General features: G+C 39.6%; 5 protein-coding genes across 6 annotated transcripts in view; 2 read left to right on the top strand and 3 right to left on the bottom strand.

Moving 5' to 3' along the window:
* Positions 1 to 49,525, top strand: part of dock5 (dedicator of cytokinesis 5) — a 79,154-nt gene extending 29,629 nt beyond the window's left edge. The window contains 40 exon segments of the mRNA XM_061730410.1: positions 2,117 to 2,259; positions 2,428 to 2,553; positions 2,671 to 2,795; positions 4,264 to 4,362; positions 4,615 to 4,687; positions 6,018 to 6,121; positions 6,357 to 6,537; positions 6,881 to 6,978; positions 7,725 to 7,814; positions 11,776 to 11,876; positions 12,030 to 12,164; positions 13,690 to 13,801; positions 14,163 to 14,233; positions 14,474 to 14,580; positions 14,733 to 14,869; positions 20,495 to 20,590; positions 20,778 to 20,876; positions 21,181 to 21,351; positions 21,495 to 21,595; positions 24,411 to 24,469; positions 24,726 to 24,880; positions 24,988 to 25,073; positions 25,404 to 25,560; positions 28,708 to 28,748; positions 29,500 to 29,590; positions 29,672 to 29,791; positions 30,027 to 30,116; positions 32,121 to 32,225; positions 33,051 to 33,192; positions 35,206 to 35,287; positions 35,436 to 35,520; positions 35,677 to 35,763; positions 35,868 to 36,044; positions 45,135 to 45,218; positions 45,306 to 45,443; positions 45,681 to 45,853; positions 47,401 to 47,545; positions 47,755 to 47,905; positions 48,095 to 48,213; positions 48,349 to 49,525. Of these exon segments, the coding sequence (XP_061586394.1) occupies positions 2,117 to 2,259; positions 2,428 to 2,553; positions 2,671 to 2,795; positions 4,264 to 4,362; positions 4,615 to 4,687; positions 6,018 to 6,121; positions 6,357 to 6,537; positions 6,881 to 6,978; positions 7,725 to 7,814; positions 11,776 to 11,876; positions 12,030 to 12,164; positions 13,690 to 13,801; positions 14,163 to 14,233; positions 14,474 to 14,580; positions 14,733 to 14,869; positions 20,495 to 20,590; positions 20,778 to 20,876; positions 21,181 to 21,351; positions 21,495 to 21,595; positions 24,411 to 24,469; positions 24,726 to 24,880; positions 24,988 to 25,073; positions 25,404 to 25,560; positions 28,708 to 28,748; positions 29,500 to 29,590; positions 29,672 to 29,791; positions 30,027 to 30,116; positions 32,121 to 32,225; positions 33,051 to 33,192; positions 35,206 to 35,287; positions 35,436 to 35,520; positions 35,677 to 35,763; positions 35,868 to 36,044; positions 45,135 to 45,218; positions 45,306 to 45,443; positions 45,681 to 45,853; positions 47,401 to 47,545; positions 47,755 to 47,905; positions 48,095 to 48,213; positions 48,349 to 48,447 (4,555 nt within the window). The 3' untranslated portion in view covers positions 48,448 to 49,525.
* A 14,323-nt stretch (positions 49,526 to 63,848) lies between these two features.
* LOC133450924 (uncharacterized) lies at positions 63,849 to 69,499 on the bottom strand. The gene is made up of 3 exons (XM_061729825.1): positions 69,137 to 69,499; positions 65,938 to 66,207; positions 63,849 to 64,212 (listed from the first exon to the last, which is right to left on the bottom strand). Exons 1-3 carry the CDS (start codon positions 69,497 to 69,499, stop codon positions 63,874 to 63,876), a joined length of 972 nt encoding a protein of 323 aa, XP_061585809.1. The 3' UTR covers positions 63,849 to 63,873.
* A 5,944-nt stretch (positions 69,500 to 75,443) lies between these two features.
* Positions 75,444 to 81,625, bottom strand: vsig8b (V-set and immunoglobulin domain containing 8b). 2 transcript variants are annotated; one of them, XM_061730409.1, is made up of 9 exons: positions 81,525 to 81,584; positions 81,181 to 81,260; positions 80,988 to 81,077; positions 78,951 to 79,111; positions 78,573 to 78,771; positions 77,492 to 77,644; positions 77,293 to 77,415; positions 76,950 to 77,088; positions 75,444 to 75,947 (listed from the first exon to the last, which is right to left on the bottom strand). In XM_061730409.1, exons 4-9 carry the CDS (start codon positions 79,104 to 79,106, stop codon positions 75,737 to 75,739), a joined length of 981 nt encoding a protein of 326 aa, XP_061586393.1. In that variant the 5' UTR covers positions 79,107 to 79,111; positions 80,988 to 81,077; positions 81,181 to 81,260; positions 81,525 to 81,584; the 3' UTR covers positions 75,444 to 75,736. The 2 variants fall into 2 exon arrangements, with proteins under 2 accessions (XP_061586393.1, XP_061586392.1); XM_061730408.1 differs by lacking the exon at positions 80,988 to 81,077 and having other exon boundaries at positions 81,525 to 81,625.
* Positions 81,626 to 117,397: 35,772 nt separating this feature from the next.
* Positions 117,398 to 120,322, bottom strand: lrrtm4l2 (leucine rich repeat transmembrane neuronal 4 like 2). The gene is made up of 2 exons (XM_061729824.1): positions 120,119 to 120,322; positions 117,398 to 119,744 (listed from the first exon to the last, which is right to left on the bottom strand). Exons 1-2 carry the CDS (start codon positions 120,120 to 120,122, stop codon positions 118,126 to 118,128), a joined length of 1,623 nt encoding a protein of 540 aa, XP_061585808.1. The 5' UTR covers positions 120,123 to 120,322; the 3' UTR covers positions 117,398 to 118,125.
* A 12,526-nt stretch (positions 120,323 to 132,848) lies between these two features.
* Positions 132,849 to 248,061, top strand: LOC133451396 (leucine-rich repeat transmembrane neuronal protein 4). Its single transcript, XM_061730407.1, has 3 exons — positions 132,849 to 133,322; positions 136,174 to 137,763; positions 247,929 to 248,061. Exons 1-2 carry the CDS (start codon positions 133,319 to 133,321, stop codon positions 137,718 to 137,720), a joined length of 1,551 nt encoding a protein of 516 aa, XP_061586391.1. The 5' UTR covers positions 132,849 to 133,318; the 3' UTR covers positions 137,721 to 137,763; positions 247,929 to 248,061.
* Positions 248,062 to 288,358: the final 40,297 nt, after the last annotated feature.

The following is a 288,358-nucleotide window of genomic DNA, read 5'->3' as shown; positions in this document are numbered from 1 at the left end:
TACAGCAATAATGACAATAATAGTCACAGAAATATTAGAATCTGTGTTAGTTATCAGTGGGCATTTACTGCAATCAGATTTTTACTTTTGAATAAGAAAGTGAAGGAGAAGAGCCCCTGCTGGAGGCAAAAGCAACAAAAACAAAATAACTCGATGCTGCAGCTAATTATCCCAAGTATAAGCATGGAGGAGGAAAATGTACTTATGTTTATTTAATAGCGTTATCTGATGGATTCTTCTGAACATCTCGTCACAAACCAAACTGACCCACTGCAACGGTGCGTACACGCGCCAATTCAGACCTGCTGAAAGTTATGACTTTATTAAATTTCAGCCTCTTTAAAATTCCTCCAAATATGTAAAAAAAAAGCACCAGGGGGGGGGATCATTCAGACATGAACCAAACTGTTCACTTGCTCCCAGATGAAAGCGCTGCAGCGCGTCTCTAAAGAGGCTTTACAAACAAAGCCTGTAGAGTGGCATCAGCCAGCACCCGAATTAAAAGCCACTTTTGCAAAATGATCTCGAGGTGTTAATCTCCAGTTTTGTCTGGAGCTGCTTTGGCCTTAGATGCCTTAACCCCCCCCCTGTTTCCAATGTTGTGCCAAAAATGTTGTGTTTACAAGAATATCATCCCCATCCGTGTCTTCAGAGGAAAAAGTTACATAAATGCATACATTATAAAAGAGATGCATCAGTAAAACCACCATATTTCATTTACTTCACATTTATTCTTGCAGAAAAAGGAAAAACTCTTGGGTTGGTGAAGCTTCCTCTCATGTTTTTTCCTAGTTTCTGTCAACTGGAGCACTTTACATCCTCCTCGGTAGGAGTGATTGCTTGTTTGTGTGTTTGTCTGGCCCAACTTCAGGTTCTGACACTTTATATTAACATTTCAGAGCATACGTATGTTCGTGTCACAAGTAGGAGTGCAGAAATCCGGACGGCTGAGCGGACTAGCACGCCGTCACGAACTGACGAACACATATGTCATCAGCTTTTAATTGCGTTAAACCCAAGGATGCAAAGCATTAGCTTTGATGTAGCCTTTAATTAACAATTAATGGATGATTTGAAGCAGAGAGCCAGACATTTAGCATGTGATGGCTTGCACTGCAACATTACACAGTTTGTGTGGAAAAAAAAAACAAGCCAAAGCTGATAAATCAGGTTCAGGAAAATATCACAGTTTTTTAATGATTGCGTCAGTTTGAATGAATAAAATCTCCTTGGCAGTTATGTTTGCAATTGAATTATAATCATAATCCGAGGGCTTGTTTTCTGTCCTGCTGGAGAGGTTTAACATTAGGGCTGGGGATCGATTCAAATGTCAAGAATCGATTCGATTCAGATTCGATTCCGATCTTAAGATTCAGAATCGATTATCAAGATTTGATCCGATTCGATTCCGATATTGATTTGGGTTAGTGTTAAAACAGTTTTTTGAGCTGTTGCATGAATTATATGACTGTAGTTATGCAAAATATTACTACTAGTATTATATTGAGATTCAAAAGCAAGTATTGGCAGCTAATGATGCTGTAAGGACCAATCAGCTCCCAGAATGCAAACAGAGACGGATTAAATCGGTTTTATTTTTTCCCACATTCCATTTTTATTTGTTCCATTTTCGGTCAATTTTGGTTTTTAATTTTTGAGAATTTTGGTTTTTAGCATTTTTTGCAAATGTAACCCCAAGACAGTATATAAAGTAATGAAATATAGACAATTTATGCAATTATAACTGAACACTTTAATGTTTTCATACCTTTAAACATATTTAAAGGCAAAAACATGGCACCAGTTATTCTCGTGTCCAACAAAACATGACTTTTTTGGGGATAAACAAAAAAATAACCAAAAGTTGTAATGTAATGATGAAAAAAAAAGAATACATAAATAAATAAAATAAAAAAAAAATAAAATAAAAAATCGATTTTTAGGAATTAATATGAGAATCGATTTAGAATTGGGAAATTGTGTCTCTGTATTCACTCGAATGCATCCTGTCCGTGCACTGAGCAAGCAGCACGTTCCCTCCGTCCATTTATTTGTCACTTGTCAGACAGGCTGGCAGCTAATATTTCTTCCTCTTATCTCGGCATCTCTCCTCCAGGATAGCTATGGAAACCTACATCCGCCAGAGGCAGCTCATCATGTCTCCGCTCATCCCTTCTCGAGTCATAGGAGAGAATGAGCCGCTCACCGCCGTCTTCAACAAAGTCATCGCCACGCGGGAGGTCAATCACAAAGGCCAGGGTAAAATGAAGTGCTCACAGACAGCACGTACCCCTGTGATTTCACAGGGCCACTCCAAATTAACCTTTTTGTTTGGGCGGGAGGAAATAAATGATGTGTGAGGGGATGTGCAAGATGTATCCCTTTGGTGTCCGCCTCATTGAATTTCTTTACATTTGTTACCGGCAGGGCTGTTTGTGACCTTGAAGCTCCTCCCGGGGGATCTCTCTCAAGTCAGGAAGGACTACCCTCACTTTGTGGACCACAACGCAGCTGTCGTCAGGAAAATGGGCTTCCCAGAAATCATCCTCCCAGGTGGCCCATTTGTCGCAGCCAAACCGCTCCGCGCGGTTGTGCTCGCTTCAGTCGCGAAAGAGAGGCTCGCCGGTTTATTGGCGACACCCACCTGACGGCCTCTCGCTCTTTCTCCAGGAAACGTGAGGAATGATATTTACGTAACCCTGGTTCAGGGGGAGTTTGACCGAGGTAAGAAGAAGACCCCGAAGAACGTGGAGGTCATACTGACCGTGCGTGATGATGAAGGCAATCCCATGGAGGTAAAATGTCCCAGTGAAAGCCACGAGTACATGATACTTTAATTATTTACCACCATGCTTAATGTGATCATGTAATAGTTCCTGTAATCCATAGATCATGAGGCATGGCCTTCATGGGCATGTTTGGTCGCCCAGTGCTGGTTTTTCTCGTGCTTCCATCATTTTATAAATCTGACGTTAATATTATTAGGGCCTGAGCACTTACAGTGCGAAGGCGAAATATTTGATATTTAATGGTTTGCATTAATGGGCGTGGCAAAATGGCTCACCAGCGCCCCCTAGAAAACTTTGTGCCTCAAGCCCCACAATACGGTTTGATGTACATGCATGAAAATCGCTACACACCTGTATCATGGCACAACTTAAAGAAAAGTCTCTTGGCGCCATGGCCGAAACCGAACAGGAAGTCTGCTTTTTTGAATTAATCATGTAATTTTGGCGCAATTTATGCCATTCCTTCGGCAGTTAATACGGCCCGAACCGTAACGTGCACCCAGGTGTGTTATACATCAAAATGTACGTCTCCATCCTGCAACGACGCACATTACTTTTCTCTTTCAAAAGCGTTACCGTGGCGACGCTAGACGCAAAAAAGCGCGCCCACCCTTCATCTGATTGGTTCAGACAGAAAAAACTTTGTGCCTCAAGCCCCACAATACGGTTTGACGTACATGCACGAAAATCGGTACACACCTGTATCATGTCGCAACTTAAATAAAAGTCTCTTGGCGCCATGGCCGAAACCCAACAGGAAGTCGGCCATTTTGAACATTTTGAATTAATCGCGTAATTTTGGCGCAATTTATGCCATTCCTTCGGCAGTTAATACGGCCCGAACCGTAACGTGCACCCAGGTGTGTTATACATCAAAATGTTCGTCTCCATCCTGCGACAACGTGCATCACTTTTCTCTTTCAAAAGCGTTACCGTGGCGACGCTAGACGCAAAAAAGCGTGCCAACAACGCCTTAATCTGATTGGTCCATATTTGATAGTTCCCCAAAAGTCACCAAATTTTGCATGCAAGCCAGGCCTGGTGATAAATTTGATATTTCATGGTTTGCATTAATGGGCGTGGAAAAATGGCTCAACAGCGCCCCCTAGAATACTTTTCTCTGCCATAACTTTTGAATGGTTTGACATAAAGACTCGTGGGTGGTGTCATCTGACTCGGTTTTGAGTCCTTGACCATAATTGGTGCAAATTAGCCCCGCCCATTCTTCTGATTGGAATATATTTCATAGTCCCTATTTTCTGCCATAACTTTTGAATGGTTTTACATAGAAACATGTCTGATATGCTTATGGGGGGCGGTGGCCATGAGTGCGAGGGCCCGTTCATCGCTGCTTGCAGCTTTAATTATTATTATTATTTTATATTAAAACACACCTACATAAAACAGCGTAAAGAGAAAACTGATCATGTTCCTGCAGTCGTGTGAGCTGATGTCTCTCCTTCTGTTGATGCAGAGAGCGATATTTCCCGGGGCGGGTTACGACGGCATAACCGAGTACAAGTCTGTCATTTACTACCAGGTGAAGCAGCCTTGTTGGAACGAAACAGTGAAGGTAAAGCCATGTCAAAAACATGCAACCTGCAGCACACACACCTTTTTTTTGTTCTTTTATCAATTATTGAATTGTTTCTGGCTCAGTATAAATCTTTTAGGGAAGATGCCTGCACATCTCACTCATACAAATCTCTCACTAGAACATGGATCATCTTGTGTGTGTGTGTGTGTGTGTGTGTGTGTGTGTGTGTGCGACCCTGCACTCACACCTTGTTTTATTTTCCCCCGACGCCTGTCTCTTCCCTGCAAGGTGACGATTCCCATTGAAGACGTGTGCCGCTGTCACCTGAGTGTGATGTTTCGACACAGATCTTCCCAAGATTGTGAGTCATTGTTATTTCTGTGGCAGATCCAGAGGTGGGTAGAGTAGCCAGAAATTGTACTCAAGTACAAGCTCGTCAAGCTCATGTCCCTGACCCACCAGTCTGGCCCTCGGCAGGAGGGTCCCCCCTGATGAGCCTGGTCCTGCTCAAGGTTTCTTCCCTCCTAAAGGGGAGTTTTTCCTTGCCACTGTTTGGCTTAAGGTTTTTCTCCCACTAGGGGAGTTTTTTTACCTGCCATTGTTTATGTAATATCTGCTCGGGGGTCATGTTCTGGGTATGGGTCTCTGTAAAGCGTCTAGAGACAACTCTGTTGTATTAGACGCTATATAAATAAAAAAATTGAAATTGAAATTGAAGTAAAAGTACTGTTACTTCAGAATAATATGACTCCAGTAGAAGTAAAAAGTAGTCATCCAAATAATTACTTGAGTAAAAGTAAAAAAGTACTTGGTGAAAAAACTACTCAAGTACTGAGTAACTGTTGAGTAACGTCTGATTTATTTTTTTAACACAACCATTCAAACAGACAAAAGTACAAAATAATCATCTTCAGGCAAATTAAATCAATAAAATAATAAAATAAATTACAATTAATAAAAGATAGCTTAAATTAGAATAATCTTAAAGTAAATAGTTTACTTTAATAAATAATAAAATAAATAAAATAATAACAGAAAAAAAAATAAATTAAACCTCAAAAATAGTCCCTGCTCAGCCCGCAAAGAACCTCACTGAAATGGTTAGAGAAAAAAGTATCGGCTTGGAGCGGCTTTACCCGTCTCAGCCCTAGTGCGAAAGCGCAAAATGGGGCCGTAGCGGGTAGAACCGAGGAGAAGTGAGACTAGTGCAAAAGCGCCAAATAGAACAAAATTTCAAGCCTTTGCACTTTTCTTTTTTAACCAGGCAGAACTAGAACAAGCCCATGAACTCATAGAAACTCTGTGTGTGTTTGAGTCTGTGTAAATGTGACAAAACATGCAAAAACAAACATTTTTCCCAAAGAATCACTCAGTGATGTCATGAGATTGGAATTGTACGTTGGAATTGTATGTGGATAAAAGGGATAAAAGAAAAGTAACAGCTCAACGTGGCCTAATGTAGCGGAGTACGAGTAACAGTTTCTTCTTCACAAATCTACTCAAGTAAAAGTAAAAAGTATAGTGATTCAAAACTACTCCTAAAAGTACAAAATTTCCCAAAACTTACTCAAGTAAATGTAACGGAGTAAATGTAACTCGTTACTAGCCACCTCTGGGCAGATCTTATCACCGCGTTGAAGACATCTCCAGTTGGATTTGATCCCGTCTTTATGCTCTCCTGCATCTTTCAGCCAGGGACAAATCAGAGAAGCCCTTCGGCATGGCCTTCGTCAAGCTCATGAGAAGAAACGGGACCACACTGAGAGATGGCAGACACGAGCTTGTCGTCTACAAGGTAATGTGGAAGAATAATGATAATTTGTCTTTTACGTTAGATTTGGTACACAGAGCTTAAAGATGTGCATCAATATCTAATTATGCAAAATTATATGTCTTGAAAAGCTGACAGTGGGGGGATGGATTATGCATGAATCTCTTCTCTGTCGATAAATGCTGCATGAGATTGCAATCCCCCCATCTATCAGTATGCTTCATGGCTATGACATATGGCTATGTTGCAAATTTCTCAGGTTGACGTTAAGAAGCCAGAGGAGGCGAAGGTTTATCTCACTATGCCTGCAACTGTGGATGAAATGGAGGAAAGGGAGAAGCAAACGGGGAAGCAGTTTCAACATTCAGGAGGGATTCCTGTGACTAAAGACAGCTTCCAGATCGCCACGCTCACCTGCTCCACTAAACTCACTCAGAACGGTACACCACAATTGTCAATTTCCCTCCTCTCCTCTAGTGTGAAAGGCTGATAATGAAACGATGTCCCGTCTCAAGTCATCTGGAAGACGAAGTCCTGATTCTGTGAGGGATATCGGAGCAGAACCATCAATGCGACCTCTCTATGGATTGCTTCAGAATTAATTACGCTGACCTGTGCCGCTAACGTTTGTGTGTTAATGTTTCTTGTTGCAGATCTTATTAAGTTTGTATTGAAATTTCAGGTTTTTAACACAATTACGTTAACTGATGCTGTAACGGAGGAGATGTTGCTCTATAGCATTGATTTTTGAGGTTGCTGATAATCTTCTCCTTGTTTCTGTAGTGGATCTGCTCGGCTTGTTAAATTGGAGGTCAAACCCAGAGGATCTTGACCAGATTCTGCAAAGGCTCATGGAGGTGGAAGGAGGGGAAATTGTCAAAGTAAATCCTTATATATGTGCTAGGGCTGGGCGATATGGACCAAAAATCATATCTCGATATTTTCTAGCTGAATGGCGATACTCGATATATATCGATATTTTTTCTGTGCCATAATTGGGGTTTCCCCCAAAGCATTATAGCATAGCATCTCTGTTAGCTTCATTTTTTCTGAGGCAAACCACTTAAAAAAACAGTCAGTTTTAATACAACGCTTCGTGACAAATGTCACACAGGTACATTTATTAACAGAGGTCTGCACAATATCAAAATGTATAAAACAAATGAAATAAAAATAAACTGCCTGTATATATAGAATAAAAATGCTTCTTGAATAAAATAAAACAAATATCCCTTTCCTGCATAACAATTAAATTAAAATACACTGTGCAATTAATACAATGTAGACAGTAACAGGCAGACTTTTCCACTGAGGTTGACAGTTGTGCAAATAACAAAACATTTGTGCAAAACTCAAATAAAACATTCAAGTCAATTTTTCACAAAACAAGCTATATCAAAATCATAATTTTTTTTTTTTTAAATAATAATTTTTTTTAAAATCGATATAAACGATATTGTCTCGTACCATATCGCGTTTGAAAATATATCAATACATATATTAAAATCTCGATATATCGCCCAGCCCTAATATGTGCTGCATTCGAACCGGTTGCACGGCATTTCCTTTTATAGATCAACGTTTGTTTTGATGGCACTTCTGCAGCACTTTTCTGTTTCCTCCACAGTTTCTTCAGGACACCCTGGATGCTCTGTTCAACATCATGATGGAGACCTCAGAAAAGGACACCTACGATTCTTTGGTGTTCGATGCCTTGGTAAGTTTCCACTGGAGCAATGTGTTGCCAGTGTTGCTGGCTTACACAGTCAAGTAGCATACGTGTGTCAGTTCCAGACTGAGTTCATCATGCAGTCTTTTTATACTATATACTATGATATAAATGTGCATGTCGCACAATAAAGTTTAGATTTTTCAGAGTTCTGAAAACTTTTCAACACACATTGAGGAAAAGGAAGCCCTTAGTACCGGGGGTGCAATTCTTAGTATTTGAAAAGTTGGAAAATATCCATGGAAATTAACAGCAACGTCTCGGATTTAATGGGAATTAACTGTGGATTTGAAAACCTGCAGGTTAGACTGTAACAAGAAACTGAAAAGCAGCTGAAAAAGAAAACAACAAAATGACTTCTTTCTGTATAATCCTGGTTTAAACAATTACATGTAATGCTTATTAACATTCATTCATCCATCACTTGCTTGGATCATTTCTAGGGTACAACAGGACTGTTACACCATTTGAGCCTCAAGACTAAATCCATTTAACTATGTTTTGGTATTACAAGGGTAAATATATTTAGGGCCCGAGCACTTACAGTGCGAAGGCCCTTGTGCGAAGGAATTTTTTATTCTTTCTTTCTTTCTTTCTTTCTTTCTTTCTTTCTTTCTTTCTTTCTTTCTTTCTTTCTTTCTTTCTTTCTTTCTTTCTTTCTTTCTTTCTTTCTTTCTTTCTTTCTTTCTTTCTTTCTTTCTTTCTTTCTTTCTTTCTTGTGCCCCAAAAGTCACCAAATTTTGCACGCAAGCCAGGCCTGGTGAAAAATTTGATATTTCCTGGTTTGCATTAATGGGCGTGGCAAAATGGCTCAACAGCGCCCCCTAGAATACTTTTATCTGCCATAACTTTTGAATGGTTTGACATAAAGACTCTTGGGTGGTGTCATCGGACTCTGTATTGAGTCCTTGACCATAATTGGTGAAAATTAGCCCCGCCCCTTCTTCTGATTGGTTGTCCCTATTTCCTGCTAAAACTTTTGAATGGTTTGACATAGGAAGTCGTGGGTGGTGTCATTTCTGATATGCTTATGGGGGGCGGTGGCCGTGAGTGCGAGGGCCCGTTCATCGCTACTTGCAGCTTTAATTAATCTTTGTTGTTACAATTGATTTAAAAAAAAGTTAATAAGATATGCCAAAAATAAATCAGTTAACAAACTTTCATTGACGGGACAGGAGGCGAAAAAATCACAGTAAAAAATCTTTTTTTACTGTGATGCTGTTTCTCCTCCCTCTGCACATTACTTTTCAGTCATACAAGAACGTACAGTAGGCTAAGGTTTGATGTTCCATGCTGATGAAAGGGTGCTCATTTACACATCCGGCTTTTTTTCTATACATCAGTCCAACATCAATTTTAAATGATTTTAACCACTATGTGCACACATAGGTACTGTACATGGGATTGTATTAGCGGTCAAATAAGCTTTTAGTCCCGTCTTCTTCTGCAGTGTCTAGTTTATTTGGTCGATCAGTTTCCATTTCCAGTTTCCATTGATAAATACATTGCATTTCATTTCCTTTTGTAGGAAAGAAATACCGGTAATAAAAAAATAAGTAAGGAATAAACCGACCAAAAGGTGTAGGCTGAAGCCTAAGCTTATTGTGCCTACCCTTTTTAACTTTGTTTACTTCATAGTACTACTACTGTAGTAATACAACAAGGACAAACAATCTACAACAACAAAAACAGCAAAGTAAACACACATGCAAAACAAGAAGGAGACAGATGTAAATATGACAGAAAAATCAAGTATAAAAAACAAACAGAAGACGGATCTCAGAAAAACAACTAACAGATAAGTAAATAATCAATGCTTACAGGAAACAAAAACAATCTCTAGAAGAGTGAAAACAAAAGGAAACCAAAGACCATCATTACATTTTTTGCTATATAGATATTGTTGTTACAACAACAATGTATGTATGTATATATAGTTTTGTATCACACTAATGTTCTGTATCTTTCGATTATATTGGATTTATACATCGTTTTAAATTTATTTATTGAACTACAGTTTTTTAATTCATTATTTAGGCTGTTCAATATTTTAACTCCTACAACCGATATGCATCTTTCTTTAGTATTTATCCTAGTTTTGGTTCTATTATACATGGCAGTGTCTCTAGCCTGGCTGGAACAGACTGTGGATACAGGATGGAAGGAGATGGTTTTTTCCCCTTATACATTAGGAGTGCAGTGTTTAATTCAACTATATCAATTCACTTTAAGGATTTGAGGTCAATAAACAGTGTGTTTGTAGGCGCATAATAATCAGACTTGCTAACAGTTCTGATCACCGTGTCTAACAGTGTCACATGCGTATGCACAGGGGCATCATCGTGCTCTATTGCCCGTTAAAATAATCTATTGACTTCTACTCAGAAATCATTGAAATATTCTATTTATTTATTTAAATTCTTGATCATTCTCCAGGGAAGTTAAATTGAATCCATTTTCAAATTACAAACCGTCTTAAATTGTGGAAAATTTCCCAAAATTAACCATAAATGTCCTTCTTTTTTTCAAAACTGCGGGTATGTTGCGCTGCTTCCTGTGATGAATGTATTTCCTCTGACTTCTTCTCAGAGACAACTTTAACTTATTAAAGAGATTTAAGGCCACAGACTAGGCCGTCGGAATGACTTGTCAGATGAATGAACAGCTTCACAGTCCGCCCAAAAAACACCTTTTACTTCCCAGAACTGGAAATTCAAGCTCCATCTATTTTGATGACTTGTGGGAAGTAATAAACTTAAAGTCAAATCCATCTGCAGTCGTGGCAAAATCATAACTGAAACTTTTAACTTCAAACTTTTCCATCACGTTTCTTTCTGTGGTGCCTAACATTTCTGGCACTTTTCAGGTCAACAGCCAAGCGCCAAACTCTGCTCTCAAAGAGGAAGAGACTTAAAATGCGCAGTTTGGGTTTACCACAGCAGTTTAGGGCAGTTTGGGTTAACCCATTGACGATCTTGATGCTGTTGGACATCACATAAGTTACTTCTTCTCTAACAAAACCTGACCCGGAATGTAAAACAGGACGGTTATGGTGAAGTACATTTAGCTCTGATGTAGAACTTATGGAGTAAACTATAAACCAGAGGTGGGTAGTAATGAGTTACATTTACTCCGTTACGTTTACTTTTGTACTTTTAGGAGTAGTTTTGAATCACTATACTTTTTACTTTTACTTGAGTAGATTTGTGAAGAAGAAACTGTTACTCTTACTCCGCTACATTAGGCTACGTTGAGCTGTTACTTTTCTTTTATCCCTTTTATCCGCGTACGCGTCAATCTCATGACATCACTGGGTGATTCTTTGGGAAAAATGTTTGTTTTTGCATGTTTTGTCACATTTACACAGACTCAAACACACACAGAGTTTATATGAGTTCATGGGCTTGTTCTAGTTCTGCCTGGTTAAAAAAGAAAAGTTTGAAATTGTGTGCTACTTGTGCTTAATTAATTCTTTTATTCTGTTATTATTTTATTTATTTTATTATTTATTAAAGTACTTGAATTTACTTTAAGATTATTTTAATTTAAGCTATTTTTAATTAATTTTAATTAATTGTATTGATTTAATTTGCCTGAAGATGATTATTTTGTACTTTTGTCTGTTTGAATGGTTGTGTTAAAAAAATAAATCAGACGTTACTCAACAGTTACTCAATACTTGAGTAGTTTTTTCTCCAAGTACTTTTTTACTTTTACTCAAGTAATTATTACTACTTTTTACTTCTACTTGAGTCATATTATTCTGAAGTAACAGTACTTTTACTTACAATTTTTGGCTACTCTACCCACCTCTGCTATAAACATAAAATAAAGATAAAAATAAAATAAAATTTAAGGTCGGGACTATAAATGATGAGTTGCTGCGAATCCTTCGTGTATTTAAACTGGACAAAGAAACAAGTTTTTCCCTTTTCTTATCTTTTACCAGGTGTTCATAATTACACTTATCGGCGACATCAAATTCCAGCATTTTAACCCAGTCTTGGAAACCTACATCAACAAGCACTTCAGTGCCACCTTGGCCTACATGTGAGTAGCCGCGCTGAAATTTCCACCCTTGGTGGTTTATGGAGGCTCTTTTTTTATTTTTTATGTTCACTTCTTTGTGCTCCATTACTCTTCTTCTCCAGCCATCCCCACACTATCAGGAGACCATAATTCTGAGCTCACTTATTTCCACAGGAAGCTTACCAAGGTGCTCAACCACTACGTGGGCCACCCTGAGGAGCCCGCGCTGACGGAGAGGCTCTACACGGCACTCAAGGCTCTCAAGTACCTCTTCAGGTTCATCGTTCAGTCCCGCGTCCTCTATTTCAGGTACCGGGAGGCCTGTCACTCACCAACCCATCATGCATTTCAATATTTGATCAGAGCGCGTTGTTGTGGTGACGTTCTCGTTTCCTCTTATTTACATATTATTATTTAATTCATTATGTAGATTTGTGTTACATTGTCCTTTCAGAACACATCATTGTTTTATGTTTGATTCAGTGAAGTGGTTGCAACCCAAATCTCGACCGCAATTTCACTGGCTTCAGTTCCTTTTTAATTGTGTTTATTTTCACTGTCCTCCATATTTAAAAGAACTCATGATTCTATATAACTCTCCATACTCACTCAGGCATATGAATTTTCCTTTTTTCTTTGTTCCTAGAATTTTAAAAGAGGTTGGGAAAAGATCATTTTATTTTAAAGCTCCATCAGATTGGAATAATCTTCCCCTCTTTTTTAGGGGTGGGTATTGCCAAGGACCTCACGATACAATACACATCACGATACCTGAGTCACGATACGATACGATATTGCGATATCCAAATTTTGCGATATATTGCGATATATAAAGTTTGCTGAAAACTGTAAAAAGCTTTATGGATCTTAAAATCCAAGTTGCACGTTCATCAGATTATAGTGACAATTCATGGGACAAACTGAGTCAAAACAATGTTTTATTATAACTATACAAGCTAAAGTTACAACTTATTTGTATATGTTTTTCATATTATTTACATCATATGAAATTAACATTAAATTTAGTATGAGGTTGCTTTAATTATGTGGTAAATGATAATAAACACAAGAAAGATGGGTACTAAAACCAAGGACAGGCACAGTGATCAGTCAGTATAGATATAAATCCATAAATAAATAAACCTCTGTCCATTATTTTTCATTTTTTAAGGACAGGCAATTGTGTTATATAAAAAATAAATTATAAAATGAAATAAAACGTGAAATAAAACCTGAGCTCCGTGCAGGGCCCTCCCGGGGTTGGTAGAGAGTGGCAATGCCCAGGACTGTCACTTAGGTAGGAGCACTGGGTGATATAATGGGAAAAGAATTGGGGATAAAAAATATTAAGAAAAAAAAAAATCGATATTCAAATTTTGAATATCGATATTGAATCAGCTGGAAAAGTATTGCGATATATTGCCATATCGATATTTTTGCCCACCCCTGCTCTTTTTGCGTTTTATTACCTCTTTTCATTGTTTAAAGTGGGCATTATATTCTCATCTTAAAACAAATTGCCTATGTTTTTAATTTATTTATGTATTTTTTGTGTCATTTTTTTCTATTTATTTATTTGTATTTATTTAATTTATGTATTTATTTATTTATTTTTTCTCTTTTTTCTCTGTTATGTTATATTTATCTCATTGTTTACTTATGTGGGTAGGGGTTGAGCAAGATGTCTGTGTGTGTTTTATGTCATGTATGTCTGTACTGTAATGTAATATATTGTAATTTTGTATGTTTTATGGGACCTCCTTGAAAATGAGATGTTACATCTCAAGGGGCTATCCTTTAATAAAATTCTAAAATTCTAAATTCTCTTTCCCAGATTCTACGGGAATCGTGAAGACGGAGACGATTTCTTCAATTCCATCCGTACCCTTTTCTTCTCTTTCAACATGCTCATGGACAGACCTCTGGACGAGGGAGTGAAGATAAAAGTAAGATCACGTCTTCTTTGGGACCGTTTTCTTTTTTATTTGTTTTTGCAGGGAGAAACATTTAGAACTATTTCCAATTTTTCATTTTATAAACCCAAAGGAGAACAAAAAAATTGCATTCTGGTTAGAGTGAAAATGTCACTTCTATTTTCTGTCCGTTTCACCGTTACTGCATAAAAATGCAGTAATCCAGCTGCGATAATGTGTTCCAAGTTATTGAAAAGTTGCACAAATTGACTGAAAAAATAAAGAGTGTTCTCGGTCGGCGGTGGAGGTAAGGCGTGGAAAAGCTTATTTTACTAGCAAATGAAAAACATACCCAAGCTCGGGCCTAATGAAAAACGATTCTTTGCTTTTTCAGGGTGCAATATTGAAATACCTCCCCAGCATCGTTAATGACATCCAGACTGTGTTTGATCCCGTGGAGCTCAGGTAACTCTCCAGAGGGTTTGCACAACAGGAAATGAAAATTGCCTGTCTCAGTGCAAATTACCATGCTTACGTGTGGGTAAAGGTGCTATTCTCTCTCCTCACGGCTGCAACATCAACCTGTCATGTGTGCTGCTCATTAGTTCTGCGTGGCTGTAATTACGAGTTGCGAGAAACATTTGCATTAGAATTGTCACAGGTGCCCTTTGTTTTCTTTTTATCTCCTTTTCTCCCTCTTTTTAGCGTTCTTCTTGCAAAGTTCATTGAGAGCATTCCCGACTCGCAGCTCGTGCGTCAGAAGCTGGGCTGCATGAGTAAAATCGTGGAGAGCGACCTTTTCAAGCAGCCAGGTACGACTTCTTAAGGCCCCAAAACCACATAATGACATTTCAAACAAGACAAAAGAGGAAAGCAAAACTTCTGCATATCAGGTCAAACTTAATTAACAGGGAATGAGTGAGCACAGTTTTTCTTTTCTTTTTTTCCCCCTCCCTTTCTTCAGAGTGCAGAGATGTGCTTCTGCCACTCGTCACTGACCAGCTGAGTGGGCAGCTGGACGACCACTCCAGTAAACCGGACTACGAAGCCTGTATCCAGCTGCTCAGCACCGTGCTGGACAACCTGGACCGCAAGGACGTGGTGAGGAGTAGGGCCAGGGATCGATTCAAATGTCAAGAATCGATTCCGATTCTTAAGATTCAGAATCGATTATCAAGATTTGATTCGATTCGATTCCGATATTGATTTGGGTTAGTGTTATTAAAACTGTTTTTTGATCTGTTGCATGAATTATATGACTGTAGTTATGCAAAATATTACTACTAGCATTATATTGAGGTTAAACAGCAAGTATTGGCAGCTAATGATGCTGTAAGGACCAATCAGCTCCCAGAATGCTGATAGAACTGCTTTCAGAAACATAAAAAATAAATAAATATTGTAATTTTTTCCTTTGTTTTTTTAAATTAAAATAAAATTTCTCAAAATTATAAAAGATAAAGCAAAAAAAAAGTTTTATTTTTTCCCACATTCCGTTTTTATTTGTTCCATTTTCGGTCTATTTTGGTTTTGAATTTTTGAGCATTTGGTTTTTAGCATTTTTTGCAAATGTAACCCCAAGACAGTATATAAAGTAATGAAATATAGACAATTTATGCAATTATAACCTAACACTTTAATGTTTTCATACCTTTAAACATATTTAAAGGAGCATGAGGCAGGATTGAGGCAGGATTTACGAAAAAAAATCGTATACATTTTAAGTTTTCTAGTAATAATGTCAGATGAAGCGTTCCAAACCAAAAAGAATGAGACCCCGTCCACACGTAGCCGGGTATTTTTAAAACCGAATATTTCCCCCCTCCGTTTATAAAAAAATTTGCATCCACATTACATCGTTTTAAAAAAAAAACCCTTCCACACGTAACCGAAGATCTGCGTTTTCGACCACATTCATAACCATTATAAACCTGTAGATAATCTGCAGCTCCCAGGGAAGCTGCACCTCCGCGGCTCCGCTTCCCTGGCAGGCGCGTCTCATTTTCCCCCCCGTGTCCGCCACGGAGCTGCTGCGTTATCGACGCAGCCCTACGCCGTAGCCTACGCCGTAGGGTATGGCCATGGATCTATTATATAACGGGTACGGCGTAAGGTGCGCGTCGCCGCGTACCCTACGGCGTAGCCTCTGTGTCGGTGTAACGCAGTAAGTGGTGGTCAAGACCAGAGAGCATTTATTTAATAAATAGCTTGGAGAACAGATGCTGGATCATCTGTAGTTCTGTAGTAAACAAAAGTTGCACGTCAGAGCAGATTTGTTGTTGTTTTGGCGCATAATGTGACGTTCGAAAACGCAAAACTCCGGTTGTGTGTGTCTACACGCATCTACATAAACAGAGTTTTCAAAAATCTTCACTTTGCCCGGAGTTTTTTAAACCTTCGTTTATTTGCGTTTTCATGTGGATGACAGGTCAAAACGTAGGAAAATATCTCCGGTTTAGCAGATATCCGCAGATATACGGCTACGTGTGGACGGGGTCTGAGCCCTCTAGCGTATCTTTCCTTGCCTTGAACAGGCTGTGTGTTGCAAAATGTGCTGCAGTGCTGGGGCCGAATTTCCCGCGCTGGGCTACGGATGTGACGTCACATGACGCTGCATGCGCGTTCTCCCCGTTCTCCTGCCGCTGCCCTCCCCTTCACTGTTGGCTGCAGTACCCCCGACGGCCGTCGTTGCGAAGGGTGGCGCTAGAGAGTCTAATTTCTTAAAAGGAGCCTCATGCTCCTTTAAAGGCAAAAACGTGGCACCAGTTATTCTCGTGTCCAACAAAACATTCCTTTTTTGGGGATAAACAAAAAAATAACCAGAAGTTGTAATGTAATGATGAAAAAAAAAATACATAAATAAATAAAAAAAGAAAAAATAATCAAAAAAAAATCGATCTTTAGACATATGAATCGATTTTTAGGAATTAATATGAGAATCGCTTTAGAATTGGGAAATCGATTTTTTTCAACACAGGCCTAGTGAGGAGATTGAGTTCTGACACAGCGACGGCAATTAAAAAGTTTAATTTGAATGTTTGTTCGTAATGTTGTGGACATAAGGCACTGAAGCGAGATCGGTCCACCGGGCAAGTGGTCTCCCTTAGAGTTGAGGTAAAGAGCTCAGACATCCATACAGACCTCGGAGTAAAACTCAATTTAATTCAGTTCAATAATACTTTATTAATACCCAAAAGGGAAAGCACATAAATCATAAAACTGCTGTTTTGTGGAAGATGTGGAGGTGATTGAGTGTCTCTTAAAGGTTATCCAGAAAGTTCAACCGGGGGGGGGTGCGAGCCTGTGGGCAACCCGAGAGCTTGCTGCAGGGATTACAGTACACATCCCGTCTGCCTTTGCAAAGCATCTTTATAGTCATCTCTCTTCGGGAGGGACATTCCCCACAGGTATCAGCGGGAACAATCCTTTAAAAGCAAAAGAAATGTGTTTTTTTGTTTTGGTCCTTCTTCCTGGTCTTCTTAAAAAAAGAAAATTTAAACTCTTTTTGTCCAGTTGATGTATTTAATTCAACATAAGATAAATGTAACAAGTTCAGACAGTCATTCTAACTGAGGCTGATATGATTATAGTTCCTTCCCAGACAGTTGAGATATTGTATAGAATGTAAATAAAAACAAATAACTGTCATTCGTAAATCTTAAAACCCCATAATTTCTTTACAATATTAGAGAAAACCTATCAAATATTTAAGGAAAGACATTTAAGCCTTTCATGAAAAATGTTTGATGGTGGAGACATACTAACCTCATTCTCCACAGTGACCACTACGATCATTTCTAAGAATCTGGAGAAGTCACTGTACGCCGGGGACAACGTGACTTTTTTTAGAGCAGTACTATGTAACTTTTCTACCTTAATCTAATATTTCCAGAGTCATTGTGATGGAACATCAACTTCCAACAGGTTTAATGAACCTCTGTCATGGTCTGAGGGGTCTGTATCGCCTTCACTGGCACTATGTAACTTTGAGGAGCATGGTAGGAACCCCATTCCACTAAAAAACGACACATTTTTACGGCTTTGACTGCTTTACAGCATATGTAATTTCCCCATCCTTCCCGATTCGTAGTGGAGACGAAAGCTGGGCGGGGCGTGGAGCGCAGAGCTCAGCAGAAGCTGGTATCATGGACGAAGCAGCGAAAAAAACAAAGAAAAAAAAAGTTTTATCGGAGGAGGCGAAAAAAGAAAGCGGGAGAGTAACAAGCTACAGTAAATGCCCGGACAAGAATAAACATTGGCCCGGCGTTCACTCGCTGGCGTGGTTTTGGTAATTCTAAAATTACTGACAATATCAACAACAGACACATATAATAATAATAGTGATCATAAAATTGTGTAATTCGCAATAAGGAAGCTTTATAAAATAATAATACAATTGAATAGAATTACAGCACTAGAGGAAAGAATGCAATGCAAAGAAAATGTATAGAACATTTCTAGTATTTTTCCTGAGAACTGTAAAATTGTGCAGGGCTGATCTGCAAAATATAAGGAATGGGTATTCAGTTATTCACAGGTTATAAAGTATAAGTATGTTGGACTAGCGTATGAGTTTGTAGTTTGGGGCGCATTATCTCGCTGAAACAGGACAGGGGGGCGGGGACAAAAGCACTACCGCTTTTGTCCAAAGGAGCCGCCAAACTCAACAAAAGCTGAAAGTTACATTGTGCTGCTTGAATCCCCCGCTGTGATTAAGAGTGTGCATCAGAGACGGGCCTGGTTCTGTAATGGAAATGGCTGCTCGGGCTCAGGAACAGTTTACCACTTTATTCACAAATGCAGGTTAAAGCTCTAGAGGAAGACTGACCTCTTCTCAGGGCCTAAACTCATTTACAGAAATATTTCTCTCACAAAACTCCAGCAACCAGTCTTATGTGTTGTGTTTGGGGATTTTTAACAAGTTGCAGACATCCGTGGTACATTTCCCCTCTTTCAATCTTTGATATGGTTTCCTTTTTCTATTGTAAATAAAATATGGGTTTAAGAGTTGTTAAAAGTTGGTTTCTTTTTTTATTTACATTTGACCCAGCACCTCAATATTTTTGGAATATAAGTGAATTGGAGGGTGAGAGTGAGCACTCTTGTTTCTTGCTGGCCTACAAACCTTCTGACTCTCAGCTTTATTCTAAAGTTAAGTATTTAATATGCTTAAAGCATTGGATTTTAAACATTGTGGTTTCACCGCATCAACATCATCCAGCCTGCGAAAGCAGAGAGGATGTGCATTCTGACTGAAATGTTATTATGCTCTCCTCCTTTTGGTTTCACCGTTCTTTCCTTATGTGTCATGAAAATCCTGGAAGAATGTTTAGGATGAGACAAAGGGGGTAACATGTTTGGGCCGTTTTGATAAAATGTAAATGTGCAGGATGTACCGAAGCAGACAAATATCTGCTGTCATGCTCTGCTTAGTTTTGACAACGATGACCTTTAACAAGATGAGGCGCTTAAAGTGGATGGATGGATGGATGGATGGATGGATGGATGGATGGATGGATGGACAGGTGAAATTGTAATTTTATTCTAAGGATCTCATATATATATATATATATATATATATATATATATATATATATATATATATATATATATATATATATATAGTACTCAAGATGGCATCCCCCCTGAAATAAAAACGGTCAAAATCATCCCCCCTGTAAAACTGCCATCCCCCCTTTCCATCCCTTATGTCATTTCATCAATGAATGTGGTTTTACTGCTATTTCAACATTTAGAGTCATCACCAGAAAAATAACACCAGAAAAATAACTTATTTGACAATTTTCACCTGTTTCATGTAAATTTTCACTTGAAATAAGTAGGAAAATCTGCCAGTGAGACAAGATTTATCTTCTTATTACAAGCAAAAAAATCTTGTTCCACTGGCAGATTTTTCTACTTATTTCAAGTGAAAATCTACTTGAAACAGGTGAAAATTGTTGTTTTTTCCAGTGATGAGTCTTGTTTTAAGTGTAATGAGATTTTTTTTACCAAAATTAGACATTTTAACAGAAGACAAATATTCTTGTTAAGATTTTGAGTTTTTGCAGTGATCCATTTTACTTATCCTGTGAAGGAGAGAATCATATTGATAAGTTCAGAAAAACTGTTTTTATTTTTGTGTTTAGATGTATTTGATGTAAGCCCAGTGGATATTTAAAGCTTACAGAAGGCTGCATTTAACTGCTGCTATGTCATTCCTGCAGTATTTCTGCAGGTGTTTTGGTCACTGCTATTATTTGTAATATATTATATTATTTGTAATCAGCACAAATTATCTGTCCCCATAAGATAAAATACACCGGCCCCCATTTTACAACTTGAGTACTGTGTGTGTGTATATATGTGTATATATGTATATATATATATATATATATATATATATATATATATATATATATATATATATATATATATATATATATATATATATATATATATATATATATATATATATGTATATATATATATGTATATATATATATATATATGAAATGTTTAGTATTTTTCTTTTTAGGAGCTAATTTTTCCCCCAACAGATGAACAGCAACATTTTTCTCGTGCCATTTTTAAAGCATCAGGGGACTCAATTGAAATAGTTTTTGGGATGATCAGCACTCTCCCTGTTTTATCAGCGGCCTCCTCCGTGTATCGACCGGCAGGTTTTTACAGCCGTCCCTGAGCGGCTGTGTGTGTCTGTTCCAGGGTCCGACCAGAGGACACGTCCAACTGATAATGGAGCGGCTCCTTCGCAGGGTTAATCGCACTGTCATCAGCATGGACAGATCCTCTCCTCTCATTGTAAGATGCACCGTAATGCTGCAGCTTTAATGTGTCCTCCACATTCATTTGGCTATTATTTAGCCCTGACATGAGCAAAAGCTGCATTTGCGGGGCTACGCTGTGTAATATTTCCCGTAAATGCAGTTTTCCCAGGGGCTAATTTGCTGTGAAATCTCTTGAGTAATAGCTGTCACTTCCGTGCCAGGGCCACTATCTCGCCTGCATGACGGCCATCCTGAAGCAAATGGATGACATGCATTACGCTCACTACATCAGCACCTTCAAAACAAGACAGGATATCATTGTAAGTGTTGCTTCTGCCCCTGTTGGCTACATCTTGTCCTGAAGCACCTCATCAATAACAAGCATTCAAACACTCGAGCCACTTACACCTCCTTAAGAGAATATTGATCATTGACATTTCATGCAGATGATTGCACTGACTTGATGAGGATGTCAGCGGGCCTTTCGTTTAGCTGTGGGGGGGGCGGGAGGCGTCACGTGGGACTGACATGTAGCTGTCGATTCACCCGGCAAGCCTTTCTTAAAGGAGATGGATACATGTGAGGCGTTTCGCAGTAAAGACGTTGTTCTTCTTCTGACTTCAGGATTTCCTCATGGAGACATTCATCATGTTTAAGGACCTCATGGGAAATGTCTTCCCCGCTGACTGGATGATCATGAATCTGGTGCAGATGCAAGTGTTCCTGAGGGCCATTAACCAGTACTCAGATGTGCTCAACAAATATTTCCTGGACCAGGCACATTTTGAACTGCAGGTACGTCTCACCCCGCCCCCCGTCCACCCCCACCCCCACCCACTCATAAAGGTTACATTTTTCATTAAGCTCTGAATCAGAATTGAGTGTTATGACAAGATAATTATGTCATTAATATTTGAACACCCTGTTTCCCCTCGCAGCTGTGGAATAACTTCTTTCATTTGACCGTGGCGTTCCTCACTCACCAGACGCTGCAGCTGGAGTCCTTCTCTCAAGAGAAGCGCACTAAGATCCTAAACAAGTGAGATTATTGAGAATACGTGTGAGAACTGCTTAGAATTAACACATTTCTTTTGCATTATTTTACCACAAAATGTGATTTTTTTTTTTTTTTTTTTTTTTCTTTTCATCTCAGTAATAATACCAGCAAACAAACCCCCTCGTTCAGCATTCTCAGTGCTGGTGGAAAACGAGTTAACCTTTAGAGTTATTAGCTGCTCTGGATCAGAACTTTATAAGTTTCCAGAGGGATATTTTGACTTTTCCAGTTTAACAAAACTGCTTCATCTCAGACACATTTATTAGAGCAGTGGTCCTCAACCTTTTTTCAGTGATGTTCCCCCTGTGAAATATTTTTTCAGCCAAGTACCCCCTAACCAGCGCAAAGCACTTTTGGTTGTAAAAAAAAGACCTAAAACAGAGCACTGTGCCATCAGTAACTGATTTATTAAACATACAAATATTGCTGCTATGCTTCAACCAGGACTCCATCGTTGGTCCAAGTGATTGACAGGTGAAGCCAGGTGATTGACAGGTTAGGTGGAACCATCCTGGTGTGGGGGAGACTCTGCGGTTTTAGGATAATAAGTTGAATAGCCTACTCCTGAAGATAAAATTCATTTTATGAATTTAGACTTATATTTTCCTCAATTATTTATGAAATATTTATTTTCAAAGGATTTTTGCATGGATGCTACTTTTTAAATATATGTATATTTTAAAATCTCACGTACCCCCTGGAGTGCCCCCATTTGAGAACCACTGTATTAGAGGACTGGTACTCTCAGCTCTTTCCAGGTCGACCGCTGCATCTCTGTGGGGGTCAGGTCTGGGCTCTGGCCACTTCTCTGAAGCGTTTCTGTGGTGGTTTTACTTTAGTGGTTTTACTTTAGTCCACCATGACTTTATCCTATAACCTAAGAAATCATTTCACCCTTGCCAATAGCAGGTGGTCCAGGCTTTGAAGCAGCAAAGCCCGGCTTAAAGTCCTTCCTCCACTGTTCCCCACCATTGAGAGGATGTTGTGATATTTGTGGCCCTTTTCTTTAACACGTTTTCTTTCTAAGCAATTCAAGTATTTGGTTTTGTCAGTTCTCCGAGCCTTGTCCCAGTTTTTTTTCTCGTTTTTATTTTTCCAACGAAATGAGGGCCTTTTTGCCCCCCTAAACATGCCCCAAAAGTCACCAAATTTTGCACGCAAGCCAGGCCTGGCGAAAATTTAGATATTTAATGGTTTGCATTAATGGACGTGGCCTAATGGCTCAACAGCGCCCCCTAGAAAACTTCGTGCCTCAAGCCCCACAATACGGTTTGACGTACATGCACGAAAATCAGTACCCACCTGTATCATGGCGCAACTTAAAGAAAAGTCTCTTGGCGCCATGGCCGAAACCGAACAGGAAGTCGGCCATTTTGAATTAATCGTGTAATTTTGGTGAAATTTATGCCATTTCTTCGGCCGTTAATGTGGCCCGAACCGTAACGTGCACCCAGGTGTGTTATACATCAAAATGTGCGTCTCCATCCTGCGACGACACGCATTACTTTTCTCAGTCAAAAGTGTTACCGTGGTGACGCTAGCCGCCAAAAAGCGCGCCCCCCCTTCATCTGATTGGTCCATATTTGATAGTTCCTACTTTCTACTATAACTTTTGAATGGTTTGACATAAAGAGTCGTGGGTGGTGTCATCCGACACGGTTTTGACTCCTTCACCTTAATTGGTGCAAATTAGCCCCGCCCCTTCTTCTGATTGTTCAATATTTGATAATTCCTATTTTCTGCCATATTTTTTTGAATGGTTTGACATAAAGAGTCATGGGTGGTGTCATCGGACTCGGTTTTGAGTCCTTGATCTTTATGGGTTTTTATTATTATTATTATTTTTTTTTTATTATTATTATTATTATTATTATTATTAGTAATAATAATAATAATAATAATATTCTACTTTTGGCCTGGGAAGGCACCAGCTTCCTCTGTGTTGTTTTGTCATGGACTCCCTGACGCCAAAGTTTATGGACGGTAGAATCTCAAACAGAGATGTTTGCCCATTCCAGTGACATCTTCAAACATTTAGATGTTACTCATGAGTGCTTTTAGTTTGTTGAGCCTTTGGCGTTATCTTCCCTGGGTCCAAAGTATCAGAGAACTTCTGAGAGATCTCCTTGTTGAGAAACTTGGCTCACATTAACAGATGCTTCTTTATGACCAGCATTTCTAAAATGACTGTCTTTTATCACTAAAAGTAGCTCCAAACCACACCTCTAAACCCACGGCGATAACTGCGCTCCAGTTGTGCAAATTATCCGCCCACCCATCAATTATCTATTGTACGCCTGCTCTTTTCCATTCGTAGTCTCAAGATCTGTTTTAGCTAAAAAAAAAATGAAATTACACCGTGGACAGGTCACTCGTTTGTTTCAGGTTACACACATACTTTAGACAAATAACCACACTCTCAGTCTCAGTCCTGTGGATTTCCAATCAAGGGATTATAAATGTTTTTCAACCGTGAGAGGAAACCGGAGGACTGAGAGCTGCCAGGATTTCAACCAGCAGACGTCATCCGTGAGGCGACGGTTGTGCAAACTATTGACTCCATTTAGCCTTCAACGTAGTAATTAGTCCGTGGGTTCAATTAAGTCATGAGGAATTGTGATTGTCTGTGTGCCATCAGCTTGAACACAGATCACATTGTTTAGAGAATGAATGCAGAAGACAGTTAATTCCTTTGGGGTTCACATCCTTCAACTTGCAACCGTTCAGTTTATCAAAGAATTATTATTTACAGTGTGAGAACTGAATTTGACAGCTCTTTGATTTGAATTTACTTCAGATACGGAGACATGAGGAAGACGATGGGATTCAAGATCAGAGATATGTGGTACAACCTCGGTGAGTATTTTGTGTCAAATGATAATTCTGCTATTATCCCAGAGTTTGTGGAGCTCTTTATTCAGCGCCTGCGAATAATGCAAAGGGAATAACGAAATTAGATGTGTCTTTGTCTAGCTTCAAAGTGTGTTGTTATTGTTTTTTCAGCCACGTTATTAGATCTGTCTTCTGTTTGTTCAAAAAGCAAAGATGCAGCATATTGCCTTCTGAAGCCGTTGCGTAACGTTTCGGCATGATAATAACCGCTGTCTCTCAGGGCCGCACAAGATGAGGTTCATCCCGTCCATGGTAGGACCCATTCTGGAGGTCACACTGGTGGCGGAGCCTGAACTGAGGAAGGCTACCATCCCCATCTTCTTTGATATGATGCAGTGTGAGCACAACTTCAGCCCTGGACGCACCTTTGAAACGGTATAACGCTTCACCTGTGCTTTCCGGATTCGATTGAAGCTTATTTGCCTAAATATGACACCTAGGATGTTATGATCATCTGCTTTTCCCGATTTCCCTCTCTGCAGTTCGAGCATGAATTAATAACGAAATTGGATCAAGAAGTTGAAGGGGGCGGCGGGGATGAGCAGTACAAAGTCCTGCTGGAGAAAACGTAAGGCTGAATAGCAGATCAAGCTAAAGAAAAATATATTTCGTTCCAGTTTAGAAAGAGGTTCACATAGAATTGCTTCTAAAATACAACAAAGGCCCCTCTGATTGTGTCTTGATAAAGTCCACAGTGAACCAGAAAGATAAGACAGTCTGTTAGAAGTATAAACAATCTCAGAAAGCCCTCGGGCACACAATGCAAGATTTGAGACTATTGTCAAGTGTCTTTCAGTGAAGAAGTCATGTTTTGGCCAACTATTAAACCAGAATTTGGATTTACTGTAAGCACTGAAGAGTAGTTGGTGAAGGTACATGTGTTTGGTTGGGTGTGCAGATTACTGGAGCACTGCAGACGCCACCGATACCTGTCCCAGTCGGGAGAGGAGCTGGCTCTGCTGCTGAGCAGCCTGCTGGAGAAACTGCTGGCGTACCGCACCATCGCACACGACGAAAGCCCAGAGCACCGCATGAGCTGCACCGTCAACGTGCTGGTACGCGTTCCGCCTGTAGCCCGAATCAATAACTTAACCTCTTTTTTGCAAGAAGTGCAAGAAATGTGTAATATCTGTTGCTGAATCCTGAGCAAATAGTGGCTTTTTCTTAGTGCAAAAAAGAACATGTTGCTTTTCTAAACAGAAAAAAAGACTTCAAATTGTATCTGTGCAGGGGGCACGGTGGTGCAGCTGGTAGTGCAGCCATCTCACAGCAAGAAGGTCCTGGGTTCGATTCCCGCCGGGGACGCTGTGGGCGCTGAAGTGCGTGTTAAGTTTCCCCGTGACTTCAGCTCCCACACCCTGGGTGGTGTTGGAGAAAGAGCCTTTCTGTGTGGAGTTTGCATGTTCTCCCCGTGTTCCCTTGCTAAAGCCTGAGTTATGGTTCTGCGTCAAAACAACGCCGTCACCGTGACGCCGTCGTGAACCTTCGGACTTCTCCGTCACTCCATTTCGCCGCGGTGCAGTACCCCCCGTGACCGCTAATTCTTTTTTTTTTCAAACTTTGGTTTATCCGACTTTTGGTTTATCCGACTTTTTCCAGTCACAGTGAATCAAAGAGATAAGGACACCTATTGTGACAAAAAAGCAAAACAAAAAAAATCACACATACACGAAGAAAAGAGCGCTGAAAGTTCACGACTGTTCAAACCGGAAACCGGAAATGCATTGCTACCAAGCGAACCAATCACAGCCTTCTCCGTCTGCGTGTGGTCTGCGTCGCCTCGACGCGTAATTACAATTTTTGGGAGGTACGCGTCAGTGACGGCGTCAGTGACGGCGTCAGTGACGGCGCAGCGTCGCTTTGACGCAGAACCATAACTCAGCGTTAATGTGAGCTACCCTCACAAAAACATGCAACAGTCCTGGGCTGTACATGCCCCCTCTGGCCAACTGGGGCGCCAGATGGGGTGGGGAGGATCTGGCCGGAATAACGTGATCCTTCCACGCGCTACATCCGGCCGAAGAAGCCCCACCCTGTCTGGTGAAAAGATGCGGCCTGCTCACTCCTCAGGTTAAGGAGGAGACCTGAGCTCAGTGCAGGGCCCTCCCGGGGTTGGTAGAGGGAGCAATGCCCAGGACTGACTTAGGTAGGAGCACTGGGTGATATAATGGGGAAAAAATCGGGGATAATATTTATAAAAAACAAATTATTGTATCTGTGCTAAAAAAAGTAATTTTCTGCCGTTGCTCAACTCTTGTCTGCACAGTTTGGCGCCGTGTTACTATTGTACCAAAAAGCTATCGCTCGTGAGCCATTGAGTGCTTTTCGAAAGCGTCACCCTGACATGGTCTACCCGTTTAGTTTCTTTTTCAATCCTCTACCCTGTTGTAAACTTGTGATTCGATGCATTTGCACAATGTCAGAGGTAGAGCAACATGAACATTGTGCAGCATAGCTGCAGGAAGGTATTTTTCATCTAGAAAACCCCTAAAGCTGTAAGTGTCTGTAGTAGCACACTGCCACTAGTACCATTGTCATGTGGAGCGCGTGCAGAAGCAGGCTTGATCGTGAGCAGAGATTTGGGAGAGAGCAAATTACTTTTTTTTTTTTTTGTCCCTTGCACAGAGAAGAGTTTTGTTTGCTCAGATTGAGGTGTTTTTTTTTGTGTTTGCTCAGAAAAAAGATATTCAAAATACAATGTGTGAGCTTGGAAAATACATTTTTTTTCTGTCTTCAAAAGAGTGTGAAACTTGTAACCTGATGTTTACATATCCTGTAGATAAACACATTTCAATAGAGTTTGTCCTTCATGTCCTGCAGTAAATGTGAAGAAACCTTTGCGGTTGTAGGTTAGCTAGAAATCTTTTTTTTTATTAATAAACTGAAGGAATATTTAAAAGGCTTTTTTATTATTGTTTATTTAATGTCCTTCAAAGTCAGCCATGAATGCGGTGTTAACTGACTTGCAGAATTCCACATGATGATGATGTTTTGGCATTGCTAGCGTCTGATAGGCTGAAATAATAGTAATAATAGTCCTTTTGGGGATGTATTTTAAGGCACACCTTTGAGCACAAGAGTCTCGTCCGTCACATGATATCAGGTAAAAATCAGAAGAAATCAACCAAGAAGAGACGTGTTTAACACATCAGCCAAAAATGGATAGTTTGAACTTGGCTTGTTTAGTTTAGTTTAGTTTAGTTTATTTAGCACATAAAATAAAAAATAACATCACACAAATAAGTGCAGTTAAAAGAAACTGTGCAGGGAGGAGCGAGCAAGCCAGTAGGCTTATGAGGAGCCCCCACCTAATAACATTTTTCAATATAGTTATGAGGATACAAAATCATAAAATAAAATAAATAATACATCATAAAAATTGCATGCAGAACATGAATGAAAATAAAAATTACTGTTGACCTATAAAGACATGATCATGAAAAATATGAATATTATGCTGAACAAATGGCAACACAGAATATCAAGTACAAAAGAAACATTAACAGTGGGAAAAGCAAGAGCTTTCTTGACTACATTGTTGAATTAAATGCTTTCTTGAGCCACTTTTGAAAATGGATAGGGACCTACAATTGTTTGCAATATGGTACCAACTATTCCAGACTTTGACACCTCTAAACCTAAACAAAAATTGGCTTCTAGATTCCAGACATTTAGGCAGATGTAGGGCGAGGGCCTGCTGTGTTGAGTAGGAATGAAATTGAGAGTTTGTAGCAAAGTATGACCTAAAGCGCTCAGGAACATTTCCTTCTGAGGAAAATATCTTGTAAAGAAAAATGCATGTCATAAATAGTAAGAATCTTGAGATTTTTAAATAAGGGAGCAGCAGTAGCATCCCAGACAGATCGAGCTTGGTCTTCCAGGAACTACAAGGACTTCACCCAGCCCTGAAAAGTCATGTTTTAGCTAGAGGCCCTTCAAACCTGACTCAGCATCCTCATTTCAGCGAGGAGGGATCGGAACAGTTTCAGAGACAATACTGGCTAATACGAAGAAAGTATTGAAAAAATTAAAATCAGTAAAACACAAAAGGGAAGTGTCCTCAACTTTACACTCAGACAAACAGGAAACAAAAAGGATTGTTGGTTTCCCTGGCCTGCATGTAAAGTTTGTTGCAGCTGTATCATGAAATATGTAAAACAATCTCACAAAGTATTTGAGAAGAACTGCTTTTCTCTCTGCAGAATTTCTACAAAGAAAAGAAAAGGGAGGACATTTACATCCGGTGAGTCGGTGGAAAACACAGAGTGCCTGGTCTTTTAGAAAAATGAGCTTGTTTGGTCTAGCTCAGGGCTCGGCAACCCGCGGCTCCAGAGCCGCATGCGGCTCTTTAGTTTTTTAAAAAATGTTTGACCTTTTTTTTTTTCCTTTCTTCTTTTTTCTCTTTTTTCCTTTTTTCTTTTTTTTCTTCTTTTTTTCTTTTTTCCTCTTTTTCTTCCTTTTTCCTTTCCTTTTTAATCTTGACATTTCGACTTTTTTCTCAACATTTCGATGTTTTTTTCAACATTTAGAATTTTTCATGAAATTTTGACTATTTCCTTGACATTTCGACTTTTTTTCTCAATATTTCGACTTTTTTCTCGAAATTTTTGACTTTTTTCTCAACATTTCGACTTGTTTCTCAAGATTGTACTTCAACATTAATCTTGACATTTCTACTTTTTTTCTCAACATTTCGATTTTTTTCTCAACATTTAGAATTTTTTCTCGAAATTTTGACTTTTTTCTCAACATTTGTACTTTTTTCTCGACATTTCGACTTTTTTCTCGAAGTGCATAATAAAAAAAAAAAATCTTCCCCCAGTTATAACTAATATAGAAACATGCAGCATGTGTCTTCATTCTAAGGCTTATACAAGACTTTTCATTTTTTGCGGCTCCAGACATATTTGTTTTTTGTGTTTTTGGTCCAATATGGCTCTTTCAACATTTTGGGTTGCCGACCCCTGATCTAGCTGCTGTTTTCTTGTAACCAGGTACTTGTACAAGCTGCGAGATCTGCACTTGGACTGCGAGAACTACACAGAAGCGGCTTACACGCTGCTGCTGCACGCTGAGTTACTGGAGGTCTGTTACACATTAAAGTTTGATTTTTTTCCTCACCTCTGTGAGTTTTCCACACGACTTTACGGTCCTGTCCTTCCCCAGTGGTCGGACAAACCATGCGTACCTCATCTGATTCCTCGAGACGGCGAGCATTTGTGGACGCAGCAGGAGCTGAAGGAGAGGCTCTTCCAGGAAATCATATGTTACTTGGATCAGGGCAAGGTGATGTTAACCTCTCTCTGCTTGTCACATAACGTGCAACTCGGGCCAAGGCAGGCCTTTTTAAAACTCTGCAGGATGTTACATAAGCTCACACACCAACCGCAGACCTTTGCAAACGTGGGGATTCCATCAAGACCAGCGGTGTGAACCAGATGGCAGGGGCTGTTTTGTGCTCCTGTTTTATGTTCATGTTTTATGGCCCCCTTTAAAGTAAGTGCTTCACATGTCTTCTCAGATGTGGGAGAAGGCCATTGAGCTGGGCAAACAGCTGGCTAAGATGCATGAAAGCCACATGTTTGACTTCATGGAGCTGAGCCAGCTGCTGGTAAGAGGATGCACAGACATCATCACTCCTCACACATCTGAAACAGTTGGCTTCATAAACTAATATGGACACAGCTGGAGTGATATTAAAGATAATTAGTTGTCAGGACTTGGAGATGGCTCTCTTGACAACAGTTGTCAGCATGCTGGGTCAACACTGTAACTCTTTAAACAATTCAATTATTTGATTAAGAAAGTATTTTCTTACCTGTTTACAGAATACTCTAGAGCAGGGGTGTCAAACTGATTTTGCTTGGCGGGCCGGATTTTACCAATTTTTTTCTCGCGGGTCGCACGCTCAAAATTACGACGGAGTATTAGGGCCGAACTAAGAAAAAAAAAGAAGGAAATTACAAAAATAAAGTCAAAATAATATGAGAATAAAGTCGTAATATTACGAGAATAAAATCGTAATATTAAATATATTATAAATATATAAATATAACAAGATGCTCAATATTCAACATTTTAACGCACTCTTCCTGTTAGAGTTCTCATAAATTAACACTTTATTCTCGTAATGTTACGACTTTATTCTCGTAATGTTACGACTTTATTCTCGTAATATTACGACTTTATTCTCGTAATATTACGACTTTATTCTCGTAATATTACGACTTTATTCTCGTAATATTACGACTTTATTCTCGTAATATTACGACTTTATTCTCGTAATATAACGACTTTATTCTCGTAATATTACGACTTTATTCTCGTAATATAACGACATTATTCTCGTAATATTACGACTTTATTCCCGTAATATGACGACTTTATTCTCGTAATATGACGACTTTATTCTCGTAATATTACGACTTTATTCTCATAGTATGACGACTTTATTCTCATAATATTACTTTATTCTCATAATATGACGACTTTATTCTCATATTACTTTATCCTCGTAATATTACGACTTTATTCTATTACGACTTTATTCTCGCAACATTATGACTTTATTCTCGTAATTTCCTATTTTTTTTTTTGTCTTAGTTTGGCCCTAATACTCCGTTGTAAAAAATAACAAAAATAGTGTGACATTTTTTTTTTCTAATTCTTTTTTTTTTTTACTATTGTTATCTAATCCAATATCAGTTTAGTTAATTTTAGAGGAAATATGCACTTTGTTTACACTCTAATTATGTAAAATATATTTCTTCAGGATCTCTTCTTGAAATTTCTCGTTTTTTTTCAAATTATGTAAGATACTTTTAATATCATTTTACAAAGATAAACAGAAACAATTATGTTTTTTTTATATTTCGCTTTTTTATAGGAAATTTAATTAAAAGCAAAATCTTTCTCATTACACCCGAGAGTGTTTCTTTGTGATTTAGAGATTTTTCCAGTACAATTAAGTGTATTTATTTAAAAAAATTGGCGCGGATATTTACGCCAGTGTGCCGAAAAAGTCACCACTTCTTTTTTAACTGTTTTACTTTGTCACTATCCTCGTATTCAAAACTGAAATTCTCAGAATAAATATCTTCTATCATCTTTTTTAGCAGTGATATTTTTCCTGCGAAAATATATAATAGTAATCAGTTAATGAAAATAAACGACCGTCTACAAAGAAATAAAATCGGCAAATGCATTCTAGAAAACTAAAAAAATGATGAAAACTGCTCTATTTGTGGAATAACGATGGATTTGTAGATGAAATATATTATCGGATATGCTGCGATTCATGGCAATTATGTATGCCTTCCTTTTTAGTAAATTAACATTTCGTTTTTTTGCGTTGGAAACTTCTCGCGGGCCGCATGAAAACCTCTTGGGCCGCACATTTGACACCCCTGCTCTAGAGTTTGAATGTTTTACAGTATGAAGGATCCAGCGATAGTCTGTTCTTCTTTAATGAAGTGGTCCCAAAGTACAATCTTTAACCCACACAGAAATCCTTGAAAACTGAACATTATTTTGAAGTAGTTTCATTTTCCCGACCACCGCTATCTTATTACAGCATGTGTTGTTGCATTAATATCCTTGTTGCTCTCCGTTGCAGAAAAAACAAGCCAAGTTCTTTGAGAACATAATGCATGCCATGCGACCGCAGCCCGAGTACTTTGCTGTCGGATATTATGGCCTCGGGTTCCCTTCTTTCCTCAGGGTAAGAAAATGATTACCTATTTCAATAAATGGAGATTTAGAGAATCCTTCCTGTTTCTGTGCTTATGCAAGCAGCTGGCATTTTGAAATACTTCTTGGGGCTATAAGCAGTAATCCCAGTAAAGGTTATTGGCTTTTTGATGACACAAGAGAATGTCAGAATGAATATAGTCCTGTCAAAGCATTAATGATGCCACTCATGAAGTATGGAAATAATTAAAAAAAAGGACAAATTCTTGTATTTACTTTGAATTATATGTCTTGGCAGATGGTACAAACCCAAAGAAAAATCATGTTTACTCTCATCAACGTCATCTATTTTTACATTTCAGACATGCGACACAGTCCAACGATTGGTTTGGGGGCAATTTATTGCTAGTCTGGGAGTGAGAAAAAGAAGAATAGTAAAGATGATTTAGTGCAAAAGCAATATACATGAAATACTCTCTTAGAAGAATAAATATGGGAAAACATAGACTTTCATCCTGTCAAAAAATGTTTACGAAAATCCTTTAACTGTCATAAAATGCTGCTCAGAGAGATATTGGAAGCAGAAGGCGTATTTGTTCCTGCTATAGTGCATGATATCATTCAATTATTTAGGAAATCAGCTGATATAACCAAGTAATGGGTTACTTTGTCAGCCACTACAGGACGGAGATATAGCCTATTCACAAATACCACCTTAAATGACACTGTGCAGAAAAGAAGCTTTCTGTTATCTAAAGGTAGAGAGAAATGGGAGCTGTTTGCTCGAGGACAAACACCTGAAGGCCTTTACAGATTTATACCATCAACAAGTTTTAAGCAATACAATTTTCTGCAGAACAAGATGTTCATCTATAGAGGAAAAGAGTACGAGTGGCTTGAAGACTTCAGTTTAAAGCTGCTCTCTCAATTCCCAAACGCGGTCCGGATGAACAGCACAGCGCCTCCTGGAGACGACATCAGCAGCTCACCTGGACAGAGTATCCTTTAATCCAGTGATCCTCAACCTTTTTTCAGTGATGTACCCCCTGTGAAATATTTTTTCAGCCAAGTACCCCCTAACCCGCGCAAAGCCCTTTTGGTTGTTCGTTTGTTTGTTCGTTTTTATTTATTTCAAATATGTATATATAAAAAAAAAAAAAAAAAAAAAACAAGAAAAAAAGATAAGAGAAACAAATACAGGTGGGCATTCCACCACATGAAGAAAAAAAAACCACATCAAAAAACATATTTTAGTTACATGTTCGAAAAGGAGTGGGAGGAAGTATAAATTTATTTAATCCCACCCCCTTTCCACAACTAAACATAAATTATATGCCTGTATTTACGTTTTATACTATTAGGGCTGTTCGATTAATCGATTTTAAATCGTAATCGCGATTATGTAATTAGAACAATGTTAAAACGTGAAAATCCAAAAATCGATTTTTCACTTTTTTTTTTAATTTTTTTTTTTTTTACCTTGTCTGCACACATATTAATGATTGATACCATATTAATGATTGATGGAAATACCTCTCAATACCTGCGACAAGTGCCCCATCGGAGAGGCTCTTTAGTGTAGGAGGGGGCGTTGGAACATGCCACCGGGTAGACCGGCTCGTGTTCCTTGCAAATGTGAACAGCAAATGTAATGACTGACATTACACACCTCTACCTCCTTCATGGGTTGCATTATTATTTAGCATGCAAAGACCCAGTTTAGTTTAATTAGAAAATGTCTTGTTTTATTTAATTGGAAATATAACTTACTGTATGTTTGCAAGTGCTGATTTGCTGATTTTTTTTTTCAGAGATAAAACTTTATATTTTATTATATTTTTTAAAACTTTTTTTCAACTTATTTTACAGAGTTTTGCACTTTATTCATTCATTTTTGGTTTAATAAGAGCAAAGTTTGCACTTAAAGCCCAATGGGGCAAATGTTCAATAAAAAAACAGCATATTTGAAATAATTTCTTTGCCTTTTGTCAATTCACAAAATAATCGTAATCGTAATCGAAAATCGGATTTTGAGAGAAAAAAATCGAGATTTTATTTTTGGGCAAAATCGAACAGCCCTATATACTATACACTAATTTGTATAAATAAATATATATCATTTTTACAAAAATAACCTGTTCAATACCAAATGTAAGCTCTATCATGAATATAATAAACAGTAACTATGATATAAATATAATATGACTATGATATAAATATAATACGTATATCTATACAAACATACAAAGACAACATGTTGTAAAAAAAGACCTAAAACAGAGCACTGTGCCATCAGTAACTGATTTATTAAACATAAAAATATTGCTGCTTTGCTTCAACTACGACTCCATCGTTGGTCCAAGTGATTAACAGGTTAGGTGGAACCATCCTGGTGTGGGGGAAACTCTGTGGTTTTAGGATAATAAGTTGAATAGCCTACTCCTGAAGATAAAAATAATTTTATGAATTTAGACTTATATTTTCCTCAATTATTTATGAAATATTTATTTTTAAAGTATTTTTGCATGGATGCTACTTTTTAAATATATGTATATTTTAAAATCTCATGCACCCCCTGTAGTGCCTTCACGTACCCCCAGGGGTACGCGTACCCCCATTTGAGAACCACTGCTTTAATCAGCCACAGAACAGAGTCTTTTTTGTTTTTCTTCCATCCTAAAAGCATTACATTTTGTACAAACATTGACAATAAACAGTATGAAGTTTGATCTCTGCAAAACTGACATCTGGATTCAAATATTTTTTTTTTATTGCAGGGAAAAAAACTGTTTAATATGATAAGATTGTGCCGAAGGTCAGCATGGTTAACGCTGGCTTATTAGCCTTTAAAATCCAAGTCCATTCATGTTTGTGTTTAAGCTCAAGGCGTCTCTGTGCCGGAGCGCAGCCTCGGTACTTTTTCAGTTTCAAATTAAAAAATTATTCAGGGCAGTTTGTCATCTCCGCTCTTCTTCATTGTTTCTGGTTTTATCCTTAGTTGAACTTGACAGACATCCAGTGCTTCACTGTCAAGCCTGTTTTCACAGTTCCCCAGCAGTTTAAAGAGAAGGGGGTCCCAGAGCAGATACTCAAGTATGTACCACCACATTTAAAGGCCTGTGAATACTCAGCGGTGCAGAAGGGTGTCGTTAGGACTTTATTGATACCGAAGACACCTCTCTATCATTTTGAACAAAGTTAACGCTCAGTTGTTTATAATTCTGTTCCTGTTGTGTTGCAGCTATTATCGAACCAATGAAATGGACCAGTTCAAGTACTCCAGGCCTTTCCGGAAAGGTGAAAAGGACCCAGACAACGAATTTGCTGTGAGCCCTTTTTAAATTCTCCGAGCTCATAATTAAGCACGCACCAATTCATTAGCAGAAACAAAAAACTCTGTGCATGCACAAAAACCTCCCTCTGAAAAATAAATAAACATGAAAATGCCACCGTTGAATAGTTGATTATATTCTGCCCCACAGACCATGTGGATTGAAAAAACAACTTATATTACGGCCTATCGCTTCCCAGGCATTCTCAAATGGTTTGAAGTCAAATCTGTCTCAGTGGTAAGAAGCAGTCTTGATCCTCGAACTGTCATTTCATGTATTTTTCAATCTGAATGGCCCTGAATAATGCATCTATGTGTATGCAATTACCGTGTGGTTGGCAGGAGGAGATCAGTCCGCTGGAGAATGCCATAGAAACCATGGAGATGGCCAATGAAAAGCTGAGCAACCTCGTGCAGCAGCAAGGCTGCGATCGCTCGCTCTCCATCAACCCTCTGTCCATGATGCTCAGTGGCATCGTTGACCCCGCTGTCATGGGGGGATTCTCCAACTATGAGAAGGTCGGATTTTCTAAGTTACTGAAAATTAACTGAATTTTATGCAGAGTACTTTTTATTATATATATATATATATATATATATATATATATATATATATATATATATATACATACATTACATACATTATCCACAAAGTCCATATATTTCTGATAATGTACACCTCGAAGGGCAATATCCCGCTTATACCACATTCACTTACCAAAAAACATAAATATTAAATAAGTTATTCATGCTTTAATGTGTTTTCACATTAAAGCCACAGCTGAGCGGACTATTTAATCTCTCGTCTGCAGCCTTTGTAACCTGGTAAGTTACAAAGTTTTTTAACAAGCCATAACTCAGTTTCCTTGGTAACGGGAGGTATTCTAGTCCGCTCAGCTCCGCTCAGTTATTTTCTTTTCTCTCCTCTTCTGCAGCCCAGTCATCAAACTTGTTTAATTCACCAAATAAATTAAAAGAAATACAAAATCACTCATGTCGGCGTCCTGCGGTAGCCGGCTCTTCTTCTCGGAATCTCCGTTGCCGTGGTTACCACCTGGCAGTTGATCCAACGCAATGATATTAAAGTTATCAGGCAATTTGACCCTTTGACACCTGCCAGCCAATCAGAATCAAGTATTCACACAGACCGGCTACCGCAGGACGGCGACATGAGTGATTTTGTCATTTCTTTTAATTCATTTGGTGAATTTAAACATTTTGATGACTGGGATGCAGAAGAGGAGAGAAAAGAAAATAGCCGAGTGGAGCTGAGCGGACTAGAATATCTCTCATTGCTAAGTCGTATCTCAGGTCCGTCCTAATTACTGGAGAAGTCAACACTGTGTCCATTGCATAAGGAGCTTATGGGACGGTAGTGATTGTTCCAGGTATTAGTCAGACCCTCAGGTGTTACCAAGGAAACTGAGTTATGGCTTGTTAAAAAACTTTGTAATTTACCAGGTTACAACGGCTGCAGACGAGAGATTAAACGGTCCACTCAGCTGTGGCTTGTTATAAAACGAATGATTTCAACTGAAAACACATTAAAGCATGAATAAGTGATTTAATATTTATGTTTTTTGGTAAGTGACCGTGGTATAAGCAGGATAATGCCCTTAGAGGTGTACATTATCAGAAATATATGGACTTCGCGGAGGCGTGAACCGTCCTCACGCCATCCTCGAACCGGTTCACGCCCCCGCAAGGTCCCATACATATATGGATGAATGGATGAATTGGTAAATTTCCTCTGTGTGTGTATGTATATATACAGGACTGTCTCAGAAAATTAGAATATTGTGATAAAGTTCTTTATTTTCTGTAATGCAATCAAAAAAATCAAAAATGTCATACATTCTGGATTCATTACAAATCAACTGAAATATTGCAAGCCTTTTATTATTTTAATATTGCTGATTATGGCTTACAGTTTAAGATTAAGATTCCCAGAATATTCAATTTTTTGAGATAGGATACTTGAGTTTTCTTAAACTGTAAGCCATGATCAGCAATATTAAAATAATAAAAGGCTTGCAATATTTCAGTTGATTTGTAATGAATCCAGAATGTATGACATTTTGTTTTTTTAATTGCATTACAGAAAATCACAATATTCTAATTTTCTGAGACAGTCCTGTATGTGTATATATATATGCTTCTCAGTAATAACTTTTACAGTATACTGTCAGAGAGCCTGTTTATTTCCCTTTTTAAATGGCTTCAAATCTGTAAGGAACATGCATTGTGGGATTTGTTGGATGTTGCAACTTCTTGTGACTAATGCTGGTTCAAGAATGGGATCCATCCACAGCAGTGTGTGACCAGGCTGGTGACCAGCGTGAGGAGGAGGTGCCAGGCTGTCGTGGCTGTGTTTGCTTCTTCCACACGCTGCTGAGGCTCCTGCTTGTCAAATGGATGAATTGTTAAAATTCCAGTGTGTGTTGTTTGTTTCTTCAAACTTTAATCATCCAATCCACTAGACAAGATTCAATGGCAAAATGGCAAAATAAGCTGTTTGGCACTGGCAGAGAAGATTTGGCAAATTTTCTCAGGGGTGCAACCCACATACTCAGCTCTGCTGCTCATCCCACAAATGCAGGTTCCTTACAAATGTGGCTCCATTTAAAAGGGAAATAAACAGGCTTTCCAATGGTATAAGACTTACTGCCAAGAAGTATTGTTACACCAACGCAGTAATCTACCACGTATGTAAATATATATATATATATATATATATATATATATATATATATATATATATATATATATATATATATATATATATATATATATACAGGACTGTCTCAGAAAATTAGAATATTGTGATAAAGTCCTTTTATTTTCTGTAATGCAAAAATGTCATACATTCTGGATTCATTACAAATCAACTGAAATATTGCAAACCTTTTATTATTTTAATATTGCTGATCATGGCTTACAGTTTAAGAAAACTCAAAATCCTATTTAAAAAAATTAGAATATTCTGGGAATCTTAATCTTAAACTGTAAACCATAATCAGCAATATTAAAATAATAAGAGGCTTGCAATATTTCAGTTGATTTGTAATGAATCCAGAATGTATTACATTTTTGTTTTTTTAATTGCATTACAGAAAATAAAGAGCTTTATCACAATATTCTAATTTTCTGAGGCAGTCCTGTGTGTGTGTGTGAAAACCTCTTTTTCAAGAGTGACCTGGCCAAAATGGCAGCATAAAAAGAATAAAACAATACATACAAACACAGTCAGTCACACATTCCGGGGAGATATATATATATATATATATATATATATATATATATACATATATATATATATATATATATATATGTGTGTATATATAATATATCGCTGTGGCATCATTCCTATAAGCTTTTGCAATGTCACAGCATTTATTTTTGTCTAGAGTTCCGTTGATATCTCACCCAGATCTTGTATTGATGATGGGAGAGTTGTTAAGTTGCAAAGTCCTCTCTCGCACATCCCAATGGTGTTAAGGTCTGGACTCTCTGTTGGCCAACCCATGTGTGAAAATAATGCCTCATGCTCCCTGAAAGCTTTCTTTCACAATTTGAGCCCAATGAATCCTGGCAATGTCATCTCGGAATATGTCTGTGCCATCAGGGAAGACAAAAGTCCATTGATTGAGTAACCTGGCCATTCACTATATTCAGCTGACCTCATTCTATGGGCCCATATGGCCAGGATGTCCTGAGCACCTGCAGCAACCACTCATGAGTGCTTTTCTTCAGGCTACACAGCTGTTTAGTCCCAATCTCTTGGGTCTGCTTGACATTGTCTGTGTGTGTTTGAAAATACTCATACTTACATTATTAGGGCCCAAGCACTTACAATGCGAAGGCCCTATTGTATCTGTAGGAATTTTCCTTCTTCTTCTTTCTTTTTTATTTTTCCGACTAAATGAGGGCCTTTTTGCGCCCCTAAACGTGTCCCAAAAGTCACCAAATTTTGCACGCAATCCAGGCCTGGCGAAAAATTTTTATATTTAATGGTTTGCATTAATGGGCGTGGCCTAATGGCTCAACAGCGCCCCCTAGAAAACTTTGTGCCTCAAGCCCCACAGTACGGTTTGACGTACATGCACGAAAATCGGTACACACCTGTATCATGTCGCAACTTAAAGAAAAGTCTCTTGGCGCCATGGCCGAAACCGAACAGGAAGTCGGCCATTTTGAATTAATTGTGTAATTTTGCCGCAATTTATGCCATTTCTTCGCCCGAACCGTAACGTCCACCCAGGTGTGTTTATACATCAAAATGTGCGTCTCCATCCTGCGACGACACGCATTACTTTTCTGCGTGGCGACGTTAGACGCCAAAAATCATCTGATTGGTCCATATTTGATAGTTCCTACTTTCTGCCATAACTTTTGAATGGTTTGATATAGAGTCGTGGGTGTTTCATCCGCTAAATGTCCAGGCCTGAAGAATCTACATGCAAGTCATACAAGCGCTTCCACTGCAGCCTGAACATGCACAAGGGTGCGAGGGCCCGTTCATCGCTGCTTGCAGCTTTAATTAGATGATGTGATTAGATGTGATTTTTTTTTTTTTAATTTATTTTTTTTTTACAGCAAATCAAACAGGACATTCTTACAGGCAACACAACTGAGCAAACTTTTTCTCCTTATTCTCCCTCCCTTCCTCTCTTCCCTCGCTAAAACATTAAAACTAAAAAAGATAAGATGAAAATAAAGCAAAAGGGAAAAAAAAAATAATTACATGAATTACATAAATAAGATCATAAACATCTATTGCTAAAATTTTTAAAAAAAAAAATAAAAATTCTCAGTTATTTACATTATATCATATCGAATTATATCATTATATCACACATCCTCCTCCCTAAGAGCCTCTTCCTGCTGAAGCAAATTACCAACATTAACATCATGTCATCAAAAACATGATGTTTCCGTTTAATAATGTACGTTATCTTTTCCAATGTCACGTCTGATGCCATCTCTTTAATCCATCTTCCAATCCTTGGAGCATTGACATTTTTCCAATTAAGAGGAAATTATACATTTAGCTTGTAATATGCACATATATATTAATCTAGATTCTTCATTTTGTAAATGTGGGGTAGTTGGATTTATGCCCAGAAGGAAAAGTTTGGGATCCACTGGAAGCTTCTTAGTTAATATTTTATCGATCATGCTTATAACATCTTTCCAGAAGGATTTCACTTTCACACAGTCCCATATACAGTGGTACATTGTTCCATTTGCTAGTGATATGTGATTATTAGTTGTTTTGTTCTGATTCAATTTCACCAAATGTTAAAGTTATCACTGATCACGATCATTCAAGATTCTTTTTCTTTCTCCAATGGTGACAGTTTCCCGCTATCCTTCTAGTTTTTTTAAATGGGTTGAACAGTTCTTAACTCAATTTCAGTAGTTTCGACAATGTCCTTAGATGGTTTCTTAGCTTGATGCCAGTAATTTGAAACAGATTCACATCTTGTCCACAACCACACGACGTGTCTGCTGACATGGTTGTTTAAGAAAAGAGAAGCTACTCACTGCATCACTGCAGGTTAAATAACCATCCCTGTACTAATTATCCACTCACCTCTCACCTATGTGCTTAGTTAAATCCAGGTGATTACTTTTCTGGATAAAAAGGTGATGGGATGACATTTTGTAACCAAAAGGTCAGAATGGCAGCATGTGTGAACTGCCCTGTCATTGGTCGGCAGAGGTGGTAATTCCCACAAGAAAATATCATTATCTATTATTTAACATTAGATTATTTAAAATCATGCACTTTAGCATGAGTTTCCTGCAAGAATCCTTCTTATGTTTTATTACTAAGCATCAGCAGTAAAAAGCTGATTTTCCATGACACCAGATTTTTATTACATAAAGAAATTGTGATCAAATATTAATGAAAGAATTATTAACTGAAAAACATCCTTGGTGGATATCTTTGTGATTTACTTAGTTTTATTTGCGGCTGTAATTGGAGAATTTGGTTTAGTTTGATCATTTAACAATTTGAAAAAGAAAGTAGAGCATCTACACAACTCTTTGTGAAACTGAGAAGGTCTTGCTCAAATGTTTTTCGATTAATCAAATTCCTGAAGGTTTGCCAGTAGGCAGTGTCTCGGTTTATGTTCACACACAACACCTGTTGCTTTTTCAAAATGTCAAAACCTTCTCAGCGTTTCCGAAGGGACTTCAACACCTCAAATCCTTCCAGACATGATCAAGCAACAGATGGATTCAGGATATGAAAGGGGAACGCAGGCAAACAACAGCAATATATACAATATATATGCAGTACTCGAGTTGTAAAAAAAAAATCAGGGGGGATGGTGGATTTTATCATATGGGGACAGATAATTTGTGCTGATTACAAATAATATAATATATTAATAATAGCAGTGACCAAAACACCTGCAGAAATACTGCAGGAATGACATAGCAGCAGTTAAATGCAGCCTTCTGTAAGCTTTAAATATCCACTGGGCTTACATCAAATACATCAAAACACAACAATAAAAAACAGTTTTCTGAACTTATCAATATGACTCTGTCCTTCACAGGATAAGTAAAATGGATCACTGCAAAAACTCAAAATCTTAACAAGAATATTTGTCTTATTTCTAGTTAAAATGTGTCATTTTAGTAAAAAAATTTCATTACACTTAAAACAAGACTCATCACTGGAAAAAAACAACAATTTTCACCTGTTTCAAGTAGATTTTCACTTAAAATAAGTAGAAAAATCTGCCTGTGGGACAGGATTTTATTGCTTGTAATGAGAAGATAAATCTTGTCCCATTGGCAGATTTTTCTACTTATTTCAAGTGAAAATTTACTTGAAACAGGTGAAAATGGTCAAATAAGTTATTTTTCTGGTGATGACTGAAGGGGGGATGATTTTGACCGTTTTTATTTCAGGGGGGATGCTATCAACTCCAGTACTGTATATATGTCTTTTTTCTATATACACCAGTGTTCATAGATGATTAAAATGCTAAATGTGTCTGCAGCCAAAGAGGAGAAACACTATTGATGCTGTTGGTGAAATTACTGTGGATCCTATTGTTGCAAACAATTAAGGCCGTTTTGTGCAAAACGGAGATATTATTGTTGTTTTGTTTTGCATGCAAAGCAGTAACGTGAATTTTTCTTTCTGGTGTGACACCAAACATACCAATTTCAGACTGCAGCTATGTTTACTGTGCACGTGATGCTTAAATGAAAGTGCACACACACATACAGTACACACAGCTTGCTGTGGTCTGCTAATGATTCTTCACAATGCCCATCTTCATAAACAAAGAAACAAAAAAAATAGAGATTTTAAGAAATGCTACCCACGCTTTGCAGTCATGAATCTCCTATTTCAAACTGATGGCTGTAGCTCGTGCTTCTGTGGATGTTTTCCTCCTATAGAACATTGCCTTGCAGGAAGATGCTCGCCGTTATGACATTATAAAGAGCTGAAGTTTTTAAATAACTCCAGACTGAAGCATCGTCAACACGGTGAAAAATGAGACATTAGTGGGTACGAATGCTACTGCAAATGTTTGCCTCAATTTTCTGAGCCTTCAGATATGTCTAAGATGATAATTGATCACAAAAACACTGTAGATAAGTCAGAAAACAAAGAAAAACATAATACCTAATACAGAGCAGCATAAAATAGCTTTACAGTGTATCTCCATGTTGAGTTATACTTTAATGTCCACTAGGGAAATTTGTTTTAGGCATCAAATACATGCATAGCGTAAAACACATACAATCAACACATACAGACAGCAACAGATATCAGACTCAATACCACAATAAAATTAGTAAGAAACCAAGCAGCAGTGAACGACATTGCACATACCCTATAGGCAAAGATTACATCCATCCCGAAACCTCATTTCATTACATTTCATTATTGGTACAGTATGAAAAAAAGCAAGAACAAAGAATAAAAACAAGCTTTTTCCTCATTTCCTCATTAGCAGCATGGTAGTAAAGATATAAAAACAAGGACTGACTACTACTGGATCAGTCAGCAGCTTAGTTACAGCAGATCAGATCTGCTCCTGTCCCCCACCCGTCCCGGTGGGGACACCGCCCTCTAAAGGGAGGACAGGTAGTTTATTTAATAAGGACAGGGATGTGGGGAGAAAAGAGCTTGTAACGATTGCTCTTACATTTACTGGCTCTGAACTGTTTCCTGGACGGCAGGAGCTTGTACTCAGCAGAGTTATTATCGTTCACGAAAACTAACGAAATAACGAAAACTAAAATTTAAAAAACAATTTCGTTAACTGAACTAAATAAAAACGAAAAATTAAAAGACAAAAACGATAACTAACTGAAACTATATTGCGTGTTTAGAAAACTAATTAAAACAAACTTTATAGATATAATTTCCTCAGTTTTCGTCCCTGTCAATATAAGTCTCTTGGTATGATCAATTTATTCCGCTCTGGCCGTTTATCTCCAACTGGCAGCTACGGCACCTTAACGCCTCACGGTCCGTGACGTCAAAACTAAAACTAAAACTAAAACTAATAAAAACCTAACTAAAACTAAGCATTTTTGAAAATATAAAAACTAATAAAAACTAGCAAACCCACACTAAAAACAAATTAAAACTAACTGAATTGAAGGAGAAAAAGTCAAAACGAAATAAAACTAAACTAAAATGAAAAATTCAAAACTATTATAACCCTGGTACTCAGAATGTAAGATATGGGAGGGGTCTCGACTGTATCTGTATCTGTACTGTATCTCTTCGTAAATATTAGGTCTTTACGGGATCAGGTTCACTATGGCTAAAAGATTTCTACCTGAGGGAACCTGCTCCCAACTTTGTTCCTATGCGGTGCGACCAGAGGTGTCAAAAGTATTCACATTCATTACTCAGGTGGAAGTATAGATACTAGAGTTTAAAAATACTCCTGTAGAAGTTTTTTACTCAAGTAAATGTATAAAAGTACTGGTTTCAAAACTACTTAAAGTATAAAAGTAAAAGTAATGTAAGGGGGAAAAAGCCATTAAGGACAAAAGCCATTGAAAATGAATGCATATTAGTATAATGCAAATATATTAAAGAACCATATATGTGTACTATTGAGCATTAACATGTGTTTTAGAGAGCAGGAGATATGATGACTAGTTGCCTATAAGTATTGTAATGGTGCAAAAAGTCAAACTTCAGAGGCATGTTATCTTTTATCCTAACCTTTATTGGAACGTACATCCAAGTTTAGTTGCAGGAATCTGAAGGAACGGATGTAAGAACAAAACTGGACAAGAACATCTGAAACAACCACAACCAGATTCACTCTATCCGGATGGAGCAATTTAACTGGATAGTTTTTTTTTAAAGACCGAAATGAAATAGAATAACAAGGCTGTTTTTAAAATGTAAGGAGTAAAAAGTACAGATAATTGCGTGAAAATGTAAGGAGTAAAAGTAAAAAGTCGTCTGAAAAATAATTACTCCAGTGAAGTATAGATAACCAAAATGTTATACTCAAGTAAGGTAACGAAGTATTTGTACTTCGTTACTTGACACCTCTGAGTGCGACTGAAATGCAGCCCAGTCCTGATCCAGTCTCATCTCTGCAGGCTTTCTTCACTGACACCTACATCCAAGAGCATCCAGACGACCTCGGTCGCATTGAAGTCCTTAAGCAACTTATAGCTCTGCAGGTAACGTCTTTTGCCATCATTGCTGCTGGTTTCAAGCAGATTCCATCTTCCTAACGTTTTTGTGCCGGACCCCCCGCCCCCCCCCAGATCCCTCTGTTGGCAGATGGAATCCGCATCCATGGGGAAAAGGCGACGGAGCAGCTGAAGCCTTTACACAATCGTCTGGTCACATGCTTCCAGGACCTCCGGGAGAAAGTGGAGAAGCAATATGGCGTCATAACCTTGGTATGTTGCCAGTTGCAAACTCAATTTATCGTAAGAGGGTGCCAACTTCAGCTACTGGTCCTCTTGCCTTGCTATCAAATGCTTTTCATTCAAAGCAGAGTGTACATTATATTAGCGCAGGACCATAAATCTTCCTCTAGCCAGCCAGGCGACTGCAACCTGTGCTTTTGCCCATCATTCTGCTCCTTTACTGCCAAGATCCCCTGATGATGCTTAATCCCATTTGTGTGTCCCCAGCCCTCCTCTTTGACTGAGGCTAAAAAGAGTCGCGTGGGCTCAGTGGTGATGCCCTACATCCTGTCCTCCACCTTGCGCCGCATGTCCACTGTCTCAATCCTCTCCAACGCCTCCTCCGGCCTCTCCAGCGGCTCTGCATCCTCAGACGGACCCTCCTGCGTCAACTCCCAAGAGTCAGTCCAAGCTTCTTCTCACTATGTCTGATTTTAAGTTCGCTGTAGACACTATATCGAGATTTTGATATATATCGATATATTTTCAAACGCGAGATGGTACGAGACAATATTGTTTATATCGATTAAAAAAAAAAAAAAAAAAAATATATATATATATATATATATATATATATATATATTACGACGTATATTAGGGGTATTAGGGCCAAACTAAGACAAAAAAAAATTCGAAATTACGAGAATAAAGTCATAATATAATGAGAATAAAGTCGTAAAATTACGAGAATAAAGTCGTAATGTTGTGAGAATAAAGTCGTAATAGAATAAAGTCGTAATATTATGAGAATAAAGTCGTAATATTACGAGAATAAAGTCGTAAAATTATGAGAATAAAGTCGTAACATTACGAGAATAAAGTCGTAATGTTGCGAGAATAAAGTTGTAATATTATGAGAATAAAGTCGTAATATTACGAGAATAAAGTCGTAAAATTCCGAGAATAAAGTTGTGACATTACGAGAATAAAGTCGTAATGAATAAAGTGGTAATTTATGAGAATAAAGTCATAATATTATGAAAATAAAGTGGTAATTTATGAGAACTCTAACAGGAAGAGCAGTCTTCTCCCTGTGTTAAAATGAAGAATATTGAGCATCTTGTGAAGTTATATTTATATATTTATAATATATTACAACTTTATTCTCGTAATATTACGACTTTATTCTCGTAATATTATGACTTTATTCTCATAATTTTACGACTTTATTCTCATTACATTATGACTTTATTCTCGTAATTTCCTTTTTTTGTTTTTTTGTTTGGCCCTAATACTCCGTCGTAATATATATATATATATATATATATATATATATATATATATATATATATATATATATATATATATATATATATATATATATATATATATATATATATTTTTTTTTTGTATGATTTTGATATAGATTATTTTATTTGAGATTTGCAAAAATGTTTTGTTATTTGCACAACTGTCAACCTCAGTGGAAAAGTCTGCCTGTTACTGTCTACATTGTATTAATTGCACAGTGTATTTTAATTTAATTGTTATGCAGGAAAGGGATATTTGTTTTATTTTATTCAAGAAGCATTTTTATTCTATATATGAAGGCAGTTTATTTTTATTTCATTTGTTTTATACATCTTGATATTGTGCAGACCTCTGTTAATAAAGGAACCTGTGTGACATTTGGCACGAGGCTTTGTATTAAAACTGATTGTTTTTTTAAGGGTTTGCCTCAGAAAAAAATGAAGCTAACAGAGATGCTATGCTATAATGCTTTGGGGGAAACCCCAATTATGACACAGAAAAAATATCGATAATATCGAGTATCGCCATTCAGCTAGAAAATATCGAGATATGACTTTTGGTCCATATCGCCCAGCCCTAGTAGACACCGATACCTTCTTGTGAAATTGATTTGTCAGTTTTCAAGGAAAAGCATCTCTCTCTGATTCTATGTCTTCCCGTATCTGTTTTTTTTCTGCCTCCGGACCTTCTTAAACAGTTCCTTGTTGTCCTGTCCCAGCGACCGCAGGGCTTCTGTCCTGTCCCGACCTGACGAGGACAACAGGATTTCCAGAAAGAACAGGAAAGAATGGAGTGTGAGCAAATCCCAAGTGCTCCTGGAGAGGCAGTCAGATGGAGATGAGGTGAAGTCTTTTGCTCATTAAATGCAAACAGTTATTAATTTCTTGCATTTTTATTGAATACATCTTTTTAAATATTTACAGTATTGATTGAAAAAGTATGTGAAACCCAGCTTGTTTTCTGTGCACTTTATTCGTTCAGTTCAGGTGTTATGCAGTGAATTGGGAGCAGTTTTAGATGGAAGTCTTGTTGTTTTCTGTTTTTATTATAGACTCACTCAGAGAAGCAGCAGAGACCACAAAGTTTAATCGTGGAACGACGGCTTACCCCTTTCCAGGTTGCTTCATCGCAACTCAACCTGTCCAGCCCGCTCAGCCCACTCCCTGCCTCTCCACACACTCCTCACACTCCACGCAGCTCCAGTACGTAGCCAAGCGCTCCTGTTTTGACAGATACCACACTGCATGCCTTTTCCTTAAAGTTATGCCTTTCACACAAGAAAGGAAACATATCTCGCTAGACTTGTCTTTGTGTAAGCACATTCTGGTCTGCAGACCTAATCAGGTCACACGTATTCACCGAAGCTTTTCATTTCTCTCCTACTCCGCTAGGTTATTCATCACTTTTTGGCGACAATGATGCCAATACTATCGGCATCCCAGCGACCCCCCCACCCATGCCTCCGAAGAAACACCCGTACGAGAGTGACAACCCGGGGTTCTCTTCAGAGGTACATCTGCTCAGAGGAAATAACAACTCCTCCCTAATGCATATTTAATGGCGAATAAACGCTAAAATATTCATTTTTTTATTTTTATTTTTATGTAAAGTCTTCACACAAATTTTTCTTTCCTTCTCCCCACAGTTCACTCCTCCGTTGCCGATGAAAATAGAGAGCAAGCCCCCTCCGCCACCTCCCAAAACTAGAAAGTCCATGTTCCCCTCGTACGACAGCCCCCAGTGAGGCTGCACCCACGGCAAGGCCTTAAAGATTCACTCATTCTCTGATTTGACTGCAATGAAATCGCTGCTTAATTTGCCCCGTTATGCAGATATCAGGTACACGGAGCAGGTTTTCACCGGAGTTTCTATGGGAACAACTCTTTTTTTTCCAGGCACTTCAATTTTTTACTTCATTCTTTTGGCGAGGAGGGGGTTGGACAGACGTTCGCTGGGCTTTTTAAGAGTAATGAAACCGTTTGTTGGGGTTTGATTCCTAAACCCGTCGCAGGGAAAAGTAATGAACAATGTTTTGATGTTTTTATTTGTGTATGAAATGACACTGGCTGACTCCTTCCCCCCCAAAGCTGTTCAACAGCATTCCACATCTGATCAGGAAAAAAACGCTGCATCAATGATAAACTTGACGATGAACAGGGAACACAATGTACAGAATGTGCCTATTAATTTAATGTGTTAGTTATTTTCTGTCTGCTGATTGTACATTATGACCAAAGTAATTTTTTCCTAAATCACAAGGTTTTCAGAAACACTGGATGGCATTACTCAACGTTGTGCAGATGTTGTTGTTTTAGTTGTTGTTTGTGATGATCTCAGCACTGTAACTCCAAAGTACACTACATCATATTGATGCTGGTGTTCTGAACTTCTCCTTGTCCGTCATTTTGGGTAATTTACCTTTTTATACACATTATTTTCCCAGAGGCCATGAATCCCGCGTTTGTTTTTTTGTCTGTTTTTAATATGTAGATGGTATAAAGATGCACCAATTAGCTGGGGATTTGAAAATGGTTAATTTTTGGGGAAGTCAGCTCGAGCCAGTCAGGTCAGACAACCATGTTATAGACATTTATTTGTAATTTCTATACAGGATTGGGGAGAAAAGCAATTTGGACTCCCTGTAAGGTAAAAAAAAATGCACAGCATGCAACCTCGGTTATCTTTCCCTGTTGATTGAAACCATAGACATATAAACGTAGACGCCCCATCGAGCGCTGAGCCGTACGTCAACGTCGCCGCCATATTGGATGTTCAAGACTGCGCTGTAAACTAATACAAGTAAAGGGACTTATTTTCATAAAGCGCCTTTCTACAAAGATATTTACGTTTTACGTCTCATTTATTCATTCACACACGCACTAATATACTTGGGAAACAGCTAGGCACCGAATATAATATATTTAATTTTCTCAGATGGCAAAAATAAGAACTTTATTGATCCCACATAGGAGTAATTCATGTTGTATCAGCTATAGAGAACAAGGTAGTGCCGAAAAACAATATATATCCCCACTCACAAAATAAGAAAAATAGAGAAAAATATTTTCTCATCAACAAAACAAATTTTAATTTAACACATTTGAACCATTTTTCAGACAATAAAAAAACATTTGAACCATTTTTCAGACAATAAAATAACATAAAATAAAAAATAAATAAAGATAAAAAATCTTTAAAAAGGTTCAAATATGTTATTTTGTTATTTGAAAAATTAGTTTCGTTGATGAGAAAATATGTTTCTCTATTTTTCTTATTTTTGTGAGGGTGATATATTTATAGTTTTTCGACACTACCTAGTTCACTATAGCTGATATAACATGAATTACTCCTATGTGGGATCAATATAGTTCTTATTTTTGCCATCTGAGAAAAATTAAATATATTATATTTGGTGCCTAACTGTTTCCCAAGTATATTAGTGCGTGTGTGAATGAATAAATGAGACGTAAAACGTAAATTTCTTTGTAGAAAAGGCGCTTTATGAAAATAAGTCAATTTACTTGTATTAGTTTACAGCGCAGTCTTGCCACATCCAATATGGCGGCTTCGTTGACGTATCGCAGCAGCGGGCAGGAACACTCGATGGGGCGTCTACGTTTATATGTCTATGATTGAAACCACACAAAGGGATTGTTTGGGGTTTTAGCTCAGAGGCGCCCCCTGCAGATGTGGAGGACTTTACAACGCCGTCTAAAATCCACTCGCTCGTTCTCCCGTTTTGTAACGCTAGTTTTTCCGTCTCTCGTTCGCCTCTGCCATGATGTCCACTGTGGCTCTGTGAGCTGCTTTTATTGCCGTTTACGTCCAGCAGTCTGCCGTGAAACGATGCACAGTCGTCAGCAGAGATGACCTGGATGAGAATCCAACATTAATTTACATGTTCAATCAGCATGTTCAGACTTCTGAGGACATTTTAAAAGTTCAATCATCTGCAGCCAATTAGTATGGCTTTCCTTTGCATTAGAAACAGCCCATATTCTTATGGTAACCCAACTTGCATGTAAATCTTTTCCCAACATGAGACATTTTCAATAACGAAGTAATATACTTCTCGTCAAAAAAGTAGTTAATCATATTTGGTACTATTGAGTTAAATAAAGTAGATGAACTTTCGGTACACTTTTTTTCTTTTTTTTTTCAAAGTTGGTAGTTGTTTAGCGGGTTGTCTTACCTTTTCCTGCTGTTTCCAATATTTATGGCAAGATAAGCTACCCTTCCCCTGACTGCAGGTTCCGTATGTGTTTAAGAAAGATGAGAGTGTTGTGAAGAATATATGCATATTTCCCAAGATGTTAACTGGGCCTTTACAGATGGTACAAACTTTGAGGTTCCTGAAATTCACTTCATCATTGCCATTTCTTTTTTTAAATCAGTGTGTTATTGAAATTCAGATATTTGCTCCCTGTTGACTTTAATGTTTCGAGAGATCTGCACACTCGGTGTTTACAGAGATGGTTTATTTTTTAAATAGTTTTAGTGCCTTGTCAACATACTGCTCCTACATGCACTGTCTGAAAGTTTTTTAAAGAAGCAATATTCCTGCGCCTTCAAAGTGCTAAATCTATGCATGAAAGGTATTTTGAAAGTGATCAAATTGAATTGACAGTTGTCAGTGTTTTAGTTTGAAATCTAAATGGTTTTTATAAGGGATTAGTGTCACTGTGCAATACGCAAACAATCACACGCATCTTGGACATTTTCTAAAAGGATATAACAATACAGTGATTTTTTTTTTTCTTTTTACAAATTGTTGACTGATTCAAAATAAAGACTTTCTTAAAAAGGAAAACGTCCCTTTTTTCTGAGATTGATTTTCTTTGGGAAATGTTTTCTCCTTTGCTTCAACACAACACTCTAAAAACAGAGAGCACACACTCTTTGGACTGGAAACACTACATTCACACTGTCGTTTGGATGCTCATGGTATGACAAATTGTACATTTAAGCTCAAAACATCAAACATGCCTGCAGAAAGCTGGTGATTTATGCATTTCAAATACAATATGCACATATGTGGGTAAATGTTTTCCCTGTAGCTGACACATGCACCAGCTATGGGGTCACTATTTGTGGAGGCCGTCTGCAGGGAGTGTTTAATAAGTTTATGGTAGTATGCAGTACTGGAGTTGAGGGGGGATGGCATCCCCCCCTGAAATAAAAACGGTCAAAATCATCCCCCCTGTAAAACTGCCATCCCTCCTTTCCATCCCTTATGTCATTTCATCAATGAATGTGGTTTTACTGCTATTTCAACATTTAGAGTCCTCACCAGAAAAAAATACTTATTTGACAATTTTCACCTGTTTCAAGTAAATTTTTACTTGAAATAAGTAGAAAAATCTGCCAGTGGGTCAAGATTTATCTTCTCATTACAATCAAAAAAATCTTGTTCCACTGGCAGATTTTTCTACTTATTTCAAGTGAAAATCTACTTGAAACAGGTGAAAATTGTTGTTTTTTCCAGTGATGAGTCTTGTTTTAAGTGTAATAAGATTGTTTTTCTAAAATGAGACATCTTTACTAGAAATAGGACACATATTCTTATTTTGAGTTTTGCAGTGATCCATTTTACTTATCCTGTGAAGGACAGAGTCATATTGATAAGTTCAGAAAACTGTTTTTTATTGTTGTATTTGATGTATTTGATGTAAGCCCAGTGGATATTTAAAGTTTACAGAAGGCTGCATTTAACTGCTGCTATGTAATTCCTGCAGTATTTCTGCAGGTGTTTTGGTCAGTGCTATTATTTGTAATATATTATATTATTTGTAATCAGCACAAATTATCTGTCCCCATATGATTAAATCCACCATCCCCCCTGATTTTATTTTTTACAACCCCAGTACTGGTAATATGGTAGTCCGACTCTGGTCTTACCGGTCTGGATGGTGACGGGGTCTGTTCCCGCTGTCAGATAGTGAGGCATGGGAGATCACTTTCTCTGCAAGTATCAGGAGGAATGAACACTTGTACGGATGTTTAGTCATGCAAACAGAACAAGGTTGTAGCTGCCAAGTGTAGCTGGATGCTCAGGAATATCTCCATGGAAACGGCCTCCATAATGTCAAATCTTCAATACTTCATAACGAGAATTAACAATAGCAATATTGTTCCTGTCATTAACGTTACAGATGTTGTTCCAGCCTCCTCTTGGCAGACTGTAAGCCATTCACACATCTGTGGTAACCTTGAGCTGTTTTCGTCTGAGAAAACACACACACACACAGTCTGCTTTACCTTGAAACAGCTCGTAGTGAAGGAACATTGTCAAGCAGTTTTCCTGTTGAAAACGTTTTTGTATTTGTCCAAGCTAAATTTGCAGGGGGGGGGGGGCATGCAAAGTCCACACAAAGGCCCCAGCTGAGACTTGAACCATTAACTTTGGCTCCCCCTTTAAAATAAGGGAGCATACAGGACTGTCTCAGAAAATTTGAATATTGTGATAAAGTTCTTTATTTTCCGTAATGCAATTTAAAAAAAAAACAAAAATGTCATACATTCTGGATTCATTACAAATCAACTGAAATATTGCAAGCCTTTTATTATTTTAATATTGCTGATTATGGTTTACAGTTTAAGATTAAGATTCCCAGAATATTCAAATTTTTTGAGATAGGATATTTGAGTTTTCTTAAACTGTAAGCCATGATCAGCAATATTAAAATAATAATGGGCTTGCAATATTTCAGTTGATTTGTAATGAATCCACAATGTATGACATTTTTGCATTACAGAAAATAAAGGACTTTATCACAATATTAAAATTTTCTTACAGTCCTGTATTATGTGAGGTGTGTGTGTGTGTGTATATATATGTATGTATATGTATATATATATATATATATATATATATATATATATATGTATGTACATACATACACTATGTGTGTCTTAATGAAACGGTGTGTATCCACACACACCGGTTTTAAAGCAGAATGCGTTTTCACACCTACAAAGCTGCATGTGTTGTGGAAAAAACCCTGCTGTGTTGTAGGAACCACTAATCACAAATAATTGAAAATAAAAAAACACATTTTTATGTTAAAAACAAAAGTATTAGTTTATTTAAGGGATCATAGATTAGGTTTTAATGTGGTTCACTTGAAGAAATTAAATGTACTAATTCATTTTTCAGCTGAAGTTTTTTTTAGGTGAGAAGAAAAAAATAAAGCAATTTGGTTAAGAGAGAAAGGCCATCGAGAACTTTCTTTTTTTGGCATTATAGCCTGCTGTAAAAGATGAGAGAGAATATAAGCTGGATGAATGAGTTTTTAAGTACCTGCAGTTGCAGCAATGGTAATGTACGTCCTCTTCCAGCCAAACTCCTCCAGTTATCATTGCATTTTAAAACAGAATAAATCAAACCCCAAACAACAACTTCACATGACATATTACACGCTGCAGTAATTTAGCAAAAAACTAAAACAAAATGCAAATGCAGTATATGAAAAATGTTTATGCATCCTATTAGTCAATAACTTGTGGAGCCACCTTTAGTAATAAGAACTTAGTCAGAAATATTTGTTGCTTGCTTGTGATCTTTCTATCATATCATCGCTGAGGAATTCTGGCCGTCCCTTCCTCACGTCTTTGAGGTTTGCCGGCATTTATTTTTTTGCACAGCTATCTTAAGATGCTGTCTAAGTATTTCAGCAGGGCAGCGAGCTGGACTTTGGACCTTTGCGACACCTTGATCATTTTGCAGGTTTTGCAGTCATTCTGCTGTAGATTTACTTGTGCTTTAGAGATCATTACCTTGCTGTATGACCCAATTTCAGTCAAGGTTTAGCTGCCAGACAGATGGCCTTGCATTTTCCTGGAGAATACTCCGGTGCACAGAGGAGTTCATGAACGACTCTGACTGTGCCCAGGCCTGTAAAACAAGCTTTAAACGTTCACCTCCCCACCATTGTGTCTGACAGCTGGTATGAGGAGTTGATGGATGAAGATCCTTTCTCAGGGCAACCTTCCTTCCTTCCTTCCTTCCTTCCTTCCTTCCTTCCTTCCTTCCTTCCTTCCTTCCTTCCTTCCTTCCTTCCTTCCTTCCTTCCTTCCTTCCTTCCTTCCTTCCTTCCTTCCTTCCTTCCTTCCTTCCTTCCTTCCTTCCTTCCTTCCTTCTTCTCTCTCCTTCCTTCCTTGTTTCCTTCCATCCTTCCTTCTTTTCTCCCTTCCTACCTTCTTTTCTTCCTTCCTTCCTTCCTTCCTTCCTTCCTTCCTTCTTTTCTCCCTTCCTACCTTCCTTCCTTCCTTCCTTCTTTTCTCCCTTCCTACCTTCTTTCCTTCTTTTCTTCCTTCCTTCCTTCCTTCCTTCCTTCCTTCTTTTCTCCCTTCCTACCTTCTTTCCTTCTTTTCTTCCTTCCTTCCTTCCTTCCTTCCTTCTTTTCTTCCTTCCTTCCTTCCTTCCTTCCTTCCTTCCTTCCTTCCTTCCTTCCTTCCTTCCTTCTTTTCTCCCTTCCTTCCTTCTTTTCTTCCTTCCTTCCTTCCTTCCTTCCTTCCTTCCTTCCTTCCTTCCTTCCTTCTTTTCTCCCTTCCTATCTTCCTTCCTTCCTTCCTTCCTTCCTTCCTTCCTTCCTTCCTTCCTTCCTTCTGCTCTCTCCTTCCTTCCTTCCTTCCTTCCTTCCTTCCTTCCTTCCTTCCTTCCTTCCTTCCTTCCTACCTTCCTTCCTTCCTTCCTTCCTTCCTTCCTTCCTTCCTTCCTTCTTTTCTCCCTTCCTATCTTCCTTCCTTCCTTCCTTCCTTCCTTCCTTCCTTCCTTCCTTCCTTCCTTCCTTCTGCTATCTCCTTCTTTCCTTCCTTCCTTCCTTCCTTCCTTCCTTCCTTCCTTCCTTCCTTCCTTCTTCTCTCTCCTTCCTTCCTTGTTTCCTTCCATCCTTCCTTCTTTTCTCCCTTCCTTCCTTCCTTCCTTCCTTCTTTTCTCCCTTCCTACCTTCTTTCCTTCTTTTCTTCCTTCCTTCCTTCCTTCCTTCTTTTCTTCCTTCCTTCCTTCCTTCCTTCCTTCCTTCCTTCCTTCCTTCCTTCCTTCCTTCCTTCCTTCCTTCCTTCCTTCCTTCTTTTCTCCCTTCCTTCCTTCTTTTCTTCCTTCCTTCCTTCCTTCCTTCCTTCCTTCTTTTCTCCCTTCCTACCTTCTTTCCTTCTTTTCTTCCTTCCTTCCTTCCTTCCTTCCTTCCTTCTGCTCTCTCCTTCCTTCCTTCCTTCCTTCCTTCCTTCCTTCCTTCCTTCTGCTCTCTCCTTCCTTCCTTCCTTCCTTCTGCTCTCTCCTTCCTTCCTTCCTTCCTTCCTTCCTTCCTTCCTTCCTTCTTTTCTCCTTTCCTTCCTTCTTTTCTCCTTTCCTTCCTTCCTTCCTTCCTTCCTTCCTTCTTTTCTCCTTTCCTTCCTTCCTTCCTTCCTTCCTTCCTTCTGCTCTCTCATTCATTCATTCATTCATTCATTAATTCATTCATTCATTCATTCTTTCCTTCTTTTCATCCTTCCTTCCTTCCTTCCTTCCTTCCTTCCTTCCTTCCTTCCTTCCTTCCTTCCTTCCTTCCTTCCTTCCTTCCTTCCTTCCTTCCTTCCTTCCTTCCTTCCTTCCTTCCTTCCTTCCTTCCTTCCTTCCTTCCTTCCTTCCAGACAGATGGCCTTGCATTTTCCTGGAGAATACTCCGGTGCACAGAGGAGTTCATGAACGACTCTGACTGTGCCCAGGCCCTGTAAAACAAGCCTTAAACGTTCACCTCCCCACCATTGTGTCTGACAGCTGGTATGAGGAGTTGATGGATGAAGATCCTTTCTCAGGGCAACTCTTTCAAACACACCAAACATGTGCTGTCTTTTCCTAATTACACTGTAATGAACATGACTTTTGACATGCTAACTGAGACTGAGGCATTGAGCCTCTGAGATGGAGACGTAGCTCTGGTAGTCTGTAAATTACTCTGAGCGTGGAACAGTTCACACTCCTGTGAAGATTGGAAACCATCTTGAATGCTTCCCACCTGTGATTAATCTTCCTCACTGTAGAGCGATGAACTCCGAGTTGCTTGGAAATAAACCTTATAGTTCTTCCCAGATGGATGAGCAGCCACAATGTCTTCACTGCAATCTTTACTGATGTCTTTCCTTATTGGCATTGTGTTAAGACACATCTTAATACTCAGTACCAGTAAACTGCCTAAACCTCTGTTTTTATAGGTGCCAAGGCAAGTTTATTTATGTAGCACAATTCAACACAAGGTGATTCAAAGTGCTTTATATCAACATTAAAAGCGACAAGACACAATTAGACAGTAAATAACAAATAAAATGAAATAAAATTATGAGAAAAGAAGGTAAAATAATAAAAAGCACAAGTTGCTGAAAACTAAGGGCAGTAGAGTACCGCAGGTACACATCTAATTTGCGGTTTTGCGCTGCCGCAGTCACTGCCTCAGCCCTCATTTGAGTATTCATTATATTTATCACGTGCATTGCACTAAAAACCTGATCAGGGCACGGGTCTACTGGCTATATTTGTTTAGAAAACTTAATTCTGGATATTATTGGGGAAGGATAATACATCTTGAAATGTTATTTTGCTTATTTTTCTAAATTAATTAAAATATTAAAACTTAAGATTCACCTAAACATCCCAAGATTCTCATGCAGATCCTAATAAAAGTCTAGAATATTCTCACATCAACACATTTTTTTGGAGATCATTAGTTTTCTGAAACCATTACTTTTCAGCTAATGTGTTTTTCTTATATTTCTTAAAATTTGGTCTGAAAGAAACTCATTTAAGAGTATGCTTAAATAAAAAATAAATTAAATTAAATGATAAAAAGCACAAGTTGTTAAAAGTAAGGGCAGTAAAGTACAGCAGGTAAGTATTTAAGAGTACGCGGAGTAAACAGTAATGTTTTTAGGCCTGATTTAAAGGATCTACAGTTGGAGCAGACCTCAGGTCTACAGGAAGTTTGTTCCACCGGTGAGGAGCAGAATAACTGAACGCTGCCTCACCTTGCTTGGTTCTGGTTCTGGAACCACAACAAACCAGATCCAGATGAACCTCAGGGGTCTGGGAGCTTCATAGGAACTAACAGATCAATCATGTATTTGAGTCCAAGACCATTCAGGTCTTTGTAGACCAGCAGTAAGATTTTAAACTCTATCCTTTGACTCACTGGAAGCCAGTGTAGTGATTTCATGACCGGTGTAATGTGGTCCAGTTTCCTGGTGTTTGTAAGGACTCTGGCGGCAGGTTCTGGATCAGCTGCAGTCTCACTCTTGCCCAGAGGTGGGTAGTAACGAGTTACATTTACTCCGTTACATTTACTTGAGTAAGTTTTGGGAAATGTTGTACTTTTAGGAGTAGTTTTGAATCACTATACTTTTTACTTTTACTTGAGTAGATTTGTGAAGAAGAAACTGTTACTCTTACTCCACTACATTAGGCTACGTTGAGCTGTTACTTTTCTTTTATCCCTTTTATCCGCGTACGCGTCAATCTCATGACATCACTGAGTGATTCTTTGGGAAAAATGTTAATTTTTGCATGTTTTGTCACATTTACACAGACTCAAACACACACAGAGTTTTCTATGAGTTCATGTTTGTTCTAGTTCTGCCTGGTTAAAAAAGAAAAGTACAAAGGCTTGAAATTTTGTGCTACTTGCGCTTAATTTATTTTTTTATTCTGTTATTATTGTATTTATTTTATTATTTATTTAAGTACTTGAATTTACTTTAAGATTATTTTAATTTAAGCTATTTTTAATTAATTTTCATTAATTTTATTGATTTAATTTGCCTGAAGATGATTATTTTGTACTTTTGTCTGAATGGTTGTGTTAAAAAAATAAATCAGACGTTACTCAACAGTTACTCAGTACTTGAGTAGTTTTTTCACCAAGTACCTTTTTACTTTTACTCAAGTAATTATTTGATGACTACTTTTTACTTCTACTTGAGTCATATTATTCCGAAATAACAGTACTTTTACTTATTTTTGGCTACTCTACCCACGTCTGCTCTTGCCAGTGATCATTTAATAAAGTCCATTTGATTAACAGCGTCTAGCTGCTACTTAACCCCTTAATTACTAAGGAAGTAATAATAATCTACTTAGTTTTTAACAGAATGGTTTTCAGTTTGAGTTTAATTTTAGTTGAACAAAGAATTGGGGAGGAATGTTTCATTCTTAATATCTGGTACTCAAAAATGTAAGAGTTTTGTGTTCTTATTCCACATTTCTACTGTACGTCGTGTTTGTGAAGAGGCGAGTGTAAACAGAGAATAATGTTGCTTTGTGCGGCTGCTGCCACATATTCCAGTAGTTTTTCATTTGGCGCCGCTCTTGTCCGGGTCATGTTGAACCCCCTCCAGCAGTTAGAGGAAGACAGATTGAAGCCGAGGCTTTGGCACGACTTAATTTCCCTGCATCAAAGGAAAATTTTGCCCTTTCTTACTTTGTCCACTTATCTGCTGGAGGGATCCCAAGCCGCGCGTGTAGTGGGATTAGCTGCATTATTGTATGTCTGCTTTGAACCTCACTAGGTGGTGCCAGAGGGTGCGAACTAATGTAGCGTCCCAAAGAAGTCTGCAGCATTTTTCTTTTTTTTTTTTTTTTGCTTCTTAAACCAATGTTCCCTCAGAGTAGGTTCAGTGAGCACGAGTGCACTGCCAAGCAACGCCCAGCGTCATGACCGCATGCACAGATGCAGTGACACCTGCCAGCTGTCAAGCTCAGACACACACACACACACACACACACACTGCCATTGAAACTGACAACCAGAGAGATGAATGGAGGAATGGATGAAGAGAAGCATCTCTTCATGTGTCATCCCACAGAAGGTGTGAGTGTTTGGTCTGGCGTCCTCTAAGCTACAAGCAGACCACGGGGTTTGCAGCCTCCAGTCTCTAAAACCTGCCTGACAAAAACATTCTTGTAATCGCCATCATAAAAACCCCAAAAAACAACACAAAAAGTTGAAAATGTGCGTCTCGTCTTGTTTTATTAATATGCCCTGTACTCTCGCCGCAGACACATGCATTTTTTAACATTTTAGATGGGCACCGACCTGCAGCATGTCCAGGCAACCATGCTCACAGCACGGTTTTACTGGCCTGTCTGGTATTTGCTTGAATGAAATATTGATATTTATCAGGTGCAGTCACACAAGAGGTCGTGGCTTTCATGGTATACTGGTTACCTGGCTTTTTGCTACACTAGTAATGCAGCAGGACAGTAGTCGTTACTGTTAGTTTTAAATAATTGAAGACACTGACCAACGGATTACAGCAGAAACAGGCCCAGGGACAAAATAGTCTAACCCAGGGATTTTCAACTGGCGGCCCGCGGGCCACTTGCAGCACGCCAGGGGCCTCATGTCAAGACTTGACTCATGCAAGACTTGCGTGGATTTCCTACTGAAACATGACGTACGCTTAAATCCAGAAAACGTCCTACGCACAAATAAATCCAGATGTATGAAACTGTGCGTAGGCATGAATCCAAGCACATTTCCTTTGTACATCCCAATCAACGTGGAATTGAGCGCACGTGTAGGATTACCAGACTCCTCCCTGTCCACGCCCCCATTTAAATATGCAAATGTATTTAAATAGGCCCTCGAGGGCCGGTTTCCCTGTTTAATTGCACCATGATACAAGGAGCTGTGTCATCAACAGAAATATCCAGACTTTGATGACAAGCTGGTGACGATCATTAATTAGAATCAGGTGTGTTAAAGCAGTGAAACATTAAAACATGCAGGACACCGGTCCTTCTGGGATTCAGTTTGACACCTGTGACATATTTTTTTATTTTTTTTTAATGTTCTTTATTTCATTCAAAAAAATAAAATAATTTAATACAAATACAAATGTTCTTAACTCGTGAATGAAAAGCAAGCAGAAAGAAGAAGAATCTTATCTGATCTGCCCCTTTTTCCAAGAAATAACTTCACAAATAACATAAATTAATCATATAATCTGTACATTAATGGAATGAAAATGCTTCCTGTTAACGTACACATATTCATCCAGTGATGGTGCTTTTATAGCAATGTGTTTGCAGTCGATAGCTCCGATTACATTAGGAAAACCGGCTAAATATTCTTTCTCTTCTTACTGCAGCATTTGTGATATCTTCTAACATTGCCAAAGCTGCCATTGTTGTTACCGGTATTTCTGCACCACTTTGCTTTTATATCCACTCGTGTAATTGCAGACAGGTGAATGTGTTAATTGTTCATCAGTGTGTCTCTGATGTGCACATCACTCTGAGGGCTTATTGTTTTCACATTATTAACAGTTTCCCAGCATCGCCTCTAAGTGTCGCCAACGGACCAATAGCTGTGGAAACGTGCGTACGCCAGCCATGAAGTTGGCGTCGGGCACCGCACATTTCCACGTTCATTTCACTCTTAATACATCTGAACATTTGCGTGGAAAAGGGCGTACGCCATGTTTTTGTGCGTACGCACCCTTTGTACATGAGGCCCCAGGAGCTTTTATGTGGCCCCTGGTCATATTTCAAAAAAGGAGGGGAAAGTAGTGTTGTCCCGATCGATCGGCCTCCCGATCACGGCATTTTCAAAACATCGGTATCGGCCAAAAAAGTATCGGGACATACCTAGTTAATAATGTTTTTAATATATATGAAATCGTTTTATATATCGTCGCATTTAACGTCACTTCCGGCCGGCGGCCGGCGTCATTGACGAAGTTAGCGAAACTAACATGGTTTACATATCGCATTTTGTTAATTAATAAAAGTTTAAGATGCTTGGTAGCCTTTTCAGTTGGTTAATGATTCATTGGACAGTGTTTGTACATGTTAATCTCTGCTAGAGATGTTTTTTACTACTTTGGATTTTTTGCCAGTGTTGCACAGTGATAATGTTTGTCACATTATTTGTTATTAACCTCCATTTATAGAGGACTTGTTTACATCATTAGGCTTCTAGGATTGGCCTGAAATGTTTTTCATTTGAATCTCTAAAAGAGGACTTTCATGCGATTGTTTTATTTTGCTGATATAATGCACAGATGTGTCATAAATAAAGGAGCTTATGGTTAATATTTTGGTTACTTATTTATAACATCAAACTGGCTACTATGGACTGAAATGCTTGTGCTCAATGCTTAATATAATATTCAAATAAGGAAATCTTGGTGGAAAGTGGTGCTTTGTCATTATGGCGTGTTTTATTAAAAGTAGGTTAATATCAACTTTATTAAGTTTGCACAATGCATGGTTTCAAAATGAACTTGCATTTAAAATAATATTTCTTTATCTGAATATTATATTTAACATTCACAATGACTAAATCTGGAGACAATTAATACATAATTCATATGTAAACTAAACAGATTCTCCTGCTCATTCCTGTTCACAAATGTATTATATATACATAAATCTGAGTGCAAAATACAATTTGAAAACCCCCAAATTTTCCATGCAGTGTGGCCCTCTCCATACAGTCCTTTGGCAGATGTGGCCCCCTGCCTAATCTAGTTGAATACCCCTGGTCTAACCTCTCAGGTCTTAACCTTTGTGGGATTGCTGGGTTTGGTCTTGTCTTTGTTCAGGAACCTTCAGGCAGGACAGACACGGATACTCATCCAGAAAGATGTTGAAGTCGTGCAACAGGGCTTTCCAAACAGTCTTTTTACCGTAGATGAGTACCAAGGCCGTGACGGTGGTGAAAAGCGAAGTGACGAAGAAGGTGAGCAGCGTGGAGTTGTCGTGGTTCACCACCATCTGGTAGTTGACGTACAGGTCGACCACGAGGAAGACGATGAAGTTTAAGATATGAAATATGAAATATGAAATATGAAATATTGATATTTATCAGGTGCAGTCACAAGAGGTCGTGGCTCTCATGGTATGCTGGTTACCTGGCTTTTTGCTCTACTAGTAATGCAGCAGGACATTAGTCGTTACTGTTAGTTTTAGCCCTTGTACTGTCTTCGGGTCAAAATGACCTAATTCTCCTGTCCTTCTTTCCTCCTTCCTTCCTTCCTTCCTTCCTTCCTTCCTTCCTTCCTTCCTTCCTTCCTTCCTTCCTTCCTTCCTTCCTTCCTTCCTTCCTTCCTTCCTTCCTTCCTTCCTTCCTTCCTTCCTTCCTTCCTTTTTTTCTCCCTTCCTTCCTACCTTCCTACCTTCTTTCCTTCCTTCCTTCCTTCCTTCCTTCCTTCCTTCCTTCCTTCCTTCCTTCCTTCCTTCCTTCCTTCCTTCCTTCCTTCCTTCCTTCCTTCCTTCCTTCCTTCCTTCCTTCCTTCCTTCCTTCCTTCCTTTCATTCTTCCTTCCTTCCTTCCTTTCTCCCTTCCTTCTGCTCTCTCCTTCCTTCCTTCCTTCCTTCCTTCCTTCCTTCCTTCCTTCCTTCCTTCCTTCCTTCCTTCCTTCCTTCCTTCCTTCCTTCCTTCTTTTCATTCTTCCTTCCTTCCTTCCTTCCTTCCTTCCTTCCTTCCTTCTTTTCATTCTTCCTTCCTTCTTTTCATTCTTCCTTTCTTCCTTCCTTCCTTCCTTCCTTCCTTCTTTTCATTCTTCCTTCCTTCCTTCCTTCCTTCCTTCCTTCCTTCCTTCCTTCCTTCCTTCTTTTCATTCTTCCTTCCTTCCTTCCTTCCTTCCTTCCTTCTTTTCATTCTTCCTTCCTTCCTTCCTTCCTTCCTTCCTTCCTTCCTTCCTTCCTTCCTTCCTTCCTTCCTTCCTTCCTTCCTTCCTTCCTTCCTTCCTTCCTTCCTTCCTTCCTTCCTTCCTTCCTTCCTTCTTTTCATTCTTCCTTTCTTCCTTCCTTCCTTCCTTCCTTCCTTCCTTCCTTCCTTCCTTCCTTCCTTCCTTCCTTCCTTCCTTCCTTCTTTTCATTCTTCCTTCCTTCCTTCCTTCCTTCCTTCCTTCCTTCCTTCCTTCCTTCCTTCCTTCCTTCCTTCCTTCCTTCCTTCCTTCTTTTCATTCTTCCTTTCTTCCTTCCTTCCTTCCTTCCTTCCTTCCTTCCTTCCTTCCTTCCTTCCTTCCTTCCTTCCTTCCTTCCTTCCTTCCTTCCTTCCTTCCTTCCTTCCTTCCTTCTTCTCTTCCTCCTTCCTTGACCCGAAGACAGCACAAGGGTTAAATAATTGAAGACACTAACCAACGGATTACAGCAAAAACAGGCCCAGGGACAAAATAGTCTAACCTCTCAGGTCTTAACTTTTGTGGGATTGCTGGGTTTGGTCTTGTCTTTGTTCAGGCACCTTCAGGCAGGACAGACACGGATACTCATCCAGAAAGATGTTGAAGTCGTGCAACAGGGCTTTCCAAACAGTCTTTTTACCGTAGATGAGTACCAAGGCCGTGACGGTGGTGAAAAGCGAAGTGACGAAGAAGGTGAGCAGCGTGGAGTTGTCGTGGTTCACCACCATCTGGTAGTTGACGTACAGGTCGACCACGAGGAAGACGATGAAGTTTAAGACCAGAGAAAGGGCCATCTGGATCACCCTCAGCTGAGAGCCCAGCTTCGGCACGTGGGCCCCGTTGGTGTTGGCCTTCATGTGGCGGAGATGGACGGCCAGGTGGATGGAGATTCTCCTGTCCTTCTTTCCTCCTGCTCTCTCCTTCCTTCCTTCCTTCCTTCCTTCCTTCCTTCCTTCCTTCCTTCCTTCCTTCCTTCCTTCCTTCCTTCCTTCCTTCCTTCCTTCCTTCCTTCCTTTTTTTCTCCCTTCCTACCTTTTTTCATTCTTTCTCCCTTCCTACCTTCTTTTCATTCTTCCTTCCTTCCTTCCTTCCTTCCTTCCTTCCTTCCTTCCTTCCTTCCTTCCTTCCTTCCTTCCTTCCTTCCTTCCTTTCCTTTTTTTCTCCCTTCCTACCTTCTTTCCTTCTTTTCTCCCTTCCTTCCTTCCTTCCTTCCTTCCTTCCTTCCTTCCTTCCTTCCTTCCTTCCTTCCTTCCTTCCTTCCTTCCTTCCTTCCTTCCTTCCTTCCTTTTTTTCTCCCTTCCTACCTTTTTTTCATTCTTTCTCCCTTCCTACCTTCTTTTCATTCTTCCTTCCTTCCTTCCTTCCTTCCTTCCTTCCTTTTTTTCTCCCTTCCTACCTTCTTTTCATTCTTCCTTCCTTCCTTCCTTCCTTCCTTCCTTCCTTCCTTCCTTCCTTCCTTCCTTCCTACCTTCTTTCCTTCTTTTCATTCTTCCTTCCTTCCTTCCTTCCTTCCTTCCTTCCTTCCTTCCTTCCTTCCTTCCTTCCTTCCTTCCTTCCTTCCTTCCTTCCTTCCTTCCTTTTTTTCTCCCTTCCTACCTTTTTTCATTCTTTCTCCCTTCCTACCTTCTTTTCATTCTTCCTTCCTTCCTTCCTTCCTTCCTTCCTTCCTTCCTTCCTTCCTTCCTTCCTTCCTTCCTTCCTTCCTTCCTTCCTTCCTTCCTTCCTTCCTTCCTTCCTTCCTTCCTTCCTTCCTTCCTTCCTTTTTTTTCTCCCTTCCTACCTTCTTTCCTTCTTTTCTCCCTTCCTTCCTTCCTTCCTTCCTTCCTTCCTTCCTTCCTTCCTTCCTTCCTTCCTTCCTTCCTTCCTTCCTTCCTTCCTTCCTTCCTTCCTTCCTTCCTTCCTTTTTTTCTCCCTTCCTACCTTTTTTTCATTCTTTCTCCCTTCCTACCTTCTTTTCATTCTTCCTTCCTTCCTTCCTTCCTTCCTTCCTTCCTTCCTTCCTTCCTTCCTTTTTTTCTCCCTTCCTACCTTCTTTTCATTCTTCCTTCCTTCCTTCCTTCCTTCCTTCCTTCCTTCCTTCCTTCCTTCCTTCCTTCCTTCCTTCCTTCCTTCCTTCCTTCTTCTCTTCCTCCTTCCTTGACCCGAAGACAGCACAAGGGTTAAATAATTGAAGACACTAACCAACGGATTACAGCAGAAACAGGCCCAGGGACAAAATAGTCTAACCTCTCAGGTCTTAACTTTTGTGGGATTGCTGGGTTTGGTCTTGTCTTTGTTCAGGCACCTTCAGGCAGGACAGACACGGATACTCATCCAGAAAGATGTTGAAGTCGTGCAACAGAGCTTTCCAAACAGTCTTTTTACCGTAGATGAGTACCAAGGCCGTGACGGTGGTGAAAAGCGAAGTGACGAAGAAGGTGAGCAGCGTGGAGTTGTCGTGGTTCACCACCATCTGGTAGTTGACGTACAGGTCGACCACGAGGAAGACGATGAAGTTTAAGACCAGAGAAAGGGCCATCTGGATCACCCTCAGCTGAGAGCCCAGCTTCGGCAGGTGGGCCCCCGTTGGTGTTGGCCTTCATGTGGCGGAGATGGACGGCCAGGTGGATGGAGATGGAGATGCAGCACTTCAGCATGATCAGCCCCGGCAGCACGTCGCAGAGGAGCAGGTAGATGACGTCGTAAATGCGGCCAGAGCTGGTGCTGGGCAGTAAGACCCCGCAGTCCTGGTGGTCCGTGTGGTTGTCGGGCTGGAACACTGCGATCATGGGCATGCAGGTGGCCAGGCCGCACACAGGGATGAGGAAAACCGCCAGGGTCACGTGCTTGAGGATGGCAGCCTGGACCTGAGACAGTGGGGTCAATTAGGGATGGAATGGACCAAAAAATGTATCACGATAATTTCTGGCATTTATCCCGATAACTATAAAAATGACGATAAAAAAAATACCAATTCAACTCCACCTTTGTAACTATAAATCTATCACCACATTCAGTCTTTGGAGGCCCCAAAACACTGATCTAAAAGATACTAAATGCTACTAAACTACACCAATTAAATTGAATTAATAAAAACCAATTAAATGAGTTACACCTGTACTGCTAAACTGTAATAACTCAAGCTCCTCGCTCTCAGATCCGCCATGTTTGTTACACAAAAACGTCATCAACGGGAATCTTTCTTTCTTTCTTTCTTTCTTTCTTTCTTTCTTTCTTTCTTTCTTTCTTTCTTTCTTTCTTTCTTTCTTTCTTTCTTTCTTTCTTTCTTTCTTTCTTTCTTTGTTTCTTGCTCATTTCTTTCTTTCTTTCTTTCTTTCTTTCTTTCTTTCTTTCTTTCTTTCTTTCTTTCTTTCTTTCTTTCTTTCTTTCTTTCTTTCTTTCTTTCTTTCTTTCTTTCTTTCTTTCTTTCTTTCTTTCTTTCTTTCTTTCTTTCTTTCTCCTTTCTTTCTTTCTTTCTTTCTTTCTTTCTTGCTCATTTCTTGCTCCTTTCTTTCTTTCTTTCTTTCTTTCTTTCTTTCTTTCTTTCTTTCTTTCTTTCTTTCTTGCTCATTTCTTGCTCCTTTCTTTCTTTCTTTCTTTCTTTCTTGATAATTTCTTGATAATTTCTTTCTTTCTTTCTTTCTTTCTTTCTTGCTCATTTCTTTCTTTCTTTCTTTCTTTCTTTCTTGCTCATTTCTTTCTTTCTTTCTTTCTTTCTTTCTTGCTCATTTCTTGCTCCTTTCTTTCTTTCTTTCTTTCTTTCTTGCTCATTTCTTTCTTTCTTTCTTTCTTTCTTTCTTTCTTTCTTGCTCATTTCTTGCTAATTTCTTTCTTTCTTTCTTTCTTTCTTGCTCATTTCTTGCTCCTTTCTTTCTTTCTTTCTTTCTTTCTTTCTTGCTAATTTCTTGCTAATTTCTTTCTTTCTTGCTCATTTCTTTCTTCTCTTTCTTTCTTTCTTTCTTGCTAATTTCTTTCTTTCTTTCTTTCTTTCTTTCTTTCTTTCTTTCTTTCTTTCTTTCTTTCTTTCTTTCTTTCTTTCTTTCTTTCTTTCTTTCTTTCTTTCTTTCTTTCTTTCTTTCTTTCTTTCTTTCTTTCTTTCTTTCTTTCTTTTTATCATTTTTACCATGAGATGACAAATTCTTACCGTGGGGAATTTTTTGGACGGTATATCGTGAACGGTAAAATATCGCCCATTCCTAGCATCAATTCAGTCAAAGCTAAGGTATGGCAAGGTTACGAGTCCAGTCACAGAACTTAACTACAGTTTCAGTCAACATGCCCAGCAAATCACAGAAGTCTGCTATGCAGATTATCTGTGTGGTCAAGAACATTTGAACTTTTTCAATTGCAGTCTCACTCACATCGTAACTTCAACGTAACTATGAACACTACACTTTAATGTGTTGATTAATTCAGCCAATGGGCCTTTACGCAATAATACGCATCCGTTTTCTGCACCACGGACACCAAGCGGCAGAGTTAGAGAGAAGAAATCTTGTATCTCGTATCTGACAAACGCAATTTAACTCATTCTGTTCACTTCATTCACTATGTCAGTGCAACAATATCTCATGGACATCCCAGTTTAACTTAAAACAGTTCATGTCCAAATGCAAAAAGGAGAGGGAGGGAGCAGAAGAGAGAAAGAGAGAGAGAGAGTGAAAAAAGTCAAATATTTCCCTTAAACAGATTTATAAGAGTGTAGGATGATTTGATATCTTACCTTAAGATGAACTTGCATAATTAATCCATCAGTGTCTAACAGCCTCATTAATAGCCTGACTCCCACTTTCCCTACCTGGTCCTTCTCCCTCCGCTGCCGGGGCAACATTGGACCCATCACTTGCTTTGATTCTTTGAAAAAAAAAGAATTGCAGTGTTGCCTGCTTCCTTTTCATTTTTTCAAGTTAGTAACCCTGCAAAGCGCGCTAAAAACGAGATTGACCTAGCGACAGAGGTGTCAAGTAACAAAGTACCAATACTTTGTTACCTTACTTAAGTAGAAATTTTGGTTATCTATACTTCACTGGAGTAAATATTTTTCAGACGACTTTTTACTTTTACTCCTTACATTTTCACGCAATTATCTGTACTTTTTACTCCTTACATTTTAAAAACAGCCTTGTTACTCTATTTCATTTCTACCTTTAATAAAAAATATCCAGTTAAATTGCTCCATCCGGATAGAGTGAATTTGGTTGTGGTTGTTTCAGATGTTCTTGTCCAGTTTTGTTCTTACATCCGTTCCCTCAGATTCCTGCAACCAAACTTGGATGTACATTCCAATAAAGGTTAGGATAAATGATAACATGCCTCTGAAGTTTGACTTTTTGCACCATTACAATACTTATAGGCAACTAGTCATCATATCTGCTGCTCTCTGAAACACATGTTAATGCTCAATAGTACACATATATGGTTCTTTAATATATTTGCATTATACTAAGATGCATTCATTTTCAATGGCTTTTGTCCTTAATGGCTTTTTTCCCCCTTACATTACTTTTACTTTTATACTTTAAGTAGTTTTGAAACCAGTACTTTTATACTTTTACTTGAGTAAAAAACTTGAGTTGATACTTCAACAGGAGTATTTTTAAACTCTAGTATCTATACTTCTACCTGAGTAAGGAATGTGAATACTTTTGACACCTCTGTAAATAATAGAATAATCAATACAAATAGACACTGAGTAATTCCATAAAAGTGTAAAAAAAAAAACATTTCAATTTTTTTTTTTTCTGAAGCCAAGGTGTGGCGGCTGCCGTTCCTTCCCGTGCCCAATACGGCCCTGACCTGAGAGTAGCAGCGGTTGGGCGTGCTGACCAGCTTGGTGCTGTAGTAGAAGGTGAGGAAGCTGGTGTCCCAGATGATGGTGAACTTGAAGCTGAAGATGAGCAGCAGCAAGACGGTGTAGAACGTGTGGGCGATGCGGCACTTGGTGTCGATTTCATCCATGGTCATCCAGAGGTAACACACCAGCTGGTGAGTCACATTGGCCACCGCCAGAGCCATGATGATGATCTCACTGGGACTCCGCTGCTTCTTCTCCATCTTGCTCCACAGGCTCATCAAAAATATGTAAACGTTAAAGAAGACAGTTGTGATGGCAACAAACCCTGTCAAGGCCCAGAGGGCCAATTTGGTAGCGGCTAACATTCTGGCAATCTTTATCCCCGAACAGATCAAGGGACTTGTTTTTTGCTGCGTTCACAAAGGTGATGGAAGAAAAAAAAATTTTTTTTAAATGAGACTATTCCTCATTTGTGTCACATAATGGAATCAGTTGCAGCTTGTCAGTAGGCCCTGAGGAAAAGATTCACACATTTAGCGTTTGAAATGCATAAACACACACAGAGAGAAGCTTAAATAAGAACGTTACAGGGATTGGTGGAAGAGTCTGCCATTTTTACCCCGAGTGAAGCTTTTTTTTGGGTCAAATGAGGTTTTCTTCTTTCTGAATCCTTCTGAAGGCTTACCTTGTTTTTTTTTTGTTTTTTTCCGGCTAGTCGTCACAAAGTGCTGTCTTATCAGTATTTTGGAGGGTTTGTTAAGTATTAATCACTACCTGGATCTGTCTGTAGGATGCACACAACTCGTTGGAAAAACCTGAATTCAAGTGTTCCCTCACGGGGAATTTATATGTAAGCATTAGATTTGCATAAAGTTGGAACCACAGGTGGTGGTGGAGCAGCATTTGCATCCTCACAGGTTGAGCAGGATATCTCCTGTTTATGGCGATGCAGTGACCTTACTGTAGTCTGTCAGTGCAGCATGACAACCTTGCCTGTCCACAGTGCACATTCGACCACATACCGCATGCAAATGGTTAATCATGCAGCATCGCCACGTATTTACAAACACCAGACCAGGAACACACCTACTTACCTGATAAGAAAAGCAAATCACCTTAAAATCACCTTCAGGATCTTATTTGTCACTGTGGTTCGTGCAGAGATGCATTTAGTGGAAAGACTTGGGTTTTAAGATTTCGAGTCACATTTACTTTTGAAAACCCAAACAATAAATATATTCTATATATATTCTATTGTTCACAGAGGTTTATATGTCACGTAAGAGTGGAAAAAACGATGGTTTCAAGGCTACGGCAGCCCGTCTTCTCACTCTGTGATTCTGAAAGAAAATGTGATGCAACACGGTGGTAAATGTGCCTGCTTCGTCTCTCTCATGAAACATGTTACAGACTTCACATGAAACATGCATCTTGTGCAAACAATGCAACTTTAAAACGGTGTTAATATTAAAGATCTTGTGTTTGTACCATGTTAAAACTCAGCTCTTTGTAGTAGGATCAGCCTTTTTTTGCACAATAGCAAAAAACAAACAATTGTTAATTCAAACACTCCTTGAATCTTGATTTTATTGGGCTTGAGTCGAAGATTTAACTTGTCAGTTCAAAGATCTGCTCTTTGAGAGACTTTATTTAGTAAAAGAGGAGGAGGAGGAGTAAAAGAGGAGATGATTAGATTTTTTTTTGACTGGGGCATTTTGACATTTGTGATAAATTATTGCATCTTTTTTCTTGCTTCATGTTTGTCTGACAGAGTGACTCATATTGCACCAATAAAACTTTGATAACAGGTGCATAATAGGTGAGGCCCTTTATTTAAGCATGACAGAGAAATGCTAAACATTAACTAAGAGTTGATCTTTGTGTCCACGTGTCTCTGCGGACTGTTGATTAACGATGGAGGAAGCATTCGCCACGTGATCCCTTGGTTTCTGTTTTTCTTTTTACAGCCATGTTGCTTCGGCGCTGACGGAAACACGTCTGTCAAGCTCTGTTGTTTATTGACATTCACAACAAACCCCGTTGAATAACCTGCAGAGCTGCCATCAGACATTTACATGGGATGCACCACTGAATTCTGAACTCAGAAAGTTTAAACAAACGGATGTTTTTGGGGTTGTTTTTTTTTTGATGATGTATATATTTTTTCAAAACTTTTTACAAAACAGAGTCTGGCATCGAGAAAGTAAACAAATACAGTATAAGACATGAAGTGCTTACATCATTGCATGAGTAACATTAATATAATAATAAATAAAATAAAAATAAGCAAGAAAGGGGAAAGACATATTACATTTTTTCAAATATGTTAGTATACATCTTTTATTTTCAATTCTTTTAATACATTGAGGCCACATTTACACATAGCCGGGTATTTACAAAAACGGATATTTCCCCCTCTACGTTTTGAAAAATATCCTTGTTTACACGAACCCGGATAAATACGCTGTTAAGGTGCTATGTGCATCCAAACCTGCAGGGGGCAGTGTAACAAGAAGCATAAAGTCATGCTAGCCAATCGGAATCCTGGAAAAAAACGTCAACAAATGACACGTGTGAAGTCTGAATAATATGGTTCCGCGTTAAATCGCCGGCGTAGCCTACGTACGGTGCGCGTCGCCGCGTACCCTACGCCGTAGGCTCTGCGTTGGTGTAACGCGGAACCATAAATCAGCCTTGACTGCCAGTTACTTCCAAGACGGAACGAGAGTCTTTAGTTTGGAGTGACAGAGAGGTGGAGTTACTTTTAAGTGTGACTTTAGAATTTAAAACAGGTAAAATACAAGAAAATATTGACGGTGGCCAAACAAATTGTAAACACAGGTTGCACAAATGATGCTGGTGACGTTTCTGTTGCATAATGTGACGTTCTGAAGCCTAAATCTCTGTTTCCCTCCGTTTACAAGCAAACGTGAAAACTGAGTTTTTGAAAATCTTCACTTTGGCCGGAGTTTTCAGAAATGATCGTTTTTGGTGACTTTGAGCTTCGTTTTCGTGTAAACGAACGGCCAAAACGCATGAAAACACCACCGTTTTTGCTCCGTGTAAACGCGGCCTCAAAGTACTTCTTGAAATCCATTTCAAAAACAGGAAAGAAAGGTCGACCTTTGGAAAACATGGTTTTATGTATGTGGAATTTTGCAATTAGAATAATCAAATTAATCAAGTGTTGCAATTTCCTATCTTTATTATTATAGTATAACAGTATATCTTTGGCATTCAAACGGATGGTTGCTTTGCTGGTTGATTATGGATGAGCAATTGACAACGGCTAGCCATTGGCTAAGCCGACTGTCAATCAGTCATATTAGAAATAAATGTATTACTGGATAAAAACTCCTCTGGTGCGGTACCAAAAAAAAAAAAGCTCAGATTTGTTATGGATGTAAAATCAAATAATTGAGACCAAAACAGTTTTTTTAAACCAGGCTGTAAATATGTGTATTTCTGCTCTAAAGTTGGACATCTTAACCTGGGAGTCAACAGAGATTGACTCACTTTTGCAAGCAGCCTCTAGCGGTTTGCTGAGGAACTGCAAGGAATTTTAAGATGGTTGGCTCTTGGTTTGAGGTCTTGGTTTGACGTTTAAAGGACAAAATGCTAAAAAGAAAAAAAAAAGAAGGCCTTTCAGGGATACAGGATAGTCTGTGCCCTTGAAGGGAACACAAGGATTCTTTTTGCTGACAGCCGACCAGCTCACACCGTTTCAAGCTGGTCTTATTAATTCCACACACATCTTCTGGAGATGGAGTGGAAGCATCACGGGGAGTTTTAAGAGAGGTGGGGAACCATGAGCACATTGCTGACTCTGCCTGCTGCAGGTGTCACCCACAGGTTAGTGCCTGAGCTGTTTGCAGTTTCACTTAAAACTTGCCTCCAGTCAGCCGTGCCGTGCACTGGAGAAACATGAAAAGGAAACTGCTACCTTTTCTTCGGCAAAAGCAAAACATTTCCAAGAAAACAGAGGTTTTTCCAAAATGATCTTGTGCAAGCTCAAATGTTGATTTACCTTGATGCACACAAATGGCTTAAAAGCACCAACTACCAATTGCTCCGTTGGTCGATTAGCTGAGATTCAGGCTGTTTTCAGATTAATGATAACTACGTTATAAGGTCTTGTGCTCTTTCCGGAAATGATAGTAAACTTTCTTCTCTGGATGCTTCAGCTGAGTTACTGCCGAGATTAGATTTTTTTTCCTCCAAATGAAATGAACCCAGTATTCTTTGTCGCATCTAATCTCTCCCATTTTTATGAGAAATTAAAGTTGAGCGCTGCTTTCTTGTTGCGGTAAACAACAGTCCATTTCCTGTATGGATGACGGTCATTGAGGGCAGAAGTGTTCAGTGTTTTACACCCGATTTTCTTACCATCAATAGATTACGCCTCGAGTACGTGGCATGTGCAGCAGAATGAAAGAATTGCCAGTGTGAACACACTTATTCACTCAAAGTAGCACGTCTCAGGGCATCAGGTACATTTCTGATCTTGTCACCCTCTTAAAAAATGGCCTTAGTCAGGTTTCTCTCCACTTTTCCTGCAAAAAATATTTGTTTCAGTTGGTTTTGCTTGTAGAAAAATATGACAGGCCAGTATTTTAAGAGGGTGACGATGTTCTAATCTCGTGTGTATTGATTTAGCCAAAATATAGTGCACAGTCTGCTGTATGCTAGAGATACCTGGAGGCTCTAATGCATTGCCTGAGCCGTGGAGAATGATTACATTTCTTTTGGTCGGTCATAAAAAGAAAAAAAAAATATTTAAAACTATACATAATTTGTCATTGTTGAGAACACATGCCTACAGTTTAATGACTGAATACTCTTCCCAGTCATTGGTATGGCAACACCCCAAACACCTTTTGTTGAATGAACACATACTTGATGCACGCAAAGAGGTGGCAGCAACAAAAGCCTCTTTGGGTGGTGAAATCCTGTGGCATTTTTATTATTCTAAAATATGTGCTCTGAAAAGGGTGTTTTCAAAACTATATTCTAAGAGTTTAACTTGATGGTACAAGCTGCAAAGCTGCAAAGCTCACAGAGACAGATCAATTCATCGGTCCACATTAACCTACAGTGGCTCATAAAGTGTTAGTACATGTGTCTTTAAGAAGACTTTACTGATGGAAAGGTTTGATTTATTATTATGGTAAATGAACGTTATCTTTTATTGAAGGTGAAACCAATGTTCTAGTTTTTAATGTCGGTAGTTTCTTTGCATGTTGCTGTACATTGCACCACTGAATCTATTGTCAGCTACAACTCTGTACTTTCATGTCTTTGACTGCGAACCAGCCGAGTTGCTGGATGAGACGCTGTGAGTTCTAGTGCTGCATGGGCCAGACCCAGAATATTCCAGTGTATCTTAGACCGTCGCTACGTCAGTCACATGCTGAACAACAACAATTAGCCTTTTACTTCTTCTGACCAACAGACGTTTTTTTTTCCACATCCCCTCAAGATGTCCAGAGGTGGGGAGTAACGAGTTACATTTACTCCGTTACATTTACTTGAGTAAGTTTTGGGAAATTTTGTACTTTTAGGAGTAGTTTTGAATCACTATACTTTTTACTTGAGTAGATTTGTGAAGAAGAAACTGTTACTCTTACTCCGCTACATTAGGCTACGTTGAGCTGTTACTTTTCTTTTATCCCTTTTATCCGCGTACGCGTCAATCTCATGACATCACTGGGGGATTCTTTGGGAAAAATGTTTGTTTTTGCATGTTTTGTCACATTTACACAGACTCAAACACACACAGAGTTTCTATGAGTTCATGTTTGTTCTAGTTCTGCCTGGTTAAAAAAGAAAAGTACAAAGGCTTGAAATTTTGTGCTACTTGTGCTTAATTTATTTTTAATTTTATTTATTAAGTACTTGAATTTACTTTAAACTTATTTTAATTTAAGCTATTTTGTATTAATTTATTTTATTGATTTAATTTGCCTGAAGATGATTATTTTGTACTTTTGTCTGTTTGAATGGTGGTGTTAAAAAAATAAATCAGACGTTACTCAACAGTTACTCAGTACTTTATTACTTTTACTCAAGTAATTATTTGGATGACTACTTTTTACTTCTACTTCTACGTCATATTATTCTGAAGTAGCAGTACTTTTACTTGAGTACAATTTTCGGCTACTCTACCCAGCTCTGAGTCCAGTACGACTCTGGCTCATTTCAGTTCCACGTAGTTTAATAAACAAATACAATCCCTGAGAGTCTTTACTGAAAACATGTTTTATTTTACACATTAAATTAAAAAAAAAGTATTAAAATGAAACATTCACATCTTATAAAAGAAGTGCTTTAATAAAAATAGATTTTTTTCTTTTGCTACGGTATATACATTAAACATAGCTTCAACAACATTGCTGTCATGGTGACTGTAAAACCTGTTCTTGTTGTTTGTGTTCTGACTGAAGAGACTCGCGTGACGAGAGCCAGCCAGTCTGGAGAAATCATATCAGCAGCAACAGTCCCGTGGTTTTCCTGTCAAACGCAGTATTGAACCAACAGTTCACGACAAACATTGCCCCGGCCATTCCTTTCCAGTCATTTCCATTCCATTTCCGGGTGTGCAGTCACACAGGATATCCATATTTGGGGTCGTACTTGAGCGGAACGGGCCTGTTCCCTGCAGCCGTCGACCCATTTCTGTTGACTGAATGGATGGATCCATTGATGACGGGCGCCGAGCTGTACTGCACGCCGTGGTGAGTGCGGTATCCCGTCACCGAGCGGAGACTGGAGAGCCTGCTGGAGGGTCTGCTCTCTGGAGCCTGGACGTCCTCCCTGAGGAAACAAGGTAGTGGGAGTCTCAGTTAGATGATGCTCTAATATACGGAAGAGTATTAGGGCCATGCAGGAGAAAAAATATTTAAGAGGGGAAGATTTTTTTTTATTGTGCACTTCGAGAAAAAAGTCGAAATGTCGAGATTAATGTTGAAGTACAATTTCGAGAAAAAAGTCGAAATGATGAGAAAAAAGTCAAAATGTCGAGATTAATGTTGAAATACAATTTCGAGAAAAAAGTAAAAATTTCGCCTTTTTCTCAACATTTCAACTTTATTCACGAAATTTCGACTTTTTTCTCAACATTTCGACTTTTTTCTCAACATTGTACTTCAACATTATTCTCTTCATTTTGACTTTTTTCTCAACATTTCGACTTTTTTCTCGAAGTGCACAATAAAAGATTTTTTTTATTGTGCACTTCGAAGTCGAAATGTCGAGATTAATGTTGAAATACCATTTCGAGAAAAGACGAAACGATGAAGAGAAAAAAGTCGAAATGTCGAGAATAATGTTGAAATACAATTTCGAGAAAAAAGTCGAAATTATGAGAAAAAAGTCGAAATGTCGAGATTAATGTTGAAGCACAATTTCGAGAAAAAAGACGAAATGTTGAAGAGAAAAAAGTCGAAATGACGAGAATAATGTTGAAGTACAATTTTGAGAAAAAAGTCGAAATGTTGAGAAAAAAGTCGAAATGTTGAGAAAAAAGTCGAAATTTCGTGAATAAAGTTGAAATGTTGAGAAAAAGGCAAAATTTTGACTTTATTCTTGAAATTGTATTTCAACATTAATCTCGACATTTCAACTTTTTTTCTCGACATTTCGACTTTTTTCTCGAAGTGCACAATAAAAAAAAAAATCTTCCCCTCTCAAATATTTTTTCTCCTGTCTGGCCCTAATACTCTTCTGTACTAATATGAAACTTTTCTTCCCGTTTTTTTTTTTAAATATTCTGCCTTCACATGTGGTCAGAAATGGTCTCCAGCTCCGTTTCAATACCTAATTTCATTTGCAACCTCCTTCTGGTAACGCCTCTTATGGCAGCAGCAGATCAGGAGCCAGATGAGCAGCAGGAGCAGGACCAGAAGCAGCAGAGCGCCGATCACTGCACCGGCTATCACACCTGCTTTATTGGTGGCTGAAAGAGAGGACAAGGTGCAGAGACTTTCAGATGACTGCAGACACCCTTCTGCACAGTTGAGAGCTCCAGCTCCAACAGACGCTTACGTCTGACTGTTTTCTTTGCACTGTTACAGCAGTAAACACTGTCAATAAAAGAAAAGTTCCCTTGAGGACATTTGTGTGTTCAGGCCTGAGAGTAAGAACATGTTATCAGACTTACGGTTGTATGCATGCAGGGAATATTTGCACTGTGTTCGGCCAACTGGATTCCTTGCCTCACACACGTATGTACCGAGATTGTTCTCTGTGTGGTTCTTTATGAGTAGCTCGCCACTCTGGGAATCTAAATTAAAAAAAAGATTTAGAAAACAAATATCCACAGGAACAATGTGCAGATCTGTTCATTTTGAGAGGCTCACCCTGGGTTGCATCGGATGGCATTGCACCGCCACTTTCCCTCGTCCAAACATAAGTGAGAGGCGCAGATCCCTGGGAGGATTCACAGCGGAGGGAAACCGAGCCACCTTTCTCCTCACTGCCTTCAACCCAGCACTTTGGTTCGGACGGGGGAACTATTGAAACAAAATAAATGATGAACTACTGGAGGAAAAGCCAGGATCACAGACTTCCTTCAGGCGTCTCATGTGTTTGAGATGAACATCTAGGGACAGGGAGAGGGCGCGACAGGAGGAGCCCTCACATTCCACTTCAATGACAGCAGCATTGGGAAGGTGCAGGAGTGGAACTGGTAAAACCAGTAGCAGAGGTGTCAAAAGTATTCACATTCATTACTCAGGTAGAAGTATAGATACTAGAGTTTAAAAATACTCCTGTAGAAGTTGAAGTATCAACTCAAGTTTTTTACTCAAGTACAAGTATAAAAGTACTGGTTTCAAAACTACTTAAAGTATAAAAGTAAAAGTAATGTAAGGGGGAAAAAAGCCATTAAGGACAAAATCCATTGAAAATGAATGCATCTTAGTATAATGCAAACATATTAAAGAACCATATATGTGTACTATTGAGCATTAACATGTGTTTCAGAGAGCAGGAGATATGATGACTAGTTGCCTATAAGTATTGTAATGGTGCAAAAAGTCAAACTTCAGAGGCATGTTATCATTTATCCTAATGTTTATTGGAATGTACATCCAAGTTTAGTTGCAGGAATCTGAGGGGAACGGATGTAAGAACAAAACTGGACAAGAACATCTGAAACAACCACAACCAAATTCACTCTATCCGGATGGAGCAATTTAACTGGATAGTTTTTTTTTAAAGGCCGAAATGAAATAGAGTAACCAGGCTGTTTTTAAAATGTAAGGAGTAAAAAGTACAGATAATTGTGTGAAAATGTAAGGAGTAAAAGTAAAAAGTCATCTGAAAAATAATTACTCCAGTGAAGTATAGATAACAAAAATTTCTCCATAAGTAAGGTAACGAAGTATTTGTACTTTGTTACTTGACACCTCTGACCAGTAGAAAGAAATTCCTCCTCACCCATCACGGAGAGAGTGACTTTTCTCATGTCCACGCCCGGCGTCTTCTTGACTTTACACTGGTAGGTGGCCGTGTCCGAGAGCGTCACGTGCGAGAGGGAGATGGAGGCGTCGCCTCGCGTCGGGTCGGCCAGGAATTTGACCTTTTCGGAGAGGCTGGCGTCGTGGAGGTGGATCTGGCCGCCTGCGTACGACAAGATCTGGGATGCAGAGTTTGCATCGAGTGATAACAGATCAGGTATTTCCAGCGGCAGAGGTCAAAGGAAAATGAAGACCTTCATCCGCAGCAGGCATGCGGTTATGCATGTTCTACTCTTCCGAAACTCCACACAGGTTCTCGTTTGACATTCCTCTCTCAGGAAACGGAGATGGAACTCACCAGCTTGTCTTTCTGCGTCATGTCGGGACTGAGGTTGTACCACTCGATATCCAGCTCGCCGGTGTCCTGCGGTCCCGGTGTGTAGGTGCAACCCAGCTCCACCGTCTCCCCTTGGGCTTTCTGAATGGTCTGCGGCCCAGAGGACGTGATCTGCATCGCCTCTGTCGCATGGAGAAGGTCCAAAGAGAATTTAATTCTTTACCAATCAACATTCAAAAAAGATTTGAAAAAAGAGAAAGCAAGTATGACTTAAAAGGAACAGAGATTTTTAAAAAACCAAGATGCAGAATTGATGGAACGTTGTGTTTCTGTGAAAGGAATCAATTTATGGAACAATCTGAAAACAAAGTATCCAAATCAAACATTACATTCAAAAGAACAATTAAAGCCTGTATGTTAAGGAAATATAATGAAAAATGTTAGTTGAGTTTGATTGACATACCCCTAGGCGGCGGTAATTTTATTTTAATGTTATTTTAAATTTTATTTTATCTATTTTTTTATTCACTTAGTTGTTTTTTTATTATTATTTTTAATTTATGTTATTTGTGAAAGGGGCAGATCAGATAAGATTCTTCTTCTTTCTGCTCCCTTTTCATTCACAAGTTAGGAACATTTGTATTTGTATTGAATTGTTTTGTTTTTTGAATGAAATAAAGAATAAAAATGAAAAAAAAAGAAAATTCATTAGGAATATAAATAAATAAATGAATGAATTAAAAAAAAAAAGACAGCTTCCTCCTCCCACCAGTTTTTATACCAGTTATAACACCAATGCTTCATCTACCCTGGCTTAGAGACAAAACAAAGAGACAGAAGGAAACTAATTTCCCTTAATATATTTTTTTTTAATATATTTCTCACTTAATGGCATTCAAGCTCTGGGCCCGTGCTGGTAAGCTGGTTCAGTCGGAGCAGGAGTGCTGATGTGAGACTAATTGGCCTCCTAAGTTAAACTAAAGATTTAAGAAGTATAGAGATGAAATAATAATAATAATTTAAAAAAGTATAAGTGATACTCTTCATGTTGTTTTCTCCTAAAATGAGCAGTATCTTCTATATATGTTGAAAACTAAGTAGAGGAGCAAACATGAAAAACACACTCGACAAGCTCCTCTGGACGGACACACACCCTGCTGACTCACTGTTTATAGCCACAGATTTTAATTATTGCCCATAGCTTGATGTGCACAGGAGGAATTCAGAGCTTATTAGTATTATTATTATTATCATCATGGACATTTCAACACATTCCAGCCGATTATTAATCTTAGTAATGTTCAGCTCTCAGAAAGTGTCTTCTCATCGTTTTCCCATTTAGATCTTTAACCTTAACTAAATATCTAAAATGGGACACAAATCAAATCCGTCTTTCTTCTGACGCTGCTCGTTGTTAAATCCACTATAAATCTGTGAAAGCACTTCGGTGCCGCTGCAACAAAACAAAGTATGTCAAAGGTATTTATGAAAGCATGTAAAATGGCAAAATGTGATGAAAGGGAGCTGAAAATAAAATAAAAAAAAAACTAAAAAAAAGAAAAAACAGCTGAAATTAGTCAGTCAAATGCTCACACTGTGAAAGCCCCCCTGAGCTGAATGCTGCAGTAAATATGATGCGAAGAGGCTTGCCAGGGAGCTCAGTCACTGAGCTTATACAAAGAGCTGCAAATATCTAAATCCCGTGCACTTTCTCACTGGCTTGATTAGCACGTCATCGCAGTGAAACAGTGGAAGTTTTGCATTTGATGCACATCAGTAATCAGCTGTTGGTTTGATCAGACAGTCAAACGCTTGGAAAAACACTGTCTTGTGATCACTGTTCACTTTTGCAGGGAGCATTTCATTTTAATTACCTCCTCTTCTATATTCTTTGCATTTGAAAATAGACTTGGATGAAGGCCAGAGACTCATTTTTCTCCCAGGGACAATAAATAGTTTCAGGGTTACACAATGTACTGTAGAGTGCATTCAGCAGTTTCATCTTCACAACAGCAAAGGATGCATGAATGTTATGCAGGACACTTGTCAGATACCCACATATGATGCAACAGCCAGATAATTAAAGTATTGCGAGTCCTGTTCGGTGAGACATTATTTCCTCTTTTGGACGACTGTATTTAGCGGTGACTAAAAAAGAAAAGGGAAGTTAATTTGCAAAACAAACAATTACCTAATGTGTCAAACTTTTCCCTCTCTCTGCCTTATTTAAAACCCAAAGCAAGGTACTCACCCGGCCTCAGCTGTAAAGAGATCAGAAACAACAGAGCCACCTTCCACCACAGACTTGCCAGTGCCGGCTCCATGCCAACCCTGAGAGCGAAAGTGATATCAATAAAACATTTCAAAAATCTCACTTGAAACAATTTGTTAGCTTTGATAGCTCTTTCTTTAGCATTCACCTCCCATAGGAACAATAACTGGCATTTTTTATCATTTCCTAAAGCAGGTGAGGCCTAAAATGAATCATTCTCTAGCAGAAGACGAATAGTATTTGTCAGCTAAGACTACCGAGAAATAAATATGTTCTGATCAATGTAGACAGATGGGGGAAAAAAAAGTATAGCTTGGAGATACCTTTATGAGGAGAAGAGAGTCCAAAGGGAGTGTGTTTCTTCCTCCAAGGCCGGTGTGTCAGTGCTGGCACGCCTGCTTATTTTGCTCTCAGGTGAACCTGAGCAGAGGTAACTACTGAAGCCACACCCTCCCCGTTCATAGTGCATCATTGGCCACTCCTCGAGAACTCGTCAAACCTCCTCACGTTCTGTGTTTGCTATGTTCTCTTAAGCTCATGTTTTGATTTTGACAAATAAAATTAACCCATTTATTTAGATTTAAAAAATAGAGATGTTTAGGGGAGTTTTTTTACAGTTTAAATGTGTCACTAATACTGTCAGCTTTAATATTTCTTTTTTTTTGTTATCACAGTTCCCTGCACAGGAACTGAAAACAGGAATGAATGATTACCTATCTCTCCTGACTTGTCCAACATGTTTTATATTAATGTGTGACTGCGTAGTGGTGCGTACTTTAACCGCCTTTGTTTTACTTTGAAAGTTGTTCTTCCTATAACATCAAATTTATGAAATTTGATTATTAAATACATGAGCTTGTGTGACCAAACCCACATAATGCAATCTTTCCAGAAAAACATGTTCCATACAATATATATATATATATATATATATATATATATATATATATATATATATATATATATATATATATACACATACACATCCATATATGTGTGTGTGTGTTATCAAAATAAACCACCTCACTGGAAGCAGAGGAGGATTTTCCTGTGCGTGTTTATGTTTACATGCACCAGCAATAAAAGAGGTCACACGTTATCCTGCCGTTTCTCTTTTTTAAATTACAGCTACATGTGGAGCTGCTGCACTCAACCAAACAACACTGATGATACATCCGGTTCATACAAAAAGAGATAAATAATACAGATAAATAAGCACACAGAGCAACATACAGCCACCTACAAACCTAACACCTGCCAGCAGGGCGGATTTACCAATAATGCAATGTGATGTAATGACACAATCAATGGCAGCTGCTGGTTCTGCTGCTGATTGTTCTGTTTGTAATCAGTTCCAATACTTGTTACTGGAAAATGCATCTGCAGTGCAAGTTAGCGTGGATGTTAGCTGCTGTTGGAAATGTGATAACTGAAATTCTGTTGTAATAAGTTACAATACTTGTTACAGGGAAAAGTAATAGGCCTACTACTATAGCAACTGGTAGTTAATAGCAGCTAACTGCTATTAAGGTGTTGACTGTTTCATATGTGAGGCAACAAAGGGCTGCAATGTTACAGACAGCAGCAAATTCAATTCAATTCAATTCAATTCAATTCAATTCAATTCAATTCAATTCAATTTTATTTATATAGCGTCTAATACAACAGATGTTGTCTCTAGACGCTTTCCCGGAACATGAACATCAACATAAACATAAACATAAACATAAACCCCCGAGCAATTATTACGTAAACAATGGCAGGTAAAAACTCCCATAGTGGGAGAAAAGCCTTAAGCCAAACAGTGGCAAGGAAAAACTCCCCTTTAGGAGGGAAGAAACCTTGAGCAGGACCAGGCTCATAAGGGGGGACCCTCCTGCCGAGGGCCAGACTGGGGGAGTCTGGGACGTCAGCAGCACACAGCAGGTAGGTGGATGCAGCAACGGGGGGACTGGGACCGCAGGCCAGAACACAGCTCCAGAGGCTCCGGCCTGCAAACATGCACAAAAGAGAAAAAAGGGGGGCCGGCACAAGAAACTACAGGAACGATGGACAAAACGATAGCTATGAGATATTTATAATAAATAAAAATGGAAATGGAGAAGAGAGAAAGGGAAAAGGAGAGGAGAAGAAGGGTGAGAGGCACCGCCCAGCAGATCATGTCGGTGCCCCCCTGCAGCATAAGCCTATAGCAGCATATCTACCACCAAGCTATATTTGAGACTAACTATTATAGTCTTGTTCTATAGCTGCAACTATGACTACTGACTCTAACACACTAGAGTTTACACTACCTAGAGATTTACCAACACCAGCTAGAGGTTTACTAAACACTAACTATAGGCTTTACTAAACAGAAAGGTTTTAAGTTTAGTTTTGAAGGTGGAGGTGGTGTCAGCCTCCTTAACCCAGATTGGAAGTTGGTTCCATAGTAATGGTGCCTGATAGCAGAACGCCCGCCCTCCAAATCTACATTTAGATACTCTAGGAACTACGAGTAAACCTGCACTCTGAGAGCGGAGAGCTCTGCCAGGAACATAAGGCACTATCAGGTCTTGTAAATACTGCGGAGCTAAACAAATGCAGTCATAACTACACCTGTTGCACTATTTCCCATCCACTAGTGGGAAGACCCAGGAAAATACACTCCTGGGTGCTTTTACTTGCAGTCAGACGACACAGTTTGAAAACGGATGCCGTTGTCACCCAATGCAGACGAATTGTCAAAGTTGCAAACTGCGGTGTGACGGCTGCTGCCCTTTAAGCCTTTATTAAGTGATTAAGCTCATCACGGAGTCAAAAATGGTGTTAACTTCCTATTAACTATGAATGGGTGATTTATGATACATTGTGACTGATCTAAGATTTAAATGTCTGTTTTAAGGCACTCAATCTCACCGTGATGGTCCGAGAAATGAAATGTCAGACAGTGTGAATGAAGTTAGATGGGCTGGTGAAATTATTCAGTATTGATTGCAGGAGAGTGTAGTGTATGATGTGAGCGCCGAGCGTGACGTTACCCATTAGGAAACTCAAGTGCTGGGTTAATGCCATGCTGCCAATAATGTTCATTAAGGAGATGAACAAATTAGTAGTGCTCAGTGTGAAGCATGCTCGGAAAGCAAATTTCAAATCAGCTGCACTCCCCCCCGTCTTGTTGCACGCCGAGCCTCCGCGAGCCGTGCACCCGCCTTCATGCAGTGTGCCATGACTAGCGCCACACCTAAAAAATCTGTGTAACAAGGTATTCGGGAGTTATCATGCAAATCTTGGAGCTCTTGAGAGGCTGTAAGGCACGTCTGCTTCCTCACCAGGTGGTTAAGTGCCCCACCTCCTCCTCCCTGTGTGAGGTGTGTTTCTGGCACTGGAGGGCTGAACCGAACAGCCTGCGTGACAAGACAAGCTGGGATCAGACAGACATTACTGGGACACCGAATAAGACTTGCATTAGAAAGATCGAGGAGCGAGGAAGAACAAGCGTGATGCATAAATGTGAGACCAATGACCTAAATGCTCTGACCTTGTTGCATTTCGGCACCTTTTTCTCCGTCAGCCATTGCTTCTTTAATAATCCCTCTAAATGCGGTACGCGAGAAGCAGTCAGACCCCGGCTGCCTTCACAGCCAAGGGTGGTTTTTCCGTTCACTTATTACATCTCAGATTTGGCAAAGATGACCGAATCCGACCGCGGGGGTAGCGAGCAAACTGCCTGGACAGATGTCCATATTACAAGTAAACACTGTCACATGGGTTGTCAAGAAATGACCAAGTCAGGGAGAAAAGACTGGACATGTTATGCTCAAACAAAAACATGAGTCACAATGTGTCCATGCCAGGGAGCTTGTTAGACACACTTTGTTTTTTAAAAGGTAGAAAGCCTCTGGGACAGAGAGGGCGCTTCTGGCAGGAAGGAAGGCAGTCAGTCGGGCCTTCATAGGGCGACAGAAGAGTTCGGGCAGTACATGTGGGACCACATACAATACTCATGACCCCTAAATGTGTGAAAATACTATAAATAGATTCTTTTTTTCTTTTCTTTTCTTTTCTTAACATCTTCCTCACAATAATTGGTTTAATCACAGTTGCCCTGACCATCATTTACACGCTCTCTGCAGCCCGGCTGGTGTTGGACTCTGTAATGAAACGCCCAAAGGAGATGCATCATTTGCAGCAGCGTTTTCCAGTTGTCATCCAGCTGGAACAGTTATCTTGTTATATGGTACAATACTTCTCTCCAAGGAGTGTACATTTCTAGCCACACTTGACCTGTGTTCTTTAAACATGCTGTGCTATACACAAAAAACACAAAAAAAAAACAAAAAAAAAGGGAATCACACGTTTTCCTCAAAATCTCTGTGGTTCTTTATTTTAATAAGAAACATCCTGCAAAAGAAGCTCGTTGCTGAAATAAATTCAGCCATTATTGGAGGTTTACGGTCACATCTCTGGCACTGCAGGAAAACAAGCGATAGATGATGGTAGATGTAAAATAAAAAGAAATGAAATGTTGTTGAGAGTTGAGCAGGGACACACACAGGGTATATTAGTAAATCACTTCTGCTGCAAATGTCTGTCTGCATGAGTACAATTATAAAGCATTAAATCAACAGCAGGGTGTCCATCCCATCAACAGTCTGCGCCCGGGCCTTAACCTGTCGGTCACAGAAGAAAAACAGCTCCACTTCCTGTAGACTGGACATTCCTGTGGACTGAATTCAGAAACAGTTAAATCCATTGTGAAACAAGAATTGATGCAAAGCCATAAACTCCTTACCTTTTGGACATGAAGAGGCAGAGCTCCAGAAGAAAATCCTACATATAAAATAGGTAAGCAAAAGGGAATTATGCCATCCATCCCTCCTTTGGTCCACAAGCCGCCCACCCACGTGTGTTCCCCCGCACATATACACACAAACACACACCCAGACAGCCTGCAGCGATATGAGCATTGACAGCGGACTCCATAATCCAATAAGTTGTGCTTCTTTTGCTAAACCCAGTGAAGTCTGGCACACAGAGGGAGTCCGTGGAGAGTACGGCCCTCTAAGCCTCGCTTGTAGGAGTGGGATAGAGACTGTACTCAGATAAAGAACTTGAGCGCTTCTCTCCCTTCCCGATACAAGGTCCTACTTTCCAAACGCAGTTACAATTATAATTTAATGAAGTGATCTTGTGCTTTTATTTAATTAATTTTTCCCAATTCTACCAATTTGACCAATTCTAACTCTAATAATTATTCCTGGCATTATCATAGTGTATTTCATAGTGTATTATTATATCAAGTTATGAAATCTCATGGGATGTTAAACTATAGTATTATTATATTGTTATATATTATAGTATGGTGATATCATTTTGTTATATGTTATATTATAAAAATTATTATGTTATATTAGGAAATTACTATATTATTATGCTATATTTATATTATATCGTGCTACACCACTCTATATGATAATTATTTATTTGTTTACTTAATTATTCTCGAATTAATATTCTTAATTTATTTATCTACTTTCATCATCTTATTTACATGCACACATACACGCACACACACACACACACCTAGATACATATCATTGTAACTGATGTTGTCTTTTGTCGTTGTTTGCACTGTATGTTAATAAATTTAAAAAAAAATTAATTAATTTTTCCTTTTCCTTTTTTTCCCTTTTTGCTGCCCGGGAACGGATAAGCGGAAGAATATGAGTGAGTGAGTGAGTGAGTGAGTGAGTGAGTGAGTGAGTGAGTGAGTGAGTGAGTGAGTGAGTGAGTGAGTGAGTGAGTGAGTGAGTGAGTGAGTGAGTGAGTGAGTGAGTGAGTGAGTGAGTGAGTGAGTGAGAGTGAGTGAGTGAGTAATTTTTCCTTTTTTTTAATAGAAAATATAAATTAAGACAGTCGTCCACCAAGTGTGTTGTGGAGAGGAGAATGAGTATGGACAAAAGATGTTACGCTTCACTCTCTGTCGAATCCTTCAATAACAAGCAAGCATTCATTTGGAAAATAAATCATTTCTGCTGAACTGAGGCTCAGTTGAAGGGATATGCCTGCATGCCTTGCTCTGCCTGAAAATGACGGATGAATTTGAATAAAAATGCCAATTTTATTGACACACCAAGAGCATGAGAAGCAGAATTTCCATGCTTTTAATGTTATTTGTTATTGTTCTCCACCACAGCTGCAAATTAGTGAGAGCAACTTCGCTTTCAGCGCCCAGCACTAATATAAATACAATGCTTTTAAAAAGTACAGGAATCGCTAGCGTGGCAATTATACAACACTCGTGCCAGGAAACTACACTCCATGAGCTCTCCTCATTTCAAAACTACTCCTCTTCAACTTAACATTCTCGAACACTCGAGTCAGCCCCGGACGAAAACAGCAATTTCAAATCCGTAAAAGTTGGGAAAATATGAAAAATATGAAAAATCTATTTTTTGTTTGTTTTTGTTTCATAATTGTCCAGGAGTTTTGTTTAGGGACCGGCAAGGGCTGCAGACAGACCTGTCCAGTCAAACACCCGCTTCCTCCCGAGCCGTGACTGTGTTTTTTAACATCTGATTGTCCTGTTGGCTTCATTGGACCGGGACCTTCAGCATGTGCTGGGGCGGTTTGCGGCCGAGTGCGACGTGGGGATGAGAATCAGCACCTCCAAGACCGAGGCCATGGTTCTCCACCGGGAAAGGGTGGCGTGCCTTCTCTAGGTGGGTGGAGGTGAAGTCCTGCCTCAGGTGGAGAAGTTCAAGTATCTCGAGGTCTTGTTCACGAGTGAGGGAACGGTGGAGCGGGAAATTGACGGACGGATCGGTGCAGCGTCCGCAGTTATGCGGTCGATGTACTGGACCGTCGTGGTGAAGAAGGAGCTGAGTCGAAAGGCGAAGCTCTCGATTTACCGGTCAATCTACGCACCTACCCTCACCTATGGTCATGAACTTTGGGTAGTGACCGAAAGGACAAGATCGCGGATACAAGCGGCCGAGATGAGTTTCCTCCGCAGGGTGGCGGGGCGCTCCCTTAGAGATGAGTTTCCTCCGCAGGGTGGCTGGACGCTCCCTTAGAGATAGGGTGAGGAGTTCGGTCACCCGGGAGGAGCTCGGAGTCGAGCCGCTTCTCCTTCACATTGAGAGGAGTCAGCTGAGGTGGCTTGGACATCTGTACCGGATCCTCCTGGACGCCTCCCTAGGGAGGTGTTCCAGGCATGTCCCTCCTCCCTAGGGAGGTGTTCCAGGCATGTCCCACCTCCCTAGGCAGGTGTTCCAGGCATGTCCCTCCTCCCTAGGGAGGTGTTCCAGGCATGTCCCTCCTCCCTAGGGAGGTGTTCCAGGCATGCCCCACCGGGAGGAGACCCCGGGGAAGACCCAGGACACGCTGGAGAGACTATGTCTCTCGGCTGGCCTGGGAACGCCTCGGACTCCCCCCGGAAGAGCTGGAGGAAGTGTCTGGGGTGAAGGAAGTCTGGGCATCCCTGTTGAGACTGCTGCACCCGCGACCCGGGAACGGATAAGCGGCGGACGATGGACGGATGTATGGATGGATGGATGGAAGATTGAGAGGATCATTTGCTACGAGAGCTGTATTAATAAAAGGTGGAGTCTTCGAGGAGGGAAGCTGGATTATTACTGGACAATCCAAAAGACAAAATACAAATGCAGTGACTGACTGAGTGTCCATACAAACCAGAGGATCATAAATCAGATGGGCTTAAATAGTGGCCAGCATCAACAGAGAAAAGAACTTAGAGAGAAGAATTCTCAGCAGTTTCTCCTCTTCTTTTTTATGCTTCTCCTGAATGTGAGCAAGCAGAAGCTTACAGACTCTTACAGACTTCTTTTCAGATTATCTGGGAATATCTAAGATGTATCAAAGTCAGTTACTCTGACACCTTTTCAAGGGTCCTGAACCAATGCTTGCTGTCTAAAGTCATGAAGGCAGTTCACAGTCAATATTGATCACTTGACACACGACTTGGCAGGAATGAGAAACTCGTTGTTTTGTTGTAACTTTTTTTCCCCTCTTGTTTCTTGCTTTGGGAGCCCCAGTTAATGTCGTATGGGTTTTCTTGTCGTTATTAGCAACGTCCAAAGTTTTCTTGCTGCTGTAGGCAATGTTTGGCCTTGAAAAAAATAAATATCAGCTTTTAAAATGTATTCCTGTTGTGTAATTGTCCTTTTGTAAGAGTGGGAGGATGTATTTTATGTTTTTCTATGACTCAAATAGTCGCAGGATTGGCTGTTAAGGGTGATGAAAGGGGGAGACAATAGATTTCTTAAAAGGGTATTACCCCCAGGGTCCCCCTAGAAACAAGGAGCTGTTTTGCAGCGGTTTTCTCCGTCCTCACAGCGGCTTCAAGTCCCCCCGGGAGCATTGGAGAAGTGGCATGCTTGCAAGTACTGCCCGGGTGGACTGGTGAGATTATGAGTTTACTCAAAGATTTCAAGATCACATACGAGTCGTGACGGTCTGCTCTTCTAGGAATGTATTTATCACAGAGTTGGATTTTTTGCATTTATACATATAAAAAGAACGAGCCGTGTCAAATGAAATACACGTTTTGACTTCTAAACTAAACCTCTCCTTCTACATGTACGTGGTTTAAATCTTTCCTGAAACCCTTGGGAGTTGCTTACTCATGCCCTTCACCGGTTCATGGGATTTCAAGGTGCTGGTCGGAATAACTCGTAGCGTTCGATTTTTAGAAAATTCCCCAGATTTTCCATGACTTCCTTGATGTGCTTTGTGTAAATTGTTGCATCTTAGCGACGGTGTGGCATCAAAATAGACTTCATGCATCTCTTTTATGGAGCAGAGCAGAAAATCGCATCCTGGATGCTTGTGAAACGTGCAGCACCTGAAATGTGCAGGTGCTTCTGCTCCTAATGAGATCCAGCGGTCGAGCTTCTCATCTAATGCAAATGAGCTGAAGTGAAAAATTTTGTTATCAACCTTTTCTGGTTCACCATTTGTTACACGTTATGTTTGACAGTTCAGACAGACAAGAAACAAGAGTGCAGGGAGAGAAGGTGTCATGGCGTGTATAGAGGAGGATTAAAATGCAAGCTGGAGCCCCAGAGGCGGGCTGGTGGAGAAAATAAACTTGTTTGACACGTCGAAAAATGCTGCAGTGGCAGGAGTCAAAAAAAGGAAAAAAAAAAGGAAATAAATCCTGAGAAAGACTGTTGCAGGAAGAAAATTACATTTGGCATGAGAAATAATCCAAACAACTGAAAACAAAGATGACAATCTGGCAAAGAACAAAAAACCCCTAGAAAACAGACAACAAAGGTACTGACTAATGTAATGTAGGTGGCAATCAGCAGCTGGAACTGGGAATAATCGGGAAGGGAAGCTCAATGCAACGCAGGACAAATGTGTTTTTTTATTTTTACTAATGAGAAAAACTAACCTGAGAATAATGGGACTACAAGTTCACAAGTTAGAATCAGGAAGAAAAGTAGAAAACAAAACCCACAGACCGTAATACCATTTAAGGTGTCAACCAACGTGATTCATTTCAGTGGAGAAATGGCAAAATCTCCGATTTCTCAGAAGCCACAGCATCAAGAACCGTTTTTCAGGGATAGCTGATAAAAACAACACTGGCAAGGGATTAATTGGCAAACCTTTGTAAGGCACTGCAACACGGAGTGACCTTCACAAATGCCACTTAATAGTTGACAGTGCAGAAAATAAGCCTTTTGTTCAAAGGAATGCTTAACATCTCTGGGCTGTGAAGCATCTGGGACGAACCATCACACCGAACATCACACCCATGTATATTGGTCAGATATATCGCTCTTTGTCTTTTTGTTCTCCTTTTTTCTGCCGTATGCTCGGGATCAAAGATGAAGAGACACGGGGTCGAATCAGTTTCCTCTTTGCCAAGGGCATCTACTCCTCTGTGATGGCAGTCGCAGGGCAGACAAGTCACAATATCTTTTACAAAGAGACAGAGACAATGAAATACAACATTCTGCACACGTTAGGTATAATGTGAGGGAGACGAGGGTACGGTTACTGGACTGGTCTGCAACAAGCCCAACCCTGTGCTATTGTAGACTTTAACCCTTGTGCTGTCTTCGGGTCAAGGAAGGAGGAAGAGAAGAAGGGAGGAAAGAAGGAAGGAAGGAAGGAAGGAAGGAAGGAAGGAAGGAAGGAAGGAAGGAAGGAAGGAAGGGAGGAAAGACGGAAGGAAGGAGAGAGCAGGAGGAAAGAAGGAAGGAAGGGAAAAAGAAGGAAGGAAGGAAGGAAGGAAGGAAGGAAGGAAGGAAGGAAGGAAGGGAGAAAAGAGGAAGGGAAGAAGGAAGGAGAGAGCAGAAGGAAGGAAGGAAGGAAGGAAGGAAGGAAGGAAGGAAGGAAGGAAGGAAGGAAGGAAGGAAGGAAGGAAGGGAGAAAACAAGGAAACAAGGAAGGAAGGGAGAAAAGAGGAAGGGAAGAAGGAAGGATAGAGCAGGAGGAAAGAAGGAAGGAAGGAAGGAAGGAAGGAAGGAAGGAAGGAAGGAAGGAAGGAAGGAAGGAAGGAAGGAAGGAAGGAAGGAAGGAAGAAGGAAAAGAAGGAAAGAAAGAAGGAAGGAAGGGAGGAAAGACGGAAGGAAGGAAGGAAGGAAAGAAAGAAAGAGGAAGGGAAGAAGGAAGGAAGGGAGGAAAGACGGAAGGAAGGAGAGAGCAGGAGGAAAGAAGGATAGGAGAATTAGGTCATTTTGACCCAAAAACAGTACAAGGGTTAAGAAGATCTTCCAGGAAGAAAGGGACCAAATAACAGCTGAGCTTCATCGCTTGATAACTGGATGTCTTAATCTTTGGAGTTGTAGCATCAGCACTAATAGTTGTTTCATTTTTGTAAAATTGCAACAGTTTCAGTTTCTTCTCACGACTGCCAAAGTAGTTGTGATGTGTATTTGAATATGTAAAAGACTACACAGTTCCTAGAGCTGATGTGTAACAGAGAGGAAGTGGTCCCACCTGCAGTCATGCAACCTTCCTGAACTCAGCCAGATCTGTTTTTAGAGGCTTTCAGAGCTTTCTCAGCGCGAGCAGCTGCCGCTGCCAGTCTGGCGAGGCACTAACAATTCTCTGGTAAGTGTTTTGAACTGCACAGTCGGGTAATAATTCTGTGAGTTTGTTATGTAGAAAGTGACCTTTTATATTAGACGTTGCCATTTTGATACAAAGCTATTATAAGATATGGAGTAGAGCTGTTTTAATTTATTAGAAGTCCTGCCCTTAAATGTTAACATTAATTAAACCCACATTCTGACTCTAACTTTATATCAAATTGTGAACCATAAGCCAGCTTGTTAAAAAGCGAGCACCGGCCAAAAGAAATTAGAGAACGACCTCACATAACACCGTGAAGGTACAGCACTTTTCCCAGCACAAATACACACCCACAAGGCTATCCACATGAATGGCTGCTGTGGGTGGACGGTCTGCTCTAAACTAAGCTGTCCGCTTTTCCACCGCAGCGAAAAACAGAGTTTTGACACTACCCTTACTACACTCAGAGCACACAGATATTGTAGACTTTATCCCTTGTGTTGTTTTCGGGTCAAGGAAGGAGGAAGAGAAGAAGGGAGGAAAGATGGAAGGAAGAAAGGAAGGAAGGAAGGAAGGAAGGAAGGAAGGAAGGAAGGAAGGAAGGAAGGAAGGAAGGAAGGAAGGAAGGAAGGAAGGAGGGAAGGAAGGAAGAATGAAAAGAAGGAAAGAAAGAAGGAAGGAAGGGAGAAAAGAAGGAAAGAAGGGAGAAAAAAGGAAGGGAAGACAGAAGGAGAGAGCAGGAGGAAAGAAGGAAGGAAGGGAAAAAAGAAGGAAGGAAGGAAGGAAGGAAGGAAGGAAGGAAGGAAGGAAGGAAGGAAGGAAACAAGGAAGGAAGGGAAAAAAGAAGGAATGAAGGAAGGAATGAAGGAAGGAAGGAAGGAAGGAAGGAAGGAAGGAAGGAAGGAAGGAAGGAAGGAAGGAAGGAGAAAACAAGGAAACAAGGAAGGAAGGGAAAAAAGAAGGAATGAAGGAAGGAAGGAAGGAAGGAGAAAACAAGGAAACAAGGAAGGAAGGGAGAAAAGAGGAAGGGAAGAAGGAAGGATAGAGCAGGAGGAAAGAAGCAAGGAAGGGAAAAAAGAAGGAAGGAAGGAAGGAAGGAAGGAAGGAAGGAAGGAAGGAAGGAAGGAAGGAAGGAAGGAACAAGGAAGGAAGGGAAAAAAGAAGGAATGAAGGAAGGAAGGAAGGAAGGAAGGAAGGAAGGAAGGAAGGAAGGAAGGAAGGACGGAAGGAAGGAAGGAAGGAAGGAAGGAAGGAAGGAAGGAAGGAAGGAAGGAAGGAAGGAAGGAAGGAAGGAAGGAAGGAAGGAAGGAAGGAAGGAAGGAAGGAAGGAAGGAAGGAAGGAAGGAAGGCTATCCACATGAATGGCTGCTGTGGGTGGACGGTCTGCTCTAAACTAAGCTGTCCGTTTTCCACCGCAGCGAAAAACAGAGTTTTGACACTACCCTTACTACACTCAGAGCACACAGATGGCAAATCTCACACAGTTCAGTGAGGAAGTGTTCACATCACGCAGTATTTGCAGCTTTATGTGTGCGTGTGTGTGGGCGTGAGTCTCATTAATGACAACAATTACATTTTCCTTTACAAAGAGGCAGTTTTATTTTAGGTTTTGTTCCATTATTAGGTTGCAGTTTCACATCTACCCCCCCCCTCCTTTCTGGGATTTGATCACGAGTCAAAAACAGTTAAAACCAAGCTCCGGCGATAACGCGTGGTTCAATTTGACGTGCTGCAGCTGAAACAACGTTAAAGCAGAAAATTCCGCTTCCAGACAAAGGAATATGTGATAAGGTAATTTCATCTGAGCGGCGGAGGTGGTCAGCCTCTATCAGATGTGTTAATGAGTCTTTTAATGGTTCACTGCCTTGATGAGCTGAGAGGATTTCTTAAGGTTAGAGAGAGTCTAGTTGAATGAATAGCGTCACATAGACTTATTCTAAGTGATGTACAATTGATTAATTAGCATACATTACCGTTCATCAAGACTGGCCACTCTACTGAACCTCCATTAGGTACATGAGTTAAACTGTTGCATTGCAGTATTATTGCGTAGGACTTTTATTAAGGTGAAATGCCAGGAGAAATTCTGTATTTTGTGCAGATTTCAATAAACCAGTTGTAAAAAAAACAGAGATGTCAAGTAACGAAGTACAAATACTTTGTTACCTTACTTAAGTAGAAATTTTGGTTATCTATACTTCACTGGAGTAATTATTTTTCGGACGACTTTTTACTTTTACTCCTTACATTTTCACGCAATTATCTGTACTTTTTACTCCTTACATTTTAAAAACAGCCTCGTTACTCTATTTCATTTCGGCCTTTAAAAAAAACACTATCCAGTTAAATTGCTCCATCCGGATAGAGTGAATTTGGTTGTGGTTGTTTCAGATGTTCTTGTCCAGTTTTGTTCTTACATCCGTTCCCTCAGATTCCTGCAACTAAACTTGGATGTACATTCCAATAAAGGTTAGGATAAATGATAACATGCCTCTGAAGTTTGACTTTTTGCACCATAACAATACTTTTAGGCAACTAGTCATCATATCTCCTGCTCTCTGAAACACATGTTAATGCTCAATAGTACACATATATGGTTCTTTAATATATTTGCATTATACTAACATACATTCATTTTCAATGGCTTTTGTCCTTAATGGCTTTTTTCCCCCTTACATTACTTTTACTTTTATACTTTAAGTAGTTTTGAAACCAGTACTTTTATACTTTTACTTGAGTAAAAAACTTGAGTTGATACTTCAACTTCTACAGGAGTATTTTTAAACTCTAGTATCTATACTTCTACCTGAGTAATGAATGTGAATACTTTTGACACCTCTGTAAAAAACAAACATTCATACAATACTGTAGATGCTTTTAAGATGAACAGCTTTATACCAAATTCGCTAAAAGGTCATAACTCTAAATGCACCAGCGAGCCCTGCTCTTTATCTGACTAATTTGTTCCTTTATCATGATAAGAAATGGACTCTTGAGTCGGTCCTACAGTACATGAGTGTCCTTGTGCACAGCTACACATCTGCAGCAAAGTACCAGCAAAAAAAGGTTATATACTTCAATAATAAAGGTGTCATGATGAAGACTTCAAAGGCTTTCTCAATAATTACACATGTCAGTCTTATAGATCCCCACATGTAAAACAAACATAGATAAAGCGGGAGTAATGAAAAAACCCTCTCCAGAGAGTCTGAGCATACGTCAAGGTTGAGGTGCGACATCAGAAGACATGTGAGAAACATGAACCTCTTGATCTTGAACCTCTTGATAATACTGTATATAGGTCTATAAGCAAGATGGAGTAAATTATATTAATAAGTGTAGATGGGTAAGAGCGAGCGTGTGATGCTGCCTGAAGAGTGGCCTAATTAAGGTCATAGTGACAAGGTACTTGAGATAATTGTTAAACATGGTTTTAATTCATGCTAGTGGCATGGATGTAAAGATGATAATTATTGCTGGGCAGTTTATTCAAAACTGAGTGATTTGCGGTAGCTTTATGGCTTGGAGGGTGAGTCTTCAGCTTTCTTACCCTGATTTTTCTTCCAGTGATGAGGTTGGCCTATACTTTTTAGTGGACGGGCTCAGAGTGGATCACCATAAAAGTCTCCCTCTGGATGAAATATACTTGTTTTTTAAATGTTTTGCTTGCCATCAAGTATTATCATCGTCATCTCGGTTAAATTAAAATTTGTATAATATTTGCTTGTGCAGTGGCCTTGAGGTGCAGAGCCAAAAACTAAGAACTGGACAAACCCTGTGTGATTTTCCATAGGTTTTTTTTTTTTTTTTTTTTTTTTTTTTTTTTAATATATGTTTTTATTGGCAGATTGTTTCCACAATACAGAGCAAAACAGATGAACATACCTTTTTTTTTTCTCCCTCTCCCCATCCCTCCCCCCACGGTTATCATCATTAATTTTCTTTGGGAATAGCAAAAAAATAAATAAAATAAAAATAAAAAATAAAACAAATAATAATAATAAAAATTAAAAAAAGAGTAAATAAATAAAAATAAAAAGATACTAATATAGTGACATCACAAAAAAGTAGTAGTAGTGCAATGAATGTAAACTTAAATAAGAAAATAAAATGAAAAAAAAAAAATATCACTGGGTTTGTATGTGTATATTTATGTATGTGTATGCATATGTATGCGTATATATATGTATATATATTAAATATAGTAATAATGCACATATATATGCCTTTGGTTTCTACCGTGATGGTATCAATCATTAATATGTGTGCAGACGAGGTGAAAAAAAAAAGAAAATAAAATGAGAACGAAACCGAAATGGGTTATCTAGAGATTAATGATTATTTCTTAGATCAATAATTAGCAATTCCAGTAGTAGTCACCAGTTATACTAGTAAACACTTGAGTCGGAATGTTGTTTTTTTTTAATAGAGCCATTGCAGCCACATGTTTTGCAGCTACTGTATGTAGTGATCCATGATTTCAAAAGCTGCGGTTACTGTAGCTCCAGAAGAATGAGTATCGAGGGAGAACCAGCATCTACCACCATCAAAAGGCCATTTTAACAGAGCTGTTTACCAGGGCAAAATCCTGATTGGGATTTCTCATACAGATTGTGTAGTTAAGTAAGTGGTCCTGAAGCAGAATGGTAACAGCTTTTTTCAGCACTTTGACAAAACAGGAGATTGGATATGAATTTATATTTGGCAGGGACTTCTGGGTCCAGGGTGGGCTTTTTGAAGAGGGGTTTGATGACTGTCGTTCTGAGCACAGATGGAACAAGGCCAGATTGATGGGAGTGATTTATTATTTTTGTAATGAGGGGGCTTATGGCCGAGAGGTTTCATTTTATTAGGGCTGTGGGGAAAGAGTCCAGGACGCAGGTGGAGGACTTTATTTTTCCAATGATGTCCTCCACACTGAGAATGATTTAAATAATTGTTAACAAATCACTTATTTTGAACATCATTATTGTTTTGAATAATTGCCTTGAAGAGTTATTGTTACTTTGTACTGTTATTATATTTTTACTAATTACATTTTTCATTTTTTCTTTAAAAAAAAAATCACTAATGCATTTTGTTCCTGGTAACGTCAACCATCTGACATCGAAAAACTACTTGGAACCCCTGCTATTGGGAATGAAACCTTACCTTGACCTTACATTCATTCTCATTCTGAATCTGATTATTCATTAATGTGTCAAAATTATATCCCAGCCCTTCTCAGGCTATTTATCCGCACAAGAAGTCAGTGTTAGTAAATACAAGGTTAGCAAACCCTAACCCTGTCCTTGAAGTAACAACGATCACACTCTATAAGGTCTTCATTAATAGCTCACAATTCAAGTTCAGTGAAAGGAAGCTAAAATAATGACAGCTAGATGTGTGACACAATACAGCTGTCACCCATAAAACCACACCCATAACTACCCACACGTGTGCTTTTATACATTTTTTACTTTTGAGGCATAAAAAAAATCCTCCAGTGAAATCTAGTGATGGACAGCAAAATCAATTCTGTACCAAGACTGCATGTTTTTTTTATTTCTGCTGTAAATTTGGACATTTTAACAGGAAAGTCAGTGGAGATTGACTCACTTTTGGAAACGTCCTCTCAAGCCGCATGTTTTGTCACTTCCAAATGTAGCATGTCGCCCTCGGTACAGATGACAATCACGCAGATCAAAACACATTTCAGCATTTCAGCATTTCAGTGAACATGAAAATAAAAGACTTATGTGTAGTGAATGATTTGAAGCTCTGCCTACAGAATTGCAGTTAGATTCCTGTGGTCAGCCTCAGCTGCAAAAAATTAAATAAATAAGAAGAACCAAATATCTATATAGTTTCATGAACCCTAACCGTTGATAGGAAATATATTCTCCCTTAAATATGCAAATTTACATGATTCTGATGTATGAATTTATAACACAAACATGTTTTATTTATTTTTGTGCTAGATTAACAATTCAAATGCAAATCCAAGATGTCAAGTGAATGTTTCCACAACTTTTGGCAATTACCAGACTGCAGGGTCTTAGAGGTCAAAACCAGAGATAAATCAAATACTCAAAACACCATGAATACTTAGAAATAATAATAAAAAAAAAACCCTTCTTTATCTCAGAGGCACCAGCTTATTAGATGTATGCATGCATCTCTCCACTGATGAATTTAAATAAATGCATGCTTAAAATCTGTTTAAAATGTTAAAATATAATTCTGGTGTAACGAGAGAAAGCAACTTTCTATGACAATGTTCACTGCACACGGCTACTCAGATTATCATATTATAGAGATCACTGCACTGAGAATAAACTGCATATATTGAAATTAAAACTTCAAACACTTTTCAAGATATTAGAATAGAAATCATCTTAATTGTACCAAAATAGAAATATTCCATACTGGTAATAAATGATATTACGTGGGACGTAATCTGACGCTGAAGGAATTCGCACCAGCTGGCAACTGAATAAACACTTCTCTGGCGGTAGATGCAGTAATGACTGCACTCATGGAGATTTACAGGGGCTCCCCTGTCACTGGAAAGCAAAAAGTCAAGTGCATTTCACAGTTTACCTTCGTTCATTAATGTCAGGAGTTATACAGCATGTGTTACTTTAACTAATTAGTATGTTATGCAAGTGGATGCACATGATGCATTGAACTGTGGAGCTAGAAGGTTTTCTATTTTCACTATATATGATGAGATGCCTGGAAACAGAAAATCAAGATGGTGTTGTATTGCAGTCTAGGACTGTCTCAGAAAATTAGAATATTGTGATTTTCTGTAATGTACTTACAAAAACAAAAATGTCATACATTCTGGATTAATTACAAATCAACTGAAATATTGCAAGCCTTTTATTATTTTAATATTGCTGATCATGGCTTACAGCTTAAGAAAACTCAAATATCCTATCTCAAAAAATGAGTATATTATGGGAATCTTAATTTTAAACTGTAAACCATTATCAGCAATATTAAAATAATAAAAGGCTTGCAATATTTCAGTTGATTTTTAATGACAGAATGTATGACATTTTTGTTTTTTTTAATTGCATTACAGGAAATTAAGAACTTTATCACAATATTCTAATTTTCTGAGACAGTCCTGTATGATATGAAGAAGACATAAAAGTGCTGCTGCCTTCTTTGGGCTAGATCTCAGTTTGATGGACTGGGTTTGAATTCCTTTAAGAAATGTTGGTCCCTTGTGTCGAAGTCGCTATGCTACTTTGGTATAAAAAGAGCCTTAAGCTTCTTATCTGCTTACAATTCAAACTCCATCATCAGTGAATGTATGGGGGCACATTAATGCACAGCATGGATAAATTCCACGTCTGTGACGGCGTCATTAAGGCTGAAGGATATATAAAGGCTTCAAAGCAACATAGACTGAGGGAAACTGGGGGATGGAACTGTTGGAAGATGGTACCGTTACATGTTATCATTTCAGGACTGAACTGTTAAACTTGGCAGGAAAAGGCAGCACCGTTCAATGCTCCCTAATTTTAGCAATTTCATTTTGGACATAATGCATAAGTGATCTAGTTTTTTTTTTTCTTTTTTAAGAAAATTAAGCACGTAATGAGTACAACGATAGTGACGGCACAAAATAAGACAATAACTCTCAACAGCAATTATGCAAACCAATGATAATGTTCACAATAAGTGTTTTCCTAACAGTTATTTCAAAAATTTAAAAGGGCTGCGGATAGTTCCATTAACACTTTTATTACATTGTTGGCAGAAACTGAAATGAACCAGAAAATTCTGCGTTTTAAAGTAAACAAGCGTTAATTTTCTGTCTCAAACTAACTGCAACGCTTGAAACTGTGATAATCTTTGATAATAAAAACACACTCATCCTTTGTTCTGGTTTCTCTGACAGCCAATCAGTGAGCCAGAAGGTCCGTACAGCTACAGTTAAGACGTCGGCCAATGAGAACATGCAAATGAGCAGCTCCTTCTTAACATTAACAGGCTAATATTTTTCCAAGGAGCATAAAAAAAGATGACCTTCCCGCTGCTGCGTCTCATGGGTTTGCAGAATTTCCCTTCGCTGGATGGTTTTGTTAGATTTCAGACAAGAAGAGCCGGGTACTCATTTCGTGCTGCACTGGGCCCTGATGCCATGCAGACAAAAATCGCCTCTCAGTGTGGAAGTAATACTGGCCTGTTTTTCAGGAAAAAAAAAACAAAAAAACAAAAAGCAAAAATAGCATGCGTGAAAGATCAGCTTCCCTTTGTGCTTAAAGTCCCACTGAGAAGAGACTTCAAGAGCTGGAAAAGCAATACACTATGGTAATTACGCAATGTGACTGTGTCCACTATTGAGGGTAGGTTAATGAACCAAAGAAATTACAGTCCTCTTCACTTTCCATTAGAGGTGTTACGTCCTGGTTCCTTCAGAAGATATAAGGGCTGAATCCACAATTTCTAAAAGTGGCCTTTGAGGAATGCTGGTTACTGATATAGCTGCATACATTAACTGTTACAGCCTGTACGGAGACACTCACTGTTATCATTGGTGTGCATAAGAACATCTTAAGATAACATGACAAAATCAGTAACTTAGAATATCTCAGTTATCATTAAACAACAAATGAATTGTATCTATGTATATGAATGTGATGAATTATTAACTCGTACTTGAGCTGTGTGAACGGTATGTGAAGCCCTAAGAATTAATTGGTTATCTGCATTAATTTGGCATAACATGATCTGATCTTCATCTGAGTCACGATACAAGACGAGCACTGTGTGCTCAGGCTGATAACGCACCAACAATTATAATTTCCCATGCCTTTATTGAACACACCCATCGTATATTCATAGTGTTGGAAGAAAAAAATGTAAGTAAACCTACAGAATACGTCAGCTAAAGATAATTGGAGTCAGTAGTGGAGCCCAATTAATGAAATGAGTTTGGAGATGTGATTTAGAGCTACTTTGACTGATAAAAGACTCTGAAACATTTTTAGTCTGCATCTGCTGATGTGAAGCATGCCTCGCAAAGAGAAGGTCTCTGAAGAATACGATCGGGATAGCTGATATGCATACGTCTGAAAAGGGATACAAAGTAAAGTGATGAGACAGTTTAGTGCTGTGGCTACTCTTCTCCAAGTGCACGTTCAGCCAAGTGGACTCGAAAGGCAAAACCACAGGATCTTCAATAAGGAAAAGAAGAAGCCACAAGATACAGTAAAAGGCTTGAATATTTCACTGGAACTGGTGAGCATCTGTGTTCGTGAGTTTACTACACGCAAGTCATCCAAACTGCAGAGCGTTCATATCCCCAAGGGAACCAAATTAGGAGTAAAGTGTGAATCCAGTACACAATGGCTTTAGAGAGATAAAATCTGCCGTGGTGACGGCCCAGTCAGACCCCAGATCATCACCCCACAGAGATGCTGTGGGGTGATGAAACCATTCCCACCAGACATCCTGCACATCCTACGACATCTGAGCTGAAGCGGTTCTGGGAAGAGGAATAGTCTGAAAACCGTCCGTGTACTTCACGGCCATGCGTTTTTTTTTTTTTTGAAATGACACAATAAAAATGGAGAAATAATCCAAAATAATCCTTTTCCCATTTTTTGTTTTGATAGTAAAAAACGAAAAACGGAAAACGGATCGTTATCCATTATCCGTTATACGTTATCTGATTTCATTGATGTGTTTGAAAATCTAATAAATGAAGAAAGTTGTTTCTGGTTCTTTTGTTGATCAGATTGAAACTCCTGGATTAGATTTTTTTTCACTCCGTCATGAAACTGCAGTGATGTTGTGACAGTGGGGATGGGCGGTATGGACAAAAAAATGTATCACGATAATTTCATGCATTTATCCCGATAACGATAAAAATGACGATAAAAAAACAAATTGAATTGATAATAACCAATTAAATGAGTACACCTGTATTGCAAAACTATAATGACTCAAACTCCTCGCTCTCAGATCCGCCTTCCGTCATCAACGGGAATTTATCCTTTTTCTTTCTTTCTTTCTTTCTTTCTTTCTTTCTTTCTTTCTTTCTTTCTTTCTTTCTTTCTTTCTTTCTTTCTTTCTTTCTTTCTTTCTTTCTTTCTTTCTTTCTTTCTTTCTTTCTTTCTTTCTTTCTTTCTTTCTGGCTCATTTCCTTCCTTCCTTCCTTCCTTCCTTCCTTCCTTCCTTCCTTCCTTCCTTCCTTCCTTCCTTCCTTCCTTCCTTCCTTCCTTCCTTCCTTCCTTCCTTCCTTCACGTACGTTGTGCGTGGATTTAACACAGAACCATAAAACAGCTTTACACAAAAACATCATCAACGGGAATTTATCCTTTTTCTTTCTTTCTTTCTTTCTTTCTTTCTTTCTTTCTTTCTTTCTTTCTTTCTTTCTTTCTTTCTTTCTTTCTTTCTTTCTTTCTTTCTTTCTTTCTTTCTTTCTTTCTTTCTGGCTCATTTCCTTCCTTCCTTCCTTCCTTCCTTCCTTCCTTCCTTCCTTCCTTCCTTCCTTCCTTCCTTCCTTCCTTCCTTCCTTCCTTCCTTCCTTCCTTCCTTCCTTCCTTCCTTCCTTCCTTCCTTCACGTACGTTGTGCGTGGATTTAACACAGAACCATAAAACAGCTTTACACAAAAACGTCATCAACGGGAATTTATAATTTTTATCCCGAGATGACAAATTCTTACCGTGGGGAATTTTTTTGACAGCATATCGTGAACGGTAAAATATCGCCCATTCCTATGTGACAGTCCGTTCAGTTGGAGCATCAAAAAAAAAGCAGCGTCCAATCAATAACATGTACTGAACTCTAACATACCCCCCCCCCCAAGACTGGAACATTTTTGGCCGAAAAATGATAACTGGATATCTGTCCACAAAAGGAGTAAAAGCATCTGAGGGCAGAGTAGGCAAAATGTTGGGAAGAGTTCATCAACCCTACCACACTGAAAGACAGCAGGATAACGGATAACGATCCGTTTTCCGTTTTTCTTTTTTTAATATCAAAACAAAAAACGCGAAACAGATTATTTTGGATTATTTCTCTATTTTTATTTTGTCATTTCAAAACAAAAAACGGATGGCCGCGAAGTACACGGACCGAAAACCTCTCCTAAACAGTGAACGGGTCCGATCTGGAGCTCGGCTCGGATTGCCAACAAGGTTCGACTAGCTGTTAACTAGGCAAGGCAAGGCAATGCCCCTTTGCCTCAGGCCCCCAAAATATAACAACGCTATTAACTAGTGGCTTTGATGAAGATCAGATGATTTTGATAATGTCAAAAGGATTGCGTGTGGTTTTCCTGCCCTCGTTCATACATGAAAATCAAAGCGAGCAGAAGGAGGATTTGTGCTTGGAGAGTTTTTATTTAGAGAGACATAGAAACATCGGGAGCAGACCAACCACACAAGCCCGGTGATGGGGCTGGGCCAAAAATGGACGTGATAAATGATGATTGGGAATCTTTAATTGGACTGTCAGACCAAGCCCTTCAGTCACATAAATAAAAGATTGGACTTCCAAGTCAAGTAAAATTTCATGTCAACAAATGTTTTACTGCTCCATTGGCCACAATCAGCAAAGCATCAGCAATGTATTAATGCATTCATGAAGAAAGAAGCTGTGATAACGTAAAAAAAAAACCCCACAGACTTCCTTCTCAGGCCCCCAAAATATAACAAAGTGGAAATGGTGCTGTCTCCGTCCCCCATTATCTGCTTCTGCTGATGGAGGTTGGCTCCGACTGACAAATAAGCTGAAAATGTGGCTTTAATATTAATGCCAGTGTCATCCGTACCAGAGCAGCGCCGATATTGTCTCAGCCCGTCGCTTGCCAGCAGAGACAAATGAATGCCCAAGATTATTTACCTGCACTAAAGAATCTGTTCTAGTGAAATCAGAGAGAGGCCTGCAGGGGAGGTTCCAGCTGCCAAAAGGATCACGTTAAAGGCCGTTAAGTCTGATAAATACAACAGCATTCATTCATTAATAGGAGGTTTAGGTGCTTTAGCAGCCCTCAGCGTGGAGCCCCTGTCCAAATGAAGACTGCTTTGCTTCTTTTCATTTTAAAGATGTTGCAGGGTGCTATGCTACTGTGCGCCAATGCTGCACCAACCATCTACTCTGTAGGTAAGAAGCCTGCAAGTGAGTCGGAGGTAGGAATGGGCGATATTTTACCGTTCACGAATATACCGTCAAAAAAATTCCCCACGGTAAGAATTTGTCATCTCACGGTAAAAAAGATCAATTCCCGTTGATGACGTTTTTGTGTAAAGCTGATTTATGGTTCTGTGTTAAATCCACGCACAACGTACGTGAAGGAAGGAAGGAAGGAAGGAAGGAAGGAAGGAAGGAAGGAAGGAAGGAAGGAAGGAAGGAAGGAAGGAAGGAAGGAAGGAAGGAAGGAAGGAAGGAAGGAAGGAGGAAGGAAGGAAGGAAGGAAGGAAGGAAGGAAGGAAGGAAGGAAGGAAGGAAGAAGGAAGGAAGAAAGAAAGAAAGAAAGAAAGAAATGAGCCAGAAAGAAAGAGAAAGAAAGAAAGAAGAAAGAAAGAAAGAGAAAGAAAGAAAGAAAGAAAGAAAGAAGAAGAAAGAAAGAAAGAAAGAAAGAAAGAAAGAAAGAAAGAAAGAAAGAAAGAAAGAAAGAAAGAAAGAAAGAAAGATATGAGCAAGAAAGATATGAGCAAGAAGAAAGAAAGAAAGAAAGAAAGAAAAAAAGAAAAAAAGAAATTAGCCAGAAAGAAAGAAAGAAAGAAAGAAAAGAAATGAGCCAGAAAGAAAGAAAGAAAGAAAAAAAAGAAATGAGCCAGAAAGAAAGAAAGAAAGAAAGAAAGAAAGAAAGAAAAGAAAGAAAGAAAGAAAGAAAGAAAGAAAGAAAGAAAGAAAGAAAGAAAGAAAGAAAGAAATTGAAAATGAATGAGTCATTCCAGTTTTGCAGTACAGTTGTTACTCATTTAATTTGTTTTTATTAATTAAATTTCATTGGTGTAGTTTAGTAGTATTTAGTAATCTTTTAGAGCAGTGCTTTGGCTCCAAATACTGAATGTGCTGATAGATTTATAGTTACAAAGGTGGAGTTGAATTGGTATTTTTTTATCGTAATTTTTATCGTTATCGGGATAAATGCCAGAAATTATCGTGATACATTTTTTAGTCCATACCGCCCATCCCTAGTCGGAGGGACCTCTCTTAAAGACCAGCCACATAAAGAAAAATCAGATTGCCAGCAATTTTTACAATCGTTACCAACGAAGCGATTTTGCTGGAATCATTTCAGTGGCACAGGCGGAATTTGCCTGTTTTTACCACATCTCTGTGCAATTTAATGCCTCAGCTCCTTTCAAGTAAATAACAATGACATTAAAGGGAAGCAAGGCAAGATGTGTTCCATATTTAATCGAATATTATATTCTTTTCTTCAATCTTGCCTGCTTGTGCTTGTTTACCAAAGGCTGAACATTCTTCTTTGGAGATCTGAAAGTCTTTCTCGTTGCACTTCTAAAATAGATCCTCTGCGGACGCTGCCACGGTGTCTTTATTACAGGCGTCGAGCTGATGTTTTATTACTGCCAGAACAAAAAAAAATATGACGGGCACATGGCTTATAAATCTTATACATTTAGCTGTTTGCTTTTGCTTCATTTCCCATGTGGGCAGCGGGGAAATAAATAAATGAGTGAAATATTGAGATGACATCGCACAAGAGCTCACGCGACGCTGCTTAATAGCACGGTTTGCATGTACAGCATGTGATGGATAGAGGTATGATAATAACTTAATTTGGGTTATATTTAAATACTACCTCAGGCACTAGACAGAGTAACATTTTCTCAAAGGCAAGTGGAAGTGATGTCATAAAGGTCAAGTTGTCAACCTAGTTTCTGCCTGAAATACCCTCCTGATGTTGAGTAAACTAAATTGGTGCTGCGATCACTCTTAACTGACAAGAAAGTGACTCATAAAACATTGTTACAGATGATCAGGGGCATCTTTTTACCCCTGCGTCCCATAAAATCATAAACCACAGCATTGAGGATTTTAGTGTAACAGACAGAGATTTTATTGTGAAAAGTCATATGAATACCAGGACACAAATCACTAAGCTAGATAGATGGACACACACCAACCAGGGAGTCACAAGGTTTCTCTTTAATGTCTCCTAACTCAAAAAACCCTGAGAGAACTTAAGCGCTCTCTATTTCTATGTTGAACTTGCACCAACCTGTTCCAGATTCAGGTGAGTAATAGGATCGGAAAGATGAAAGTATGTTTAAAATCATTTTCTCAGACTTATCAGACAAAATTCTGGTTCTGCTTTTGTTGGAAACATTGTGCTTCTTAGAAAAAAAAATAAAAAAGAAAGTCTCTGTAATTCACACAGCATGATCGTTTTGACCACCAGCACTTTCGCAGGAGGGATTTCTTTCTCTCATTCTTTTCTAAATGCTCCGAGGGCACGTGGGCCTCTGTAACAAAAGCTCCAAAGCATTACCATTCAAATGAATTTTACAGGTGACATACGGCGCACAAAAGGTGGACTAAAAAAGAAATCCTGTTATGGAGCAAAGGGGGATGGAGGAAAGTTTGCTCCACAAAATTGTGACAACTGCCTTTGAGTACTTTCATACTTGAATGACTCTATTTCCAGCTGACGTTAATCGTTTGGATTTAACAGCCTGGAACTCATTATTTTGACTTGCTAGCTTAAAGGTTACACATGCTGGAACCTTAAAATCGTCCGGGACCAGATGGATAGATGCTGCCAGCTGTTAAAGAAAGCAAGAAGACTCGAGCGTCTCGCTCAGCGTCTCAGCGACTGGATGGTGGGCTGCAGGAAACGCAGAGGGGACGCTGGGACGCTGAGTTATGATACATGCTCAAGAAAAAGCGCTACAATAATTTGCAGAATTTAACAGTCATTAGAATTACTCATTACTTTGTAGCTCTCAATAAAATGTCTGTTCAGCACTGTGGAAAATTCACTTTCCATTTTTCTGTATCCTGTTTCAACATCTGGTACTTTTCTAGATTCTGGTGCTGCATTTCCATGATGTTGTCGTCTCTACCTCCATATGAGGCCGGGTATTTTAGTCCACCAGGAGGAACCCAGAACCCGCTGCACCAGGGTGGGGTCTGCTTTTGATTTATTTTGATTTTGAGTTTTTATTTCGGTCAATTTGGATACAACTAGGAATGGGCGATATTTTACCGTTCACGATTTACCGTCAAAAAAATTCCCCACGGTAAGAATTTGTCATCTTGCGGTAAAAACGATAAATTCCCGTTGATGACGTTTTTGTCTAAAGCTGATTTATGGTTCTGCGTTAAATCCACGCACAACGTACGTGAGGGAAGGAAGGAAGGAAGGAAAGGGGAGAAGGAAGGGAGAAAACAAGGAAAGAAGGAAGGAAGGGAGAAAAGAGGAAGGGAAGAAGGAAGGAGAGAGCAGGAGGAAAGAAGGAAGGAAGGGAAAAAGGGAGGAAGGAAGGAAGGAAGGAACAAAGGAAGGAACGAAGGAAGGAAGGAATGAAGGAAATGAGCCTGAAAGAAAGAAAGAAAGAAAGAAATGAGCCAGAAAGAAAGAAAGAAAGAAAGAAAAGAAAGAAAGAAAGAAAGAAAGAAAGAAAGAAAGAAAGAAAGAAAGAAAGAAAGAAAGAAAGAAAGAAAGAAAGAAAGAAAGAAAGAAAGAAAGAAAGAAAGAAAGAAAGAAAGAAAGAAAGAAAGAAAGAAAGAAGAAATGAGCCTGAAATAAAGAAAGAAAAAAGGATAAATTCCCGTTGATGACGTTTTTGTGTAACAAACATGGCGGATCTGAGAGCGAGATAGATTTATAGTTACAAAGATGGAGTTGAATTGGTATTTTTTTATCGTAATCTTTATCGTTATCGGGATAAATGCCAGAAATTATCGTGATAATTTTTTTAGTCCATACCGCCCATCCCTAGATACAACATAATACAACATCAAAATAGTCCAATATTTTTAATGGCCAAGGCTTATTATGCCTACCCTTTTATGAACCTCAACTCAGGAGGTTTTATACAAAACAAAACTAATAATTTGGATTCAAACATTGAAAAAGAATGGATATATTGGACAAGTAACTATCTATACTGTCAGGGTTTGACATTCCCCCCAGCCTTTCAGTTTCTGTTTTGCCCCGCCTGTGTCCCATCTGCCCAGATTGTCTGCACCTGTGTCTCGTTATCCCCTGTGCATATCTGGTCCGTACTGTTTTGTCATCCATGTTTCCTGCCACGTTTTTCCTGCTCAAGTTTTTTGATCCCTGTTTAGTTTCTTTTGATCCTGCCAAGCAGCGCTTTGTTTTTGGTTTTCTGGAATAAATCCTGGTTTTTGCAACTCCTGCCTCCTGCTCTCCTGCATTTGGGTCCACACCAGATGTGACATATACAAAAAGCAAAGACAAAAAAAAACAAAGACAAAAACAAAACATAAAACATACTATACATTAAAAGGAGTGATAAATTAAGTGTTTTTTTTATCACTCCTTGTAATTTATAGTATGTTTTTTGTTTTGCTTTAGAGGTCTATGTGCCCCATGGCCGACTCTCCACCAACAGGGTCACGCTTGAATGGTGTTACAGGCAGCGTGATGTTCTCCGTTCTCCACAGGTTCTCCGGACTCTGTCACCTCTGTCACACGGGTAAATCTGCTCTCATCTGGGAAACACACAGGGCACCAGTGGTGGAGCCGGGAACTCTGGTGTTCTACGGCAAATGCCATTTAAGCTCCACGGTGCAGGCCAGCGAGCACGGGGCCACCAGAAGACATCCGACTCTCACTGCTCATCCTGCTCGCCTCTGCTTAACCCTTGTGCTGTCTTTGGGTCAAAATGACCCAATTCTTCTATCCTTCTTTCCTCCTGCCATGCTCTCTCCTTCCTTCTTCCTTTTCTCTTTTCCTCCTTTTTTACCCTCCTTTACTCCTTTTTCTTCCTACCTCCCTTTTGTCATTCGTTCCTTTATTACCTTCTTTGATTTTCTTTCCTTATTTTATCCATTCCTTCCTTCTTCCCTCCCTTTTTTCTTTCCTTTTCTCCATTCCTTCCTTCCTCCCTCCCTTCTTTCCTTTCTTTCTCCCTTCCTTCCATCTTTCCTTCCTTCTTTCCTTCCTTCCTTCTTTTCTCCTTTCTTCCTTACTTCCTTCTTTTGTCCCTTCCATCTTTTCTCCCTTCCTTACTCCCTTCCTTACTCCCTTTCCTACTTCCTTCCATCTTTCTCTCCTTCCTTCCTTCCTTCCTTCCTTCCTTCCTTCCTTCCTTCCTTCCTTCCTTCCTTCCTTCCTTCCTTCCTTCCTTCCTTCCTTCCTTCCTTCCTTCCCTCTTTTCTCCTTTCTTCCTTCTTTCCTCCCTTCCATCTTTTCTCCCTTCCTTACTCCCTTTCCTACTTCCTTCCATCTTTTCTCCTTTCTTCCTTGCTTCCTCCTTTCCTTCCTTCCTTCCTTCTTTCCTTCCTTCCTTCCTTCCTTCCTTCCTTCCTTCCTTCCTTCCTTCCTTCCTTCCTTCCTTCCTTCCTCCCTTCCTTCTTTTCTCCTTTCTTCCTTCTTTCCTCCCTTCCATCTTTTCTCCCTTCCTTCCTTCCTACCTTACTTCCTTCTTTCCTCCCTTCCATCTTTTCTCCCTTCCTTACTCCCTTTCCTACTTCCTTCCTTCTTTTCTCCTTTCTTCCTTACTTCCTTCTTTCCTTCTTTTCTCCCTTCACCCTCCCTTGACCCAAAGACAGCACAAGGCTTAAAAGGGCCAGATACTGGTCCTGCTGATTCTCTGGCCATGTCTCCCTCTCCTAGAGTAGCTGCACTAAACTCAGCCACACTCTTGAGACTGAACTGGGAGACACAGCAAAGCTCCGTCACGGAGGAGCTGGAACGCCTGTACCGGCTCCCGGTACCGTCTCACGCTGCCAGCGTTGACACTGAGACTAACCACATACAGAACTCTCGAAAACAGTCAAAAAAGATGATGAGGGATTCAATACCTGTGTGGGAGAGTATCCTGACAAAGAATCAGATCTGTACCTGGCCCTGCAGCAGGGTACAATAAATGCTCACTTTGCCTAGTTTACTTTTGTTTTGAACATTGTGCAGATTTGTTTTGTCTCCACTGTATCTAGAGGTTGACTGGTATGTGTTATTAAAAAAAATGGCTTATAATAGTGGAACTGCTTGAAACAATTAATGGGACCATCTCTAATATTATTAAAAAAAAACCCCAAGACATGTTGATAATAACATGAGTTTTAGTGGTGCTGAAGGCGAGAGGATGCTACCGTTGAACAGTCGTGTTTTCCAGTTGTTGTGCAACATAGTCAGAGACTCGGAGCTGCTGCATTAAATTAACCAGACAGACAAAGCACCGGGGTTGGTTTTCTCATTTAACACCAGACAAGAGCTCAAAGGGGCTTCTTGCAAAATGATGAATTATTACTGTACATTTCTTATGTTACAAGTGCAAAATCTAGGCCTGACATCAACAGTGTTTACATGATAATGCTTGCCGGTTGAGTAACCAGCGTAACCTTGGGCAAACATGTACAGTACAGCGTTTGAACAGATCCCTCGTGAGCCGAGATCAAAATTCAACGCTTTTTTTATAAGGGCTGCGCAGGTTAACCTTCGCAGAAATGCACTGCGTTGCACTTCTGAGATATTCCTGCAACGCTTTTACTGATTTTGGCATCTCTCATCCGTTTAGAGTAGCCTGCCTCATTGTGTATGAGGCACCTAGATTAAAGGGACTTTTCTTATGCCTGGGAGCATATTTCTTTCATTCTTTATCCAGAGAATATGGGTGTATTTGTGCATTGTTGTGTTGGGTCAATACTGCACACTCCCACCATTTTTCATCCCAGCAAATATCCTCAATAATGATCAGCAGGATGCAGACCGCAGCTCTCTAATCAGCCTTCTCTCATATAGAGCAACACCAAAAGCTTTGCTTTTCATCAGTCACGAATATGACAAATCAAACACTAATTACAATATCTGTCAAAGTTACATCAACCAATCATTTTTCCTGCACATATTACACTTTTTGTCTGGCCTGAAGGTTTTCCCACTGGTCCCTGAAAGAAATTCATCATTTATGCAAGAGCTGGACTCTTAATATATGGATATGAATTCTATTGGCAGCATGCCTCCGTGCCTGCCTGGAACATAAAGAAAACCTGCGTCACGCTCAAATGTGGACTGTGGGGAGATTATAAATCCTTATCTGAACAAACTCTGACCCGTCAGAAACTTTACACGTGAAACACAGGAGCCTTGTGGACGTGTTAACACCTCGAACACGCATGTGAAGGAAACACTGTGTTCAGAAGTGGATTATTGTTTTCAGCTGAATCTCAGGCAGGATTAAACAGCCTCTTTCCTCCCTTCCATCTTTTCTCCCTTCCTTACTCCCTTTCCTACTTCCTTCCTTCTTTTCTCCTTTCTTCCTTACTTGCTTCTTTCCTCCCTTCCATCTTTCCTTCCTTCCTTCCTTCCTTCCTTCCTTCCTTCCTTCCTTCCTTCCTTCCTTCCTTCCTTCCTTCCTTCCTTCTTTCTTCCTCCCTTCCTTCTTTTCTCCTTTATTCCTTACTTCCTTCTTTCCTCCCTTCCATCTTTTCTCCCTTCCTTACTCCCTTTCCTACTTCCTTCCTTCCTTCCTTCCTTCCTTCCTTCCTTCCTTCCTTCCTTCCTTCCTTCCTTCCTTCCTTCCTTCCTTCCTTCCTTCCTTCCTTCCTTCCTTCCTTCCTTTCTCCTTTCTTCCTTACTTCCTCATTTCCTTCCTTCCTTCCTTCCTTCCTTCCTTCCTTCCTTCTTTTCTCCTTTCTTCCTTACTTCCTCCTTTCCTTCCTTCCTTCCTTCCTTTCTTCTTTTCTCCCTTCCTTACTCCCTTTCCTCCTTCCTTCCTTCCTTCCTTCCTTCCTTCCTTCCTTCCTTCCTTCCTTCCTTCCTTCCTTCCTTCCTTCCTTCCTTCCTTCCTTCCTTCCTTTCTCCTTTCTTCCTTACTTCCTCATTTCCTTCCTTCCTTCCTTCCTTCCTTCCTTCCTTCCTTCCTTCCTTCCTTCCTTCCTTCCTTCCTTCCTTCCTTCCTTCCTTCCTTCCTTCCTTCCGTCTTTTCTCCCTTCCTTACTCCCTTTCCTACTTCCTTCCTTCCTCCCTTTCTTCCTTCCTTCCTTCCTTCCTTCCTTCCTTCCTTCCTTCCTTCCTTATTTTCTCCTTTCTTTCTTCCTTCCTTCCTTCCTTCCTTCCTTCCTTCCTTCCTTCCTTCCTTATTTTCTCCTTTCTTTCTTCCTTACTTCCTTCTTTCCTCCCTTCCATCTTTTCTCCCTTCCTTACTCCTTACTCCCTTTCCTCCTTCCTTCCTTCCTTCCTTCCTTCCTTCCTTCCTTCCTTCCTTCCTTCCTTCCTTCCTTCCTTCCTTCCTTATTTCCTTCCTTCCTTCCTTCCTTCCTTCTTTTCTCCCTTCCATCTTTTCTCCCTTCCTTACTCCCTTTCCTACTTCCTTCCTTCCTTACTCCCTTTCCTACTTCCTTCCTTCTTTTCTCCTTTCTTCCTTACTTCCTTCTTTCCTTCTTTTCTCCCTTCACCCTCCCTTGACCCAAAGACAGCACAAGGGTTAAAAGGGCCAGATACTGGTCCTGCTGTCATCCTCTCCTAGTATCTGCACTAAACTCAGGCACGCTCTTGAGACTGAATTGGGAGACACAGCAGAGCTGGCGAAGCCCCTCACGGGTGACTCAAAGCCGCACCAGTGGTGCCTGAGCCTGCCTGGGTAAACACAAGCACACGTGCACACGTCTCCTGGCGCAGCCTCGTTTTTATCTCCTCACATTGAAAGCCAAAAAAAAAAGAATAAGTGAATAAATAAATGAGATAGGGAGAAAAAGGAGGAGGGGGACGAGAAAGAGGCTGAACAAGGTGGGTGATGAGTGCGTTACAGCACAAATGCTGACTGACCTCGGTGACCCGCTTCACTCGCTCCTTCATTTCACTGCTGTGGAGCAACAGTTTCAAAATAACCAGTTCTTTTTTCTTAGTTATATAAGCCACAGCTTTTGAATCTGTTTCTAGAACTGGATTACCTTTGTGTCTCATAGACACACAACGAACAGCATCGCCCACTTGTGCTCCACCAGCACTAAAAGAAAACCTGGTTATGAGAAAACTGAAAGAGTGAAACCGCTCATTTCACCTCAAGCTGAGATTTGTCCCGCTTGTCGACTATCCCTAAGTCTGGCGTCGTAAATCCAGGTGAAAAGACACAGTGGTGCCGGGACAAAAAAATGCCTTCATGCATGCAAGCTACAAGTTCAGTGAAATGTGTGACTTCCACAGCGTTTTACATGGCTCCGTGCAGTTCTGGCCATTGATGGCATCAAAAGCCTTTTTTTTCTCAGCTAGCATTGTTTCTTTGTATTGCACAGTTTTCTCATTATCGCACAGAAAGCCTTGGATCAATATAATTATACTTTTATGAAAACAACCCAATAAAACGGCACAAATAATCAATATAAAATATATTGTGAGAATCAACATTACTTTTGACACACCAACTTCACAGACAAGGCCTTACTTAGACAAAACAGATTTTGTACATTTGGGAAAATTCCAGTCTCAAGATTAGAGTCAGGGTTTGTTTTTTTTATCTCGTTCCACTGCAGGTTCCCCCAACTAGGGGGGGGGGGGGGGCTAAAGCAGAGAAGCAGATGGGCACTGAAAACAGGCTGGAGCTTAACAGGTTCCTAATTTCTGTCTTGTTCCATATACCAAAATGAAATGCACACACCGTATATGCAGCCCCAGTTCAAAAAAAGATGGCACACTGTGTAAAGTGTAAATTACAAACAGAATGCAATGGTTTGCAATGATCATTAACCCATATTTCACTGACAATAGGTAACAGAAAACATTGGAATGTTTAATGTGAGAAAAAATAAAGTAAATATGGATTTGGTGGCAGCAACCCACCTCAAGAGAGGTGTGAGTGACTGTGTAGCATCTCTTCTGCCTTTAACAACAGTCCATATACAGAATGTCTGAGGTCTGAGGAGTAGGGTTGCCACCTTTCAGAAATAGAAATAATGGATGGCCCGATTTCAGAAGCGCAGGCACCAAAAAAAAGGGACATCCCCAAAACTTCTAAACTGCATAGAAATGTATATATTTTATATGAAAAAATAAAATGCTTTGATTTAAAGTCTAAATTGCTTTAATTGCATTGAACTTGCATGACTGTACAGACAGCCAACCATACTAGCAACTGGAATAGCCTCCTATGCTATGAATGTCCACATCAGCCCAGATGTTCTGTATGCAGGTAAATATAAATATAGCTACAGGTGAAGGTCGGAAAATTTGAATATGGTGTAAAAGTTTATTTATTTCAATAATTCAACTTAAAAGGCAAAACTAATACATTAGATAGTCTCATTACATGCAAAGCAAGATATTTTAAACCTTTATTTGTTATAATTTTGATGATTGAATTGTTTATTGATTTCGTAAAATATTCAAATTTTTTTAGATTTTTTTTGGGGGGGGGGTTCATAAACTGTGAGTCCTAATCATCAACATAATAACAAATAAAGGCTTGAAATATCTCACTTTGCATGTAGTGGGAAATAATATATTTGTTTCACCTTTAGTTGAATTTACTACGAATGAAGTTTTGCAATATATTCAAATTTTCCGACCTTCGCCTGTATATTATGACATCAATAAATAAGAGCATAATATATGTCCGTATTGGTTCCATACGGAATGCAACTTTTAATTCTCAATTACGTAAAGATTCCGTATTTTAAGCTGCTGAATCATTTCATTTTCAAGAATGCACATTTCTTATTGTTCACTTGAAATATGGCAGATATGTTTACACTAAATACATTTGATGGAAGTACATATCTTGTTTACTTGAATTAATGAACTAATTAAATCCAGGGCTTGACTGTTTTCAGTGTTTTCCGCTAATAGAGGGCGCTCATGCAAGTGCAGCTTTCCCTGGTCAAAGTTAAAGGAGCTTGCGGCTGCTTTTAAGAAATTAGACTCTCTAGCGCCACCCTTCACCACGACGGCCGTTGGGGGTACTGCAGCCAACAGTGAAGCCGGCACAGGAGAACGGGGAGAACGTGCATGCAGTGTCATGTGACGTCACATCCGCAGCCCAGCGCGGGAAAATCGGGAACGAATTGCAGCACATTTTGCAAATAAAAAAAACAGCCTCAAGCTCCTTTAAGTAAGTCAAAGAGCAAATGTTTACATAGTCATAAAATAAATTATTTTGTGTCTTTGAAAAATACATGTCAAATGTTCAAAAAACCTTGTTATTTACTAAATGAGTGTTGTTAGAGGAACTGAGTTAATTGATTGGCTATTTATTTACAAATGTAGCCACAGATGAAGACAAAATCAATCTTGCGTGGAAAAAAGCATTAAAAATCACAATAATCGAAGAATCGTGGCACCAATAATCGAATCTAATCGACAATCGTTATAATCGAAGAATCGAAGAATCGAAGCTCCAATAATCAAAATCGAATCGAATCGTGAGGTACCCTTGTTTGCACACCCCTACTGAATATACGGAGTTTGCTAATGCTACTGCAAGAACACAACAGCAACATTAGCTCAGGTTCTGCAAAAGCGACAGACAAAGGCAAGAGACGACCCAAATAAATAAATTAAAATTAATTAAAATTAAAATAACAGAGGCTCTAACCCGTTATCTAGCGCTAGATGAGCAGCCACTGTCAGTTGTAAAAGACCAAGGATTTCACCGTCGTCTCGACGCACTCGAGCCGCGATATGTTTCATTGACATGTTATATGTTTGATATTTTCTTAAATGTGAAGACAGTGCCCTTGTGGAGACTTTTTATTTACACAGAAATATTACTTTTTGTTTAAAATAGTTATTCTACTCATTGTATTTATTTTTATTGAATTCATCTTTTGCAAATAAAACCTGTCTTCCAATTCATTGCATTTTCCATTGCGTTTTTAGCCTAGTTATTTTTGTGGTAGAAGTATCGTATCGGTACTCGGTATCGGCAAGTACACAAATTAAAATACTCGTACTCGTACTCGGTGTGAAAAAAATGGTATCGGGGCATCCCTAGTCTGGCCAGCAGGCAGGACAGTTCAGCAGCCAGACTCTACCAGGCCATGACTTTTTAACGGGTGCAATAACATTGTCTTTGTGAAAAATGTGACGCTTTTCCTGGAGAAAGACATCTGGATGGGAGAAATACACCATGTCGCTCTAAAACCTGTACATACTTCACAGCAGCCGATATTATTTACAGATGTGCAACCTGCTCATTGGTTCCCAATCCACCCCGCCCTACCATCAGAGATGCAGGCTTTTGAACTGAGCCTTGACACCAAACCTGATCCTCTCATCAGTCCAGAGGACGCAGTGGCCATGGTTTTCAAAAGGAATTTCAGATTTTGATTCATCTGACCATAAAGCAGTTTTCCACTTTGCCTCAGTCCATGTCAGTCCAGATTTGGCCTGGAGAAGACAGCAGCTTTCCTGGATCATGCTCACATATGGCTTACATATTTTTTTTTCTAAGTGTACCTGAGCCCATGCAGTGATTCCCATGACAGAATCCTTCCTGTTTTTAATTCAGTGCTGCCTGAGGGACCAAAGATCGCAGGCACCAAATATTGATCTTTGGCTTCATCCCATGTGCACAGAGATTTCTTCAGATATCTTCTCTGAATGAGCTTTGTGTGTGTGTATATATATGCAGTATATTTCCCATTTTTAAAAACACAATCCTGGAACTGTTCATACTTTGTAAATGCCGTTTTAAAAAAAACCAAACATTAATGATGCTAAGGACATATTTACTTCTGAAAGATTCTGCCTTTCCAAGGTAATCTTATTATACTCAATAATGTCACCAACCTGTTGCCAACTAAGCCAACCAGCTGTTAACTCAATTATTTTTTGGCACAAGTTGCTGCCTTCAAAATTTGTAATAAGCTATTATTCTTTTCATGACATGCAAAAATGTCCCACTTTTAAGATTGAATGTTTTCTATGTTCCATTGTGGATAAAATATAGGTACATTGGATTTGTACATCATGGAAAATTGTTTTATTTACATTTTACACAGCTTCAAAAACTTTTTCAGAATCAGTGTTGATTTTTTTTCTTTTTTAGTCAGTTAAAATTGATCATATTATATAAGAGAGGCATCATAATAAATATTCAATAATAAACAATTTAGTTTAAAAAGCTAAATAATTGGCTTCATGCAAATGCTGCGCTTTCCGTGATTGTTCACCACTTGTCGTGGAGCTGCCAAATGCAAAATAACTCAACAGGACAAAGACTATTTGTGAAAAAAAAAGATGTAAACACGGTAACACTTCCAACTACAAGTCTCTTAACTGGGGGATTTTCAGCTCATCCCTGTGACACACTTACACACACAAAAATGAACTCAAAAGATGCACTTGTACAACCTTAAAGCTTTGCAGGGCATATAATATTAAAAACGAGACAGGCAAGTAAAAAGTGGCTTTGTCGGCTCATGGTGATATACTGTGACAAAGAGTAAGGTCGCTCCCTCTGCAGAGCCGACCTCTGCTGTAGCAGAGGCCCACGTGTGATTTTAGATCATACACAGTTAACCTGCCTGACCCCACTGATGCTCTCATGTCAGTCGTGTGGTAATTAGCTCCCTCCAAATATATCCCTCCATTCCAACCATCTTTTCTGTGCACATAACTATATTTATCTCTGCCCTACAGAGTTTCCTTCAGTGCTGCAGAATCTATAATCTAACATCAGAGATAAAAAAAACAAAACACGTTATCTCCTAGAGGAAAAGAAAAACATTATCCTTGCTTAGGCATTGCACCCTATGTCTCTTGAAGGTGGAACGAGTGCCTCACACCTCACATTCTATAGATCCTGATATAGTGCACGTGCACGGCCTCGTCTCATTCACCAAGGAGTCTATTGTCTCCGAGTTCGAATGGTAGTTCAGATAGTACTCCTGCAACTGAGAATTAAGGTCCTGCTCCTGCTTGTGGGCCTTTTTCCTCCGCTTGTGGTTGAGTGAGTGCTGCTGCAGCTGCCTCATGGTGTTGGGGTAGCGCTTCCACGAGACATAAATAACCAGCAGAATCAATGACACGGACAGGAACAGAGCTACGCTGCCTGCGATGATTTTATGGAAAGACATGTGTTCAAATTGTAGCTCTGGGATAAAAGATGTCGAGGCTTCGGGCGAGATGTGGGATGTAAGGCTGACGGTTGTGATCTCCACCGTCTTTCGCTCTGTCCCCCCGGGACGGACAGATGTAGTTAATTTCTTTGAGGGTGACACAGTATGAGTCAGGTCTGTAAGTCCAGAGGGCGCTGGCCAAGTCGTAACGTTCTCCGTCTGCATTGACCTCAGCGTGAGGGCAGTTGTGCTAGAGAACATGCTCGACACGTCCGCACATATGGAATAATTCCTTACCACGTCCACCACTCTTTCGCCCTGCACGGATTTGGGACCACTGCAAATCATGTTGATGTCTTTGGAGTCCCTGAAAGTTCTGAGCCATCCCATGAGGGGGCAGATGCCGGGGCTGCAGTCCCAGGCGTTGCCCGCCAGGCTGATGGTGGTCAGGGAGGTCCACGCCGCCACAACCTCCACAGGTGCACTGCTCAGCTTGTTGGATTCCAGGTTAAGCATTTGTAAGTTGGGCATGCACTGAAAAACGGCGGGGTCCAACATTTGGATTTCATTCCCTGAAAGGTCCAACTTCTGAAGCTTTTGCCAGGTCCACGGCGAACCTTGACTTATGGATCGGATGCGGTTCCACTGCAGATAAAGAGCCTGCAGGTTGGTGAGGCGCGGAAAAATGAAAAAGTTAATCCTGGAAAACTGATTGTGTTCCAAATGAAGCTCTCTCAGCTTGAACAGTCCCAAAAATGTGGTGCGAGTGACGCTGCGCAAGCGATTGTAGCCCAAGTCGAGAAACTCCAAGCTGCGGCATTCCATAAAAGTGCGAATGAGGATCTGTTTTAGTCCATTGGATCGAAGGTGGAGATTCTGTAGCTTGCGCAGGCCGTGGAAATGTCCAGGCTGCAGAGACTGTAGCTGATTATAAGATAAATCCAGATTTCTCAGGTTGGGTATGACACTGAATGTGTTGTTGTGCAAAAAGGTGATTTTGTTGGAGCTGAGGATCAGTTCTTTCAGTCTGCGTACACCTTGGAAAGCTAACACGTCTATGGTATTGATGGAGTTGTGGTCCAAGTAAAGCCAGACCAGTTGATTGAGATGAGCAAACTGGTAGGGCAGCAGAACCAGCAGGCTGTTATAGCGCAGAGACAAACCCTGGCATCCCGTGGTGATGTTTACCGGGATGTCTTGGAAGATGCCAGACTCGCAATAAACAATCTTTCCTTCGCAGCGACAACTCGTAGGGCACATCCTCTCCCCGCTGCTGAGCAGCAGCAAAAACGCTGCCTGCAGAAGAAGACATGATAACCTCCAGTCCAACATCACAGAACCTGTTGGGGGTAGAGCGGGGCACAGGCAATCAAAGCCCTGGCTTGGGTTTGAGACACGTTTGCTAAAAGAGATTTAACTAAGGGCAAGCATTCAAAGAACAGCAGTGTGAGGTCTGGCTGTCTCACACATCTGAGCTGCTTCATGAAGAATTGATGACAGTCTGATGTTACTTTTAAGGTATGCATATGTGAATACTCACAGATGGACAGAAAAAAGCAGTCTTTATGCAGATGCAATTTTTTTAATTTTCATAGGTGTAATAAAAGAAGGCAAGATCAAATTAGAAGCTATAAGAAATCTGTCAGGTTTAAGAGTCCCTGCAGAAAAAAGAAGAAACTGTGCTATTAAATCAATATGAACATATATGACTTACCCATCGTGAGTGAAGGTAATCCTGAGGGAGGGAGGATGGGGAAGCAGATCTTTAAACTGCGCTCAGCCGCATACTGTACATACTTGCAAAGCAAAGGCAAGTTTTGGACGTGGCTCGGACCCCCGTGGATGTGCGGATGGGGCGCGGGGACGAGACGCGTCCACGCCCGGGTCTGAGTTGCAGCCGCCGGCAACAGTCCGCTCCGCCGCGTGCGCAATTACCCATTTGAGCGCCAAAGGACTGATGCACAACGCTCCACTCCTCTCTCTCTCTCTCCTTCTCTCTTTCTCTCTTTCTCTCTTTCTACGTGTCTCTCTTCTCCACCTCACTCCTTTCTCACAGGCAGAGGAATCTTCAACAACACAAGCTTATACCACATATCCATTCCGCCCATGTGATTTAACATTTGATTACATTTTCAAATCAGTGCAGCAAATGAAGAAAAAGAAAGTAATTAAATCTTACTGTTTTTTTTGGGGTCCTTTTCTTTGTGAGTTCATATAATATTAATTAATAGAAGGATTGGTTTAAAAAGTGTAATTACTAGGGTGGATTCTAATTTTGGGTTGGGGGCTCTAGGCAGGATTCTGCTTTGTGTCCCCTAATTTGTAAACCCCCAATGCCACAGGGATGCACCATCCCCTTAACTGCTTCCTAACAGACACATTTTTGATATTTTTATATATATTTTTATATATATTCATGAAAAATGACACATATTTGAACATTTTTGAAATATTTGATGTATCTGAATACATGTGGAATAAAAAAAAGAGCTAAAATGTGTCTATTAAAGCAGAGGTCGAAAATGAAACATAAATACATATATTATGAAAATAATCTAAAAGAAAATAGAATATGGCAAATATTTTCAAAAAAATCTCTGCTTAGCTTTCACTTTTATTCATGGTGGCCAACCTTTTTTTAAAAAAAAAAAAAAATTGTCTTTTTACAATGCGGCACTGAGCTTGTTGATGTTTGAATTGTATATGTGTGGGGTTTTTGTTGTTTAGTTGTTTTTTTTTTTAGATAGAAATAGTCTTTGTGGGATTAAAGCTGAGCCCGTCTCCCATTTCTTCTCCATGTCTCTCATTTTTTATATTTGTTTGCTGTGCTTCAAGTCTTAGTGTATAAAAAAACTGGCATAATTGAAAATGTTCTCATCCCCACAGATTCGAGAGGGAAAGACTCATTAAGAAGAGGTCAAGATAAGATGTGGCAAAACATTCATCTGTTACAGTTTAGGAAGAAAACAGGCTAGATTCATGAATTTAAAGTTTAAATTCATTGTGAGGTTCGAGAATAAGATTCCAAGAGATTCAGACTCTCAAATGTTATAAACTGGATATTTCATGACAGAAGAATGAAAACTTCTGATGTTTTAAACTGAAAAAAATGCTAACCTAAACCTCAGAATTTCTTACTTTGTAAACTTGAAAACTTGTGGAAAAAGTTTCTATGGCAACACAAAACTGCAAATAGGAGGCATAACTCTAGTGCTTCACAGTGAAGCACTTAAACTGTGGTTATAAATGAAAATGTCTCATTAATTTCTCCCCAAATACAGATGACTTTCTAGCATGGGTCCCTCAGTATGCATATAGAAGAGAAAATAACAAGCTTGCTAAAATGTAGGCGTAAGAGGATTAGATGTGATCATAATGATATCCAAAACCTGCATGTTGACCATGACGACAATGACAAAGGAAAGTAAAAGTCATATTCAGAAGTTAAGGGGATACCAAGATCCAAAATCCTTTTGTACATGATTTAATTCACATTAAAGGAGGGTATTTTCTGTGTTTTTTCAAATATTTTTGGCTGCTTTTATGACTACAAACTCAAAAAAAAAAAAGAAAACAGACTAGAGGGAAATCAAAAATAGCACAACCCTGTTGTATTATGTCACACGTAAGACTAGCACGGTGGGAACATGCAAACCTGTGATTCAGACAGCCTTTCTGATTTGTACGGACCTGTTACATCAAAAGATCCAGAACAGATTGGGATTATCCAGCTCCTCCCTTTTCAATTTGACTTATTTGCACAACAAGATGAATTTTGGAGTACCTTGGAAATGCATTGCACAAAAGCTGCAATTCTACCAGAAGACGTCGACCCCAGAGATGAAGGAGTGGAGCTTTGCTGCTGACTCCACACCCTGAAACCAGCTCATATAGGGATAGAACTATAAATATATGGTTTAAAACAGGGGATTTTGTCCTTTATTTCTGTATAACACTGACACATTCATGTAGACAAAGCATTCGAGTGTCTCGAGATGCAACACCATGAGATGTGGTAGACCATAAAATCCTCCACAAAGGGATACATATTCAAATGGACAGAGTGGTAGCAGATACGTATCTGTTTGTTTCACACTCGTAGTTCACACCTGTGGTTGTTTGTGAACAGACACTGGTTACACTGGGAATGTGGGAATGTTAGAGTGCCCAGCGATGGATGGCACGAGTTCAAACATGTGGTAACAGCAACCTCTTGTGCACGCAAAGAGAAAAGCTTCGTTTTTAAAGGAGCTGATCTGCAAAAACATGACCTCAGCAAAGACAAGCAGGGAAGCAGTTAGTTGGGCTTTGAGGAAATGATAAACTAATGAATTACACACATTTTCAGCTGAGAGCGCTGTGCGTTCGCGGTCAAACAAGGGTTCCTCTCATGTCAGTGGATAGCATTATTAAACGGTGAAATGACACATGCTGCAGGAGCTCCTCAGCAGGAGACGATCTAAAAGATGTGAAAATGATGGTAATTCCAACCAGACTTATAGATGCACACGCTGTAATTGAATGTCAAACAAAATCTGCTCTTCAAAGGGTGAACTGCTCCACACGTGTTACAGGAACTCACATGCCAATCAAGCGTGCACCCCTAAGAGTGTGGAGAAAATTGTTGCATGACGAAGATGCTGTGTGTAGGAGCTGTGTGTGTGTGGGAAAAAAAGAAACCTGCTTCGCTATCTGTGATTGTGTGTGTGTCAGCTCCTCAAACAGGTGAACAGCTTGATTTCATGTTGAATATGAAAGATAGAAAGTGACTGTGTGTGAAATCCAGCTGCATCTAATAACGAGACATCCAATCTTTGTTACGGGTGACAGCTACCGTCTTTTTGCTGTCAGTGTCAAAAATATAAACCTACCCACAGAGATTCAAAATGTGTGTCCATCCAGGGGCGTCAATTGGGTATGGCAAGGTACGGGAAAATGTAAATGTTTGTTTTTCAAATACATTTATGGAATTACTCTGTCTATTTGTATTGATTATTCTATTATTTAATACATATAAAATAACTACAAATGCAAATCAGAACAACATGATCGATTTCACAAGTTATTACACTGCAAAAACTCAAAATCTTAACAAGAATATTTGTCTTATTTCTAGTTAAAATGTCTAATTTTTAGTCAAAAAAAATCTCATTATATTTAAGACAAGACTCAAAAACTCAGAAAACAACAATTTTCACCTGTTTCAAGTAGATTTTCACTTAAAATAAGTAGAGCAATTTTTTTGCTTGTAATGAGAAGATAAATCTTGTCCCACTGGCAGATTTTTCTACTTATTTCAATTGAAAATTTACTTGAAACAGGTGAAAATGGTCAAATAAGTTATTTTTCTAGCGATGACTCTTGTTTTAAGTGTAATGAGACTAAAAATGACTAAAAATGAGACATTTTAACTAGAAATAAGACAAATATTCCTGGTAAGATTTTGAGTTTTTGCAGTGTGAGCGAGACTGCATTTGAAAAAGTTCCAATTTTCTTGACCACACAGATAAACTACATAGCAGACTTCTGTGATGAATATTTGCTGGACGTGTTGATTGATACTCTACTTAAGTTCCGTGACTCGTAACCTTGCCATACCTTAGCTTCCACTGAATTGACGCCACTGTGTCCATCTCTTGGAAAATGCAGAAAAACTTAGAGTAAAACCTCACGGAAAGAAAATCAATTTAATTCCTTCAGTATGCAAGCATATGAATGGATGATAATCGTTCAAGGCCTCCCCCGTGGGAGCTTGGCACAGGATCGTGTATTATACAGTAAATGGACAGTACTGATCATGCATTCAGTCATCTTGCATCAGCCTTTCATTCTTCTCTCATCCAAATATTCCTACAATTGCTTGTCAGATGTTAGTGAAAAGCACAGATTATGATCCATGCTTATGGTGTATTTTATATGATGGCATTTCATGATATTGAAATATTTGAGCTGGAAGGTAATCTCTTCATAGGCTTTGTATTAAAAATGGCATCAATATACTAGAACCTTTTTATTTAATATCCTTTCATGCTCACATGAGGGTGAATCAGTGCAACATGTGACCCTGACGATGCATTAAAATTACATTTCTGATCATATCCAGCAACTCTGCAGCTGATGCTGAAGGAGAAAGGAAAAGAAGATCTTTGCACCAACTTGCACTTTAATCTGACAATTTCCCCCAAAAAATATGGACAAGGAACCCTAAAGGTAAAGCATTAGCATTCATTCACAGCCCTCTCATTACTCATGCAAATACCCAACTCTGCCAAACTCTGGAGTTTCATTAAAATTGTATTTACATACAATGTACAAACAATGCATGAGTGAGTGTATAACGCTCTGATTACAGTCAGCAATAAACTGGAAATATATGCAGTATATAAAAGCAAAAAAAAACAGTAAGATGGCTAATGTGCTCAACAATTTATGATCTTTTTAATACGGAGGTAAGACTTCTGAGCCTGCTAACCTGCAGAACATTTGTGTGTAATTATTTTTGTATTATATTTATTGGACTTCAGTGCTGCCTAAATCTTTGTTTTGGATGCCGATGATGTCTAACCTCCCTCTGTATCACGGGGAGAATTGCCCCCATAAGAGGCACGGCTGATTAGTTTTTAATGAGTTGAAGCCACTATTTAATGTGTCATAAACTTGATGACCACGACCCCCTTTCCCCCCCCCCTCCTTTGTCCTGGTTACATCAACATGTAGCCGCACGGATGTGTTGATCTCCATCAGACTGATGCAGGATTTGCACTTCTAAGAATCTGTATTATAAGGGACTTTGTTCACACGATGGGATGGATGATGAGATGAGTATCTGTTGAGTAACCATGACAACAGGAAGGTTGTTTACACAAAGGAGCAACACACAGAGCTCTCTCTGCACCATTTAATGCCCAGATCCAGATGAGTTGAAGAGAAGACACTGATGAACGTTAGGAATAAACGTCTAACCATGTCCTTTCTGACCAGCCTGAAGTTTTTTGTTTCTGTTTTTCCACGGAGAGAGTTGACCCCTCGTTACCTTTGGACATTGTATGTGATTTCATAAGATCAGCCGTTGCCAGGCTACAGACGCAACAAACAAACAAAGGCATTCAGAAAGATATGTGAAGAGTTCACCCACACCTTTTCAAAATGATGATATCAATCCCTAAAGGGAAATTAATTGCAAATACTGTATATTGATATGGTTATTTGATCCCCTTCATTTCTCTTTCATTCAGTTCCATTCAGTTCCTTTCACTTGTCTTTAAATGTCCTCTTACTGAATTAACGGCACAATCTCAAACCTGTTTTTGTAAGAGAAAAACCTTTGCTTTTCTCTTCAGAGCGGTATGAGTAAATGTAAAAATGTGACAGAAATAATCAGCTGCAAAAACAAGCAATTTGTGATACCAAAAAAAAAATTTACTGGCAGGAAATGAGAAAAAATATTGTAGCTCTTTGACTGACTGGATTTAAACTCAAGGGCCCATTATCACCTTCTCTATAATGTATAGGAAACTCCCAGCTTTCCTCGCGGATGTCAGTTTTCTTATGCATGAGTGTGAAGTGAAAAGGTAAAATGTAATACAAAAGCCGTGGGATCTTTATCTTTAGCTGAGTGGCTCCGGAGGAAAGACTATGGTGTAACCTTTGTGACAAACATGTTTTCAACCGCTCATCTGTGTTGTAGCTCATTTGCTGCAGGTGTTTGAGCAGCTGCACCAAAAACATTAAACAAGAGAGAAAAGATACACGACTTCAAGAATCTTCTCAGTTCCATGACTATAGGCAGACATGACTCCAACTTTGTTTTTCAATTAAAATGAACCCCATACAAAGGCAAACAGTGATTAGAGTTCAAATGTAGCTCAGTGACTACGTTTACATGCACTCAATAACCCTTTTAAAACCCGAATATTGGCAATAACCCGAATTTTGACTGCATGTAAACGTAGTCAGTGTTGAGGGCAGAGGTTTTTGAACTCGGCCTCTTTGAAACATTTACCTGCCGTGCAGATATATCTTTATTCTGAAGCTAATTAAATCAACAAATTTCAAATCAACAAATTTCAGAGGCAATCTGGATCAAACTTGTTTTCACTATGGGGGAACTTTGTCTTTCCACGTGTTGTTTAACTGTATTATTATACATTTCTAAAGTCTGTTTCTGTGGGATTCATTAGCCTGAAGTGAAAAAAAAGCAAAAAAAAAGCACCTTCCTCCCTTGCTCTATTATTCAGGGCTCAGTCAGTCACAGACAGTCATTAAAGTTTCATAGTAAGCAATTTGGTGGCTGAGTTATTTGCAAAGCGAGGTGAGTGCATATGGTGAGATTATACCCCTGTGTTTTATGGTCGGGCTTTCCAGAGCCATTCTAAACTCTCGGGGGGTTAACTTATTCTTGATGACACCTGAGGGGACTTTATCACGCTGCCCAGACTCGTGGGCTGCAGGTCACAATATCCACAACACCAGAACTCCTGTGAGTAAGATACAGGCAGATGTCAGGTGTAGGTGTATAAGGTATGGAAGGTATGGAAGGTCTGAAAAAAGAAAAGAAAAAAGCCCTTAAATGTACTTTTTCTTGCACACAATGAATATAAGATATTTGATGACTTTTCTTCTAAGCTTTCTTTCATTTATGTTAATTTCTGCCATCCCTGGAAACAATTTAGCCTTGAAGGCAACAAATGTTGCTCGAATATCTCAGTCTACTTCTCTGCATTAGTGCAGCCATCATACGCATGTAAATGAGCTTTGCCAAGGACATTGATACGACCCAATTGTATTGCAGAGCTTGACCTTAACCTAGGATGATAATAGTCTGGACCAGTGGTTCTCAAATGGGGGTACGTGAAGGCACTACAGGGGGTACGTGAGATTTTAAAATATACATATATTTAAAAAGTAGCATCCATGCAAAAATACTTAAAAAAAAATATCATAAATAATTAAGGAAAATATAAGTCTAAATTCATAAAATGAATTTTATCTTCAGGAGTAGGCTATTCAACTTATTATCCTAAAACCGCAGACTATCCCCCACACCCAGAGAAGTCCAAATCCATGCCACCTCTGGACAAGGTTAACATACTGCAAAGCTTTGTTATTTAGTTATTTTTTTCGCTCAGTAAGGTTTTAAGTTGTGAATGTGACTCTGTATTGTAGTGACAACTGTTTTATGTGGTAATCCATTGCCCATGTAGTTATATCAGTTATTGATGAACAAAAGTTTTTGATACAACCGTCTGGGAGATAAGAGATCACCGTCATCGATGCCCCTTACGTTCCTACAGATTCCTTGAAATGTTTCATAATGCACTAAAAGAGGATAAATATGCAGATCTCCTTAAATCTCTATTTGAATAACACTGTTTTTAAAATGATTTTCTTTGATAATTTTCAAAGTGCATATCCATCTTTGCTCCTCAATCAATGACTCGCCCTTTGATGGAAACACGTATCATTACAATCACCGGTTTCAAATACCATTTAAATGAGGTTGGCGAGACAAAATATGAAATACCTTGAGTTCTACTGCCTTCAAAGAAAAAAAGTCAGTAAATGTAAAAATGCTAGATAATTTTATTTATCTGTTTGTTTAGCTTCTTTTTTTTTTTTTAATTCATTCCACTTCTGTCACAGAGTTGAAATGGAGCACACCCGGGGATTCACAGACAGGAAGGTGGGCAGGTGCAGAGAATAAGAACATTTATTAAACAAACCAAAAAACTCAACAATTGCAGGGTTTCCAAAAACAGAAATCCAAAACTCAAAGACAAGCCAGATAGGAACAGAACAAAACTTGGAGAATAAAACAAATGCACAAAAAGCAACAGTGAAGGGAAAAAAAAAATGTGATCTGGCATCAAACAAAGGAAGCCTGGTGGTATATATTCTGTGGGAAGTAAGCAGTGACTTGTTCTGATTTATGTTAGTGGCAATACGACAGTAGATACCTTTCCTCCCATGGGATTCTTTTGCTATTCTTTTTTCTTGAACCCATTTATCAAAATGACCAGCACTCAGACCTGTTTGAGGAAGAGAAGAAGACTGACTGACTTAATCCAATCAATGCCTTTTGTACTCTAGTCTAGCACAGACATGCATTTTTTTTTTACTTTTTCTTTCTTTTTTTCTTTTTTTTTTTTTTTTTTTACTTTTGATGCAATATCATCATTATAATCGCCTGTTTACATCGTCTGGAAAAACAAAATGCTCAACGCTTTTAAACAGAGTGACGGGCTGAAAGGATAGTACATTTCCCTGACACCAAATGTTTTTGTAACATAATGAAGGTCTGAAATGAAAGAATGTCTATCAACAAATGTATTACCAGAAGTGAAAAATATATATTTATGTTGCACACTTGAAAATATGCAACAAAAGTATGACACAGTATTTTACTGCCCTTCAATAGACTGATGAGCTGTCCGTGGTCCTGACCCCGGATATCATTTCAGCGGGTATAGGTGATGGATGGATGGGTATTCCATACAGATTTCACCAAAAAGATGATAAAATTGTCATTCGTGTCAATTTTACTCTGAGCTTCATAATATTTCCTAAGAAAACACATATCCCATTACTTTACTCTTATCACATAGTGTCACATTTCAGCTTAACAGAACATTGATGAATAAAGGTCGGAAGGCTTTGCCACAGATAAATGCGTGTTTGACGTAGAGTAGAGAGCTGGATAACTGTTGCTGCCATGCTTGAATTGAGCAGAGAGATGTGTGTGTGTGTGTGAGAGTGTGTGTGTGAGAGAGAGAGATAGAGAAAAAGAGAGAGAAAGAGAGAGAAACCATGCCCTTCAACCCTAGTTAGCTCATTGATCTAACAGTGGAAATTAAATCTGCTGTGGCTGCTGAAGTGATGGATGCATCTGTGTCATTCTTGTTTCCAGCAATTTCTTTGTTACAAACTATCTGAAATTTGAGCTAAAATGTTCATTAATGTCCATTACTGGTAATTATACTGCTCATTAAGTGCTTGGGCTGAGGGACCCATTAGAAAAGATGACTTTGACCCTGAGTCGGAGTCCCACATGAAGCATTTAAAGCTTCCTTTGTTTACAACTAAGATATTTCAGTCTGAATGCATCAGTAACTGAAGAATGAGAGGAAACTGCACACACCTGGTTTTATCTGCATGCTGTATCTGCAAGGGTTGTATGCTCATGGATTTAAAATAAAATTCTAATTATACATACAATGATGGCAAATATAAGAAAACAACATACATGTAGGCTGTAGATCAAGGAGCTGTTTTTAAATTCATCAGGTCAAAATCTCTTTCCTGAACTCACCTTTGGACACCAACAAAAAGCAATTTGACCTCTTGAAACCTTTCATGCCCAGGAACTAAACAAAGACATGCTAAAATCTGAGATGAATATTGATGATAATTGATTGATTGATGATATTTACCCTCTCTTAACATGTTCAAACATATGTTAAAATCCGTTTTCATAGGACAATGTCATTGTTTTTAATCAAGTGCCATTATTTGTCATGAAATCTTTTTAGCTTTCTGATCCTTGTATGTTTTATGTTTGTTTGTTTCTTGTTTTGATATATTTTTATTTTTTTGTAAAGTTACTTGTCCTTGTATGTATTTTCTTTTATATGAAACTGAATTTATTTTTCTGCTGCCATCTTGACCAGGTCTCCCTGGCAGAAGAGATATTGTATTTCAATGGGACTTTCCTGGATAAATAAAGGATAAATAAAAATAAAAATGAAGAGGAGATATACAAAATAAAAAGGTTTTGGTTTGGTGTCACTTACAGCTGAAAAGTTACAGCTGAAAGTGTAACCTTTAGTGAGAGTACTACTGTATAATGTCACAGTAGAGTCAGAGTAGAAGAGGGTTTTTTTTTTATTTCGCAAGGGTCGTGTTTCATCATTTTCGACATATTGATTTGGCTACTATTTTACATCTGAGCCCTTCCTGACACCCCCCTCCCTATTTATCTGGGCTTGAGACCAGCACTATGATTGGCTGGGGTAATTGGGGCAATATGGGGTTCATTATCCTGCCAAGAGACAGTTCTGGTGAGGCTGGGGATTAATTCACCTTTAACTAATTTCACTTTTCACCAGTTCACAATGAAAGTCATTTTACGGCACTTTACAAAGAAGACTTGTCCGATCAAAGACAATCCAATTTGATCTAATCAACCCCAGTTCCTCCTCAGTTATAGCCAGCTGATTATAATAGATTCCAGTTGTAGCACTCACAGTGGCTTAAGGTTTTTCTCCCACTAGGGGAGTTTTTACCTGCCAGTGTTTATGTTATGTTCATGTAATAATTGCTCGGGGGTCATGTTCTGGGTCTCTTTAAAGCGCCTAGAGACAACTTCTGTTGTAATAGACGTTGTAATATAAATAAAATTGAATTGAATTGATATTAATTGAATATAACACCAATTCACAAAGACAGCATGGCTACAGGACCAAACAGATTGCATCGAATCTTGACTTTGGTGCAATCCTCCATCCTGATAGATAGAATACTCCAGCTTTTCCCTACTTCTATCTCCATCCAACTTCACATTAAGCTGCAATAGCTGCAATTTAGAAGTGAGTGATGTAAAGTTGTAACACTGCCTCTTGGTCTCTACTTGTTTTTGCTCGGGCTGTGAAACGTCATCAGTCACAGTTATCCTCTTGCCGAGTAAGGTCTGAATCCTCCGGATGTTTTCCTGCTCCTGTTAAATCGAGGATGTATCCAACGGGCACTTGTAAAACTAACTGCTTTGAGCAGATGTGTCAGTACATGGTTGTAAACGGAGCTTATTAAATGTATCCTTGTCGTATTTTGGCCAAAACCTGTCAGAAACTTTTCAGCAATACCTCAGGAAATTGAGTCGACTCTTCATAAAAAAAAGGTCATACCATGTCTCCTTTGAATGTAACGTTTATGAAGCCTAGTTATTCGTAGACTACATAATTACAGTAGTGCATCTAAATATAGTTTGTTCATTTTTTTTGTAAGTATTTGGATTATAGCCTGCAGTATTTCAAAAATTATGTTCCAAAAGATTTAACCTTTTAATGAAAAAGGATTAGTTTGTAATCATCTTAATACTGTTATACATACAAGTAGGTCACATGGTGGTCTTTAAAAATATAGTGTCAAAGCATGAATTAAAGACATTCTTCATAGCAGATGCCTTAAACGATGCTTTAAACCATTCTGTGACACTATTGTCAGCAGTACTCGAGTTGTAAAAAAGAAATCAGGGGGGATGGTGGATTTTATCATATGGGGACAGATAATTTGTGCTGATTACAAATAATATAATATATTACAAATAATAGCACTGACCAAAACAGCTGCAGAAATACTGCAGGAATGACATAGCAGCAGTTAAATGCAGCCTTCTGTACGCTTTAAATATCCACTGGGCTTACATCAAATACATCAAAACACAACAATAAAAAAACACTTTTCTGAACTTTGTCCTTCACAAGATAAGTAAAATGGATCACTGCAAAAACTAAAAATCTTAACAAGAATATTTGTCTTATTTCTGGTTAAAATGTCTCATTTTAGTAAAAAAAATTTCATTACACTTAAAACAAGACTCATCACTGAAAAAAACCCAACAATTTTCACCTGTTTCAAGTAGATTTTCACTTGAAATAAGTAGAAAAATCTGCCAGTGGAACAAGATTTTTTTGCTTGTAATAAGAAGATAAATCTTGTCCCACTGGCAGATTTTTCTACTTATTTCAAGTGAAAATTTACTTGAAACGGGTAAAAATTGTCAAATAAGTTATTTTTCTGGTGTTATTTTTCTGGTGATGACTCTAAATGTTGAAATAGCAGTAAAACCACATTCATTGATGAAATGACATAAGGGATGGAAAGGAGGGATGGCAGTTTTACAGGGGGGATGATTTTGACTGTTTTTATTTCAGGGGGGGATGCCATCCCCCCTCAACTCCAGTACTGGTTATACATACAAGTAGGTCACATGGTGATCTTTAAAAATATAGTGTCAAAGCATGAATTAAAGACATTCTTCATAACAGATGCTTTTAATGACGCTTTAAACCATTCTGTGACACTGTTGTCAGGATTTAGGACAAAATATTTCTTATCTGATTGTGTACTGATGAAGTCCAGAGGGAAACCTCCTTGTGAGCTGTATCTAAAAACGTGAGACTCTGAGCTCTTCTGGGGAATCTGACAGGCAGTACAAGCTTGGCAAATATCTGAATGCGGAGCAAACAATGTTCCCTTTCCTCGGCTTTAATTGATATGCAGGATGTGCCGGTGAGAACAACAGCCGGCTCTGGTGCGGAGCTGCAATGCGCTCGGCGGCCACTAGAGGGCGTCTCGAGTCCTGGAACTGGAACCTGGAGCTGCGTCCTCTCCACACCAACATCATCCCTGTTGCTAAACAACTGATTTATTCTTGATGCCACGGTCAAGGCGTCAAACCCTCAAGAGCCTGCACCTTTTCCTACCACATACAACAAACCTGCACTTGCCGGCTTTGGACTCTGTTTCTCTGTTTCACTTATTTCCCCCTTGCTCTTTTATTTATTTATTATTTTTTATCTCTCAGATTCAACAATTGGCGAGTCGGGTGTTTGGGATGTATTTTAAAGCTGAAGAGAGTCACCGTCCATGGGCACCCACCACCACCGGCTCGGGAGCCTCCGTGCTCGGGCTTGCTGAGGCTCCTGCTGTCAGAATCCTCGCGCACCACCGAGCTCATGTTGTGCGGTAAAAAAGCTGCAAACTCTCGGCCGAGGTTGACGCACACCTTCCGGAGCGGCCGCCGGCCGTCATCACCCGCAGGTGCCCGACTGCGGCGCGCACTGCCCGGGCTCTCCGCGCACAGACGCGCGTCCCGGAGCCGCCAGCCGTCCGGGCAGAGCAGGGACGCCGAGCAAACATGGGTATGTGACCAGTCCTGTGTTGGGGTTCAGGTGGAGATGGGGCTGGTGATATCTGGGAATGACAGTTGCAGTCTGGGATAGAGGCTTTTTTGCAACCAAATAGTTGTGCAACCAAATTATACCTGATGCATGTCCTTATCAATCACCTTAGCAGTCAAGATCACGGAGACGCGGGTTCAAATGGCTCAGAGTCTCTTGGTAGTTTGGGTTCTTCAACTAAATTCTACTCCACCTTATATTCAAGGGTGTTCCCAGCATTTTGGGGGGCCTGTGCAAGATTTTAAATTGGGGGGGGCGGGGGTCCCAGGTTAGTGAAAGTGATGTCAGGAATGGTTAAGGACCCAAACGCAGGAGAGCAGGAGGCAGGAGGCAAGAGTTCCAAAAAAACTTAGATTTATTTGTAAAGACAAAACCAAAAACGCTGCTGAGCAGGATCAAAAACAGAACAGGAACAAGAAAACTGGGTAAACCTGACGAGGAGAACATGGTGGGAGCAAACAGTAAGGACCAGTGACAGCAGGGGAAAGACAAGACTAGATATACACAGGGGATTTACGAGACACAGGTGCAGACAATCAGAGCAGATTGGAAACAGGAGGGTCAAGTCAGAACTGAAACTCAGGGACATGGGCTTTCAAAACCAAACAGGGAAATGTCAAATCCTTACAAGTGAGGATGTTTATGGTCCTTTTTAGGTGAACTGAACTCATTTTTCTTAGAAAAAGGAACCCGAAGAAAAGATACACAGTTTCTTATTGCGTTCACGCGAGTTTATTTGGGCTGATCTCAGTTCTGGTTCAATTTCAATTCAATTCAATTCAATTTTATTTATATAGCGTCTATTACAACAGAAGTTGTCTCTATGCACTTTCCAGAGACCCAGAACATGACCCCCAAGCAATTATTACATAAACATAAGATAAACACTGGCAGGTAAAAACTCCTCTAGTGGGAGAAAAACTTAAGCCAACGTGAGTGCTACAACTGGAATCTATTATAATCAGCTGGGTATAACTGAGGAGGAACGGGGTTGATTAGATCAAATTGGATTGTCTTTGATCGGACAAGTCTTCCTTGTAAAGTGCTCTAAAATGACTTTCATTGTGAACTGGTGAAAAGTGAAATTAGTTAAAGGTGAATTAATCACCAGAACTGTCTCTTGGCAGGATGATGAACCCCATATTGCCCCAATTACCCCAGCCAATCATAGTGCTGGTCTCAAGCCCAGATAAATAGGGAGGGGGGTGTCAGGAAGGGCTCAGATGTAAAATAGTAGCCAAATCAATATGTGGAAAACTATGAAATACGACCCTTGCAAAATGAAAAACCCCCTGTTCTACTCTGACTCTACTGTGACATTATAGTACCCTCACTAAAAGTGACACTTTCAGCTGTAAGTGACACCAAACCAAAACATAAACAAAACATGAAATTTGGCAGGTAAAAACTCCCCTTTAGGAGGGAAGAAACCTTGAGCAGGACCTGGATCATAAGGGGGGACATCCTCCAGCTGGGCAGAGCAGGAAAAGAGAGAACAGACAGAGAGAATGAAGAACAGAGAAAGGAGAGACACAGACACAATGGCTAACTGGTTCACTACAGGGATGACTACAGGGGTGCACACAAGCCGGTACTCGAGGGCTAGTCTACTGCATGTTTTAGATGTTTCTCCGTCTTCAACACACCTGATTCTAATCACTGGTCGTCATCAACATGTCATCAAGGTTTACACAACTGTTGGTGACACAGCCTTGTCTATCAGGGTTGTGTTGAGGCAGGGAACCATCTAAAATGTGCAGTAGACTGGCCCTCGAGTACCGGCTTGTGTGCACCCCTGACTATATAAACAGTCAGGGGGGGGAGGCCAGGATGTCAGCAAGCATATGGCAGACATCTACACAGACGGGTGGAAGCAGCAGTGGGATGATCAGAGGGGGGGACTGCAGGTCAGCACGCAGCTCCCGAAGCTCCGGCCTGCAAACATACACAAAAGAGAAAAAGGGAGGGGGCAGACCAGCACAACAAACTACAAGAACGATGGACAAAATGATGGCTATGAGATACTTATAATAAATAGAAAATGGAAGAGGAGAAGAATAGAAGGGTGAGGGGCACCGCCCAGTGGATAATGTCGGTCCCCCCTGCAGCAGAGCCCTACAGCGGCATAGGCTATCTACCACGAAGCTGTGTTTGAGACTATCAAGTCTTGTTCTATAGCTGCAGCTACGACTGCTGACTCTAACACACTAGAGTTTACACTAACTAGAAGTTTACTAACACTAGCTAGAGTAAGTAAGTACTGTAAGTTGAGGTAGGAAAATAAAAGAAGGTAGTTTTACATTTTGCCGGGGCTGACTCAGCTAGCACGCCAGTGCATCAAGACTACTTGAAAAAAACATGTGATGGCTAAAACTTCCTGAGAAAAGAAATCTTGATTTTTTGATTTTATGAAGTCACAAATTTGATGGAAAAAAAACAGAATTTCTGACTTCATTAACCCAGAAATTTGCAAAACTGAGAATTTCTGGCTTTACAAAAATCAGAAATTTGTGAACAAGTGTAATTGTATAAACCGACTCTACACGTCACATGACCAGGTTTATAAATGATCCAACAACTTTTCAGCTCCACCCAACTCCAACCACAATTGCTTGTTCTTATTTAGGTAGCTACAAATAATTATTTTACCCCAAATAGTTTTTGAGGCTGACTTTTTGGCTGACAGCCACCCGGAGGGGCCTTTCTAGTAGCAGCGATATGCATTTATATAATCTGCATTTAAAAAGAAAACAGCTCTTTGTATTCGTGTCATGTTTGCCCTCTTACATCTATCACTTTTCTGTGTCTCCAGGACTTTCTGTGCTTTTCAGATGGCTTGTATTCACAGTGGTGGCCCCTGCCTGGCTGCTCGCTGCTCCCAGCAGCATCCGGGAGCGGCCCTGCCCCCAGAGCTGCAGATGTGATGGGAAAATAATATACTGTGAATCCAATGCCTTTCGTGACATGCCAAACAATGTGTCTGTGGGCACACAGGGCCTGTCCCTCCGCTACAACAGCCTGGTGAACCTCAGAGCCCACCAGTTTGCGGGCCTGGGCCAACTCGTGTGGCTCTACCTCGACCACAATTACATCAACGCCGTGGATGGCGAGGCTTTCCACGGGATACGGAGGCTTAAGGAACTGATTTTAAGCTCCAATAAGATCGTAACTTTAAAAAACAACACCTTCCAAGATGTCCCAAACCTACGAAATCTAGACCTGTCCTACAATAAACTGCAGGTTCTCCAGCCCAATCAGTTCTTGGGCTTACGGAAGTTGCTGAGTTTACACTTGAGGTCCAACTCCTTAAAAACCGTCCCCATGCGCATCTTCCTCGACTGTCGCAACCTGGAGTTCCTCGATATTGGCTACAACAGGCTGAGGAGCCTCACGCGTAACGCCTTTGCGGGACTCCTAAAGCTCGTCGAACTTCACTTGGAGCACAACCAGTTTTCAAAGATAAACTTTGCCCATTTCCCCCGCCTGACCAACCTGCGGGCGCTCTACCTGCAGTGGAACCGTGTCAAACTGCTAACGCAGGGCCTGCCGTGGATGTGGACTTCGTTGCAAAAGTTGGACCTCACAGGGAACGAGCTGCAGGAGCTGGATCCCAGCACATTTCGGTGCCTGCCCAACCTCCAGACTCTAAACCTGGACTCTAACAAACTCAGCAATGTCTCCCAGCAGACAGTGGAGACCTGGATCTCCCTCACCACCATCAGCCTGGCCGGTAATTTGTGGCACTGTAATCCCAACATATGCCCGCTGGTGTCCTGGCTCAAAGCCTTCAAAGGTAACAAGGAGACTACTATGATTTGTGCCAGCCCTAAGGAGGCACAAGGAGAGAAGGTAACAGATGTGGTGGACACTTACAACATCTGCACCGCGACTCCGACCCCTCTCACCTCGACGACACTGCCCCTCACGTCGGCGTTTCAGCCCGAGCTGCTGCCTCTCCCCACTCAGCCCGTGGTGGATCAGAAGCTGACCCTCAACAGGACGGCGCCCCCGACTCCTTCCAAGGCGTCCCCCACCGCCCCCTTGCCCGAGACCGAGTTTGTGTCCTTCCACAAGATCATAGCCGGTAGCGTGGCCCTCTTCTTGTCCGTGGCTATAATTCTGCTGGTCATCTACGTGTCGTGGAAGCACTACCCCAGCAGCCTCAAACAGCTGCAGCTACGCTCAGCTGTCAAAAAGCGGCAGAAAAAGGCACGTGAGACTGAGCGCTCCTTTAATTCCCCACTGCAAGAATACTATGTGGACTACAAGCCTTCCCCCTCAGAGACTATGGATATGCTGGTTAATGGGACAGGACCCTACACATACACCATCTCAGGCTCCAGGGAATGCGAGGTATGACTGTTGCCCTCCAAAAATCCATTTCCACTGCGAGGCGTGAGAGGTAAATTTTCTAACACTCTGTGGGGAAAAATACCTGTGTTCTCCTCTGCTTTTTTTCCTCTGCTCTGGGATCAGGAAGCAAAGGTCAGTGCATGGTGACTTGTTCTTGCAATATGCTGGTTTGTTCAGTTCCACGTGACTGCACAGCTGCTACTTTAAATCATGCTATGTTATTGCTGAAATATGATTCCCATTAGCTAAAACGGCAGTGGCAGCTCCTCTTTCCGGGCGACTTGCATACATTACGACACATTCTGCACAAAGTGGGTTTATCTTTCATTAGCTTCACGAAAGCTGCCCTTGATTAATTTGCGTATTATCAGGCTGCCTGTTATTTATTCACAAATGGCCTACTTCCTCGCTGGGAATAAAAACAATGCATTAGATCAAGTCACCGTGCAGGTGGTCCTCTCCTATCCCGTGTGTTTGCTACCACAGCTGTCGTAACAAATACACAAGTTCTGTCAAGTTTTGTCGAACGTGTGTTTTCTACGTTAATACACGCACATTTCTTTACATCCTTCCAGCTTATGATAATTTCTCTCATTGTCTTTTCCTGCCTCTGGCAATTGTGTGCTTAGCATTTTCCTCATTAGTTTAATTTGCAAAGTTGAAACAGTCACCGTAGGGTGGAGAACACTATAAAGTCCTGTAGCCAAATAAAAGATAAATTATGCATTTGGACTCTATTTTGTTGTCTGGCTCTGTTGTGCCACTGCAGTAGCAAACGGCATCATGTGTATGTTTATGTTTAGGCATCGGACTATTGTTTAATAAGAGAAATCTAAAGAAAGTATTGAGGCACACAAGTGTCACTTTATGTCTGGAAAGTTCAAATAGAATCAGGATTTCATTGCTGGATTAAAGACAGAGAGCCCTGACACAAAACCTAATCAGTTTGCTCATGCTTAATTAGGCACGTTCTTTGAGCGTGTGCCCCCAAATGCTCTGCATCTGACCTGTTTTTTTTCCCTCTATTATCTATTTCATTTGGCACTATGGTAAAGTGTGATTAACAGAACGTGTCGTGCTGAGGAAAAAAATGAAGCGTCACAGGATGATTTTTTGTATTTCTAACCAAACATGCTGTGGTGTACAGGAGACATCTTTCTTCCCCATCGTATCTGCCACTGCAGCTCAGAGACAAAGTTTTATCTCTCGCTGCCACACAGTTTATATCTCGTATTCTACATGGAGCCTATAAATCACCGCAGAATATGTTTTAAATCAGCGGCTTGTGCTGCAGGACCCCTCTTGTTCTTGTTGTGTCCTTTACTGAACTCACCGGAGAGGCTAGCGCAAACATATTTTATTGTTCTCAGTAATGCTCCTTGTCAGATAATCTAGAGTTGAGCATTCCTCAAGCACAAGGGAACCTGGAGGTGAGATGGTCATCTTATCAATCTTGTAGCTTTCGTGTGAGAATGTGGCGTGGGAGCTTTAAATGGCAGACCTAATGGGGGTTCAGCTAGCCGGAATAACTAATAGTCCATCGAAAGTATGGAGCTGAGACGTCCCTCAGCTTTGTAATTTCTTGCCCTCTGCAACTCGGGGGGAGCAGCTTGACTTGTTAAAAATGTAATAAGATTTTTTTTTCCCTTCTGTGTATGTGTTGCATTTCATGGGAATTCGGGGAAATGCAGAGTAGGAGCACATTTTGAAACTGCCTCCTTGTTTTTATGCTATCTGAGTCACAGATGCCCACGTAATTCAATCTAATTTAGTGTCGGTTCCAGTTGTTCCTGGGCCCAAGATAAAATGGATACTGACTGGAGGTGCAAAAGGGCGGGACATTTCAAGTAAATAGCCATAAACCTTTCAGAAACTCTCCATATGGACTTAGGCAGCTGGAAATTAGAACATAATATATTTTACAAACTGTCCAAGGAAATTAAGTGGCAGTATATGGAAATCAATAGGAACTCATGGGAAGTAATTGTAGATTTATGGTAATTTATTATATACAAACATGAATATATATACATGCAGACATGCTTACTAACTCATACACATTTAAAATGACATTTAAAACACATTTATTTGTGGATAGAACCATAATGGATATTTCTTTAAATAACAACAAAGCATGCATGTCGAATAAAATAATCATATTCCCTATCACCAGTGTATCACGGAGTGAAATGTATTGTGCACATCAGATGGTGTACAAGACAATATTATAAGATATCAGGAAAAAAACAAAAAGCACTAATGCTTTGTCGTGCTCTGACTGCTTGATACTTACCAGTTAAACTTCAATACCAAAGATCAAATGTATCAACCCTAGTAATATCTAAAGGGCTACATCAATCTGGCTATTCTGGTGCCAACCCAGAAATGTATATAATTGCAGTTCCTCAACTGACCACAGGGGGCATGGGTCCGAAAGTGAGTCCATCTTCATTGACTTGCATGTTAAAATGTCCAAATTTGCAGCAGAAATAAGTATTTACAACCTGGTTTAAAACACGGTCTCATAGCCAGAGGTGTACAGGACTGTCTCAGAAAATTAGAATATTGTGATTTTCTGTAATACAATTACAAAAACAAAAATGTCATACATTCTGTATTCATTACAAATCAACTGAAATATTGCAAGCCTTTTATTATTTTAATATTGCTGATCATGGTTTACAGCTTAAGAAAACTCAAATATCCTATCTAAAAAAATTAGAATATTCTGGGAATCTTAATCTTAAACTGTAAGCCATAATCAGCAATATTAAAATAATAAAAGGCTTGCAATATTTCAGTTGATTTGTAATGAATCCAGAATGTATGACATTTCTGTTTTTTTAATTGCATTACAGAAAATAAAGAACTTTATCACAATATTCAAATTTTCTGAGACAGTCCTGTATAATCCAGGTGCCATAAAGTAAAAATCCAGTCCAGCAGTTGTTCCAAACAGTCACTAAACCAGCTTCTCTGCAGGTAGATGGTCGTTAGTGAAAACCCCTGTTCTAAATGTACAGGCTGATCCAGAAACATGGCAGCGTTTTTACTTTATGGCACCTGGATTATACACCTCTGCTCATAGCTATATTTCACCTCCATGACAACTGTAATCGGACTAAAGTTTGATGTAGCACACCATTTATATGAATTCACAAATCTATGCATAAGTTTGTTGTCCCTTGGTTTGCTATGATCAGGGACTAGCTGTCTTCACCTTAGCCCCTCGGCTCTTAGCAGAGCGTTGACTTCTGACCGGGAATAATGACCTAAGAGGTGCATAAGCGTTGTTATTTTGAAGAAAACACAGTTTGTTGTGCAGTTTAAAGTACAAACAGACTAGTAGTTTGGCCTTGGAAGTGTCTGAGTTAGTCAAGCAGCAGGAGGCTGGTGCTAACTGTGCGTCGGCTAAATTATCGCAGCCTTGCAATCCCCTGCATCTTCATCATAGCTGGTTGCTGGCTATGACAGCCAAGCCATGCCGAGACCCATGCTGAGACCCTGGGCCATTGCCACGGCAACCGCAAGGCTGCAGTCGTTTTTGATGTCATCACCAAACGACATTTAAGACGAGAGGTCCACAATAAGACCCTCGATGAGCCGACGCTGAGGCATTTGAAGAAACATTTCTACTAAAACAACATTTAAAATAGGATGTCTGTTGCAGGACTTCCACCTACTGGTCTTGAAGAAACAAGCGGATGCAGCCGATGCTGTGGTCATTTCTGATGTCGCTCGTTCCCCCTGTTTGACGATTTTTTCATTAATTGGGGTTAAACAAAATCAGCTCCTGTCAATATGGAGTTGCCTGTGGAAAAAAGAGTTCAAATGGACTTCAGCGAACATATGTGTGATGTCACAGAGGTTTCATTCTCTTTATTCACTCAATGGTGACATCAAAACTCACCTGCTGTTGCCTGCAGGACTCTAGAAAATATCTGCAGATGAGGGAGAAGTGCAAAGGATAGAAATTCACCTGAATCTGTTTCAAATAGGATTGTATTTACCAAGATGTTGCTGAAAATGTTTAGTTTTTTTGCAAAGGTAGTTTTTTTGTATGAGGCTAACCTACACTATCGTAAAATATCAGTTTATTCCTTATAATTCACGTATATTGATATGGATTTCCATGAAAACGTTTGGTTTGGTTTTTACATCCGACAGAAATAAGTACTTTTTTTTCCCCCCCTAGAATGTAGAGTTCTTTTGCATCTAAAATACTTCAGTGTGCAAGCCTCACTTCTTTACTGCACACCCAGACCTTTCTTCCAATACATATTAAAGTAGAAGAAATAATGTTGCACATCTTCCTCTGGCTTATACGACAGCATTTCAGTTTCCAATGACTGGCAGACAATGCAGATTCAGAATGTCAGGAAAGATGAAAGTGGGAGAGATGCTGTAATCAAAAAGGCTCCTCCAGGGCTAAAACCCACTCTCACAGGCATATTGTAAATGCTGGAATCCGCTGCACCTCCTGCACCTTATTTCAGCTTCCTCAGATAACAAGCACTTAAGCTATTAGTTGCATTTTCAATTAGGAAAAAGAGCTATGTAATTGAAGCCTCTTATCTGGTGCACATGCCCAGACCAACAGACGTAGAGTTAATTTGTTTCTATAGATTTCTTCCAGCACAGCTCAGCAGCTTGCTTTTCGACCCTGCAAGCTGAACTTGCAGGGTGGGAATTCTGATGCACGCTTCGAGCCGGCGGGGTGCCGTAGTCTTCTTGTAGCACAGTTTTTGAAAGAAGAAAAAGACAAAATGGGCTCAATCTTGTATGCCATTCAGGGGATGTGGTCACAAAGCAGCTGCAGCGGTGCCTGTCCACCCACAGATCCTTCCCTTCGAAGTTAGTTGAGAAAATATTAAGGTGAAAATCCCACAATCTCAGCCACAGGCCATCCTTACCCGAGCAGACTGTGCAGGCATTAATAAGATGAGGTGATCCGGCTCGCAGATAATTAAAGTGGTCTGTGTTGAGGGAGATAAAGTGAGTATAAGGTGTCCGTCCTAAATAGGGGCTGTCTAAAAAAACCTGTTTTTAAATTAAACTAATATTCATTCCGGAAGGGACGAGTGAGAAGCATTTCTGTTTCTTTGTGTTTTACTTGTCCGTGAGCTTTAGTTTCCTCCTGCACATCAGCTCGGTGTCTCACCCACCTTGTTATGTTATTAACTAATTGTGCTCTGCACCTAATTAGTCCATGTGTGAGTGTCTGAGCTCGTTCTGTGCAGCACACATTTGTTTAATTTGCAGGCGTTATAATATGAGCCCTGTTTTTGAGATGCCAGGAGTAAGACAGAAGATGGATGCTCAAACTGGTCCGTCTCGGCTTGTCGCAGCGGCAGCTTGCCATTCATCTGCGCGTAAATGCACAGACGGCAGACTTCAGTCAGGTGACGGGAGCTTTGGCAGGTCGCAATATCTGCCGAAGCAAAAATATATGCATTTTTAACTCTGCCTTAATGCAACGCTGACACATTTATGACAATACGACTCAAGCTGGATCTGCAACATGAAAAATGAAACATCTTTTTTATTCTGGTCTCTTTCACAAAAACAGCAGCATGGTCAACCATTAATTCTCATTCTTCTTGGTTGTCTTCTTGTTTAGTGGCATTGCAAATAACTGCAATTGCAAGACTGTGTGGCAATGATCCATGGATCCACAGAAGCAGACTGCTTAGCTTTTATCATACCTGATGATTTTGTGAAAAATTGTCTGTGCTCAGCTCCATTCAAGCTCAGCTTCAGCGAGATACAGGGGGAAAAGCCCATTAAGTGAATTGGATGCAATGGCTTTAATAGAGTGCAATTTTCAGTGCTGCATCTGAAATGACATTTGGTAAGTGGTAATTTATACCCAAAGAAATTTTGAATTGTCTTTTCATATTTTTATGCGAAAAAATAAAATACACTCTATTTCAAAGGTTTGCATGACAGGTTGTTTTAAATGAACATAGATATAAAAATTCCAGGTCCTTGATTGGTGTTAAATTAGTTAAATATAACTTCAGATAAAAGAACAGCAGGTTGTATATTTATTTTAAATTAACTAAGACAAAAAAGCAAAGGCATTATGGTAGATTTTAAGAGCACGGCCTGATCGACCCGATCGTACAACCTGCTGTAGCTTTAAAGGGGACCTATTATGGCATCTAATACCTATTTTAAACAGGCCTTGAATGTCTTAAAAACAAGCTTTTGATTGTTTTTGCTAAATTAATTAGAAATTCAGCCTCTGAGCCATGTCTTTATCTTCCCATTCTCTAACCTCATTATCTATGTGGGATTCTGAGTGGGCAGGGCTATGATAATGAGGCTCTGTGCTGATTGGCTGCCTGAATGACACGATGCACCGCTACAAAAAAATGGCGGAAGCTCCGGCCGGCAGAGTTAGTTGTGGGCGTGGTTTCACGCATCGGAGACCAACCTATGTAAATTGGATCATTACGTAACGACGGGAGCAGAATCTGAACGGCTCGTAGATCCACATCACACTGGACGGCTCATCCGGGCGGCTGTACAGACACTGCAGAATTTGGTTGCTTTCCTCCTTCTCTGAGTTGGCAGGCTGAGGGGAGACCACTTTATACATGTTAAAGCAAGAAAAAACCTGTTTTTCATAATAGGTCCCCTTTAACCCTTGTGCTGTCTTTGGGTCAAAATGACCCAATTCTTCTATCCTTCTTTCCTCCTGCCATGCTCTCTCCTTCCTTCCTTTCCACTTTTCCTCCTTTTTTACCCTCCTTTACTCCTTTTTCTTCCTACCTCCCTTCCTTCATTCATTCTTTTATTAACTTCTTTGCTTTTCCTTCCTTCTTTCCTTATTTTATCCATTCCTTCCTTCCTCCCTCCCTTCTTTCCTTTTCTCCTTTCTTCCTTACTTCCTTCTTTCCTTCCTTCCTTCTTCTCTCCCTTCTTTCTTTCCTTTTCTCCATTCCTTCCTCCCTCCCTTCTTTCCTTTTCTCCCTTCTTTCTTTCCTTTCTCCCTTCCTTCCATCTTTTCTCCCTTCCTTACTACCTTTCCTACTTCCTTCCTTCGTTTCTCCTTTCTTCCTTACTTCCTTCTTTCCTTCCTTCCATCTTTTCTCCCTTCACCCTCCCTTTCCTACTTCCTTCCTTCTTTTCTCCTTTCTTCCTTACTTCCTTCTTTCCTTCAATTCCTTCTTTTCTCCCTTCACCCTCCCTTGACCCAAAGACAGCACAAGGGTTAAGGAAAGCACTCGGGGCTACACTGGCCCCAGAACCTTGCTGGGCCAGTAGCGGGAACCGCCACGTCCCGGTGGGGGCTGTGATGATCGTTACTTTTTGCAGTGAATTCTGTGAATTTAAAGCATGTATCACCAGGAAATTCTGGATGCATTCTTGATGATAATCAAAAATACGTGACTCTGAAAAAACTTACTTTCTTCCTGAAACGTAAATGCTGTTAATGGTGGAATGTTGCGTGAAGTCAATTTTGGACTCCAGACACGATTTTTGGTGCCAGGATCAGTGTCTGCACAAACCAAAATTCCATTTCTATTGTTGGTACGATGATATCGTGCTCCTTTTACGGATGTCCTGCTTCTGCTTTGGTGGCATATTAAATGATGTAGGGTCCTGGCTCTCCGGTGCTCTCCCGCCGGTGCAAAAGCAATCCAGCTCTTTGTAGAACCTGTGTGGATCTGGCACTGGTTTTGAGTTGGTTGAAAACAAGCATCAGTGACTGCAAGATGATCACTTCAGGGGCAACAATACAAAACCACATCGTTACACGTCCATCAACCTTCTGGACAGTTGGGAGGTATTTGCGCTGAAACACGAGGTTTCATTCTTTGCCAAACGTGGCATCATGAGGCTTCGGCCTAGTCCGTTCATAGAACATTATTCCAAGAGTCTAAAGCTAGGCATACACTGTGCGATATTTTAAATCGTTTGATTCAGCCCCATCTCACACTGCACGACTAAATCGCAGAGTTCAAAAGTTCACAGCCCACGATTTATGGTCTCACACTGTACGACCCGATGGTCTGATGTGACCCGTCTGCTCACACTATACGATCATAATCCTCCCGTCGGACCTCTGTGTACTGGAACTCGAGGCCGGTTTTGGGGCAGGGGTGGGCTGTGCCTAAACGTGCGTCCTGCCCACGCGATCAAAGGTTATGGGGATCCTTTATTTTTTTATATACATAAAAAAAATCCTCAAATATCTGTACTGTTTCTGATTGGGTGGGCACTGCGCATCATTTTTAGACACAACAATGAACGCATACCGCAAAAGTTGTGTCTCGGCGGAGGGAAGTGTTCAGAGCAGCACAGAGCGCACACTGAAGCCTGATTTATGGTTCCGCGTTACACCAACGCAGAGCCTACGGCGTAGGGTACGCGGCGACCCGCACCGTACGTGGAAATGCAGTCTTTTTTTCTGCTATTAAAACATGATTTGTAATGTGAATTTGCGACACTTAAACTACAAATAATAGTTTTTGACGTGACATCAGAGATCGCGCATGCTCTCTGTAAAAGGATGAGTCCAATCGGGTCGTAGCTGCTTCAACTGTGCGATTCCTTCACGAGGAGCGACCAGGATTTCAAACACGCTTGATTTTCTTGCGAGCTCACGATTTGTGATCGGGAGCTCGTCGTGAGGTGTTAATCTCTCGTTGTTACCCCACGTTTACTGCACGAGGCACGACCAACGATTGGGTCGAAATCCGTCCCGATCCAAAAAATAGTCGCACGACTGGAAAATCGGCTCAAAATGAGCCGATAATCGCACAGTGTATGCCCGGCTTAAGCTGTGTTGCAATTGTTTTTTCTTTTTGTTTTTCTTTAGAGACAAGAGGCTCTCTCTTAGCAACCCTTTCAGACAAACCATATTGTTCTTCGTGTCTTTTTATCGTTCCAATGTTGTGAACTTTTAAAATGTTTACTAAGGCGTATAAGGTCTGAGAGGTAGTTTTGAACATGTTTCATGACTCATGACAGCTCACTATAATATGTCCTCACTTCAGACTGATGAATTTAAAGGGTTCAGAGTAATACCTTTCCTAAACGGATGTAGTTACAATGCTTCTCTAAGATCTTTGCTGATGTTATTCCTTCTTGGCATTGTCCTAACAGTTATATGAACGCTCCAGAGCAGCAGTCTGACAAAACTATAGCCGTGCTCAGGATTTCATCCTTGTCACACGACTGCAACCCGCCCTCGTAATTCCTGTGAGAGCAGTGAGGGTAGACGTGTTTTTCACTCTGTCGTGTCTTCTTTACCTGATTTTAAGGACTGATAATGATGCTGTTATGTAAAGGCTTAGAATTTAAAGAGGGCATGCTTTATTGATCACATGACTTGCATGTATTTAAAGTGGCTGAGAGAATCACAGGATGTAATTATAAGATGCATTTTTGATTCCATGTTCTTGCTATTTAAACCATTTCAGTCAATCCACTCGCACTTTGATCATTATACTAAGAATACCTTGAAGTTTGATATCTCAGCTCTGACCTCGTTACTCAGACAACATCTGCACCGAGAAATTGGATGTGATGAGCAACAAATCAATCCCCCGTCCTCGTTCTTAGGTTGGGATCCTGGCAGTGGTGGTGGGGGGGTTTCTGAGCAGCAGCGAGCTTGGCAGTTGTTGGTTGGCAAGGACGAAACGGGCATTGTCTGCTCACTGTTTAGACAAATGAATAGACAAAAGGGGGTAATGAGCCTCGCAGACATGTCTGTGTGAGCAGAAATGTCACTCATTCTATGTTACGTTCACACATAGATCGTCATCTTACCCCAAACCTCAATCAGGACTCCAGGGAAAAACATTTTTCCTTATGGAGTAGGAATGGGCGATATTTTACCGTTCACGATAAACCATCAAAAAAATTCCTCATGATAAGAATTTATCATCTCACGGTAAAAACGATTAATTCCCGTTGATGACGTTTTTGTGTAAAGCTGATTCTTGGAAGGAAGGAAGGAAAGAAGGAAGGAAGGAAGGAAGGAAGGGAGAAAACAAGGAAAGGAGGAAGGAAGGAAGGAAGGACGGAAGGAAGGAAGGAAGGAAGGAAGGAAGGAAGGAAGGAAGGAAGGAAGGAAGGAAGGAAGGAAGGAAGGAAGGGAGGAAGGAAGGGAGAAAAGAGGAAGGGAGGGAGGAAGGGAGGAAGGACGGAAGGAAGGAAGGAAGGAAGGAAGGAAGGAAGGAAGGAAGGAAGGAAGGAAGGAAGGAAGGAAGGAAGGAAGGAAGGAAGGAGGACGGAAGGAAGGAAGGAAGGAAGGAAGGGAGAAAACAAGGAAAGGAGGAAGGAAGGAAGGAAGGACGGAAGGAAGGAAGGAAGGAAGGAAAGAAGGAAGGAAGGGAGGGAGAAAAGAGGAAGGGAGGGAGGAAGGGAGGAAGGACGGAAGGAAGAAAGGAAGGAAGGAAGGAAGGAAGGAAGGAAGGAAGGAAGGAAGGAAGGAAGGAAGGAAGGAAGGAAGGAAGGAAGGAAGGGAGGGAGGGAGGGAGGGAGGGAGGGAGGGAGGGAAGAAAGAAAGATAGAAAGAAAGATAAATTACCGTTGATGACGTTTTTGTGTAAAGCTGATTTTTGGAAGGAAGGAAGGAAAGATGAAGGGAAGAAGGAAGGAGAGAACAGGAGGAAAGAAGGAAGGGGAAAAAAGAAGGAAGGAAGGAAGGAAGAAAGGAAGGAAGGGAGAAAAGAGGAAGGGAGGGAGGAAGGGAGGAAAGAAAGAAAGAAAGAAAGAAAGAAAGAAAGAAAGAAAGAAAGAAAGAAAGAAAGAGAAAGAAAGAAAGAAAGAAAGAAAGAAAGAAAGAAAGAAAGAAAGAAAGAAAGAAGGATAAATTCCCGTTGATGATGTTTTTGTGTAACAAACATGGCGGATCTGAGAGCGAGATAGATTTATAGTTAAAAAGGTGGAGTTGAATTGGTATTTTTTTTATCGGCATTTTTATCGTTATCGGGATAAATGCCGGAAATTATCGTGATACATTTTTTTTAGTCCATACCACCCATCCCTATTATGGAGACTAAACTTTGGTTTTTCCATAAAATTATCACTGATCCTGAAAACGAGAGGAGCATAAACTTCTGAAAAGCCTTTTTTATTCGTCTCTAATGTTCAGCCACCACAGTCGACATAAGCGTGGGTGATAGCAGCTTATATATGATGAAACAAACAACCAAGTCACTCAAAGCAACCCAGGAAGACTTCACACAGTTTTCTACGTCAGTTGCTATGCTAAATGTAAGAATAGGTAAGGTACCTATACAGGACTGTCTCAGAAAATTAGAATATTGTGATCAAGTCCTTTATTTTCTGTAATGCAAAAATGTCATACATTCTGGATTCATTACAAATCAACTGAAATATTGCAAGACTTTTATTATTTTAATATTGCTGATCATGGTTTAAGCTTAAGAGCTTAAGAAAACTCAAATATCCTATCTCAAAAAATTAGAATATTCTGTGAATCTTAATCTTAAACTGTAAGCCATAATCAGAAATATTAAAATAATAAAAGGCTTGCAATATTTCATTTGTAATGAATCCAGAATGTATGACATTTTTGTTTTTTTAATTGCATTACAGAAAATAAAGAACTTTATCACAATATTCAAATTTTCTGACAGTCCTGTAATATACCGTATTTTCTGGACTATAAGCTGCTACTTTTTTCATAGGTTTTAACCATGCGGCTTATACAAAGGTGCGACTATTCTGTGGATTTTTCTTCCAACGCTCGGGCGCTCTAACCGGAATTAGAATGAAAACTAAGACAAAATAAATGCAAAGAAGAATATGCTACTTCTTCTTTAGCAGATAGAAGTAGGTAGAAGCAGATTTCAAACAGATAAATAGATAAATAAATACCGGTTATTTTCTCTTGGTTCTGTCCCGTTTAAATCAGCAAAGTTGTTGCTTTGAAAAAAGACACTGTTAGGAAAGGATCTATTTAGGTACAAACATGTACATCATTTACAGTTCAAAATCCTTCTGTACATATAGTAAATATCTAATCTAACAACATAAATATCTGCGGCTTGCATATCTTTTTTTTTTTAAATAGAGTGGATGGGGCTTATATGCAGGTGCAGCTTATAGTCCAGAAAATACGGTATATGTTGGTTTACTTCTTCTGTAAACACATCAGAACTAAGTACAAGTCAAAAACAAGAGGAGCAGGACTCTTTGTATTAAAGATAAACGTCTGCCAGACTATCTGCTTGAACTCGGATCACCTAGAAATGTGACTTTATGATGCACTGATCCATCAAACAACTCTCAAAATGTCAAATAACAAAGTGTTCCTTAAAAACAAGCAATTTATACCTTCCCTTTTCCTTTGTGGCGTTATATTCATCCACTCAGCTGGCGAGCTCACATTTGGAGACCACAGTGGCCTCTAGACGTACAGGATCAGTATAAAATGTTTAAACATACGTGGCTGTCTCACTCCAATAAAGACCGGAATATCCGGCAGAGTTACAATGAGCCGCTGGGATTCATTCTCACAAATGCACATAACCAGACCGCAGACCTATCCTCGGCAGCGCTTCATCGGCTGCAGCGTGCGTGGGGTGAGATCTCCTCCAAATAAAACACTCTGCAATGTGTATGACTCAGACTTTTGACAGATGTTCCTCTTGGGGGTGTCATGTTGGCGCTACTGAGGAGGTGGATTGCATAAAAATAATTAATACCAAGAACCGGCAACAGGAGAAGTGCGTAATGATAGCTTTCTAGTCTAACAAGTTGAATGTGCAAATTCTTTTGTTTCGTACTGATGAAACGTGGCATATCTTTTTCATTCTAGGGATGTTTTTGTAATTTTATTATTCTCGTTATGATGCGCTAATAGCACGTATCACCACCAGCTAATGGCTTCATCAGCACAGCCGGAAAATATGATGTTGTTCCTCCATGCCTCAACACAGACAATATTGGATTTCACTGGAGGTTAGATATCCTTATTTACAGAGCACGCTTGATGAACTGCTGTTTGCGTATCTGATCGCTGATTATTACAGATTCCCAAAGCCGGACCAGATGTAGATCACGGACAAAGTGCCGTGCTGCCGAGGAAGAAGCTATCAAAGTCAGGGCTTTTTTTCGACCTCTAAACCTCGATTTTAAATTGAGGTCAGCAATGATTGACAGCATCATTAACTCCGATATGCACTTGATGTAACACGATAAAACAGTCTTTTGCTTAGATGCAGGATCAAACGAACTACACCGAGTCTATGCCAGTGTCCAATATGTCCAAATATGTCCAATATTAGGTCACAAAGAAGTGAAAGTTATGACGACGGACTAAAACAGAAGCTAAATTGTGAGAAAAAGAAAAGAGCACCAGGATAAGTTAGAGGAATTCATCCCCTTCCAACACACGACCTAAGCTTGTTGTTCCCCACTGCAAATCACCATGAATATTTCATCTTAGATTTGACTTTTCCTCAGTGTCTTTATTAAGTTGTGACTCATTTAAATCTAAACTTCTGTTCATTTTCTTTATGTGTTGACAGAAACACTTTCATTGTGAAAGGTTTTTCATAGTTTTGGTGGCGGTGAAAACTTTTTGTTTAACAATTTAACTTCTACATTCTTTTTAGTGGTGATTCACATTGTTTTTAGATTTTTTTTAGGCATAAAACTTTTCATATAAACTCAGTTTTGGATATATTTTGCCCTTGATACACCAACAACTAATATAAATTCAGCATTCCAGTGAGCAGCACGGGAGTTGTTCAGCATACAGCTAATCTGAAAGCACTGTTCAGTCATACTGACTGAACATCCAGCATGGATTCAACTACAAAATACTCTCACATATACAGGAATTGCTGCAAAAAATATTGCACTCGAAAAAAAAAAAATTTTTATTGATGACTTCACCAAGAGAAGTTCAACAACACTGGTGACTTCCTCCCCGCTGCCATCAGACTGTACAACCAGGCCTGCTCTCAGTAGCCAGTGGACAATAATATGACAATAATATGTGCAATAACATAAGATGTGCAATAATATAAGATGTGCAATATCTGCCAATCTGCCAATCTGCCAGTCTACCTCACAACACTCCAGCTTCTTTTTTTGCACTGTTTCTTTCTTTGAACCAACTGTATATACTGTTCATATTTCTGTGATTATACATATTTTATATATATTTTTTGTATTTTTTATATATTTTTTATTTCTGACTTTTTAGTCTTTTTACCCCTCCCCTGCATGTGTGTGCTAAGCGTACTGCTGCCAACAAAAATAAGTTTCCCCACTGAGGGAGAAAATAAAGGATATCTCATCTTATCTTATCTTATCTTATCTTATCTTATCTTATCTTATCTTATCTTATCTTATCTTATCTTATCTTTGAAGGCCCTGTTCAGACCTGGCATTAACATGTTTCCCGAAGAATCAGATCACAAGTGGCCCACAATTAGTAAATGTAAACGTGTACACAAACATGTCTTCAGTTATCTGATCCTAATTTTACCCTCCATATGCAAATAAACACACGCAGATCATTATTGCTTGCAAACATCAAATCTGTTGTCATTCTTATTCACCACTGGCATCAACAGGAAATGGAGAAGCATAACTTGCAGGAAAAAAACCTTAAAAAAAAAATACAAATAAAACATGCCCCAAAGGTTAAGACAAAAGGGATCCGGCACAATTTTTTGCATATTCAATGCAAATCAGGACATACGATACTAGGGAAACTCTACAACAAACACAAACAGCTGCAAAGAACTTCCCTCCACGAAAAAAACATTAAAGATAGATGGAGTGCTTGCAGGAGGTGCAGAAATGGAAAAGACTGGTACAAACTCATTGACTCTGATGAAGCCCCGTTTCCAGCTCTGTGGGAAATCTGTACAATCAAATGCCTGCAGAGGAAAAGCTGAACACCATCATGACTCCGGTGTCGTGGCATCAAACATCTTGCCACCATCCATATTTCCCTTCCCATCTAAAGGAAGTGGTTCACATATAATTCGGGAGCGTCGCCTCACGACCTAAAAGTGGCTGAGAGATCTAATACGGCAAGAATGAACCTCCACCAGGAAGGATCTGAGATTGATATTCCACAGCATGAAGACATTAAATATTAATCCTTTGACTAATTCTGATGTCTTTACAATAAAATCACCTAAACTTTTAAATTTTTATCAGTATGGAAACAAGTTAAAAATGTAATTTATAAATCCTGAGGCTGAAAAGTTTGTAGAAACTAAAATTGACATCAATGCCAAATAATTTGGTTGTGATTTTAGATTATAACAATCTTTTACTGAAAAGGCTTAAGTAGAATTATGCAAATACTGTTGCAAAAACGGTACTTAAAGAATTAAAAGAACCAACACAAAACAGGTAAGAAAAGCTTTAAAAGTGATAGAAACAATAACAGATCACTGATTCAACTGCAGTGTTGGGGTAGTTACTCAAAAAAGTAATCCATTACATATTACTAGTTACTTCAAAAAAAGTAATCCCTTACACTACTTAGTTACTGGTTGCTGAAAGTAACTAGTTACATTACTAGTTACATTACTTTTGGATTACTCCGCACCTGAGCTGCACCATAACTCGATTGCCAATGACAACATATACAGGACTGTCTCAGGAAATTAGAATATTGTGATTTTCTGTAATGCAATTACAAAAACAAAAATGTCATACATTCTGGATTCATTACAAATCAACTGAAATGTTGCAAGCCTTTTATTATTTGAATATTGCTGATCATGGCTTACAGCTTAAGAAAACTCAAATATCCTATCTCAAAAAATTTGAATATTCTGGGAATCTTAATCTTAACCTGTAATACATAATCAGCAATATTAAAATAATAAAAGGTTTGCAATATTTCAGTTGATTTGTAATGAATCCAGAATGTTTGACATTTTTGTGTTTTTTAATTGCATAACAGAAAATAAAGAACTTTATCACAATATTCCAATTTTCTGAGACAGTCCTGTAGTTGGAACCTTATTACTGCAGTGCCAGAAGTCCCGTAAAATCCTGTAAAATCCCGTAAGATCACGTAAAATCCCGTCAAAGGCTGATTTATGGTTCTGCGTTACCCCAATGCAGAACTTACGGGGTAGGTTACGCGGCGACGCGCACCGTACGGTGTGCGTCGCCGCGTACCCTACGCCGTAGGCTCTGCGTCGATTTAACGCGGAACCATAAATCAGCCTTAAATCAGACTAGTGTTGCGCAACGCGTGAAGACGCATGAAAGGCAAGTTTGATTTTCTTTTCTGTTCTCCCGTTCTACATGTAGCTGAAAAGCTTAAAGTAACTAAAGTAACGTTTTTTTTTTTGTCTTAGAGTAACTATAACGGGATTACCCAAATTACAACTGTAACGCGGTACATTACTGCGTTACTGGCGAATGTAATCTCGTTACACCCAACACTGTTCAACTGTATCAAAGTATCACCATGAAATTATTAGACTTTTAGATCGTACATAACATGTTGTTAAAACTCATTTAAAAGCTAGGTCTTGATCTGTATTTTAAGAGTGTCCCCACACTCAGCTGTCCTCGGGTGTCCAGACTTGGACCAGAAGGTTAAAGAGACAAACTTCCCCGTGTGATTAGTTCTCTGAGGGAGGTCCTAAAACCCGCCAACAGGAGACCTGAGGGGTCGGAACAGGAACAGGACCGCCGGAGGAAAACAGCTCTGATGAATAAAGTAATTACGTCCTCCACATCAATTCAGGAGGAAACAGGCGGGTGGTGCAGGAATGTTGCAAACGCTGTAACATGTGTTCTCTTTCATGCAGTTGAGTTTTGGAGTAACATGAAAAGAGCTTTACAGTAATCCGGTCTGCATGTAACAAAAACACGGACCCGTAGCTCAGCGCTGGCTCCAGAGAGAGAGAGGCATTCTGGAAATGTTTCTCAGGCGATGAAATGAACTTTCTGAAACAGATTTGATGTGTGTCTGAGAACTGAGACAAAAATGATTCCTGGGTGTTTTATGTGATTGCTTGGGATCAGTGCCAGCGTTTGCAGGCTTGGCTTGAGCTTCTCTTTCTCAACCTCAGCCAGTGATTAAGATATCACTTTTGTCCTTATTGAGGTGTACGGTACAATTTCATTTTGACACAATCAGTGGTGGATCTAAGACTGTTCTCAGCCCGGGTCCGTTATGGCGGGGGTCTTGGATTTGTTCAGCATCCTTGCACACGTACCCTTTAATGAAAAGGTGCACAAACACTAATGTTTCGTTGAGCCTTTCTGATAATTAATGGTAAGTAATAATAACTGATTGTCGTGCACTTTCTTTGGTTCAGTTGTAATAAGACTTGAGGAAGGATGTCCTGGCTTATGTTCATGTGGGGATAGGCCTGTGTTGAAAAGATCGATTCTCCGATTTTAAATCGATTCTCATATTAATTCCTAAAAATCGATTCATATGTCTAAAGATCGATTTAAAAAAAAAAAAAAAAAAAAAATTCATCATTACATTACAACTTTTCGTACTTTTTTGTTTATGCCCAAAAAAGGAGTATTTTGTTGGACACGAGAATAACTGGTGCCATGTTTTTGCCTTTAAATATGTTTAAAGGTATGAAAACATTAAAGTTTTCAGTTATAATTGCATAAATTGTCTATATTTCTTTGCTTTATATACTGTCTTGGGGTTACATTTGCATAAATGTTAAAAACCAAATTCTCATAAATGGTGAAAAAATAATGTATTGTAATGTATAATGTAAAATAATGTTTCCTCCCTGGATCTGTTTGGTAATTCTGACCCACATGATGTTTCTGAAAGCAGTTCTATCAGCATTCTGGGAGCTGATTGGTCCTTACAGCATCATTAGCTGCCAATACTTGCTGTTTAATCTCAATATAATACTAGTATTGATATGTTGCATAACTAGACAGTCATATAATTCATGCAACAGCTGAAAAAACAGTGTTGTTAACACTAACCCAAATCAATATCGGATCGGATCGAATCGGATCGAATCAAAGCGTGATAATCGATTGTGAATCTTAAGAATCGGAATCGAATCGATTCTTGATATTTGAATCGATCCCCAGCCCTATGTGGGGATGTCCAGTTCTTGTTGCTCCATCTCATGTAGGGCTGAATGAAGAATTTATGAGGACATTCTTATTATGTCCTAAACAGTCGACGGGACTAACATTAGAGTGTACCAGTATGTTGATTTTTTTTTTCATTTAAGCAATCATACGTGGAAAGTTCTCGTTTTCACGAAGCCAAAAGTATAGACATCTGGAAAACAGGTACATCCACTTTTGATTTTAAGGTTTTATTTATCACATAATCAATAAACATCTGGTTCCCATAGGTGTGAAACCACAAGTTATGTAACGAATATGGGCCTAAAGTATACAGGACTGTCTCAGAAAATTAGAATATTGTGATAAAGTTCTTTATTTCCTGTAATACAATTAAAAAAATAAAAAATGTCATACATTCTGGATTCATTACAAATCAACTGAAATATTGCAAGCCTTTTATTATTTCAATATTGCTGATTATGGCTTAAAGTTTAAGATTAAGATTCCCAGAATATTCTAATTTTTTGAGATAGGATATTTGAGTTTTCTTAAGCTGTAAGCCATGATCAGCAATATTAAAATAATAAAAGGCTTGCAATATTTCAGTTGATTTGTAATGAATCTAGAATGTATGACATTTTTGTTTTTTTAATTGCATTACAGAAAATCACAGTATTCTAATTTTCTGAGACAGTCCTATACATCCAAATCTTTTTTTTTTTTTACATATAACTAATAAGCTTTTTCATCAACATGTGTTGTCTGGTTTATTTCTTCATATGCATTCGATTCCAATTATTGCATTTGCATTTGGAAAATGTGGCTGTGAAACAAAGGCTTTTTAAGCAGCTCCGGACACATAACGTAGTGACATAAGCCCTCTTTAGGCTGACAAACATGGGCAGAGGAAAAGCTGGAGCGTTGGTAGCTGGAGGCGTAGCACATGATCACCACATCCAGGCAGGTGAAGGACATGCTCAGGGATCGACGCTCCAGGTCTGACTTAGTTAAAAAACCTGTCTTAAGATTGAGATAAACCTCTGCAAGAATGATTCAAAGAAGAAATGACCATGATCTGAACTCCATACGAGGTTTTTAGGATGTAAAAACACATTTGGAGGCTGTGTGAGGATAAAGGTTGGGTTCACATGGCTCCCGGTGACCCCGGGGTCACTAATGTTCACTGATTACATGGAAGAAGAGGAAGTCAGATGGATGCATTATTATGCATTATTAAAAGTCATCCCCGTGCTGAAAAACACAATAGTATTTCCGCATGTTCTACACATAGTATTGCTATTTTCTACTGCTGTTGTTTACTACTTCCACATAAGATTACCATACATCACAGTCCTTGAAGGTATGTACTGTAAGCAGAGGTGTCAAAAGTATTCACTTTCATTACTCAGGTAGAAGTAGGGTTGCAAAGGGGTGGAAAATTTCCGGTAAATTTCCGGAAACTTTCCGGAAACTTTCCATGGGAAGTTAAGCTGGGGAATTTTGGAAATATTCCAAATTGGAAACTTTCCATGGGAATTATGGGAATTTATGGGAATTATTGGGAATTTATTGGAATTTATGGGAATTAACTGGAAATTGGGGGTAATTTAAACAAACTGTATCATATCCAAACATAAATGTAAATATTTATTTTGTCATAAGCAGATATCCATGCAAGATAATACAAAAACATGACATTTCAACAGATTTATTTGAGAAGAACTTTAGTTTTTATTCTTGTATGAACAATTATTTTAATGAACAACAAAAACATGAATGTTGAGTAAATACTAACTCACCCCACTCCCCCACCCAATCAAAAAGTAATGCAAGTTAAACCCTAATACCATTATAGATCAAATATATTTACCCCATAATATTATCAAAACGTACTTGACTTTATATAGTCCGTGGGCTCAAATGTGTGGCTTCAATAGTCTTGTGCTTTGAGCTCAAATGTGTGGCATCCAGGCTTCAAGAAATCACCTGTGCATGTGATGGAGGAATGCACAGTGCATGTAGGAGGTGTGGCCTCAATAGCCCTGCAGTAAGCAATGTGCTGTGTGCATGTGATTGAGGAGTGTACTTGCATTAAATCTGGTTGTTTTAGCCAAGACTATGCTACAATATATTTCCCCCAACTATATTTAAGTTCCCTGTTAAGGGCCAACCTTCAATTCTGTAAATTTCTTATTTATTCCCGTTAATTCCCGTTAATTCCCATATATTCCTGTTAATTCCCATGGAAACTTTGAAAATTCCCGGAATTTTGCAACCCTAGGTAGAAGTATAGATACTAGAGTTTAAAAAACTCCTGTAGAAGTTGAAGTTTCAACTCAAGTTTTTTACTCAAGTAAAAGTATAAAAGTACTGGTTTCAAAACTACTTAAAGTATAAAAGTAAAAGTAATGTAAGGGGAAAAAAGCCATTAAGGACAAAAACCATTGAAAATGAATGCATCTTAGTATAATGCAAATATATTAAAGAAGCATATATGTGTACTATTGAGCATTAACATGTGTTTCAGAGAGCAGCAGATATGATGACTAGTTGCCTATAAGTATTGTAATGGTGCAAAAAGTCAAACTTCAGAGGCATGTTATCATTTATCCTAACCTTTATTGGAATGTACATCCAAGTTTAGTTGCAGGAATCTGAGGGAACGGATGTAAGAACAAAACTGGACAAGAACATCTGAAACAACCACAACCAAATTCACTCTATCCGGATGGCGCAATTTAACTGGATAGTTTTTTATTAAAGGCCAAAATGAAATAGAGTAACGAGGCTGTTTTTAAAATGTAAGGAGTAAAAAGTACAGATAATTGCGTGAAAATGTAAGGAGTAAAAGTAAAAAGTCGTCGTCGACTTAAGTAAGGTAACAAAGTATTTGTACTTCGTTACTTGACACCTCTGACTGTAAGCATGTCTTTTGTTTTAACCCCTAACCTCTTTTTTTCCCTTTTGAACGTTTTAACCCAGCCGTGTATGATCATCTAAACTTTAACCACGAGGGCTCATTATAAAAGGAAAATGAGTCAGGAAAATGTTCCTGTTGTACAACTCGTTAACCTTTGCCTTCAAAGAGACAAAGGCAATTATAGTGTCTTCTCAAATGTAACCAAGTGCAGCAGAGTTGTTCGCATGACATGTCACGGTAAAGCTGGAGAACTAAACAAACGTTCTACTAAAGCAAACTGTGAGCTTTTGAAGATCAAGAGGTGACGTATTCTGTAACCGGAGCTCAGTCTGAAGAAGCGCAAAAAAAGTTTTACAAAGGAGAAAACACATTTTTTGTGATTCTCAGTGATTTCTTTTGGTTCGAGGTGTTCTGTCGGCTTCGCCTCCAAGGAAATCTGGAGGAAGCACATCTGCGTATAGCATTGTGGGTGTTAAAGTTTGCTTGTTTTACTTTTTCAGTTACGCTTGACTCACTTAAACATCTCTTATCCCTAACATTTCCTCCAATGGGCACGCAAATATCCTGAAAAGCAGAGTATGCACATTAAGCTCATATTGATTATACACTGGGTATGGTTGGTTAGCATTTATAATAAGATAAAAATGATCAAATATTCTTGCAATTTACTGTGAAGTAAATTTTATTTACAGTCTTTTTGGTCATTGTGTTAGCAGGGTTATGGTTGTTGCATCTACACCAGGGGTCGGCAAACAAATATGTCTGGAGCCGCAAACAATGAAAAGTCTTGTATCGGCCTTAGAATGAAGGAAACACATGCTGCATGTCTCTATATTAGTTAGAACTGGGGGAAGATTTTTTTTTTCATTATGCACTTCGAGAAAAAAGTCGAAATGTTGAGAAAAAAGTTGAAATATAAGATTAAAAAGGAAAGGAAAAAGGAAGAAAAAAAGAGAAAAAAAGGAAAAAGAAGATAAAAAAGAAAAAAAAGGAAAAAGAAAAAGAAAAAAAAGGAAAAGAAAAAAAGAGAAAAAAAGGAAAAAAAGAGAAAAAAAAGAAAAAGAGAAGAAAAAAGAAAAGAAGAAAAATAGGAAAAAAAGAAGAAAAAAAAAGGTGAAACATTTTTTTAAAAGCTCCAGGGAGCCACTAGGGAGGCACTAAAGAGCCGCATGCGGCTCTAGAGCCGCGGGTTGCCGACCCTTGATCTACACAATGCAATATATGTTGCAATTTGTTGCAGTTCCTCAACTGGCCACCAGAGGCCGGCTCCAAAAGCGAGTCCATGTCAAAACGTCCAACTTAAGATAAATATAAACATATTTGCAACCTGGTCCAAAATACTGTTTTGGTCCCACTTGTTTTATTATACACCTATGACAATTCTGACGGGCTGGGTTTTTTTGGTACAGCGCCAGGAGAATTTATATAAAGCAATACATTTATAATATGAATGATTGACAGTCAGCTCAGCCAATTGGCAGCCACTATCACTTCCTCATCTGTAATTGCCATCCTGCTGTGCTTAGAAAAGCCAAATGCGTCAGTAATTTTTTATTTCACCGCCGAGAATGATGATCCAAAAACAAAAGAAGGATCCGAAGACCAAGGTATTAACATAAAACGGCTTTGAGGAATGACTCCTTCAAGCACTTTAAATGTGCCGCTACTGCGGCGCCTACTTAGCTTCTCCGGGAATATTTTTGTTGTGTGAAAAATTAATGCGTCATGTGCTGCAACATTTCCACTTTGTTACAACTCCAGGGTTGAGAGTCAAGTCCTGGTGTCATGTGCGCTGACAAACTGCCCGTCGGTTTCACGCGCCCATTCAGCAATCCGTCATGAAAGAGAAATGCGTTTTAGAAGAGGCACAGAAACCAATTTTTCCGTTGACAGCAGCCTCAGTAGTACACAATGCAATCCAACCTTTTGATGTGTGGGGGTTTGAGCGAGGGATGTGACTTTTTACACTTTTCCTCCACTTTGACTGTTGCCAGAGCTTACGGGAGAAAAGAGGAGCGCACTGCTCTTTTCCAGCTCTTTTAGGCCCCCGACAAATGTAGTCCTTTTGAAATATCACGGCACACATCGCTACATTTCTCACAACTTTCCCCAAAATCCGAATCCCATATTGAGTGTCCCATTACTATGACATACCCATCAGTTATCACATGGCCTAGACTCCCTCTGTTTAAGCTTCTGTGCTCTCAGTCAGTGACACTCCTGCTTTAATAGGATTTGACGGCTTATCTAGCACTTTATGAAAAGCTGGGGACTGCGGACTGAATTAATAATTTAACTTATAAATATTAGATACAACATTTTGTGCTGTTTTCTGATCCTTCATTTTTATTATGATTCATTTAATTAGACTTATAAAGACATCTTGGCTGAAACGTTGTGCTCATGCCTCTCAGTCTGCAAAAACTCTCGAAAGGGACACTTACGAGGGAATAAAATGCCGGCTTGAGACTTTGTCCGCTAAATGTCAAAGGCAGTTGGTGGTAATTTGTATCCTCGCTCTTCTCTTTAAGACGGCAGTATTTCTTCTGTTTTGTCTGTCAGGGAGGATTTTGACGTAGTGTTCAGGTCCAGTAAAAGAATAGTTGCAGAGACTAGAATCCCTTCATCATGTGGATCCAACACCTCAGTCAGTCTGGAGAGACAAAATGGTGAGTCAGGCGGCTGAACCCGAGAATGATGCAGCATCTCTGCCATCTTCAGCTTGAGTTATTCTGAAATATCATTTTCAACTCGCTGACCCCCTTGTAGTGTAAATAACGTTTTCAAGACGGAAACCATGTTCACTGTTTTAATGAGGATAATTTATTTTCCGAAGGCTATTTTCTAGGGATGCAATGATAGGTCAACATATTTGTATAAATTTGAATTATGGACATTCATCTAAGCAGATTTTTACCAATAAAACGTCCTTTAAGTCCATATAAAAATTGCATGACGTGTGCTGTGCGATAAATGTTAATTTGTGCCTGCCGTGCACCACGGGAGGCACTGAGGGCAGCACCGCTTTCATTTTCATGCCATGATAATTGCATGAAGGTCATGAAAGAGCAACAACATATGAATGATGGAGAAAAAGGGAAATTACACAAATAATCACTACATAGAGAAAAAATGAAAGAATACCCAGAACAAAACCTCTTAATTATGGCAGCATTTTACAATTCAATTCAATTCAATTTTATTTATATAGCGTCTAATACAACAGATGTTGTCTCTAGACGCTTTCCAGAGATCCAGAACATGAACATAAACATAAACATAAACATAAACATAAACCCCCGAGTGATTATTACATAAACAATGGCAGGTAAAAACTCCCATAGTGGGAGAAAAGCCTTAAAGGTATTGTGACATCATTTTTAACATGCTTTTAAGACTATTAAAAGTCTTGGCCAACATCCCTCAAATGTGTCTAAAAGCGTGTAACAAGAAAAACTTCACTCTAGTACTCCATTCCTGGCTTTTTATGACAGTGTTTTTTTGCGCCGTGAAAAACGCTTCCTTTTTCCCCTTTCCTGTCAATCATTGCGCCGCTCCTCCTCCAAACCTCCTCCAACCAACCGCTACACACTTCTGCCAGCGTCTCCACACACACGCGCGCACACCGAACCACAAACTCCCACACACAGCCCAGACAGGGCGACTACAGCCCGGGGATGAAGTCCAACCGGGACCAGAGGACCGGGACCGCAGCTCCCCGCGAGCAATACGCTCACAGCGGCGTCGGAGAGTTAAGCCGGGAGCGACAGGCGAAGCATGCACGGAAAAGCAGCAGGGCGAAGCAGACAGTCCACAGCAAACAATCATAAAAATAAAGGCATGCAAGCAGCAGTGTCACCTTATCTTAAGTCAGTCAGTGGCCGCGGGTCTTCTTAGCAGTTCTCCTCCGGTGATTAGAACAGAAGAGGCTCTAAACAGCTCCGTGTTAAGCCAGATTTATGGTTCCGCGTTAAATCGACGCAGAGCCTACGCCGTAGGGTTCAGCGTACGGTGCGCGTCGCCGCGTAACCCTACGCCGTAGGCTCTGGTAACGCGGAACCATAAATCAGCCTTTATGGTGCGCTGGAGAGGAGAGGAGAGGAGGCAGGGAGCTGGGTGGAGGGGGCGGTGATTTAGCGGGCCCTGACGTCACGGCCCGCCACCAAACCAGGTGCGCCGTTTTTGCACAGTTATGCGGAAAATCCCAGAAAGCACACAATACACTGAATGTTAAAAGTTCGTTGTTTTTTGGGTGTAATTGATGTCAAGACACCCAACAAAACACAAAAAATCAAGAAAAATGTGTTTTTCATGTCACAATACCTTTAAGCCAAACAGTGGCAAGGAAAAACTCCCCTTTAGGAGGGAAGAAACCTTGAGCAGGACCAGGCTCATAAGGGGGGACCCTCCTGCCGAAGGCCAGACTGGGGGGGTCGGGGACGTCAGCAGCACACAGCAGGCAGGTGGAAGCAGCAACGGGATGACCGGGGATCGGGGTGGGGGGGGGGGGGGGCGGGACCGCAGGCCAGAACGCAGCTCCCGAAGCTCCGGCCTGCAAACATGCACAAAAGAGAAAAAAGGGGGGCCAGCAAAAGAAACTACAGGAACGATGGACAAAAACGATAGCTATGAGATATTTATAATAAATAAAATGGAAATGGAGAAGAGAGGAAGGGAAAAGGAGAGGAGAAGAAGGATGAGAGGCACCACCCAGCGGATCATGTCGGTGCCCCCCTGCAGCATAAGCCTATTGCAGCATATCTACCGCGAAGCTATATTTGAGACTAACTATTATAGTCTTATATAGTCTTCTGTCTATATATTATAGACAGAAGAGAAGACAGTAGATGAAGTGAAATGCAGATGTACTCTTTGGCTATGTTCCTAATGGAGTGCGTATTTGAGTGCACTGAAACACTCACCACGTATGGACTGACCTTACATGGTGGAACGAGTGCTGCCCCGATTTAGGATGTTTGTGTTTTCACCTTGTAGGCTCCATCGAGCTGTGATCTTCAGCCTTGCTTGGAGTGGCTCACAGCCGAGTGTGAAGCAGTGGGAATGATGATTAGCACTTCCGAACCTGAGACTGTCGTTCTCAGGTGAAGAGAGGTGGAAAGCTCTCTCCAGGTGGAGTGTTAGGGGCTTCTCAGGGTCTTGTTTCACGAGTGAGGGAATAATGAGGCAGGGGATGTACAGACTGTATCTGGAGACTTGGTATCAGTATGTTGCGGTGATGAGGTAGCCTCCACATCTGATGGAGCCAGTTGAGTTGGTTTGGGCATCTGGTGAAGATGTTTCCATTACATCTGTCTGGGGGAGACCAGGACATGCTGGAGAGGCTACATCTCTCGACTAGCCTGGGAATGCCGAGGTGGGAGTTCCGCCAGAGGAGTTGGGGAAGGTACCGAGATAGAGGGAGGTCCAGGTCTCTCTGCTTAGGCTGCTGTCTGGATGGATGGATGGATGGATGGATGGATGGATGGATGGATGGATGGATGGATGGATGGATGGAAGGACGGACGGACGGACGGCCGGACGGCCGGGCCAGCGGGCGAGCGGGCGGATGGATGGGTGGTTGGGTGGATGGATGGATGGATGAATTGGTGGATGAATTGGTGGATGGATGGATGGATGGATGGATGAATTGGTGGGTGGATGGATGGATGGATGGATGGATGGATGAATTGGTGGATGAATTGGTGGATGAATTGGTGGATGGATGGATGGATGGATGGATGGGTGAATTGGTGGATGGATGGATGGATGGATGGATGGGTGAATTGGTGGGTGGATGGGTGGATGGATGGATGGGTGAATTGGTGGGTGGATGGGTGGATGGATGGATGGGAAATGACAAGAATCTAAATTTCCAAACTATGTTTCAAATCTCAGTCAGAACCACAAATCGACCTCCATCCTGTTTTTGACGAAAAAAACTGTCCGGCTTTCTACATTCAAATGTGGTGAAACCTCTGGGAACTTACAGTCTACTGCAGCACAACATGTGAGTGTGGATGCAATTATACCTTTGAGATAGTAATTAGAAGTACACTGCTGCAGGAGCAATGCATTTCAGCATCTTACATTACCGTCATAACAATGCATTTCAGCATCTTTCATTACCGTCATAACAATGCATTTCAGCATCTTTCATTACCGTCATAACAATGCATTTCAGCATCTTACATTACCGTCATAACCGTCATGTTAGTTTATATAAAAGCTGAGGATACTCACGACATGCCATGTAACTGTAGGAGAACTGAAAAACCGAAAAAGCAGTTGACAGATCAGTTGATGACCAAAATGACGGTTAGTTGCAGCGGCAGATATTTATACGACTAGATGATTTTGGCTTTTATGAAAAACATATGTCACATATTTTTGACATTTAATGTAAAACTAATGTGATTTACATCAGGTTTTTATAGCTGTGTGGTGTAGCAACTGCAGGTAGCGCTAAATGAGACCAGTGTCTTGAGACATGCTGCTTAAATTGACTGTTTGATTGCAGTGTTCTGAAATCAGCGTGAATAGCAAACAGAAATACCAATAGCTTAGTCTTCCAGCTAACACCATATCATTTAAACTTGGCTTCAGCTTGTGGTGTTTCAGACCTCACAAATTTGGTAAAACGATCTGATCAGCTCTAGCTGCACTTGGTCAAAATAGATCTATAATAGTATAATATCATATATCTTTAGCCCTTACAATAGATCTAGAATCTGGTGACTGATGAAGTAACAAACCTTTCTCAAAGGCTAAGTTCTTGATCCAGCCGCTGTAGACGTCCTCTAGATCTGAGTTGCATCGTCCTGCTTTATGACAGTCTGTTGTAAATCAGAATTTTACTCACATTGGATTTTATTGGCTGTTAAAAATAATCTTTATTTTCAATTCTGTATTAACAACAGATGATTTGTTTTGCTAGGAGAGGATTTCTATGGAAAATAATGGTTCAGAGCTCATGTGAGTGATGAGATTTAGTCCATTTTTGGAACTGTGCAACTTGAACACTTAAGATGAAAGTGCCACATTAAAAGTTAAAGGATAAGTTCATAAGGGGCAACTACCTAATTTGTTCACAGTCCACAACGAAAGTAAACACATTGCACTAAAATTGAATGGCAGAAGAACCCACAGATGTCCTAAAATCTGCAGGATTCCTTGTTTTATGACCATATTTGTACAGATTTTGATGACTATTCATGTAGTAATTATTGAACTGTTCTACTTTAAACCAACATCACTGATTAATTGATGAATGCCATGCGACCAGTGTGAGATAAGCATGGTTATAGAGTCCAGGGTGGACGAACACGCACCATCCTGCACATTCATCAAACCACTAATGTTGCAGTGCTCTGATTAAAGTGACTCAAGTGTCGCCAGTCAATCAGCATTTCTATGTGATAATGAAGGAGACGACTACTATGGAAATGTCTAAATACATGTTACGTTTCATAGTGACATAGATTGTGCACAGGTGGAGGTATAGGATGGATTTATATCCTCTGCACGTTTCTCAATCAAACAAACGGGTCAGCTCTATGCTTTAAAATAACTTTTTGACCTTCCTAAATAGCATATAATACTATTTAGGAACTCATCAGCAGGGTCTTTCATCAGCCAAGTTGAAAGTTTGGATTTGAGTGGGTTGAAGAGAAGAAAATTTTAACCAAAGAAGCTCCTACCATGCTGGCCAAAATTTTCTCTCCATTTGATCTTCCGTAGAAATACAGAAAAAATAGTATTACTATCTACACAATGCAATATATGGGCCACATCATCCTCTTAGGATTATCCTTGCTCTGCTTGAACAGAATTTAAACAAGCTTGAGCAGAAAGTGAAAAAAATGAATAAAAAAATAAACAAACAAAACAAAAAATAGATTACAAAAAAAGGGGGTAACATGTAGTAGGTGATATAGTAATAGCGCCTCTTGGTGTATCTGCACCGATTTTCTGTGCCAGGGAAAGTTCAGGGATTTTTGCAGGAATCATAAGGGAAATAAATGCAGGAAGAGAAAAACAGAAGTTCTCACAGTTCCTATTAGCTATCTTCTCGCTAAAATGTATTCAGGTATAATTATGACATCTTTGGTTGACAGTTTATTCTTGTTTTACCTTCTGTAAATGACATGTGTTGAACAACACTGAAAAATAGTCTTTTTTTTTTTAGGTGAAGCGATCTTTAATGCAAATGATCCAGTAGCATTGCAGGGGGTAGAACATCTGCAGATTTGTGAAAGAATACATGTTGAATGTTGTGTTCTAATTACATGCTGAAATGTCACATTTCCTGCAGAGGTGATGCCATCCAACCAGGCATTTTTGTCGCTCTTGTTTCAAGCTTCCCATCAGTCTCTGCTGCGGCGGCTCTCTCTAGAAGGGATGGGACTAACAAGAATGAAAAAGTTACATCAATCTCTCCATTCAGGGGAATTTTAAAGCCCTTTGTTGCTCAAAATCCATTTCCACCCATGCGCTGCAGCCCCGAACATTTTTAAGCATTTTGGAGCTGAGGCAACACATAAGAGTAGGAACATTTGAGGATAAGCTGAAGTGGACATGTTACAGAGTTTTACCCAGATAGCAAGCTTATGTGTCCCTGAATGTATCTCCGGGAAATGAATTGAGGTACATTTGCTGCTTCTTCACAGCCTTTTTTTTTCTCTTCTTTTTTTGCCTACATGTGTGTTGCTTTCATCCTGTTTATCATGCAGAGTTGGTAGTTGTGACAAGCGGGGACTCTTCTTCAACCTTAATGTGATGTCAACAAAACAATAGGATTTATATATATATATATATATATATATATATATATATATATATATATATATATATATATATATATATATATGTATATATATATATATATATATATATATATATATATATATATATATATATATATATATATATATATATATATATATATATATATATATATATATATATATATATACAGGGCCGCCGCAAGGGGTGTGCGACGGGGCGCCAAGGGGCCTCAAGCTATGGGCTGTTTATTATTTTTTTTTTTTCAATTTTTTTCCCCTTTTTTGCTTATAAATATGATCAGTCACGTTCCGTTACAGACCTAAATGTGTACTCGTCTGTGCATATCAATAAATATATGTGCAATGATGCGCGTGTCTGTTGTTCAATACAACTGATCAGACCAAGCGCAGACACAAGGTGCTCTGATCCAGACGGGTGGAGTGTGGAACAAACTGTCACACAATGTCGAGAGAACGAGACAGATTCCGTTAATTTCCATCAGGGGATGAAAAAAGAAAAAAAAATAAAGAAAATTGAAGAGTTTAATGCCTCTCTGAAAGGCTCGTTTGATAAATTTGTTACAAAAATCACCGATCCGACCGGGTCTCAAGCAGCCATGGGGCCCCGCGTCGAGGCAAGCCAAATGATGATGAGGCAGGGGAAGGTATCCAGTATTTTGCTAATTGGAGAGTTAAAATTGCGCATATAGACACCCCATCCGACCCGAAAAACCCAAAAATTTGCGCACGCTCACTACGCTCATGCACGAAGGCCCCCCCTGGCCATTTCGCACAGGGCCTCCCAAATCTCCCAGATGGCTCTGTATATATATATATATATATATATATATATATATATATATATATATATATATATATATAAGGCACATCATTGTCAAAGTTAAGTTCCCTGTGATACTAATTACAGGACACACTTATTTAGCGTATGCCCCCCGCCCTGGCAGTCAATAGGACGTAACATGACAGATACCTCATCATCACCATTTTTTAGCCAGCAGACATTATCAAGTTAAAACATCAGATTTTCTTACTATCACAAACACAGACAGAACAGCTAGAGTTAAATTGCCTGGCTAGACCAAGGCCAAAATAACAAAAACAACTGAAACTCCTGAGATATCCAACCTTACCAATCCAAAAATAATGAAACCAAAAGACATTCACTTATCTCTCTAATGAATAAATAACCCAAACACCGTTAGAATCGAAGTAAATCGCAGCCCACCCCTACAAACTCTACATTTTACATCAGTAGTTGCTGCTTGGGAGAGAAGGGAACATGTTAATGAGCCTCCCTTCCCTCCATCGGCGTCACCAGACTGTTGTGCCCCGGGGCTGGGCCTGGGTATAATTGCACACAGTAGTAAACCATCCAGCAGTGCGGGATCTGGTGATATAGGCCCTAACATGGATATTAAACAGTATTCTTAGACTGATCTGTAGAGTCAGATAACGCAGACTGATTAAAATACTAGCTCCAGTGAGCTCTGAGCAGTCTGCTATTCTGTGAAGATTTGCGCATTGTGCTGTGCAGCGTGCACGTAGCGGACACGTATAAGCTGCGTGGATGGAGAAGAGAAGAGAAGAAGAGACGAGCTTGCACATGCGTGCAGCATAACCCACAAACGGGAAGGCGAGGCGAAGAGAACGGATGGAGTTTTTGAGAGGTAACTGATTGCGACCCGCTAACGAGGCACACTTACTGAAGCATGAAAGTAGCAGCTCGGAGAATTATTCAAGGAGCTCGTTTTGTATTAGTGGACCCAGGAAATGTTCAGACTTTGTTGAAAGAGAAGGTCCAAAGTTGACTCTGGCTCTAAGCTAGGGCCTGTGCCAGAAAGCAGGTTATGTTGAAACTCTTATAGGGCTTTTCAACCAACTCAGAATTGGTGATGGAACCAGTTTCAAACAGGTCCTGCAAGGAACTTGTTTGAACTAATTTGCAAAAAACGGCCAAACCCACCAGGGTTTGGGGGCCAGCCGAGCACCAGTTTTATGAGTCATTGTTTCCCTCAGAGCTGGCGGTGGACAAGCAAAGAACTGTTGCCAAGATAGGGCTGGGCGATATGGACCAAAAGTCATATCTCGATATTTTCTAGCTGAATGGCGATACTCGATATATATCAATATTTTTTCTGTGCCATAATTGGGGTTTCCCCCAAAGCATTATAGCATAGCATTTCTGTTAGCTTCATTTTTTTCTGAGGCAAACCCTTAAAAAAACAGTCAGTTTTAATACAAAGCCTCGTGCCAAATGTCACACAGGTACATTTATTAACAGAGGTCTGCACAATATCAAAATGTATAACACAAATGAAATAAAAATAAACTGCCTGCATATATAGAATAAAAATGCTTCTTGAATAAAATAAAACAAATATCCCTTTCCTGCATAACAATTAAAGCGACACTATGTAACTTTTCCACCTTAATATAATATTTCCAGAGTCATTGTGATGGTACATCAACTTCCAACAGGTTTAATGACACCTCTTTCATGGTCTGAGGGGTCTGTATCGCCTTCACTGGCACTATGTAACTTTGAGGTGCATGGTAGGAACCCTGCCACACTACTGGTAAAGCACTACCGCTTTTGTCCAAAGGAGCCGCCAAACTCAAAAAAAGCTGAAAGTTACGTTGTGCTGCTTTAAATTGAAATACACTGTGCAATTAATACAATGTAGACAGTAACAGGCAGACTTTTCCACTGAGGTTGACAACATTTGTGCAAATCTCAAGTAAAACATTCAAGTCAATTTGTCACAAAATAAGCTATATCAAAAATATAAAAAAAAAAAAAAAAAAATTAATTAATAATCGATATACAGTAAACGATATTGTCTCGTACCATATCGCGTTTGAAAATATATCGATATATATTAAAAATCTTGATATATCGCCCAGCCCTATTGCCAAGTCTGGTACCAGCACCAAACTAGCACTGGAACCGAAAAGCCCTATAAGACGTCTCATTCTCAACAACTCTCTGACTTTATTCTTATCTGTCTGAATGATGTGAAAGCCATCAAACTGTTGTCCCCTTGGAACATTTGTTGTAAACTCGCTGTAGAGTTTGCTTTTCCATGGCCGGGGAGATGGAGGCCAGTTCTTTGTAGAACCTGCTTGGAACTGGCTCCAGCACTGATTTTGAGTTTGTCTCAAAGCCCTATGAGTGACCCGGAGTTGGGGGAAACTCTGAGTTTTCCTTTCCAGAAAGCGAGGTTAGTCTTATCCTTGGTCAGTTACCATGGTAACTGACTCCATGAAGTGATCCTCTTCGCTGGCAGGTTCCCCACAAAGAAACCCTACCCGTCTCCTTCCACCTGAAGCAGTGCTCGGGACATGGGTTGTCATAGCAACATGATCCCAGAAAGATGTAGAAGCTGAATTAATGCACAACGATTTACTTAGATAAGGTTTTTTCAGAACTCAAATAGAAATGTTATCATTTCCTATCAACAGCTCATTTTGCAGACAATTGGACTCTCCAGTCGTCCATATCCACCATTCACTTGTACATGGAAACTTTCTTAATAACGGCAACACAGCATTTTAGGAAAACAACGGTATGTGAAGTCATGAGGAAAGTCCTCATCTGGAAGTCTGAAGTCATAATTCCATAATTGTGTGATGGGTAGAGATGTACAGTCGGCCTCCCCCCATCCCAGCAGAGGGTATAGCGTTTGCACCTAAAGAGTATTTGTTTTCTCAGCCTTCAGTCTGGGGGTACCGTAATGATTCTGTTGAACTGAGATTCAGCGAGCAATGTCCAATTAGTCAGTGTTTAGTAAATTTTTATTACCTTTGTCAGTTATTTCAATGATTATTCTGGTTTTTTCTTTCTTTAATGGAGGGTTACCAACACTTTTGTGTAGTTAATGCAAACAATCAAACCACTAAATATATATTCGTCGATATGTTATAATGACAAATGAGCACAAATAACACCTATGCTTTAAAAGCCACAATGGTATAACTGTGTCTGTATAGAGCGCATGAAATAATTTACTGCTTTCAACTGTTGGCTTTTTGTTGGAAATGGGCCGAGCTGCAAGCCGTTTTAATGACTAGGTGGGAGCACCTGAACAAAGGACTGAATATGTTCATGGTGACATTTTAGTCCCTGGCAGTGGTTGTCGGCGGCCACGGCTCATGTCTAATCACAAAAAGAGAGAGATGTTGATGTTTAAGGACCAATTTGCAAAACTTTTGTTAACATGTCTATCATGAATGCTTTCAGGAATCTGCTAAGGTTATAGCCTGCAGTCCTTGAGACACAGGTCACTTCTCTGTTTATGCTCCTTATGCATCATTAAGATACACTCTACCCGTGAAAGTGATGGCAAAAGAACCACAATGTTCCCTCATTATTACTCATATTATTTGGCATTTGCAGAAGAGTTGACTGTAAATCAGCTATGGTATAATTCAGAAATATTTAATAGACTAACAGTTTCTTTTTCTCAACAAGTCATAAAAACAACTCATATTAATGTACAAAGAGCACAGTGGTTGTGTGAAATACAGTGACAAAGGTTGGAAACAGCTGAAAATATCTCTTTTCTGCAAGTTTAGGCTTAAAGAGGATTCTATTGCTCTGCAGTGGCAACGTAGGATGATCTTTCACTTCAGCACCTCTCCAAATGGCACAAAAAATCCCGAGAATTAAAGTTTCTCATGGTTTTAAAACTTTGTATGAAACAATGTGACAAAACTGAAATGATGCTGAGAATAATGGTATACTGTGTAATCGGACGTGGCAGAAGCTTCAGGTGCAGTTTGAGCTCTGTAACAGACTTATTGTCATTCATGTAGCTCAGAGTCAGTTAAAAATGAATAAATAAACTAGCTTCTGTAGCTAATTGTTGCAGGGACTTTTGAACAATGCTTTTATTCGTTCTTTATTTAATCCCAGCATCTGCGAGACTTGTGAAAAACAGATCAGAAAGTAAATTAACTTCCTACTCATCTGTCCATTCATCAGTGTGACTGCCGCGCGTCAGACTTGAGCCATGTTCAAAAGTGATGCACGCATGTTAGCAGGTCACGTCGAGTCAGATGGCACGAGCCGGGGATAATCCTGACGTGACATCGACAAATTCAGTTCCAAGCAGATTAAGTCGTCAGTAATAGCTGTAAACAAAAGTCTATTTTAGGGATTTCTGAAGGAAATGTCCCTTTTTTCTTCCCTGTGAGGTGTTCTGGTCAAAATAGCACAGAAATGTTCGCTGAAAGACGTATTTTCAGACTTAGGTGGCTTTAAAAAAAAGGGCCAGGGTCGATCCATATCGCATTTGGGCAGATGCGTGTCAGTCTGAACAGTTCCAAACACTCAGATCGGATATGACTGTCCCAGACGCTCCAAACCACCCGCCCATTTCCAGTTGTGGAGCTACTCATCCTTTCACAGAGAGCATGTACAATCTCTGATGTCACGTCAAAAACTATTATTTGTAGTTTAAGTGTTGCAAATTCACATTACAAATCATGTTTTAATAGCAGAAAAAAGACCGCATTTCCACGTACGGTGCGGGTGGCCGCGTACCCTACGCCGTAGGTCTGCGTTGGTGTAACGCGGAACCATAAATCAGCCTTCAGTCGCGCTGTGAGCCTGAACCTGCAGCCCGTCAGCTCATTTGTTGTTCATTGCTGGTTCGTTTTGTTAACTTTGAGCTTTGTTGGTTGGTTTGTTAGTTTGCTGGTGGTTTTGTTCTAAACACTTTTCTCTGTTTCTCATTTTGCTGGGACGCCGGGTCCCTCCGCCGAGACACAACTTTTGCGGTATGCGTTCATTGTTGTGTCTAAAAATGATGCACAGTGCCGACCCAATCAGGAACGGTACAGATATATATATTTTTATATATATATATATATATATATATATATATATATATATATATATATATATATATATATATATATATAAAAAAATAAAATTATAAAAAAATAAAGGATCCCCATAACCTTTGATCGGGTGGGCAGGACGCACGTTTTGCCCCAAAACCAGCCTCGAGTTCCAGTACACAGAGGTCCGACGGGAGGATTAGAGTGAGATGGGGCAGTCTCAAACGATTTAAAATATTGCACAGTGTATGTCCAGCTTTACAGGTATGGAACAGCATGTGAGCTGGCTCCATATTGTTATTGTTTTTGATGTCGCAATTACATGACTTCACACAATACACGCGCTGGGTGACGCCTCCGCTCCGACGTCGTTGCTACGGCAACCCGTCAGATCAGTCAATGTGTGGCGCAGTCTGAACAGAGCCAGATCCGATTTGGACACTTGCTAAAAACAGTGTGGACAGTCAGCCCTGAAAATCGGATATGAGAAGGAATCAGATATGAATCAGATTTGACTGCAGTCTGAACGCGGCCTTAGGAAGAAAACAAATAACAAGCTTTTATGTAACTCAAATACTACATATTTTTTCCACAAATAAGCATATTTTGTAACATTTTGAAAAATGATTCCATAATTTAATGAGAATAAAAAAATAAAAAGTAAAAAAAAAATTTTTTTTCTTTTTGTTTTTTTTTTTCAGTTCGGGCGTGGTTACGTGGGACACTAAGATGATCTCAAGCAAAGAAAAACAAAACAAAAAAACCCATATGTCAAAAACTTTCCTGAGAGGAGAGTACTTTTTTCCTCTAACTTTGTCTTTTTTTATGTAATAAATACATTTCAAGCAGAAGAGTAAATAAAAGAATGTTGGAAAGGGAGTGCAGAGATGCTGCATGTTCCGCTGAGCATTCTTACCCCGCATAAATCATTGGGTGAGATTATCCATGCTGCCATGAGAAGAGGCATTTCATCAATTCTAGATTGAGACTTTGCATTGATTTCATGGCCAGCACATGTTTGACATTACTGTTTTGGGCGACTCTTGGATCTCAGTCAATCCCCCTTAGCACAGACCACGCAGTCGTCGGTGCACTGGAGTAGCAGAACGAAGAGTGATGCAGTTTTTCTTGTATCGAATAATGTAACTTGCAAAGACACAAATGCTGTAGATTTTCAACCTTTATTCTATTTGCTCCGCTCTCCTTTTTGTCCAAACATGATTTTGCGGTCCCCTGTCAAATCTAATTGCAGAAAATGGACAATTCTTTGATGGAATACGTTTTCCTCCGTATGAAAGCAGCTTAAGTCAAACTGTAATATCTGTGAGGATATCATGGAGTGATGGAAGCTATTACTCCACAAAGAATTTTATTGCCTGCAGTACATTACAGTGGTAATATTTTCCAGCCACAGTCAGTCTGTTGTAGGGATAAAGCATTACATTTTGTAAAATATCTCTTTGTGCTCCCGCTTGACATTTCAGTGCCACAACACAGTTGAAGTAGTCGACAGGGGCTTCATACATCTGGATGTCTCAAGAAAGCAGAAATTACGGCTGCTGATAGGAATCGTTATGAAAAGCAGCTGTAAGCCCCATCTGCATCATGACAACCCTCAAGTCAGGGGATTTGCAAAATTCACAGATACCGTTGGAGTCACGCGTGGCTTCAGTTCTCCAAAGGAAATAGTCAGACGCACCCACATCATCCGCAGTGGTTTTGTATCAGTCGTCACCAAAGGACTGTCAAAACAGCGGCAGTTAGGTTCATCTGCAAAGTGAGGACATCAAGTACTTTGTGATTAACAAAGTGAAGATTACAGTTCTCTGAAATTTGCACCAAGCGAAAAAAACATCTTACAGAAAAAGTGTGTGAACATCTTGGAATTCACTGGTTTCCTGCATTAAATTTAGTCGCACAAACAGATCAACAATGCTGCTTGAGCTGACAACACACAACTGTAATTTCTTGTGAACTAACCAAACAGCCATTAAACTTGCAGAGCTGGGGGGAAAACTGAGTGAATCTACATGCTGATTATTAAAAGCAAAAGCTAATTGGTATCAGTGGTTTATGCCCTTGGAGTCCAATTAATGAAACGAGTTTGGATGTGTGGTTTAGAGCTTCTTTGACTGATAAAAGATAGGTTTGCTGTTCATAAGAAGCGTCTGCTGCTGTGGACCAAGCCTCGCAAAAGAGAAGGTCCCTGAGGACGGACAGTACAACCAGGAATAGTGGACCTGCGTGTTGTTGGAAAGGGGTGGCGAGTTAAGTTAGTGTTTAGGGATCCATCAGTGCACTGCAAGACAAATCCTTCCTAATCCCATCCTAATATATATATATATATATATATATATATATATATAGAGTGCGTGTTCATTCTGATATTTTGATACCGGGAGCGAGTCGTGTCCACAGAAAGCAGTTTTATTTTGAAAACCACCCGGATTTTCTTGCATTCTAAAAGTCTGACTTCCGGCCCGCCAAAATAAAAGATACAGTCAGTCAAATGAATGAAAAAATGAAAAGAATCCAGAGCAGCATATCCAGTACTGGAGTTGAGGGGGGATGAGGGGGGATGGCATCCCCCCCTGAAATAAAAATGGTCAAAATCATCCCCCTGTAAAACTGCCATCCCCCCTTTCCATCCCTTATGTCATTTCATCAATGAATGTTGTTTTACTGCTATTTCAACATTTAGAGTCATCACCAGAAAAATAACTTATTTGACCATTTTCACCTGTTTCAAGTACATTTTCACTTGAAATAAGTAGAAAAATCTGCCAATGGGACAAGGTTTATCTACTTGAAACAGGTGAAAATTGTTGTTTTTTCCAGTGATGAGTCTTGTTTTAAGTGTAATGAGATTTTTTTTTTTTTACTAAAATGAGACATTTTAACTATAAATAGGACAAATATTCTTGTTAAGATTTTGAGTTTTTGCAGTGATCCATTTTACTTATCCTGTGAAGGACAGAGTCATATTGATAAGTTCAGAAAACTGTTTTTTATTGTTGTGTTTTGATGTATTTGATGTAAGCCCAGTGGATATTTAAAGCTTACAGAAGGCTGCATTTAACTGCTGCTATGTCATTCCTGCAGTATTTCTGCAGGTGTTTTGGTCAGTGCTATTATTTGTAATATATTATATTATTTGTAATCAGCACAAATTATCTGTCCCCATATGATAAAATCCACCATCCCTCCTGACAACGACCCTAAGCATCAAAGTAAGTCCACCAAAGAAAGGTTTAACAAAATAGAAAATGAATGGTGCCATCTGTGCGGCCCAGTCAGAGCCCACACCATGACCCCACAGAGATGATGTGGGATGACTTCAAGGATGGTGTTTACACCACAAATCCTGCAAATGTGCCTGAGCTGAAGCCGTTTTGTAGAGACGAATGATCAAAACGGTGTCATGAACTTTGCTACGGTCGGATCCAGAGCTGCAGAAAGCAATTGTTAAGTCACTGCTTCTAAAGGAGGTTCAGGCGGCTTTTAACTGCAAGCCTTCACTTGCTGTCATGCATGCTATAATAGGAACCACGAACAGACCATATACTGTATGTACGTGGAAATGTGAAGTTACGGTTCATGAAAGATGCTGATTGCATAGATATATTTAAAATGTAGCTCTTGTGAAGTTCCCTAATATTTAGAAAATGTATTTATATTAAATGTTCACACAAGAAAACTTGTATCACTAGTCGTCTGGGATTTAGGTCCATTTTACAGTATTCAAAACTAAATTACCAAAATATTTTTTGTCCTGCTAATTATCTTTCAGTCCCTTTTGTGTGGAGCTGCCATTAGCATGCAATTTGTGTCAGCGATTATATCGCTGAATAATTTCCAGCTTAACAGGACTTTCAGGATGCTCAGAAACAACAAACAACGTTTATGCCGGTACGATGGAGAAACCGGTGGAAAGAAATTCCTAAAGCCGAACTCCCTGACACCTCAAAATTACTTCCATTTATCATAAGCCAGGAAACATGGCCTCTATTTACAAGAATCAATGGTGCAGTTTATCAGTTTCCTAAAAAAACTTTGAGTGGTCTTCTCAGCGGAGCAGGGGCAGCACACTGGGTCTGCTCACGCCACTAGTATGCAAAGTGAGCTCAGCGTCCTATTCACAGTCCTATTCGTCTCCTTGAGTCAGTAACGACGAGGTTTAAGTCTCTGATGAAGCTGAGAACAGCTGGTGATGATGGAGCTTCTTCAGGAATTCACTATTTCTACATGCCACTAGTGGCAGGGCCGCCGCAAGGGGTGTGCGAACCGTGCGACCGCACGGGGCCTCGCGCCCCAAGGGGCCTCGCGCCCCAAGGGGCCTCGAGGGGCCTCGCGCTATGGGCGGTTTTTTTTTTTCTTTTTTTTTCTTCGTTTTTTCCCTTATAAATATCAACAGTCACGTTCCATTACAGACCTAAATGTGTACTAGTCTGTGCATATCAATAAATATATGTGCGTGTCTGTTGTTCAATACAACTGATCAGACCAAGCGCAGACACAAGCTGCTCTGATCCAGACGGGGGGAGTGTAGAACAACTGTCACACAATGTCGAGAGAACGAGACAGAATCAGGAAATTTCCATCAGGGGATGAAAAAAGAAAAAAAACTAAAGAAAATGGAAGAGTTGAATGCCTCTCTGAAAGGCTTGTTTGATAAATTTGTTACAAAAATCACCGATCCAACCGGGTCTCAAGCAGCCATGGGGGCCCCGCGTCGAGGCAAGCCCAGATGATGATGAGGCAGGGGAAGGTTTCCAGTATTTTGCTAATTGGAGAGTTAAAATTGCGCATATAGACACCCGATCCGACCCGAAAAACCCCAAAAATTTCCGGGGGCCCCACCCGGCCATTTCGCACAGGGCCTCGCAAGTCTCCCAGGCAGCTCTGACTAGTGGCCAATAAATGTTTGATCCCAAATAATTTATAACTACTGTTTTATCGTTGCTGATTCAAGAGAAACAAAAAAAAAAGTGAATCATTGCAGTTCATTGTTCATTTGGTGTTAGTAATTAAACTCCACTTTTTTGTGTCCATGAGAGGATTTAATTCAGTCAACTTTTGCAATAAACGTCAAACGCTTCCTTAATGATGAAACACTTTTGGCATCTATGTGCGGATCCTATCGATTTCCTTTCATTAGACATGTGTTTAATTATTGGGGGTGATGAACATATTTTTACGCTCCCTCCATAGAAGAGCCTGCAGGTGGAGGCGGAGGAGGAGGAGAGATGTTAAGATCATTGAGTTTGGCGGGCGCGTTAGGGTTGAGTACCTCTTGCTCCTTAAATAGACCTACAGAGGAGATGGAGTAATGGGAATAAACCACGCAGACGGGTGAGGATGAGCTCCCAATGCTTCCAAGGGGGTCACCTTATTAGCAATGCATACATACTTTCATTTTTTCCCACTTATACAATTATGTACATCTTTTTCAAATGAGCCTCAAAGCCCCAAAATGATTAAAACGAAGCTTTACTTTTTTGTCATTTACTATTAGTCTAATTCATTCTTTCTCATTCATGATTAAGGTTACACATCAAGTTGCTTCATGGTTTGGTAGTTAGCACTGTTGCCTCAAGAAGAATAAAACGTTCCCAGTTTTAATCTCAGCTGGGATCCTTCTCTTTGACATTTCCGGGTTGATTTTCAGGTTCCTCCCACAGTCCAGAACCTAAAATACATGTGTATTTTATGCAGAGCTGGGTAGAGTAGCCAAAAATTGTACTCAAGTAAAAGTACTGTTACTTCAGAATAATATGACTCAAGTAGAAGTAAAAAGTAGTCATCCAAATAATTACTTGAGTAAAAGTAAAAAAGTACTTGGTGAAAAAACTACTCAAGTACTGAGTAACTGTTGAGTAACGTCTGATTTATTTTTTTAACACAACCATTCAAACAGACAAAAGTACAAAATAATCATCTTCAGGCAAATTAAGTCAATAAAATAGTAAAATAAATTAAATTGAATAAAAAAATAAAACAGCTTAAATTAGAATAATCTTAAAGTAAATTCAAGTAATTTAATAAATAAATAAAATAATAACAGAATAAAAAAAAAAAATTAAGCACAAGTAGTACAAAATTTCAAGCCTTTGTAGTTTTCTTTTTTAACCAGGCTCCGCAGGCAGAACTCTGTGTGTGTTTGAGTCTGTGTAAATGTGACAAAACATGCAAAAACAAAAGATTTTCCCAAAGAATCACCCAGTGATGTCATGAGATTGACGCATACGCGGAGGATTAAAAGAAAAGTAACAGCTCAACGTAGCCTAATGTAGCGGAGTAAGAGTAACAGTTTCTTCTTCACAAATCTACTCAAGTAAAAGTAAAAAGTATAGTGATTCAAAATTACTCCTAAAAGTACAACATTTCCCAAAACTTACTCAAGTAAATGTAACGGAGTAAATGTAACTCGTTACTACACACCTCTGTTTGTTTCTTTGTGGCCCTGTGATTACCACTGGATGGATGGATGGATGGATGGATGGATGGATGGATGGATGGATGGATGGATGGATGGATGGATGGATGGATGGATGGATGGATGGATGGATGGATGGATGGATGGATGGATGGATGGATGGATGGATGGATGAGCTTACCTCAGGCAGAGGTAAGCTGGATTGGATTTACTGACCACTCAACTGAACAAGTGGGCCGGACAAGAGCCATCCCATTGTCTGCATTTAGAGTGTTTGGATAAGTGTTTGTGCATCTGTTTCACATCATCTCCAGGGTACGACAGGTTATGACACGGCCAGTCGGCCGTCAACAAAGCCGACTTCATGCCGCCTAAGCTAATCAATTAAATGTTGAGCCCCTGACTCTCACTGTGATTACTGTGTATCACTTGATTACACCTGAAAACGCTGCCATCTATCCTTCCTTAAGTGAAGTCTCCCATAGCTCCCATATATCCCGACTAGAGAAGCAGCTATTTTTGTGTGTGATTAATGATTATGGGAGAATTGGGCGGCTTGGTCGACAATTAAGCCGATCTCTTGTCTTCCACCAGAGAACGTGATTGTTCCCCGCTCCTCTTAAGTGACATTAACATCAACCTAGAAAGCCATAACTTTGCTGACTTCCCATCCTTGAGCCAGCGAGTAAACTTTATACATGTTTTCACTCTACGACTCACAATATTGGCAAAATAAGTCAATATCACTTGAAACTGTGCCACCCTCTTCATCGCCACACACGTTCATGTCTCGAGCCACTACTTCATCTCATGGTAGACATTCAGTACTCGAGTTGAGTGGGGATGAGGGGGGATGGCATCCCCCCTGAAATAAAAACGGTCAAAATCATCCCCACTTTCCATCCCTTATGTCATTTCATCAATGAATGTGGTTTTACTGCTATTTTAACATTTAGAGTCATCACTAGAAAAATAACTTATTTGACAATTTTCACCTGTTTCAAGCAAATTTTCACCTGAAATACATAGGAAAAATCTGCCAATGGGACAAAATTTATCTTCTCATTACAAGCAATAAAATCTTGTTCCACTGGCAGATTTTTCTACTTATTTTAAGTGAAAATCTACTTAAAACAGGAGAAAATTGTTGTTTTTTCCAGTGATGAGTCTTGTTTTAAGTGTAATCAGATTTTTTACTAAAATGAGACATTTTAACTAGAAATAAGACAAATATTCCTGTTAAGATTTTGAGTTTTTGCAGTGATCCATTTTACTTATCCTGTGAAGGACAGAGTCATATTGATAAGTTCAGAAAACTGTTTTTTTATTGTTGTGTTTTGATGTATTTGATGTAAGCCCAGTGGATATTTAAAGCTTACAGAAGGCTGCATTTAACTGCTGCTATGTCATTCCTGCAGTATTTCTGCAGGTGTTTTGGTCAGTGCTATTATTTGTAATATATTATATTATTTGTAATCAGCACAAATTATCTGTCCCCATATGATAAAATCCACCATCCCCCCTGATTTCTTTTTACAACTCGAGTACTGTAGACATTCGCCACTAATGTCAAATGTCAGACACTTTTTTTCTGTCTCTGGTGTTTCCCAGCGGCTGTTTTATAAAAACAAAATAATGGAGTTTTGAAATAGAAATTTAAAGTGTAAAATAAAGCACAAAATTCACTTTTTTGCTTTTTCAAAAAAACATTTCTACTATAAAACAACTACAGTATTTCTTTGCTCACCATGTAAAGTCCATATCCACAGCCAATGACCTATATTTTATAGTTGAACGTGTGAGTTCATAGATAGAAGTGATAGATGTGTGACATTACAGCACCAGTAGGTTTTGCATGAAACACTAACATGTCAGACAACAGTCCTCTCTTAACACACATTAAAGAGGTTATAACAATCCTGAAACATCCCCAGGAACAGATATGGACTAGAAATCTAGTAACTGTAGTTCTCATTCTCGGTTCATTTGAAACCATCAAATAACTCCTTTTATACCTCGATGCCAAAGGGATATATGGAGCAGTTACAGGCAGTGTTGAATCAAATCTTTATCTTCATTGTTCACTTAGTTCACACGGTGTTGTTTAGGATATGTAGTGCAAACTTGTATTTGTTTGAGTCATTGATTTTCTGTATTTACCTTGTAAAGTTTCCCTTTTATTAGGGTTGTACGTTTAGTAGGGATGGGCGGTATGGACTAAAAAATGTATCACGATAATTTCTGGCATTTATCCTGATAACGATAAAAATGACGATAAAAAAATACCAATTCAACTCCACCTTTTCTTTCTTTCTTTCTTTCTTTCTTTCTTTCTTTCTTTCTTTCTTTCTTTCTTTCTTTCTTTCTTTCTTTCTTTCTTTCTTTCTTTCTTTCTTTCTTTCTTTCTTTCTTTCTTTCTTTCAGGCTCATTTCTTTCTTTCTTTCTTTCTTTCTTTCTTTCTTTCTTTCTTTCTTTCTTTCTTTCTTTCTTTCTTTCTTTCTTTCTTTCTTTCTTTCTTTCTTTCTTTCTTTCTTTCTTTCTTTCTGACTCCTTTCTTTCTTTCTTTCTTTCTTTCTTTCTTTCTTTCAGGCTCATTTCTTTCTTTCTTTCTTTCTTTCAGGCTCATTTCTTTCTTTCTTTCAGGCTCATTTCTTTCTTTCTTTCTTTCAGGCTCATTTCTTTCTTTCTTTCTTTCAGGCTCATTTCTTTCTTTCTTTCTTTCTTTCAGGCTCATTTCTTTCTTTCTTTCTTTCAGGCTCATTTCTTTCTTTCTTTCTTTCTTTCTTTCTTTCTTTCTTTCTTTCTTTCTTTCTTTCTTTCCTTCCTTCCTTCCTTCCTTCCTTCCTTCCTTCCTTCCTTCCTTCCTTCCTTCCTTCCTTCCTTCCTTCCTTCCTTCCTTCCTTCCTTCCTTCCTTCCTTCCTTCCTTCCTTCCTTCCTTCCTTCCTTCTTATCGCAATATGACAAATTCTTACCGTGGCAAATTTTTTGGACGGTTTATTGTGAACGATAAAATATCGCCATTCCTAAAGTTTAGATGAATATATTTACAGGTATGTGTGCACCATCAATCACTGTTTATTTCCAAAGCCATATTAAGGTAATATTACTTGTACAATAAGCTATATTGAGTTAACCAAACGTCCCCCGTTGAGGTTGATTGCCCATCCATTACTTCTACTCTGGCACTGACCCTGACGTACAGTAGTCTCTGCTCTACCAACCTCTTGGCTCGTTTTTCTCACTAGAGGTTAATGTTGCCACAGAGTCTCTGCTCTACACTGAGCATATTTCTGGTTAAACTATCCACCAACGCCACCCACCTCCACCACGGCTGACTGATAAAACCCTCCAAAACTGGTGCACGGGTTTCAGAGCTGCTGAAAGAAAATAGCCAACGTGTCAGCTTCTGCCAAGTCTACATTTTAAAATGACAACATCCCTGTCACCGCTGACAGGGGACCTTTGAAACGTTGCTCATTTTTACATTTCCCTCAGCCTCAAAATTCTCTTCTGACATATTTGCCAATTCCATGACAAAGCAAGCAATGAAAATCAGCAGTCAGTTTTCAGATTTTTCCCAATCATCAGGGCGCAGCACTTCCCAGACAGGTCCGTCTAGGAGCTGGACCTCGACAAAACACACATGTTGAAGTCCTACTATGGCCTTTGGTGTTTACTCATCAGTGGAGATTTCCTCCATCCATTCATCAATGTCTGACTGAGAGCGAGATATAAAAACATTTCCCACTATCTTCCATCAGACCAGCTCCTCTTTACCCTTTTACCAGCCTTCACATGCTTGCTTTCTTTGTTATCAGGCTCGGTTCTAAGAGGGTGCATAAGCATGCATTGCACCCTCAGTTTATGTGTTTGCATGCTCAGTTGAAAAGACGGGAAAAGTACGCGCGCGTTAAGCCTGATTTATGGTTCTGCGTTAAATCTACGCAGAGCTTACGCTGTAGGGCACTGCGTAGGCTACGGCGTAGGCTCTGCATTGGTGTAACGCGAAACCATAAATCATCCAGTGTACGTCACTCATCTGCTTCCAGCAGTTTCCTGCACCAGCAAGACGCTGCTCTCTGCTGCTCCGTTAACACAAAGTAAAGATGGATATTCGGAAGTGGTTCAAGCACAACCACGCCAGCAAGTTAGACAATGGCGGTCATGAGACAAAGACTCGATCTCAACTTGACTGAACCACACAGGTTATATTTATTTTTGTTATTTATTTTTCTATGTTTTATTTTCTGTTGCTACACTGCAAAAACTCAAAATCTTACCTGGAATATTTGTCTTATTTCTAGTCAAAAAATCTCATTACACTTAAAACAAGAGTAATTACCAGAAAAATAACTTGTTATTTGACAATTTCCACCTGTTTCAAGTAAATTTTCACTTGAAATAAGTAGAAAAATCAGCCAGTGGGACAAGATTTATCTTCTCATTACAAGCAAAAAAATCTTCTTTTTTTTTTCTACTTATTTTAAGTGAAAATCTACTTGAAACAGGTGAAAATTGTTGTTTTTTCCAGTGATGAGTCTTTTTTTAAGTGTAATGAGATTTTTTTGACTAAAATGAGCCATTTTAACTAGAAATAAGACAAATATTCTTGTTAAGATTTTGAAATTTTGCAGTGTAGATTGTCTGATGCGTGAGGTAGCCCAGACTAAATGTAGCATTTTCTTTGTTCTGCAGCGATATTGCTGCTATAAAGCATTTGAAATACAATTTAAATATTCTTGTTTTGCTAGTATCATTTCGCTTGAAATTATGGGAAAATGCATAATTTAGTGTTGAATAACGTGCCAGGCATGTGCACCCCCTGATCTGAGATGCAGCCCTGTCATCATTTTCTAGAACCGGCCCTGTTTGTTACATTATGTCGTACCCCTGAACCCTGTTCAAGTTAAAAATGATAAAACAATGCTGCCACTTCTGTTCATATCTAAGACTCCCAAGTCTCAGAGTTCATCTTACAGTAGTGATGGACACGGCAGTTCTTCTTCAGCGTACTCAAAAGATTCATTCAGCGAATACTTCCTGAATTGTTTGTTATTTGATTGGAGTGCTGACTGTGACTGTGTCCGTGTCCCTGAGGTGAAGCGCAGCTGAACGCTCCGTGATTCACGGCTTCCAGCAGTGCTGCCGCATTAAAAAAGACAGTCCTCCTATAAATCTTTACATTTTAGAAGTTTCCCCCCTGAATGTTAGAGACAAAAGCTTTGTAACCGCTCTACTGTTCGACATTGCTCTTTACCTTTTCCAGTGTGATTCTGTTTAAGCAGCTCATTATAACTCAGGACTCCCGATCACTACACACTAGTAGTACCAGTATCTCTGAACCTGGAGTGGACATTCCTGGCAACATCTTTCACCAAACTAAAAGGAAAGGATCAGAGGATGCAGCACTTTTAGAAACCTTACGTATTTCGTTCAAGGCAGGAATAGTGTCTGCTCTCTTACTGCCTCATTCACAGCCTCATTCCAGTTCTGCTGATCCAATTGTTTCAGTTCACGACCAACTCAAAGCTGTTTTACAGTATAACCCGTCCTACATCAGCCTGGTTTTAAGAGCAGCGACTCCAGTGGCGATGACTCTTACCCCTTTTCCACCAAACTGGTTCCAAGGCTGGTTCTGGGCCAGGCTTGAGTTTGAAACCGGGCTTTCTGTTCCCAATGACAAGGAACTGGCTCTGGGCCAGAAAAAATGGATCCAAGGTAGCACCAACTCTTTGGTGGGCTAGAAAGAACCGCTTACGTAGGCAGAGGGGGCTTTCCCTATGAAAGCAGAGGTTTTTAATGGATCATTTAGTTTTGACTTCATAGGAACAGTTGTTGCTATCCTTCAAGCTCAGAAGGGTTTTTAAGGCTATTTCCAAACGATTGGGAAAACAATTTTTTCCAATCTTCATGACACTTACCAGTCGTTGTGCAGGTACTCCTCGTCTGACATCTTGAACTCTACAGGCCACGTTTACTGTAGGATGTTAATTGTTATGACACTAAGATTACAGAAAGACTACACAATAGAAATGGGCGATATTTTACTGTTCACGATATACCGTCAAAAAAATTCCCCACGGTAAGAATTTGTCATCTTGCAGTAAAAACGATAAATTCCCGTTGATGATGTTTTTGTGTAAAGCTGATTTATGGTTCTGCGTTAAATTGACGCAGAGCCTACGGCGTACCCTACGCCGTAGGCTCTGCGTCGATTAAACGCAGAACCATAAGGCTTAACACACATGGCGGAAGGCGGATCTGAGAGCAAGGAGCTCGTTGTTAAACGAGACTCCAGCTCTGGAACTGGTTTGGATTTATAAAGAGAGACGAGGAGCAAACATCATCTATTATATGCAGTCTGCAAAAAAACAGTGAGTGCAAAGGATGGCTTTATATTTTAGTTCTTCATCATGTTGTCTTTTGCACTATTTTGTTACCCAACAGAAGGAAATAGTTTTTACATTTTGATATAACGTTTGACTATTACGAAAAAAAATTGCAATAGTATCTAATTTGTGGCATGTTCCAACCACAGGTTAATTTGCACATTGTATTTATATTAGAAGAGGTCATCACTGATTGGATTTTATTTTCAGTGAACTTTTATTTATTTGTCCTGTTTCTTTATTTATCAGGTTGTATTTTTTTCTACTTTGTGATTTTATAAGCTCGGAAAACTTGAAGGACAATGGTACTTTTGCTGTTTGCACTGTTATCCCACTGTTTAAGCCATACAGTTTGAATAAATGTTGAATCTGTTCTTACATTTCAAACTTGTTTCATTTGAGTCATTACAGTTTTGCAGTACAGGTGTAACTCATTTAATTGTTTTTTATTAATTCAATTTAATTGGTGTAGTTTAGTAGCATTTAGTATCTTTTAGAGCAGTGTTTTGGGGGCTCCAAAGACTGAATGTGGTGATAGATTTATAGTTAAAAAGATGGAGTTGAATTGGTATTTTTTTTATCGTCATTTTTATCGTTATCGGGATAAATGCCAGAAATTATCGTGATACATTTTTTAGTCCATACCGCCCATCCCTACTACACAAGCACGGCTGGTTTGGAGGGTAACAAGGCAGCACAGCGCAGGTTTGGGAGGTTGCGTCTGGACGAACCCCAACACTCCTGAAAGCATGTCCTTTGCTCAGATGAGACTAAAGTGGAGATGTTTGACCATGCCACACAGCAGCCTATTTAGCCGAAGCCAAACACGGCATATCAGAACAAACAGCTCCGGACAGCTCCTCCACCATGCTGTGGAGTCAAATGGGAGGGCAGCTGTCCATCTACCTCACTATAGCTGAAAAAGAAAAGAATCACAGTACCATGCTGGTGCTTCTTCCAATGTGCTTTGGCTCAAACCGATGATGCCTTTTAGACAGAAGCTGAAACGTTTTCAAGAACAATGAAGGTGGAAGTCCAATTGCCTTGATTCACTTCCGTACGGCAGCGTGGATGACGGCGAGCCAACAGCAGTGCAGACTTACTGATATGTGATGGGACCTGAACAGAAGGGGTTCATAAAGACATTTCTGCCAACCTAAAGGACCTGGAATGGCTTAGGGAAGAAAAAGGCCCCGAAATTCCTGCACAATAATCTGAGAGACTGATGATGTAATAAAGACAACACTTAAGTCAATTTATTGCGGAAAAAGGTTATTTTCAAAAGTCCCACTTCTCTCTGTTATGGGACATAATTGTTACATCAGTAAAGTTGAATAGGTGTTTGTTCATAGGTCTTTTCATGTTTAACAGGTCAGTTGTGACAAACTCCCAGAAGCTAAAGACAACCTGAGGTGAATTAGTTTGTTCAAAGAAGAGTCCAAAGCTACAAATAACCAACATCTTTTAGTATTAACTTGCAAATATCTTCTCACACGCACAAACATACCTGCGTACGTGATGACGGAGCCAGAACTTCCATCAGGAGCAATTTGCGTTTCAGTTCTGATTAGTAGACAACCCTCTCCACCCGGCCAAATCACAGCTTAATTTATAAATCCATGTGTGCTGTTTGTACCATATTAGGTCATTTTAAAAACGTTTCAAAAATAGATTGAAGGAAAACTGATACGACGACACACTGTGCTTCGATAGAGCAACGGAGTTGGGCTGATTTACCCGTTAACACAGGTGAATAATAAAAACAAATGCCACACATCGTCGCACTAACTGGAAATGCATTTCTAATAAAACATATATAATCAAACACATTAAAATGTTTGGCTGAACTAGATGTTAACCTAAGATTCTTGTTGTAAAAGCTTTCACATTGTTGTTTAACCATTGTAATGTCCATGGGTCAAAATGACCTAATTCTCCTGTTCCTTCTTTCCTCCTGCTCTCTCCTTCCTTCTCCCTTCCTTCCTTCCTTCCTTCCTTCCTTCCTTCCTTCCTTCCTTCCTTCCTTCCCTCCTTCCTTCCTTCCTTCCTTCCTTCCTTCCTTCCTTCCTTCCTTCCTTCCTTCCTTCCTTCCTTCCTTCCTTCCTTCCTTCCTTCCTTCCTTCCTTCCTTCCTTCTTTTCGCCCTTCCTTCCTTTCTTTTTTCCTTGTTTTCTCCTTTCCTTCTCCCTTCCTTGTTTCCTTCCTTCCTTCCTTGTTTCCTTCCTTCCTTCCTTCCTTCCTTCCTTCCTTCCTTCCTTCCTTCCTTCCTTCCTTCCTTCCTTCTTCCACCCTTCCTTCCTTTCTCCCTTCCTTTCTTCCTTCTTTTTTCCCTTCCTTCCTTCTTTCCTCCTGCTCCCTCCTTCCTTCTTCCCTTCCTCTTTTCTCCCTTCCATCTCCCTTCCTTCCTTCCTTCCTTCCTTCCTTCCTTCCTTCCTTCCTTCCTTGTTTCCTTCCTTCCTTCCTCCCTCCCTTCCTTCCTTCCTTCCTTCCTTCCTTCCTTCCTTCCTTCCTTCCTTCCTTCCTTCCTTCCTTCCTTCCTTCCTTCCTTCCTTCCTTCCTTCCTTCCTTCCTTCCTTCCTTCCTTGACCTGAAGACAGCACAAGGGTTAAGGCATCTGGGATTAATTTTCAGTACCTGGTTTTTACTCATCAAACTGCTATTAATAGGGGTTTATTGTTGCATTATAGATAAACACCCATGTTTAAACTCTGGATAAACAAGATGTACAAACAGAAGTGTGTCGTTTCCTTAGTTTTTTTCTTATTCTATTAAACATTCAGCTGTATCTGTTCCTCTTCATGAAGCAGAGAACCTCTCCGAGCTCATTCCCAGACGCATTAATGCTTAGTTGATATTATACACCGTCATACACCACCCCCAGAACCTACAAAGGTTTGCAATATTCACACGCACACTGAAACCAGGTCGGACTTGCTCTTGACTGGTGCCGGCTGTACTGTGCTGTAGGTGTGACTGTCACTTTGTATAAGTGTTTTTAACAGACTTCAGGCTTGTTCACTTAGTGTTCTGCCTTCTGCCCAGAGAACGCTGAGAGTGGGAACCGGCCACCGGAGGTGAAAGGGACCCACAGTGCCTGGAAATGAAAACAAATGATTGCAGTCAATGTAGGACGGTGTTGCCGGGCAGCTGTTGCCGTGCAGGTGTACTGAGACATAAAACATACAGCCCCAAATCAGAAAAGGCTGCGACAATATGGAAAATGTAGGGATTTTTATATTTGATGTTTATTTTATTAACCACAATATTTAATTATATCCTAGTTAATATATTCAATATTTGCATTTCAGGTGTCCGTCGCATTTATGCCCCTTCTAATTCTGCCATTCCTTCTCACAACCCTTCACAGGCCTTCTGGCGTTGAAGATATAAAGTGATGAAGCATTTCCATTACTATTTGGTCCCATTCTTCCTGCAAACACATTATTACACAACATTACACAATGGTACCCCAGATTTGGCGATTCTCTTCTATCTCTCGCTCCTGAAGGACCGAGCTGATGACCGCTCATGAATACTTTCATGATTAGTTGGACTGGCTGCGTTCTTTCTAGAGATTTTGTCAGAGAAAAAAGTGCTACTGCATTTCATTACAGTAGATTTACTGCAAAACTATTTAATGTGTGAAAGGCAGGTTTACAAACCACCTCTTTGCTACGTAAAAGTAACTTCTTTTGGGTTTAAAGGGAGTTGAACATAACGTAACAAAGCAATTGCAACTTCATTGTCTGCTGACACTGGAAAGTTAACCAATTAATGACAACAGTCAATAGTTTTGTGTACATTTCTTTTTTTTTCCAAATCTTTTTATTTCACACAAGAAAGGCAATCAGATACTGTACATCCTTAATGACGGTAGGTCTTACAATTTTCTTTTGTGCACGCATGTCTACTCCGGCCTACGCTCCCCACAAAAAAAAAAGCACAAAAAAATAAATAAATAAATTAAAATAAATAAACTGGTGGGAAAAATAAAAGTGAGTGAATAAAAATATGGAAAATAACATCAGTAAGTAACAATAATGGCATCAAAACTCAAATACCTACAGATACATAAGATACATAAAGCAAATGACAGCAATAAAACAGCATTCAGCGGACAATGAAGTTCTCTAAACCAGAAATTGATGGGAACCAAAATTCTTGAAAAAGATGGCCACAATTTTCTAATGGTAGAAATGCTGTGAGTTGATCTACAAAAGTCTTATAAGATGGAGGGGAATCGTTCTTCCAAAACAAAAGTATACATTTCTTTGCAAATTAAGTGATCAAAATTAATATCCTGCATTTTTTTTATCTAGTTTAAAATTATATGTGTCATTTAATAAATATAAACTACTGCTTAAATCAAATTTTTTTGTCCAGGACTGATTGTGTAAGGGAATTAATTGAATTCCAATAATTTTGTAATCGGTCGTCGGTTGTGTACATTTCTGGTTATATTATATCACTGGTTTTCAAATGAGATTGCCGGTTGTGACAAGGTCCAAACATTTCTCTTTTGTGGACGGGTGCGGACTAAGGAAAGGACACTTTAGTACCTCCTTCCAAAGCTATGCCTTTGAATCTCTGCAAAATGTGCTTTCTGCTTTGTCAAGTTGTCAGAAATGCATGGACATCCCTGGAAAAGCAGAGGTTTTGAAGGCAGAATGTGTCTTTCCTGAATTATTTCTCCCACCACAGCAGTGTGAATGACTTTTCCAGGGGCACTGATAAGAACGCCGTGCCGTCATAGTCTGTGACTCTTCTGCTCGCCGCCGATAACAATCTGGACTGTCTTTTTCGACTTTGGCCTGGAGATCACTGGGCAGATTTCTGTGGATAAAAAGATCTGGGATACTAATTTGCCAGAGCACAATCTCCATTTGTACTCAATGATGGAGCGTCCCAGACTCCTCTGAAGTCAGAGATATCGATGCCGCCTCTGGACGAGGTTAACATGAGGCGTCTTTTTGCACTGTAAAGTTTCAAGTGGCATTTGTGATTTTCAACTTTCCTTGGCAGCACTTGAAAAATGTTTCCTAAAGTAACCTATTATCCACGGCGTTTTATCAGGAACTGCTGAATGATGAGTCCTGCCGCAGGGCTGCCTGAGCGGTTGGAGATCACTGGTGTAGGTGTATGCCCTTGTCTTTTACAAACTGAAATACCTTCAGTTCTTTAATAATGTCATACACTGCAGACAGAGAAATATGGGCTTTTTTTCCCAATTTTTCTTCGAAAAACATTGTTTTGAAACATTTCCATTATTTTGTCATGCATTAGGTGACAACATAGAGGTCCTTTACCCTTCTTTGGTACTGCTTTTGGATCAGATCATTGTTAATATCACCTCTTCTCTTCATCACCAGCTCTTAAGTATCTGTGTACAAACTTCTTCTGGAATGTTTTGTGTGGCTAAAATTCAAAAATACATGTATATTAACCATAGAGGGGAAAAGAAAGATGCAAAAGCCTCGGTTCAAATGATCTGCAGAGTGATATTTCTTTTAATTTGTATTTTCTATATATGCATTTTCCAGAGGTGTCAAGTAACGAAGTACAAATACTTTGTTACCTTACTTAAGTAGAAATTTTGATTATCTATACTTCACTGGAGTAATTATTTTTTCATTCATTTTTCAGACGACTTTTTACTTTTACTCCTTACATTTTCACGCAATTATCTGTACTTTTTACTCCTTACATTTTAAAAACAGCCTTGCTACTCTTTCATTTCGGCCTTTAAAAAATCCAGTTATCCAGTTAAATTGCTCCATCCGGATAGAGTGAATTTGGTTGTGGTTGTTTCAGATGTTCTTGTCCAGTTTTGTTCTTACATCCGTTCCCTCAGATTCCTGCAACTAAACTTGGATGTACATTCCAATAAAGGTTAGGATAAATGATAACATGCCTCTGAAGTTTGACTTTTTGCACCATTACAATACTTATAGGCAACTAGTCATCATATCTGCTGCTCTCTGAAACACATGTTAATGCTCAATAGTACACATATATGGTTCTTTAATATATTTGCATTATACTAAGATGCATTCATTTTCAATGGCTTTTGTCCTTAATGGCTTTTTTCCCCCTTACATTACTTTTACTTTTATACTTAAGTAGTTTTGAAACCAGTACTTTTATACTTTTACTTGAGTAAAAAACTTGAGTTGATTCTTCAACTTCTACAGGAGTATTTTTAAACTCTAGTATCTATACTTCTACCTGAGTAATGAATGTGAATACTTTTGACACCTCTGAGTATCTGAGTACCAACTTCTTCTGGAATGTTTTGTGTGGCTAAAATTCAAAAATACATGTATGTTAACCATAGAGGCCTACGCACCTGTTTCACCAAGTCTTTTTTAGGTGTGCATCAGCCTCCAGACCTTTACAACCATAGAGGGGAAAAAAAAGATGCAAAAGCCTCGCTTCAAATGATCTGCAGAGTGATATTTCTTTTAATTTGTATTTTCTATGCATGGGTCAATGACGTGACACCTATATTTTCTGAAAAACAGATTTTTTTTTCAATTCAAAAAAGGTTTAAATGGATAAGAAAATACCATATATTTGACCTACCTGTCCCACATATGGACTCACTTGAATTTTACAAAAAATACTAGTTATTTGGGATTTTGTTGTTGTTTTAAGCATCAAAATGTCATGTGGTACGACCGTCCGACCACGACTCTTGTTTTGAAAACCTTTTTTGAAATCACTCTAAATGTATTTAAATCAATCTTCAGCCCTATCTGGCATGATTTCTGAAGTGTCTTGTAGTGTGTAAGATGGCAACACATTTGTATTTATATTTCCATCATAATATAAAAACAAAGTTTGACTGATGTCCATTTTATGACCATTAAAAAAAAACCATTTTTGTATAATACTAAAAACTTGTAAAACAAAAGATGTCAAGATGTCCATTTTATGAAATATAATGTGGCGCGATCATTAACAAAAAAAAAATTTTTTGTATAATACTCAAAACTTTTTATTTTAATATGAATCATGGTTTCACACCATGACCTTTTTTAAGGCTAGTGCCAATTCATCTTGACAAAAAACTTAATTTAAAATTTTTATATGAATTTATGTGTACACAACATTCTTAATGTTTGAACTACTGCAATAGATATTCTTTTTTTTATTATTTTAAAATTGACCTGTTGAAAATCCTTATTCGTCTTTGACCCACATGCATTTTCTGATTTTAGCATGTTCCCAGAATGTCTTTAAAATGAACAGTGAGTGTATGTAAAAGGGATTATGAACCGATAACAAGGCAAGCAGTGACAGATTTGGCTCATGTGAACAAGAAAAACAAATCAATTAGAAAATCACACACATGCACACATAATTAACAATCCATCCTTTTATTAGCCACGGCTCTCCTTCAAACGCGGCGGGCGGTTCTGTCAGAAGCGCGAGCGTGATTATGTCCACGATGGTCGTCACAGCTCCGGCTCGGTCTGTGCAGAAGTGGTGGTTAAAGCCTGAGCTCCCGTTAACTAATTAACACTTAGCACAAAGTGCATCCAGGGCGTTTGACAGTGGTGATTGGAAACGGGGACATTGTCTGTAATCCTGACACAAAATCCTGGCGTTAACAGTCCAGCCTCCTCCCCCTCCCACCGTGCACGGATAATTGGTTTTACAAACGCAGCGATGGATACATTTAGTTTGATCTCTTTGCAGTTATCAAAAGTTTAGCTGTAGACCTTTTGTATCTCACATGAGGAATCGTGAAAAGATGAGCGACTTCACATCTTTTGTGCTTTTTAGTTTTAGTAATTATACTGAGGCGCGTGGAGGGGCCAAGAACACGGCGGTAATTTGTGGCTCTGAAATGATTGATATCAAGGATATGGGCACTCGCCAAATGCGTAAGGCCTGCGGTGACTCATGTGCCAGGACTCAGCCTTGAAGGTCCTGCATTGTTAGTGCGGTGCAAAAGTGTGAGAATATGATGAAGAGGCCCCGATGAGTGGCAAGCAGCTTCTCTTTTAAGACGGCACGGTGAGAAAAACGGCATGTAGAAATGTCTGTGCTCGTCGAACATTCGAGATCGATTCTCTCTGCAAACACTCCAAAGTTTATTGAATTTTCAAAAAAATAAATAGTCCTATTTTATCTCATCACTTATGATTAGTTCATCTATAAAACATTTTCGTCTCAATTGCTTTGCAGCCGTATGAAAAGAAAAGCCCACCTCTTTATTTCTCCACGGGTAACGTTCCAGTCCGTGTTTATTAAAGCACGTGACCTCATAAATCCCGTCGATACTGAAATTGGCTTCATGTCAGAACAAATGTGAGGCTTGATGAAGATTTCTTGTTTGTTATTTTTCTTATTTTCACTCTCAATATGACACCCTAATCCCAATAATTAGGTGAGCTGCATTCCTCAGGATTCATTCTGGTATTGACCAAATACAGGGCTGTTTTGTCAGGCAAAGCAGCTTTTGAACCTCAAACTTAAATGAATGACTTTTTTTAGCGAAAAATACGTATGTGCTGAAAAACATCAGACTTCTGGAGTTTTAGTGTTATAAAGATACGACTCCGTGTTACATAAATAAATGATTACACTTACAAAGTCACAAACACGCTCGAGTCCCCTGCTGTTTTTACCAGACTAATAGTCAGTAGTAACACCAGTCTCAGGTGATAATTAGCAGCTTAAACTGCCATAAACTGAGTCAGCAAGTCCAAGATCAGTGCCAAACTGTAGACATCTTAAAAAAAGACTGGAAAATGATTCGAAACAAGCTCTCATCTACAACATTCATTGAGGAAACTTTTACGATGTCGGGATTTTTGCCCGGAATCTGGTGTGTTTGTCAAAGCGGTAGTGCGGGCGACGGGTGCGGGTTCACCGCTCAGCCGTGTTTCAGGTCTGATCGGGTTTCCAGTCGAGTGCCGAACAAATCCGTTTCAGGATTTGATCCTAGTTTCAGTGAGTGATTAGTACGACTGTGCCCATCACTGGGCACAAGCAGAGACCATGAAAAAGATTAACTGAGGTTAATCTAAACCTGAAGCCTCCGTATATCTGACAAACATGAACGTCAGCTGAGAGTAAACAGAGCATATATATATATATATATATATATATATATATATATATATATATATATATATATATATATATATATATATATATAGCTAACACAGGGGTCGGCAAACCAAAATGTTGAAAGAGCCATATTGGACCAAAAACACAAAAAACAAATGTCTGGAGCCGCAAAAAATGAAAAGTTTTGTATCAGCCTTAGAATGAAGACAACACATGCTGCATGTTTCTATATTAGTTATAACTGGGGGAAGATTTTTTCATTATGCACTTCGAGAAAAAAGTCGAAATGTCGAGAAATAAGCGAAAAGTCAGGAAAAAAGTGGGAAATGTCAAGATTAATGTTGAAATACAATCTTGAGAAAAAAGTCGAAATGTCGAGAAAAAAAGTCGAAATGTTGAGAAAAAAGTCGAAATGTCGAGATTAAAAAGGAAAGGAAAAAGGAAGAATAAAAGAGAAAAAAAGGAAAAAGAATAAAAATTAAAAAAAGAAGAAAAAAAGAGAAAAAAGAAGAAAAAATAGAAAAAAGGAAAAAAAAGAGAAAAAAGGAAAGAAAAGAAAAAAAAGAAGAAAAAAAGGAAAAAAAAGTCAAACATTTTTGAAAAAGCTCCAGGAGCCACTAGGGCGGCGCTAAAGAGCCGCATGCGGCTCTAGAGCCGCGGGTTGCCGACCCCCGAGCTAACAGGAAGAGTCTTTAACCAAACCAAAGAGATGCTGAATCATAAAACCACCCCGTTCTACCTCGACCTCCTGCTCCACTCAACTGTTCCTTGAAGTGAAATGAGAAAGCAGCTGGCCGGGCTCAGCTCGGCTCGGCCCGGCTCGCGTTGGCTCGGCCGGATGACTGCGTAGCCTCGGCTTTGGCTACGTAGCAGGAACGGCCGATCCTTTCCTTGGTGAAGAAAAATAATCTGGATAGGGGTGGCGTTGTTAAAGCCTACGATCTTTACTCACATTTGTGAATGTGAGTAAAGACGGTTCAAAACTAGAAAATCCCCGTTTCAAGAGCCGGGACGCTAAAGTGGACTGAACCAGAACCAACACTTCTAAAGCGTCTCTGATACTTTGAAACCAGAGTCTTCGGGCAGATGAAAACCAGATAAACTTCTAACAGAATGACGAAGAGAGATAAGTACGGAGAGAAAACAAACAGCTCGTTATCCAAAGCGTGCCACGGTTAATGCTGTGTTTACTGATGACGAGCCCGACAGAAGCAGCGACGTGAATCCTGGGGTGTCCAGAGCTATAAACTCTCTCTCTCACATTCATCCAAACCATACACATGCAGCAAGAGCAACTCAATATGGGATTTTTAAAGGAGAAGAAATGGAATATCGTACTATGAGCAATTCAGTCCCCTGATTTCAGAGCAGAGCAGCTTTTCAGAAAGTGTCCAAGCATCCCCAGGCAGGAAAATCAGCATTCAGTGACGTCCCCGGATTCCAGACGAACGGTTTTAGACTTTTGTCACTTTGCCAAATACTTCTGAGCTCCTCAATATTGAGCTATTTTGCTTCAAATGACTGCATGTAATGCCTTTTTTTGCCCTATTGAATGGAACCTGTTAAATTAAAGCTAAACGTCTACACTTCGTTTAAATTCAAATCCATTGTCGTTAGTTGTGTAAAGGGAAAAATAACACACGAATCACAGTCTCGCCTTATACTTTATTGACTTCAATATTCATGGGACTCCATTTCCACATGAAACGAATGAAAAGAAGTGCAGCACACAATGCATTCATGACTAATGGAGGTTTAATGGTGGGGGACAGATGGAATGTAAATGTATTAAGAAATAAGAGAGGTTTAGACTCAACAGATGAAAAGCTTTGGCTTCCAAGAGCAAATACGAAATGTAAAAATGCAATGTCTGGGGATGGTGAAGAAGAAGTTGTAGGTTTTATTTAGGCTAATAAGGAATGACAAATGAGGAAGGAATTAATTAGCTTGTCTAAATATGAAATGAAACTAATCCAAGTTAATTATGCCCTTAATTAAACATCAGCTGTGATAGTTGAATCTTGTCTCTTTACTGGCGCGGCGTCGCGGGCTGCTCTTTCTTAGCCAGGAGCGTCGCGGCTGCTGGACCTCGGGGGCCGGCTCCCAGCACCCCCCCCGGGACGTTTTTCCTTGAAAAGCAGCAGGGTGACAGTTGCAGGTCACCGCCGGCTCGTGGCTCGGCTGGCACTTCGTCTTTGCCAGTGCGGATGAAGAGCAGGTTCAGACAGCTTTACAGCAGAGCGATGGCAGGCGTGCGAGTCCGGCAGAGGTCACAGGAAAACACTGATGTTCCTTCCTGATCCGGAGGAGCCGGCGTTTAAAGGGACACCGAACGCAAGGTCAGCGAGTTGTGCTCAACTACAGTGGCGTCAATTCAGTGGAAGCTAAGGTATGGCAAGGTTACAAGTCACAGAGTATCAATCAACACGTCCAGCAAATACTCATCACAGAAGTCTATGTAGCTAATCTGTGTGGTCAAGAAAATTGGAACTTTTTCAAATGCAGTCTCGCTCACTGCAAAAACTCAAAATCTTACCAGGAATATTTGTCTTATTTCTAGTTAAAATGTCTCATTTTTTGTCAAAAAATCTCATTACACTTAAAACAAGAGTCATCACCAGAAAAATAACTTGTTATTTGACCATTTTCACCTGTTTCAAGTAAATTTTCACTTGAAATAAGTAGAAAAATCTGCCAGTGGAACAAGATTTATCTTCTCATTACAAGCAAAAAAATCTTGTTCCACTGGCAGATTTTTCCACTTATTTTAAGTGAAAATCTACTTGAAACAGGTGAAAATGGTTGTTTTTGAGTCTTGTCTTAAATGTAATGAGATTTTTTTTTACTAAAAATTTGACATTTTAACTAGAAATAAGACAAATATTCTTGTTAAGATTTTCAGTTTTTGCAGTGTATAATAACTAGTGAAATCGATCATGTTGTTCTTATTTGCATTTGTAGTTATTCCATAAATGTATTTAAAAAAACAAACATTTACATTTAACCCTTGTAGCCAAGGTGTGGCAGCTGCCGTGCCTTGCCAAACCCAATTGACGCCCCTGCTCAACGATACAGACTCCAGTTTTGTTGCCATTTTTCTTTGGGCCTTTGAAAACAAATTAGTTGGAAACCTTTAGAATGAGTTAAAGAGTAAAGTCCAGAAGGCGCTCCCCCTGAATGTTAAATCACTCGGTCCTGATACCGAACCATTTATCTTTTATTAGCTGGACTTACTGGGCAGCCCTATGAGGTGGACTGAAGAGAAGAGTGTTTATTTCCAAATAACAGTTTTAATAGGACTCTGACAGATGTTCCTGGTTTCCATTATATGTGACTTCATACTAAACTAGGCTTCTTTTTTGCAGTACTTCTCTTCCATGACTGATGCGTTTTGGAGAAAAGCATGAAAATATTATTGATTTTTTTCTTAAAGATTGTTTGAACAGGGTTTTTTTTTATTTCACAAAATTCAATTGAACTTGCTGCTTTACAAGAAACCACATATGAATGACGTGAATCAGGATGTACTGTTTTTTTTGTGATTGAAAGGTTTTAGTTTAGTTTAGTTTATTTTGTTTTGGTCATTTACATTTTAAGATGTTTGCATATACACACTGTATATGTATACACACAGGTATAAATATATATATTATATATATATGTACACATTTCCTTTTTTTTTTTTTTTGACCAAAAAGTTATAGGCTGAAGCCTCGTGGCTTATTTTGCCTATCCTTTTCAACAAAAGGCAGACTTCAGAAACAAAAAGATACTAATAAGAAGAAAACGAAACGAACGAACAAAACAAAGTAAATGAACAAAGAAAATGAACAAAGAAGAGAAGAAAATAAATGTGGTCACTCTCGATTGAGGACAGCTGCAGGAGGAAAGTTGCATAATTTAGACAGTTTAATATGAAGATAATTTATATTAGTGTTCTATATTTATCTATTATTTTAGATTTAAAAATTTTTTTTAATTTGTAAATTGAGCTACTTTTTTTTTTTAGTTCCTCAAAAGGAAGGAAGGTTCTTTCTTTAGGTTCTTTCTTTAAAAAGAAAAAAACATTTGGCGCAGTTTTTTGGGGTTATAGGCTGACTTATCTTTACACGACACTACGCTACACAAATGCTTGGTGGTCAAAACATAATGAAAGCAATATTTGATCAAGTGATACGACTGAGGATGGTTGTCACTACGTCAACTGACTTATTGTTATTTTTGGGAACTTCTTTGCAGTAAAAGCGATAAAAGTAATACACCTTCATGTAGGGCGGGGCGATTTTGGACAAAAATAAAATCCAGTTTTTTTTCTCTGAAAACCCGATTTTCGATTTCGAAATTTCAAAAGACAATGGAATAAATTGTTTCAAATATTTTATCTTTATTTTTAAAGAAAAATAGCTAACAAATTTCCCTATTGGGAATGAAGTGCAATTGAAAGATACTGTAAATCCTCCTTGAGTTACAATTTTCTTGACCAAACAAAGATGACTAGACGAGCTCTGTCTGTAATGCAGCCAGCTGCAAAAAAGGAAAATCGATTTTCATTTTTTTAACATCGTCTTTATTAATAAATCCGATTTAGATTTAAAATCGATTAATTGCACAGCCCTACCTTCATGCCACTGTTTCTTTTTTTTTAGGTAAACGGTGTATCGACATACACATGCACGTGTTATGTAAATCGGTCCCGCCATAACTATTTGTCATATGATTTCCTGGATTGTTTATTTGACCAAAAATCTTTCAGGAAGTAATCACAAGATCAATATTCATCCATTACGTTTCCATGGCTCTTCAAACTTCAAACAGAATACCGCTCTTGGGGTATGCAACAACATTTCAGGGGCCCCTCTTAGTCCTGGTACTCGCAAACCATCTCATTGCTGCTAAAAAATCAGCTCTGTAATCTTATTTGCACTCAGGTTCCTCCTAAACTCCTCACGCTGCCACAACGAAAGAAAATGCTCAAAGGGCTGGCATATCACATCCATGGGCTAGAGGTTCAATTACTCCAGTTGTCATGGAGCAATAAATGACGAATTAAGTTGCTGGCACCGGACACTTCTTGAAGGAGTCTGTTTGTGAATACTAATGCCAGCTGTGTCTGGCAGCGGCTAAAGAGACGGACAAAGCAGGGGGAAACAAGAACACGACGCTGGCTTTTTCATCAGGATATTGAATATTCTACATTTCCCGACTGTGATTCAGGATGATTAGTCCTGCTGGCGAACAGCACTTTAGCGATGTTTTAATCGTAATTTAAATGACCTGCTCTGCACAGGTTGTAGTATTCAGTATTTAGTATTTAGTCAGTATTAGTCGCATTCATTTAAATTAACAATAAAGTCTTTTTCGTAGTCTGTTCAACATCCAAGATCTTTCTGACAGAGCACCACGGCAGGAACTCTAATCAATAATTAATATTAAAATATGCATAGAGATATTAAAGACTAGCTAATGAAAGTCAGTGGGCCCTGTTGTGCCAGTTTTCATAACACTAAAATTCACTGGAAACTTGTTCTCTGTAGCAGAGCTGATGTTTTTCAGACAGAGACTTCATCATATGCCACTTTCTTCATCAAATTAACTTGCTTGTCAATCACAACTCTACGTCGTCAGACTTGAAGAGGTAGTGACAAGATTAAACCTCCATCAGAGGTGGAAAAAAAAAAGAAAACAAGGCTCAATCAGACTTTCTTTAACCAGCTGGGTTCAAAACACAAACGCCCTACCAGGATGTCCCACTGGTCGTTATGACCAAGGGACGGCATCTTCACTGACACGTGGAGTTCACGGACTGACCACCGGGGGCAGGCCCCAGAAGTGAAATTTCACCTGAAATAAACATACTGTATATGCAAGCCTATAAGTCTTGGAGTACCACTAGAAAATGTACAGGTACATCTCGCTACAGAACCAATCAAATCAATCTATCCTTCTAGAGCAGGGGTCGGCAACCCGCGGCTCTTTAGCGCCGCCCTAGTGGCTCCCTTTTAAAAAAAATGTTTGACCTTTTTTTTCCTTTTTTTCTTCTTTTTTTCCTTTTTTTTCTTTTTTTCCTTTTATTCTCTTTTCTTTCTTCTTTTTTTCTTTTTTCTTTTTCTTCTTTTTTCCTTTTTTTCTTTTTTCTTCTTTTTTCCTTTTTTTCTCTTTTTTTCCTCATTTTTCCTTTCCTTTTTAATCTGGACATTTCAACTTTTTTCTCGAAATTTTTTACTTTTTTCTCGCCATTTCGACTTTTTTCTCAACATTTCGACTTTTTTCTCGACATTTCAACTTTTTTCTCAACATTTCGACTTTTTTCTCAAAGTGCATAATAATTCCCCCAGTTATTACTAATATAGAAACATGCAGCATGTGTTGCCTTAATTCTAAGGTTTATACAAGACTTTTCATTTTTTGTGGCTCCAGACATATATGGTTTTTGTGTTTTTGGTCCAGTATGGCTCTTTCAACATTTTGGGTTGCCGACCCCTGCTCTAGAGGGATTCTTCAGTTTTGATCTCCATGGTTAAAGTTCATATCAGTGGGAGCTGTACAGGGGGCATATTTTTATGTACTGAACATCATCAAGGGAAATTATTTAAACATACAAATTTGTACATAATTAAGAGACAAGTCTTTTAAGTGATTTCTGGCTCTGGTTAGCCCTGCGATGGACTGGTGACCTGTCCAGGGTGTAGCAGACCCCCTGGATGGATGGATGGATGGATGGATGGATGGATGGATGACTCTGGCTAATTGGTTGTTACCATCACTGTTTATTACTTAGCACTGTGTTAACTTGACTTGTTCGCCGTCTATCCAGACCTTAAAGGGGACCTATTATGGCATCTAATACCTATTTTAAAAAGGCCTTGAATGTCTTAAAAACAAGCTTTTGCTTGTTTTTGCTAAATAAATTAGAAATTCAGCCTCTAAACCATGTCTTTATCTTCCCATTCTCCAACCTCATTATCTATGAAGGATTCTGAGTGGGCGGGGCTATGATAATGAGGCTCTGTGCTGATTGGCTGCCTGAATGACGCGATACACCGCTACGAAAAACTGGCGGAAGCTCTGGCCGGCGGAGTTAGTTGTTGTTGTTCCGGCCAGAGTTAGTTGTGGGCGTGGTTTCACGCATCGGAGGCCAACTGATGTAAATTGCATTTTGGTTACGTAACGACGGGAGCAGAATCTTATTGGCTCATAGATCCACATCACACTGGACGGCTCATCCGGGCGGCTGTACAGACACTGCAGAATCTGGTTGCTTTCCTCCTTCTCTGAGTTGGCAGGATGAGGGGAGAACACTTTATATATGTTAAAGCAAGAAAAAACAACTACCTTTGCCCACACCTCCGTGGGGGCCCACCTGTGACGCCTGAAGGACTTGGTTCAGATGTCGTTTCCATAGCCACATCAAAGATTAAGATGGAATCTCAGAATGTGTGATATAAATTACCTAACTTGTGGTAACTGACTGAACTGAGGTGATATTTCCAGGCAGCCTTCAGGGTTGTTTATTCCACCGTTCCCCCATTTATGGAGGAAGTGAGACTTCAAAAATTAGGATGTTGTCGCAGGGTTTCGTCCAGGTTACAGTTATGACTGAAAACTTATGTAAGTTTATATAAATGTGTTATTTTAATGTTTGAATTTAAGTTAGTAATGGGATTGTTGGTTGTGTTAAATAGTGATAGTTAAAGTTATTAGACGGAATAATAATAGTACAATGAGGATAATTGGTAGGCGGACGTCATTTTTTCAGTTTTGGTATCTGGTTATTCATTTGTTTTTCTTTTTGTTGGTTTGTTTTGTGTTTTGCAAACAACTGAACCACAAAATACATGTGCTAGCATATAAAAATGTTCATTGCATCATTAAAATGTGCAAATAACGACATCAATGACTGGCCCTTCACAGCCTTCAACACTGCTGTGCAAGTTTACATCCCTTTTCCGTTTCATGATTCAGTTGTCGTTCCGAAACGTTCCCACTTTCTAATAATGTATTTTATAGTCATCTGTGGAATATCCAGCAGAGATGCAATTTCACTGTATCACAAACGTTTGCAAATAGAAGCTTTAATGCTAGTTGCTGGATTGTATTACCTATAGATGGTCAGGGTTCCCATCAAAAAGGTTCCAACCCACCCAAAGCTCCTGATATTCACTGTAACAGTTTTAATAACTAGTACAGAGCTTGTGAATTCAGTCAGAATTAATGTTTTTAACAGTCTTGCACAGCATTTGACAGACATATTGCTGTATTCATTCAGGACTGTGTCTTTGACAACCAATCACAAGTACCCAGGCTTTTTGTTTATATTTTGTTATGTTGATTGTGGTTTTTGTTTCTTTCTTTATTTTCCAGTTCCTTGAAAACTAGGCCTGTGTTGAAAAAATTGATTTCCCAATTCTAAATCGATTCTCATATTAATCCCTAAAAATTGATTCATATGTCTAAAGATCGATTTTTTTTTCTTTTTTTTTTCTTTTATTTATTTATGTATTTTTTTTTCATCATTACATTACAACTTTTGGTTATTTTTTTGTTTATCCCCAAAAAAGGAATGTTTTGTTGGACACGAGAATAACTGGTGCCATGTTTTTGCCTTTAAATACGTTTAAAGGTATGAAAACATTAAAGTGTTAGGTTATAATTGCATAAATTGTCTATATTTCATTACTTTATATACTGTCTTGGAGTTACATTTGCAAAAAATGCTAAAAACCAAATGCTCAAAAATTAAGAACCAAAATAGACCGAAAATGGAACAAATAAAAACGGAATGTGGGAAAAAATAAAACCGATTTCATCCGTCTGTTTCCTCCCTGGATCTGTTTGGTAATTCTGACCCACATGATGTTTCTGAAAGCAGTTCTATCAGCATTCTGGGAGCTGATTGGTCCTTACAGCATCATTAGCTGCCAATACTTGCTGTTGAATCTCAATATAATACTAGTAGTAATATTTTGCATAACTACAGTCATATAATTCATGCAACAGCTCAAAAAACTGTTTTAATAACACTAACCCAAATCAATGTCAGAATCGAATCGGATCGGATCGAATCAAATCTTGATAATCGATTCTGAATCTTAAGAATCGGAATCGAATCAATTCTTGACATTTGAATCGATCCCCAGCCCTATTGAAAACACTGCTTACGATTGACAAGGAGCTGAAAACAATGACCTCAAAGAGGTTTTATGCCCCACAGAGCTGCAGTGTAGCTTCATCTCTCTCTGGAGGTTCTTACCAGATATACTCTTTCAATTGATGTAGTGATTTAATCTATCTTTAAAATAAAAAGAAAATATATTGATCAGTGCAGCGTTTACTCAAGTTTTGATTTAAAGGCTCCATCACACCCTTGGCTGCACCAACAAATCAGACTACGGCTCTGCATCCGTCCTCTCAGGTAACTAGTTTAAGGATTTTAAATTAAAGGCCTGGACATTTGGAGACCAAATGGGAACACTAAATCTTGTAATTAACTACATTTATTGTGTCCAGTCCTCCAGGGCCGGAGGAACAGATGCAGGGTTGCGGCTTTGTCCAAAAAACTAGAACATCATTTTGTGCAGCATTATCGCAGAACACAGACTCCTCTGACATCCTTTAAACTTCATCAGAGAATTTACATGCGCGTTGCTCAGAAAACATCGAGGTTGCTGAACTCTTCTCCCTCTTTTCCTTGAATCTCCTCCCAGGCTTTTTTATGGTGATTTATCACCGTGCACTGTGTGCATGGCTTTGCATGGCAGTGTGTTACGCAGAGTGACGGAGTAACGCTGCAGCAGTTTTGTCAGGGAAACAAAATGTTTGCCATGGGACTGTGAACTCGCATCGTCAAGGTGACCTTGGGGAATATCCTGTCACGCTCACCCAAGGTGGCAGCGGAGTACCTGGAGTACATGCACACGTGGGGAATGAATGCAGTAAAATGAAGGAGGGCATCACATGGACGAGATTCATTCATCTTAATAAAGTGGACCATCAAAGTGATGTGTCTGCAGAGCCGCTGGTAAAACAGAGAGAGAGAAAGGCTTCTCCATTTCCTCCGCCATCACTCGCCTGAGCAGAACACTGCCTGTCTACCTGTGGGTAACATTTTGTGCAAGTACAGCCAAGCATGTTTTAATTAGATATTGCAGGCTCTTTTTCGGCACAGATTTTTTTCTTTTAAGTAAAATCTGTTGCAATTTCATATAAATGAATGTGTTTTGCTACTCAAGCTCACCAGCTGACAAGCTGCGGCAAAACAGTGATTCAAAGGAAAGTCAAATCACGAAGGCCGTTAAATTCCCGTTTCAAACACCCACGCCTGTGGGGCATTTAGCAAAAGATATCTCCTGGCATAAAAGGAGTAATGTCTTTTCCACCAGTTTACCATTATACGAAAGAAAAAGGCATTTACCTAACAGCAAACTATCAAGGAAAATGACACCTATAGAAGACAGGTTTTTCAGCCGAATCAGAAACTTTAGTTAAAGAGATTATACTTTTTGACTTTTTGCTCTTTAAATATTCTCAGATCCTGATTTTTGCATATTCCCATGGTAGACTGAAAAACATTTATGAGGATTTTACTTTTATTCAAAGAGTTAATACCATATTTTGTGGACCATAAGGTGTATCGGGTTAAAAGGTGTATGATAAAACATATATAAAGCTAAACAAAACAGTCTGGTAAGTCAAACTTTATTCAACTCATTGACAATAACTTAAAAAAATACACAATTACATTTTTAAATCATTCTTATTCCACAAATCCACAAATAAAAAGTGGAGGATGTAAGCGTTGTACTATGTCCTGTTCTCTGATTGGTTCATCGTTGCCAGCGATACCGGACACATGAATTTAGTTTCAGGTTGGAACAACGTTGTATTCCAGCATTTGATCATAATTGGATTATGATACAGATTTGAAAATTGGGTTTCCTCTAAAAACCTAACGTAAGGTAACATGGACTAGATATTGGATGATGGTCGCTTGCCAGCGCTTCATAATTAGTTATCTAACATTGTCTGACGTTGCAACCTGTACCCAACAAAGAACCGACTTTAATACAGCGTCCCCTTGTCAGCTGGGAACGGTCCGACAGTCAATCAAGCGGAGCGGCCTCACCGCACTAGAACATACTGACAGATTTGTGAGCGCAGTGTACCACATAAAACTGGTTTGAAGTACACACAAAGCACAACAAAATTCATACATAAAGTGCCCCGGATTAAAAGGCGCACTGCTGATTTTTGAGAAAAATTTAGGATTTTAGGTTCTCCTTATAGTGCGGAAAAAAATACTCTTCTTCACAACTTCTCCATTTCTTGAGTTGATCACAATTTCCAATTTTCTGGTTGTGTGCCTTTTAAGGATGGATGTCAGATTCTTGATAGGATAAAGTTTCCTTGCATCGGATCCAAAATTTCAATTCCATGTTTTTTGAACTGTATCTGCCTTGTGACATGGACATGCAGGAAAAAGCATGACTCATGACCATATTGCTCCTGGATTCTGGTGATGTTGATCCTTGATGATGTTCTGGTACCATTCTTCATTCAACAGTTGTGCTTTCTAGAAGTGTAAATAAACTGTGGCAGGGTGGAGGAGCAGCCACTCAGCTGATTGGGCACACCTGTGCCCATTCAGCCTCTCCACCCTGCCTGCCTTCATAAAGAGCAGCTGCACACCAGCAAGAGGTCTGCTGGGGTGTCTGGGTGAAATAAAGGAGTTCCTGCACTAAACCCTGTGTCCTCTGTCCTGTCTGGTGACCCCCGTAGCACTAGCCCTTGCTACACTGGTGCCCAACGTGGGGCCCGACAGGATGGAGGAGGAATGTGGGGAGGGGACCCTGGAGACGCTGGCACAGGTGCTGGCGGACCTGGGAGCCCTGTTGCACAGCCATGGGGAGCAGCAGATCGTAGCGCTGGAGGCGCTGGTGGCGCAGCAGCCGGCAGGCCGTGAGGCAGAGGCTGCAGGCCACCAAGCAACGGCTCCTGAGGCGGCCCCAGCGGCGGCGGGACCTGCGGTGCGACCCACCCCGGCGCCACGCCGGAGGTTCACCGCGGCAGCGCTGGAGGCGCTGGTGGCGCAGCACCCGTTAGGCTGGGAGGCGGAGGCTAGGCCGGATGGTCCCCGGCCTGAGTTGGGCGATGGGGGTGTGTGGCAGGGTGGAGGAGCAGCCACTCAGTTGATTGGGCACACCTGTGCCCAATCCGCCTCTCCACCCTGCCTGCCTTCATAAAGAGCAGCTGCACACCAGCAAGAGGTCTGCTGGGAGAGGGCTCTGCTGAAGGTTCTGCTGGTGCACGTGTGTCTGGGTGAAATAAAGGAGTTCCCGCACTAAACCCTGTGCCCTCTGTCCTGTCGGGTGACCCCCGTAGCACTAGCCCTTGCTACAAAACCCACTCTCCTAGATGACAGGTATCCTCAAACACAGATAGTCTCATGAGGTTCCACATCTGGATGACACTGGACTTTCAGTTTTCAACTTTGCTTCTACAGCCAAGTTATTTTCCAGTTATAAATGTGGAAAAGCCGGAAATTAGGTTGCATAATTATTTGCTCATAAGTGTGTTGGTCTGTGCCAGTGACCATACACCCATACGCCCATACGCCCAACACCCATAAACCCATACACCCGTAGCGCCTTGCAAGGGCTAAGATCACCGTGTATGTGTCATTCATTTTTTTTTTAGACATCTAAACATATTTGTGTTTCACTCATTTATGATGCTTTATTATAAACAAAAATTCCAGTTCAAATCTGTGTAGATTCTGTTTAAATCCATCTCACAGAGATTAGTGAACAATCTTTTACCTGCTCAACCACTCATCCAAACGACACAGTTATGATGACGCTTATACTCTATCACTGGTCCGTACTGGCATGTATTCTGCTGAGCGCGGTTAACCGGGACCATTTCTGAGGGGGGAAGGGGTGAAGTAAACAAGCCCACACGCGAGGAGCTGCTGTCTGGCACTCTTCACGGGGCTGTTTCAAGAGAGAAGAGCAGAAATTTCACGACCGAATAGAAGAAATCCGAGATGAAAGAAGAGCTCAAAGTGGTGAGCAGAGTGTTTGTACATGTAGCAGGGAAGAGCAAAGACCCAGCTTTGCGCTTTGAGGTGCAGTCGACTCTGCACAGTGGGGAGTTTTTGATTGTGAGGGCAGAGTTTTGTGGGAGAGCAGGAAAGTAGCCTGCTCTCCATTTGAAGAAATCGGCCCTTGATTAAAGATAATAACATACCTTTCATGTTTAACTTCAAACATTTCTTAGAGTATAATTTGTTCCTTAACTAGGAGGTAGGTGTCCACGTACCTCAGTTTTCTTTGTTTAAAATGCTTAAATGCAAAATTGAAAGTACGGGTATATCAGCTTAACCTTCTATGCTTCGGGATTATATACAAGCAAAAAGATGCTCCTCTTCAACATCACGAGGAGGCCGTTGCTCTGTGTTTTTGTGTGTTTACATCATCGTGCGCACTTGTCAAGGGGAGAAGTCCCACTACAAACTGACATTTGTACATTTTAATACGTTATTGTGTAGACAAAGCAGTAAACAAGAACCCTGGCTGAGAAAGTCCTTCATCCTTACTGGAACAACACTTTTATTCCAAACGTACTTCTCGGTGAAAGCTCGCACCCGTATGCACCGTGGCTGATGATGGATTGTTCGGGGATCCATTTTGCCGTAGCAGCTAATGTGGCGTCAAGACTACGTTCTGGGAGAGATTAGGCTAAGAGTTTCTCATCTGTCTAAACTCCCTCTCCAACTTTTTTCACACTTTCCTCATTTTTGAACCCAACAGTCTACACCACTAGCTGACACTAATGGTAGTCGCATCACTTGAGAAGATTCATTAGAGCCTATTCAAATCCCTTTGGAGCCACAAAAGGATTTTTAAAATCTTCTCTTTTTTCTATTTGCCTTTGTGGAAGGTGCTTCCGAAGATCGGAAAAAATACTTTGATGTGTAAAACGTGTCAATAGAAATCGCCTTTAAGCTAAAAGCAAGATCAGAAATACAAAAGATGAATAGAACTACGAAAGCCGTGTTGCGCTGATGCCGGAAAGATCATAGGTCACCGCAGCGAGCTTGTGTGATATATATACTGTAGTGTTTTCTCTCCGCTTCGGTGCACAGTCGCACACGCTGAACAACACTCACTGAGCAGGTGAAGACAGTTTAATGACAGTGCGGCCGTCTGTAGTTATAGGGTGCAGCTGCAGCTGAGGACAGCATGGTCAAAGTTTCATCCTGTATTCAAGAGCTTTGGAGAAGCATCCTGCACAGCAGCCCATCATTACAAATTAAAGCCCAAATCATTCATCTTTAAGATCAGGTCCACGGAAATGACCATTTGAGACTTCTAAAAGTAGGACATTATCTCCTTGGTTTGACGAGACAATGTGATTCCATGCCGCAGCTACAGTACAAAATCACAAAACTGGCTTCCCGCCATCTCACTTCAGCTACATAATATCCTTCCGCAATTTCCTCATCTCATCACTGCAAATGAGTATTTGCTGGGCTTGGCTTTCGACATCGATTCAGTCCTCCCAGTGCAGATTTTTTCCTCTGTGGAAATATCACAGGAGGCTAACAGCTGGCTGCAGTTTATCACTTGTCGCCAGCCATTTTTCACACCTCAGCACTGGACAACTTTGCTCAAGTTCAGGGAAATATCATTATGTGCTATAGGATACTGCCTTCGACGAAAAAGGCAAACCAAAATAGGAATAAGCCAAAACTTCTGTAATTTTATCTTGATTATGTTTCCTTCAACCAACAGTTGAAATTAAAATCTGCAGTCACAACACGTATGGTATGTAACTGTGCATTTAAAGGTTAAACATAATCATAAAACTCAAACATGTTCTTATTTGATGCAACACACACACACACACACACACACACACACACACACACACACACACACACACGCACACGCACACACACACAGTCAAACCTACAAGCTATTCGGTAGAGTTATCACCATGGAAACTGGACAGGAGTGAAAACCCAGGTCTGTGAATGAACCACAGCTTCCTGGCTCCGGGATTGTCACATTTATTCACATGTGATAAAGTTTAGCACCGTCTATCAAATCAAAACATGTGACATTCTTCTTGTTCATGTTCATAAATAAACAAAACCAGAAGGCTAATGTATCCCTCTGTTCTTTCATGTAGACGTGAATCAAGTCTTAAAATAACTGTGAAGTTTGTTTAGATCTGAGACATATAGCATGCTAGGCTACGATATCAGAGACCATTTTCGGTTCATGCTCTAATTTCAACCACATCCTGCCTTATTATTTTCTTGCTGTCCTGTTTGGCTCGTACAGGGTCCCCTTCCTCCCATGCAGGTTCCCTGATTGCTTTCTGTTTGAGCTGCGCTGATTAAACCCCACCTGTGACCGATTACTCTGCCCACTGCCAGGCTTCCTTAGCCATAATAGTGCCGCGGTGATTTTTCTCTTGTTTACCCTGCTTTTGCTCGTAGCCACACTGGTTCACAGTTTCTGCTTTTTGTAAGTGCCTATCAGAGCTGGTTGTTAGGTCGTTAATAGACAGGTAATTTAAAAAAATGATTACCTCAAAATGTTTTAGATAGATGCTTAGACTGTCTAGGATGAACTAAATAAACCCTCTGATGTCATCCACAGGTCATTTTAGCTTGGCTGATGAAGCTTTTGCTAACTGATACTAATAGCCTATAGTAGTTTACTATAATAGTTGTTTAATATAGTTTACAATGTAAATACTTAAAATTAGATTAGATAAACTTTATTTGCAGACACTGGGTCCAGAATACAAAACGAGATACAAAGACACAGACATTAAAAACAAAGAGAAAGAGATTCACTTGTGCCGTTCAAATTAGTTAAAAACATACAAACATTTCCTCCAGTGTTTCCAGAAACAGGAGGAGAACCTTGTATCGCTGTGTGTAGTCTCTGTTAAGGCCATAATTAAAGCATTCTTTGACTCCTTCAGTCTACACATAAATCTAAATATATAATGCCTCAGTACAGCATGGAAAGTGGGTACATCACTGGTCACAAACATTTCACTTGCACTTGTCCATCTAGGGAGTTTTAGAAAAATTCTAAAAGCATCGTTGTATGCCACCTGTAGTTTTTTCATTTTAGCCCCGGTATAATGGCAGCACAAGTGATCGGTGTGTAGCGGAGTGCAATATGTTTTAAACAGTGCTGTTTTAACATTATCTGTACACGTGTGAAATTTACTCATTAGAGATGCACGATATTGAAATTATGACCGATATCCAATATCCGATATTTTCAGGGTCATATCTGTCGATATCTATTCCGGTACTGAATATATTTGTATTTTTCATATTAAAGTAGCGTTGGCGATGGCTGAATCCCGCATCTTCTACTACTGAAAATGGTTGATTATCGAGTGCAATAAACTCCATCACTTTAGCGTTTAATGCCTTTACCTTCGGGTTGTCACGGCCGAAGGGTTTTGCTTTTTCAAGTAACTCCCCAACAGATGGCTGTGTGGAGGGAGTGGAGCTGCGCTTGTTTTTTTTTCTGTTTTGCGTGTCAAGGTGTTTACTCTTCAGGAGGGTCTTTAAGTTTGTTGTATTAAATGATGACGGTTTATTCCCCCCTCACGCTACTTCACTCGAACAGTTTCACTGACTAAAATAATTCCACGGCAGAGATGTTTTTCTAGCTTTCGCTCTCGTGTTAATTTTCCTTCCTGCATGTGAGTGCATGTATTTCCTGCTTTCATAGCATATTGAGCACACTGCTGCCCCCTGCTGGGGGGAAGACTACAGTGCTGAGGTGCCTCTGCCTATGTTACCAAGGCATCGGAGGAGACGAACACGTTACTATTTTATCGGTAAAAATTATCTGATTTATTTTGACCTCGGTTTCATACCGATACAGCTTTTTTTGGCCATTATCGGGGCCTTACCTATAATATCGTGCATCACTACTTAAAACCCTAAATTTCAAGGGTGGCTACAAAAACATCTCAAACAAGTGCTGCCAGACCTATATCGGTTCCTTCAGCTAACCCACACTGGAGGAGACTGGAGGCTTCCGGAGACACAAGTTAAAATGTAATTTTGGTGGCAAACTCAAGAAGTGAATTTAGCACAAGCTACTGTAGCTGCTTTTAGGTAAGTTTTCCGGCCAGCCCACAACAGTCTGTTGGCAGCAAAGCAAAAAGTATTCTCTTCAATATATGAATATGCTGTGTTAATTCTTAGAATATAGTGCCAAGTAGCAAAAGTGCCGTAGGCTGCACCAGTCCACACTTCCAAGTAAACATATCTGTATAGCAGTGGATGTGTAAACAGTTTTCAGTCAGGCTGTGAATATATTTCTGCTGCAAAGCTTGAGATTTGGGAGGGGGGCGTCAGTGGAAAGCCCTTACATACTGGCTTTTGTGTGCCAAACAATCCACCGTTACCGCGGTGCCCGTATCCAACAGCCGTTTTTTCCAGAACGGTGTAAAATCTGATCCTCTTTCTCCGCCTCCTGAAGTAGTCAAAAAGGCAAAGACACAGGTTGTGTATGTAAGGGCCATAACCGCGTGAGAGTTTAACTTTCTGATCACAATGCATGTGTGACGGCCACAGGCGCAAGCACAGAGGTGGTGCACGTGCAGTTACAGTAAATGAAACAGCAGACTAAGCCAAGAGGAAAAATGGGGAAAAAAGGGGTGGGGGGGGTGAGGAAGAGGTTTATCACAGGTGATGCGTAAAGGTAAATGAGAAGTCAGTCACTAAAATAAACAGGAGGGAGCTAAAACATGTCCATTAAGGGTTGGGACGTTGCAGCTGATCGGTGGCCCGTGGGTCCAGTTAGAGGCCCAAGCGCTTCGCAGCGCTGCTCCCAGCAGGTCCCGCCTCCCGACACCCCCTTGGGGAGAAGATCAGATGCTGCAGAACCGGCTTAACAATCGGCTACGCTCAAAGCAACAGCAGATTTGCATTCCTGTTCAACTTATCCATCTGGGCGGTGAGTTCCCCCAGTTCACGTTGTGTCCGCCCTCCCATGCTGGCTCTACTCCATCTGTTCCCCTGCAGCCTTCGGTCCTGCAGCCTCTCCCCGTCCCTCCAACATCTTCCTTCACTCTTGTCTCCCACCCCCTTTCCTCTCTGCTGTCTGCTCACATGCACACACCTTTCAGGGGCTGCAGGTAGTGGCTTAATTCACAGCAGGTTGTCACGGAGTGGTAAGATGAGGACCCACATGCAGGAGAGCAGGAGGAGTTCCAAAAAGGGGTTTATTACACAAAAGCAAAAGAACAAAAAACGCTGCAGAGCAGGATCAAACCAAGAACCAGGATCATGAATAACAAAACTATGGGACCACATAGAGGGAGCAAACAGATATACATAAGGGGGTAACGAGACACAGGTGTGAACAATCAGGGCAGATGGGGCAAAACAGAAACACAAACTCGGGAAATGTCACACACTGACACAGGTATCCCAAATCAGCACGGCCCAATCGGTCCGGGCATCATGCAGCAGAGTCCAAACCCACAAAAGTCAGTCTCAGTAGTGTCACTGAATAAAATCAGGCAGTATAAAAACCATGCAACATTAAAATCAGTCCAACACAAATACTGTACAGTATAAGACACATTAATCAGGACATCTGCATAACATGAACCACCCTGATGCATGCTTACGCGCACGCTCAGCCGGTTAAGAGGACATGACACTCTTATGATATAATTATAATATTTTTTATTATTCATTGACCATAAACGCAATGAATGTGACACGCACTCGATGTGGAATGACACTGTGTTTTCTGCAATGCCGGTTTCATGTATGCAAGGGCAGGAAATGAAACCCTTGCTTAGGCCAGTGTGTAAAGACCAATGGAGCAAAACTGGTGGCCCACTTTTACAGAAATGTTACAGAACGCCAGTGTGTAGGCGTCTGGAGATTGACTCACCCTGGGAGCAAGTCATCTTTGGCCAGTCGAGTAACTGCAACTTTCCTTTGCTCCTGAAGAGTTTGTATGTCTGAGCTTGACTGGTTATCGGTTCAGACACCCAAATATATGGTGTGAAACACAAGGAAAAATAGTTTTCATAACATTCTCCTACACCCTCCGCAGGGTGCTCGAGGGTTCATGGGAATTTGCCCAACCAGTCTACATGTGTTTTGTGGATCTGGAGAAGGCATTTGACCGTGTCCCTCGTGCCATTCTGTGGTGGGTCAGTGAGTATGGAGTCCGGGGCCCTCTATTAAGGGGTGTCCGGTCTCTATATGATCGGAGCAGGAGTCTGGTTCGCATTGCCGGCAGTAAGTCAGACTTGTTCCCGGTGCATGTTGGATTCCGGCAGGGCTGCCCTTTGTCACCGGTCCTGTTCATAACTTTTATGGACAGGATTTCTAGGCGCAGCCAGGGGCCGGAGGGGATCCGGTTTGGGAACCACAGGATTTCATCTCTGCTTTTTGGGGATGACGTTGTCCTGTTGGCTTCATCAGACCGGGACCTTCAGCATGTGCTGGGGCGGTTTGAGGCCGAGTGCGACGCGGCAGGGATGAGAATCAGCACCTCCAAAACCAAAGCCATGGTTCTCCACCGGGAAAGGGTGGCGTGCCTTCTCCGGGTGGGTGGAGAAGTCCTGCCTCAGGTGGAGGATTTCAAGTATCTCGGGATCTTGTTCACGAGTGAGGGAACGATGGAGCGTGAGATTGACAGACGGATCGGCGCAGCGTCCGCAGTTATGCGGTCGATGTACTGGACCGTCGTGGTGAAGAGGGAGCTGAGTCGAAAGGCGAAAAGCTCTCGATTTACCGGGCAATCTACGCCCCTACCCTCACCTATGGTCATGACCTTTGGGTAGTGACCGAAAGGACGAGATCGCGGATACAAGCGGCCGAGATGAGTTTCCTCCGCAGGGTGGCTGGACGCTCCCTTAGAGATAGGGTGAGGAGTTCGGTCACCCGGGAGGAGCTCGGAGTCGAGCCGCTGCTCCTTCACGTTGAGAGGAGTCAGCTGAGGTGGCTTGGGCATCTGTACCGGATCCTCCTGGACGCCTCCCTAGGGAGGTGTTCCAGGCATGTCCCTCCTCCCTAGGGAGGTGTTCCAGGCATGTCCCTCCGGGAGGAGACCCCGGGGAAGACCCAGGACACGCTGGAGAGACTATGTCTCTCGGCTGGCCTGGGAACGCCTCGGACTCCCCTGGAAGAGCTGGAGGAAGTGTCTGGGGTGAAGGAAGTCTGGGCATCTCTGCTGAGGCTGCTGCCCCCGCGACCCGGGAACGGATAAGCGGCGGACGATGGATGGATGGATGGATGGATGGATGGATAACATGCATCCTTTCATCTATCTTCATCTGTACCGAGCCGCTTGGATTGATACGCTTTGTTTGGACTGCTTACCAGTGAACTTGTTTGAAAGATGGGATTACGGTGACACCACGCAAGACTGAAGCAAAGCAACACATTATTCTCTGAACAAGGTAATATGCTGAAAAAGCTAAATTTGCAGCTTTCAAGTGTCAGTCATGCCTTATGTCAATGTAGTTTTTTGCAACTTGATTTTCTGTCTCCAGGTGGCCAAAAGAACAACACAAAATAAAACTCTTACAAAATATTGACTTGACGAAAGACACTCATTGTTGCTCCTTTTTTTTTCTTCTCCTGTTTTCTCCAACGTATTAATCCTAAAGGCTTGCTTAATACGGTACTTTATCACAGCATGCTTCCGTGTAAGTGTAAAATACATGATGTAATGAGTTATTTGTCTGTGTTTGAACAGGCAGGATCTTAAAATGCAGAACTTTTAATGCAGCAATCATTCTCCTAAAACAGAACAGGAGGAGAAATGTCACAGGAGCAATTTGCTGAAGACTAATAACCTTTCATTATATACCAGTCAGGTATTTGTAGGTTTTTTTTTCCTTAATAAGCTGGCATTGTTTCTTTAAATATTTCATGTCGCTTCAACAATAACTGGGTAGTCACGGTAGCAGACTGGAAAGAAACACAAGTATGTGGACAAGAAAATGAATGAGTCAGAACATTAATAGGAAGATTGCTGTACCCTTCAGAAATTAGTTTGAGTTTATCAACACGCCATTTTCAAGGCTGAACATCAACCTTTACCCTCCTCTTGTTTATAAATTCAGCTATAATCCTCACATTAACTCCTAGCCTGAACCTTTGCTTATTCTTATCATGCTAATTTTAGTAATGGCTGAACTCTGCAGACTTGTTACCAACAAATACAGTCACTTAATTGGTCTCTCCAAGTAAGCTGTTAGCAAAGAATACCTGCATTTAAGCAGAGTTCACAGAGTTTAGATATTCCAATATGACAAGGACAGACCCCGGTGTCATACGTTCCGCCTGGTAAAATCCAACCTGTGTCTGCTTTTGTTTAGCTTTTTTCATAAATTAATGAGTTGCATTTGAATTTATCTGAACTAAACTGTAGCTTCCAGATGAGGGAGTTTAGTGCATTAAAAAATTGATATAAATATGTCATTACTGTTTTTTTAAATGAAGGGCAACATTTTTTTGTTTTCATGGTCAGATATTTGTCTGCATGCTCTGAACACCCACTCACATTCAGTGTTTCTGCTTGTCTGGAAATTGGCTCTGCTCTCATGTCCAAATTGTGTTTTGATCTCTGTTTTCCTTTACTAGGTCCTCTTTCGCTTGTTAAACGTCTGTTCACTGATTTCTCTCAGTCCATTTTCCAGCCGGTGGAACCCAGAATACCAGATTTGAAGCAGATATGAAGCAGATATGAATCAGCGTGGGCTGCCATACCCACTCACTACGCCATAAATCTCTCTCTTAACCCGCCCTGGAACCCCTCCCATTCACAGCCATTACCGTCAGTGCAGAACATGCTGAACCCGTCACGACTGGGAAGAGTGGGCTTTAGGCAGTGACGGCGGGCACAGGGGCATCCAAGAGCCTATATATTCGAAATGATCAAGATGGCAGCAGAATTGTTATTTGCACATTGGATCCTCAAGCTTTTATTGCCATTAACATTCAGCAGCGTTGCGACTCCACAACACTCCAATTTGGACATATTGATGCTCGTCTTTCGGCATTTCGGCATTTTTCCCAGCTGCCCACTGGGAATCAAAGAAATAGCATGGCTGGCCAGGCTGGATACGAATCACATCTTTACTTGTACTTCACAGCAGTTGATGGTATCTGGTTTCCATTGCCAACACGGATGAACCAAACCATTAAAGAAGCTGTACAGCAGCAGAAAGGAAACTTTAGCAACACATTCTTCTTTGGTGTCTTGTTTTCATTCATCATTGCTTTTTTAAGTCTTGCTGTTGTGACGTCCGCGGTAGGTCAGGGAGCTAGTTTCATTGCTGATCATGTGTGGGAGTTAGGGCTGGGCGATATGGACCAAAAGTCATATCTCGATATTTTCTAGCTGAATGGCGATACTCGATATATATCGATATTTTTTCTGTGCCATAATTGGGGTTTTCCCCAAAGCCTTATAGCATAGCATCTCTGTTAGCTTCATTTTTTTCTGAGGCAAACCCTTAAAAAAACAGTCAGTTTTAATACAAAGCCTCGTGCCAAATGTCACACAGGTTCCTTTATTAACAGAGGTCTGCACAATATCAAAATGTATAAAACAAATGAAATAAAAATAAACTGCCTGCATATATAGAATAAAAATGCTTCTTGAATAAAATAAAACAAATATCCCTGTCCTGCATAACAATTAAATTAAAATACACTGTAATTAATACAATGTAGACAGTAACAGGCAGACTTTTCCACTGAGGTTGACAGTTGTGCAAATAACAAAACATTTGTGCAAATCTCAAATAAAACATTCAAGTCAGTTTGTCACAAAATAAGCTATATCAAAATCAAAAAAAAAAATAATAATAATCGATATAAACGATATTGTCTCGTACCATATCGCGTTTGAAAATATATCGATATATATTAAAATCTCGATATATCGCCCAGCCCTAGTGGGAGTGTTGTAAAGCGCTACGCAGGAGGCCTTAGTTGCATTAGCTGGTATTTGCAGACAGTAGGGTGGAAGACCTTAAAACAAGACGACAACCAAATATTCTTTCAGATAAAACTCAGACTAATATTTTAACATGAAAAACTTGTTTTGTATTCATTACTAAAAAGCAAATATGGGGAAGTCAACATAAAAGTCAGCACAAACCACAGGAAGCCGTATGTTGAAATGACTTATTTCTTCTTAAGACTTGACAAATTAGAGAAACTGTAAACATCTAAAAACTAAGGTTGTTTTCCAGTTTTATGGAATAATATTAGTATCAAATTGTATTTCTTCATCTACGTCCGACATCATGAGGTGTGCTTTCCTCCCGCTCGCTTGTCTGACAGTTTTTCTTTGGTTTCAAACTCTGACATGTAGATAATAGAAGTAACAGCATGGACAGACTGAACTGAATCCCAATCATCATCCGTATATGACTTTTGTGTGAATCAGTGCAAATACAGATAAAGTGAAGAGAGTTCAAACTTGTTTGAGATGTGCTGAAGCTGGTTAGTCACCAGCCATCTGGAGGAGACGCTGTGAAATAAAAGAAAGGCACAAAGAATCTGTGATGTCGGTGGCGTTCACTCGGCTGGGAGGTTTTGACAGGCTTGCAAAGATCCGTGAGTGGACAGAAAAATCTGAGCAGAAGGAGAAATAGTAAAGACGAAGAGCTAAAACGGGAGAGACCGGGATATTTGTACAACGATGTGAAACGAGCAGGTGTGAATGCCGGCCTAGATCTTCTGAACGGCAATAAAATAATAATAAATAACCCTGCTGTCAAATTATAAAGAGAATTGTAAAGTTTTTATTAAAGATAGTAAGACACACTCGTATCCAAAAGCTTCTCTATGTTAATTAGCTTTTTTTTTTGGTCTTTTCTGTAGTTTCGTACAGAAATGTGCAAATTCCTCAGTATCCTCCCTCAAAAAGACTTTGCTGACAAAAGTTACTGGAATTATTTAGTATTCATGTGTAGCTCAAATGAGATTTCCTTTCTTTTAGGAAGAATATTTTCCATAATAAAACAAAGGAAATTGGCATGGGACGAAAATGAGAACTGAATATTCTGCTGCACAGTCTTTAGCAGCGACCACAGCAAACAAGCGATCCCCGAGAGTCTCAGTGGGAATTCCTGTACCTGCCGGCAGGTGTTCTCTCCACGCCACGAGCAAGCTGAGCCAAGTCTCTCAGGTCTCAAATCTTCTGATGTTGACTAGGATTAAGATCAGGGCTCGCATGGTGGAAGTTCAAAAACAAAAAGAAGAAGAATAAGAAGAAAAAAATGTGTAAATTTTTCCCTGGCGAATTACCGTTGGCCCATTTAGCCCCATGTTCATCTCAGACAGTACAAGCTGGAGCTTTTGGCATACATGCAGGTCAAAACATAGCAATTGAAATTTCATGTTCCATATTATTTTCACCGTTGACATGTCAGTGCACATCTGGCACACGACCAAGATGAATTTATTTGCTCTTTCCTCTGGGAGTGGGGGGAAAAAAAAAGGGAATGAAGGATTAGGCATTGGCTTGTCCTTGTCCCACATGTTGGCTGCTCTGGAGCAATCCAGCAGATCCCCCCAACCCCCAACCCCACCCCCACCAGCAGACCCGAGAGATGACCAACCATGTGACTCTTAGAGATGATTGTCTATATATATATATATATATATATATATATATATATATATATATATATATATATATATACATTATATGTATTGTATATTTCCAAGTCAACATCTGTGACCCCGGTGGCGACATATTTTTTCATTTTTCTTAAGCTGTGCTCTGTAACAGCTGTGTTGACAGCACGTGCCGTGTGAGCAGGGATATGTGCACTCAGGAGAAGTTGTGTGGGAGTGCAAAAGAGAGAAAAGCAGTCAACGAGAGAGAATGAGCCGGGCGGTGAATTGCACATCTCTGCCTACTGTACGCCACCTGATTGAATGTGAATTAATCTCTCCATCTATATCTCTCTGCATGCTCCCGTATTCAGGTTAGCAGTATCTGCATGCATCCGAAAAAAAGGCCGCACAGTGACTTGTAGATTGTCCATCTCGTAAATAACAGTAAATCCTGGCATGCATTGCCCACATTGATGAGCAGAAAATGAGATGAGCAGCATTAGGAGGACATAAATCCCCCACATCTGAAGGATTATGGTTGTTTTGAAAAATGCAAAAATGCTTTTCAAACAGAAATGTAATTACATGGCAAAAATTAAAGTCACCAAAAGATGATCTTTCTGAAATTCCAGCACACACGGTAGCTACTAGACTGCACAACTTCCAGATGGACGCCGGTGTTTGCTCTCTTCGCTGCTACAGAAACCTTTGGGGAGGAGATGAAAGGTCTTTTGTGATTTATGTTGTAATTTATGGAATATTATGATGCAAAGGTTCTTTGCCTGTTTCACTCTGCCGTATTTGATCACATTGACATTGATGCATTTGACCTACTGATTAGATTAAAAGTTTCAGCGTTTCATTTGTTTATTGTAGTGAAATGGAATTATCTGGGGGATATATGGTCCGTGAAGCGTGCAGTCGACTGAGAGCCAAGGAAGGAATCAGAAAAATAGATGACAGATAAAGAAACGGATAGGTAGGCTGCACTGGCCTTAAGGGGAGAGGGAAGCAAACAGTGACCTGCAAAGGTGTCCTTGCTGAATACTGCCATAGAAACAGTTGTGTTGGTTTTCTACATTCAATTAATGATATAGACTTTATTTAGAAACCGCATTTTAGAAATGAAGAAAATGGAAACTACCGTATTTTCCGCACTATAAGGCGCACCTTCAATGAATGGCGTATTTTAAAACCCTTTCCATATATAAGTAGAGGCTGGGGTTACGTTCTGCATCCATTAGACCAGGGGTCGGCAACCCGCGGCTCCAGAGCTGCATGCGGTTCTTAAGCGCCGTCCTAGTGGCTCCTGGATTTTTTTCAAAAATGTTTGACCTTTTCTTTCCTTTTTTTCTTCTTTTTTTCATTTTTTTCTTTTTTTCTTTTTTCCCTTTTTTTGCTTTTTTGCCTTTTTTTCCTTTTTTTCTCTTTTTCTTCTTTTTCTTCTTTTTTTCTTCCCTTTTCCTTTCCTTTTTAATCTCGAAATTTCGAATTTTTTCTCGACATTTGGACTTTTTTCATGAAATTTTTATTATTTCCTCGACATTTTGACTTTTTTCTCGCCATTTTGACTTTTTTCTCGAAATTGTACTTCAACATTTATCTCGACATTTCGACTTTTTTTTCTCAAAACTTCAACTTTTTTCTCGAAATTTTTTTTTCTCGCATAGATACATGCCGCATGTGTTGTCTTCATTCTAAGGTTTATACGAGACTTTTCATTTTTTGCGGCTCCAGACATATTTTTTTTTGTGTTTTTGGTCCAATATGGCTCTAAAACATTTTGGGTTGCCGACCCCTGCATTAGACCAAGGGTCGGCAACCCGCGGCTCTTTCATCCTTATACTGCTGCTCCGAGTGGCTTGGGAAAATAAATTACAAAAAAAAAAAACTAAGTATTTAATTGAAGTGTATTTTATTTGTGTTAGTTCTTTAATAGTTTAGTTCTAAATTGGAAGATTATTGTGATCTTGACATATTAGAATAAATATATTTTATTGTTTTTCGTCGCTCAAAATAAATGTCATACTCGTGAAAGCCGGTATTCCCGCCAAAACGCCATCCATTCGTCGCGACTTTCAACCCCAGCAAGGCCAAGTATGGAGAAATGTAAGAAAAGAAAAATATCTGAAGAAAATGGAACATTCAATGATTCCTGGGCAGATTCATTTGCATTTACCTCTGATGAAAGTGGCCTACCAGTGGGCCTAATTTGTGGAGAAAAACTCACTAACAATAAACGGTTAAATGTTGCAAGACATTTCAACAATACACACAGAGCCTTTGCTGAAAAATATCCAGAGGGAGAAGAGAGAAAAAAAGCTGTTTCGGAGCTGATGCGGAAGGCTGATCTGACGAAAAATCACTTCAAGAAGTAGGTGAAGTTGCGGCTCAATATTGATCCATATATAAGGCGCACCGGATTATAAGGCGCATGGTTAGCATTTGAAAAAATTTAAGGCATTTAGGTGCGCCTTATAGTGCGGAAAATACGGTACTAATGGCTGCAGGGACACAAAGATGTCTGCTCAGATAAAAAGGATCAATATCTGAAACGAAAACAAGGTTTTAAAACAAGCAGCACCACAAGAGCGGAGTTGGCCTTGGTGATAATTGCTGGCGTGGTGATCAGCCAAAACGGCCAAAAACAGCCAGGGCCCTGCCACCTTACTGATGATTTATGAGCGATGTGCCATCCGCGGACATCAGGCTCCTCCAGAGGATCTGGGGCATCATTCTCACGCTTGTTAAGACTACGTATGGAGGCCGGAGCCAGGCCATGTAAAAGTTTAAATATAAGGAGAAAACTCTTTAAAACGACTCAGAGGTAGAGCCTTTCTTCAGGAACCCAGTTCTTAAAAACACATTTTTAATGCATTTGTGTCCACATGTATCGTGATTAAGGATTATGTATCGAACACACATTATTTCAAGTGACAGACCTGGAGCTGGAACTACAAAAGGCTCTCACATTTTTAACAGCCTTTCATATTAAACCGGCAACCAGTTAAAAAAAACACATGTGTATGAATGAATGAATGAATGAATGAATGAATGCATGAATGAATGAATGAATGAATGAATGCATGAATGAATGAATGAATGAATGAATGAATGAATGGATGAATGAATGAATGAATGATGAATGAATGCATGAATGAATGAATGAATGGATGTATGAATGAATGCATGAATGAATGACGAATGAATGAATGATGAATGAATGATGAATGAATGGATGGATGTATGAATGAATGCATGAATGAATGATGAATGCATGAACGAATGAATGATGAATGAATGATGTATGAATGAGTGAATGAATGAATGGATGAATGAATGATGAATGGATGAATGAATGAATGAATTGATGGATGAATGCATGAATGAATGAATGAATGATTAATGAATGAATGGATGGATGGATGAATGAATGAATGAATGAATGAATGAATGAATGAATGAATGAATGAATGAATGAATGAATGCATGAATGCATGAATGATGAATGAATGAATGGATGAATGAATGAATGAATGAATGAATGAATGAATGAATTTTATTTTTATGTCATGTCCGAAGACCCATCCCTTACAGGATTATAAGACACCAGAAACAGAAAATCATCAATGTACAATATCACACTCACTTAATCGGGAGCTGCACAATGTACACCGGAAAAACAAAATAAATAAATCAAAAACCAGAATGGATATTTTCACATATGTTACTTTTCTTCGCCTATCCCACGCTTTCTCCAAATAGTCAGCAAGTGCAAATACTTTATGATCAAAAATCCATTTGAGTCTCTCAGCATCGCTTACCCACATCAAATCCAAATTCTTACACCTATCAAATAATTTCTGACGCAGCTCATGAGAGGACAATAAAATAGAAAATGGAACTCATTTTCAATGTCATCAATGTCACAGTAAGGACAAATCCTCTCTTCTTCTGGGACCCCTCGATAACGTCCTGTCTCAAGGTGCAGAGGTTCAACATGTATGTTCACATTGCATTAGCTTCTGGTTTTTAGAAATGCAGACGGATAGTCGGTGAAATACAGCGGGGACGGATTTAATATGGTCACTTCTGTTTTGACTAAAATGATGATTAAAAAAAAAAAAATAAATGAAAGAAATAAGACTGTTATGGCCGGCAGGCAAAACAGATAAATTAAATCCATAAATTAGCAAGATGTAGCAAAAACAGTTTCTTGTAACATCTTGGATGGCGATGGATCAATGTTTGTGGATTGTGCGTGACATGTCTGGGGTGCCTTGATTTCCATATTTGTGGAGCGCGATAGCACCCCCACAATGCCTTGCACCTCGGGCTTCTGTGATAACCAGAGAAACGGGGATAGTGTTGCGTGAAGGAGGACAGATAATGTCGAGGTCTTGCTTATCCACAGTAGTTAAATTAGTGTGCGCTTCTTGTTTACATGGTTATCAGCGTGGCTTTGTGTGCAGCATGAACCCATTTGTTACATGAATGCAGTGTGTTAAACATTAAAGCAACTTCTGTGCAGAACTGTGTTCATAAGAGTTTATTTTTAGTTTTAGATTTGCGATTTAGTTAGGAATGGTCTTATTTTCTTGTCATTTTTTTTCTTTTTGCAGTCTTGGTTTCAAACATTGCTATAAAGGGTTTTATCCCATCAGGCTTAGAGAGCAGTAATCTGAAGAAGGGACATCATCAGCCTCTGAGGTTAATTAACGACAATGGATTTGAAACCGTTGTTTTTTTTTACTTGGTTTGGATATTTTATGTCAGCTGCAGTTTTTTCCAAAATGATTTTAACACAATGTCAAAATGATCCATTTTCCTTGCCACCATCTGACTTCATTAGGCTTATTGTCCTTGCGTTATCAGCTTCAAGCCTGCACCATCCATCCTGAATTCATTTTCACTTGATCCATTTTAACTAAAACCAGAGAGGACGGTCCTGCGTCGATTAGCATGCCATTCAGCACCCATGGGTGTGTAGCCCGTAGTAGACAGCAATGATAATAGAGGCTTGTCTGTGCTCCCTCTCCCTGCAGCATTGACCACTGAGTGAATTATCCAGCTGACAGGGAGCAGCAGCGCAGCTCCGGCCCAGGATGTTGTTAATATGCCAATGAGAGCTCGCGTCTCTTCTGCCGGTCCCTGCCATGCTGGCTCGGTGCAGCTGCCTGTCATCTAATTGGGAATTATTAAGCTGCAACCTGACCTACATTCAGAACAATGCATGGTGGGACCACCTATGTGAATGTTTGAGTATGAAATGGAGGGCTAACGGTCCGGGCCCTGAAGTGAGTTGCTGGGAGCTCAGTCCCGGGAGTCTTCATCAAAGTTCGGTTCTACTTCTGTAGTCAAGTGCTTTTGGAGGCCTTTATGAAACTCCTGAGACGTTTCCATAAAACACAAATTAAGAGAATCTGAACATATCTGACTCTAGGGTCGGGCTTCTTTTCTTCGAAATGAATTTTTAAAGATGTCCCTCATTTGCAAGTTAAATGACAAAATGAGTACAGCGGGTGACTGTGCTAATTACAGTAAATAATGATCAACACAGCCATCCCGTCCATCCTTGCATGGAGAAACTCTCTTGCTCCTGAGCTCCAATCATGCACGTTTGTTTTGTTTTAGAACAGCAAAGGGAAGAAAGGGGTGTCACACAGTTATAAATAGGCCTGTGTTGAAAAAATCGATTTCCTAATTCTAAATCGATTCTCATATTAATTCCTAAAAATCGATTCATATGTCTAAAGATCGATTTTTTTTTATTTTTTTTTATTTTATTTATTTATGTATTTTTTTTTTCATCATTACATTACAACTTTTGGTAATTTTTTTGTTTATCCCCAAAAAAGGAGTGTTTTCTTTGACACGAGAATAACTGCCATGTTTTTGCCTTTAAATATGTTTAAAGGTATGAAAACATTAAAGTGTTAGGTTATAATTGCATAAATTGTCTATATTTCATTACTTTATATACTGTCTTGGGGTTACATTTGCAAAAAATGCTCAAAAAACCAAATGCTCAAAAATTAAAAACCAAAATAGACCGAAAATGGAACAAATAAAAACGGAATGTGGGAAAAAATAAAACCGATTTCATCCGTCTCTGTTTCCTCCCTGGATCTGTTCCAGCATTCTGGAAGCTGATTGGTCCTTACAGCATCATTAGCTGCAATACTTGCTGTTGAATCTCAATATAAAACTAGTAGTAATATTTTGCAGAATTACAGTCATATAATTCATGCAACAGCTCAAAAAACAGTTTTAATAACACTAACCCAAATCAATATCGGAATCGGATCGAATCAAATCTTGATAATCGATTCTGAATCTTAAGAATCGGAATCGAATCGATTCTTGACACTGGAATCGATCCCCAGCCCTAGTTATAAAAGCAATTTTTAATGTCTAACACAAATTTAGGAGTATTTTTTTACAACATTTAACCTCTTGGATTCAGTCAAGAAACGTCCACCTCTAGATTACTTTAGGGTCGGTTTTGAGACTGTTTCCCCCTTAAACATCTTTGATATTTAATATTCTTGCCTCTATGTGTTAAAAATGAGTTCAGATATAAACATCATGCGTGTGATCTGCATGAAGGCAACCCAAGGTAAAACCGAAGATGCACTGGAACCATCTGGATGCAAAATTTTGAGTCTATTCAGTAGCAATGGGTGATATTTTACCGTTCACGATATACCGTCAAAAAAATTCCCCACGGTAAGAATTTGTCATCTCGTGGTAAAAACGATAAATTCCCGTTGATGACGTTTTTGTGTAAAGCTGATTTATGGTTCTGTGTTACATCGATGCACAACGTACGTGAAGGAAGGAAGGAAGGAAGGAAGGAAGGAAGGAAGGAAGGAAGGAAGGAAGGAAGGAAGGAAGGAAGGAAGGAAAGATATGAGCCTGAAAGAAAGAAAGAAAGAAAGAAAGAAAGAAAGAAAGAAAGAAAGAAAGAAAGAAAGAAAGAAAGAAAGAAAGAAAGAAAGAAAAATTCCGGTTGATGATGTGTTTGTGTAACAAACATGGCGAATCTGAGTCATTCCAGTTTTGCAGTACAGGTGTACTAATTTAATTGGTTTTTATTAATTCAATTTAATTGGTGTAGTTTAGTAGTATTTAGTATCTTTTAGAGCAGTGTTTTGAGGGCTCCAAAGACTGAATGTGGTGATAGATTTATAGTTACAAAGGTGGAGTTGAATTGGTATTTTTTGTATCGTCATTTTTATCGTTATCGGGATAAATGCCAGAAATTATCGTGATACATTTTTTAGTTCATACCGCCCATCCCTACTATTCAGAGGAGTAAAATGACCTTACAAGACATTAGAATACCCTTCCATCTATCCATTCACTTTCATCCCCAGCTTCCTCCTGTTTCTGGGTCAGGGAGAGGCTGGAGCCGATCCCGGCTGTCCAGCTGTCACTGTTGAGAGGAGGTGCGCGCCCCGGACAGGTCTGCAGTCCATCACAGGACCGCAAACACACCGTGTTTGCTCACGCTCACACCCCCAGAGAGTTCAGAGTCAGCAGTCTGCCCGACATCCATGTTTTTAGACTGTGGGAGTAACTGGAGGAAGCTCGCAGGGGCAGGCCTTAATATGATTTAGATGATTAAACAGTTTTAATCATGGTGTTACTGCTGTGAATACCAAGTAGCTCTTCGCTCAAGACTTGCTGCTAAAAATAAGGGGCCACGGATTCGTATGAATGGAATGAAAGACTGTGAGAACATGGTAGAGATGGTGACACAATGTAGTGTCACCATAGTAACCCACATACTCCTGTCTACCACTGCACTTGTCCTTCTGCAGCATGCATAAGGGTTTATCATGATGGATCTGTGCATGAACATGAGTAAGAACAGAACAGAGTATCTAACAGTGTAGGCAGTACTGGAGTTGAGGGGGATGAGGGGGACGGCATCCCCCCCTGAAGTAAAAACGGTCCAAATCATCCCCCCTGTAAAACTGCCATCCCCCCTTTCCATCCCTTATGTCATTTCATCAATGAATGTGGTTTTACTGCTATTTCAACATTTAGAGTCATCACCAGAAAAATAACACCAGAAAAATAACTTATTTGACAATTTTCACCTGTTTCAAGTACATTTTCACTTGAAATAAGTAGCAAAATCTGCCAGTGGGACAAGATTTATCTTCTCATTACAAGCATAAAAATCTTGTTCCACTGGCAGATTTTTCTACTTTTTTCAAGTGAAAATCTACTTGAAACAGGTGAAAATTGTTGTTTTTTCCAGTGATGAGTCTTGTTTTAAGTGTAATGAGATTTTTTTTACTAAAATGAGTCATTTTAACTTGAAATAAGACAAATATTCTTGTTAAGATTTTGAGTTTTTGCAGTGATCCATGTTCCTTATCCTGTGAAGGACAGAGTCATATTGATAAGTTCAGAATAGGGCTGCGCGATTCTGGACAAAATGAGAATCACGATTTTTTTGCTTAGAATTGAGATCACGATTCTCTCACGATTTTTTTCCAATATAAAATTTATTGCACTTATTACTTTAACAAAAATATAATAACAATAAACATCTCTTGTCTTCTTTACACAAACCTTTGAATAATTTAAACAATAATAACAATTTTGAACAATATTTGTTCCTCCCTGAGTTGAACACCCTTTCAGAAAGGGGACTTGTAACAGATCCTGTAGTTCTGAGGCAACAAATTATTCCTCTGGCTGCTTTTTGCTGTAACAGCTGACATTGAACATAAAAACAATAAACATCTCTCTTGTCTTTAAATAATTTTAACAATAACAATTTTAACAATATTTATGTGCAATATGTGTCAGGTGATGAGAAAGGTAGATGTTTCTCCAAATGTAATCCACAATCATTAACAAAATATAACAAACATGACAACATGATAGTTGACCATGACAGGACTACAACAACCTAGAACATAGGCCTAGTCCTTTTTTTATGCAGCCATCTTTAAAAAAAAAAAAAAAAAAAAAAATTTTTTTTTTTTTTTTTTTTTTTTTTTAAATCATCGTCATTTGGAAATGAGATTGCGTTCAAGCATGAATCGAGATCGCGATTTTTTAACGATTAATCGTGCAGCCCTAGTTCAGAAAACTGTTTTTTTATTGTTGTGTTTTGATGTATTTGATGTAAGCCCAGTGGATATTTAAAGCTTACAGAAGGCTGCATTTAACTGCTGCTATGTCATTCCTGCAGTATTTCTGCAGGTGTTTTGGTCAGTGCTATTATTTGTAATATATTATATTATTTGTAATCAGCACAAATTATCTGTCCCCATATGATAAAATCCACCATCCCCCCTGATTTTTTTTTTACAACTCGAGTACTGAGTGTAGGATTTAACTCTTGTTATCAGGACGTGCACGGCCATTCTGGGAAGTATAAAAACTATGTTTCATTGAATAAAGCTGTAGACACACTGCATGATTGCAGCTCAGCATACACTCCGAAATACTTTTATTTCAGACAACAGAACACATGTGGACAGAAAGTAAGTAGTAAGAAAGCATTGAATTTTCTTCAAAACAAAATATCCAAGAGTGACAGCTCCCAATAAAACTGCATGAAAACATTTGAAAGACTTTTAAGAGTTTTGAAGCACGTACGCCGCCGAAGTGTGTATACCAGAGTCTTGAAAACCCTTGAAAGCTGAGCCCCTTTCACATGGAGCGCTCAGCGCTTGATTGACATCTGTGTCGTCTAAAAATAGCGCGTAGATTCATGCAGTGAAAAACAGAGGGAGTCAAAGAAAAATGTTAGCCTAGCATGCTTTCAGAGTTTATATGGAAATGACATCAAATATTAACAAGTTATAGTGCTAACATGTGTGCGGCACCGAGACTGAAGCAGTGATTTATTCAGACAGGTTTTGGGCTGAGCAGCTCTGATGCCACACAAAAAACTAAATGAAGCGGCTGTTATTGTGATGGGACAGTTCATTTACCTCGTGACTGGTCCGAGCACCTCACTGTCCTTTCTGTACGCACAAGGACAGTTTACGCCTATTTCATTTTACTTTTTGTTCTCAGTCCTCGGTTCTCCAATATGGAGGAACCGCTCAGTGTGTGTGTGTATGTGTGTGTGTGTATGTGTGTGTGTGTGTATGTGTGTGTGTGTACACGTATACACAGTACTGGAGATGAGGGGGGATAAGGGGGGATGGCATCTCCCCCTGAAATAAAAACGGTCCAAATCATCCCCCCTGTAAAACTGCCATCCCCCCTTTCCATCCCTTATGTCATTTCATCAACGAATGTGGTTTTACTGCTATTTCAACATTTAGAGTCATCACCAGAAAAATAACACCAGAAAAATAACTTACTTGACAATTTTCACCTGTTTCAAGTAAATTTTCATTCGAAATAAGTAGGAAAATCTGCCAGTGCGACAAGATTTATCTTCTTATTACAAGCAAAAAAATCTTGCTCCACTGGCAGATTTTTCTACTTATTTTAAGTGAAAATCGCCTTGAAACAGGTGAAAACCTCACAACACTCCACCTGCTGTTTTTGCACTGTTTCTTTCTCAACCAACTGTATATACTGTCAGTACTCGAGTTGTAAAAAAAAATCAGGGGGGATGGTGGATTTTATCATATGGGGACAGATAATTTGTGCTGATTACAAATAATATAATATATTACAAATAATAGCACTGACCAAAACACCTGCAGAAATACTGCAGGAATGACATAGCAGCAGTTAAATGCAGCCTTCTGTAAGCTTTAAATATCCACTGGGCTTACATCAAATACATCAAAACACAACAATAAAGAACAGTTTTCTGAACTTATCAGTATGACTCTGTCCTGCACAGGATAAGTAAAATGGATCACTGCAAAAACTCAAAATCTTAACAAGAATATTTGTCTTATTTCTAGTTAAAATGTAAAAAAAAAAAAAAATCTCATTACACTTAAAACGAAGACTCATCACGGGAAAAAACAAGAATTTTCACCTGTTTCAAGTAGATTTTCACTTAAAATTAGTAGAAAAATCTGCCAGTGGAACAAGATTTTTTTGCTTGTAATAAGAAGATAAATCTTGTCCCACTGGCAGATTTTCCTACTTATTTCAAGTGAAAATTTACTTGAAACAGGTGAAAATTGTCAAATAAGTTATTTTTCTGGTGTTATTTTTCTGGTGATGACTCTAAATGTTGAAATAGCAGTAAAACCACATTCATTGATGAAATGACATAAGGGATGGAAAGGGGGGATGGCAGTTTTACAGGGGGGATGATTTGGACCGTTTTTATTTCAGGGGGGATGCCATACCCCCCTCATCCCCCCTCAACTCCAGTACTGTATACTGTTCATATTTCTGTGATTATACATATTTTATATATATTTTTTGTATTTTTTATATATTTTTTATTTCTGACTTTTTAGTCTTTTTACCCCTCCCCTGCATGTGTGTGCTAAGTGTACTGCTGCCAACAAAAATAAGTTTCCCCACTGAGGGAGAAAATAAATAAAATCTTATCTTATCTTAAAATTGTTGATGAGTAAAGTTTGATGAGTCTTGTTTTAAGTGTAATGAGATTTCTTTTACTAAAATTAGACATTTTAACTAGAAATAAGACAAATATTCTTGTTAAGATTTTGAGTTTTTGCAGTGATCCATGTTACTTATCCTGTGAAGGACAGAGTCATATTGATAAGTTCAGAAAACTGTTTTTTATTGTTGTGTTTTGATGTATTTGATGTAAGCCCAGTGGATATTTAAAGCTTACAGAAGGCTGCATTTAACTGCTGCTATGTCATTCCTGCAGTATTTCTGCAGGTGTTTTGGTCACTGCTATTATTTGTAATATATCATATTATTTGTAATCAGCACAAATTATCCGTCCCCATATGATAAAATCCACCATCCCCCCTGATTATTTTTACAACTCGAGTACTGCGTATACATATTTCATTCATTCAGAGTAGCAAGAGAAAGTATTTGATCCCTTTGGAATCAGCTGGTTTTCTGCAGTAATCTGTCATCACATGTGGTCCGATCTTCTCAGTACATCACGATAATGGACAGATACAATTTGCTTAAGCTGATAACATGGGAGTATACAAATATAATTTTTCCTGTTTTTAATTAAACACATTCATGAAGCTTTAATAGTGATGAGGTAAAAGGTCAGTTAGACCCATTATATAGAGTCCTTACTATACTTGGAGTCAGTAGTTTGCATATATGTGAAGTGCAATTAAATAAATTAATCTGGAGTTGTGTTTTTAGAACTACTTTGATCAAACACATTAAAGCATTTTGAGTTTGCTGTTCAGAAGACGCATCTGCTGATGTCAACCGTGTTTCTCTGAAGAGGATCTCTGATGGGATCTAATCAAGAGAAGCTGATCTGAAGAAGGTTTGAAGGGGATACAACTCTGTCTCAAACTGCTCAGCATCCATCAGTCCACTCTGGGTGGAGACTGTACTTTACTAAAGAACATTACTCCAAAGCAAACACTGTAGGATCCTCAAGGGGGCTTGAATACATCACTGGAGACATCAATGGCACAAACGCAGTTCAATCTAAAGGGATCACATAGTTTTCTTGTAGCTGTAACTATGTTCAATCAGAGTAACTGGTACGTCCCGTGGTCCCGGACAAAATGACTGACAACTTTTGCTCGGCTGGAAACTGCTGCTTGAGCTGAATATTCATTGATATTCAGTAGTACATTGCCTGAAGTGACAAGTTTACTCCTTATATGTTGCTGCAGGCAAACAGGCAACTTGCACAGGGATGTGACTGTTGGTTTTTACGTCTGCATTTGACTGACGTTAGTTTACTTTCACAAACTTTCCATTCGGCTAATTTTCCTTCTGTGTTTTACAAATGTAATGTAATGTACTTTATTTATATATAGCACTTTACAACAGCCTTTGGGTGTGCCAACATGCTTTAGAGCAAGTAATAGATAAAAAAGAGGATAAATAACAACAATCAAAAACAATAAAACGATAAAATACAACAAAATCTAATAAGATAAAGGTTTCATCACACTACTGGGTGTTAAAAGCCATCTTGAATAGGTAGGTTTACAACCTAGATTTAAAGGTATAGTCCGTGATGTTGGAGAGCTAGCAAGATTTGAAAGTGGCACCTCCTCTAAGCCCCGCCCCCTCCTCCCCCTCCCGTCAGCGCTCCGTCCAAAGCCACGCCCCCCCAAACTTTGGGGAATGCGCATTTGCAGGAGTCGAGTTTTCCAGGACATTTTGGACAGCACATTTTCAACAAAACTACCCCATGTCTCATTCACCTGTAAGCGAGGCCGGTTTTAGGGGGGGGGTGGTGGGCTGTGCCCACCCAAACGTGGGTCCTGCCCACCCAGTCAAAGTTATGGGGATCCTTTATTTTTTATAATTTTATTTTTTTATAAATATAAAAAAATATCACAGAATATCTGTACCGTTTCTGATTGGGTGGGCACTGCGCATCATTTTTAGACACAACAATGAACGCATACCGCAAAAGTTGTGTCTCGGCGGAAGGAACCGACGTCCCAGCAAAATGAGACAACAGAGAAGTTCAGAACAGCAGACACACTGAAGGCTGATTTATGGTTCCGCGTTACACCAACGCAGAATGGTGTGCGTCGCCGCGTACCGTACGCCGTAGGCTACGCCGTACCCTACGCTGTAGGCTACGGCATACCCTACGGCATAGTCGTGGCTCCAAAGCCTGTACAGCACCGCAGCGCACCCCCACCCGCACCGGCGCTCTCCGCCCTCGCCGGGATGGAGACGCCTCCATCCCCATGGACCACCATACTGGGGGTCCGTTGTAGGTTTTACAGGATTAAAGCTGTCACAGAGGTCGGATTTTTTTCTTTCCTTTTTCTGAACACATTATTCACTGGCTACTCTCAGGATGGAAGGACCATTTCACCCAGTATAACAATAAATGTTTTTGAATACGATTACAGATTATACCTTTAAAGGGGATCTATTATGAAAAACAGGTTTTCTCTTGCTTTAACATATATAAAGTGGTCTCCCCTCAGCCTGCCAACTCAGAGAAGGAGGAAAGCAACCAAATTCTGCAGTGTCTGTACAGCCGCCCGGATGAGCCGTCCAGTGTGATGTGGATCCACGAGCCGTTCAGATTCTGCTCCCATCGTTAAGTAACGAAAATGCGATTTACATCGGTTGGCCTCCGATTCGTGAAACCACGCCCACAACTAACTCCGCCGGCCGGAGCTTCCGCCATTTTTCCTAGCGGTGTATCGCGTCATTCAGGCAGCCAATCAGCACAGAGCCTCATTATCATAGCCCCGCCCACTCAGAATCCTGCATAGATAATGAGGTTAGAGAATGGGAGGATAAAGACATGGCTCAGATTTCTAATTTATTTAGCAAAAACAATCAAAAGCGTGTTTTTAAGACATTCAAGGCCTGTTTAAAATAGGTATTAGATGCCATAATAGGTCCCCTATGCTGAGGTCAGAAATAAGCCGCATCTCGGCGGGGGGCTTATTCCAGAGCCTGAGGGGGGGTGGTGGTAAAGGCTCGGTCACCCCAGTGACACACAAACTGTGTCATCTGTATTTTGTCCTTTTTATTGTGTCTTAATCATTATAATTTCGAAGGACCAGTTACTGCTTTGTTTGTGTTATCAACACAATCAAAAAGTATCAATCAATACCTTAACTGAAATTAACACTTACAGCTGTCTTAGAAAGAAGTTCAAAACAGTTCCCCGGACATGTGAGAGGAAACGGGACTATAGAGGAATATAACACAGAGTCAAAGCCCAGAATAGGATGAAAAAAGAGGCAAAAAATGGAAATGGGGCGTAATAACCTGAGCTAAAAATGTACTGTCAAAACAACCAAAACAAAAAAGTGCAAGAACAGCAGACTTTAAAGAGGAATTTCCATCCGTGGAGGACCGTGTGTGTGTGTGTGTGTGTGTGTGTGTGTGTGTGTGTGTGTGTGTGTGTGTGTGTGTGTGCATAGTTCCCTCTCCTGAAATTCGCTTCAGGGCAAGTAGGTTGCACCATAGTTTAAACAGTTAACAGAGTGAAGACAAGACCAGACCGATGCCAGATGCCGGCTCTATTACTTTGGGCAGAAGCCAGCGACACACGCTGAATAACGACTTACACTTGTCAAGCGGAAACAAGACTATTCTTGGACAGCTTTTGTAATCAAGAGATTTGAATTCATTTCACAATTGTCTGCTCGTGCATTGTGCGTCTGGCTGGGGAGAGGATTTCCTGAGCCATTAAAGTTGGAGAAAAAAAAGGTGTCGGTTGTGCATCCGGCGAGACCCGATGGCACGCAGCATTCAGCCGTGAGCAGATCTGCTGGCAGATATCCAATCTGCTCCAGCCAATGACTCACCTCTTTAAGAGCTCCAACCATAACAGCTAGCATTTCCCCAATATTCCTGATTAAACTTGAACGCTCACTCAGCTCAGTTGGCCAAAAAGGCTTTTATTCCTCTCCTCGGAGCTAAGACATGAAACTGACCCTGGTTTAGTTTACTGCTTCTGAACTGCAGATATTTAGACTTTATCTCACTGACAAGGCATCAGGGGGAAACGTTTTTAGTCTGATTAGAATTTGTTTAAGTTGCTTTACGTTGTTTTGTGGACTGAAGAAATGTACATTTAAAACACGGAGCGGTATATAACCCGGTTTAATGACATTGGGCTGCACGCGTTAAGGACTGTCTGCTTGGCACTTATGGAGAGATGACATGAAGTTTTAGTTTGTTTTATTGGTTGACAGTGGAGCTCTTAAGTGACAATAGCTGGTGATATCTTTGACACGGAAGGGTGCAGGAAGAAAACACATCATAATAATCAATAATAATAATGTCATAATAGATCCAAATAATAATCAAAAGGTTGGTGCCAAAGCACCATACTTTGTCAAACAAAATGCTGCACATTAGGAATGGGCGATATTTTACCGTTCACGATATACCGTCAAAAAAATTCCCCACGGTAAGAATTTGTCATCTCACGGTAAAAACGATAAATTCCCGTTGATGACGTTTTTGTGTAAAGCTGATTTATGGTTCTGCGTTAAAGGGAGAAAATAAGGAAGGAAGGAAGGAAGGAAGGAAGGAAGGAAGGAAGGAAGGAAGGAAGGAAGGAAGGAAGGAAGGAAGGAAGGAAGATGGAAGGAAGGAAGGAAGGAAGGAAGGAAGGAAGGAAGGAAGGAAGGAAGGAAGGAAGGAAGGAAGGAAGGAAGGAAGGAAGGAAGGAAGGAAGGAAGGAAGGAAGGAAGATGGAAGGATGGAAGGAAGGAAGGAAGGAAGGAAGGAAGATGGAAGGATGGAAGGAAGGAAGGAAGGAAGGAAGGAAGGAAGGGAAGGAAGGAAGGAAGGAAGGAAGGAAGGAGGAAGGGAAGATGGAAGGAAGGAAGGAAGGAAGGAAAAAGGAAGGAAGGAAGGAAGGAAGGAAGGAAGGAAGGAAGGAAGGAAGGAAGGAAGGAAGGAGGAAGGAAGATGGAAGGAAGCAAGGAAGATGGAGGAAGGAAGGAAGGAAGGAAGGAAGGAAGGAAGGGAGGGAGGGAGGGAGGGAGGGAGGGAGGGAGGAAGGAAGGAAGGAAGGAAGGAAGGAAGGAAGGAAGGAAGGAAGGGAGGGAGGGAGGGAGGGAGGGAGGGAGGGAGGGAGGGAGGAAGATGAAGGAAGGAAGGAAGGAAGGAAGGAAGGAAGGAAGGAAGGAAGGAAGGGAGGAAGGAAGGAAGGAAGGAAGGAAGGAAGGAAGGAAGGAAGGAAGGAAGGAAGGAAGGAAGGAAGGGAGGAAGGAGGATGGGAGGATGGGAGAAAAGGAAGGGAGAAAAGATGGAAGGGAGGAAGGAAGATGGAGGAAGGAAGGAAGGAAGGAAGGAAGGAAGGAAGGAAGATGGAAGGAAGGAAGGAAGGAAGGAAGGAAGGAAGGAAGGAAGGAAGGAAGGAAGGAAGGAAGGAAGGAAGGAAGGAAGGAAGGAAGGAAGGAAGGAAGGAAGAAGGATAATTCCTGTTGATGACGTTTTTGTGTAACAAACATGGCGGATCTGAAAGCGAGATAGATTTATAGTTACAAAGGTGGAGTTGAATTGGTATTTTTTTTTATCATCATTTTTATTGTTATCGGGATAAATGCCAGAAATTATCGTGATACATTTTTTAGTCCATACCGCCCATCCCTACTGCACATCCCTTTGTTAAAACTTCTTCCAGCCCAACAGGCTCAGAGAGCAAGACCTAATAACAACAACCCAATCATTAAAGAAGAATTCACCCAAAGCGGTTCGTCAGGTGACGTGGGATAACTCAAAAAGTAGAGGTTTTTAAAAACTTTGTTTGTTTTTTTTTATTTTGCTTTCTTTCCTCATTCCCTCCCAGTTGTTGAACTTGACGGGCGGAAACCAGAACTGAGGCCACTGTGCAAATCATTGTGTGTGAAAGAGTCTTTATGGAGCTTGAAAACACGACACCCTGCTGTGCAATGATACCCAATATATCTGCTGGCTCGCTCCGTGCCGTGACAGGCTGCTGCCATGTTGAGGAAAGCGCAGCTTAATGACCTCGCTGCATTCAGAGCTTACTCTCATTGAACTTTGACTGCTGTGCACGTTTGATAAAACACCCACACGACGAAGCCAGCCAAGCAGGCCAGGCATGTCAAACTGGGGGAGAAAGTCCAGCTGTGATTAAATTCAACAAATCTCCACATTTTTACTGTGAATTAAAATGTATGTGGAGGTTCCTATCCAAGTAAGAAATAACCCCATGAAAGAGGAGGTGGAGAGGTGTTAAAGAGTTGAATGCAAATGAGATAAATTACATGAGCATGAGCCGGTGCTTGCAGTGCTTTGGTGCCATGAGTACAGTCTCTTTAAAATAACAATATTCTCTTTTTGCCTTTTTTCTTCTTCATTCCTTGTATCTTATTAGTGGCTGAAGACACACGTGCTGCACCACCCATTGCGTTGTTTGGCTGTGTGCACTAGGATGGGTGATATTTTACCGTTCACGATATACCGTCAAAAAATTCCCCACAGTAAGAATTTGTCATCTGGCGGTAAAAAACGATAAATTCCCGTTGATGACGTTTTTGTGTAAAGATGATTTATGGTTCTGTGTTAAATCGACGCACAACGTACGTGTGCGTGAAGGAAGGAAGGAAGGAAGGAAGGAAGGAAGGAAGGAAGGAAGGAAGGAAGGAAGGAAGGAAGGAAGGAAGGAAGGAAGAAAGGAAGAAAGGAAGGAAGGAAGGAAGGAAGGAAGGAAGGAAGGAAGGAAGGAAGGAAGGAAATAAGGAAGGGAGAAAATAAGGAATGGAGGATGGGAGAAAATAAGGAAGGGAGAAAAGAAGAAAGGAAGGAAGGAAGGAAGGAAGAAAGGAAGAAAGGAAGGAAGGAAGGAAGGAAGGAAGGAAGGAAGGAAGGAAGGAAGGAAGGAAGGAAGGAAGGAAGGAAATAAGGAAGGGAGAAAATAAGGAATGGAGGATGGGAGAAAATAAGGAAGGGAGAAAAGAAGAAAGGAAGGAAGGAAGGAAGGAAGGAAGGAAGGAAGAAAATAAGGAAGGAAGGAAGGAAGGAAGGAAGGAAGGAAGGAAGGAAGGAAGGAAGGAAGGAAGGAAGGAAGGAAGGAAGGAAGGAAGGAAGGAAGGAAGGAAGAAAATAAGGAAGGAAGGAAGGAAGGAAGGAAGGAAGGAAGGAAGGAAGGAAGGAAGGAAGGGAGTAAGGAAGGGAGTAAGGAAGGGAGTAAGGAAGGGAGTAAGGAAGGGAGAAAAGATGGAAGGAGGAAAGAAGGAAGGAAGGAAGGAAGGAAGGAAGGAAGGAAGGAAGGAAGGAAGGAAGGAAGGAAATAAGGAGGGAAGGAAGGAAGGAAGGAAGGAAGGAAGGAAGGAAGGAAGGAAGGAAGGAAGGAAGGAAGGAGGGAAGGAAGGAAAGAAGGAGGGAAGGAAGGAAGGAAGGAAGGAAGGAAGGAAATAAGGAGGGAAGGAAGGAAGGAAGGAAGGAAGGAAGGAAATAAGGAAGGGAGAAAAGAAGGAAGGAAGGAAGGAAGGAAGGAAGGAAGGAAGGAAGGAAGGAAGGAAAGAAGGAGGGAAGAAAGGAAAGAAGGAGGGAAGGAAGGAAGGAAATGAGCCAGAAAGAAAGAAAGAAAGAAAGAAAGAAAGAAAGAAAGAAAGAAAGAAAGAAAGAAAGAAAGAAAGAAAGAAAGAAAGAAAGAAAGAAAGAAAGAAAGAAAGATATTAGCCTGAAAAAAGAAAGAAAGAAAGAAAGAAAGAAAGAAAGAAAGAAAGAAAGAAATGAGCGTGAAAGAAAGAAAGAAAGAAAGAAAGAAAGAAAGAAAGAAAGAAAGAAAGAAAGAAAGAAAGAAAGAAAGAAAGAAAGAAAGAAAATTCCAATGTAATTGGTGTAGTTTAGTAGTATTTAGTATCTTTTAGAGCAGTGTTTTGGCTCCAAAGACTGAATGTGGTGATAGATTTATAGTTAAAAAGGTGGAGTTCAATTGGTATTTTTTTATTGTCATTTTTATCGTTATGGGGATAAATGCCAGAAATTATCGTGATAAATTTTTTAGTCCATCCCGCCCATCTCTAGTGTGCACGACAGGGACCTAAAATGTACAGTGGACAAAGTTTCAAATATTCAGCACATAAAAGTTAAAAGAACAATTCATAGCACGAGTGTAACACCAAGTTTCTACCTCCCGCTGTGCGACTCACTTCTTCTTCACTGTCTTCCTCAGCGAAAACCATTCCCAGCCACACGCCTTTGTTTTCCTTTAACCCTAACCGCACAACTTCATATCATGAATTATGAAAAGAGGCTTTAGCCGACTGATCCGGAGCCAGTCAGATGAGCTGAAAATGTTTCTGTTTCACTTCGACTTTACTACAGTTACGAGGAAAAAGCTGCAGATAATCCCACCCCAGCTGTCAATAAAGCAGTACTGTGCAGAGCTCAACTAAAAAACGAAAGAGTGCATGAAATACAATTGTCAGTTCTTTTCGTGGTAAGCAGTGTGAGCGATTATGTGCTGAACTGCAGGCCAAAAGGGCGCGTTGTTTATGCTGTAGTTTAATTGAGGAGTTTGAAAGGTGGCGACTGACTGGAGTGTTTTCGAGGAACAGCCAATGAAAGGAGAAAAAAGGGCTGTGTTTATCTCAGTATATGTCTGTTTTCTGATTAAAGTCACCAATGTCAACCAAACCACAAGATTGCATGCGTACCTTTTTGCAGCCGCGCCTCTTGATACCACCCTTCACCGGGCTCATTGTGAATTCAGAGCGTCGTGGAGCATGAATTTTTATGAAGTCCTCTGAAGCAGTGTGCAAAGTTCAGCTGCTGAATTAGACTAGAGACGGTTTGATACTAATCTTATTAACAATGAGAATAAAGCCAGTCAATATCGTTTCCAAAAGGGAAAACATAACCTTTTGGAGTGATAGTTTTTTGAGTTTGGGGGATTTAAATGGTGACAGCATTGTGTATCTGTACCACAGCAGATGAAGAGTAAACCTGAGGGCCGATTTTAGCTCAAAGCTGTTTGCTTTTAACCAATCTACAACATACATACCTATTATTCCTGGAATATGCATTCTGTAAGCCTAAATGTGTTAATAAACTTAGAATTAGAATTGTTGCATTTTGTTAAATATACTACTTAAACCCTTGTTTTATGTATGTGTATATATATATACATACTGTATATATATATATATATATATATATATATATATATATATATATATATATATATATATATATACATACTATATATATATATATATATATATATATATATATATATATATATATATATATATATATATATATATATATACAGTATGTATATATATGGCATGCCGTTCAGGAAATTAATATTTGAATATATTGAATGAACCTTGAATATATTGAATGAAACCCCGAATATATTGAATGAACCTTGAATATATTGAATGAACCTTGAATATATTGAATGAACCTTGAATATATTGAATGAACCTTGAATATATTGAATGAACCTTGAATATATTGAATGAAACCCCGAATATATTGAATGAACCTTGAATATATTGAATGAAACTCCGAATATATTGAATGAAACCCCGAATATATTGAATGAACCTTGAATATATTGAATGAAACCCCAAATATATTGAATGAACCTTGAATATATTGAATGAACCTTGAATATATTGAATGAAACTCTGAATATATTGAATGAAACCCCGAATATATTGAATGAACCTTGAATATATTGAATGAAACCCCGAATATATTGAATGAACCTTGAATATATTGAATCAACTTTGATATATATTGAATCAACTTTGATATATATTGAATCAACTTTGATATATATTGAATCAACTTTGATATATATTGACTCAACTTTGACTGACGTCATCATTAACGCCATCTTGAACATCATATTTGCTGCTGCTGCAAAATATGAGCCAGTCAGCTCCAATCTAGCCACAGAAACCAGAGAAAAAAATATCAGTATCATGTTATAACATGAAACGTTTATTGTTAGAACAATAAACGTTTCACGTTTATGTACTATTAATCACGTGATAGTGTGTTGTGGCTGGAGTCGGGCCGGGCTGAGTCTCATGTGTTCCGGTTGTGAACTGGCATCACCACGACCCAAAACATGGATAAAGTTACTCCACTGTTGAGCTTTCTACGAAATCGCGGTGTACCAGAAGAGTTCCTCTCACGCATGGAACAAGAACATGTGAGTGTATAAAACTTCTTGTGAAAACTTTATTTCACTGCTGTCAAGGCTCAGTCATGCAGCTAGTATAACCTAGTTAACTTAGTCAGCCAGCCAGGGTTACCGGGTAACACCGGTACTATGCACAGTTTTGCATCCGTGCCCCGAATTACCATGTGATTTCTATCAAACTTTGATTTTAAAGTGTCATTACTGAGTGTTAAGGGGTTGAGTTGCCGCGCGATGACGCAATTCTAGCAGGGATGCAAAACTCGGCATAACACCGCAGTTACATCAATTACCAGGAGAAAGAGATGCTGGTTCTTCAAGTCCTCTGTATGGACCGAACTGAACCTACATTCAACCAGAATGACCCTATTTATACAAGAAACCACATTTACTAACATTACAACAAAATCAAGTTATTGGGCTACTTATAAACTGTTTATCCCATAGCCTACATACACTCCAACATCTGCCAAGTAATGTCAACTATTTAGCACTTTTAAAACAGTATTACAAAGTGCACCGATTTAAGCTTCAGACCCCAGTATAGTTGTTAAAGGTAGCAGTGTGTGTGTGTGTGTGTGTGTGTGTGTGTGTGTGTGTGTGTGTGTGTGTGTGTGTGTGTGTGTGTGTGTGTGTGTGTGTGTGAGCATGCACATGGCAGGGTTCCCACGGTGTCCCCTCATTTTCTCCTCCTCTCCTTGTACTCTCTTGCTCCTCCTCCTCCTCCTCCTCTCCCCATCACTCCTTCTCTTCCTCTCCTTCTCCCCATCACTCCTTCTCTTCTTCTCTTCCTCCTCCTCCTCCCCCTCTCCCCATCACTCCTTCTCTTCCTCCTCCTCCTCCTCCTCCTCTCCCCATCACTCCTTCTCTTCCTCTCCTCGTCTCCTCCTCCTGGAGTAAGAGCCTCATTATTGCGCCCTATGATCTATATATTGTTCTGCTTATTTTAAACTACTATTAATGTCATGGAAATTGCGTCAAATATTATGGAAAAGTTTAGCAAATTAATTGATAAAACTGTGGGAACTGTGGTGGGAGGATGTTGTCTTGTCTTTGAGTTGTAATAATTCTGTCTGTTTTGACAGATTGGTGCCACAGTCATTGACTGTATGGATGATGACACTCTGGCTGGAACATCCCAACATATGGAGATCAGATATCAGGAAGACGCTTCTGTATGGAAAATCAAGGTGCAAGTGCAAGAGAACCAAAATAACATTCACTGCTTGAAAAACTAAAGAAAAAGATGGGCATTGATGGGAATGATGATAAGAAATCTGATCAGGAGGAGACTTCTTCTCCAAAGCAGAAAATACGTTATCGAAAAAACTACAGATCGGCTGAAAAGAAAGACCAGAAAAGTTGAGTTAGGGTGGATTCATGAAGGTAAACAAGTGAGGAAATGTAAAAGAGGCGGAACAAGGGCCATTGATGTACCCAAAGAACCAATAAAAGCTGACATGTTACAGTATGCTAAAGACCTTTTTTCCCACACGGAAAAAAGAAATTTGGAAAATTTGAGACATTTAGTCATGACATATTAAACTATCAGGAGGAAGCTGTATTTGATGAAAATATCACAGTTGGGGAACTGTGCACGGTACTTAGGATGGCAGAATGAATCAATATGGTTAAGTCTATGGTTTTAGACACGTCATTTTGTGATATTATATATGATATAAGATGCATGTTGCTACAATGCCTAAATGAAAATAAATGAATAGTTGCAGCTTTCAAAGTGAATGTTCACTGTCATTTTTGGTCTTTCATAAAATTTCATTTTTCTCTTATGTTTATTCATAGAAACCATATCAAATTAAGACCTCTCTCGTTCTATATGAACGAAAATAATGAGTGCATGACAAATGTACTTGATCTATAACATGTTTTATTTATTCTTAAATGATTTTGACATTTTTCATATTTTGGCATTTGACAGAAATCTGTCAGTAAGTGAGTGTTAGTAGTTTCACTGATTATTGTCATCCAAATACGATTTAAAACAAATCCACATTGGAAACATGAAGGTTGACAAATGTTTTTGGTATCAACAGTGAAAAAATGTCTGTTTTATATCATGAAAACAAAAATAAAGGGATACAAACAACACAACAGTCTCAGAGTTTGGGCAGGAAGAACCTCTTCTCATGATGAGCAGGACACAGCACTGAATGAACTCTACTGCCACGTGGGACTCAGGAGCCTGGCCCCTTTTTGATAGTTTTAAGTGAGCAGATGTGCAGTGCAGGCAAAATATTTTGTTAAACCCATTTAGATATTCTCTTTTTCTGCACAGATTAAGACGTGCAAACTGGTCTTATACATTTTCCATCTGCCAAACTGTTTATCAGCAAGTTGTTGCATATGACAGCAAATGTGTTGTCACCCAATTATTATTTTTTCCTACTTAATGCAAATATTTGTAAACAAACAAATATCCATGGTTATTTAAAGTTGATCATTTCTTTGAATTTAACTGGAATTTGTGTCTTTTTCATTACCAGTGGTGTTTATTGCACTGTGATTGACGGTGCAGAAACAGATGTCTTTAAAAAATGAATATAGGATCTATAGAATATAGGGCTGTGGGAACATGTAGACACGCTCCCGCACAACCAGTACACTTCATTTCAGTCAGCAGGTCAGAATGCTTGTCTGTAATTTCCAGACAAATTTATAAGGCTTTAAGTATGTATGTTCTCAGGAAGGGTGTAAGAATTTCTCTGCCATTATAAGGCAACACAAGCTGAATACAGTTTCATCACAACTTTGTTGGCATTCTTGTTTACAAGCCTCCACTGCTTCCCGAGAGAACTCTTTCAGGTGATCTTGTCCTCCAAATAGACGAGGGATGGTGTACATAAGAATTGGACGTCCATTTGGAGCTACTGCATTTCTGCTGTTACGGATAATGTGGGTATTCCATAAATGCGCACCTTGCTGCAGCTCTTCCTGTAGAAGAAAATACCAGTAAGAACAAAGATTAATGTAATGCTTCCTGTTATGAGTCAATATGATACATGCAGATATGTTCTCTTATGGACACACACACACACACACACACACACACACACACACACACACACACACACACACACACACACACACACACACACACACACACTTGGCTACCTTTAACAACTATACTGGGGCCTGAAGCTTAAATCTGTGCACTTTGTAATACAGATGTAGATGTAATACAGATTACTTGGCAGATGTTGGAGTGTATGTAGGCTATGGGATAAACAGTTTATAAGTAGCCCAATAACTTGATTTTGTTGTAATGTTAGTAAATGTGGTTTCTTGTATAAATAGGGTCATTCTGGTTGAATGTAGGTTCAGTTCGGTCCATACAGAGGACTTGAAGCAGCATCTCTTTCTCCTGGTAATTGTTGTAACTGCACCGGTGTTATGCCGAGTTTTGCATCCCTGCTAGAATTGCGTCATCGCGCGGCAACTCAACCCCTTAACACTCAGTAATGACACTTTAAAATCAAAGTTTGATAGAAATCACATGGTAATTCGGGGCAGGGATGCAAAACTGTGCATAGTACCGGTGTTACCCGGTAACCCTGGCTGGCTGACTAAGTTAACTAGGTTATACTAGCTGCATGACTGAGCCTTGACAGCAGTGAAATAAAGTTTTCACAAGAAGTTTTATACACTCACATGTTCTTGTTCCATGCGTGAGAGGAACTCTTCTGGTACACCGCGATTTCGTAGAAAGCTCAACAGTGGAGTAACTTTATCCATGTTTTGGGTCGTGGTGATGCCAGTTCACAACCGGAACACATGAGACTCAGCCCGGCCCGACTCCAGCCACAACACACTATCACGTGATTAATAGTACATAAACGTGAAACGTTTATTGTTCTAACAATAAACGTTTCATGTTATAACATGATACTGATATTTTTTTCTCTGGTTTCTGTGGCTAGATTGGAGCTGACTGGCTCATATTTTGCAGCAGCAGCAAATATGATGTTCAAGATGGCGTTAATGATGACGTCAGTCAAAGTTGAGTCAATATATATCAAAGTTGATTCAATATATATCAAAGTTGATTCAATATATATCAAAGTTCATTCAATATATTCAAGGTTCATTCAATATATTCGGGGTTTCATTCAATATATTCAAGGTTCATTCAATATATTCAGGGTTTCATTCAATATATTCAAGGTTCATTCAATATATTCAAGGTTCATTCAATATATTCAAGGTTCATTCAATATACTCGGGGTTTCATTCAATATATTCAAGGTTCATTCAATATATTCGGGGTTTCATTCAATATATTCGGAGTTTCATTCAATATATTCAAGGTTCATTCAATATATTCGGGGTTTCATTCAATATATTCAAGGTTCATTCAATATATTCAAGGTTCATTCAATATATTCGGGGTTTCATTCAATATATTCAAGGTTCATTCAATATATTCAAGGTTCATTCAATATATTCGGAGTTTCATTCAATATATTCAAATATTAATTTCCTGAACGGCATGCCATATATATATATATATATATATATATATATATATAGTATGTATATATATATATATATATATATATATATATATATATATATATATATATATATATATATAAATATATAAAAACAACACCAGAAATATAACTTATTTGACAATTTTCCCCTGTTTCAAGTAGATTTTCCTTTAAATAAGTAGGAAAATCTGCCAGTGGGACAAGATTTATCTTCTCATTACAAGCAAAAAAAATCTTGTTCCTCTGGCAGATTTTTCTACTTATTTTAAGTGAAAATCTACTTGAAACAGGTGAAAATTGTTGTTTTTTCCAGTGATGAGTCTTGTTTTAAGTGTAATGAGATTTTCTTACTAAAACAAGACATTTTAACTAGAAATAAGACAAATATTCCTGTTAAAATTTTGAGTTTTTGCAGTGATCCATTTTACTTATCCTGTGAAGGACAGAGTCATATTGATAAGTTCAGAAAACTGTTTTTTATTGTTGTGTTTTGATGTATTTGATGTAAGCCCAGTGGATATTTAAAGCTTACAGAAGGCTGCATTTAACTGCTGCTATGTCATTCCTGCAGTATTTCTGCAGGTGTTTTGGTCAGTGCTATTATTTGTAATATATTATATTATTTGTAATCAGCACAAATTATCTGTCCCCATATGATAAAATCCACCATCCCTCCTGATTTCTTTTTACAACTCGAGTACTATATATATATATATATATATATATATATATATATATATATATATATATATATATATATATATATACAGTATGTAAATAAAGCAACTGAGTTCAACCTTCAGCAGAAGGCGGACCCACAGTTGCAAGAGAGCAACAAGGTTTCAGAAGCACCGTGACATTTTTTTTCTTCTTATATTTGTTTCTTTTTTAGGTCACATGTTCGGTTAAAAGCAGATTAAACTCTAACCTTTAACAACGGACAAATGGGTTTAAGAGGCCACGTGGCATGTTAGGTCGCATTTGCATTTAAAACTGGGTTAAACTCTAACTCTCAGCTAATCTAGCGACAGCGCTATTGGCCCGCGGTGTTTTCCAAAATGTGTTTTTTTACTCACAATATATTTCTTTTTATTTACTGATAATCAGACCACATGTCCAGTTGTGAACATTTAACATTGTGAAGATGAATTGAAGCAAAAGCGTTTGTGTGAAAACCCCCACATGCTCTGCTAAGAATGCCTCATGCTGCTTTGTGCATTTCAAGATGCATGAGTGCATTCACATTTTGAGTGAAAGCATTAATATACAGCACAGAGCAAAAGTTTGGACACACTTGCCCTTTTGTTTGAGTGAGAAGGTGTGTCCAAACTTTTGGTCTGTACTATACATTGGCTTATTATTATCAATATTACTCAGGCTTTATTCCATTTAATTCCTCCATAATTCTGAGCAGACCAGCACATTAAAATGAACAGGGGTCTTTGAATCAGCAAAGTGCTTGCAATGTAATAAGCACTCTCTTCTAAATGGAGCCTTGACTCCATTTAGAAGAGGGCAGAAAATATGTGTGCACTCTTGCTTAAGGCTTTCGTCTTGCATATAAATCACTCCAGCTAAAATTGGGTGTTTGAGCGCCGCAGATTTCAGGTCTTGGGGTGCAGTGCTGCATCACCGGCCAAGTCGTTACTAATGACGGAGCTGAACCACGACAGCGTCACGTAAATTAAGCCAATTCCAGATACTCTGAGTAGCTGATAAATGTTGGCACGGGGCTTTTGTTGATGGTTATAGAAGTCCTATATGTGACTCTCTTTTTCTCCCCTCCTTTCTGTTTTTTCTGCTGTCTGTTCTGTCTTAGATACTGCGGCAGCTGAATCCCTTGACCCTGTACAGGTGTGAGCAGTCGGTTCTGGATTACGGCCATGCTCACTTGTTGCTGCCCCAGGATACGGGGACAGGACCCTCCGCACAGGCGCTGGGAGGTCCGGGGACGGCCCTGCACGGCCCGGGGCCAGCCCTGCACGGCCCAGGCCCAGCCCTGCACGGCCCAGGCCTGCACGGCCCAGCCCTGCACGGCCCGGGCCCAGCCCTGCACGGCCCGGGCCCAGCCCTGCACGGCCCAGGCATGCACGGCCCGGGCCCAGCCCTGCACGGCCCGGGGCCGGCCCTGCACGGCCCAGGGACGGCCCTGCACGGCCCAGGCCAAGCCCTGCACGGCACGGGCCCCGCGGCTGCCCTCACCTCTGAGCCTGTGCTGCCTTGCCTCCAGACTCACTCCCACCGCCGCTGAGCTGTGTGTGCGCTGCGAGGCTCCATCCACCCCAACATTTTCAGCTGCACACGATCGCTGGATACTTCAAATGAAATTGAACAAATTAAAAATGAAAAAAGGTTGTGTGGGAGGGAACTGGGAATGGTGAAGAGGCAAAGGAGACAATTCATCTACTGCAGAGCATCCTGGATCCGGGTTAACAAAAAAAGAAAAGCAATTCTCCAGTGGAAATAAAGGAATAGCAGCATTGGTTCGTGAGCATCTGGCCTACCTGACCCCAAATGTCCTCAATTAGCCACAGAGGCTGAACAGCAGCATGACTCTCCACGTTCTGCTTTGCCTCTCAAGGGGTATTAAGGATAATAACTTTTAAGATCTGTTAATTGTATCAAAGACATTTTCTCGACTTCTCATTACCCGGTATTTGATGTGCAGGTAAAGAAAATCAAACACAGAATGCTGTAAACATCAGACAGGAGATGGCGTGATAAGCAGTGGAGTAGCAGAACAAATGAAGGATTAGCCACGCTAAAGGGTTTTCCGCTGCTTTCTCTGCCATCACGCTGTCTGCCATTTCAAGAAATGAGCTAAGACGAGAGAAATGTATCTGAATATAAAGGACAGCCGTTGCCATATAAAGTGTACAGTCTATTTTTCATGGTGACCCCTTAATGTTACATTCAAATTCATCTAATTGAGCTGGGACAGAAAAAAAAAAGAAATAAAATAACAAGAAGAATATTTAGAAGGACCTTAAGATATTTACTTTTCATCCCTCATTTAAAATCACTCTTGTAATAAATGGTTTTTGATTTTATAAAGTATTATTATTATTATTATTATTATTATTATTATTATTATTATTATTATTATTATTATTATTATTATTATTATTATTAAAGCAAGTATCTGATTGTGCACTCCTGTAACTACACGTGCATATTTTACAAGATGTCTCATTATTACATGTGGTAAATAAACTGTGGTATATAACCGGTAACAGTCTCGTTCATGGAGAGCAGTGATGTGGACCGAGAACCACCTGCTGTGTGAGCAAAGTGCTGAAGACAAGACGGTTCATGTCTTGTTTTTGCATCATTGATCAATCCCAGTGGTTGCTCAACAGCTTTTTTTTTTCTTCTTCTGTAAATGACACGACTTTTTGATGAACTGCAGGTAAGTTAAACCTGTGTGAGAAAAACCACACCCCATTAACGCCCTGAACCATCAGACACAGACTTCCTGTTCTCTGCAGACGCCGTAGAGCGTGCAGGGAAAACCAAAACATAATGCACATGTACATAATGTACTAGCAGGCCTATCAACAATTTTATTTGTGCTTTATATTTAAAGTGTTGGAAAGCTTGCACCTTTTTCAGCTAATATTTTCCAAATCATGCACGCAGGAGCAAAAGTACGGACATCTCCCCAGGGCGATGTCCAGGGAGGAAATACACAAGTGGTTGGGCAGAGCAGGGCGGAGCCAGGACCTGGATGGATGGATGGATGGATGGATGGATGGATGGATGGATGGATGGATGGATGGATGGATGGATGGATGGATGGATGGATGGATGGATGGATAGATGGATAGATGGATCAATGGATGGATGGATCAATGGATGGATGGATCAATGGATGGATAGATGGATAGATAGATAGATAGATCAATGGATGGATGGATCAATGGATGGATGGATGGATGGATCAATGGATGGATGGATCAATGGATGGATAGATGGATAGATGGATCAATGGATGGATAGATGGATAGATGGATCAATGGATGGATGGATCAATGGATGGATGGATCAATGGATGGATGGATCAATGGATGGATGGATCAATGGATGGATGGATGGATGGATGAATCAATGGATGGATGGATGGATAGATGGATCAATGGATGGATGGATGGATGGATGGATGGATCAATGGATGGATGGATGGATAGATGGATCAATGGATGGATAGATGGATAGATGGATCAATGGATGGATGGATGGATAGATGGATCAATGGATGGATGGATCAATGGATGGATGGATCAATGGATGGATGGATCAATGGATGGATAGATAGATAGATGGATCAATGGATGGATGGATCAATGGATGGATGGATGGATCAATGGATGGATAGATGGATAGATGGATCAATGGATGGATAGATGGATAGATGGATCAATGGATAGATGGATCAATGGATGGATGGATCAATGGATGGATGGATCAATGGATGGATGGATCAATGGATGGATGGATGGATGGATGAATCAATGGATGGATGGATGGATAGATGGATCAATGGATGGATGGATGGATAGATGGATCAATGGATGGATGGATGGATGGATGGATCAATGGATGGATGGATGGATAGATAGATCAATGGATGGATGGATCAATGGATGGATGGATGGATAGATAGATCAATGGATGGATGGATCAATGGATGGATGGATGGATGGGTTGATGGATGGATGGATGAAGGGCTGGACGGATGGATGGATGGACGGACGGACGGACGGATGTGTGGATGGATGGATGGGTGGATGGATGGATGGATGGATGGATGGATGAAGGGCTGGATGGACGGACGGACGGTTGGACGGATGGCAAATGTTGGATACATATTATTATAGTAAAGCTTGTGTTATCCAGTATGTGTAAAGGAGGTAGGATGACATCACCACCTAGGCTACTGTAAATGTGTCTGTCTCGGTTGTTTGATCAAATATGACGAGTGAGGGAAGAACTGAAACTGATGACGAGAAAATATAAACTCATCAGGAAAAAGTTACCTGAGGTAAAGCAGCTCAGCATTGAGCCCTTCCACGGTAAAGCCTGAATTATGGTTGTGCTACGCGGGAGTCTCTCCGTAGCTATGCCGTAGCCTGACGTGAACCTCCCAAAAAATGTACCTACGTGTCGAGGCGACGCAGACCCAACGCAGGCCGAGAGGGTTGTGATTGGTTTGCTTGGTAGACACGCATTTCCTGTTCCGGTTCGTGAAGCAGACGTGAACTTTCAGCGCTCTTTTCTTCGTGTGTGTGTGATTATTTTTTTGGGGGTTTGTTTTGGTTTTTTGCACAATAGTTGTCCAATAGTTGACCGGAAAAGCCGGAAGCTAAACAAAGTATCAACCAGCGCTCTGGGGGGGTATTGCACTGCGGCGAAATGGAGTGACGGAGAAGTCCGAAGGGTTCACGACGGCGTCACGGCAACGGCGTAGGCTCTGCGTTGGTTTAACGCAGAGCCATAAATCGGGCTTTAGAGTTAAAATCTTCCTGTTGTCTCAGTGTCACACATATTTTGGTCAATATAACACAGATACATCGTACAAAAGCTCCCTTTCCAACCATGTGTTGGGTCCTAGCTCCACACCACATCCCTCCACAGAAAATTGCCCCTTTTAAAATCACACAGTAAAAATTCGGGTTATTGCTAATATTCCGGTTACTGAAACATTCGGAATATTCCGTTTACCTGGTAATTAATCATTTGGGATATCTCAATCAAACCAGAACATCATGGCGCAATTCCCGTCATTTCCGCTTCTTCTTCCTGTATCCAAATTCAAAACAAATGCTGCTTAGCGCAACTTTTCGCTCACCTTCTTGTAAATCTCGCTATCCCGGTACTTTCTACCGTCTACAAATGCAGAAATGTTCATATCCTTCATTACATTTATGAAGTGATTAGTCTCTTCCTCACTCCAAAAGTGTGGCGTGGTCTTGCGTTTCTCCGTGTTTATAAGAACTTCCTGGACTCAAAGGACCAAGATTCCTTGCGAAAAGAGCATGCACAGAAAACAAATTCGGGTTATTCAAAGGGTTTATTGGTGTTTACATGGCCGTGCAAAACCAGGTTATTGTTAATATTCGGGTTTTAAAAAGGTTATTGATGCATGGAAACGCAGTCATTGTCAGAACTTTGTGTTTTCCACTTCATGTGTACGGCACATCGAGCCACATGTGAAATGATGTCTAGGTGAAGACGGAGGGGCTGGACAAGTCTCTCTCTGAGCTGGGTCTGTGATTTCTTTTCCTGCTCTACCCAGCTGCACCCTTCCCCCCCAACCCCCTTGAATTGAATTGAATTAATGTCACAGAACCCTGCAAACCTGAACGGCCCAGTAAATTACACGTTTTTCAATCTTAAGGGGTTTTTCCACTAGTACCTACTCGGCTCGACTCGACTCTAATCTACTCCTTATTCCTCACGGCTGATTCAAGAAGGAGCTCGATGGAACGAGAACGAGGCCCGATCCACATTGAAGTGTTACTGAACTGTAATGGAAAACGACCAGGACCAAAGGCGAGTCGAGGCGAGTTGAGACGAAACAAGTCAAGTCGAAAACTGTATAATGGAAAAGGGGCGCTAGACTAGTCGGCAAAGTGAGAGGTTTGGTGTTAGTAGTCACTTCAGACAGCCAAATATATACTCTCAAGATCAAAGAGAGAGAGATGCAACATGTCCCTTCTGAAATCAAGCAAGAAGTGGTTCATTTTACCGAGGACATCTAAACAATCAGACTTGTTTTTGCAGCCAGAGGAGTTTGTCTTCGCTTGGCGGTTTGAAATAAAAGAAAAGAAAAGTGCTTGAGCAATGGCTTCACCTTTTAGACCTGACAGCTGCATCTTTCCATCTGCTCATCTGTTTCCACCGAGGCCACTTGGGTGTTTCATTAGGTAACTACACCGAGTGGGATGGCAGGTTACGGGTCGTGTCCCTGTTGGTGGAGGACTGGCTGGCTGTGGAAACTAATGCTGCACATTAGCAGCAGCATCCTCCTATTTTTCTGTAACCCCTATCACACTTGTCGCAGTATATAACTTTGTGTACAGCAAACATGCAAATTACTCCTCCATATAGGGCGGATGTTATCTCTTGTGATGTTGACACTGAAAAATATTTTTCAATCATACAATACAAAAATAATACAACGTGCAAGTTCTTAGTTTGTGCTTAAAACCAAGATTTTGGGGCTTGTGCTCTTTTCTGTGTTCTGACTTCTCAGTTGCAGCTTTGAATATTAGATTTGAAACTGATACGTTTACTTTGCATTTAAGATGCTTCTGATTTATTTTTCATCGTGTTTGACTAGATCATAGATAATTAATTTGATTTTTCCAGCTTAATTAGCGAGATCATCTAGTAAATCCATTCATTTCAGATGGATAAACCAATTTGAACGGGGAAGTTTCATGTGTGTGCATGTGTCTGACTTGAAGAATGACTTGATTTCACAAAGATCTCAGCGGGAAATGCCTGCTATAGTTTGATGCTCTACAAGAGCTCAGTGTGAGCAGCAGCAATAACTAATGAGGACTGGATTATGCAGGCGTTCAATCGACCGTTGCTGAGTAGCTGTTAACGATATTGATCTGATAATTAAGCAAAATAATAGTGACACGAATTATCACATGTCCTGAGATATATTTTCGTGTAAATTGTTTAGCATAAATATCATTCCTCTGCTTCTTTTTTGTCACATTTTAAGCTTCGTGTCCACCTGCTCTCATGAGGCGTCATTAATATTTCATAGTTGATTCTGAAAAGAATCATTCAATCATAATCAAATGAAGCATTGATTGTTTACACCCACACCCCTGATTGCTTCATAACAGACAGGTTGCAAATGCCCTGTCTTGTGTTCCTATTTGGAAAGAAAAATTAAGCAGGCCACCCAGAAGATATATCTGCTTATGACTGCACATTCTGACACATGAAAGATTCAAGCTGCAGGATTTACTGCGCCGTCGCCGCACACGTGAAGCAGTTTAATGACACTGATGGATTGAACGCTGCGCCCACTGCAAGTGTTTAGAAAAAGCGTTGGGAGAATCAGAACAGGGGGAGGTGGAGGATGCAATGGAGAAGCTTTCATTCCCGTGTGTCTACATGGATGAGCACTACGAGAAGCTAAAAAGGTTATCAACCACAACACGTTTGAAATCAGGCATCTAACACAGAAACAAGGACAATGTGTAACCCTCCTTCTGCAGGGGCGAAAATCCCGTTTCATAGTTGGGGGGGACAATAAACAGTAACATTTTAGGGAATAAATCCAGGGGGGGACAAGGAATAAAAGTTTTAGCCTTCCTTTAATACAGCATTTTGACATTTTCAACTCTATCTCGCAAACAGGCAGAAGACCTTTCTTAGAGTAATACAAAACAATGGTATTAGGTGGAAGTTGGCAATAATACAGCACATCTGACATAATACACTGCAAAAACCCAAAATCTTAACAAGAATATTTGTCTTATTTCTAGTTAAAATGTCTCATTTTTAGTTAAAAAAAATCTCATTACACTTAAAACAAGACTCATCACTTGAAAAAAACAACAATTTTCACTTGTTTCAAGTAGATTTTCACTTAAAATAAGTAGAAAAATCTGCCAGTGGAACAAGATTGTTTTGCTTATAAGATAAATCTTGTCGCACTGGCAGATTTTTCTACTTATTTCAAGTGAAAATTTATTTAAAAACAGGTGAAAACGGTCAAATAACAAGTTATTTTTCTGGTGATGACTCTTGTTTTAAGTGTAATGATATTTTACTGTTTATTATTATTTTTCGATTTCGGTTTCGGCCACAAATTTTCATTTTGGTGCATCACTACTAAATACTACTGCATTGTTCGAAAATTATTAATTCTGTCTCAAATTATTCTAGGGGGGGACAGTTTTACTAATGGGGGGGACTTGTCCCCCCTGTTCCCCCCGGGATTTTCGCCCCTGTCCTTCTGGATGAAAAATAAAAAAGTGGGATGCAGTGTAAAATATAATCAAAACTGAATGCAAAGATTTTAAAACCTCAAATTTATACCCATATTTTACCCACATAGCACTTACAAAACACACTGAATGTGAGATTATTTACCATAATCAGAAAAATAGTGGCTCATTGTGAATTTGATACAAGCCAAAAAACTGAAATAGTTTGGACCCTGAGCAACAACAAGCTGGAAGAGTGAGCGGTCCTAACAAGACACACCTGAGGGAACAAATCAAGTTAACTAGCTGCAGCGCAACGACACGATTGGGTATTAAAAAGAGCATTTAAGAGAGGCAGGGGTGTTGCAGAAGTCAAGATGAAAAGATGTCCACCAACGTGTGAAAAGCAGTAACTGTAACTTGTGTAACCTATATAATGTTCCTTAGGGTCAAATTGCTACATATTTTTAATATCTCACCATTTACAATTATATTTTAATCTTAAAATGTTTGCATTTTTGCACAGGACAAGGCCGAAGATCAGTACTGGCTGCCCATGCTCTTCAGGTGGCACATGAGTCTGTAATAGAAACCACTGCACAACCTCAGAAATGCTTCTCTAAAATGACTCTCACCGTTCACAATGCCACACCATCGCTGCAGGTTAAAGCTGTGTGAAGCAAAGAAAACACCCCAAGTGAACATGATCCATATGCAATCATTCTCTCTGAACCGAAGCTCAATTGAAAAGGACTGATTCAAAGTGGAAAACTGGTCAGACGAACCAAACCAGGGATGGAAATGGAGAATCTTGAATCCTCCATACGGTGGACGCGAGAGAGCAGGGAGCTTGTTATGATGCCAGGGTACATTTAGTGCCTAAGGAATGCACATCTGCAGGTAAACCATCAGTGCTGAGAGGTGTATATACTGTATATCGGCTGTAGAGTGATATTTTTTTTCTTTCTGCAAGAAAATACTAAACTGTATGCTGGATCCATTAGGCCTAAAAGCATGGCTTAATACTAGAGGAGTCTGGTTTGTGGGCTGGCCTGTCTGCAGATTTCACCAAGTGAAAACATTAGGTGCATTATGAAACAACATGTAAATTCACCTGCGACTTTTCTCCTCAGTTCACGTGTGTCTGTGTTGTTAAAAGCAGGTAAGTCGGTGCGGTGCACAGTGGTTAACATCTCCCTTTGCCATACATGTTGCTGCCTACAAATTCAACTTCACATTATTGTTTTTTTCTTTTTTTTTTTTTTACCTTGTCTGCACACATATTAATGATCGATACCATACCGGTAAAAACCTAAGGCATACAGTATATATGTGCATTATTACGTATATACACATGGAGGCACACGTCGAGCACTGGAGATCTGCAACAAAAACCACAAACGAAACACGAAACCGACACGGAGCCGACCAAAACACGAGCAGCAATCGACCCAAATCTCGAGATCCGATCACAGTCTGAGCTAAGCTACCGCTAACTAACCCCAAAAACTACAGAGCAAGCATGCAGGTGAACAAGCCAGTGTGTATGTATGCGTGTATGTATATGTCTGTGTGGCTTTGTGTGTGTGTATGCGTGTGTGTGTATGTATGTGTATGTGTGGCTATGTGTGTGTGTGTGTGTGTGTGTGTGTGTGTGTGTGTATGTGTGGCTAAGTGTGTGTGTGTGTGTGTGTGTGTGTTAGGGATGGGTGGTATGGACTAAAAAATGTATCACGATAATTTCTGGCATTTATCCCGATAACGATAAAAATGACGATAAAAAAATACCAATTCAACTCCATCTTTGTAACTATAAATCTGTCACCACATTCAGTCTTTGGAGCCAAATCACTGCTCTAAAAGAATACTAAATACTACTAAACGTCATCAATGGAAATTTATTGTTTTTTCTTTCTTTCTTTCTGGCTCATATTTTTCTTTCTTTCTTTCTTTCTTTCTTTCTTTCTTTCTTTCTTTCTTTCTTTCTTTCTTTCTTTCTTTCTTTCTTTCTTTCTTTCTTTCTTTCTTTCTTTCTTTCTTTCTTTCTTCCTTTCTTCCTTCCTTCCTTCCTTCCTTCCTTCCTTCCTTTCTGGCTCCCTTCCTTCTTTCCTTGTTTTCTCCCTTCCTTCCTTCCTTGTTTCCTTCCTTGTTTCCTTCCTTCCTTCCTTCCTTCCTTCCTTCCTTCCTTCCTTCCTTCCTTCCTTCCTTCCTTCCTTCCTTCCTTCCTTCCTTCCTTCCTTCCTTCCTTCCTTCCTTCCTTCCTTCCTTCCTCCCTTCCTTCCTTCCTTCCTTTCTTCCTTCCTTCCTTGTTTTGTCCCTTCCTTCCTTCTTTCCTTGTTTTCTCCCTTCCTTCCTTCCTGCCACAGAACCATAAATCAGTTTTACACAAAAACGTCATCAACGGGAATTTATCATTTTTACCGCGAGATGACAAATTCTTACCGTGGGGAATTTTTTTGACGGTTTATCGTGAACGGTAAAATATCGCCCATGCCTAGTGTGTGTATATGTATATGTGTGGCTATGTGTGTGTATGTGTGCATGTATGAATATATGTACTGTATATGTGTGTGTGTGTGTTATTGTTTTTTCTTATGATGGTATTTTTTCACACTTTCAACATTTGATATGACCGCTGTGTGAAGTAAAAATGGGTTTATGAGATTTGCAAATCCTTTATTCTGTTTTTTATCAACATTTTACACACTTTTGTGACAATGTTGTAATTGCTAACGGTGTTTTAGTTCAGCTCTTTTGCGGGCTATTGTGCCTCCGGCGCTCCTACATAGACGCCCTTTGCTCACAGGTTTTTCCAGAGCCTGACTGACTGTTATTCATATCCAATTCCGTCCCGGGCTTAATTTGCAAAAATGAAGTGTCAAAGTAACGGCAACAGATGCTTCCTGGTTGGTTATTCACTTGACATTTTATTTATTTCGACAACATATTTGTCCTTCTTACAATGGGCTGGCATTTTCCTGGAAAGAAAATAATCCATTTTCTCCCTTCATAGAGCTGTCGGAGTAAGCTAGACAATGTAACACTTTATAGTACGTGGGCTTAAAATCCTCTCATCCCTCATCCTCTCCCATTGATCTCATTTCAGCAGGGTCATCGAGAGAACTCTCTGCATTTACAAGACTCATAAAAGCATAATAAAGTAAAGGGTAGACGAAGTGTAAAAAGTTATGATGGCTTCTTTCTCCTATGTACAGTTTATACTTCCTTCTTTCCAGATACCTGCTGATAACAGTGTATGCTTTATTCAGATGATCTAAAATCCAATAAACCTTTCTGCAGGCAGAATCAAACCTATATTCATGCAGCGTAATAATGCAAGATGTAATATGTGGAGGACAATTCATCCACGAACTACGGCGGCATCCCACACGCGAACCTATCGTGTAATTGAAATATTTCCGTTTAAGGTCAAATGGAAGTGTTTGTGTCCGTCCTCGTCCACGTGCGAGCTGCTCTGTCACTTCAGAGTTGTGTTGCCGGCTGCTACTGCTGTTAAAGCAGTTGATTTCCCGTGGGAGTTATGCTGCCACTATGCCCACACTTTGAGATTACCTTTGCCATCTCACAAGCCCCACTGTGACACTGGTCCCGCTACTTTATTTTCCATCCGCCTCTCAAATCACGCGGCAATCGATTACGCCGCTGATCCGTTTCAGGGTCAAATGTTTAGCCTCTTTTTAATGCTCCCGATGGATCAGAATCAGAAACAGCTTTATTGAAAAAGAATATTTCCTGGTTTATGAAGCTGCTATAGTACTCATTCGTGGGTACTATGACCAGCAGCAGGAAGACGTAGTAAATAGGATAGAAAAAACAAAATATTTGTACATTTTTGGCAGAGGTGTCAAAAGTATTCACATTCGTTACTCAGGTAGAAGTATAGATACTAGAGTTTAAAAATACTCCTGTTGAAGTCAAGTTTTTTACTCAAATAAAAGTATAAAAGTACTGGTTTCAAAACTACTTACAGTATAAAAGTAAAAGTAATGTAAGGGGGAAAAAGCCATTAAGGACAAAAGCCATTGAAAATGAATGCATCTTAGTATAATGCAAATATATTAAAGAACCATATATGTGTACTATTGAACATTAACATGTGTTTCAGAGAGCAGCAGATATGATGACTAGTTGCCTATAAGTATTGTAATGGTGCAAAAAGTCAAACTTCAGAGGCATGTTATCATTTATCCTAACCTTTATTGGAATGTACATCCAAGTTTAGTTGCAGGAATCTGAGGGAACGGATGTAAGAACAAAACTGGACAAGAACATCTGAAACAACCACAACCACATTCACTCTATCCGGATGGAGCAATTTAACTGGATAGTTTTTATTAAAGGCCCGAAATGAAATAGAGTAACGAGGCTGTTTTTAAAATGTAAGGAGTAAAAAGTACAGATAATTGCGTGAAAATGTAAGGAGTAAAAGTAAAAAGTCGTCTGAAAAATAATTACTCCAGTGAAGTATAGATAACCAAAATTTCTACTTAAGTAAGGTAACAAAGTATTTATACTTCGTTACTTGACACCTCTTATTTTTGGTGTAGACCAGGGGTGTCAAACTCATTTTGCTTGGCGGGCCGGATTTGACCAATCTTTTTCTTGCAGGCCGCATGTTCAAAATAACAAAAACGGTCTGGAAACTTTTCTCTAATTCTTTTTTTTTTTTACTATTGTTATCTAATCCAATATCAGTTTAGTTAATTTTAAAGGAACTATGCACTTTGTTTACACTCTAATTATGTAAAATATATTTCTTCAGGATCTTTTCTTGAAATTTCTCGTTTTTTTTCAAATTACAGTATGTAAGATACTTTTAATATCATTTTACAAAGATAAACAGAAACAAGTATGTTTTTTTAATATTTTGCTTTTTTATAGGAAATTTAATTAAAAGCAAAATCTTTCTTATTACATCCGAGAGTGTTTCTTTGTGATTTAGAGATTTTTCCAGTACAATTAAGTGTATTTTTTTTTTTAAATTGGCGCAGGATATTTACGCCAGTGTGCCGAAAAAGTCAGCACTTCTCTTTTAACTGTTTTACTTTGTCACTATCCTCGTGTTCAAAACTTAAATTCTCTGAATAAATATCTTCTATCATCTTTTTTAGCAGTGATATTTTTCCTGCGAAAATATATAATAGTAGTCAGTTAATAAAAATAAACAACCGTCTACAAAGAAATAAAATTGGCAAATGCATTCTAGAAAACTAAAAAATGTTGAAAACTGCTCTCTTTGTGGAATAACAATGGATTTGTAGAAGAAATATATTATCGGATATGCTGCGATTCATGGCAATTATTTGTGCCTTCCTTTTAAGTAAATTAACATTTCGGCTTTTTGCCGAACATTTGACACCCCTGGTGTAGAGTGTTCATGAGAGAAACAGATTTTAGGGGGGAAGAAAACGCTTTTGTGTCTTCATAGTCTGTTCTGGCTCCTCGAGAGCCAACCGGAGGGCAGCAGTTCATCTGAACGGAGTTTTCATGTTCTTTTGTTTTTATCTGGGAGAGGTACAGGTCCTGATTGGAGGGCAGTGGAGCGCTAATGGATCTCTCAGCAGTTCAGACGGTCTCCTGCAGCAGACATCCCGCCGTCTGACGCGGTGCATGAACCAAACCAGGCAGCTCTGGTAAGCTGGTATAAACACTAATCTCATACAGTAACTACCCAATCCCCCTCCTTGCAAAATGAGCAGGATGGGGATTAAACAGGAAGAGTGTATTATTGTTAACCGTGTGGAGTGAAGTAAAGGGCACCTCTCCCAGTTCAACCCAGTAATCCACTTTCTCTCTCAGTGTGAACTGTATTGCACACAGATTAAAGGTGAGTGGGGCACATGTGAGAACAGCTTTACATAAGTGCATCGTGTTAACTCGATAACTTCATTTAAAAACTTGTATTATGTCTGCTCAAGAGTCTGGATGGATTGTGTATGAAGTGTGTTTCTGCGTAGTTTCCTCTTAAGTAAGCCTTTGATTCGGGTTGTACTTGAAGGCAAAATGAATAAACTGTTAACAAAGTCAGATAAGCTTCAGTTTATAATTCAGTTTTAGCCAAAGGTAAGATGAAAATGTGAAGCATGTACATTTAAAGGGGACCTATTATGGCATTTAATGTATATTTTAAACAGGCTTTGAATGTCTTAAAAACAATCTAAAGCTTGTTTTTTCAACATAAATCAGAAATTCAGCCTGTGGGCCATGTCTCTAGTTTTACTGCTTCTAACCTCCTTTTCTATGAGTGATTCTGAGGGGGCGGGGCTATGATAATGAGGGTCTGTGCTGATTGGCTGCTTGAATGACGTGTAGCAGGGGAGGGAACAAAGCCTCGCTCCGGGCAGAAGAGCAGGCTGCATACACAAAGCGTCCCATGCGAGAAGCTTCGGCGACACAATCAATTCCATTGCTTTATTTTTTTTCTATTGGACTGTCCTAACTGGCCGCAAGTTTAACGGTTTCAGTGTGGACAGAGAGCGTCCGATATAACGCAGCTCGACGCGATAGTAGGGCACTCGAATGCAGTTACACGGTTTAAACGGATCTTAAGGCCTGATTTACGGTTCTGCGTTAAAATCGACGCGTACCCTACACCGTAGGCTCTGCGTTGGTGTAACGCGGAACCATAAATCAGCCTTTAGTTCCCTCGTCTTCACTCTAATTCACACAGGAAGATTTAATTGAATTCTAAACAGTTACACCACAGTTATTTACTCAGATTCCTCATCATTTCATTTCATTTATGTTACAAGACAAATGAATAATGTTAACTGTAAAGAAATCGCAACACTGAATTTTCACAAATGGCAACTTTATTGTTAAAAAATAAAACATAAGTTGTATATAAATAACATTTATGCACTATTGCTGGCTCAAGGAAGGACCGTGCGTCTTCTGAAGGTGTCGTTGAACAGATTCAGGTGCTTGGAAGATCTGAAACCATAAACAGAAGAAAAATGTATTACGGTACTAATAGAGCTCCGCTGTTACCTAACACTCCGTTACGGAACACTGCAGCCACCGGGGCTCGGGGCCCCTCACCGGTCCGGTCCGTGAGCGGCCCTGGTGCTCCGGAGCTAAGCTAAATACTTAGCCCATGCAAAGATCATACTTGTAAACAAATATAAGTAACATGAAAAAAATAACGTCACTTACCGCTGACTCGTGTGCAGTTGCCGAGTCCGTACTGTGGGAACTGATCCTTTTATGAGGGTAAATGTCGATGCAAAACCTAATTATAACTGTCCCCTCTCTGTGGAAACCGGTGGAAACAGCCACCGCTTCCAAACAATGGCGGAGCTCCAGCCGGCGGAGAGAGTTGTGGGAGTGGTTTCAGCCGCGGAGGCAGACCTATGGAAATCAGCGCCTATCGTTACGTAACGATAGGCGCTGATTCTGAACGGCTCGTAGAAGTCACATGACACTGGGGGATTCAGTAGGGTGGGGGGTACAGACCCTGCAGAATTCCATGGGATTTCATCTTTCCTGTGTTGGCAGGGTGAGGGGAGACCACTTTATATATGTTAAAACAAGAAAAAAAATGATTTTCATAATAGGTCCCCTTTAAGTTGTATGTTGTGTCATATTTGAGTGAATGCAGAGGTGCAATAAACCAACTTAACTTTAAAACACTGATGTGGTGAAGTTGGTTGTTGAATCTGATGGACACCTCCATGGATGAAGGAAAAAGGGGGACAAATGCAGCAAAAACAATCTCTAAACCAGACAGATGTGGAGCTGTTTATTTATGACACATTTAACCATTTATTTCCACACAGAAATGCACTAGTTTTCCACCAAGATGTTGCATTGATCACGAGAGACGAGCACGGAGTCTTCTCCAGCGGATTCTCAGTGGGGTCAAGGTTCAGCCAATCCATGTGTGACAATCATGCTTCATGCTCCTTCAACTATTCTTCCATAATCTGAGTCTGATTAATTTTGACATTGTCGTCCTCGAATGTGTGTGTTTGCCATCAGAGAAGAAAAATACAAACTTTTGATGGGAAAACTTCAGTATATTGAGGTTGTTGATCTTTGATTATTTATGGACACATAACATGAGCGACTGGAGATCCACCGCAGGTTTGTACTAGAGACCCAGGGTGACGTCTGCATCACGTCTTCTGTAATAACTCATCACGCTTCAACAGGGTAAATCTGAGCTTATAAAACATGATCTTCTTCCATTTCAATCTTTATGCTCCTCAGAAAAGTTATTGATTCTGTGTCTGATGAACTACACGGTAAAGTCGTTTCCTGAAGGTAGCAACAGTTTGATGCCCCGATACTGGTATCGGTATCGGGGCCGATACTGCTTTCATATACTCGTACTCGCAAAAATGTTCCGATACCACGCACCGATACTTCATTGTTGTTGTAGTTACTGGTTAGCGCCGCTAGGGGGAGATGTTGAGCCGCCCCGCGGCTCCCCGGGTCAGTCTGCAGCCTGGCTGAGCAGCAGCAGCAGCTCTGTGGCTGTAGCTGCTGTTCCATGTTTCAGTAAATTCTATCTTCCTTAATTATATAAACTGGACGGTTGAGTATTACCCTTACTCACAGGGAACTTTATTAAACACTCCACGTAACTCACAGTACAACATAAACAATGCTATTGTTACATTCTGGTTAGCCGCGTTAGCCGCGCCGACAGCCCGCAGTCTGTCTTGCTTTTGTCGTCGTCCCTTATTTTGAAATATGTCCACCCTGCTGACATCCCGCTTACATTAATTGTCACTATCTTGCGGCACTGCCAGTCTCACCCACGGGCACCACTCTCCCACCACCACGCACCATGCCGGTTAGCCGCCGGACTGTAACAATGGGATTGTTTATGTTCTTCTTCTTCTTCTCTGTTTTATTGGCGGATCGCAACCAACTTTAAGGTGCATACCACCACCTACTGTACAAGAGTGTGTAACATAATTTCATTTAGCCTGTTTTTTAAATTCTATTTGATAATTTATGTTGTTTCACACGGACGGCTTCAGGTGAAGCACTATGCTCAGTTTATGTACCTGCGACAAGACAGCATGGAGGAAAGCCCAGCCGGCCGAGTTTTGTTTAAAATTGAATTTCTCTTCCAAATAAAACCTGTCTTCCAATTCCTTGCATTTTTCATTGCCTTTTTTAGCCTGGTTATTTTTGTGGTAGAAGTATCGTATCGGTACTCGGTATCGGCGAGTACACAAATTAAAATACTCGTACTCGGTGTGAAAAAAATGGTATTGCGGCATCCCTAGTTTTATCCAGACACCTTGAGTTGTTCTGTCATTCTGTCTTACTGTCTTACTTAATGTTCTCACTGTCATTCTTAAACATTCATTTATGTGCCTGATGCTGATTTGACCGTTCTGAATTAGAACCACAGAAAGTGTGAGGATTGACCCTCGTCCTTCCAAGGTTTTCAGTAGTCTATTTGTCACCGCCACCATTACGTCCACTGTAGCTCCGTGAGCTAGTTTCCTTGTTTTTTATGCGTGACATAGTGCTGTAAAATAATACACAGTCCTCACAAGAGATGGCCAGGAATTTATTTGGTGCGGTTTTTGGGGACCGGACACAGTGAGAGCGACGCTTGTTAAAAGTAATCAAATATTCCTTCAAGGAAAACTAAATCTGATATTTTATGAGAAACAGAAGCCTCTGACTGCATCTGTTAGTTAAAAAGAAAAATATACTGTTTACATTTACAGCACGAGCAACAGGCCTCTCAGTAGAACAACTGTATTGTAAAGCAGGGACAGAGCATCCTCACACTGATAACGTTTCCTTTATTTCAACAGGAGTGCCAGCCCCCGCCTCCCCGGCGTCTACACAACCCAAATCATTCTTTAACTGTCTTTTATCCAATGTGACCTTGTTATTCAGAGAGAAAAGACAAAATCCTAGTTAAAAAACCCAACATTTTCATCACTTGAAATAATATTAACCAATTCCCAGGAGGATACCAGCCGTACTGGATGAAGCTTTAATATTTAAATCCAATATGAGACAAGGGCTTTTCTTTGATTCCTTAGCTTTCCTGTGCTGTACAGTAAACCCAGTTGGGAAAAGACTTGTTGACGCTGTAAAGTCAGGGCTGCAGGAGGATGCTTGAGTGGCAGCACATTTGGTGGCAGCGAAGATTGAAGTGTTTATCTTCCTTGAAATGTGTAAACAATGAAATTTGCTTTAAAATCCCAAAGCTGTACCCACATCTGTGTCTGCCACGGGGAGATAATGTTTCATCCAAATGTAAATGTTCTTCAAAGCTGCTTGAAAAAAAAAGACCAAACATAAATTAACTGAGGAGGGATCGTGTTGTGTGATGTGTATTAACCTATAATTAGTGTCCCCGGTTCTATTATGTAGGATAATGCACAGGTCATTCAAACTGTTGTTGTTCACACAGAGCACGATGTAAAGGTGCAGGACACCAAACACAACATAAACCTCAGCTTTACACCGACGGCATCATCTCCACCATGACAAAACACGGCTCCAACACCAAGCAGGTAACTAATGCCATACTGTACATCACTGGTGACCAGCTTCAATTCAATTCAATTTTATTTGTATAGCTTCTAATACAACAGATGTTGTCTCTAGATGCTTTTCAGAGACCCAGAACATGAACATAAACATAAACATAAACATAAACCCCCGAGCAATTATTACATAAACAATGGCAGGTAAAAACTCCCCTAGTGGGAGGAAAGCCTTAAGCCAAACAGTGGCAAGAAAAACTCCCCTTTAGGAGGGAAGAAACCTTGAGCAGGCCAGCACGCAGCTCCCGAAGCTCTGGCCTGCAAACGTGCACAAAAGAGAAAAAAGGGGGGCCAGCACAAGAAACTACAGGAGCGATGGACAAAAATGATAGCTATGCTTATATAGGCTGCTTATATAGGGACACAGAATGATGTATAAATAGGGCTGTGACCTTTGAGTGACAGCTGCTTTGGTGTGTATTAATGGCTAGCAGCCATCAATTTAGCTATTTTGCTTTTTTGGTGAATTTGAGCTGAACTGTGGATTAAAAGTTAAGAGAGCGTAATCTTACTTACTTTACTTAATCTTACTTTAAAGATGTTGTCAAGTGCTGTTAATTGTCTGAACTGCCCTGGACTGGCGCCGAGTCAGCATCAATGAATCGAGGAGCGACGGCTGCTAAACAGACATGACTCCTATTCTCCGACCAGGAGTGAAGCGGGACTAAGAGCTAACCAGCTACCTTTCATCCACCACTAAGGGCCAATCCCAATACACCCCGTACTTTCTACCACTAGCCCTCACCCACTACCACTTCACCCTAGAAATGAAGCCACCGGCGTAGGGCCCTTGTAATCTTCCCTAGGGGTTGGGACACCACTTGTTACTTCACTGCGTGCTTTACGTTCGGGTACGTAAGCGACTGCGTAGTTATGTTTGCACATACGTCACACCATATCAGGAAACCGAGAGCTAAAAGCTGTTTTAATTTCCACTGTAGCGCTGTTAATATGCCACTTTATTAAGTTTTAATATTTTTTCAGGCGTAAAAGTGACCGTTAAGATCCCCAACCTGGGCTCAGTTTATCCAAATAACGCCTGTTAAGAAATTTGCTCCGATATTTTCGGGATGAGAACAGCCTACCGGCTCGGGAGCTGATTTATTGTTCTGCGTTAAATCGACGCAGTGCCTACGGCGTAGGCTCTGCGTTGGTGTAACGCGGAACCATAAATCAGCCTTTATTCTGGCGAGGTTTGAAAAAGACTTCGCAACAACGGGCAAGCGAGTGATTATGTACATTCACTGAGTGAATATTATGAAAGTAAAATATATATTTCTTGCTAGAAATGTAATCAAAACGCATTTTTATGCAGAAACTTACTCAAAATATTGATTTTATTCACTAAAAAATAAGAAATGTCCGTTATGTTTGTTTTTTTTTAATTCAGTCTGCAAATGATGACGTAAAGCATTCTGGGAAATTTTTCTAGCCCTCGGTCAGCTAGTGAGCATCTGAAATCCCTTGCTGTGAAGGGCTAGATTCATACACACTACCCTCGTTTTCCCCACTACCCCTAGATGTAGTGAGGAATTGGGACACCACTACCCTCACGGGAACGCGCAAAATTTAGGGTTAGGTCTGAAAAGTAGGGGTAGGGGGTGTATTGGGACTGGGCCTAAATCTTACAGCATCCCGTCCTCCAGCTGAGCAACCTTCGACTCAACCTCCAGGTTGAGTAACCACACCACTAGCCAGTGGGGAACCAGGCTAACTTTTGGATTAATGGTGGCTGGGCAGAGTCATCCCTGCCAGTATGACGGTGCCCAGAGGCTTGGACAGAGAAGGAGCTTCAAACCGACTCTTCAGAGAACCGGTGGGCGACTTCACAAAGCATTTGTCCAGTTTTTCTTTATGCAAGACCCAAAACTCCACAACTCGGTCTACAGCCGAGGTCTAAATTCAGTCTTACCTTTAATTCGTTGCCCACATAAATCATATTCCAGCAAAAAACTCCATCTGGTTCATGAAATCTTAAAGGTATTGTGACATCATTTTTAAAATGCTTTTAACACTATTAAAAGTCTTGGCCAACATCCCTCAAATGTGTCTAAAAGAGTGTAACAAGAAAATATTCACTCTAGTACTCCATTCCTGGCTTTTTATTACAGTGTTTTTTTGCGCCGTGAAAAATGCTTCGTTTCCCCCCTTTCCTGTCAATCATTGCTCCGCTCCTCCTCCAAACCTCTTCCTCCTCCAGCCATACGCTCACAGCGGCGTCGGAGAGAGCCGGGAGCGACAGGCGAAGCATGCACGGAAAAGCAGCACGGCGAACCACAGCAAACAATCATAAAAATAAAGGCATGCAAGCAGCAGAGTCACCTTATCTTAAGTCCAGTCAGTGGCCGCGGGTGTTCTTAGCAGTTTTCCTCCGGTGATTAGAACAAAAGAGGCTCTAAACACTAAACAGCTCCGTGTTAAGCCTGATTTATGGTTCCGCGTTAAATCGACGCAGAGCCCTACGCCGTAGGGTTCAGCGTACGGTGCGCGTCGCCGCGTAACCCTACGCCGTAGGCTCTGCGTTGGTGTAACGCGGAACCATAAATCAGCCTTTATGGTGCGCTGGAGACGAGAGGAGACAGGGAGCTGGGTGGAGGGGGCGGTGATTTAGCGGGCCGTTACGTAACGGCCCGCCACCAAACCACATGCGCCGTTTTTGCATAGTTATGCGGAAAATCCCAGAAAGCACACAATACACTGAATGTTAAAAGTTCGTTGTTTTTTGGGTGTAATTGATGTCAAGACACCCAACAAAACACAAAAAATCAAGAAAAATGTGTTTTTCATGTCACAATCCCTTTAAGTCCTTAAGTCCAAATTAATTTCTGGTCTCCGATTGTTTGTTACTGGTAGATGTGGACAAAAACCTGGACTGATGATAACTATCTTGAGGAAACATACAATCCTTATTTCGTTCTGATTTTTAATTGCCTGACATGACTTGGATTTGGGAACTAAATTCGATTGGCCAAGAAGACTCCACAGAGGGTTGATCTCAGAAATCATTTGTTGATAGTTCCTCGTACAACTCATCCAATGCTCCACATGGAATCACATACAGTACTGACGAGGTCAACTGACACAAACATATGAAATTAACTAATTCATATATATCAAATAAAACTAGTTTTTAGTTTGGTACCTGGACAACCTCAATAAAACAGTTATAATTTCATTTCATTTTTATTTATTCCGATCATGGAAATATGCAAACAAAAAAAACAAACAAGTAAAATGACAACACAATCAAAAGTATATTCCATAACCAGAAAGGAGCAGCAAGAAGAAAATCTTATTATACCTGCCCCTCCCTCAAAACAACATTGAACAATAATAACAGATGGTTTGCATAATTACTTAGTTAATTTTTTCTTTTTTCTTTCTTTAACCTTTATTTAACCAGGAAAATCCCATTGAGATTAAAAACCTCTTTTCCAAGGGAGACCTGGCCAAGATAGGCAGCAGCAATTACAACACATAGTTATAAATGACGGAAAACACCAACGGATACAATACAATTAAAATTAAAAACATTAAAGTTAATATCACAAAGAAAGAAAAACAAAAAAATCAAGGATAGTCTCGATACGCATATATTATACATTTTAACAATTTTATCCATACATTGCTATTTTTTTTCTCTTTAAATTTCTTTTTAAACTGAAATATGTTTATACAGTAATCATAATGTAATGAATTCCATAACTTAATTCCAACAACAGTTTAGTTTGGTTTTAGTTTAGTTTATTTATTTAGCAATATAAGACAAATATGAACAAAAAAATGAAAAACAATGAAATAACATGCAAGGAAAGGAAGAAGCCTGGTGGCTTATATAGAATCCTTTCCATATATGAATAAAACACAAAACAAAGCTACACAAGGGAGAGAAAAAAAAAAAACACAAGAAAATGGAACTCAGATCAAATAATGAACATTACAAAGATGAAACAATAAGAAAGTTCTTTAAATGTTTTTTGAATATTGAATAACAGAAACACTAATCTGCTTTAAAGTTGTTTGGGCAAATAGATGTTTAAAATTAAATTTTCTACGACTATCTTCATTATTTCAACTGAAAGTAAACATGTATTGTAAGTTTTCTGTTAATGCTTTACATTTATCTGTGTACATAATCTTTTAATAATGAAGTTTATTCAAGTACACCTTGTAGGAGCTGAGATTTACTCACCTTAAACCAGGTATGTCATGTTGAACCATCTGAAAAGATATGAGGTAATATAAAGATATTACATGTTTTTAACATATTCCATAATAGTTATAAAACTTCTGACCCAAGGTTACGAATGCAGGGAGGGAGGTTTCCATTTTTAGCTGAAAGGCATTTGGGTTGTCAGGTCTGAAAGATTTCTCAGGCACACATTCCTCACCGGTGACGTCAATGCTGCTCACAAGGAGAAAGAGTAGATCTTGAGCTGCTTACCTGACGTTTATAATTTATTGTCATAAAACAGGACTAAAAAGTTAAGCCTTTCATTCCTAAATATCGAGCAGTTTCTTGCTGAGCCGGTCTTTACGGGAGGGTGTGTGCGCTCCCTTATCCTGGTGTTGTAATTGATGTGGAAACGCCGCCTGGTGCACCTTAAACAGGATGATGTGATTATAATATACGGCACTTCTGCCTGTTTACCTAGTGAGCATCAGCACAACGAATCACTTACCGTGGAAAATGAAGCTAAGAATAATCTCACGTGTCTTTTTTTTATAATCTCACGTGTCTAATAGCAGATACGGTATAGGGAGAGGTAACATTTTATCTGTTATGCCTGGCAGTCATGTGGCTTAATTATCAAGATTGTTAAAGCAATCAAAAGCTACTTCTCGTCTTGCCTGAATGGGGCATAGGCAGTACTGGAGATGAGGGGGGATGAGGGGGGATGGCATCCCCCCCGGAAAAAAAAACGGTCAAAATCACCCCCCCCCCCCCAAATATTCTTGTTCCATCCCTTATGTCATTTCATCAATGAATGTGGTTTTACTGCTATTTCAACATTTAGAGTCATCACCAGAAAAATAACACCAGAAAAATAACTTATTTGACAATTTTCACCTGTTTCAAGTAAATTTTCACTTGAAATAAGTAGAAAAATCTGCCAGTGGGACAAGATGTATCTTCTGATTAAAAGCAAAAAAATCTTGTTCCAAGTGAAAATCTACTTGAAACAGGGGAAAATTGTTGTTTTTTCCAGTGATGAGTCTTTTTTTAAGTGTAATGAGACTTTTTTACTAGAAATAAGACAAATATTCTTGTTAAGATTTTGGGTTTTTGCAGTGATCCATGTTACTTATCCTGTGAAGGACAGAATCATATTGATAAGTTCAGAAAACTGTTTTTTATTGTTGTGTTTTGATGTATTTGATGTAAGCCCAGTGGATATTTAAAGCTTACAGAAGGCTGCATTTAACTGCTGCTATGTCATTCCTGCAGTATTTCTGCAGGTGTTTTGGTCAGTGCTATTATTTGTAATATATTATATTATTTGTAATCAGCACAAATTATCTGTCCCCCATATGATAAAATCCACCATTCCCTCAGATTTTTTTTTACAACTCGAGTACTGGGCATAGGTGACATCACTGCCATCAGTACATTCACGCCTACTACGAGCATTACTGTGATGCACCTTTAGTCTGATTGCTATAACTATAGCTCTCCTTCCTCCTTGAGTTACATATTTTCCATTTGATAAGAATTATAGTGGTCAGCATCCACTGCTCGCTGCACAGATTGGCATTTGTACAGAAGAAAAAGGTTGCTAGGCAATCCAGTGAGCTCGAAGAAAAAGGTCTGTAGTAGATTTTGCAAAAAGACGGCGAGCCGGGAGTCGGTAAATTGCAAGAAGACAGTCAAAGTCATATCACACTGTGCTACGGAGCAGACTGAACCTGTTTTAATCTTGTTCCCTCACGCAGGAGGAGGGGCAAGTTACCACCTGGGACATAATCAATGGAGTGCAGTTCTTATATTGCAGGTGACTTCATTTGAAAAGAGGCTTCTTCACATTCTATTCAGTATACGGCACACTTATGTTCATGAGTGACATAAAAGGTTCAGGGTGTAAAAAAAAACTGCTTTGACTTTGAGCGGGACAAGTAAAGGAGGTTGCATGAATAGGCTCGCACTCTGAAGACTGACTGACCCCTTTCCTCTGTCTCCCAAGGATTCAAAGGGGGAAGGAGGGAAAAAGATATCGACTTTTGTTCAAGCGGCACAAAAGTCTCACAGCTGATTAAGTTCAACCCGGTGACGTGGCAAAATGAGACGGATTGAATTGAACCATCTCGGAACTGGATACACATGTGGCTGTAAGCCTGGGGGAGAGCACGGCGATTTATGACAGGGAAGACTGTAGCTGTCATGTCCCTGCAGCGGCAGCACCACACAGCTAAACATCTCTGCCAAAGCGCAGTTTACTCTGCCAGCACCGGCCCTGCATCCCAATGAGCCGCATGCAGGAGCTGGCTAATGTTGCAGCCTCTCCACGTGCATCTTGGGACACCGGCTCAATTAACTTAACTTAAGCACTGGCAATTTGGGATGAAAACAGATACTGGCCTTTTTTATTCAGCTGAGTCCATAATTACATTTTATGCTGCACACACCGAGAGCCAAAAAAAAAAGCAGTTATAGTATGGGACTGATGCTGATGTTATTAGTTTCACACCTCTCTTTTCTTCTGCTTTTCTTTTCTTTTGCATGTAATACATGTAAAGCTGCTGCATTCACTGGCTGGGAGATTCAGGCGGATCTCAGGAGCGAATAAAACCCGAGGATGCTTCATCAATTTTAGCGTGCTTCAAGGATTTACACCTCACTGGCGGAAAGCGTTTCATGACTAGTGGAATCCGGCGTTTTCTCAGTACCTTTTCTACATGACTGGGATTTTGTCGTCGCCCATCTGATCAACAACTCGGAGAGAGAGAGAGAGAGAGCCTATGAAAACATTTCTTCCGATTTTGTTTAGTCAATTAAGAAGCTGAAACTTGGCAGAGTAATGCAGGACGTAACAGGTCGGAGTTTGCAGAAATAATTCAAGGCCAGTGGAGGTTTTTGGATTTGGATTTTGTACAAAAGTCCTCAATTTTAGGCAGTACACCATAGGGATGGGCGGTATGGACTAAAAAATGTATCACGATCATTTCTGGCATTTATCCCGATAAGGATAAAAAAATACCAATTCAACTCCACCTTTTCAACTATAAATCTATCTCGCTCTCAGATCCGCCATGTTTGTTACACAAAAACGTATCAACGGGAATTTATCCTTCTTTCTTTCTTTCTTTCTTTCTTTCTTTCTTTCTTTCTTTCTTTCTTTCTTTCTTTCTTTCTTTCTTTCTTTCTTTCTTTCTTTCTTTCTTTCTTTCTTTCTTTCTTTCTTTCAGGCTCATTTCCTTCCTTCCTTCCTTCCTTCCTTCCTTCCTTCCTTCCTTCCTTCCTTCCTTCCTTCCTTCTCCCCTTTCCTTCCTTCCTTCCTTCCTTCCTTCCTTCCTTCCTTCCTTCCTTCCTTCCTTCCTTCCTTCTCCCCTTTCCTTCCTTCCTTCCTTCCTTCCTCCCTTCCTTCCTCCTGCTCTCTCCTTCCTTCCTTCCTTCCTTCCTTCCTTCCTTCCTTCCTTCCTTCCTTCCTTCCTTCCTTCCTTCCTTCCTTCCTTCCTTCCTTCCTTCCTTCCTTCCTTCCTTCCTTCCTTCCTCCCTTCCTCCTGCTCTCTCCTTCCTTCCTTCCTTCCTTCCTTCCTTCCTTCCTTCCTTCCTTCCTTCCTTCCTTCCTTCCTTCCTTCCTTCCTTCCTTCCTTCCTTCCTTCCTTCCTTCCCGTACATTGTGCGTGGATTTAACGCAGAACCATAAATCAGTTTTACACAAAAACATCATCAACAGGAATTTATCATTTTTACCGCGAGATGACAAATTCTTATCGTGAGGAATTTTTTTGACGGTTTATCGTGAACGGTAAAATATCGCCCATTCCTAGTACACCAACACCAGGAAAAATCTATCACAACCGTGTTTTAGCTCTGTGTGCATTCCCAATCAGAACACTTTCCCAGCTCCTTTTGAAAAGATTCAAGTATTTTGAGGTGCTGGATGCATTGACAATGTACTGTATTTACAGTACTCCCTTTGTAGAGAGTGTATTAAAGCTTTCCCATAAAACTATTGCTTTATTATAAATGTACCATTAAACTACAATTTATAAATTAAACATGCAGCACAGCCAGTATACTAGACTAAATCATTTCCTTGTTTCCTTTCTGGACATGAGGGGATTTTACCACCCATTTTTCTATTTTTATTACATTTACTAGCTGAATAATCCACAACTAACCTCCTGTTTCTCTGTTGTAATGATGAGTGTTTCTCAGTTAATTAAGAATCAATTGGAAGTTGAAAGAAAATATCGTATATATTAAAAAATACAGCGTCCACTTACCCATTTAATGGCTGTTAAATCCTGCCATTTCAACTGTGGCTTCAGCAGCATCACCAGCGCACGAGGTGCAGCTTCGCTTCGGAGGAGTGGAGGAGACACGAAATGCAGTCTGGGAAGAAAATTAATTAATTATTAAACAAAAATTTAAATGTAATCTTGTAATCTATCCATTATCTATTCTGTTTATTTTAAAATCCCGGGGTGTGCTGGAGTAACCGTTCACCTGGACAGGTCATCGGCCCGTCACAGGACCCTTGAGTTTCAAAATCACAGCTAGAAATATTCACAATTTTAATTTTGCATGTAATCAAAGACTCCCTCCTTATTCATTTGATTTCACCTGACCTTTAAAGTCCATCACATGTTGGAATAAAGGTGTCAACCCTGATTCACAAGCTCTTTACTACGGAAGAGTATTATAGGGCCAGGCAGGTGCACTTCGAGAAAAAATTTCGTGAATAAAGTCGAAATTTTGAGAATGAAGTTGAAATACAATTTCGTGAATGAAGTCGAAATGTTGAGAAAAAAGTCAAAATTTCGTGAATAAAGTTGATATGTTGAGAAAAAAGGCAAAATTTTGACTTTATTCTTGAAATTTCGACTTTATTCTCGAAATTTCGACTTTATTCACGAAATTTCGACATTAATCACAAAATTGTATTTCAACTTTATTCTCGAAATTTCGACTTTGTTCACGAAATTTTGACTTTATTCACGACTTTTTTCTCAAAGTGCACAATAAAAAAAAATCTTCCCCTCTCAAATATTTTTTCTCCTGCATGGCCCTAATACTCTTCCGTACTTTACTAACAGTGAACAGATGAACCGAAAAATGGTTTTGGTCTAAGAGATGTTTTGATGAAAGATACCTAATACAACTTTTATGTTAAGAACATTTCATTGCTCTCCAGTTTCTCTTCAATTCCACATCTACGCATCTGAACCTTTTTGAACCACCCTCTTACACTGTCTTTTCATCTGTCTACTTGTTTTTCCTTCTGTCCTCTGACATGAAAGAAGACACAAAGACGTCAGAGTTGATGAGGGTTGAGGCCATAAATAAACCATGCGTTTATTGCAGGCCTACCTCATCGTTATCTCAAATTCACCTGTATTTTTCACAATACTGTCTTCACCCTTTACATGAATGTTTTCCTTTTACTGCCATGAAATCAGAATCCCCTCCCTGCGGCACCTGACGCACCTGCACACCTGAGCTTCTGCTTCTGCCTCACCGTCTGTGTTTTCATGCAGCTTCACTTCATCTGACAAGAGCAAGGTTGAGTTATCATCACATTTGTGCCTCATTAAACTGGAATTAGAGTTGTTGCTTGTTAAATATATTACAGATTGAAGGTGCTGCAATTTAAGGTGGACTGGATTTCATTTTTTGCACAGATTGCAACATATTCAGCTTAACATTCCAACTTTAGCTTACAAAGGAGGATCTTAACCTGACCACAACAAGTGTGGACAGAAATATAATGATCCTGAACCGTTTAGTGGTCTTTCTTTTCATCCAAGACAACACCAGCTGCTGTTGTTGTTAGCGTTTCATTTTTTCCCATGACTTCCCTGAGCGACAGCAGCGTCTCTCCACTGATGAACCGAGAATGTGAAGGCGACTCTGCTGACCCAGACGGCTGCGCGCACATACGAGCGTCTGTCCTGCTCAGGCTTTCTCCTCTCCTGCAGATTTTTGCCTCCTGTTGCTAACAGCTTTTTTAAAAAACAAACTTGAAAGCAGGGGGGCTTCTGCCAAAGCATAAATAAAGCCACAGAAAAATGACCCATGGAGACCGTCCATCGCTCATTTTCTCATCGGTCTTTTTTGGAGTCCTTAGATGTTGGAACATGTCGGTTGCTTGTAAAGCCTGAGGGGCATCATGTGTGGCGCTATGAACTGATTTATGAAATTGTCTCCCCCCCCCTGCAGCCACAAATATCCCCGTATTACAAGCAGGCAGGAGATTGTTGATGGTACATCGGTGCCACGAGATGATGAATTACTTGAAGAGTAGCCAAGCTGGATCCCTCACACTCCTGACACGCAAGCGCTTCCTCTCTCATCATGTATGTGAACCGAGAGGGGGAAGAAGAAATTGAAACAAAATTATGCAAGTGCTGTCTGAATGTGTCCTGTCATCTATTATTTTACATGTGTACATCAAATATACAGTACAGTAGTGCATCTGTTTGGCATTTGTCTTTACAAAATAGTTATTGATGCCCTTTAAATGCCAATACTTCTTGGTATATCGGATGCCACTTGTACCTTATTGTACTAGAAGCACTACATCCCCTACTGACAAAAAATAAATGTTAATGCAGTGAAAATGAGGAGTGCAGTGATTTGCAAATCAAATTTTTTTAAACATTCATTGTTCAAAATGCAATTAGGAAAACATAACAAAAGTGTGGAAAAGTAGCATCTTTAAAATAAAAAAAAGGTGATTTTGAATTTTGTCACAGCAACACATCTCAAATGAGTTGGGACAGTAAAATATTTATCTGTTAATTAAGTTTTATTACATCTAAGAACCGAGTAGACCAGCTGGTGTCGTTTTGAGAAGGACATTCTTCTCTCGACAGTCTTGGGTCTTCGTTTTGGGTTTATTTTTCAACTGGTATATATTACAAAGATAGAATAAATACAAATAAGATGAGTACAAAATACAAGAATACAATGAAATGAAAAATAAGAGTAAAATAATAAAAAATTTGAATATGTCTAAAATGTAAGATTACCTGGGTTCCTGCATTCTTGTGAAGTATCAACGGCAAAACAAAAAAATGTAGTTGAAGTTACAAAGATAAGAGTTTATTTTTTTCGTTTTCGGATTTATTTTTCTTTTCACTTCTGCTGAACTTTATTTGTACCACGGCTGACAGAAAAAAGCATAAAATACATTAAAAACTCATCGTACAAAGTAATGGTTGTAGGACTTGAGCGGGAGCAGTATAAGACCCATTCTGAGTTTAGTGTTTATAACAAATGAAAGTGGAAATGTTATGTTTACGGTGCAATACCTGTTAGCTTGTTAGCTGAGATGTGACTTCTTCGAGAACACTTATGCTGATACTCCAATTGCAGAACGCGAGAGAATCACTCTCGCGTCTTCAAAAGTACATTCTCCCGACTTGTACTTGCCAAGTACGGACTTGCGTTCCCGGGACTTGAGAAATGGCCAATGTTTTGATGCCAGCAAACTAACTCTGCATTAGTGTTCCTTTCCAGATGTGGGAGCTGACTACGGCAGAGGAACTAAGGCTCTTTTTATACCCAATAATGTTATCAACATGCTGCCAATTAACCTAGTTGCTTGCAAGGTGTTGCTGCAGGTGTTTCTTTCTATTACCACTTATATTTCCGGCCTTTTGTTGCCAAAGTTCCAACTTTGAGGTTTGTTGCTGTCATCAAATTCATGAACTAACATCGAACATGAAATGGGAAAATATTTATATCAGTTTCAGTTGAGTTTTCTGTGTCGCAACCAGAGGTGGGTAGAGTAGCCAAAAATTGTACTCAAGTAAAAGTACTGTTATTTCAGAATAATATGACTCAAGTAGAAGTAAAAAGTAGTCATCCAAATAATTAGTTGAGTAAAAGTAAAAAAAACTACTCAAGTACTGAATAACTGTTGAGTAACGTCTGATTTTTTTTTTTTTAACATAACCATTCAAACAGACAAAAGTACAAAATAATCATCAGGCAAATTAAATCAATAAAATAATAAAATACATTAAAATTAATAAAAAATAAAAAATAGCTTAAATTAAAATAAGCTTAAAGTAAATTCAAGTACTTTAATAAATAATAAAATAAATAAAATAACAGAATAAAAAAAATGAATTAAGCACAAGTAACACAAAATTTCAAGCCTTTGTACTTTTCTTTTTTAACCAGGCAGAACTAGAACAAGCCCATGAACTCATAGAAACTCTGTGTGTGTTTGAGTCTGTGTAAATGTGACAAAACATGCAAAAACAAAAATTTTTCCCAAAGAATCACCAGTGATGTCATGAGATTGACGCGTACGCGGATAAAAGGGATAAAAGAAAAGTAACAAGCTCAACGTGGCCTAATGTAGCGGAGTAAGAGTAACAGTTTCTTCTTCACAAATCTACTCAAGTAAAAGTAAAAAGTATAGTGATTCAAAACTACTCCTAAAAGTACAACATTTCCCAAAACTTACTCAAGTAAATGTAACTCGTTACTACCCACTTCTGGTCGCAACCTGCCTCAAGTCAGGAATTAAAAGGTGTAAATCAAACAAGTCCTTGCTTAATGTGTTCATTTCATAAAACTGAAAGGAAAATGAAAGTATGAAGTAACGGCGTGAGTTAAAGTCTACTCTTGGCTGCTCTACGGAGGTTTCCTCGTTCACACAGAGTTTATATCGATCCCTGGTGTACAGTATTTAGAGTTAACTGCACAAACTCCATTCTGGACACTGGACTTTAAGAGCAGATCATTTTACTGTAAAACATCAAACTACAAAGGGATACAGATGCTGGCTGGATCAAAATCGACGTGCGAGTCAGAAGAAGAAGAAGTTTTCACCTCTGCAGCAGCGAGGATCGAGGAACGAGACACGAGTCTGAGTCTGGCCGGGGTTATTTGGAGTTCTGAGAGCAGTCTTTGTTTCCAAAAATCCTGTTAGCACTCATTGGTATGGAGCTCAGAAGAAATGACAGAGCGAGAACAAAACAACATTTCACAAATATAAGGGAAAGTACATTTGCAAGACTTTCCAAGGATACTGTAAAGTCAAAGTTTTATGCGAGTCTGAATATTTGGGTGTCCTTGACGAGTCAGAAACTCTTAAAAAAATATATATTCTTTTATACATTCTTTAGTGTCACCTTAGATCTCCCCCAGCTTCAGAATCAAGTCTCACTGCTGTTGTTCCACTTCTGAAATAGAAAAGCATATATATTTGAGGTTTTTTTGCTGTTTTATTCTGGTCTTTTCTTTTCCTATTAACAGCAAATTCTCATCAGCAAAGATATTTCTGGTATTACTTTGTGTAATGTTTTATATCCCAACTGGGAAGTTCTAATAGGTTATAGGTATTTTTCATCAGTGGCAAGTAAGAAATTATGTTTTCCCATTTAATATTGTAGCATTTGTGGCATTTCTTGCAGGCAGCAGTGAGGCGGCCTATATTCACCAATAAGCCGTTGAGCCATAACACGTATAACCTCTGATAGGTCACGTAAGTAAACACTGCAAACACCACAATGTTTTAGTGGGAAACTGTTACCGACATTCTCATCAATGTTATTTTATCACGTCCTGCCAATCTGAGAATGTTTACACAACAATCCAACCATCATCATGACAACGTAATTCATTACAGCAGATGCTTCTCGCAGGGAGCCCTTCAGCCAGGTTTTAGGAAGTGCTCAAGGAACAACCAGTACTGGAGTTGAGGGGGGATGTGGGGGGATGGCATCCCCCCTGAAATAAAAATGGTCCAAATCATCCCCCCTGTAAAACTGCCATCCCCCCCTTTCCATCCCTTATGTCATTTCATCAATGAATGTGGTTTTACTGCTATTATTTCAACATTTAGAGTCATCACAAGAAATATAACTTATTTGACAATTTTCACCTGTTTCAAGTAAATTTCACTTGAAATAAGTAGAAAATCTGCCAATGGGACAAGATTTATCTTCTCATTACAAGCAAAAAAATCTTGTTCCACTGGCAGATTTTTCTACTTATTTCAAGTGAAAATCTACTTGAAACCGGTGAAAATTGTTGTTTTTTCCAGTGATGAGTCTTGTTTTAAGTGTAAAATATTCTTGTTAAGATTTTGAGTTTTTGCAGTGATCCATTTTACTTATCCTGTGAAGGATAAGTAACAAACAGTTACAAAATTTGTTCAGATTGGAGGATGAGGACAACAGACTTAAACTTGATTTCAAACATACTTTTGCAAGGCTAAACATAAAACAAATGTGTATTTCTGTTACAGGTGTAAAACTATGGGATGGACAAAGCAAGGAACTGAAAAGTTGCACAAGTTTGTATCAGCTTAAGAAAATGTTTAAAAAAGAAAAGATAAGTGCCTACAAAAAAGAAGAAGGAGAAAGAGAAAAAAAATAGATAGAAGAGTGGTATTTTTGTTTGTTTTCTTGTTATAAATATGTGTATAGATAGATTGGTGTTCAGTAAGTCAACGTAATGGTATTAACAGAGAGGGGCAGGTATCATAAGTTTTCTTCTTCCTGCTCCTTTTCTTTCATGGTGATAATGTGTACTTCATGGAACTCTGTACAACATTATTAAGAAGATATACCATGAATGGAATAAATGAAATGAAATGAAAAAAATAAAATGAAAGGACAGAGTCATATTGATAAGTTCAGAAAACTGTTTCATTGTTGTGTTTTGATGTATTTGATGTAAGCCCAGGGGATATTTAAAGCTTACAGAAGGCTGCATTTAACTGCTGCTATGTCATTCCTGCAGTATTTCTGCAGGTGTTTTGGTCAGTGCTATTATTTGTAATATATTATATTATTTGTAATCAGCACAAATGATCTGTCCCCATATGATAAAATCCACCATCCCCCCTGATTTTCTTTTTTTACAACTCGAGTACTGAACACAACATAGACTGAGGCGTTCGTTTGGCCTTCAAACTTCTGAGGAACCAAATTGATGGGACCCGATGAGACCCCGAAGAGCCCAAAGGGCCTAATCCAGTACCAGACACTTCAGCCAGAGCTCTGTCTGCACCTGCTTGATCGAGCATCTGCTTGAGGGCCGAAACGTCACCGAAACAGTAAAATGTAAGAAACAGTTCTTAATTTCAGTCTCTGTAACTACACAGGAATGAATCCAGAATGAAGCCATAAACTCATTCATCACATGCCGGCTGGCTGTTACATTGCATCAGTGTTTCTATCTGCAGAGAGGTGTTTTAACAACCTGGACCAGTTGTACGCTTGGCTCTCGATGGGATTGTGCAATTAAAAAAAAAAAAGGGACCAGTTTTAAATATCCATGTCTAAACTGCATATGAGGAAAGATTTGAGAATAAAGTCCCGGGGAAGTGTTTTTCTTTTAGTCGGGCGTGTGCTTGTTTGAGTCTGTGTGTGCGGGCGTGAAGGTTTAGGCTGGGTGGTGTATTCTGTCATACGATAATTGCACCCTTCAACAATCTTTCAGTATGATTTAAGTCTGAATTTACTTCTACGTGGTGGTTTGAAGATGTATGGCAGACCTCAAATAAAAACAAAGCTGTGAAAGGAGCCTTTCAAGTCAGCTCCATAACTGACAGGGAACAGTTGCCGTCCTCGGAAATGTTGCTCCACTATTTTTCTATGTTTTGTCTCCAATTGTTGTTTTTTAAATACAATATTTATATAGCAATTATATATTGCACATTATATTATTCAGTATATTATAATTACATTTTCTTCTAGTTCAAATACACTATTCAAAATTGATTTAAACTTGGTCATTGGAGAGAATTTCATAAAAGCGTTTGACTATTCACAATAACCCAGTCCTTGTTAATATTCATAAGAATGAAGTCAGATGCAATATTAATGTTTAAACTGGGATTTGACTTTGAGCGTGTGTTTCATTAAACATTCAAACCTGATTAGCAATTACATCTGTGTCTAAATATCCAATCACGTAGCGTATATGTGAGTAATGATGATGAGTGACACGATTATGTGGTCAAAGTGAGAGAGTGTGAGCGGGTGCGTCCCCTCACAAACAGCACAGGAATCAGCGTCAAAAGATTTCACCAAATCCCAAGGTCACCAGTAAGTGTCCTTTCCAAACCCCGTGAAATGCTTTCATGTTTTATCAGGTGGCTGTAAAAACAACATGCTCCTTCACACGCATGTGCAACTTAGTGCTGCATGTTGCATATACCTTTTGAGATCTAAATACTAGTGCTGTCAGGCGATTAAAAAAATTCCTCTAATTAATTACAGGATTTATAATTAATTAATCTAATTAATTTAGTTTAGTTTAGTTTAGTTTATTTTCGGTCATGACACAAAAAAAAAAACAAGAATAAAAATGACAACAAGAAAACGAATACACTGTTCAAAGAAAACATAACAAAAGTTTCCAATATACAAATAAACAAATAACATCTAGACCGAAAAAAGGGTAGGCTGAAGCAAAGCTTATTATTTGCCTACCCTCAAAAAGATTAATTAAATTAATGAAATAAAAGCAAAAAGTAAGAGAAAGACTGCCACTAAAACAAATTGCCTCTGTGGGCATTTTAATCTAAGCAATCTAAGCAATTAATCTAATTAATCACATTTTAATCTCATATCTGCTAAAATCTTCATCTGCTAAATGAAGAATTCGAATTCTAGGATATTGCAAAATTGCAGTGCATGACTAATCAATTGAATACACTAAGAAGAGAAGATTTGAAATCCACATTTTTATTGGTGAAGTGTGTGTTTCATAAATTAAATTCAAAAGAAAAAGCTCAGGCACATCAGCAAACCAATAAGCCAGGTGCATTATTCAAAAATGCAATGCAAATACAGTTAAATAAGTAAAATTCAGAAATAAAATGAGGCTGAGTCTCAAATAGGCACTTAAGCAGACTCTCAATTCAAAATTAAAGCTAAAGCTGACTCAATACAGCAATTAAAGCACTAGTACCTGTAACGTTTACAGTGGAACTTGTCCGGACATGTTTAGCGTTTAAATGATAATTCAGGCTGGAGCAGCTCCGGTGACAGGAAAATTATTTTTTTTACAAAATGTACAAATCCCCGTGTTCTTGTTGATAGTCCCGTCTTCTTTCTTTTTATACATAAACTTGCCGTTCAAAGGCCTAGCAAAGATTTGCTGAGTCGCTCCCCTGAGTCGTCCTCGTCTGTCACTGCTTTGTTAGTTTGAATAGCAGCAGGAGGGAAGTGACTACGGGTCCCTCAATGGGCCAAATTTGAAATGCTTGTGCATTTTGCCACTCACAATTACTTGCGTTCATTTTCATAACGCGTTAATTAGCAGTGTAATTAATTAATTAAATGAACGCGCTAAACTGACAGCCCTACTAAATACTAATATTAAATCATATAAGCATGTGTATTTTTTTAGCTACTTCATGCATGGATATGTGGAGTGAAAAACACATTTGAGCAATGTAATATAATGTGTCATAACAGTGACCTCAAACTCAGTTTTTCTTTAAAGGACAAACTCAGGTGCAAGCTCCGGCATTGCAGCAGCAGGTGCTGGAATAACTCTGGAGCAACTGGGTCAGCTCTGCACGCTGAGATAAGAGAGTCGGCATCATGAGCTGGTCAGGAAACCGGGGATCCCAACCAGGTCCAGTCACCACGCCACTTCCCATCACTGGACTGAAGGAGGAACTCCTCACTGAGAGCTCACAGAGAGATACAGACACGTGTGTAGGTGTAAATAACCAAACAAGTTAGTTTGTCCAACTGTACATTTAATTATAAACTAAATAGCAGGAAGACAAAAAGAGGAAACAGAAAAGGTCAAAGCCATCAACCGGCATAATCTAGAAAAGCAAAGCTGGCAACAAGTAGTATTCACAAACGATGAAAATAAAGAAGTATATGTGGACTTGTGAGCAATCAGCTTAGAGAGCACAGGTATGGAGAAAACTTAAGAGAAGAAGCAGAACTAACGAGAATCTGCATGTGGGCCAACACAGCAGTGAAAGGCAGGATGAATCCATGTCTTCATGTTCTTCGTGCATATTTAGCCTCGGTATCGACATGTTGCAGCGTAAATCAAGGTAAATGGTTAAACATGGCCACTCCTTCCCCACTGTGGGTGTGTCCACATCCACAGCAGCCTGTTTCTTGATCTCAGATGCTGGGTTTTGGTGTGGTTGGGTTGGGGTTGGGGTTGGGGTTGGGAACCTGCGGCTCTTTAGTGCCGCCCTAGTGGCTCCCTGGAGCTTTTTCAAAAATGTTTGACCTATTTTTTCCTTTTTTTTCTCTTTTTTTTTTAACCTTTTTTTCTCTTTTTTTCTTCTTCTTTTTCTTTTTTCTTCTTTTTTTCCTTTTTTTCTCTTTTTTTCTTCCTTTTTCCTTTTTTAATCTCAACATTTCGACTTTTTTCTTGACATTTCGACTTTTTTCTCAAAATTGTACTTCAACATTAATCTCGACATTTCAACTTTTTTCTTGACATTTCGACTTTTTTCTCGCCATTTCGCCTTTGGCCATTTGCCTTAATTCTAAGGCTTATACAAAACTTGTATGCCCGACATTTTGACTTTTTTCTCGAAATTTTGACTTTTTTCTCGACATTTCAACTTTTTTCTCAACATTTAAAATTTTTTCTCGAAATTTTGACTTTTTTTCTCAACATTTTGACTATTTCCTCGACATTTTGACTTTTTTCTCAGCATTTCGACTTTTTTCACAAAATTTTGACTTTTTTCTTGACATTTCGAATTTTTTCTCAACATTTTGACTTTTTTCTTGACATTTCAAATTTTTTCTCGACATTTTGACTTTTTTCTCGACATTTCGCCTTTCGCCATTTGCCTTCATTCTAAGGCTGATACAAGACTTTTCATTTTTTGCGGCTCCAGACATATTTGTTTTCTGTGTTTTTGGTCCAATATGGCTCTTTCAACATTTTGGGTTGCCGACCCCTGGTATAGACCGTGTAAAAAGCAAGAAAGTGTCAATGGCCAGTGGAGGTTTTAAATATCTTAACTTGGCCAGCATACATACCAGAAATGTATGACTGTGTACAAAAATATGCAATATATCGGTCTTTTTCATGATTGTGAGGAATGATATGAATAAACACATTGTTTTTGTTAACTTTTAGATGAAAATGTTAGATAATTGTGATTTTTTTTTCACACTAAAATGATTTTTTTTGCCATATTTCAAAATTTGAAATTTGAAAAGTGAAAATGTATCTGTTACCTGATATCAAAACTGCCGGTCTTTCTTGAGTGCTGGTATATTGTAATGTCTTTTAGAAAGGCTCCTACACAAGCAGCAGCGAACCTTTCGCACCTGTCAGCCTCAGAGATCACCCACACACACTCTGCGTCTGTGTCTTCCCTGAGTAACAGCTCATCAGCTCCCGGGCTCCATGGACAGGTACTACACACAGATTCACCGCCTCCGCGGCGGCCCAGCCTCGCGCACATCCATCATAATTATTCACAGCAGGAATTCAAATAGCTCTCCTTATTTCTGGGTACAGGAACATTGCACCAATTTTCTTTCCATATTACACCACACGGAGAAAACCAGGGACATGAAAATTAATTCTGGTTACCTGACTATGACACTTGAAATGCTTCGGTTAATTCAGCACAGACCCAGAGATCTGTTTGTGCTTCCTGTGGGTTTTTCAGAACTTGCGTGACCTCTCATGGCGAGAATGTAATAGGGGCTAAAAGTGAAGTTAAACGAAAGACGGAGAGATGGAAGGACGAGGGGATCAGCTTTGCTGTGCAGAAAAATAAGCTCTGCTTTCTGTTCAAGTCTCCTTTTGTTGAACAATTTAATTTACTTTAGAATCCAGTTACTTAATTAAGTCCAGTGACTTTTAATATCATTTGGATTGAAAATAAACAGATAATTTGATTTTCAGGCCTTGCAGACCCTCCCGTCTTCTTGCTTCTGGATCTTTAACATTAGTTGTGTGGAGATGCTTATTTTGTGCATTCTGTACATTGCCTTGAATATGCAGGACTACTTGGTGCAAATGGGAAGATCCGTCCGGTTTAGACTAAATACACCTCTGTAAAATCAAATCAGCTTGGATTATCTTACTGTGTGGAATTGTGGGGATCCACCTTTAAAACCACCTTAAATTCAATAATAAAATTTCAAAAACGAGCCATACGTATCATCAATAAGGCTGATTACTACGCTCACACAGATCCACTTTTTCTAAATTCTCATGTTATTAAATTTTATGATTTGTTTTATTTTAAAATCATGCAAATTATGTTCAAAGCAAAATCAAAAATGCTCCCTGACCCAATACAGAGGTTCTTTTCAATTCAGGAGACTCCCTATAATCTTAGAGGTGTCTGCAATTTCACAGTACAAAAAGCTAAAAAAAAGGTATGAAAAGGAGACGTGTCTCCATTACTGGAGTTAAATTCTGGAATGATGCCAACATAAATTTAAAAACATGTCATTCTTTTTTGGTATTTAAGAAAATGGTTTGTAAAGTTATTTTTGAAGCTTATAAGTGCAATTGACCATCTGTTAATGTTTCTTTGCTTTTCTATTGTTTCTTTGCCTTTTGTTGTTTCTTTGCTTTTCTATTCTCTTTTTGGTTTTCTGGAGGTCAGTAGCCAAAAATAGAAAGTTGGTACTATAGGATAGGCTTTTATAAGCATTTTGCTTCTGCCTATGCCTTTTCAGTTATTGTTCAACACATTTTTTGGTTTTGTATGAAATGTTAATGCTGTGCACAATGTTTTTTTTTGGTGTTGTTTTGTGTTGTCATGACTGAATAAACTTCATTCATTCATTCATTCATTCATTCATTAATTCATTCATTCATTCATTCATTTATTCATTCATTCATTATGCTGCTGCTGATATGCAGTTCGGCTACTGAGCTACAGCTCCGTCTTCAGGGGTGACACATGTGGTCGCAGAGCATCACACGGGACACCCAGTAATGAGAAAAGATGGGATTATTTTCCTTCAAAGACAGGATTGTTCCCAATCTAATTTTCTCTAATCCATTTTTATATTTCTTTCGGGGAGAATTGAAGTCTTGCAAACCAATTGAAATTCATTTATCAAGATTGTGTTTGCTGCTGTTACAGGAGGGAAAATGCCCACTTGTCTTGATGTCACTGAAAGGACAAAAAAAGGTACATGGAAGGAAGAAAATGTACATCCCCAACGGATAAAAGTTGTACCTCCTTGAAAGTGGACGGCTGGATGTAACTCTGGGAAGATTAAGACAGATTAAAAATGCTTAAAACCTGGCGACTCATCATCGGGCAGCTTTCCGTGACACCAAAGGTGACTTTGACACCAAGAGTGGGGCTTTAGATGATACTCTGTCATGTAAGAGTAAGTCTTTTCCTTTTTTTTTCCAATTCAGTCTACCTATATCTAATTATCTGCAAATGCATTGGATGTTTCAGTACACACAAACCTTAAAGTGGCTATATTAACAACAACAACCGACCAAGAACGAGAACTTCCTGAACTTGAGTCTCCGTGGGTTTTGATTGGTTAAGTTTCTGGAGGCTTGCTGATGCGGCAGAGCTAATGGCTTCTAAACACGCACAATTGATAGTTGATACATTTTCAACATATCAACACATTTTCAATATTTCCAGTAAATTACCTCAAAAACCCTTAAAGGAGAGATATTATGGCATTTAATGTATATTTTAAACAGGCCTTGAATGTCTTAAAAACAATCAAAAGCTTGTTTTTCCTACATACCGTAAATTAGAAATTCAGCCTCTGGGCCATATCTTTGTCTTCTCATTCTCTAACCTCCTTCTCTATGCAGGATTCTGAGTGGGCGCGGCTATGATAATGAGGCTCTGTGCTGATTGGTTGCCTGAATGACGTGTAGCAGGGGAGGAGACAAAGCGTCTCCGGGCAGAAGAGCAGCGGCTGCGTACACAATTAAAGCGTGTCCCATGCGATGCGAGCGAGCGTCAGCGACAAAATCAATTCCATTGCTTTATTTTCTATTGGACTGTCCTAACTGGCCGCGAGTTTAACGGTTTCAGTGTGGACAGAGAGCGTCTGATGTCAAGCAGCTCGACGCGATCGTCGGACGCTCGCATGCAGTTATGACACGGTGTAAACGGATCTTAAGCCTGAATTACGGTTCTGCGTTAAATCGACGCGTACCCTACGCTGTAGGCTCTGCGTTGGTGAAACGCGGAACCATAAATCAGCTTTTAGTTCCCTGAAGAGGGAACGGGTCACCTCGTCTTCACACTAATTCACACAGAAAGATTTAATTGAATTCTAAACAGTTACACCACAGTTATTTACTCCGATTCCTCATTTCATCTCTTATGTTACAAGACAAATGAATCATTTTAACTGTAAAGAAATCACAACACTGAAGGTTCACAAATGGCAATTTTATTGTTAGAAAAAAAAAAAAAAAAAAAAAAGTTGTGTATAAATAACATTTATGCACTATTGCTGGCTCAAGGAAGGACCGTGCGTCTTCTGAAGGTGTCATTGAACAGCTTCAGGTGCTTGGAAGATCTGAAACCATAAACAGAAAAAAATGTATTACGGTACTAATAGAGCTCCGTAACACGGAGTAACACCGGAGC

Source organism: Cololabis saira, chromosome 9 (assembly GCF_033807715.1).
Source record: "Cololabis saira isolate AMF1-May2022 chromosome 9, fColSai1.1, whole genome shotgun sequence".
NCBI lineage: Eukaryota > Metazoa > Chordata > Actinopteri > Beloniformes > Belonidae > Cololabis > Cololabis saira.
Note: the sequence above shows the minus strand (reverse complement) of the source record. Positions and strands in the feature narration are given on the sequence as shown.

What these genes read in the sequence shown, in the direction of transcription:
- vsig8b (XM_061730408.1), bottom strand. Translation starts at nt 81,253, where the DNA reads ATGGAGCCGGCACTGGCAAGTCTGTGGTGGAAGGTGGCTCTGTTGTTT. An exon ending in GCCATCCGATGCAACCCAGG is followed by an intron (nt 77,416 to 77,491) that starts GTGAGCCTCTCA and finishes TTTTTAATTTAG; the next exon opens with ATTCCCAGAGTGGCGAGCTA. An exon ending in TTCCCTGCATGCATACAACC is followed by an intron (nt 77,089 to 77,292) that starts GTAAGTCTGATA and finishes CCTCTCTTTCAG; the next exon opens with CCACCAATAAAGCAGGTGTG.
- LOC133450924 (XM_061729825.1), bottom strand. Translation starts at nt 69,499, where the DNA reads ATGTTAGCCGCTACCAAATTGGCCCTCTGGGCCTTGACAGGGTTTGTT. An exon ending in CCAACCGCTGCTACTCTCAG is followed by an intron (nt 66,208 to 69,136) that starts GTCAGGGCCGTA and finishes CCACTGTCTCAG; the next exon opens with GTCCAGGCTGCCATCCTCAA. An exon ending in TCCATCTCCGCCACATGAAG is followed by an intron (nt 64,213 to 65,937) that starts GCCAACACCAAC and finishes CGCCACATGAAG; the next exon opens with GCCAACACCAACGGGGCCCA.